We start from the raw sequence: 233,672 nt of genomic DNA, 5'->3' as shown, positions 1-233,672 counted from the left end.
CTCAAAGGTTGCTTGATTGATCGAGGCGTGGTTTTTTTCCCTTCATTGTCACAGACAATCGGCATACAAAGTGTCTGCTGCCCTCTGTATCTCCAGATATTTCTTACATTGTACTTGGTCAACAATGAAGTTTGTTGGTTTTTGGGTTTTTTGGTTGGTGTTTTTTGGGTTTTTTTTGCCATTTTGGGTGTGTGTAGTTTTTTTTATTCTTTTTATTTTTTTAGAAAATCTGTTATGAAGTGGGGTTTTTTGTTAGAAGTTGACTTTTTAGCTGAACATATTGGAGAGAACTACATTAGGCCTAATCTCCGAATTATGCAGCACCTTTACAGGTCATAATCTGAAGTAAACTGGTCATTTGAGCTCTTTAAATATCTTGGTTTCAACTCTCTGTGGCTTTTGTCGGTTTAGATCTTGTGCAAGTACAGGTAGAGGTAACTATGCTAAATCTATTGCCACCTAAAACTACTGACAGTGTTGCAAAGCAGCAGACAAAACCTGTCTGCCTTCTTTTGTGAGCTTAACAGCCCCCTTGATACATGATTTCATTGTTTTTAAGTCTCTTACACAGAAATGGTAGAAGATAAAAAATGTAGAAGACATCTCCAGAATATAACTTAAATGTCTACAATGTTAAACTGATTGATTGTCATTATAAAGATAATAAGAATCAGAAAGCAGTAATTAGATGGTAACAGTGTTTAGTCATTGTTACAAACATTGGTAGTGCTCCATTTTCTGTAATACTAGCACAACATCTTTCAGGTAGATGGGTACTTACAACAGTCTCACACATACTGTTTCCACTAGGATTTTATCTGATGCTAATTCAGTTAAGATCACATCTCTTTCAGTTCAAAGTCAAACTGAGTTTTGGTCTGTGAGTTTTGCCCTCTGCTTTTTTTTTTTCTCTTTTCTTTTTTTCTTTTTCCCCCCTAACTTACAGTCATTGTAGAAAATGTAATTCAACTCAAAAAACTTTAAGAATAAACAGATTAAATCCTCCTAAGCAAACCAAAATTTGCACCAGATTAAGGAAACCAAACCCACAGGATATTCATTAAATGGTCCTATAACATGACAGAGCCAAGGTAAAAATTGCTGTTAAATCTCAGTGAATCTGAAGCTCAGTCATCAGCTCTGTGCTTGTTAGCAAGTTCCTTCCGGTGTGCAGGGTGAATTTAAGCCTACCCCTACTGCATAAATCCCCTAAGAATGTGTTGCTCATGAACTTAATTCATGGAAGAGTGAGCATGTACTGTGCTCCTTGAAGATCAGCACTGAACATGTGTTGTTTATAATATAAGTAGTACTCATTGCTACGATTGCTACATAGAACTTACAGTACTAACTAGCATGGAGATGTTGCTTGCAGCCATGTGTTTGAGAGTTTATGTTGGTTTCTTTTCTAATTTTTCTATACAGAGTGAGTTTTAGTATCACTTTCATGCTTCTTTTGAAATGCACAGTTGTAGGATGGCTCTGTCTTGTCCAACTGCACTCCTATTTAAATAATCTGAAGATTAACATTAAGCATTCTTTTAAGGGAAACTTGGCTTCTTTATGCTGCAGGGTTGGTTTTTTTTTAAAAAACAGACTGTTAAATCAGCATCAACATCCCATCTTCTAATTTTATTTTTCCTGTCTGGTTCTGTTGCCCTTCAGGTACCTTTTCCTTCTCACTGCCTCAGGCATCCACTCTCATATAAGTTTATTATTTGCTTATACATATCTTTGCTGCACATAATTACAAGTTCTTTTTTATGCAGTGCTATCCATGCTGCAAAGCAGAAGTGGGTATAGATACCATCTACTGTATGGACAGAGTTTCAAATATTATTAGTAAAACTTTGCTAGGAGAGCAGACAAAACAGAAAAAAATCCAAATCTTAAGGTACATATCAACAGACTCCAGTATTTTTTCAGCATTATTTTGATGAATGTTCCAAACTTTGTTCATTTTACTTTGGTTCTGCTACTGTAATCTTCTTTATTACAAGCAGAATGAGCAGTACAGCATGTTTTTCCCAGACAATTTTAGGGGTTTATTTGGAAAAAATAAACCTTTGTAGTTATAATTATTTTTAAAGAAATGGTTTGTGTCAATGTTTTAGATTAATAAATCAAGCAACTCTGAGACTCTTTGATGATATAAATTGTCTTAGCTAAGTTGAATTAACTTCATAAGTATCTGGCTATTTATTAATGAGACTGGGTGAATCACTGGCTCACTTTTCTTGGAAAACAACATAGGAGTTAGTATAATTTTTTCACCAAGACTTAAAGAGCTGAAGGGATTTTCAAAGATAATGCTCTTTGTGTCTGTTTTGAAGGCTAATGAAAGTAATTATGTATAAGCTAAGGAGGATTTCCAGCTGTAAAAAATAGCTTCTTAAGAATATTGTTTTCGTGTTTCATGTCCCAACTTAATATGTGGGTATGCTTAGATATGAAGTCCTTAGTGGTAATGTTTGTAACTCAGTTTCAGAGTATTTAGATAAATTTCTTTTGGATGAGACATTTTGAAGACATCTGTTGGTGTTTTTTAAGGTTACGCAACTCTCGGCATTCTAATATGATTGCTCAGACTTTCTTCAAAACAGCAAAGTTCCTGTTACAGATTCTGCTATATTTTTGTCAGTCCTTTTTTAATATACTTTTGGTACCTCTCTCTCTCTGATTAAAAGCAGCAGCATGAAAGTTCGGATGATTCGGTTAGTAGTTGGCAGTAGTTACATTGATATCCTATTTGCAAGCAGCTAGGTACTAGGGGCTAACAGGGGCTGAAGCCAATGTCATGATTTTGTTTGTCTTATCATGCTAAGTCCAAATTTTGCAATTTAAATTCAACCAGATGTTCTTAGCAGAGCTACTTTGAATTCAGCATGCTGCAGTACAGCCAGTCAGTGCTGACCCCACTGATATATCTTTGCTTTTAGTGCACTCCTGTTACTTTTCTCCTAATTACTGAAGTACCCTGAAATATTTTTACAGTACAAATACATTTATGCCTTTTATAAAGGAGTTCCAACCAATTTTATTCAAAGAGCTTAAAATAGCACAGTACTTTACAGTGGTGGGAACAGTTATTGGGTGAATGGGTAAGGACAGCTTTTATTTGCAAACCTTTCAGACTTCTGCAGGATTCCACAGCTGCAAATTTAGCCTCTCTTTAAAAGTGAAGTTTTCCAAATTTAAACCCAAAGTTTTTTCTATAGAGATTTCCACACAATTCCCTTGAAGGTTAGGGAAGCACATGAGGATTTACTGCCAGTCCATTTGCCTTTGCAGTAAATAGGATAGCCCTATTAATGAGTTTAGTCTTTTGTCTGCCAACAGTTATTCCAATTTCTAATCCACTCTTTGCTAATATTAGAAGGTATTCAGCCCTAAAATTAAAATTATGGTTGGCTTTGCTGAATTTTCAGAACTGATTTCTCAGCAGTCTATTTATATGTGTTGTGAACTTTACTCCTTTGTTCTACACTTGGCGCTTGATTGCTTGGTACATACAGTGTCCCACAGAGCAAATCGTGGTGGACTAATTAGGATCCAGGAGTTTCCCAAGTTATGCAAGATCCCTTCAACTATGAAAAGCCTTTTCAGCTTCCAGTCACATACCATGAAGTGCCATAAATCAAACCTTTCAAAACACTCAAAGCAGTGTTGTGTGTACTTACAGGTATATTTTAGTTCCAGAAGAAAGTAGTTTCTTTTGTTAAAATTTGTGGCTGTTTTTTTCAGTACTATTTTTTCTTAGGATAAATCCCACAAGCTAAGGGCATTTTGGATACCTGTAACATTAATTTAATAAGACATGATCACTTATGCAACATTGGTGACATTGCTGTCTTTATTTTTTACATGAATTTCAAAGACTAATTGAAGTGAGAGCAAGCACTTGGGCTTCTATGTCAGAGCTCAGGCAATATGATAAAGAAAACTCAACCTCATGGTTATGGGTATCACATTACTGCTTGTGGAGGTCAGGGAGGTATTTTTACCTCTGTGTCACTGGTATGGAAAGACTCAGCTTATTTTGAAACTATAAGAGATGGCTAGGTTAATTGTTAAGATGGGTCATCAATGTTGTCTCATGCAACAGACTTTATGGTTGAGTCCTGTAAAGTGTCCTCACCTCACACGTCTGTCAATCACATAGGTTACTCGGTGTCACATGAAAAACTCTATTTGACCTTATTGTAAAGAACAAATTTTATTACTAAAGTGTTGTATCACTGGAGAAGTTCTTCTTTTGTATTATTCTGTGCTGGAAGAACGTACACTGTAGTTGTCCATAATGTTTTGTTATTAAAACAAAAAACATTCAGTGATTGTACTGAAACAATCAGAAGATAGCTGCATTACATGCTCTTGGGAGTTAGATCCAATATATACTATACAGTAAAATTACACCTGTGAAATTCTGATAATTCTGTTTTATTTTATTCTTTAAAAGGGCTTCATTTGTCCAGGAAAAAAGGTCTGTGATTAAATAGTCAGCTGCAAAAACAGATAAGAAAAATCCTCTCTACAAGCCCAGGCATGTACCTTGAAGTATCAAAGCTGTAGCAAACCTTTACCTCTGCAGTTGTCACTATGCACAGTAATTGGGACGGTTAATTGGCACTGTTATAAGCAGGAGAGGCCTGGCCACAGTGTATGCACCTTCTCTTGCTGATGAAGATCAACATAAGGAGCACTGAATAAGAAATGACAACTTTCATTGCTGGGAGCTAGTTTGGGCAGAGAAACTGACAGTTGTCATTGGATTAAAAAAAAAATATCTCAGCTCAGCTAAGAATATGGTGGACTTTGCAGGTACTGCATGATCTTAAAGGTTTCCTTCCAATCTAAATGATTCTGTGATTCTAAGAATGAATTAAATTGACATATTGATACACTAATAATGGAATAGCAGAAAACATTCCTACAAAACATTAAATATAACAGCTGAGGTATTCAAATCCCATTATTTGTCTAATCTAGAAAATGAAATTAAGACTATACAATTTGGGGTTCGAAAGACATGATGATATAAACCAGCATCGAAATCTCTCTTCTGTTGAATATTTCATTAATTCTGTACTTGAGAGATTTCTGTAAAACAAGTAAATATGCAGCTTTGCATACAATTAATTTTAGTGGAGAGAACAGGTTTTAGCCAGAGATGCCAGTCTGCATTTGAACCAGCTCTGCAGGAGCTGGAGCAGAAGGGAGGAGAAAAGAGTATTGGCTTGTTTTGCAGAAAGTTTCTCTGTGCTGAAATATTTATTTGGCTGTGAATCTCTTTGTCTCATACAGGCTTTAGGAAAGCTTGTCTGAGACATGCAATCAGAAAAACAATCAAATTTCTATGTGAGGTCATACCAGTTCAGCACAAGTAATGTTCCGGGTTTTGTCTATGATTTTGTTTGCATTTCAGCATTGTATGTCGTAAGTTCTTCTTTATGTTCCTGTGGTTTCATGAAAAAGAGGAAGGGAAATATAGTAACACAAAGAAAATCCTGTTGTAAAAATAGGCACGGGGGCAAGAGAAGTTTCAAGGTAGTAAAGAATCTTAAATAGTTTTAACAAATTTTTCTAAATAAAAAAGATTATGTGTTTTAGTGGCTCTCTTAGAAAATATTTAAGGGATTGACAGAAATCTTGTGTTACAAAGATCGACATTTTAATAAAGATGGAAAAGATTTTAATTGTATTTAAGAGATAACCAGCCATGATCTGTAGGGAAGCAAAAAGGTATGAGTACTGTCGTTTCTTTTTGGAAATTACTGAAACATTAGAAGGTGGAAATAATATCCATGGGTCTTTGATTAAGGTTTTCTCCATTCCATCTTCCTGATAGCTGACTTACTTACAGGCATATGATTTCACAGACAGATTTTAGTGAAATTAATTGTGGTTGAGTTACAAGGCAGTTATAAATACTCATGTAACTCCCAGCAAAAATACATTAATTTATGCCTTAAATCAGTTTAAACATTTGTATTTTTAATAAATAAACTGAGCAGGCTGAGGAAAAAGGCAAATCACTGTTATTTATATTCATTTTGTCAATTCAACAGCTCTTGTTCAGGTAACATAAAAGTTCCATGAATACTGCTAGTTGTTCTGGGTGTGGGAAAGGAGGTGATCTTCATAATGGCCTTTAAATCTTTTTGAGCATCTGCAGATAGGAAAAGGGCAAGAGACAGTTATCTTTTTACAAGTCAGCAAAAGATAGCTGCAATCAGCATCAAGAAGAAAAAGATAAAGTCAGAAAAATAACCATCTGCCTACTCCACTTACTGTTCCTTTAATAAATCTAAATAGCTTCATAGGACTTAAATATAATTTATCATTTTTAACATCTATTAATTCTAGTTTTGTCTTTTCTGAGTAACTGCAAGAGAGAGTTTTACTAATAACTTTGTATGATCAGTTCTGAAGTGATTTCTTTTTATTATTCTCTTTGTTGTTTCTGGAGTTTTTTATGTTATGGAGTTAGTTTGTTTTCTATTTCCCTACTGCAACTCAAGACATTTTTCACACTCGAGTCTTGTTTTTCCCCATAAATGCCAAAGAACAGTTTGATTCTTCTACCTTTACTCTTACTTGGTATAATTTATTCCATATTATTTTGTGATATCAGGATAACTGTAGAACATGGAGGCAATGACAATAGAAATCTTAGCTAATGAACTAGCTTCAGTACAAGCACAATACCATAAGCTTTAAGCAGTTTGATATTTCACATTACATTAAGAAATAAGTGATTTCAATCAATGGGTTATGAGGAATTAACATGAATCATTACTGTTACAAATTACCAGTGCTCTGATGCATGCAATAAATTGGGAAAAAAAACCCCGTCACAACATCAGCCTGTCCCCTTAGCAGGATAGTCTGGGGAATGGCTGTGTTGTCCCAAAGGACTGCATTTGGTCACTGAAAGTACAGTTACTACTGCCTGGGCTGCCCTCTCTCCAAGGCAAAGGCAAATGTCCAACAATGCCCGAGCACGGCCAGTCACTGTGGGGTAAGAGGTAATTGTTTCATAATCCATTCGGGACAACATTTGCTGTGAGCGAAGGACATCAAGGATGTTGTTGAGGCGTCCTTCTGTCATGCAGTTCAGTATGGGCTGTCTCTGGCAGGCTAGTATTTGACAGCAGTTTCCTTTGCGGCAAGGATCTTGAGTGAAAAGGAAACAAAATAAGATAAACTAAGTTCTGTTTTCTTCCTGAAGTTGTTAGCAAGTGATAGCATCAACACCAGAAATATAAACTCAGTAGAGGAAAGGAGAAGGTAGTTTATTGGCATTCTTTGTTCAAAACTAGTCCAATGTGTTTTCAATTTTTGTTTGAAACTCATGAAGATCTGATTACAGAAGATAAGTGTTTCTAAAGATTATTAAGTATTCAGATTTTGTAAGGGGAGGAGATTTTCAGGTCTTGTGCTATCCATCTAACACCTGTATGAAACATTATGCAAAATAGCTTATCTTGACATAGATGAGAAAATTTTGTCCTCTAGAAAGTGGAAGAATAGGTAATAGATTATTCAGCATAGCAGGACTGTTCAAAACATGTAGCATGAAACAGGAAACTTGAATATATGTCAAAGCTAAACTAGTAACAGACGTAAATACCTCAAAGCAGCCAAGAGCTTTCGGTTCTGTCTCTTCACAAACCAATTAGAATACTTATTACTAACATTAGTGGGTTTAGTGTACAGTAAATACCATACACCAAGAGAAAATGAATAACTGTCTGTTGCCAGTAGAGATCTGTGATGAACTTCTACTGCATGAGCTAGTCTGTTGATTTATCCAGAAATTACATTAATTCTGGAAGTAAGTTGAAGTGGAGAATAACAGCCAGTTAGATGTGAGAAACATCATGGGCCATCTTGCCAGAAGTTAGCAAAAAAGCTCACAAAGCTACAGGCAGAGGCAGGTTTCACAAATCAAAAGCCAGACTTTACTGTTTCTTCAGTAGAAGAAGTGAGACCATGTAAGTAAGGAAGTGGATGGTCCCCTCTCCTCCTGCTCAGCTATTTTGGTAGTCAGTAGCTACTTCTGTAGAGGTATAAAATACACAGATAAAATTAAATAAATAAATAAATCTCAGACATAAGCAGCTAATGTGTTTCACATTCACTGTATGCTATACTGTTTGTATTCTTACTGTGCTCTTTTCAGAACCAGTGTGAATATGACCCAAACAAGCCAGTGTCCTTGGTGGCTGGTGCTTGAGCTTCCGAGAGCATGGGAGCATCTATACACAAATTGACTCGTGAGACATATGTATCAAGTTTGGAGGAGTTACTAGACTAAGTACCTGAAAATATGCACAGAATTTAGAGGGATCCGTGCCCTCCAAACTTTAAACAATTTAATCAGTAAGATCTGGCCAAGGAGAATATTGCCACCTCAAACTGAAAGTGTGTCTTACCTGTAACTGCTTGTTCAAGATGCAAAGGTTGTGCTCTGTGCTTCAGAGCCAGTGCTGGCTTGTTATGCTGACTGCTTTTTTCGCTTGCAATTGAACCAGATAAGGGAATCGTGCTAAAGGAATTTGAGTTTCTACTGTCAGAGCCTGTGTGATCTAGGAAAAGTTTGATATGAGTAAGATAAGAGCCTTGAATTGAAAAACAGGACATCATACATGTCAGCCATTGTGTAAGAGATTGCAATGGAAGACTAACTTGAGAGCACTTATTTATTACTAGCTGTTTGTTGGGCCCTTCCAAAGAATATTTTGCATATATTGCTACACACATCTGACTTTTTCAAACTGTCTGTAGGAATTAGTTTCTGAAGTTATGGAACATTCTTTTCTGTCGGTAAGTCTGGCAGACTGTTGATCAAAACTAACATGCTTGGAAATGCAGATGTTGCTCTAAGTTAATTGGTTTCCTATGGCTCAACTTTTGTGTTAAGTTTAAAGGCATGAGGAGTACTGAAAAAGTTTTTAGGAAATATATGTCTTCTTGACATAAATTTAAACACTTTTATAGGACAAATCCACATTGGAAAGGCAAAGAAAGTTATTAATATAGGAATGGTAATCACCAGGAATCATAGACCTGTTTGAGTTGGAAGAGGCCTTAAAGCTTATCTAGTTCCAACCCCCTGCCCCAGACAGGGACACCTTCCACTAGACCAGGTTGCTCCAAGCCCTCATCCAACACAGTCTTCTTAAAACATATCTCCTTTTTTAAATAGCAAATTAGGAAAAAAAACATTTATTGCTTGTAGCACAAGGCAGTGTTGTTCCCAGAAGGGACTTGTTCTGTAAATATTTGATGTGCAAGGGAAAGGCAGCTGCATGTTACCGGTCAGGGCTCTAAAAGAAAATTAGCAAAAAAGACTTTTTGATCTGTACACTTAATCAAAAAAATATTATGGCATCTCTGGTTTTCTGCAGGGAACTCATGCTTCAGATACTACTAACAGAGAGCACAGCTGTAGTATGAGAAGGGACAATTTTACAAGGGAAATAACATTTGTATATGGAACAGTGGATAATAGAATAGCTGGAGCTGAATATGTTTCAAGATAGAGAACATTCTGTGTTGGCATTCTGTGGGATAGTGTTTAACAGACCTGTTTCTAGAATATTTTCTCTTCTTGCATTGTTTGTACCTCTACCAAGTAGAATAGTTGACAAGCTTGGCACTATAAAAGGAATTTTCTTGCTGATTAAATTGTTTTTTTTTTGTGGACAGATGACCTGAAAAAGAACAAAATGGAGAATTATATTCTTGGAAGCTTTGTTCCAAAAGCTTTTCTAAACAGTTTTCTCATGGAGTATAAGGCAGGAGTATCACATTGCAGGGCGGTGTGGTTATGCTGCTGTTGAGCCTACAGATGTACTTAGTTCAACTTTAGCTATTTACCTTGGGTCACTGTGGCAGCACAGATCCATAGGCTAACTGTCCTAGGATTTACTGCAGTCCTAGATTGCTTCTGCAGCCATGGTGTCACTAGGACTTGACCTGTTTAAAACTAGCTCTGACCCAGGCATGTGAGCATCAGTTCTCTCTCTGCATCTTTCAGCATTTGCAGGCCTGCCAGAAGTGCCAAAATTGCATTAAAAATGGGAGTTAACTGTATTTTGGAGTTATGATAAAACAGTTGTCCTTGCTCTAAGAAAACTGGTTGAAAATACTAGAATTTAGCCTAAGATTTTTTCCAGACATCATTTTGAAAACACTACAAGAAAGTTTACATTTTTTTGCAATTTCATTAGGACCTATTTGAGAAGGAGATGTTCAAAGCAATTCTTAAGTGGAGGAGGTTATTTTTGCAAGAGTCAGCTGCTTAGAAGAAGGCAAACAGTGGGGTTTGTTTGTTAACTGGGTGGCGTTATCCTGATTAGAGACAAAAAGGGTGAGGGACATTTTTCCCCCTCAGTGTTTGTATTACACGTTGTGAGGGCTGACGTGAAAAACAAACAGTTTATGAAGAGCTCTTGTAAGACTCTCATGCAATATACTTACCTCTGAATTGCATATGCCTGTCTGCAATGTGTATATTTCTGAATCTTTGCATGCATTAAGTGCTGTCTCCTGGAAGAAAATAGCACAATAACTCTAGTAAGTATACATATGGTTTGTTCAGTTCATAGTTGTCAGGAGCAAGAATTTATACTGACAATAGCGATTTTTACTAACAATATATATTATGTCTAAGTACATGGATATATAGTAATGGTGAACTGTACAGAGCAATTTTGCATTTTAATACATGTAAGCAGGCACGAATCTCTATCTTGTTACTGTTTCTGCTGTTTCAAATTTGTTATAGAACACTGGTTTGAATCATGCAGGGGAAGGAGAAAATAGCCCTATATTGAGAGACTGAGAGAGAGATTGAACTTGCTGTAACATATTTTCCTTTAAGCATCCAAACAGCAAGGCCATCCTGTGTTTAGTATGCCAAACTGTCTGCAATAAGGATGTGTCAATACTTGTCACTTTTTTCCATTTTTTTACATCTGCAGCAGATTTGTTAAAACTACTTTTTAGTTCCTTGTCCTGTTTTCAGCTTGGGTGGAGTTAATTTTCTTCGTGGTAGCTGATGCAGTGCTGTGTTTTGGCTTTAGTCTGACAGCAGTGCTGATAACACACTAATGTTTTAGTTCTCACTCAGTAGCACTTACTTTTCAAGGACTTTTCAATCTCTCATGCTCTGCCAGTGATGAGGGGCACAAGAAGCCAGGATGAAGCAGAGCCAGGACACCTGACCCAAACTAGCCAAGTGGCTATTCCATGCCACAGCACATCATGCCCAGTATATAAACTGGGGGGAGTCACCCAGGAGGGACTAATTGCTGCTCAGGGCAGGCTGGGTATCAGTCAGTGGGTGGTGAGCAATTGTATTGCACCTCACTTGGGCTTATTGTGGTTTTCCTTTCAACTTTTTAGTTTATATTCTCTCCTGTTGTTATTTCCCTTTTATTAGTAGTAGCAGGATATTGTACTTCAGTTATTAAGCTGTTCTTATTTCAACCTGTGGGTTTTATGTTCTTTCAGTTCTCCCCTTCCTCCTGGCGGGGGGGGGGAGGTGGGGGGAAAGGTGAGGTGTGAGTGAGCAGCTGTAGGATGCTGAGTTATTGGATGAATTTAAACCATGATATTTCTATACTTCAACACTTACGAATAAATCCATTTTCAAGAATCCCCAAGAGCATTTTCGTACTAATTTTGGACATATTATCAATTCAGTTGTTTGAATAATAAATAGCACTCTTTGCTTATTTATCAAATAATAGAAAAATAAAAGCTTGCTCAAGGGAGATGGAAGCAGTAGATTATGGAATGTTTGGCAGTAAAAGCCTAAATAAACTTCAACAGTAGCAAAAATTATTTGTACTATAACTGTGCCACCTGTTAAAACATTGATCATATGTTCTATATCCCAGAACAGGATTGCAGCATGTAGAAATAGTCCAGGGTTTGTTAACATAAACAACTGTGCATAAGCACAGTGATGAAATCAGTAACACAGTATGGGTTGTGTAAATTCCAGATGGAGTCATAATACTTGTTCAAGGGCTGAAGCATGTGTCACTAGTTTCCTCATTATAACTAAGTCAGCTAGATGTGATACAGCTATAATTGTGGCAGTAAGGTTTGTGCCAGATTTCCCATGGCAATGTTGACCATTCCCTGACCATTCCTGTGGTATCAAGGAGCCCTCTTGTAGCCTAGGACACGCAGTGTCTTGTGCCTAAGCATGCTAGTTTAGAAGCAGTGAAGCATACAGAAAAGTGCTGATACTAGTGTTGCTACAACAGATAAAAGCACTGTCCAGGTTTTGAACTAGATGTCTTCTAACCAGGATATACAACAGAAATTGTCCTTGGTTCTAGCCCTAATCTGCTCTACGTGAGGCTGATATTTGTTCTCACATGAGTTTACCAGTCTGACTAGAGTTGGTGACCAGAAAGAAGCTAGCACTTACCCTGATGAAGTGCCTGATCAAATGCTGGGATTATTATTGTTATAATCCCAGGTAGCACTTGATGTAGTTTCTAGAGAACCTCACGATACCTGTTTTCTACAGCTCCTAAATGAAGTGCCACAGGGCACTTTCCAGCTCTCTGGCATGCAAATAAAACAATAAAGACAAAGCCTTTTCTGGTTTTGGACTATAAAGATTGCAGTGGAAAGAATCAAATAATGTCCTTTGAGGATAACAAAACTTAATTTTGCACTAACCTTTGCATCCATCAGACTGTAGATTGCAGTGGAAATTGCCTCCTTACTTATATTGGTCAAAATTCCATTTAGAAGGTCTACACATTCTGCAGGGGTAATAAAGCACTTTGAATACCACGTTATATTTGAAAACATGTATGTAGGCATTAGCAGATTGCAACTACTATTATACTGAGTAGCTGGATCAACTAGTTGAAATTAGTTTATTACAACTTCCATCTTAACATCTCCTCTTCATTCCCCTTTTGACATGATCTTACAGAATGGTTACAGTCACGCTAAAATCACATTTTCTTGTAAGTTCATACAGATACCGTGAACATAATTGCTAAGGTTTTATACATGAATATATAAATCTGTCACAAGAAAGCTATATTCAAGTCTCTTCCTCAGCACTTCAGCTTAGCAGGTTTACTCAAAAGTCCTCAAGTATCACAATTTTAACATTTATTGGCTATCTTTGAAACATAATAATCTACTAAAGTAAACTATAGCACACTTAAAAGGGAACTGGTTGTGCATTGGAATCAAGAAAGACAGCTAGATCTTTGTTAAACTAATATATGTTGCTAATAATATCCCTTTCTTTATTTGTACTCATTATAACTTTATACTATAGACAGTTTTGGATAAAAGTCAGTTCTGGTAGGAAGCTTCAATTAGAAAAACATCTGTAGTACTCTGATGATTTAAAAGACTACTTCCACTTCACTGTTCCTGATTTAGAGTGCTAGAGCAATGTTCCCAGCAAGACTATCTCCATTACAGATCTTGCAAAGAAAGCAAATCCTGAATGTTACCGGTAGTACGTGGTCTGTAATCTGGTTCTTGATGCCAGCACAGAGTGATAAGGTACAAAAGTTTATTCCTCTCAGGCAAATTGCTTGGTATAAACTTCTCTGAAATGCCAGGCCGTAAATTACTGCAGATTCCTGTCAGAACTTCCAGGAGGGTTGTTTGACCTGCAACTTTTAGGAAAACATCACTGCAAAAAATACTAAAAACCTCAGAACTCCCAAGATTATATTAAGTATAAATTATTTTGTGTATTTTAAAACAAAGACTGCTTTTTAATAAGCAAAAATATATTAACACTTTTGTAAATATATATGCTATTTACAAGAGTAAATAATTTTGTAGTAATAATAACTACTACAAATAGTAGTAGTAATAAATAGTAGTAATAACTTTTAACTACTTACTGCAACAGGATGTTTCAGGATAAGGAACTGTCCAAATAACAGGTCACAAATAGGCATGTAAATATGCATTGAACAGTACATGCACAGATACTTCAGGATTACTTGTAATTATTATGGGATATTCTCAGCACAGTTTTATGTAAGGCCTCGCACCTGAATTACAACGTAGCTCCTATTGTACAAAAAATAAGATCTACTTTGTTTAACCACAAGATGGCAGCCACAAGCGGCATGAACATAAAGATTCTCTTGTTCTATGCAGTTTTTCTTTAAAGTCCTCAGCCTGTAAAATACAGGAGTCCTTCCCTCAGTTTTGCCATGCAGAATGGAGCCTATAGCAAAGAATACTTTTATTGATCTCCACCTCCATGAAACAGGGATCATTCCTAGACTGTGACAACTGTTACTCAGTGCTTGGCAAACCAAAGTTCTTTAGAAGGGTTCACATTTTCATCTGAGAAAGTAAGATTCCCTGCTTACTTTGAGAGAATTCAGCATGAACTGGAATTTCTTGATCAGGATTACAAATCCATGACAACTTTAAAAATGAACATTCAGCTCATCAAGGGAGCTACTTGTCACCGAAACGGTCCTTTTTCTTTCTCACTAAAGGTAAGTGGAAAACCCATCTCAGTAACAGTGTGCTTCAGCAAGCACAGAGATATGGTAAAACTGGGTTAAGAAGCTATGCTTTTCCTCATCAGAAAGATCCGCTGCCTTGGAAACACTGAGGACTTGTTGAGGTATTCTAATCTTTACATCCTGTAACATGGAACTTCGTGCTGTAACAATATAAAAGCAAGCAAAGGGACATCTGAAAAGACAGTGCTCTTTCTATCATAATTTCCCTACAGTGAGGGAATTCTGGAAAAAACTAATGCAGTACAAAGTCTGACATGAACAATAGAGAAATACCTTCAAAAGGTTTCCGTCTGCTTAGGCTCTCCCAGCACAGGATTCCAAAACTTGGGGAAAATAACCCAAAACAACAAAAAAAGAACAGTGAAAGGGCATCCATTAGTTTACAATCTGTATTTATATTCTCATGGCCAAGAGCAAGTTCATTGGTTAAAGAGAGAGTTTTTTGACATAAAGTCTATCCAAGTCTTTCTTAATCTGATGAGATCCTTTGTCCTGCATTTTCAGTTGTTAGCTGAGCTGTTCTTATAATAAATCAGTTTTTTTTTTTTAACATAGGATTAATTAGAATTACATTTCAGGTTACCTCCTTATCTCCATTTGTTTTTGTGAATTTCAGAACCTTCTGTTTCCCTTTCTCTATCAATTTTGTTTCGCAGTAAGTTAATAGCAGCTGAAAGAGCTGGATTTTCAGTAGGTACTGACAGAAACGTCAATTAACCTACCAAAACCTTGATTCTAACCCACTGTGTGTGTTTGTTTCAGCAAATTTTGATGGGGCTCCAAATACCTTTTTCTTTTCCTAGCATCCTTTGGAGTATTCCAGTGATACCATAGATCTACATATACAACCCACAAATCAGTTAATATAAACTATGGTTGTTAAAAAAAGACCAGTCTGCAAGATCAGAAGCACAGAGGCTGCTGGATGAGAGAAGGCAGGCTACAGATGAGTCAGAAGCAAAGCAATCAAAAGGGGAATAGCAGTTCTAGGATAAACACAACTGCTTACTCATGTATCTTGCTGTAGTGCTGAATTACAGTGTTTAAAAGAACCCTCTCTTGTGCCTTTTTTCCACATAAAATCTGAAAGTGCTGTTACTTAAGTAACCTCTAGGACGGTATTAATGTGATATGGACATACACATAACTTATATATACCTAATACTTCATATATGACACGTTTTCTCTGTTGCACCACTGTCTAGACATGCACCTATGGCATGCATTGAGTCACATCTGGACATCTAAAATTATATGAGAGTGACATGTTGGAAAATTGATTACGCTACCTGAAAGTAAGGCTCCACTCTTCCTACACACAAATCTTGTGTTTAGGAACAACACCAGATTAGTCATATCATTTATAAGTATCCTCAAGTGTGTGCATTATTTAACTCATCTTAGTGTCTGCCTCTGTGACAACAAAGTAGGAGTTTAAATTTGTTGCATCCATAAAAGCTCTAAAAGCAGCAGTGTGATCATGCTTAAAAGTTATTTATAAGCTCATGCCAACCTCATGAAGTTTAACCATGCCAAGTGCAAGGTCCTACACCTGGGTCGGAGCAATCCTAGGCACAGCTACAGGTTGGGCAAAAAGGAAATTCATGGTAGTCCTGCAGAGAAGTACTTGGGGGTGTTAGTCAATGAGAAAATGAACATGAGCCAGCAGTGTGCACTCACAGCCCAGAAAGCCAACCGTATCCTGGGCTGCATCAAGAGGAGCGTGACCAGCAGGTCGAAGGAGGTGATCCTGCTCCTCTACTCTGCTCTCATGAGACCTCACTTGAAGTACTGTGTGCAGTTCTGGTGTCCTCAACATAGAAAGGACATGGTACTGTTAGAGCAAGTCTTGAGGAGGGCCACGAGGATGATCAGGGGACTGGAGCACCTCCCATATGAAGACAGGCTGAGAAAGCTGGGGCTGTTCAGCCTGGAGAAGAGAAGGCTGCGTGGAGACCTCATAGCAGCCTTCCAGTATCTGAAGGGGCCTACAGGGATGCTGGGGAGGGACTATTCATTAGGGACTGTAGTGATAGGACAAGGGGTAACGGGTTGAAACTTAAACAGCAGAGGTTTAGACTGGACATAAGGAAGAAATTCTTTACTGTTAGGGTGGTGAGGTACTGGAATGGGTTGCCCAGGGAGGTAGTGAATGCTCCATCCCTGGCAGTGTTCAATACCAGGTTGGATGAAGCCTTGGGTGATATGGTTTAGTGTGAGGTGTCCCTGCCCATGGCAGGGGGGTTGGAACTAGATGATCTTAAGGTCCTTTCCAATCCTAACTATTCTATGATTCTATGAATATTGGTCCATAGACTCTGTGCCGGTTGTAGAGATGCATGTCCATACAAACAGCAGTTGCAGTCTGAGCTTGTCTCATTCGTTGAGAAAACCACAGAGCATGTAACATATCCGAAAGGGACATGTGGCAGTAGTTAATCCTTCTTTGTATAAATCACTTTGTTAAAAAGAATGAATACTTGAGTGGCTTAGTAGGTTATTCCAGCAGAGATTCCATAGGGCCTTAACTAGATATTATGGAGAGAAAGGTCTTACTTTTACTTGGGCTTCATCTAGGTGTAAACAGTTCTTCCCAAAACTCAAGTCAACAATAGTTCATGCTTAGAAACTATGTGAAGTAGTTAGTAGGTCTCTAACTGTATATGAAAGTTTTGGCAGCTATGTTACACTTTTAAAACTTTTAGGTTCATTGTATAAATATTTATGTGATGAACTTTGTACACAGTTCTTAGCCTTGGTATATTATTCACCAAGTATGGGGTATTTCACATTTAATTCATTGCTCTAATTGGCCTAATGTGGAATACAATCCTACTGCATTATTCTTACTGTAGTATCTTTGAAAATGAGTATTTCAGCAACATTGTAGAATAGCAAGGAATAGGTATGACCTAGAAATGTCATTCACCTGTAAATATCACCTTCCTGGGAAGGAAGGCCTCCTTCGAGAACTTCAGGAGGGAAGTACACTAAATCCTGGCAGGTTCTCTGATTGCAGTTATTCAGGTCTGATCTCAATTGCTGTTTCCTCCAGCTGCTCAGACCATAATCTGATATCTAGAGAGATAGGAGAAAAAGTAAATTTTAGAAAGAATGCCTCAAGCTTTGGTATTAAATGTTGACTGTTGAGATAAATATATGCAACAATAGGACAATCCCTGGATTTGACGTCAATAAGCTAAAAATAGAAGCCCCTACCTTGGCTCTGTACTGTGTATCCAAAAGCACATTCGAAGGTTTCAGACTGCAGTGGCAGAAAGCAGGTCCAAGATTGTGAAGGTGATATAGCCCTTCAGCCACATCCGACAGGATCCTTATGAGTAAGGGCAGTGGAAGTTCTGGGTACAGCTGGTGCTAAGTAACACAAAATACAGGGTTTGGTTGTGTGAAATGGTTATTAATCACATACTAATCTGACAATAAATGAAAGTACAATACGTAAGCTAAAGACAGATTGGCTATGACTACTGTCCATAATTTACATGCTGACTGATCTCTGTTGGCTGACCTTGCATTAATTTTGTCACATAAAAGATGCTTTCTTTTATGTACCTCATGAATGAGCAAATGGAGGGATCCATTGTTCATCCATTCAGTCACTATCCCCAAGAGTCCATGATACTGGTAAATCCCAAGAGGAGGCAGAAGGTGTTCAGACTCACAGTATTTCACACTTGCTATATCCTGAAGTAGCAACTTCCACTCCCTGTAAAAAAAGCAAAAGAAGAAGGTGTAGAGGCAGGTTGACTGAAGGGAATTTCAGCTACAAATGAGAGTGTAGGGCACGGAAATGAGGGACAACCATATGGCTGAACAAAAGTTCTACTAATAAAACAATATTATATCATCTTCCAAACAATCCTAAGAAAATGAAGCAATCTCTTGTGTAGTGAAATTTTCTAGTATAATGTGAAAGATCTCTGGATGCTTAATATGAACATCAGAGCACCATTTAAACCAGGATCGAGAGCAGAAGCAGGAGAAAGGTGAATTAAATTAAATGCTAGATTAAGAAAAATCAAGGGTTTTTTCCCTCTTACTGTTCCCAAGAAATTGTATCCTTTTGCTACCAGCAAGATCCACATTTATGATGATCTTTCATGCTTATGTAATGGAACCATGTTCTATAAATGATACATGATGTAGCATGTCATAGCTTGATGTAAAAGGGAAGCCAAATTCAGATCTGATGTAAGCAGTACCACTCTAGTAACTTTGCCAAATTTGATTCAAGCTCAGCTGTGGCTGGAATGGAGACCTGAATTCAAACAGTTTATTTATGGAGGAGAGCCAAGATTTGCTTTGCTCATCATAAGATGAATAAAGTTTCTTTATCTACACACCTACTTCTTCATGCACAGGAAATCCTGAACTATCAATTCAGTTGTGCACTGGAAATAACTAAACTTCTGCTACAAGTTCAGTTTTTGTTAATTTTATGCTTGATTTTAAAGATCTGAGTATCTCTACTCTGTGGTGCTTGTAAGATAAAAATTTATTGAGATGAATTAAAAATTCATTTGATTTCAACAGACCTGGGGCTCATTCTCATTATTCAAAATAGCCTTTACACTGAGACTTCAGGCTCATTTTCTCATACTTACTGTGCTGATTCACAAGCCTGTAAACTAATCACTGGAAGTTTCACAGCCCTGCCTGTTCTAATACTTATTTCCACAAACCTAAATATTTATCATGGGCACACAGTTAAACGTTTTGCAGCCAGAGTGAAACACAATTTATTGTCCCAGATTACCTAAACACTGTGGTGTAAACTAGAGATCAGTATGATAGTGAGTGAGAGAAAAGCAAAACAGTGACTTTAGTTTAAGTGAACAAGTCTGAGTGAAAAGTTGTCCCACCAGGATAGCATGTTCAAAGCAAAGGAAATTTTAACTGTGATTTTAACTATTTTAGATTGGGGTTTGTTTATTTGATTCAAAGAAAATGTGAATAGGGGGTAGAGGAATCTTTTTTCTTCAGACAAGATACCAAACAAGTAACTTTTGTTCAGATGACAAAATTGCTGGACATCTAGTGTCTAAAAAGAAGAGCAGTCTTCCCCCCAACCACACAAAAAAACAGAACAACCAACCTTTAATATTTGCATTCCCAAAATCTGGCAGCATTTGGTTTTTGACATCTCACTGACAATATAAACTGTTAATTTAAAAATAGTTATATGAAATACCATTTTTTCTTCCCCTGCCTTTGTGGTGGAAAAAAAATGAAACAGAATGTATTTGAATAGAACACATCTGTATTTTGCCTTTAACAAAAGCCACCTGAATGGCAGTGCTCTCGGTTAACAAGACTAGTCTGTAGGTGCAGATCAGACACTCCTTTTTTGTTAAACAGCCTGGTCAGCCCATTCCCTAAAATGCTTTGCTCTTTTTTCCTCAAAAATAACTCATGGTTATTCTTGGAAATTTTCTGCAGACTAGAATTTTGTGGTCAGTAACCTGATGTCTGTCACTTATTTTCGTAATTAGGGCATGTGCACATTTCACTGCCCTGTAACCCCAACCATTATCCTTCTCTCCTCCCATTTCTCTACTCTCTCACCTGTACATGCTGTTTTAGATTAATTTCAACCGAGATTTCTTCAGGGATTACCAGAAAGATATAATACCATAGCATGCTGAGTGTTACTGATCAAGGTTTGTAGATATTATTATAATAAAGATAACTAATGACTTCAGGATTAAGGTCTAAGTTTATAAATATTTGTAAAAAACATAGAACTTGCTTCTCACTAAAACTGCCTCTTGGCTAGTCAGGATTTGGCAAGAAAGACAACTGTGTCCTGGACTGCATCAAAAGGAGTATGACCAGCATGGCGAAGGAGGTGATCGTGCCCCTCTGCTCTTGCGGGACCCCACCTGGAGTGTTTTGTGCAGTTCTGGTGTCCTCAACAAAAGAGGGACATGGAGCTGTTGGAGCAAGTCCAGAGGAGGCCATGAGGATGATCAGGGGGCTGGAGCACCTCCCATACAAAGACAGGCTAAGAAAGCTGGGGCTGTTTGAAGTCCCTGGAGAAGAGAAGGCTGCATGGAGACCTCATAGCAGCCTTCCAATGTCTGAAGGGGGTCTACAAGGGTGCCAGAGAGGGACTCTTCATCAGCAACTAGTGATAGGACAAGGGGTAATGGGTTCAAACTTGAAAAGGGGATTTTTAGGATATATATAAGGAAGATGTTCTTTACTGTAAGGGTGGTGAGGCACTGGAATGGATTGGTCAAGGAAGTTGTGAATGCTCCATCCCTGGTGGTGTTCAAGGCCAGGCTGTTCAGAGCCTTGAGCAACATGGTCTAGTGTGAAGTGTCCCTGCCCATGGCAGGGGGCTGGAACTAGATGATCTTGAGGTCCTTTCCAACCCAAACCATTCTATGATTCTGTGCTTTCTAGGAATGGAGATGTGTTTAGGGATTGATGACCCTTGGCATCCATGTTTCATTCTGGTGCCATTACTGCAGGTCTGGGCTGCACATCTGTGGTTAGTTGGCCAAATAAGACACATACCTCTCTGTAGTGTCCTGACTGGTCAGCAGCTTCACAGAGATGTGAGTGTTCCAAGAAATATGAAAAGCTTTGAGTGCAAAGCCTGAGCCTGTCCTGGTCAAGGTAAAGCTATCCAAATCTTCCTGGGCTACCACAGGTAATGATTTAGCCATTTCTTGATGTCTGGCTTCAGGGAAAAAATGTCAGGAAAAAAAAAAGTTTTAAGAACTGCATTTTGTCGCCGTCACCAAAGCACAGTGAAGTTGCACTACCCCTTACTTCCCAGATAACTATCACCCTAATCCAACAGGGTGATCTGTGTCAGACTTTCCTTATAAAGACAGGGAAAATGCCCTAATTGCAAAGGAGTGTCTGGACCATAACTTGCCATCTGAGGCTTCAAGGTGATAATTAATTACTCATTATTGTTTCCATCTGATGACTTTGAAATGTTTATAATACAAAATGTGGCTTTAAAGTGATACTGAATTATGTAGGCAACAAACTAGTATCTTAGTTACATGTGGACAAATATAGTTTCCCTGCTTATCATAAAAAAGGCAGTTATTCAGTAACTCATGTCAGTGTGTTGTACATCATTCCTGCATATCTTCTTTATTACAACATCACATGTGAACACAAAAGCAAAGTAAAAGCCATACTTTTTTTTTTTAATACCAATTTTCTGCTATTGTAAGCTGGTGGAATTTTACTAAATGGAGTTTTGTCTTTATAGCAGCCACAAATTCGGCCAAAACTCTCATTGGACAAAAGATAACCAAAAGTCAGTGGTGAAAGAGGAAAACAAGCAAATTAAGAAAATACTTGGGATAAAATCATTGGTAAGGATAGAGCAAGATCAGTGGTCAGTGAGCCAGAAGAACTGGAATACTCCCTTCAGGGTTTTGTAGACTAGGACTAGGAAGGGAAACAAGTGAGGGAACTGAAGTAAAAGGGCCGAAAATTTGAAGTAACCAGTAAAGACTGTTGAGCATGAACTGTGTCCTTCTGAAAGAAGAACGCTATAAAAAGAGCTCCTGGGATACAGAGAGCCTGAATGTCTTCTGTTTTTGAGCACATCACTTGTTCTCCATGGGTATAATAGAAACAAAAACCTCATGATAAATTAGCCTGTGCTCATGGCTGAACTGCTTTTAGTTCACAACCAACTTATTTTTGGTTAATCTCAGTATCTCAGCATGTGCCATGCAGGTATATTCCCAATCAGAGTGGTACTAGGTTCAGTTCTGCATCCAGCCACAATCAAAATACAAAAAAAAAAAATCAGCAGCTAATTTACTAGTTCAGCTTGAGCAATATTTGATTCTGATAGGAAAGCACAGTTTAACTTTTTGCTTTCTGTTAGATTATTGTGGTTTAAAAGCAATAGCTGCCTTAGGTGCTTCACTGAAAGTATTCCTTAAAGAATAAATCCAGTATAGTAGGAGGATGATGGACAGGTTAAGAGTTACATAAAATTTAAAAAAAATCCTCTGAATGAAGATAAATTTCCAAATGAGCCTTCAAAGTTGCAAAGACAGACCACACAGATCTACTAATCCTAAATATAAAGGAAGTAATCAGATAGCTGTCAGGAGCAGAATTACGTCTCATTTTTATTATATACTATGATAAATAATCATTTAAATAGCCAAATGAATTTACTCAACTCCAAGCCTACATGCTACAAGGAAGATCAAGCAATTAATATAGTATCTAAACCATTCCTGAAATATCTGTTTTTAATTAAAATTGTATCAAGTAAAGCTATAACATTTTTTTAAATTCTTGCTAAGTGGCTACTTAGATAAAAATAAGAGCTAGCCATCAGCTCCTGTTTTGGATTTGAAAAACCTAATTTATCTGGAGATTTTCTAAAAACAAAATGAAAATCATTTCAACCCTTGTTTGTTACACAGCATGACATACTGAGTACCACTGTCTCTGTGTCTGAGTCTGTACATCTGTTTCCACACGTCAACTTTTCTGATAATCTCCAGAAGAGTTTAACCATAAAATGAGAATATTTTATTTATCCAGGGTGCTACCTAAAACAGTAGGAAGGAGTAATCATGGAATATGGGACTATCATGGAATTGCAGTTAACAAAGTCTCTCTCAACCCCTCAGAGTGAAAGTTTGGTACCAAAGCCATTTTTTTTTCCAATTGTTCTACTCTTTCAAATGCTTTTTCTGCTAGACCCTTTTAGAAACTCACTATTAACCCACAACCCCAGTATTTCTTAGGTGGCCTTTGCAATGAACAGTTCTGTATTGTTTTTCAGTAAGACATTAAGTCTCAGAGAGCTTTGTCTTTCTCCTGTAGCTGGGCAGGCAGAGGCAGGAGGGAGACTGCTGCAATGCCATTTATTTCAAGTTTCTGATTTTAAAAGTAATTTTTTAAAAAGTAATTCATAGCAAAGATGTTTTCCTTAAGAGAAACTCTACATTCTGATAATATACAAATGTCTCAGGAAAAGAAATGGGAAGCAAAAATCAGCTTACCTCTGCAAATATGGGCATAAAAACAATGGAACGATGGGGTGAAACTGGTGGAGATACCAAGTTCGAGTCAGCTGTGAGCTGTATTCAAACGCAACTGAAGCTTTCCTAAACATGAGTCAGCTCTGCTGTTGATCTCTCCTTTTATTGGCTGCCTGCATGCATCTAAAATTTCCTGGTTGGACATACAAACTGTAACTCCTTCGTGACTGCAGATGAGTTTTCATGAGCTGAGTTGTTAGCTGCCTGGAAGGAATGAATGAGAGATTACAGAATAATATGTTGGATAGATACTTTTTCCACAATGAGGAATGCCAACAGGGAAAGCTATATAACAGTGAAAACCACCAGACTGGATACAGCCCGAACACAAATGTGTGGGGAGCTGCAAGCAGATTGTGCTGCTGATGCTTATCTCTGCAGTAGATCAAGTCAACAGCACAAGTTTTTAAGTCAAGTGGATCTTAAAACAGCAGAAAAGAGCTGGTTTTCTGGTTAGAGGGTAGGTAAGCATGGTGATAACATAAGATTGTAAAGAAGTAAGTATCAATTGGCTGTTGAGTAGCCCTGCTGCAAAGGATATAGGGGTTATGGTGGAAGTTGATCATGAGCCAACAGTGTGCTCTCATCACAAGTGGGAATAACTGCATACTGGCCTACATTAGAAATGCAGTCATTGGGGTGAGAGAAGCCATTATGCATCAGTACTCAGAAACGGTGTGGCTGCATCTGAAGTACTGAGCATATACCTTACCAGGAGAGGTTGAGGGAGCCATTATTAGTTAGTCAGGAAAAGGAGGCTGTTGGGGTGTCTACTAGAAGCCTACAGCTGCTTGAAAGTCAGTTATAGAGTCAGCTTCTACATAGTGGCAGATAACAACCTGTGGCATAGGCAGATGACTACTTCAGAGGTTCAAGCCAGATACTAGGGAAAAAAATTACCAGGTGGGTAATGAAGTACTGGTTTCAGAGTCTATCCTTTAAAGTTTTCTAGACTCAGCAAGGCAAAGCCATGGCTGACCCAAACCAGCACTGCAGGTAGTCCTGCTCTGAGCAGGAGGCTCAGCTAAAAAATGCTAAAAGTCCAGGATATCTTTAATTTTTTGAAAGGCCTGTGAGGCTTAAATGTGTTCCTGCTCAGCCTCCAACATATACATTCACACTGAAGGTTGATGGGACTGCTGGATGCAGGGTAAAGACTTCAAGAGAAAGCAGTCATGTTAGTCAATCACATCTATTTGAACTTTCCATTCCATGAAGACTGTATTTATAAAGTCTGCCATCAAAAGTTTGTGTAAGTCAGTATGATTGTCAGCAGACTTCTGTTGGTTTTGGATCAAATCCTAACCCCTCCAACAGGGAGGGAAAAAGTAGTAGGGCAGTTACCTAATCTTCCTATGATCATGGGAAAGTCCCTTACATATAGATATCAGGTGGCTAGGACTCTGTGGCCTGAGGGCAAGCACACCACAGGTAGGAAATGTGGAGAATGCATTCATGTACAATGTGTGGTGTCCTGACAGCTGTAGCTGTGTGACCAGCATCAGCTTTCCATGACCAACACAGCCCTCCAAAAGTAAAATTAGTATGAGGGCGCTAAAATAGCAAAGGTAAAACAAGTGGGCTTGTAACAATCCTGGAGAAGGGTAAAAGCATTGTAAAGTTGCTGTGGTCACAGGATCCTCCTCCTTTCAGCTTTCATTTTATCAACAGCTCATTCATTTGTGTCCATAGTGTACACTTTGTAAAAAGTACATTAAAAATGTTTTCCTTTGCTTAAAGTATTAGCCTGCCAGGCTCAGATTGCACTGCAGTAGAATCACAGCTCTTTAAAATCCTTACAACTAATTAAAAAAACGTCTTAGGGGGAGCTTGTAGACAGTTTGAAGGACTCAATTTTGCAGAAATTCTTTGTCACTTAAAGTACTCTTAGGTACTTCTGTATTTTTAGATATCACTTGCTGAGGAAGCAGGGTACTAGAACAATCTTGCATTTGTTTACTCCTTTTGACTATTATTTTCAGTTTAAAGACATCTCAGCATAAAACTATAAAGCTTGAGTTTAATCCATATTTGGAGAAAACAGAAACATACAGGCCAATCTGTAGTACAAGTCTGAACTAACTAAACATCATTGTTACTGAACATGTTAATTAAAAAGAAACAGTATTTTACCTACACATAAATTATCTAGAAAAATTTAAATCCTCTCAAATAATATGAAAGCTTATGAATAATGGACAAGGAAAAAAACACCATAAACTCACACAGGTGCTCTCTTTTGCAGTAATTAATCAAAACTAAGAAAACTAAAGTTTAGTTTGACTGTCAGAAAGGGGTTGTTGGATCTTTTGTTTGGTGTTTTTTGTTTGGTTGGGTTTCTTTTGTTTGTTTTGTTATAGAAAATACTTGGATTGAAACCTTCCATCAGGAGTAATGGGTAAGACAGATACTGAATCTTTCTAATATCCTATGCATAGGATTCATCCATTGCCATACAAATATCTAAATACACAGATACTGAAGAAGTACAGACAGCTCTTGCCAAAATCAGTAGCTGCTTGATGCCTACAGATTGTGTGCTATCATCACAGACAGGGACAGACTAGGGTCTTAACAGAAATACTACTGAGTGCACTTGTGACCATATGCAAGGGGACGCAAAAATGAATGGGAAGGTAATCTGAAGAGTACTTAAGATGACTATTACATGAGTGTTCCTTATTTAGTGAACAAATGCAGACATCGCAGCAGGGTTGGAATTGCACATAGCAGACAGCCTCCAACTACAACTGCAGGAAGAACTCAGAGACAGTATGTTATTTCTCATATGTACATTTGTTCATGCTAAATGACAGCCCAAGTCTTTCAAAGAACAGCCATGGATCTCAAAAAACCCAAAGACAATTTTTTATTTCATTCAGAAGACAAAACTCTGAACCGATGAATGACAATGGGTGGTAAAACCCCACCATATTTAAACATTCCAAAGCGTCTGAAGGTCTTTTAAAACCTAACCATAACAATGCAAGAACTAGAATATATGCTTTTTCAATTCAACCTTGGTTTTGTGGCTCACTCACAAGCCAAAAAAGCATATAGGGAACACAAACATGTTCTTAATATCTTAAAATCCCGAAAGCAGGAATAATAGTAATGCCCAAAGGATAACACGGTTTAAGACATGAATGGTTTATAAGTCTGTCCCTCATAATAGTCACAGAGACTGAACCCAGTTACAATCAAATTTAAAACAAAATGGGAGATTTACAAAAAGCAGCATTAAAGGACTGCAGCATAAACCAAAACATTAGTAGAGTATGCACAATAAAAGAATGACACAGTACCAGAAGACTGAAGAAGTAAGATGACCCAAATACCAAAACCTCTGATGCATGTTCAGTAAATACTACACTGTGATAATTTCAGAAGAGTTCCCATCATCATTTCTCAATCTGGTTATTCCAGTTGAGCATCTGTGTAGGGTAAATTTTGGCAGAGAGGTAGATAGGTTCTGAGGTCCAATTTCTTTGGCACCTTGTGTTTTTCAGGAAATGAATATCAAAATGCTGTTAGGATTCAAATTTGTGGGATTTAAATGCTCTGAATTTCACCTTTATGAAACCTAAGCTAGAGTGCTTGAGTGCAGCCAGTGATATAATCATGCTGCTTTAGAAGACGGGTTTTCAAACAGGCACAATACTTGCCTGCTATAGTGGGATACAAGATACAAAGTTATGGTGTACATTTCATGGATTTGCAGTTAAACTAAGGCTTCTTTTTTGTTGAAGAAAATTGTTTCCTCAAACCCTCATGTCACGCTATTTTGGAAAATAGTAGTAACATACACCTTGTCATTAATGAGATAAACAAACTAGAGTATCACAGCTGCTGGCCTTGGGCATTTCTCTAAAATGAGCCATGTCAAGCACCTCTGCTAATTAAATGGTACCACATAAATTCATAGATTCTTTACCCAGCTGTTTTAAATAGTGGAATCTTAAACAAGTGTCACAGTTCATAATTCATGTAAATGTGAAAAACAAGATGAAGAACTCCTAGACTGCAGAGGCCTTAGTTTATTATACCTCAGCTTGTTAAATGGGTTGTAAAAGTGCTCTAGTCCACCTCCCAAGCATTTTGGAACAAGATGTACCAAACAATATTAAGATAGGGTGGAGAAATGCTAGATCTCCAGGTCCATCAATTATGTACCTGCAGATAAGTACTTCCAGTAAACTAATGGTGAAATAACAGAGGCCCAGACTGTGTGACCTTGCTGTGAACATATAGCATAGGTATGTAAGAGAATATAAGCCGGCTTTCAAAGCCTTTACAGATACCAAGCAAAACTCAAGCTCTTCTAGGCAAAGGAACACAGTAAGCACTTCCTTCCTTCCTAAGGATACCTATTCGCAGGAGAAAGGAACTACAGCTATATTCATCAGAACCCCAGAAGAAGCCCATCCTATAGAGGAGCACAGCACTAACATCTCTACCAACACCATGCTTGCCTCCTGGCTTTTTCCAGGCAAAACTGACAAGTTTTTAGCTGGTTTGATCTTAAGTGTCCAGTTTTCTCAATGTGACAGTTCTGAAATATGAAAATATGCAACTGAGCACAAATAATCAACAAGAAATTATTATTCTTTTTAATCAAAGCTAAACTAAACATAGTTTTTCCATTATGGGGCAGTTTGTGTTGGTTTGCTTAGGGATTTTTTTGGTTTGCGCTGCAACAATATGTACATTAAAGGCATCTGAAATAAACAGATTACTACCAACTTGCTTTTAAGTGTCAGTGTAAGCCATTCTGCTTGTAGGCCACTTGCATTTAGTGACATGGAGAAAGAACTGTGAATTGCTGCAATAAACATCAGTGGACTTTCAGTCATGTAGGGAAACACTGTGCTTATGGTGAAACTAGGCTCGACTAAAATGGACTTCTATTGCATTTGTATTTTTTTAATTTGATCATTAACACACTAAACTGGAATTATGTTCACCACTGCTAGAGGTGAGTACTTCCTTCTCTTCTGTGGAATGCAGCCAACTTAACACAGAAGATGTAAAAAAAGAAGAATTTACTTTGGTTTCACAACAGTCTTTCCAGCTGCAAGAATCATTGCCCTTTGCAGATCTAAGAAGGCTTTGTTAACCTGAGTAATTTTAGCTGGCCTAGAATCCATTAACTCAATGAATGATGCAAAGTGGTAACACCTTAAAAAAAAGAGAAAGCAAGCCTTTTTATACAAAAAAAAAAAACAACCAACCTTATGGAACTTCAATCCTACTACAAATTTATTAATAAAATAGTTTTAACAGATACTGCAGTTATCAAGGGGCTAAGTACAAATTTCGGCTTTCATTTGGAGGCTGCCAAATCAAAACCCTCCTGCACTCTATTCATTACAGACCCAAAAGTTTGGAAGACAGCAAAAAAGAGCACAAGACATTGTTTTTTTTATTACACATAGTTTCATCAGAAAAATATTAGTTTGAGAAGCTGAATTTTTGAATGCTTGAAATGGCAACATTGCATACAAACTCCTCAAAGGAGGCCAAGCATTGCAGTCTTTAGCTTTTGCTTAGCACTTTCTTTCAGTAAATTTTTAATTAGCTTAATGATTGAAATCACTATCATTTCTCCTGTGAGAGTGGTGAGAAAACAGGGACAAACAGGGAGAGGGACATGTTGGCAGCATCCAAACAGGCTAGAGAACCCAAGTGCTCTCTGTCCTCTGTAGTGTGTTTCTTGTTTTGCTGTCTTGCTTGCTTTCTTTGGAGCCAGCATTTCCTCTGTAGCAAAGACACTCAAGTGAAAACCAGGATACTTAATAGTCACAGAGTTTAAGAAAATACTGCGATAATGCAGCATAATCTTCTTTCAGGACTGATATTCTGACTTCTTCACTTGTCAATTACCCAACTATCCCTTTTAATACAGGCAAATGAACTTAACTGAAAAAGTAAACTATTCTAATAATATCACCTTAAGCTCTTTTTTTCTTTTTGGTTATTAAAGCTGAAAATAGCAGTATGGCAGGAGTGAAAACAGACTGTATGTGATGGACTTTGTTCTATTGTGTTCTTTCAGGAAGCAGCAACAAAAATAAATGACCTTTTGCAAATTCCCCCATTGTAGTGTGAGAGAGAAGAAAACCCATCGAGGCTTATCCATGTCCTGAGGTGATAAATACACCCACTTCTGCTTGGCTTCAGTAGCACAGGAAAGCGGTAGCAAAACAGACAGCTGTATGGAAAATATTTAAAAGGAAGCATTCAGAAATTGTGCAAGAGAAGCTGATGACCACTAACATTTGCAGGCTTAGGGGAAAGCTATGGTCTTTCCAGCATATGTGGATGTCAGATGTAGGCTCAGGTTCATGACCGTGTGGAGCAGCTAGCATTAAGTATATTTGCTCAATGGCATGCACACCTTCAGAATATATTTTCCCCTTTAAAGCAAAATACAACAGCAGACATTTGACAGTGTGTACACCAGATTTAGTGACGCTCTGATTAACAGACAATGGTTGTGCTGCCACTCAGAAGAAACTCAACAAAATGAAGGAATGAGAAAACATGAGTCCCGTGAATTCAAAGGGAAATGCCAAATTCCACACCCAGGAGAAATGACCCCAGGCATCAGTACATGCTGGGGGCAAACTATCTGTAATGCAGCTCTGCAGAAGAGAACTTTGGAGTCCTTACGGGATAAGCAGCTGAATGTCAGCCAGCATGTGCATTTGTGGCAAAGGAGGACAACAAGCACCCTGGTCTGCATTAGGATGAATGTTGACAGGTCAAAAGAGATCTTGCTCATCACTGGTGGAAACACATCTGGAGTTGCATCCACAGTTTTGGGCTTCCCAGTATAAAACAGACATGGATGTACTGGAGTGAGTCTAGCAGAAGGTCAGGAAGATTATCAGGTAATCCCACAGTTGAAGTATCTGACATAGGAAGAGAGGCTGGGGGAGTGAAGATTGCTTAGCTTTAAGATAAGGCTCAGAGGGATCTTATGTGTGTATATAAATGCCTGATGAGAGGGATTAAAGAAGATGGAGTAGCTCTTAATGTTTCCAGTGAGTAGGCAAAAGACGATGGGCAGAAATTAAAATACAGGAAACTGTTTAAACATCGAAAAACACTGTAAAGTTGATTGCACTGGAACAGGTTCCCCACAGAGGCTGAAGTCTCCATCCTAAAAGATTTTTCTTTTAGGACCTGGACATGGTCTTATAAGCATAATTTGACTACAGTCTTTCTGAAAAACACCCAAAACCCCAAAACCTCAAACCTTTTTGTAAAATAACTGTGAAATATACTTCTAAGAAAGGATGTGACATGAAACATCTTCCACTGATTAACATTTTTACTAGCTTTGTACTGTTGAAAAATTAGGAAAAATCTCCACTGGGCCTGTGAACCCCATTCGAATTGTTACGTGTGGCTTCATCAGATAACAAAGATTAAGGTTATCTAAGAGTTTCCCCATAGGTTTTTTCCCTCCCCACATCATCATGAGATGTCATCGTCTGGGGCTCATGTGAGTTTTGTCACTGCTTTTTCTCACTTGTCTGCAGAGAGCAGTTGTTTAACTTTCCTGACCTGCACCTGTAATAGAGTAAAAAGTCATTGGAGCTGCATTGTTAAGTCAGATCAGGCATAGGCACAAAAAAGCAACTTTACTGCTCCTGTAGCAGTAAAAGTTCAGTTCCTGATACTTTCAAAAAGTGCAATTCTCTCGGGATGGTCACGTTGTAATACATGTGTTACAAGCACACCATAGATGGAATTAAAAGTGAATAACAATCAGAAGTTAATAACAATGATAGACAGAAATACTAAGCTCTGCTCTTATATTAATATATAGCTTATTAGTAGCAATTCTAAGTAGAACTAAATTCTCAGAATTCACCAGAGTTAATGAGCTTCTTAAACCTTGGTCCACAAGGAACACAACACTAAAGCCATCATAGCACATCTCAGTCTGTACCCGTTCTTCAGTGTTGTAATAATTGAAAAGGTCTGATCTACATTTTATGCAGGAAGAAGATTCCCAGAGAAACTGACTTCTCAAAGTTGTTTGAAAATAAGGAGCTTGGTGGAATAGAGAAAGAGAACAAGCATGAAGATGAGTCAGAAGTGCTTTAGCAAAAGGTAAGTTCTTATGAGACTCTAAAGACTCTGTCATAGGTTCATACTGCAGCTTTAATATACCCGGATTTAAAAAGTTATTAACCACAAGATGCAAGTCCTGAGAAAATCATAGAATCATAGAATAGTTAGGATTGGAAAGGACCTCAAGATCATCAGTTCCAACCCCCCTGCCATGGACAGGGACACCTCACACTGAACAATGCCACACAAGCCTTCATCCAGCCTGGTCTTGAACACTGCCAGGGATGGAGCATTCACTACCTCCCTGGGCAACCCATTCCAGCACCTCACCACCCTCACAGTAAAGACTTTCTTCCTTATAACCAATCTAAACCTCTGCTGTTTAAGTTTCAACCCATTACCCCTTGTCCTGTCACTACAGTCCCTAATGAATAGTCCATCACCAGCATCCTTCAGATACTGGAAGGCTGCTCTGAGGTCTCCATGCAGCCTTCTCTTCTCCAGGCTGAACAGCCCCAACTCTCTCAGCCTGTCTTTGTACAGGAGCTGCTCCAGTCCCCTGATCATCCTCGTGGCCCTCCTCTGGGCTTGTTCTAACAGTTCCATGCTATATTACTCTCAACATGTATTAGTTTCTATACATATATAGTAGTTATTATTATATTAGTGTCAACATATACTAGTTTCTACATCAATGCATCTTCTTAAAATCCAAAGAAGTTTTTAATTCTATCCATCCCAGCTGTTCTTTGTCTCACCTAGCTTCACATGGGCTTGATTCTACTTCTTATATTCACAAGGAAACAAAAACAAACTGTAAGAGAAAGACCACCATCCCATTGTGATTTGTGCTATGCTGAGATTATGCTATATCCATTGCAATGTTTGTTTAATAAAAAAAAAAAAGTTACTGTGTTGCTTCTTTTAGTCGATGTTCATGATTACTGTCATCAGAAAGTTGCAAGAGTGCTGCTCTGCAAGAGAAGGTGAGCAGGAGCCACAAAGCATAGAGCATAGGCAGAGACCATGTCCTTACTGGCAAGGACTACAAATACCCAAGCAAGCAGCACAGAACAGAGCAGACCTGGTAATCAACATACAAGTCCCAAGCAAAGAGGCAAAACCAAGGGTAAACCCCCTCTGCAAAATATCAGGCTAAACTCAACCACACCAACAAAACAGTTTAGAGAAGAAATACTAGTGAGGGACAGAGCTTAAGTGTAGTTCCTGGAGCAACAGGCAACCAACATATGGGTGGAGGTCAGAGATGCTGCTGATGAGGAAAGGCAATTAGGGGCTGTTAGTGATCTCAGGACCCTGACAGAAGATAAATTCCACTAGTCATCGCCTATCTTCTCTTATAGGTAAGCCCTTTGAAAGCCTTGAGTTTATATTAAAGACGTTAATGGTGGATTTATTAGGCCATAATGGATTTTTAATCTGTAATTGTTCAGTAGGCTTTGTTACGATCTGTTTCTGAATGTTTAACACTTACCTTAAAAAGAATAATATCGTTAGTATCGTATGCTATAACACTACTTTCATGCAGTTGTGATTAGCTATTGGCCAAAGCTACAGAATTTAATACTGTTTTATCTTCTGAAAAAGTCTCTAATTTTAGAGCCCAAGTCTCTTCTTCCTTCCCTTTTTGGTGATTCTCCCCCAAAAGTGTGATTTGACAGACTGGTTAATAAGTTCTGTTTCTTTTAGCACAGGGACTGTTTCACAGGCATTGCAAGTTTAATGTATCCTTCTAGAGAAAACAGTCATGGTTTACTTAGAGGAACTTCATTAGAAGGTGGAAAGCCATGAAGGAAGTGTCATAGTATGGTTTGGGTTGGAAAGGACCCTAAAGATAGTAAGTTTCTCTGAATAGTTTCTAATAGGCTTCATATGAGTTAGCTTCTTTCTAAACTAGGAGTTAATTCGTTGAAATCTGATGAAGACTTTCGGAGATGCAGGCTTTGTTCTGGTGCATGGTAGTAGGTCTGATCAGTACATAAAATCACAAAAGTGACTAGAATCAGGTTTGACTGAGAATGGTGTTCAGAAAGTGCTGGATGTGACAAAAGCTGTCTTCAGGCCTCAGTGATGGGTTGTCAGACAGAGAAGGATTACCTGTTCATCAAGGGTTACCCTGTTCATAAAACTTTCTATGCAGTCATACAGTGACCATTCGCAAGTGTGTCCCGATTATCACTGGTCTTATGGCAGCAGAAGATAAGTACCTCATGTACAGGATAATACCAATGATACAATGATATCAAACACTTAAAGGTGAATAAAGAAGTTAAAAATTAAATCATCCTTGTCATGTAAGAGGCTACATTGATCTTGTGACACATTACATACCATTTGAAAGGTTGCTGTTCTGTTTTGTCTTTCAATACTGTGCATACTCAGAAAAATCAGTGTATATGCAGAGTCACAGAAACAACAATGCTTTGGTTTCATGAAGTCACTTGCGCTAGTTTGAGCATTGAAATCTGAGAATTGAAAAACTTAGGTTATTTTTAAAGACACTATATCCACAAGAAAAAAAAATCTATTAAAGAAAATCTATTTTCATTTTACTTTCTTGCAACTTGGTGTAATTTAATTTTATTCAGCTACCACACTACCACAATTTCTCTCATTTTCTTATCCTTTCAGTATTAGGAAAACCATGGTTTGGTGGGGTTTTTTCACCCCCTGCTATTTCATCAGTGGGGTTTTCTGGTAAAGTTTTGTAGCCTTACTTGCAAAACATCCACTTTCATTCTGAGAGACTCTGGGAGCTATTTTTAGATTCTCTTTAGAGGGGAAACTGTCCCTTTCAGCATAGAGTAACGCAATCTCATTTCCGTTTTATATGTTCTGCTTGCAACTACAATCTCAAGGTGCTTAGTTAGCAGTGTTGCGTACATAAGGCAGAAAATAAGGAATATTACAGTATCAAAAATATAGGGTGGAAAACTGTTGGTTTGTTTCTGGCCCTGAAACAGGCAGTTTATACGCTGAGAATACTGGCTCCTTGCTAGGATGTATTGTGTAGCTGCTATTTTCTTTCCCACAGTTTTGCTTTCTCTCTCCTTATTTCACCTCATTGCTTGGGAGGATTGTAAACTATGGCTGAAGCAAGGCTGATGAGCATTTATAGCTCTTAGCACAAAAAGTTCTGGTCATAGGTCAAAGAGTTGCTGTAGCAGTGGGGAACAAATAGGTGTAAGATGAAACGATACAGACATGATATGAGATCATTCCATGGATCTAGCAAGCTCTTCAGGTACATTTGAGTCTCATTTAGAGGGCAACATTCAGGAATGCTAAGTGGATATACGTACTTACTGGTACAGACTATGTATTTGCTTAGTATCCTTAAAATAATTTATTCGAGCTTCCTGGGGTATTTTTACACTTATCTCCAAGAAACATTATTAATGTAGTGCCAATATGGTGGAAGTACAAAGCATTCTAAATGTGTGAATACAGATTATTATTTGGCTCAAACATGAAATATGTTGCAGGGATTAAATGTTTTGTAAAACCCGCAGGATTTTGTGACTCTAGAAGACCATTGGTGCCAGGATTTACAAAAGGCGAATCATGGTTTCCAGGATTCAAAGAGGAAATAATAACTGAAGGCAAGTCTGCTTGATGTAAGTTTTGAGCAAAATCATAGAAAGCAAGGAAAAGGTCTAGCTGAGAAGTAATCAGAATAGAATGACAGCTAACATATTTGATAGGAAATACTGCTGAGAAAACCATGTTCTTTGAGATTGCAAGTTCAGAGGATATCTGCATAGATGCAACAAACAGTTTTGTTAAAAGCTTTAATATGCCATGAAGTTTCAAATAAGTTTTACAGAAGTAAACAGGTGTTTTGCAAATCTCAGCCAGACACTGATGGAATTGATGATGTGCTGGTTTGCAGAAAAATCTAGCACAGTAGATGTTGGAGAGAAATGCCATTTATTAGATTTATCACTAGTTGGGCTTCACAGTGGTTTATAGAGGACCTAATATCCTTGTCATCTAATCTGAGAATAAATGTGAAGTATCATTAAAGTGGTAGACTATTAAAAAGTAATACAGAAGATAACTATATTGTTTGCTTGCTGGGTTTGTTACAGCAAAATAAAATTTTCATAAAAGTAGGGCTGAAGCTGACGTATCATGGAGAAAAAAAAAAAAAACAACTAGTTAGCCTAGACAGTAAGATTTACCCTGGAAAGCAGTACCTCCAAAACTGAAATGAGGGCAAGGGTGAAGAAACATGCTGGTGATGTTTGTGTAGAGAGCACCAGCAAGGTGAAAATCCACACATGACTCCAGCACGTCTCTGGAAAAAATGTTGAAAAACTGGAAAGAGCAGTGACTCATTTGTAGAAAACCTGAGGGCCAGCAAAAACACCTCACAGCAAGATGCCAGAGAATGATGTATCTTTCATTTATTTATTTGGTTACTGGTTTTAAGTTCTTCCATGAGGAAGCAAGATGGGACAGATAAGCTTTTAGAGGAAAATGAATTAACAAATTGCTGGAGACACAAACAGGCAGTGTGGAATAGAGGCGTACCTTTTTAACACTGGGTGTGATCAACCAGGGGAACAAAATCTAACAGGCACAGGAGTATAGTGTCTGCCATTTGATTTTTTCAGACAATAACTAGATACCTTTCAGAAGAGGTGTGTTACTTGGGTATAGTTTTTACCTGCAATACAGGAGGTAGGGGATTAAGCTGAGTGATACAGAGAGATTTTAGAGCCTGAAACAGTTTGGGGACATGTGTGTATGCACAGTGCTAACAAAAATATAGCCAGATTATTCAAAACCAAGCTACTACTGGGCTACATCAGGGTTCATCTGCTTCTTTTTAAATTGTCATCACTGTGGATCTTGACTGTAATCAAGGCCATATGATTAAACACATCTACATACCTTTTGCCTCTGGGCAGGAAGACTGGGCTCTTGGAGCACGTCACTCACCAAATTCTGTTAAGGGTTTGTGTTTTTTCTGACTTTCAGCAAAGCCTGATTTGAGGGCAGCACAGTTTGCCATGTTCTTCTCAGCAGAACTTCTGGAAATTGTGTTAAGTATTTTGAGAACAGCTGCATTGGTCAGCAGTGCAGTATATTGCACTAGTTATCACTTTACATTTTTTAAACAACTTGTATTTTTTCCATAATTTCCTCATACCAGTATATAAAGAGGGATTTTTATGGCAGTCCTGGATGCTCAGTAGTCTAAGTCGAGAAGTCAGAGCCCTCATACTTCATAAATCCTACCATCCAATGCTCGCCTGAGGAAATTCGTAGGTGCAATCTTAATCCACAGCTGGCACCAGTGTTTCACCCAAGCAAGCTCCAGTTGTTCACTGTTCTTTGCTTATGTACATCTGAAATTCAGGTTTTGAAAACTTTTTCTACTCCTGTTATCAGCTAAATTGGACGTCACTGGCAGCCATAACTGAGTAATAACTTCTCAACACTGCCAGGAAGCTTTCTGCTTATGGCTGGAGGATTTCAGTGTTTACTGCTTGCTCCAGCCCTGTTTCACCACACGGGGGCAGCATGGAACCACACAGTTTGTGCCAGCTTTTAGCTTTTTTTGGACTGGGCACTATGCAGTAGTACTGGACTGCTGGACGGGCCAGGCTCACATTCCTCATGTATGCAATATAGGGACAGGCCCTGGTCCTTTGGAGGACTGAGTGGAAAGAGAAAACTTAGTGATGGGAAGAAAGGGGAAAGACAGTGTTGCTCCTGCTGACTTAGCAGACTTTACGGTTGCTCAGTACTTCATTAAGATCAAATGAAGAAGCTTATGTTTGCTTTATGGCATTTGGTCTCTCATGTGCTCAAGTAGAGTCAAGAGCTGAAAATAAGCATCCCATATTTTTTCCAGTTTATCTTCTTTGTCACATAGATGATGTGGAGCATAGATACCGGAATGACACGTCATTTACAGTTTGGTGATGTTCTTCTGATTCAGCACAGAAAAGAGAAGGATCATCTTGTGATTATAGGATAGGTCTTGACATCATTACTTACCCTGAAATTTATGCCTCTGCCATTGAATTTGGATGTGACTGTGGGCACATCACTCCATGACTTGTGCCTCAGGTTCCTTCCACTAAACAGGAATATTTTTATGAGGGTAGCTCAAGGTTCATTTAATGCTAATACTTTTCTTGATAAACAGTGAAAGCATTCAAAATAAGTTGTGGTATCTTTATGGCAGTACCTTGTAAAATAATTTGTGGTTTGAAGCCCTTCTCTTTATTAGTAAAAAGAGAAATGCTCTTACCTTATGGCAAGCATATTTGATTTTGAAAAACTTGGGGTATCCACCTGATCAAGAGGAATCTGACGATGAAGCTCTCTACAGGCAGATATGAAAAACCTCATGCTCACAGGCCCTTGTTCTCATGGGGGATTTCAACCACCCTGATATCTGTTGGAGCGACGGTATGGCCCGGCACAAGATATTCAGGAGGTTCTCTGTGTGGAAGACAACTTCCTTCTGCAAGCAATAAAGGAGCCGACAAGGAGAGGTGCCCTGCTTGACCTCGTGCTCACCAACAGGGAAGGGCTCGTTGGAAATGTGACTCTCCAGGGAAGTCTTGGATGCAGTGATCACGAGATGGTCAAATTCGAGGTCCTCAGGACAGTGAGAAGAGCGTGCAGGAAGCTCACTGCCCTGGACTTCAAGAGAGCAGACTTTGGCCTCTTCAGGATCCTGCTTAGCAAGGTTCCGTGGGATATAGCCCTATAGGGCAGGGGGGTCCAAGACTGTTGGTTGATATTCAAGGATCACCTGCTACAAACTTCCCAACTAGAAGGAAGTGCAGAAGGAGGGACAGGAGACCTCCTTGGATGAATAAAGAGCTGCTGAGGAAACTTTGAAGGAAAAAAAAAAGGTTGATAAAAGGTGGAAGCAAGGACAGGAGGCCTGGGAAGAATACAGGGGTGTTGTCTGGAAAGCTAGGGACCAGGTTAGGAAAGCTAAGGCCCAGTTAGAATTAAACTTGGCTGGGGATATTAAGGATAACAGGAAGGGATTCCATAGGTACGTAGTGAATAAAAGACAGATTAGGGACAGCGCAGGTCCCCTCCAGAAGCTATCAGGAGGACTGGTTACACAGGATTTGGAGAAGGCTGAGGTTCTCAATGACTTCTTTGCCTCAGTCTTCACTGGCAAAGGCTCTGGCTGCACCACCCAAGTCTTGGAAGGTAGACTGTGAGAATGATGACCCTAGGCCCACTACAGGAGAGGATGTGGTTCGAGACCATCTTAAGAACCTGAGCATGCACAAGTCCATGAGACCTGATGAAATCCATCCGCGGGTCCTGAAGGAGTTGGCAAATGCAGTTGCTGAGCCACTGTCCATCATATTCGAAAAAACATGGCAGTCAGGTGAAGTTCCCGACAACTGGAAAAAAGGAAATATAACCCCCATTTTCAAGAAGGGGAAAATGAGTGACCCTGGGAACTACAGACCAGTCAGTCTCACCTCTGTGCCTGGCAAAATCTGGGAGCAGATTGTCCTGGAAGGCATGCTAGGGCACATGGAAAACAACAAGGTGCTTGGTGACAGCCAGCATGGCTTTACTAGGGGGAAATCCTGCCTGACCAATTTGGTGGCCTTCTGTGACGGGGCTACAGAACTGATGGACAGGGGTGGAGCAGTGGTTACCATCTACCTGGACTTGTGCAAAGCGTTTGACACTGTCCCACATGACATCCTTGTCTCTAAATTGGAGAGACATCAGTTTGACAGGTGGACCACTCGATGGGTAAAGAACTGGCTAGATGGGCACACAAAGAGTTGTGGTCAACGGTTCAATGACCGGCTGGAAACCAGTAATGAGTGGTGACACTCAGAGATTGGTGTTGGGACGGGTCTTGTTCAACATCTTTGTCGCTGACACGGACAGTGGGATTGAGTGCACCTTCATCAAGTTTGCCAATGACACCAAGCTGTGTGGTTCGGTTGATACGCTGGAGGGAAGGAATGCCATCCAGAGGGACCTTGACATGCCTGTGAGGTGGGCTGATGCCAACCTCATGAGGTTTAACCATGACAAGTGCAAGGTCCTACACCTGGGTCGGAGCAAGCCCAGGCACAGCTACAGGTTGGCAGAGAAGAGATTCAGAGCAGCCCTGCGGAGAAGGACTTGGGGGTGTTGGTCGATGAGAAAATGAACATGAGCTGGCTTCAGTGTGCGCTTGTAGGCCAGGAAGTCAACTGTATCCTGGGCTGCATCAAAAGGATCATGACCAGCAGGTCGAAGGAGGTGATCCTGCCCCTTTACTCTGCTCTTGTGAGACCTCACCTGGAGCACTGTGTGCAGTGCTAGTGTCCGCAACATAAGAAGGACATGGAACTGTTGGAACAAGTCCAGAGGAGGTCCATTAGAATGATCAGGGGCTGGAGCACCTCCCATACAAAGACAGGCGAGAAAGTTGTGGCTGTTCAACCTGGAGAAGAGAAGGCTGCGTGGAGACCTCATAGCAGCCTTCCAGTATCTGAGGGGGGCCTACAGGGATGCTGCGGACGCACTCTTCATTAGGGACTGTAGTGACAGAACAAGGGGTAACAGGTTAAAACTTAAACAGGGGAAGTTTAGATTGGATATAAGGGAGAAATTCTTTACTGTAAGGGTGGTGAGGCACTGGAATGGGTTGCCCAAGGGAGTTGTGTATGCTCTATCGCTGGCAGTGTTCAAGGCCAGGTTGGACAGAGGCTTGTGTGGCATTGTTCAGTGTGAGGTGTCCCTGCCCATGGCAGGGGGGTTGGAACTAGATGATCTTAAGGTCCTTCCCAACTCTAACTATTCTATGATTCTATGACTAATACAGTGGTTGGAGTTACGAGGCAAAATAGACTAGCATTTACTGGGTTAGAGAAGATGCAAGCAAGTTCTCTTTAAACAAGATTTTGCTCCTGTTTCTAATTGACTGTCACAACAAACAATGTGTTGATACAGCTGAGGACAGAGTTAGTAGGATGAGAAACCAGTGACAGAAAAGATGGACAAAAAGTATGACCTGGCTGTTTCTGTTGCTGAGGGTTTGTGTCACCAAAACATGTCCCGAGCGTCCTGGCTTTAGGGGTTACAGTGGCACATAGTTTATAGAAGTTATTTTTGTGTTGAGGCTTAAGGTTGTTCCAAGTGGTATGAACCTGTGCAATGATGCTGAGTTCACTGAACAAGCATAAGGGGGTTGTTCACATTGCTTCCCTTCAATGCCAAGACTTCTTCATTCTAACTGCAATGCTGAATCAATTTTTTAACGTAAGAATTAATTAAAAGCTAATTACTTGGATATCTATTTAATTTGGTTTCTATAAGGTTATAGTACAAGATCAGATATGGGCTAAATAGCTCATGAAACCCATCTAAAATTGTATGGTAGTGTGACAGCTTAACTGGATTTTAGTCTGCTGGGTATTCCGGTCCATAAATATGGGTTTATTTCAGGTGTCTGAGTAGCAATGGGCATCTTGCATATGTTTTCTGTGGAGCTGGCAGGGTGGAAACTCACAGGAGCTGAAATCAAGCCTTAGATAACTGTGTTTGTGTTGCAATAACATCTAAGTTGTCAGTTGCATTAAATGTAATGCTAATAATGTGGAGTGGGACAAACCCGTCCTTTCTATGTTCACACTTCAGTTAATCTTCGAAGCAATGCTAGACAGCTGTTGTGAACAAAGTTTTGATTTTCTTGGTGTTATTCTTCCAATAGAAAACCTGAGAGTGTGAAGTGTTAGCAATTTGAAACTCTTGCCTGTGTTTTTGGCTGAGAATACCTTGTAACAGGCACTCAAGTTTGCTTTTAGACCATTTAATTTTTTTTTTTCTTCTGTGGTTTGCGAAGTACAGATTCTACTAAAATCCATAAGATGTGTCAGGGTGTAATCTCTGAAACTAAGGCTTTGTGATTTTAAGTCACCTACTTGGAAAAATGCTTGTCTTTAATTGTCTTTATATGCTTAATAATGATAGGCTTTGAGCGATCTGGTCTAGTGGAAGGTGCCCCTGCCCATGGCAGGGGGTTGGAACTGGACGAGCTTTAAGGTCTCTTCCAACCCAAACAATTCTGGGGTCCTGTGATACAAAGCAAATTACTTCTGGTAGTGGAAAAGTAAAAGGTGCAGCTAATGTAAAGATACTGTAGCATAGAAGACAGTGATCTTTCTGTTATTGCTCTAGTATCTGTAGTAAACTGGTTACTTCAAAGTGGTTGGATTTGCTTGCGTGTGTATATATATGTATATGTGAAAATCAGAGCAATATGCATTACTACTGTGCATGATCACTATTGATATCACCTAAAAATGAATTTTGATATGGGGCAGGAATGTTACAAAGTTTCTGTAAACTCGGTCTTGCAGTAGGGGAAAGTAGATGTAGTAAATAAAATGGATTTTTTTTTTTCTGAGAGATTGTAATTTTCATTTCGCTTTTAAATGATAAAATTTAATTGTTAATGTCTTCTTGAGATGTGAGTAGTTAAGGGTTTTCTCCTCATCATCTTAAAGAACATCTTACTAATATATGAAAATTAAGCTTAGTTCTGTTGCAGCTGTGCAATGCCTGCTCGTACTTATCATCTGTGTAATAATTTCTGCAGTGTTCTTCTATCTTCTGCAGGAATAACCATGCTGGTTCTATGCATCCAGTGATGAGAGGCACAGCTGGCTTTTTTAAAGAATTTGTTGTTGTTTTCTTGCCTCCTTTTATTGAAAAGTAAATCCTTAGTTGGGGCTGTTTAGCCTGGAGAAGGCTGTGTGGAGACCTCATAGCAGCCTTCCAGTATCTGAAGGGGGCTATAGGGATGCTGGGGTGGGACTATTCATTAGTTTAGACTGGATATAAGGAAGAAATTCTTTACTGTTAGGGTGGTGAGGCACTGGAATGGGTTGCCCAGTGAAGTTGTGAATGCTCCATCCCTGGTGGTGTTCAAGGCCAGGTTGCACAGAGGCTTGTGTGGCATGGTTCAGTGTGAGGTGTCCCTGCCCATGGCAGGGGGGTTGGAACTAGATGATCTTGAGGTCTTTTCCAACTGTAACTATTCTATGATTCTATCTGAAAGAGTATTAACAGTTGGCTTAATTTACCAGAACAAGTATGAAATTACATCAGTTTTGCAGCAGATGTCGCTGCTGAATTATTTAGATAAATGTTGCCATGTGGTTGGTAGGCCTGTCCAAAAGAAATTTGAATTCACAATATTGGCATTTCACGGAAATAAATATTTCTCTGAATTTTTTGTTTCTTAGAGACAAAAAGCACCTGATGAGCTATATATACAGAACTTGTACTCCTGGGATTCAGCAGCTATTTGAAAAGCATGAGCTTGTCAATTACAGCCTGATAGGAAACTCTCACAGACAGATATAACACAGGCAGCTATTTTAATGTCATGTCTTTTACTCTTAGCACCCACAGAATGGACAAGAATCAGTTTACAGACAAGTCAATCCAGGTTTCTTTCTCATTGGAAACAGGACTCCTAGTTCTATAGCAGAGATCCTCAAGCACATGCGATGTGGGGCTAGTGTTGTGCTCATGACTGATCTGCCCATGCTGCACAGGGCAAAGTCCTGCTGCTGCTTGGCTTCTTAAGGAACCAGGGGAGTCATGCACATACCTGATGCCTGATCCTGGAGCAGTTCATGTGACAGTGTTGGGGGAAGTACAATTGGCAGGTCTGTGTTAGATACAATGATTTGGAACACATCTAGAAGTCTACCACACCACAGAAGTGAACAGTCAGGAGAGGAAAGGATGAAAAGAGACCCAATCCCAGGCTACTGGACCAGGATTGTAGGCAGGAATTCAGGTAGACCTGTCTTTGGATTTGATCCATCACACCTGAGGTGCTTAAACCATTTTAGGTTTAATCTGCCAGTATTTTTAGATGTAGCCAGATTACATCTGCTACATAGAAAACTACATTTTCTGCAGAGAAAAGAACTAAGCCTTAAAGTGGTTGTGCAAAAGAGCCAATGTAACCCAGAACACCACTATGCTTATTTTCTAGTGTTTCAAGCAAATGTCATGAGTAGGTCCTTCCCAAGTACAAATTAGTTATTCTACCCTATTTCTAAATGCACAGTGGCAGAAAATAGGACAATTAAAGCCATTCAGAACAAAGAGTAATGTAAAAAAATACTGAATAAAAACTATCCAGACAAGATTTTACCTTTCAAATAAAACAATTCTGAATATGAAAAATTACTGATACAAAACCCCTCTCTCTCAATATACACATTAAGTGTCAAATACTGTGTTAATAACAAACAGCCCATGTGAATTTGCAATTCAATTGCTCCTTATGCCTTATGCCTTAATAATACTCAATCATTTAAGAATACTTCCCCATTTCACACTGTTCCACACCTTAGAAATCCCTACAACATTTTGGCACTATTCTGAAGAGAGGTAGGAGAGTCTAAAATGTGGTGTCAGATCTGGTGATGTTAACTCAATAGCATAAAGCATCTGAAAGTATATGAGAAGTAATTCCACTCAGTTTTTTACCATGTGCAGACCGCTGAACCTGGAAGAAAGATGGAGAAATGTGGTTTGTACCAGGACTTTATTTTTCCTTATTTAAGGAGAAAGATATATTAGTAACTTTAAATTCAAATCTGTAAATCAGCATTTGTATGGAATTCTAAAAAAAAGTGAGCCTGCTACACTTCAGTAATTTCTGGAGTGTTATCAAGGGTTATTTATCAATTTAGAGAGTTTTAGACAGTGTTTGGAAATGTGGTGAACTTCCTCAATAGGAAAGTGCAGAGAATGGCTTTTGTCCATTAAACGGAACAATAAGTAAGTACAGCACCAGATCTCTCTGTTCCCAGGCATAATCTGGTAAGAACAGTGATCAAAGGATAAGCTAAGAAAAAGAGCAAGGACCAAGCAATTATGATTTTCAAAGTGTTAAAGACTGCATTGAGGTCAGTCAGGATACACAGACTTAGGAAAAAAAGAGAGGAGGGGGCAGTGCAAGACCAAACTACTCTGAGGAAGCCTGCCAAAAATATATTGCAGGTGCAAAGAAGAAGAGCTTTGTTACCCTCCTTTGTTTCCAGAGAGCAATGCAAAAAGGATTTAAAACCAAAACTGAAGTTATGGGAGACATTAGTGACAAAGCCTCACTGAAATGAAAGGGATTGTACAGAAAAAAGGGATTAATTTCTGCCGAACAGCTAGCAGGGTCAGTATCCAAATCATTTCTGAGCAGTATTTACACAGAGATTATTTCCAATCAAGACTGAGCCAGGTCAGTGTTACAGTAAATTTCTGGGCTTGATTACACAGTACTGTGCATTCTGGCTCCAGTCTACTAGGTTATTTAAATATGTCCCTAATCTGCCTAAGGAGGCCTGTAGAAGTCCGTAGATGCCTTGTGAGATCAAGACCTGAGTTCCCTAGACTAGCAAAGACCAAAGGTACTCTGGGCTTTCTGCAACCCATGCTCAGTCCACCAAGCAAGACTTCTTTCATGTGACTGATTATATTAACCACTGCTTCACATCTTTGGGCCACATTTTTCACCAGGAATTTCTGGATTATTGGCTCCTTAGCTCTTCTTTTCAAGAGAAGTCACAAGCTTTCTCTTCTCTTCGTAGCTAACAGATTGCAGCTCTGTTTGGTATTTTAAGTCCTCAAGCTCTTTGAAAAGCCAGTCCAAGCTGTTTATCAAGTGAACAATCAGCACAAATAGAGAAAAGTATAAACTTAAATCTCTAACAAATGTGGATCTGCCTATACCAGTTGCATTTCTGCAGTGGATAAAGAGGGTGAACCTCCAGTCATTGCGTATCCCACTGAATTCAGCACTAGCAGAACATTCTTAAAGCAGGACTGAACATGGATTTCCATTTTAAGTTTAACTGTATAACTGTATAACTTTTTCCTGGAACTTCACCAGATTTTAGAAAGTAGATTTTTACGTATTATGATCACATATCAGTGTTGGCATGAGGAAAAATGTTTCTTCAGTTAATAAATAAAACCAAATTGTCTCAGGAAACCTTAACATAAGCACTGTTTTCCAGAATTATTTTGGCACTTGTCCCTGGCATTAGTAGTCCTTAATATGGTTTGATTATAGTCTGTTCTGTTCTTATTTATTTCAGAAACTAAGCACCTTGGATAAATTCCCACCTGATACTGTAAGGCAAGAGCTGTGGAGACCTTTACGTAACTGTCCTTCAATTGTGAAAACCAGCAAACCATTAGCAGCATAGGCCAGAGAGCAGCAGTACAGAGTAAGACTTAGTCAAGAATGGGAATAAGTGCAAAATCCTATCGGTGTTTTCAAGAGAGTTACATCAGTGATGTGCTGCAATCATGCTTTCAGTTACCCAGGAATGTCTGGACCAAATTAAGTGTTCTGCTGTCTACAATACTGACAGTGCACAGCAAGAGATGAGCTTTCTGAGGAGCATCTAAGGCACTTACATGTTCTCAGAAACTTTACCCAGAAACTTCTCTGTTTAGGAATAACTTAAACTACAAAAGATGGTTAGTGGTTTTAAAAAAAAGCCAAAACCAAAACAAAGCATTGCTTTAATATTTTAGTTAGCACTTAAGTAAAGCAAAATATGTGAGCAATTTCCTGAGTCGATAGTTGTTCTTGCCAAAGTCTACAGTGAACACTCAGTCAAGAATGGAACTTCATCCTCACAGTCCCTGACCATACTGAAACACAGTTTTGAAACCTTCTGCTCCCTTGACTCCAGTGATTTCTTAGTTGTCCACCCTCTCTCTGATTATTCCTCTTGGTGTATCTTCAGAAGATCTTCCAAATCCTCTCTGTATATCTTCTGCACATGGAAGGAAAATGCCTCTTTTCTGCCACATTTTTTGCTATGATCCATATACAAAATTATCAACTTATATGTCAGTTATTGATGACTAAGAAATCTACCTTTTTATTTCTGTCTTCTATCAAGAAGAAAACCTTGGCTAAAATTTATAATCTAACATTGTGTTAAATTCATTGTAGCTCAACAGAATAGTTAAGGGTGAAAGTGACCTCTGGAGACCTTCTAGTCTAACCCTCCTGCTTAAAGCAGGGTCAACTAGAGCAGGTTGCCCAGGGCCAGTTAGGTTTTAAATATATCCAGGAACGGAGGCTCCACATCTTGTCTGCACAACATGTTCCAGTGTTTAGCCACCTATACAGTAAAAGCAGGTGGCTGAACACTCCCTCCTTCTGCAAATCATTTTATCTAAGTCCCTGTAGAGATCATTGTCCTACTTGTCAAAGAGCTCACTTTGGGTTTAGCTTTATGTCTAGGTTCTCACTTATTCTTGCTTACTTGCTTGACCAAGAGTCATCCTGCAATTTAATTCTCAGCCTGCCATTCTCTTTCTTTTCTATGATAACAGTAATCTTGGCAATCCAGACTTTTATCGAAGTGTATTTCCTTTAAAGTCCTCTCACCCTGCTGCTGGCTTGTCAGTTTTCATGGTTGTCTGTTCTATCTCCTTATTCTTCTCTGTCAGATCAACATCTGCTTCAGTAAAGGTGGAAAGAGCAGAAATAGAACCAAGCCAAGAAGCTGTAGTAGACATATGTTGGCAGTACTGTTTCTCCCTCTGTAGTTGTCTTGGACTGGTGTAGAGGTGGCCTCAACAAGGTACCTTCCCAATTTTCTTGAGCCAGCTTTGTCAATGTGAATGTCAGAAGAGCTGCTTTCCTATATTTGCAGATTCCTCTCTCCATGACCTCTTGTTGGTTATAGTCTACTCTTGAAAGTTGTTAAAGAAATATTCTTATTTCTCTCTTTTAAGCTGTAGTCTACAATTGAGAACAATGGCTTCTAAAACATTGTATGTGTACTGGGAATATGCCTTACTGTTTACCAAAAAAACCCCAACAAAACAAACAAAACCAACCAACCAACCAAAAAACAACAAAAGCACAATAGATAATGTGACTTCATTCTATCAGTGTTCAAATCTGATAGTCTGTGATTCAGCAAATGCAATTGATGTTGAAAGTGGTGTTAAAGGATTTTCTTGTATTCCTTAACCAATATTCATAATTAATGCAAAATCTTGGAAGTTTACTGAAGCCTCTGTGGGACTTCTGTACCTATCCAGAACTTTGAAAGTTTCTGTCACTTGGTTACCAAGACACTGTTATTAGTCCACACAAAATGTGATGATGGCTTCTTTGTAGATAGTTACCAGGATGCTCATGCCAGTGTCACCAGTGTAAAGGACAGTACCTTGACTGCAAGTCTGAGAAGTTCAGAGATGCACATCTGCTGTTGAAAGTAGCAGTACAGTCAAAGAGCAAAATCAGAATATATCTGTTCCTCATTATTTGATCCTGGTACCTCATATTTCCCCCTCTTTCCACTGTGCAATCTAATCATCTAATCTAAAAAGTAGGCGTTAGAGCAGCAATCTGAAGGAGGATCCATCTACATAGTCCAAGAAACATCAGTAGATCTCTCTTCCACTGAAGGTGTTTATTCAACCTGTTGTCAGAAATCCTGTGTGATAGGGACCCCAAGGCCTCCTCAGGAAGCTTAGATGTTCCAGGCCATCTGTTACATGGATAAGTTTGCTTCCTGAGAAAGTTTTCCAAAATGCCCTGCTTAGATCTTTGCTACAGTTTTACAGCACTGCATGTTGCCCCATCTGGTATGCCCAGAGCTCTACAGCAGCCCTTTATGTTTTTAAATTCATTGTCATGCATCAGCTGCTTCCTCTCTCGAATAAGCAATTCTACCTCAGTCATTGTGGATGTCACAGTATTCTCAGTTTCTCTTTTCTATGGAGTATATTTTCTCTATATTCATTACCTAGAAACTGTATGTGACTTGGTTCTTGGAACTAGGAATGATTCACTGATTCCTATTCTGGTTTCTGGGTAGACTCTGGCAGGGTCTGGTGGCAAATTTCAGAAACCATAAGAAATTATGGTACGGAAGTTCTTGGGGTGAAGTTTGGTAGAGCATTACATTATTTTTCAATCTGCAGTAAGCATACTGTGACTGTACTAAGTTACCACTGATGTTATCTACAGCAGAACAGACCTTTTCATTCTTATTGGGAGTTTGTGGTGTTTTACTTTGAAATCAACATATACTTAAGTCTTTGTGGTATCCTGTGTGTATCAAAAGGGATGGAAAAAGCCTGCACTGCCATGTGACTATAATCACTTGTGTATTTAACACACTAAATTCATGGCATGAACTATAAACATGAGTAACAAAGCACATTTGTGGGGTGGCTTATTTAAGCTTCTTTGAACAGGCTTAATTTTAGTTGGTCTGTTATCTGCAAGATACTACATACCTAAAATATAACTAGAAGGATTTTTTTTAAGACCAGGAAATGAATCTATGACATCTAGGATATGGATCCCTAATCTGTTTCTGGGCCAAAGTTCAGAATGTAGGAGTTATTTGGATTACAGAACACAATCCCTTTATATCCTTTATGTTCTGACTTAAGAAAGCAATTGAATTCTGATAAACCTACAAATGATGGAAGTTTTCAAGAACACTCACTAGGGCGAGAGTTAAGAACAATGTATTCAATGAAAGATCACATCTTTCATATTTGTGACATTTTATACATGGTCTGTGATACCATTATTTCTGTATATATTACAAATAAGTAAATACAATAACACTTAAAACTTACATTGTGTATGAATGGAGAAGAGACAAACTAAGCAACACAGACAGCAAGACGAAGGATTTAGGAATTCCATCTACTGTTTAGATCCAGTTTGTTCATTAAGCAATGGATTTCTCTCATGAGCCATCAACAGGCATGCACCTTGGGTAGTTGAAAATGTCATTATATACATCAGAGCCCACTGAAGGATCCTAGCAGTAGCTTTAGATCCAGTAATGAACAAATTGGCAACCATGACTAGGTCATTCCTTCTCTGACTGCTCAGGTTACCTGGAGAGATTTGTGGTTACATATTTCTTCAGCCCCCTTCCCCTTTGGGAGGGTTTCATTGTTTTTCACCTTCATCCCTTTGCAACAATTTGCTTTTCTTATGCATCACTCACTAAGCAGTCTGTCAGGGAGAAGCAAGAAACGGATGCTCTGCAAGGGAAAGTGAGTGTGCAGGGGCAGTGTCCTTCCAGCAAAGGCTGCAGTCCTCCAGTACCTAAAGAAGGAAGAGAGCAGGTCTGGCTGTCCTTGCATAAGTCCCAAGTACTAAGATAGATCTTAAGGCAAAACAGGAGCAATAAGGCACCAAGCTCTGTACAGCTCACATAAGGGCTGAGAGCAAGGCCTGGAGCTTAAATGCAGTTCCTGGGCCAGGGGTACAACAGTGCATGGATGGAGGCCTCAGATGATGTTGATGAGGTCAAGCAGGATCTGCTGGTGCTCCCATGGCCCTGACACATTCCAGCAGGTAGAAAATACTTGCACAAACAATATTTTGCTTTTGTAAGTGGAAGTCATTTATTTAGCAATGTGAGGGGCTAAAAGAATGTGAATGCAGCATTAGCTGAGAGAGCAGGGTGCCAAAAAAGCTTTGTACAAGGGGGATTTTTTTATTCAGACTGTTCCAAGGACACATAGTTTTGGAATGCCTTGGAACAAGAAAACCAAGATATTTTTCTGGGTGGATTTTTTTTCCTTGCCTCCAGTTATCTAATTTTTTCTTGGGTAGGCAGAATTAAATTATCTTTTTCACTGTCTAAATTTCCACAGAAAGGTTTTTTCTCTACATTTCCTTCTCCCACATAACTATGTTGTTTTAAGTATGTCTTCAACTTAATTCTGCAGTACTTTTATTTGGACACTGGTCTTTGAAAACAAGGACATTCACCATTATTCAGCATAACACACTAATCTGGGTGTATTTTAGCTTCCGGTACAGTAAATATTTATTGGACAGTAAATAAAATTCCTAAATAAATGAATATTTGCAACAAAAGGGATAGAGAAGGATAAAGGCTCCAATCTGAGCTCAAATGAATGTCAGTTAGTTATTTAAATGTTTTCATGCTTGGGGAAAACAGTTCCTTCATCTAATGGATTTTGTTTCTCAAAATATCTTTTCAAGCTCCTATCTCATTTAGAATTAATATAAAAATTCTTCTACATAAAAAAAAACATTATTTCACCAGTTACTGGAAAGTACAAATGCATCTTCATTACTACTGTGCCCAAAACAAAAGTTAGACATCATTTTAAAACTGATCTGTGAAGAAAAGTGACTTAAACTCATTTGAACCCAGAATAGATGCAGCCATTCCCAGGCTAACTTGTTTTCCATTTCTATTAAAACATGTGTCTGGCAGGAGTACTGTCCTGTGAATCATGGAGGAAAAATCCAAAGGAAAGAAGTTATATGCTTGAAGCCCTTTCTGCCTGTAACACTGGCATTGGAGTATAAGTGATACAGTGAAACTTAATGTTCTTTCTAATGAGATAAAGTGGATGTATAAATCCTGACTATCAAACACTTCTCTCTGTTAATAAAGTCATTGGAGTTTCTAGGAATGTGGACTTTCTTACTGTCTTCTGTTTCCTTTTTGAAGGTAGGCATAGATTTTAGCTGAGGATGTTTTGATAGACCTGGTGAAGTATTCTTGTGATTAGATTGCACAGCTGAGAGCAGAGAATTATGAACCAGTATTATACTGCATGTCTTCACAAATAGTCAAAATTTTCACTCTGGCAGATGGCAGAGCCAGGACTTAACACAATTACTGAAGCAGAAGCTAAGTAAAGTTGGGTAAAGTTCGTATATGTTGAAAGGTCTTTCCGTTAGGAAGGTTTTGCTATATTTTTTCAAGTTAATTAAATTAAAGGCAAACAATACAGCAAGTAATTGCATACACCTTGCTGTTAAGTGTGGAAGTGAATCATGAGGGTGGAAGGAAACAGCCTCACACCAAACTGAAGGAAGCATTTAGCAATGGATTTGTAGCCTATTTGAGGCTTCAGAAGAGCAAAAGATATTTTAAATGGGCAGAAAATTCCCAGGAATTTATCTGGGGCATTTGGAAACATTTAGGTTTGAGTCAATGCCTGTGAGATTTGCCTGGCACTCCAGGCTGTGCAAGCTGCTGTACAAGTTGCTTCCTGTGGCAGCTGGGCAGTATCCACTGCAGCTGCCACCCCTAATTTTTGCAGTCTGTATTTTTACCTATTTTTATTTGATTATTTGTCAGCTGGAAGAAAGGGGATTATAAGAGGTGCCAGCGGAATGAAGCAGCCTTAAGCATTTATGGTGCCAGAAGAGGTACAGAGGGTCAGACAAGGTGATAGGGAACAGCTTATCCTTCACATTAGGCTTGAAGCGTTTTCTCTCTCTTGAGAATAATTCAGATCTTAGGCTTTCATAGCCTTGTCATGCGATCTCTGCAACTGCTTTGCCTAGAGAACATATCAGTAAGAAACTCGTGAGAATTTAATTTTCTAGGTTTTATTAGAGGAAGCTATACAGCTACATTCAGTCTCCTCTTGCCCAGAGCATGATAAAAGGTTCTGTCAGGCCAAATAGATTAGTTTTCTTCTTTTCTATTAGGAGAGTGATGTGATGAGGTAATGGATGTAAACCTGCTCCTGTGATTCAAGTAACTGCCTCACCTGTCCCTACAATCCAGATTTAAGAACTGCCAGTGTCAAGTTTATGTTTGAAGTTTTTTAAACCCAAAATAACAAAGATTACATTGGTCAGAGCACTGCCAGGAGAGAAGAAAGGACCAAATCTCTAGATTCTATTTCATGCAGAAGAAAATTGTCTTTATGTTTGAGTGCACGGGTTGCACATGAGATAAAATGATCTTTATGGTTACTCTTGTAAACACATTTTTCCATTAGATGCAGAGCTTTTCTAGTGGTAGTTCAATTTGGTTGAGCTGAATGAAATGTTAAAAACTGTAAGTGGTTCCTGAATGCACCTCCAATGTTCTGTAGTGTCTACTGTAGTTATTCCTATAATAACAACTATTACTCCAGATAATCATGTTGTCTGCACTGCTTTCAAATGACAACAATCAATACTCAATTCCACACTGTTAAGAAGAAAAATTTTTATTTATTTAATGCTAGAAAACTTTCAAGTACTGTTCCTCAAGAAGCTCTTATGCAACATATCTTCCTTTCTTCCATCCTTCCTTTTAGCTTCATTTAACATACCAGTGCATGATTCAGACTACTGAAGTGAATGAAAAGAATTTTGCTGATTTCACTGGCCCTTCATCTAGGGCCTGAGAGCCCAAATTAGCTGCCTGTCATTTCATATGCATACATATATATGTGCATAAGTGTGTGTGTATGTGTATATATATGCACATACAGTAACTACCAAAAGCTTAAGGAGAACAGTAGTGCTTATGAGCCATTCAGATTAATAACCAAAGAGGGAGAAATTGCCTACCTATCCATATAGCAAGCAGCAAGAGGAGGAAAAGTTAGCCAGGCTATCCTGAATGTGCTTATTTTGAGTGCAGAAAGATGAGATTCAGAGTATTAGGGTGGTCGTACTTACATAACTTATTTCTTTGCCTTCCTCAACAGACAGATGGTGTCTTCATAGGGCTTATTTTTACAATTCTGAAAACCTGAGGGCAAGCTTTAACGGCCCTGGACAGCTTCCCCTGGGATCTCCATCCCACACCCACACCCCAGCCCCATGTGCCCAGGAGCCCATTCAAGCTCAGTTCTGGGCCACTGGTCTCTGCCTGAGTTGTGAATGTGGTAGTCTCTGTGTGTGGCACCATGGTTCTTGCTGCTGCTGACTTCTCACTCTGACCTTGTCACTATGGATCTGTTTAGCAATAGCCAGCCTGCCTCTGACTTTAGTTATCCTCACTGGAGCTCATGTGCCCACTGAATTCCTGGCTTGACATTGGACCTGCTTTGTTAACATGAACATTTCTCATGATGTGGGCTCTCAGCTGACCCTGGTTGTCCTCCCTGGAGCTGGTCATGAAAGTCATCAAAGTTTCAGACTACCACTTTTCCAGGTAGTTACTGATATTCATGAACATCTTTCACTGTTCTTAATCAGCTTGGAGACAATGAAATACTAATTATGGGATGAAAAAACAAACAAGAATGTAATTTGTGCCCCACTTTCAAGAAAGGGAAAATGGATGACCCAGGGAACTACAGACCAGTCAGTCTCACCTCTGTGCCTGGCAAAATCTTGGAGCAGATTGTACTGGAAGGCATGCTAAGGCCCAGTTAGAATTAAACTTGGCTGGGGATATTAAGGATAACAGGAAGGGATTCCATAGGTACGTAGTGAATAAAAGACAGATTAGGGACAGCGCAGGTCCCCTCCAGAAGCTATCAGGAGGACTGGTTACACAGGATTTGGAGAAGGCTGAGGTTCTCAATGACTTCTTTGCCTCAGTCTTCACTGGCAAAGGCTCTGGCTGCACCACCCAAGTCTTGGAAGGTAGATGCAGGGACTGTGAGAATGATGACCCTAGGCCCACTGCAGGAGAGGATGTGGTTCGAGACCATCTTAAGAACCTGAGCATGCACAAGTCCATGAGACCTGATGAAATCCATCCGTGGGTCCTGAAGCAGCTGGCAAATGCAGTTGCTGAGCCACTGTCCATCATATTCGAAAAAACATGGCAGTCAGGTGAAGTTCCTGAGAACTGGAAAAAAGGAAGTATAACCCCCATTTTCAAGAAGGGGAAAATGAGTGACCCAGGGAACTACAGACCAATCAGTCTCACCTCTGTGCCTGGCAAAATCTGGGAGCAGATTGTCCTGGAAGGCATGCTAGGGCACATGGAAAACAACAAGGTGCTTGGTGACAGCCAGCATGGCTTTACTAGGGGGAAATCCTGCCTGACCAATTTGGTGGCCTTCTATGACGGGGCTACAGAACTGATGGACAGGGGTGGAGCAGTGGTTACCATCTACCTGGACTTGTGCAAAGCGTTTGACACTGTCCCACATGACATCCTTGTCTCTAAATTGGAGAGACATCAGTTTGACAGGTGGACCACTCGATGGGTAAAGAACTGGCTAGATGGGCACACAAAGAGTTGTGGTCAACGGTTCAATGACCGGCTGGAAACCAGTAATGAGTGGTGACACTCAGAGATTGGTGTTGGGACGGGTCTTGTTCAACATCTTTGTCGCTGACACGGACAGTGGGATTGAGTGCACCTTCATCAAGTTTGCCAATGACACCAAGCTGTGTGGTTCGGTTGATACGCTGGAGGGAAGGAATGCCATCCAGAGGGACCTTGACATGCCTGTGAGGTGGGCTGATGCCAACCTCATGAGGTTTAACCATGACAAGTGCAAGGTCCTACACCTGGGTCGGAGCAAGCCCAGGCACAGCTACAGGTTGGCAGAGAAGAGATTCAGAGCAGCCCTGCGGAGAAGGACTTGGGGGTGTTGGTCGATGAGAAAATGAACATGAGCTGGCTTCAGTGTGCGCTTGTAGGCCAGGAAGTCAACTGTATCCTGGGCTGCATCAAAAGGATCATGACCAGCAGGTCGAAGGAGGTGATCCTGCCCCTTTACTCTGCTCTTGTGAGACCTCACCTGGAGCACTGTGTGCAGTGCTAGTGTCCGCAACATAAGAAGGACATGGAACTGTTGGAACAAGTCCAGAGGAGGTCCATTAGAATGATCAGGGGCTGGAGCACCTCCCATACAAAGACAGGCGAGAAAGTTGTGGCTGTTCAACCTGGAGAAGAGAAGGCTGCGTGGAGACCTCATAGCAGCCTTCCAGTATCTGAGGGGGGCCTACAGGGATGCTGCGGACGCACTCTTCATTAGGGACTGTAGTGACAGAACAAGGGGTAACAGGTTAAAACTTAAACAGGGGAAGTTTAGATTGGATATAAGGGAGAAATTCTTTACTGTAAGGGTGGTGAGGCACTGGAATGGGTTGCCCAAGGGAGTTGTGTATGCTCTATCGCTGGCAGTGTTCAAGGCCAGGTTGGACAGAGGCTTGTGTGGCATTGTTCAGTGTGAGGTGTCCCTGCCCATGGCAGGGGGGTTGGAACTAGATGATCTTAAGGTCCTTCCCAACTCTAACTATTCTATGATTCTATGACTAATACAGTGGTTGGAGTTACGAGGCAAAATAGACTAGCATTTACTGGGTTAGAGAAGATGCAAGCAAGTTCTCTTTAAACAAGATTTTGCTCCTGTTTCTAATTGACTGTCACAACAAACAATGTGTTGATACAGCTGAGGACAGAGTTAGTAGGATGAGAAACCAGTGACAGAAAAGATGGACAAAAAGTATGACCTGGCTGTTTCTGTTGCTGAGGGTTTGTGTCACCAAAACATGTCCCGAGCGTCCTGGCTTTAGGGGTTACAGTGGCACATAGTTTATAGAAGTTATTTTTGTGTTGAGGCTTAAGGTTGTTCCAAGTGGTATGAACCTGTGCAATGATGCTGAGTTCACTGAACAAGCATAAGGGGGTTGTTCACATTGCTTCCCTTCAATGCCAAGACTTCTTCATTCTAACTGCAATGCTGAATCAATTTTTTAACGTAAGAATTAATTAAAAGCTAATTACTTGGATATCTATTTAATTTGGTTTCTATAAGGTTATAGTACAAGATCAGATATGGGCTAAATAGCTCATGAAACCCATCTAAAATTGTATGGTAGTGTGACAGCTTAACTGGATTTTAGTCTGCTGGGTATTCCGGTCCATAAATATGGGTTTATTTCAGGTGTCTGAGTAGCAATGGGCATCTTGCATATGTTTTCTGTGGAGCTGGCAGGGTGGAAACTCACAGGAGCTGAAATCAAGCCTTAGATAACTGTGTTTGTGTTGCAATAACATCTAAGTTGTCAGTTGCATTAAATGTAATGCTAATAATGTGGAGTGGGACAAACCCGTCCTTTCTATGTTCACACTTCAGTTAATCTTCGAAGCAATGCTAGACAGCTGTTGTGAACAAAGTTTTGATTTTCTTGGTGTTATTCTTCCAATAGAAAACCTGAGAGTGTGAAGTGTTAGCAATTTGAAACTCTTGCCTGTGTTTTTGGCTGAGAATACCTTGTAACAGGCACTCAAGTTTGCTTTTAGACCATTTAATTTTTTTTTTTCTTCTGTGGTTTGCGAAGTACAGATTCTACTAAAATCCATAAGATGTGTCAGGGTGTAATCTCTGAAACTAAGGCTTTGTGATTTTAAGTCACCTACTTGGAAAAATGCTTGTCTTTAATTGTCTTTATATGCTTAATAATGATAGGCTTTGAGCGATCTGGTCTAGTGGAAGGTGCCCCTGCCCATGGCAGGGGGTTGGAACTGGACGAGCTTTAAGGTCTCTTCCAACCCAAACAATTCTGGGGTCCTGTGATACAAAGCAAATTACTTCTGGTAGTGGAAAAGTAAAAGGTGCAGCTAATGTAAAGATACTGTAGCATAGAAGACAGTGATCTTTCTGTTATTGCTCTAGTATCTGTAGTAAACTGGTTACTTCAAAGTGGTTGGATTTGCTTGCGTGTGTATATATATGTATATGTGAAAATCAGAGCAATATGCATTACTACTGTGCATGATCACTATTGATATCACCTAAAAATGAATTTTGATATGGGGCAGGAATGTTACAAAGTTTCTGTAAACTCGGTCTTGCAGTAGGGGAAAGTAGATGTAGTAAATAAAATGGATTTTTTTTTTTCTGAGAGATTGTAATTTTCATTTCGCTTTTAAATGATAAAATTTAATTGTTAATGTCTTCTTGAGATGTGAGTAGTTAAGGGTTTTCTCCTCATCATCTTAAAGAACATCTTACTAATATATGAAAATTAAGCTTAGTTCTGTTGCAGCTGTGCAATGCCTGCTCGTACTTATCATCTGTGTAATAATTTCTGCAGTGTTCTTCTATCTTCTGCAGGAATAACCATGCTGGTTCTATGCATCCAGTGATGAGAGGCACAGCTGGCTTTTTTAAAGAATTTGTTGTTGTTTTCTTGCCTCCTTTTATTGAAAAGTAAATCCTTAGGTTAAAACACATACTTGCTCTTCTTGGAGTCACATGAGGCAGAGTCAGGCTTTATCCTAACTTTTCTTGCCTTACATTCATGCTGTATACACAGGAGTTGGATCTATTATTCACCTTGTAGTTAATGGACCCAGAGTCTGTGTTGTTACTTTCTTGGGAATGTGGTGGTTGATGTCAACACAGGATTTGTTCTGTCTGCTATAACTGACAGCTATATTATTTCAGAGGCAAAGTCTCTTGCATAGTGCTTTTCACCCAATAAGTAACTCGTACCTGTCTAGAACACCCTTTTCTACTGTATTTTTAGCTCTTTTGAATGTAGTGGGATGGTTTCTGATAAAAGTGATCTAAATAAACTGATTTTGTAGTATTTACATATCTATAATGCAAATAATTGTAGACTGAGAGTGAGTAGTTTCCTGAATGTTACAATATTTTGCTAATTCCTCAGGCTGTAATAAAAATATTTGAAGTTGACCATCATACTCTCTCTGAATTTCTCTTGTACCTGGACTTAAAATGTCTTCAGTGGTTTTCTGGTTGCTAAACTCAGCAGTTCAGACTGAGTTTCCGCAAGATGCCACATCAAATATCCTGATGGAATTTGTTCAGTGCTAACATACAGAAACCCATATTGCATTAGGTGTATATCTATATATATATATTTTTTTTTTACTGCCATTGATTTTTTTTGTTTGGGTGGGCTTATCAGTATCTTAGGACTGGAATCAGAATGGACACCAGGTACAGGTCATCTGGATGCAGTCACATCATGTAATCTCGTCCAGACTGTTCCACTCAGCTTTTCCTTGGAAGTCTCCATCTACATATGGCTTGGTCAGTCCTGTTGTGAAGCTGTATGAGATGAAAGCTTTAGGAGGCATGGCTGCAGGCCACTTAATACAGTTATGTGGCCAGAAATCTTCTGAGTGTGTCAGCTGGAGTTCACAAGGACTATGCTGGGTTTAGAGTCATGACAATGAAATACCACAGGAAGAGAGGCAGTATTTTTATGGAGAGTAATATATCATTGATTCAATACAAGTGTAACTGTATATTACTTTAAAAGCCTTCAAGAAACCATGAGTATGTAATTCTGGAATATATTCAGTTTCTATTGTGGCATTAATATACCAAGTGCTGGGATTTTCAGATTACTCATCCAGAGGCACGAAAAATATACTTAGGCATTTGGAAAAGCCCTCTAATTATGTGGTAAAAAAATCAGATGTTCATCATTATAGGTCTGTAGAAATTATCTGTTTAAATTATTTGTATTAGCTTTTGAAGCTGCAAAAGGGATTTCAATCTCAGTTTTCTCAGTGCTGTACAAACATGCTTTGAAAAATATTCCCTACCCATGCAAAGCAACTACAGGCTGAATACAGGAAGTTCAGAAAGCTCAAGTGATTTATTGAATGTCACTCAAGTCTGGAGATAACCTTAATATCTAGGTTGGGTTTATCTGCCAGGTAATACTTTAAATAATTAACAATGTGTAAACTCTTCCTTTCACATAGATGTGTTCTCTTATTCTTCTGCATGTTTCCTGGCTGCTGTAGAAAGAGGTCAGGAATAACTCTTTATACTAAAGGGATTGTGTCAAGAAACAGGACTTCTAAATCTTTCTTCTTATTGCTTTTAAAATCATATTCCAAATTCAAATTAACACATCTAATATCTAGGCATAGCTGAAAGGTGCTCTGAAGCTCAGGACAGAATTAAAACCCCCTCTGCTACTGTAAGGTCATTGTGGTACTGCCACATTTTCCATCAATTTGAGTGTTGGACAGTGAATAGAGAACATCCAGGAAACTATAATAAGCTGTTCAACTGAGCTAATCCTTGACAAGGATGAAAACCTTTTCATCCCTCTTGTAGGACCCATGACTTACTGTTGATCTCACTGAGGATGCACCGGTCAACAAGAGATCATGTCCCTGGGCTTTCTGCTCTAATATAATTCAGTCTTAGGAAGCTGGATGCCTTTGCAAAGTAACAGGCTTCTGATTTCTCTGGGTGTTAGTCTTTATCTTTTACAGCTTCTCAGACTTACTCAGGTTAGATACTTCTGGTTCAACAAAACATTGGAACTCTTGCCATTTCTGAATTCTTAGATCAAAGTTTTTTATTCTTTGATTATATAGTAAAACTGAACTTGCAAGTGAGGGGAATATGATTGCAAAACTGTGGGTACTGTTGTCTTGATCAAGTTCAGTACTACTTGCAGCTGAACTTGTTACGTGAGTTGTCGTCAGCAAGCTTCTTCCACCAACTGAATTGTGGTTATTAATTGTAGATGAGGAGAGATCAATTTTCCTGTTCCTTGTTTGACCACTGTGTGGGATACAGGTAAAACTAGGCTTTCTCATCTTCTTCCCTTCCCTTCCTATTTCCCCCTTCCCCCATTTTTTTTTTTTTTAGGATTTGTTTGGGTTTTTTTTTGTTTTTTTGTTTTTTGTTTTTTTTTAATCTAGGAAAACACCCTGAGTGGGGCAGTTAGCATAAAGGTAAAGGTAAGGTGAACTTGCAGGCAGACATTATTAGTAAGATGAGTCAGGGAGGAGGAAGTTGAGAGACAACTGATCAGTATGGTCTCATCAGTAAGGAGCAACATTCTGCCTTTGTCAGTATAAGTTAAACCCCGAGGCTGAAAGGCTAAAAATGTACTTGTCAGTCTCAAACTGGCACTTCAGGAGTTGCTTGCCCAGCTAATCTAAGGGACTAAAAATGTGCAGATGCTAGATTGGAGAAACTAGAGCCCATCTGTGCTGCTCTCAGCAGCAGTTAGGGAATTGAAATTGCAGCTGAAGATGTTTGGAAAGCAAAAAAGGGATTTCTGAACTCCTGTTTTCACATAAATTAAAGCAGCATGTAGTGGACTGCAACAGACGGTGTTCAGATCAACTCTGAATTATTTGCATAGACTGCTGCTGTAAGCCAAGGGAAGAAGAGTTTTGTAGATATAAAGAAGCTGCTACCATAAATACAACTGCAAGCTCACAGATGTAGGATGGAGACTGGTTCAGCTCAAAGTTCTAGAAAAGATTTATGCTAATTTTTAATATCATCTCCCCCCCCCCCCATTCTTAGACCTACAGGTGTGTTTTCTAGGAAAACAAAGCCCTACTAGAAAAGGAACAATCTGATCCTGCTTGATCGATCTTCTTTTTACTAGCTTTCTTCCTAAGACTTTGAGATTACTGCCTTGGTGTGTGGAAAAACATTGTACCTTTTCCTATATTACAAAACCTTTATATCAATTATATTGGAAGTCTAATCCAGATGCCCTTTAAACTAACTGGAATGCTTACCTGTGCTTCAACAAGCCTTTCTATTTAATGTGGTGTGATTTGGGCTGGACCCCTCTTAAAAACAAAACCCACAAGGTGTTCCAAAAGGTGTCTTCAGGAATGCTGACAGGCACCTTCAGTCCTTCAACAGCCTCATCTTTGTTAGTGTTTCAGATGAGGAGATTAAAGTGGGTAATTAACATGTATGAACTGCATTTACAAGCTGAAAAAATGTTTATTGTTTATCCCTTAAAGACTGACTGCCTTGCTCAACACCAACCTGAGTAAAACCAGGAGGAATATTATCCTAGCTTTTATGAAAAATGAGCTTCTGAAAGTAGAGAACTGACGGGCTAAAGCTGTATGCAATTCTGGCAGCTTTCCTATGGTATCTCAGCTAACACATTCCCCTTCATCCATTACTGATACTCAGCCAGAAAGAACTCCTTTGTGACACCTGATGTAATGAAACTCTATAGACTAGAAATTAAGCTTGTCTTAATGTGTTGCTCAGACACTTTCTGTATGTCTTGAACTACTTTCAAAACACCTTTATGTTTAGGAGTTTAAATATATCAGCAAGGTTTTGTTTGAGTTAGGGGCATGTGGAGTACCTGCTGGGCTCCCAACAGGTGATTTCCTCACTAGAAAAGGCACCTGTTCAGATGTAGGCTCGTGTCTTTCAAATGCAATACATTATAGTCTGTATTTCTCAGTTTTTAGAGCAATTCTGTGGTGACCAATGTCCATAAACACCTTGTGTGACACCTGTCTCCACTAGTGGAAGCTGGTTGCTGCTGAAACTAGCAAGTTTCCTTCAAGGAGTGGTTGCACACAATCAGCTAGATATGGGGTTATTTTCCTCAAGGCTCTTTTTCTCCCTCTGCCAGCTGCAACTGGGGAACCTGCCTCCGTGTGCTAGGAACATTCTTCTGATGCACCAAACACTCCTTCAGCAAGCTGCTGAAATATCTGCTCTGCTCCAGCGAATACACCAGTATTATTCTCAAAGGGGTATTGGGCAACTAATTTCCAAAGACATTGGCAGGATCTTTAAAGGACTGGATTGGCATTAGGCAGAAGAAGTTTGGCATGGGATTCTGCTTGACTTAATTTTTTCATTTCTCAACAGTCCCAAACTCAAGCTCTCCACTTCATCGCATGTTGCTTTGGACAAGCTTATACCTGTACCAGGGCATGAAGCCATCTTTTGCAAGTTCTAGAAAAGTATGCTGCTGCTTAGCTGAAGAAATAAGGAACAGAAAAAAAAATCATTTGGTAAGTTTCAGTAAGGAAATTTTGTAGGAAAGAACCCTTGCAGGCAACATAGTTGCAATATATGAGTCATCTGAAACACATTAACATGAATTGGGTAGAAAAGTCACCATCCGCTTCTCAGAATATTAAGTTAATTATTATTTCTAGAAGATTAGGAAGAGTAGGGGAGAGTGGATACATATTTAACAAATTGACCTTCCAAAGTTCATGGAAGTAATTTCTCAGTACCTGCTGAAGATAAGATCAGAATCTGTGGGGCAAACATGCCTCCAGAATAAATGCAGCATAGCAATAGTTTTAACACCAAGTTCAACAAACTTGCTATAATAGAATTCTTATTTCAGTTATTTACATATGTGTTTGGAAATAAATGCCTGTATATTTGAAAATATTCAAAGTTTCTGTAGAAACTGCAGTTCTGTAGAAAATTGCAACATCTTGGAGAGATGTGAAGCTCAAAAATAATGTAGCTGTACAGATGCAGGAATAGCCAAGTCATAGTTCCTATACTGGCCCATTACACAGGGATTTTGGGGGGGTTTCATCAAGAATGACTGATATGAAATGCACTCTATCCTGGTGATGCTGAGGAATTTAGCAACTGCAACAGAAGAGGTGCAAGTTCACAGCAGAACATTCCTGAACAGTGCTTGGGTATGTTACAGGATGGCACGTGGCTGAGGAGGGTGTCTGCACAGGCTTCTCAAAACAAAAAAACCTACTCACAGCATGGAAATGTGAACTCATTCCTGGGGGATCATATTCTATAACTAAAAATGAACTTGCATTGTAAATAACTATTACAAAGCACTTAGTTTATTGTATTAGAAGGCTTCAGCACTTCTTGTGAGATGCTTTGTATTTGAGATCAGACACAGAAAGGAGTAACACAGGAAGAAATCAAGATAATTTTTGTGTTAAAAAAGCCCTGTGGCTGGGTTCACTCCTTGCCTCCCTTATGGCAGTTAATAAGCAGACACTTAATCTCTGTGAACTATTTCTGTGTCCTTAACTGATTGAAAGCATTTCTATGACACTCAGTCACATGTATAAGATACTCATGTGACAGACTGACACCCTGTTAAGATTAGAGGTTTTCTTTGTATTATTCAATTCTTGTGTTGTTTTGTAAGGGGATTTCTGCTACAACATGTTAATTTGTGTGCCACTCAGTTATTTGACTGTAGTTTTCTCTTTTCTACAGCACTTCTATGTGTCTAGGATTGATTTTGCAATTTTGAGTGCACTCTCAAGACACAGCTTAGTAATGGCACACTGATGTTTAATGGTGTTCCAAGACTGACAGCAGGAGAAGTTGGCTTACCCTTCCCCAAATGATAGAACATAGAGGAAACCATCAAGACTTTATACTGTATGCATTTCATTTTCAAGATATGAAAGTATCCCAAAGCTAAGTGGTACTCAAAATCCTGTAGCAAGGTTATATGGGTAACTAAAAAAAAAAAAATATGCATATTTTCAAAAATTACTTTCCATTGTAACAGTTTGTGTTTATAACACAGGTGAAAAGCTGCATGAAAATCAAAGGGATATATTGCAAATTTGCATAATTCTATAAATACATATAACAAAAGTAGCTTTACTAAAATAATTTTAATCTCATTCTGTCTTGACATAAATGGCTGCCATAACATTTGACCTGAAGTGGAAAGGTTTGTTTCAGAACTTGAGGATACTGAGCCTTGTGACAGATCGTTTCCTCATCCAAAGTACTTGATCACACGTCTACCCTTAACTGTGAGTACAGCTGTTCTTTTGTAATCATGTGTATGCTTGAATTCAAATTAAAATAGATGAAACAGAACAAGAAGGTAATTCAAGATAATTGTTTAACAATGATAATTTTTTTTTTTATCTTGCAAAGCTTGTATGAAGTACAGTTTATTTCCCAATACAGTTGTGCTCATACTTGGCATTTTTATTCACAGGCTGAGCTGAAGAGCCAAAGTGTTGAGTGTATCCATGTGCCCTGATGGTAGTGGAATTATTAAGTGATGTGAGAAAATAAAAATTCCTTTCAGAATAGAGTGAAGCAAGTTAAGATTTTTTAGTCTTTTAATTTTTAAGATTTTTTAATAAATCATGTAAGTCAAGATGTAAGTCAAGAGATGTGTTTTCTTGGTGATAAAATTTCATTATGTTTAGGTACAACTGAAATTCAGGTCAGTGGAAAATGTATAATACAAATTCTCTCAACAGTACTTTCAGTAGAAAACATTTGTCCAGAAACTCCATTCTCAGCTCTAGAGTCTTGATCCTTTGCAGTGCATTTTCCAGTGCCAGTCAGTGTGCTAGAGTGATTCTGGGCCAGCAATTCCTAAGTGCCACAAAACATGCCCGTGGCAGGGTGTGTGACTTGATTTATTTATTTTTTTTTTAAGAGGCATTGACTTTGCAATGCACTAAATGCTGAGTACCAAAAATCCAGGAACTGATGTTTCTGTTACAGCTTAGCACAGTGGAGACAACAAACATCAGCAAATTGACGGCTGGCACATAGCTTACTCCTGCTGCTGAGACATTTATGAATTCCTGGCTTTCTCTGTGGTCACTGATAAAACAGCTTTTAATACAATTCAGTGGGCTCAGAGGTGCGAAAAGGGTAGGGAAAGACTGCAGAGAGAGAAGAACAAACATTATAAGATAGGTTACTATGGAAGCTAAAGTAAGAGACAATAGAAGGAGAATGATGTAGTAAAACAGTGACTTAGTTGTATGCTGGGTTTGTTGGCCTGAAGTAGAGAAACAAAACTCAAAGAAAGGTCAATAGAATGGGCTTTTTTTCTAGCAAGCCTGCATGCAAAAGAAGGTTTAACATTGCAATGTGGGTAGGAGACACAGATTTGGCTCTTCCACACTCAGAAGCCTCATCTGTGTTCACCAGTTGCAGTAAGGGTACGGAGTACTTTAGAAGTCTTGCATGATGCCTTGGTGCTGCTTAAACCCACTGTGTCTACTCCAGGTTAGCTAAGGATTCAGTACATTTACTTGCTGTGCATGTACTTTGTCTCCTTCAATATGCATGAGTAACACCACTTCTGAGGCAAACCTAGGAGTGACTTGCATGAGCTCTTCATGTATGCTTTTTTCCCAGGTGAGGCTAAGAGCAGATGAAGACAAGTCCAGGGAATGGAGTGCAATATAAGCTCTTCATGTTTCTCTACTGAGTTTACTTAAGGCCACCTCCCACTTGAGGTACAAGGTGAAAATATGCTTGCCCTTCAGTTATTTTGTTGAGGTTTCTTTGTAAACAAGAAGTATCCAGAAAAACTCCAAGCCTTTCCACTCTACTTTTTATCAGGCATGTGCATGACTGCATTGGTTTGAAGAACAAGCTGTGCAGTGCTTCTTTACTGTCATAACTTCACACTTTTGCACAATTCCTATGTGTTGTCTCACACTCTGGCACAGGTCCAGGCAAGGAAGCTCAGTCTCAGTAGGGAATAGCTTGAACTTGAATCTAAGTTCATGATAAATAGTTCTGTGAACTGTCAGCTCAGTGATTACTGGTAGTGAAGCAAATCAAGCAATAGCAAAGGAGGGAGGCCAAACCAGAAGACTGCTGCATAAATCTGAGGTTTATGTGCTTAGATTACTGGATGGTGTGCTGTTTTTCTCATCTCAGCATAAGAGAGATCTGAAGAAGTTCTGGAGGAGGTAAACCAGGTTCATATAGGTATGAATAGTTTCTGTATCTGGCATAAAAAGACTGAGAAGAATATAAGTATATAGAGCTGAATGGTGTGGAGAGATCAGTCTCCCTTCTATACAAGTACTAGAGACCACATGTGAAATTACTAGGAATGCAATGAAAATAAATGGAAGGCACTAGCAAGTGAATAAACCTAGTCAGATTTCAGACAGCTCCTTCAGCTGCAAAGAGCCAGAGGGAGGGGAAAACACAAGACAAGCACGCAGGCTTGTTCTGTTGTTTTCTGTGGGTGTTTGCTGATGTCCACTGCTGAGGATGGGATACCAGGCTAGATGAACTCTTTGGGTCATCCTGGCCTGTCTTACATTTGGGCCTCTACAGGCAGTGCAGGTACAAGGAACTATAGTTACCAAGTATGGCAGCTCAGGCATGTGTTCAAGCACAGCAAGCTGCAACAGCAGGGAGAAAGTCATAAACTACCCATGATGTGGCAGGATAGCTCTGACCTGCAGTTACTGCTGGTAGACATGAATGTTAACCTTCAGGGTGTCAGGAGTGCAAAAGAAGGCTCTTTGGCAGAGGCTTCGTGTGATGATTCAAACTTAGCATTTTCACAATCAAGACAAATAGTGACCAGGGAACCAGAAACACCTCCTTTTCATCCCTGCTTGGGACAATTTCTCAGGCAAACCTGAAAAACTGGGGAATGCTGCAGCTGGTCTGGCAGTTGCCAAAATTGTGAGTAAATTACAGATAAGTTATTTCTCTCCATAGAATAATTATTGTCAAGTGCATAGGACTAATCTAGAGTCTCTCATTCCTAGTCTAGAAACAGCTGCTCAACTGGAAAAAAAAAAAAAAGCACGCTTAAAAAAAAAATCAAGCCCAAGTCATTCCAGTAGAAATACACCTGAAACGGGATTAGTAATCTTTGGTAAAACAGCTGGGAAGAAGAAATAAGGAAGACACCTTTAATAAGATTTCTTCAGAAAATGCAACTTAGACAAGATTTTCCATGGGTTTTGTCTTTTTAATGTTAGATGCTGAATATGTATGTTAAAATCTAATTCTCGCTACAGCAGCATTGCACACATATACTCAGCTTTAAGCTTTGACATGTGCAAAAATGGGTGACTGTAAGCTAAATGTGGAATTAAACAAATCACTAGGTACTTCTAAAATAAATGCATTGGGGAATTAGTTACTGAATGGCTTTTATTCTTGGGCAGAAATCCTGCCTCTTTCTTTCCGGTAAATTCAGTGTGCCAAATCTTTTCAGAGTTCATAGTGAATATTTTGTATGTTCCTAAACCACAGAATCTACCCCAGAATATATGCATGTGTTTCAAAATAGCACTTTCTATTTTACAGCAAGCGCCAACATCTTTTGTATTCCAGCTTCCTTAGGCTAGTCTAGAAACAGAGCTGTCAATTACATGTGAGAAACCTTGACCTATGAAATAATTTTGTTAAACTTTAATGCATTACTGTTATATTGTGACTAAGTGATAAGGTTGTGTTTGAGAAAGATCCTAGTTTATTCAGTTTTATGCAAAACAGTTCCAAGGGACTTTAAATTTCACTTCTAGCAGTTCATGTTGCAGTGCATGGCACTACTGGAAGGGATAATTGAGGTCTAAGAAAACATTACGTTTGAACATGTTGCTTCAGCTGATCTTTTGATGTACATGAAAGCCCTCCTAAGAGAAAGGGACCAGAGACTCTTAAAGTTACAGCAGAAAGGAAATGCTGCAAATCAGACACATCAGAATGGATAACCTAGATCTAAGCAGCATCTACCTCTGATAGTATCAGCTGCTTAAGAGAAAGATGAAAATAAACCCTGAGGGTAGGAAGTTACAGGATAACTAGCACTATCCTAATCCAGATCTTCACATCTAAAAGGCTAATGTGCTCTGCTGCAGAAACTCTTGTATTTCTTTGAGAAAATTGATGATGAGGGCTGTATTAGCTCTGGATGCCCTTAGCTGTATGTGTTTCTAAGCCTTTCAGGAAAGTTACTAAATACTTTAACTTGATTAAGTGGTTTTTGATCTTGATAAAGGAAAGAACTTTAAAGTTGGGCTAAAGACCTGCTGAATGGCCTAAGATGTGGCAAGGAAATGAATCTAAAAATCTCTGACAGTTTTCTGCAACCCTCTTTATGAAATTTTGTGTTACTGAGTTAAAGAAGCTCATTGCTCCTTTTCCAGTTTTGATATACCCACTTGTATTTGAAAATTACTGTTTTGTGTTGAGGAAAAGTATGTACAGAGAATATGTTCAGTGCTCAGTTAGGCTGTCACTCCTACTTCAATGTTTCTTCTCTGTTGGTTATTCCAGTCAAGAAACCACGAGCGTTAGCTTTTGTGGGATATTTTCTGCTCTGGGGCATATGCTTGCCAAGCTGCTCAGTCTGGCACATCATAATATGATGCAGCAGCTTATTAAATTAAGCTGTCAGTTGCTAAATACCAGTATAGACTAAAAGAGTATAACTGAACACTGACAGTAAGATGGTAGACTAAAGGCTGTGTCTTCAAATGATCCTAATATCCTGATCTCATGTAAATATTTATTAATCTATTGACATTAAGATAAGAAGAGGAAAATTCTCTTCCAGCTTCATACGCAGTTTAATCTTTGACTAAGTCATAGCTGCTGTTTGTTTGAAATTAAAGTGCATGTGTTTACTTTTTCCCCAAACCACATCAATATTGAGATCATGATGGAGATCTGGGTGCAGTGCATGTGACTTGAGCTTTTCTCTGTATGTTGTGCTTGGAATACATAACCTGCCAAGGACTAGTCCTGGGAAACAAGCACGGCTGTAGTCCCTTGAGCCTAACGACTGTACCTCTTTGCATCCCATGAGTTTTTGAAAGGAAGCATATGTGCTTGGGAAGTAGAAAACACACTAGATTTGTCTCTCATCCCCATACATCCAGGGTAGAGGACAATCATCCTGGCCTGTTTTCTAAGGGGAACTAGTGGAAATGCATATGCAGGCACCCAGCACTCTGCACTGCTTCTCTACATGGACACTTCATATGTGAAGTCAAAGTGACTATATTTTGGCAAGATACCCCACAGCATGGTGGACTACTTTGTACTTGTTAGGAACATCTTTTTCAGGATATGTTTATGTAGATTGGTTTGATCCTTCCTAGTACTCTCCAATACCATTCCCTTAGCCTGTTTACGGAAGACATGGAAGATCTCCCAATAAATCATCTTTCTTATCCACTAGAGTGCCCACAAAAGTCTTTACAACAGAGTAGCCAAAGACTGTGGCTGTATGAATGCGGAGAGTATGACTGACTCTCAAGCCCCCAGGTTTATTTCTAAACAGGTGTTTTCAAGACATAGGTGGAAGTGGTTGATAAGTCTAGACAATAAAGGGTTGTGAAAATCTTTACTTTAGGCTCATAGATTTAGGAAGAAAATGCTCTTAGAACAGAGAATGATATCAAAATAGTGAGTTGAGAGCAGGGAAAAGTAAGATTCACTGTTTAAAAATAGTTACAGCAAAATGTAGGGGTTTGCTTTTTACTTTCCTCAAACAATTTTCCAGGTTACCCAGACAGAACCATTTCAATCATTTATCTGACTGGGAGGTCAATGTTCCTTCGAATAACAAATGGGTGCGGTGAACCTTTATTTCTGTCCCCTTGGACCCAGCTGCCTAAACACTGCAAGAAGTATGCACACAGAACAAATAACAGCCTTGGCCAGGGCACGGGAAAGTAGGATATACACTCCAGACCAAATCTTTCTTTAGAGAAAGCCATGTGAAAGCACAAACACATGTAGACAGTCACAAGTTCTGGGAGCAGAACTGGGTGTCACACTTGCAAGATTGCCTAAGCTGCTCTTTTTGTCAAGCCTAGCAGTTATCTGGGCTTCCCATGGCTTTTTTACCTTTGCCATTTAGCAGAGCAAGTAACATACTGTCATAGGAGATATCCAGCTTCTGTTGAGGTGGCATGTCCATAGCTTGCTGCTTCTGATTTGGGGCTACCAGGGCATCTACAAGGAACATCTTGCTGATGTGGGTCCAGGTTGTGGTGTTGGTGAAAAATGTGGTGTTTTTAGTTGAAGCAAAAAGAAACCAGGTAAAATGTTCCAGTATTGATGTCAAAATCTTTATTATCGTCAAATATGGGGGTTCTAGTTTTGGTGAATAAGCTAACATGTAGTTTTGCCAGTGGAAGTTTTCCTGTGAAAAAAAAAAAAGGTAGAGATGCTTTAGGTAGCAACAGAGCAAAGCTGAATTTTAGGTACAGCACAGAGATCATAAGGACCCAAAACACTTAGTCAGGTTTTTTAACACTTGAATTTGAGATTTGCCCTAGATTAAATAATCTGCATGTGGGAGTGGGTGAAGCACTTAATGTTCTCTTAGACAGAAAATATGCAGAATTTATGTATGTGTTTTACCATAATTGAAAGAAACGCTGAAGCATCAAAGCATTACTGTGGCCCATGGAGTATCACACTTGGGAGTGTTGTTCTAATTATGAAAGAACAGCAGAACATGAAGTTCTAACATGTGAAGCATTGTAGCATGTCATGATAGTTTGCACGAAGTGATGGTACACCTTAAGGCTGGCTAGAGGGAAGGATGGATGCTAGAAAGGTACTGTAAGAAGTGTTCTGCTGTGAGTTGTCAGCAGCGGAGCTAACAACAATGAATTCTGATACCAGAAGTGTGTTACTCCTTAAACTCCCCTAAATTGAAGCTATCTGAGAGGTTTCATGCGTAGGACATGGATGGGTAGAACTTAATGATCTGAAGTGAAAAGTCAATTGATAACAGGGAAATTTCTTGGCTATAGGGTATGGTTCAGGTGCAAAATGTTCCTTCAGAACAGTGCTATGGCTCTGTCCATGCTTCTGGCATGCTCTTCAAATTTTCCCTTGGTAAAAATCAGCATCAGCTTGTTGGAGTTCTGAGAACTATATTCTAACTAACTTAAAAGTGAAACAGATTGAACTTGGCAACAAAAGAACTCAGGATTGCTGACACTGTGAACTGGAGAGTATGACTTGAAGGTGGAATGAATGACTACCAGTGAAGTCTGCCCCTCTTTCCTGTGGGATGAAACCTTATAAGGTGGGGTTTGAGTGGTGCAGTATTTTGAATTCTTCATCTGATAGGGGATTATTAGCCTAGCTACTGTTATATTATGTGCAATGCATGCTGATATAAAAGCAAATGTAATGCTCTACCTCCATGCTCTGTGTTTTTGCAAGTAGAGACAAAAATACAATTAATCCTTTACATTGTCAGTCTTTAATGTCATAGGCCCCATTTAAAAAAACAAACAAAACAAAAACAAAAAACCAACTTTATAATGAAAGAAGCTTTTCACAAGCTGTTGTATTAGTATTATTTTGCTTTTCACAGACTCTCAGAATAGTTGGGGTTGAAAGGGACCTCTGAAGATCATCTAGTCCAACGCCCTGGTAAAGCAGGTTCACCTAGAGCAGGTTGAACAGAATTGTGTCCACGTGGGTTTTGAATACCTCCAGAGAAGGAGACTCCACAACCTCTCTGGACAGCCTGTTCCAGTTCTCTGTCACTCTCAAAGTAAAGATGTTATTCCTCATATTCAGATGAAATTCCCTGTGTTTCAGTCTATACCCATTGCCCCTTATGCTGTTGCTGGGCATCACTGAAAAAGAGTCTGGTCCCATCCTCTTGACACTTGCCCTTAAGATATTTGTATGCATTGATAAAATCCCCTATCAGTTTTCTCTTCTTCAGGCTAAACAGGCCTAGCTCTCCCAGCCTTTCCTCGTAAGAGGGATGCTCCAGTCCCCTAATCATCCTCAGAGCTCTCTGCTGGATCCTCTCCAGTAGCTCCTTGTCTTTCTAGAACTAGGGAGTCCAGAGCCAGACACAGGACTTCAGATGTGGCCTCACCAGTCTAAAGCAGAGGACAAAGATCACCTCTCTCTATCTGGTGGCCTAAGGCTTCCTGATGCACTCGAGGATACTGTTTGCCTACTTAGTTACAAGGGCACATAGCTGGCTCATTTGATGCTGTCTTGCTCATCTAGCTTAGTATCTGGTTTGCGGATAATGTTCCTTAGAGTGTAACCTTTACTATTTTATTTTCAAAAGGAAAAAGTTTAAAGAACAAGGGAGAAACCCTTGCAAATAGTTAATTTTCCTGGCAGTTTCCACTTAAACCTGACAAATCTATTTGTACCCTGTGTGATAGAGGTGTGGATTCCTTGGATCTCAGCTGGAATATAGTGCAATATACATCAATGAATGAGCCTATAGATCAGTAGTTTAGGAGTCTTTTTCCTGTACAAATCTAAAGCCCTCTGAAGCCCTTTAAATTTGGGTACTAAGAAAAAGTTTTCATCAGTTTGTGTACAGAAAGAAGCTAGAAACAGCCAACTGCATACTCTGACAGCTATGAATACAGATAGTGCAAAGTCATGCTGGAAATCTCTATATAAGCTTTTTACATGGGCACTTAACTAATCTGAATAATACTGTTTGCAATAAATCAGGAAGAAAATGTAAGTGAATCACAAACATTTGTAGGTCAAGGGCCAACTGCCAGATCAAGAGAAGATTGCACAATTATTTCCTCTTCTGGAAAGTTTGCTCAGGCAAGAGTGTTCGGCTGAATTATTTGTTGCTAGATAAGGTACACAAGAAGAAATAGTAACACTGGTATATATTCCATGGGGTGTGTTTGTTGAGAGATCTATAAAAAAAAAGCCCCAAATTGATGAATTTGATTGTCGTATTGTACAAACAAGGGACAGTGGATTGTTGTTGTACATGCACATTTTCCTCCAAAGAATTGTACTGTGTACAAAATAGATGCTAGAGTTTATGGTTTTTGGAAAGACATCTTGGCTTTATTTGCAGAGGTAATAGAGATATTAGTTTTCCAAATTCTAGTGGTAAATGGAGAGGATCTTCTCCTTGTACATAGAGGACAACTTTATTTCTGCAGATTTGCACGCACAGATAGTATTCCTGATTTTACTGCTTATAAAGCTGGCCAAACCATTGTATGGTTTCCTCTTGTATCAATGGTATGAGCAAGTATGGACTTTAACATCTGTGTTCTTTAAAAAACTGTTTACAGGTCAGTCTTAAATCACCTAACCAAATAAATGTTGTAGTTTCTCTGAAAGCTTAAGTTTTGTGCTTCTCCAACGTGAATACATTTGTTACCTGCCCATGAATATCTGAATAATGCATATAAAAGCCTTCTGTCAAAAAAATGAGTATGAGTTCTTTAAAAGCTCTGTGTAAACAAAGGCCCAGACCTAAAAAAACTCATTCCTCAGCCTGATAAGTATTTACCAAGTCAGATTTTCAGAGGGATCAGTGTTAAATTCAAAATGAAACAATGGCTTCATATTTATTAAAACAACTTACTTACATAATATATTATGAAGTATCCTGCTTTGATGTGGGTCAGAAGAGGATAGAATTCCTTTTCATGAACTGTTTTTATCTTTTATGTCACATGATCGAAAGTATGCATCTTAAGTGGGTATCAGCAGTCCTGATTACCTGGAACTAGTAGCCTCAGAGATGAGAATATGCTTCACTTAAGACTTGAACTCAACACTTTGGCACAACTTTATTTCATTTGTTAAGAGCACTTTAAATTTAGCAACCTTAATAGATTATTCCACTGCATTGAGTAAGATATCGATATTCTCATCCAACATGTTTTTTAAGTTTTACAGGAAGTCGTCTGACTCCTTTTACTTCTACTGTGCAATAGGTTTGTAAGACTTCTCACTGAAGAAAAAATTAGAATTTTGACACCCACTGTATCTATTATATAATAATAAAATAAAACCATAAACTGTCTAAGTAGGAAGAAAGTAATCACATTTTCTTGCCCTTTTGTGGTCAAAAAGATCACTGTCTTCATAGAAAGCATGCAGTGCCATCCTATCACTTTTATTCCCACCTGCAATTATAATTAGCTGTTTTTCTTTTAAATACAGAGGAAAACCCTAGTTCTGCAACAGGGAGCATTGGATTTTTTAAAGTCTCAGGTTTTAATTTACCCTTAAATCTGAAAAGGAAGACATTTATTCAAGGCAGGACTTCTGCCATGCATGGCTCCTATAAGCCTGCCTTTGCTGTAGCTATGTAGTCAACTGAACATTCTTAAGAGGAAGATCACTACCTAATTCATTCACAAGCTGGGAAGGGAAATTTTCTGCTGATTCATGCTTATAACTATTTTCTTTGCTCCACCTCCATTCGTTTCAGCCCCTCCTCTCCTCTCTTACTGCTGGTAACCTACTATATTTAAACAGCTGCCTTAGAGCAGAGACAGGATTTGAGGCTTGTAGTTTGGTTGGCTTTCCTTACTGTACAGATATTTTCCAAAAGATCTCACTTCTTCTCATCAGACCTACTGCTAAAGGTAAGAAGGCTGTAAGTAAATGTAGAGAGCTCTGTCTGGCATACTGTAACATTGCTTTTCTAAATATCACAGGGGTGTTTTTAGGAAGGTATTATTGTACAGTTGAATTTCTTTACACATGCTTTAATTGTGTTTGTGGGGTAACTGGCCTGGCATACAAGATGCAAGGGGTGGGGAGCAGGGAAATTTCTGAAACTTGGAGGAAGGTATAAAATGTAAAATCTATTGAGATTTCTGCACTTTTTTGAAAAAATAATGAAATTTTAGAAACTACTAGTGAAATGAATGGGTTGATGAAGAAATGAAGCTGGAGAAAACTGTTCTCTTTTTCTTACAATTGTTCCTGTTAAAACCTAACTGTCACAGTAACTCTTTCAGTCTCTTCCATTATTTATATGCTGAATGCCCTGCTCTCTTGAATTCTCCCCATATACAGGTGGTCCTTACTTGAGCAAAAGTTTCATTGATGTCCTAGGGAGAACTGCTTGCATATGACTGTTGTAACTTGGCTTTTTATTGGCTATTATATTAAGAAGATCACTTAATGTCGTGGTCCTGCTAAATGCATCTTTGCCTTTTCTTTTACTTAAAATCTGTTTCAATTGTGCAGCCTGGAACTACTAGGAGCCACACTGACTGACTTTGTGAGTTATAGCCCCTCTGGGCTTAGGGCTGTGTTAAGAAGGTATGGAGAATTTGGCCCAGAATGAGCTGGGTACTGTACCAAGCCAGAGCTACAAGCCAGTATCCCATAGACACTGAACTGCTTTGTAATCGGCAAGGAGATAACTGTTAAGTTTCCAGCATGCTCCCAAATGAAGAGGAGGAAAAATACACCCATTTAAACTAGAAAGCCCAAAGCAGGAGTCCAGCCTAAGATGAATGTCACTAAATTGACTAAGTGTGAATGCCCAGCAACCTACTCTATGTAAAAGCAGGGTGAAAAGAGCAGGCTTGGGTTTCTTGTTAGCTCAGGTTTTCTCTTGCTGGTAATTAATTCTGTATAGATTTGAATCTATGCTTTCCAGTACCCTCTGCAAGAACAGGCTTTCATCTGCTGCACTGTATTAGTTGTACAGGTTATCGAGGTACATGTGGTCCCTTGATTCTAAGAGTAAAAGAAGAAAATAATAAAAAATCCACCTTTACTTCAATGGCAGTAAAAGTGAACATTTGGTCTGAAACTGAAATGCTCTGAGCTCAGTTTTACCCCCAGGCATCAAACATTTAGCCTAGAAGGTGGGAATAGCTACAAACAGGTTCAGCATCTGGTTTATTTTCTACTTAAAAAAGAAGCATTATCCACCATCGCTATGAATTTGAGAGATGGTAGCTATAGGCTGTTGAAGGGACTTTTCCTGTGTGTAGGAGCATGCCAGAATAGACAGAAGCATCTCTGATGGTTGATCTTGTGTAGATAGAATTGTCCAGTGTCAAAACTTGAGGAAACAAAGCATGTAGCACTGATATAGTCATTTTGGGACCCAAATCCTGACTAAAACAGTGGCTAAAAATGGTCATCTATGTGTATGGATCAAGTAAGTTCACAGACTAACAATTGTGCTTCTTTAGCCATTAAGGTTCAGTTTAATTACAGCAAATGCTCCTTCATGTGTCAGAAGGTACAGAATGGAGGAGGAGAAGGAGGAGTGTGAAATGATGAAGTTATTGTTGAGCTAGTGGCTGCTGGCTTTGCTGTCTATCAGGGTGGGATAGGGTGGCATAGTGCAATGGCAAGGAGCCAAAGCAACCTTTTCTCTAATGCAAACAGGACTGCCAGGCTGACTTCGACTGTCTTGTGCCTTCTTGTCCCCTTCAGGCTCACACAGAAAAAGGCTGGCACACAGCAACATGACTTGCACCCAAGTGTTACAAAGTGGTCTGCAGACTTGTTATTTATATGCTGCCTTGCTGCTCTCCTGGAATACATGCTGTATTGGGTTGGTTCAGCAATCCTTGTTGCTTCCAGCGAAAATCTCATGGATGTTGCTGGGTTACCACTGTCTAATGAGTGCATACAGTTTTTCCATGCATGCACGTTGCTGAAGAGTGTTATGGAGCAGAAACCTGGAAGATTGCTTCCAGAGATTTTGCTTTCCTCTTCCGGACTCTCTATAGTTTCACAGAAATAAGATGTGCACTCTCTGTTAGGAAATATTAATAAGAACTTGTCTTCTTGTGTAGTACAGCCATGGAGAGGGATTTATTTGTTACCATGGAGAAGAAATCTCTGCTGCCCTTCAGACAGGTACTCTGGTTTAGCTGGTTTGAGGGGAATACCTTACTGGTCACCCTGGTGTCTTGTTCCTTTGGTGTCTGGCCATCCCAAGTGCTAGGGCTGAACTCTATCAATTTTAACTCTAGAGCTTTGTGACAGAGAATTATCTGGGGGTAAATTTACACATCACTCTGCTGAAGGTTGTGCAGGTTTTGGTTCATGTGGCAGAACCTATCCAAAAGGCTGGGGAAATACTCGGGCGGTTAAGCTGTGCTCCTGCAGCTACCAGGGTTGGATTAAACATGCCATAAAGGGATGATGCATGCCTAAGTATGGACACAAAACACAGAAGTGTTCATCTTCTGTAGTGCATGCATCTACTTATGAGTCTAAGGTAATTTAGGTTACCTTGGGAACTTAAGTTTTCTTGAAATCCAACTCTCTTCAAAGCCAGATGCTTGAAATAACTTGAATTTGAAAGCACTATTATGTTTTTAAGTAGTTCTTGCCCTGTCAGGCAAAGTGTATGAGTCTTAGACTAATGTTTAGTTAAGTGGCAATAGGCGACCAGTAAATATTACTAAACTGTGATCCAAAATTTGGACAAAGCTACTAGTTTTGAATTCAGCTTTTAAGCCTTATTTTGTGCCTCTTTACCTGGATGAAGCCGGTCTTCATGGGGCCTAGCTCAGCAGTGGCTGTATATTCATGTATATTAGAATTGTCACATCCTTGCAGGCAAATCCACTTACAAGACTCCTCCTGAAGCCTGGGATTCTGCAAGTCCTGAACTGACCTGTGGATTTCTTTGTGCTCATTCAGTCACCACGGTCTTACCACATTACTGTAGTTGCTGGTCATGTAAATGTCAGGCTTAAAGTGAAACATTACACTTATGACATTTGCTGCAATACCTGTGTCAAAGGCAGTGATGTGCCAGACCTTATGGAAGTGTGAAGTGTGCTTGCCAAAGATCTTTCTGCACTGAAAAGGGTGTGGAGAGCATGCTGTACTGAACAAAGTCAAGCCATTCAGTCACTTTATTTCTTTTTACTTAACTTTCCAAAATGAGAATGTCTTTATAAAAGGATCTATTCCCTGTAGAATAAATTAAAGCTTATGCTGGATTTCAAAAGTCTCATGTTTATTCTGGTAAAAATACCTTTTAACTTCTCTTGATTAGTGATGGCATAGTTGAATTCCCTGGAAAACTCAAGTCATTATTTGACACAGTGGGATTCCTGCAGGAATGACAAAAAAAAAAATGGGTTGCTTTTTTTTTTTAGTAAATTAATTAAATATCTAAATTATTATGTTAATTTTGTAGATTACACCCAAATGACACCTTAGTCTCCAAGGTAATTATGATGTATAATTTGTCTCAAGACTTATTATTATTTACTTATTCAAACCAAGAGCTCTATTTTCTGGAAAACCAGCAAAGAATGTTCAGGAATTAAACTAGCACTTCTCAAAAAACTCTGTAGCGATGGAATGATACATATTTGAAAATGCAGGGGGATTTCCAGCCTTTGGGCAGCAGTCTTGAGTAAATACACAAATTGTTTTAAAAAGTACAAACTGCTCATGATAATTATGACCATTTTCTACACAGTATGGGCAAAAATGAAGTTTTCATTAACAAGCTGCAAAGTTCAGTTACTGTAGTCAGCAGGTTTCCAAAGTTGCCAGCTCTTCTCAAGGGACTAGAATTCATGTGTGGAAGTGAAAGATAAGGGTTCTGTCCTTTTTTTTTTTTTTTTTCTTTTGGTGATATATAATCAGGGAATCATCCTTCGGTTTTGGGGGCAGGAGGAGAAAAAGATAAGGAGGCCTGTCTTGAGTGTGGAAGTGTAATGTCACTGTCTGTAATGCAAGGATAATACTCTAGATTCACCTGGGTTTGTGGGCTGTAGAAAGTTATAGGGTTTTTTAGTAAAAAAAAAAAAAGCAAATAATTCAAAGCTTATTTGTTTTAACAGGTAGGCTCCAGGACCTAAATGCTTCCAGACGGAAAGATGTATGCATTATACTCCAGACCCCAAAATAAGAGTGGGTTCAAGCCACTGCCTGTTGTGATCATAGGTAAGCTTTCTCTTGCCAGCATTACTGTGTTCTCCCATACTGCTGTTGCTTAGGACTTGATGTCTACAGCTTTTGTTCCAAGTGTACTTATTCAAACCAGAAATGCCTGACCACTCTTTCTGCATCCTTTCCATAACAGCCAAACTCCCTCTAGTACTAAAAGAAAGATCACTAAGAGCTGTGGGAAGTAGGGGACCAGGTAGTTGACACACTAAAACACACACCTTTCTTTAAACAGTAAAATTGACAACCTTCTGGGCATCAGTTCAGCTGGGCCTGTTTTTTCTGATAGATATTTAGAAAGTTTTGAAACCTTTTACTACAGATAGTTGATCAACTTACTATGAAGTAATGACCCGTAGTGCTTGGACTGGAGGTGGGTTTGTTTGATTATTTTTTTCCCCATTGTGTGTGTAGGAAATGTTCCAGATGCTGTTAAAGTTTCTTGAAAATTTTCAGAGTTCTTTTAAAATGCAAGTCAGCTACACTGATTTTGTACAGATTTAATAGAATGGTAAAAATCTCTGGGTTTTCTACCAGTTTAGAAAGTGGGTTATGTAGTAACTGTCTTGTTTCCTTTGCAAGAGGGGAGCTTCGTGATGTGAGGTGATTGAGCAAAGCAGAAGTAGTGATGTCAGTGCCTTCCCCTCTGTGACTGATTGTAATCTGTGCTCCAGTGCAGGTGTTGGACCCTGTTTATCTAAGCATGTGTTTAAATGCCTTGTAGGGTTGGGTTCCTTCCTTATCTGTCCCCTAATATATAGTACCCAAGAGGTGTAGTCCAAAGTTAGAGCACCATATTAATCATGCTTAATTATCACTGACAGCAAGTTTGACAAGGTTACTACTACCAGCAGGTTCTAGTCTGACAGCGACTTCTTACTGCCCAGTTGTACAAGCCTTTAGGTGGGAGAGAGGTTATTTTGGTACATCACTAGTGCTATTCAGTGATCTGGTGTGGAAATCTCACTAAAGCCACAGAAGCACTGGTGTGCAGTTGTGCCCTCTGAGGAGGCTGTTTGACTGAAGCAGCTCAGCTCTTTCACTGCAGCTGGACACTGCACCCAGCTTCAGGCCCTGCTTCCCCAGGCCCTGCTCCAGGAAGCCTGTGGTGTCCCTCTGCTGTGCTGGCAACCTCATGAAAGCAGCTGCTTTCTAGAATAGTTTGAGCCCTAGAGGGAGCTGTACATGTGATAGTCCATATCAAACAGATGTGGTTCACAGTAAATCCTCCCATGTGTTGCTGAGTGTTGTGCACTCTGGTGATTCAGTTTAGCTTTGGTACCTTCTTGTACTTCCTAACACAAAGTAGTAGCCTGGAAAATGTTATATTTTACTACACCTGTAGTTTAGTTTGTTTTTGATTTCTGTTGGTTTTGGATAACTTTCCTACAAGTGGAATATTCCAAACACTGACCTGCAGCTTCTGGTTCTTGCTCAGACTTTGATCCCAGCTATGACACATACTGCCCTGCACATAACTCAGCTCACTGTTAAGCTTTACAGCCTGAGCCTCCCTCTATCTCAAATCCACAAGCAGCAGCCTTTGCCCCAGTTGCTCACACATGCAGCATGGGCAATGTGCCAATACAGGCTGCTGTGTCACTTCGGCTCTCCTCCCCTACAGCATCACTGCATTATGTAATGGTGGTTAGTCACATATTGGTGAGTAGCAAAGCCTGAGCAGCCACAGAGGCTGACACCTAGTTATGCAGACACTGTAAAATATTAAACATGCTGGAGAACTGCCATGGGAAAACTTTCCATGCACTGCTCTCACTAGGCTTTGGAGTCACATAGATCAAGTTTTTTCCACTGGCTGTTGGGTGGTCAGCAGGAGGAGTTCAGCTGTCTAGAAATCTGTTCAAAGTGCTGTATCCTGGGGAGTTGTCTTGGCACGGCAGAGTGACTTTTTTCCTTAACACACTGCCTGCAGTACCATGGTGGGGCTGATTCCCATTTGAAAGTGTCCCCAAGACCTGTTAGTCAAAACTGTTACTGCCAGAAACTCCTTAATCAATGTGATTTGTCACTGAGCAGAGCTGTTTCCCCTTCTCTTCAATAGTAACTCTCTTTTCTGGATTTATTCTATCCTGTGCACCATGAACTGCTTTGCATGGGTGTGAAATGTGTATCCAGGAGAGCTGAGGTTCCTAGTCCATATGGGACCAGTTCCTAAACCTTTAAAGTAATGAGCAATAACTCAATTCATCAGCATCCTAGAGATGTCAAGCTCCAGATGAGGTTAATCTCTGGCTTGTTTAACCCAATGTCTTTTCAGCAAATTCTGAAGATCTTGCAATGAAAATAGATGCAACTGAGGACAAGAAGGGGACATAAGGGTAAAATGACTTCCCCAACTCCACCCAGTAGGTCAGTGGTTAACCTGGAATAGGAAGTCCCCTGTATCCACAGCAATGTTGTGTCCTTTGAATTGGTCAGGATATTAGAGCAGCCCATTGAGAAGCATTTCTGTCTGCAGGAGTATAAATTTTTCTCCATTGTCTTTTTAGGGAATGGTCCTTCAGGAATCTGTCTCTCATACTTGCTGTCAGGCTACATCCCATATTTCAAAAGAGACTCTATTCATCCTCATCCCATTCTTCAGAAGAAACTGAAAGAGGCACAAGATATCTCCATTTTGGACCAGGTTTGTGTAAAGATGATCTGTATAACAACACAGTAAAGTACACAGACAGAACGAGCCTTAAGCAATACACTTTTAGTTATCCAGACTTCCCTTGTATGAAATGCCAGCATTGCTGCAAAGTTCCTTGTGGTGGTCCTCGGGATCTGTGTGCCAGTAAATAAGCTTCACAGAAGACCAAGAACACTGATTGAAAGCCCTGGAGTAACAAGCAGTCTGCTGCCTGGCAGAACATGCATCTTGAGCATCTCTTCTGCCTCTCTTTAGGATTTGGAGTATCTGTCTGAAGGCTTGGAGGGACGATCCCACAGCCCTGTGGCTCTTCTGTTTGATACTCTTCAGCGTCCAGACACAGACTTTGGTGGAACAGCAGAATCTGTCCTCACTTGGTGGCATGAGACTGGCAGAGCCATCCCCCATGTGGTCCTTGGCAGAAATGCTCCTGGAGGTGCCTGGCATGTATGTGAATTGAAGCCTTAGGTCTACATGTTGGAAGATAGACAAATGTGTTGACTGGGAGGCAAAAGCTCCTTTAATATGCCAGTCAGCCACATCTGATTTTATGTATATAGACAAACAAAAGTTGAAAAGGAAAAAAGCTTGAAATGCATTTATATGTCCAGTCTTGTGTTCTTTTTGGAGAACTTAGATGGCTTCGTGCACGAGAGCAGATCAGGGGAAATCGCTGATTTCATTGTCTGTGTCATATTGAAACATGGCAAAATTGCATTTCACTTCTTAGTAACTTAGTAACTTAGCAAGTCATTTTACTCTGTTTTTTGTTCCAGTCTATCGAGGGCTCTATGGTTACCCTGAGCAGAGGGGAATGGATGGGGCTCCCAGATCTCCCATTTAAAGACTGGCTAAAGCAAAAGAAAAGGTAAGATACCTATGGTGTGATTATTTGCAAACATCCAGAGGTTTGGTTATGTGGAGTGGACTTCTTGAATGTAGCTACTTATCAGTTATGGATCATTCTATTGAGAGAAAGGATACCTTTCCACCCCCAAGTAAAAGTCCATTCTGCATTCAGGGATTCAGGTAAAGTTGCAGTGCTGCTTGGAATGTGTCCTCTTAACAGCCAGTAGGGAGATGGATCACAGTGACCATGGGTTCTTGTCGTAGTTTAAACCAAGTCCCCCTACTCCCGGAGAGTTAGGAAGGAGAATCCAAAGAATGTAGCCCCCACGGATTGAGATAAGAACGGTTTAATTGCTAAGGCATAACACAAAACCCCTACTGCCATTTACTACTACAAATAATAATGATACAGCAAACAGCAAGTGAAGAGAATACAACACCCCACCAGCCACCGACCCATAACACTCCACCCTGCCTGGCCGAGCACCATGTGCTCCCTCCTCCATTTTTCTCCAGAGCTCCCCCCTCCAGCCTTCTCTTTCCCAGTATGCATCCTGGGTATCACGTGCTATGGTATGGAATACCTCATTGACTAGCCTGGGTCAGGTGCCCTGTCTCTCCTTCCTCCCGGACTCCCCTCCTCCACCTGGCTGGAAAAAAACCTTGAACAAAAACACCCTCAAAACATGCTCAAACCATGACATTATCCACCCCTTATTCCATACCATTCACGTCATGCCCAGATCCCACATTTTCAATACACCATCACTCTTAAGTCCACCCCTTGATCATGAGACATCTCTATGTTGCATCTCTGGAATGATGGCCTGAAGTATCTGGGCCCACCAGGCTCAAAATCATTCAGCGTCCCCTTCAGCAGTTCTACAGCTTGCTGCTGGGGACTCCATACAACTGCCTTCCACCTCCAATGCTTCCAAAGCACTGGAGGGGCCCAGTGGATCAGATACCTGGCCATACTGTCCCACATGCCCTGCCACTCATGACTGTCCAGCCTTGGGGACAGTCTTCTGGTGCTCCTATATCCTTGTCTAACCCTAGACAAGACCCAAACCTGACTCTGCTTAACTTTTGGGATCAGACAAAATGGTTGTGGGTAGAACACACTCTGTGTCTGTGCCACTATGCTGACCCCTATAACAATCAGCAGGCAGGTCCCAAGGGCACCCAAAAGCCATTCATAACCGTCAGAACTCTCAGGTGCTGCTGCTGCACTTGTCACTGGGGCTGATGTAGCTGCCGTGCTTGCCAGCTCTCCCACTATCAGCTTCTCTTCTCCCTAGTCCGCATCCTCCTCCTCTGCCTTGCTGGGAAGTGCTGCGTAGTCTCCTGCATCCTGCTGGGGCTCGGCGGGCGACTTCCAGGGGACACTCTCGGCTGTCGGAGGGTCGGGAACGGCCGCGGGACTCACCCCCCCTGCTGCCTGGTCCTGCCGCTCAGCTACCGCCCTGCTCCGCTCCTCCCCCGCCTGCTCCCGCTGCTCTGCCACAGCTGTTTGGCTCCCCGTGCCGCTCTCCCTGGCAGCCTCAGCTGCCGGCAGCTCCCGGGGCCGCTCCTTCCTGGCTTCACGCAGCCTCACGCAGACGACGACGAGGATAAGGACAAGGACAGCGAAGAGCAGCGGGACGGCCTGGTACAAGTCCAAGTCCACGGCCACGTCCATCCCCCCCTGCTGCCGGAGCCTCACCATATTACAAGCCTCCGACACAAAGTACAGTGAAACAAAAGCTTTAGCCCAAGCCTCAAACACGTCCAATCCATACACAGAGTACCCGGCAAAATCCCGAAACAGCGAGATCCAGAGAAAAACCTCTAAGAGCCAATAAATCAGCATTGTGACAAGAGACCATAAATCCGCTCAGATCTGTTCTTATCTCAAACCCTCGGGCCCCATGTTGGGCGCCAAAAATGTCGTAGTTTAAACCAAGTCCCCCTACTCCTGAAGAGTTAGGAAGGAGAATCCAAAGAATGTAGCCCCCACGGATTGAGATAAGAACGGTTTAATTGCTAAGGCATAACACAAAACCCCTACTGCCATTTACTACTACAAATAATAATGATACAGCAAACAGCAAGTGAAGAGAATACAACACCCCACCAGCCACCGACCCGTAACTCACTCCACCCTGCCTGGCCGAGCACCATGTGCTCCCTCCTCCATTTTTCTCCAGAGCTCCCCCCTCCAGCCTTCTCTTTCCCAGTATGCATCCTGGGCATCACGTGCTATGGTATGGAATACCTCATTGACTAGCCTGGGTCAGGTGTCCTGTCTCTCCTTCCTCCCGGACTCCCCTCCTCCACCTGGCTGGAAAAAAACCTTGAACAAAAACACCCTCAAAACATGCTCAAACCATGACAGTTCTGAATAAAGCTTGGAAAAGCCATGGTCATCCAACTTCTGTGTCTACTGCTGCTATCCCATATGACAAGTATAATCAGCTCAGCTACTGTGCAGTCTGAGATGCTTGTGCTCTTGATGTGTAACAGTCTTCAAGAGTCCAGGAGTTAAAAATGGAATCAAAGCAAGATGTGAGAGTCAGACACAAATGAGCAACCATGTGTCTAGGGATGAGATTCATGCTAGAGGAAGCTGCCTCTGTTTAGCACCTTGTTAACCTCCGTGCTAGCTCTATATACCAGTGATAACTTTGCTGAAGTTAAGGAAACTAGGTAAGTGTTCTCTGGTAGTACAATTATAGATAGCTTTAGGATACATGCAGTGGAAGAGGGAAGAAATTCCAGTCTCGTACCTGACTGCTGCTTGACCTTCATTTGTGTTATATTACAGAGGCCTCAGAAATAATAGAGCCACAGCAGAAGACATTGCTCAGTATTACCAACACTATGTGGTGAAGAAAGGACTGCAGAAGAATTTCAGATGCAATACTGTTGTGACCTCTGTGCGGAAAGTGAGTGCAGATAGCATCTCCAGCTACACACAAGACTGGCAAGAGAATAGTGATGACTTGGTCTGGAACTTCAATGAGAAAAGCACAGAAGTCTTTCAGGTGGATGGCTTTTTCAAAACTATGAAAGGTGATAAAGAACCCTTCTCCATCTATGCAGAGAACGTGGTCTTAGCTACAGGAACATATGATAGTCCTACTTGGCTTGGGGTCAAGGGGGAGAACCTTTCCTATGTCCATCACCAGCTGTCTGCCCTAGAGGAAGCAGTGAAAAATAACAGCATTGGCATCATGTCAGATCCAGTCTTGATTGTAGGTGCTGGTCTGACAGCTGCTGATGCAATTCTCTTTGCTCACCATTCCAATATTCCAATAATCCATGTTTTCCGGAGAAAAGTCAGTGATCCAGGTCTTATTTTTAACCAGCTCCCCAAAATGATGTACCCTGAATACCACAAAGTCCATCAGATGATGAAAGAACAGTCAGCTGCTTGTGTAGGGCCCTATGAATGTTACGTTAGCCTTCCTGAACATCATGTGCTATCCTTTGGCAAGGACAAGAAATGTATTTTTCAAGATAAGAATGGCCACCAGAAAGTTTATAAAATTTCCATGGCTCTTGTTTTGACTGGCTCAAACCCCAACCTCTCCTTTCTGCCAAATAATGGCGTTGACTTGGCAATGAACAGCAGCCAATCAGTCAATCCAAAGAGGAATCCCATAAATGTTGATCCTTTCACCTATGAGTCCACGCAGGAGAAAGGACTTTATGCTCTAGGACCTTTAGCTGGAGACAACTTTGTACGTTTTGTACAAGGAGGGGCTCTGGCTGTTGCCAGCTCTCTGCTAAAGAAAGCAAACGAAAATCCTCCCTAACAAACAACATCCCTATGCTAATCGTGTCTGAATGGGTTACTGCTGTTTTCTTGAAGAAGTAACTAATCTGATTTGTATGTTCTCAAATGTAAAGCCCACTCCTGGTATTCTTCAGGGTTCTGCAGAAGGTTACTAAGTTCTTGCTGAGTTATTTGAGAAAATTAGGTTGCCAGACAGTGGGTTTCATGCATGGTAGTGCCTTCAACCCCTGGGGATTCAGCTCCTTGCATGCATAGCTGTGCATAAAGGCTGCAGGGGCTTTGGATCTTGTGCCTGGAAAAGTAGAGGGCAAGACCGTGATTGCTTTTCTTTGTAACACCTTCCAGATTACTGACAATTGAATTGGGGAACAATCAATGTTTATTATTTCCAGACAACAAGCTGACAACCCTGTGTGTGTCTGTGTCATACAGTGTTTTTTCAATAAATGAACCAAGCTGTTGTGGTTTTATTTGCTCCTGTGCCTTGGCTGTATGGTCTTATTAGACCAGAAATGACTGACAGATTCTTCAGGTACCTCTCTGGCATATGGAGTGGTACTCTGCAAATCAAAACTGACATCAAATAGTCAAAGTGTATCGTCTCACTGACAGCAGCAGCAAGCAATATATAGTATCTTTTTAATCAAGAGATTCTTGTGATGATGTTTTCTCCTTCTTGAGAAGAAATGGTACTGATTTATAAATGCTTTGTTTACCATCTTGCAGCTTCTACTTTCCAAATCCTAAAACTGCAATAGGCAAATTCTTGGCAGCTGTTGTTGAAGACAGCAGAACTAAAGGGTGCTACTAGTCTGTCTTGTAACCACCCAGGTACTGTATGGGGCTTCTGCTGCACAGTGTTTCAGAAAGATGCAATATGTTGTATACTGTGTGAAATTCTAACATGATTTTTTTTAAATAATGTTATTTGTGTAAAGGGGAAATTGGCACAGTCACTTTTTGATAGTTTCATGCTGTATGTAGCAAACTAGTTTTTAAAAGATTTTTATTGGCAAAATATTTTGTTACAGGCTTTCAGTTAGCATTTTGAATGAGCTTGGGGAGGAGGGAATGAAGCCTTATGTTGCAAACAGGATTTTCAACAGACCAACAGGACCTTCATACCTCTCACAGGAAAAAAAAATCTGTCTCAGCTAATTTTTTTTTTTTACATAAAGACAGACTTTTCTCCCTGTGCTTCACTGAAACTCACATGACAGGATACTTCTGAGCCTCTGGAAAGCTCAGTATGTGGAGACAGTGGCTGTTTGTAAATGAATGGAGCTTCTCTGGGGTGTTGCTGTATCATACTTGAGTATTTTTGCTACTGACTATTCTTGTATGAATTTTTTCAATAAAGGGATTCCAGACTTAGTCTCTGCGTGTTTTTCGGTTCTGACTTTGAATCTCTGACCCAGAGAAGATCTGATGAACTTTTCATCAGCCTCCTGGCAAGCACCAGGGTGTGCCTTGTGCTTGCCAAATCCTATGTCTTTCAGCTCCCTAGGAGAGATGAACTGATACTCTTTTCACCCTGCCTTATGCTCCTCTTAGGAGATTAGGTCTCTAGTTTTGCAAGATTGCGTTGTTCCTCTCCTGCACTTGGCCTTGCTAGAAATAAAAAATCAGTGATCAATGTTGACCTTTCTAAAAACACCTAGGTCTCAAAATTCTGCGTCAAAAACAGAGGGAAGAACAAAAACTAACGGTCATCTTAAAAAAACAAAGGGGCATCAGAGTGTTTTGGGAATAAGGGCATAAGACTGGTGTCAAGTGAAATGCTGCCTTTACCATCTCTGAGGTCAAAGTCACAGTGTCTGTGCTGATCACTCCTGTATTCCACATTGTGTTATGCTGATCTAATTTGGCCTGTACTGGGGAGCTCCTAACCTGTGCAGCAGCCTGTGTCAGTGAAGCTTGGATGACTGTTTTAAATGTCAAGCTTTCTTGCGCAAGAGGGATGAGCTGATTATGGGACTGGAAAGGGAAGTGTTTTTTCAAAACCAGTGTTTAGGAAATATCCTACATTCTGCCCTGGAGGAATGTCAAAGCAGAGGATCTCCAGAGCAGAGGTGGGGGCTTACTCAGCAAGTCCTCAGGGCAAGGCTGTGCAGTGCTATTCCAAGTTGCCATTCTGTATCCAGGGAGGCAAATATGAATTATTGTTCCAAAACAATCAACTGTGAGAGTCAACAGATATCAGCTTTGTTACTTGTGGAATTCAACCCTGCATTACAACCTTGACCTACAGCATGTGATAGGACCAGGAAAAAAGTCTCCTTATGGAGTTTTGGATGTGTGCATCATGTTCTGTTTGTGGAGATGCTAAATACTTTCCCCACTGTTTGCATTATTGCATGAGAGGGTCAGTTGGGAGGTTACCTTGGTGAGTTACTAGCTATTTAAAACTGAAGACCACTCTACTTCATTTCTTTGTCCCCTGCAAGTCCTTTAGTGTCTTCTCCATGCTGCTCAATGGGAACCTTCTGCAGCCATGGTGACCAGAGTAGGTCAGTCTAGTAAGCCTCAAGCAACTTCCCTGCTCTGCTAAATTCACATGGACCAGTTTGGGATTTTCAGTCAGACCTCTGGCTGCTGCTAAGAGATGATGTTCATCACTCCACAACAAGGGCTCCACATCAGGCACCTATTTTCTCTCCTCAGCCTCCTTTGGTTTCCTCCCTGGACTGATGAGTCCCTAGTTTGTGTTTTTGCAGAACAAGTTCCTGAGACCTGCTGGTGCTTGCCAGAAGCAGTGGGAAAATTATGAACCCATAACAAAAACAACAATTTGAAGTTTACAAACAAGACAAAAAAAAAGGAAAGAAAGACTTATGGGTTTTTGCTTTTATTGTGCTGGTGAGTCCTTGTAGTCAGGGCTGATGTATTTTAAATAAACACACTTGTGGGTGCGGCAGAACTGTCTGTGCAAGCCTAAACTCAGGCATCTCTGGTTATGCAACTAATATACAAATGTACTGCTTCTACTTTTTGCTTCAGTGAAGGACTTCTGAGATGTCAGAGATGTACATTGTGAGCTTTTGCTTCTTAAAAGAAGGTTACCATCTTAAAAAATCACATTTTTCATGTATAATCTGGATTGAAATTTTTTCCGTAAAATAATCTTGGGAACCCCTTTGGTTGCTCACTTTCTTTGGCCACTTTTCTGTCTATGAGCACAGGACTAAATCTCGCTACATCTTCACAGAATCATAGAATGGTTTGGGTTGGAAAAGACTTTAAAGTTCATCCAGTTCCAGACCACTGACATGAACAGGGACACCTTCCACCAGACCAGGTTTTTCCAGGCCCTATCGAACCTGGCCTTGAACACTGCCAGGGACGGGGCAGCCACAGCTTCTCTGGGCAACCTGTGCCATGGCCTCAGCACCCTCACAGGGAAGAACTTCTGTCTAAGAGCTCATCTCAGTCTCCTCTCTGTCAGTTTAAAGCCATTCCTGCTTGTCTTTTCAATGGCCACTATTTAAAAGGTCTACAGAGCATTATGATATATTGCAAATCTGAGCTTTGTAAGGACCCTTAGGGAGCTGTCAGATTGTTGCAGACTGTGGTGGCTTAAATCAACCTGCTTTATTTGTTAAATACAGATATTTGTGGGCAGGCCAACAGCCAGTGCACCATTGCTAACTGACAGTTCCTGAGCCTGTGCTAAACTGCTTGTAATTGAGGAGCACTTGGAGGGATGGCTTCTAGCAGAAGGGATTTCAAGCTGGAACCAAGTCTGGAGACTCCAGGGAAAAAAACATCTGAATTCCATGGTTCTGAAGCAAGTTGTGAGGGTGGAAGCAAGCCCATGATTAGAGTGTCTAAGCGGGGAGTAAGAAAATGGAGTGCAAATTTAGTTGCTGTTGTTGGCTGGATCCTGCCTTCTGCCAGAGCCTAGAAAGCTGTGTGGATCTGCTGTCCAAGAAGAGTTTTCTTTGCTGTCGCTAGGGACCAAGCCCTGAAGGCCAGGACAAAACCTGGATCCTCTGCTGTGCATCTTGGAGACAGAGAGATTCTGCTCTGGTGAGGGAAGTTAAAAATCCTATGGTATATCTGCCTTTGGCAGCATGACTGTGCCTTTCTGGTCTGTATGGGCACCCATATTACAAAAGTTGGCTCAGAGAAGCAGGACTTACTAATGCATTGATTTACAGGAGCCTGTCTGGGGAGAAGCAGAGCAAGCAGCTCCCATGAATGTTCTGTGAAGGAAGCAGCATGGATTTTGTTTTCCAGCCAAATTTTTGCTGGTTGCACTCATTTCTTGGAAGCACTGTTGACAGTTCAGCTTGATTTTACAGCTATGCTGCAGCAAGCTGGAATCGAGGGAAAGAAGGGGAATCCTGAGCCAGGCAGCACACATACACAGGCAGTATGGCCCTGCTCCACAGCTGGCACAACTGCCAGCTGAGAAACCTGGTTTGGAAGGTGAAAGAACTATTTATTTCAGATATTTACCCCACAGCTGAATTTCCACATCTTGGTCTCACTGTCAGAGAAGGGACTGGTGAAATAACTTCAGGAACCACCTTTGCCGTGGTCCCCAGGCCAAGCCAGGGTGTTTGATTACAGCTCAGCTATCTCCGGGTGTAAACAGAGCTGGTCTGGCCACAGTGTTAGATCAGGGCCAGGGCAGAGAGGGGCTGCTTGGTGAAATAGTGGCCAACTGCAAGCTGGGAGTGAGAAGGAGGTTCAACAGAGGTTGTGAGCATGTGAGGTTACTGCTGATGACAAAGTGTGGATCTGGGGATATTACATTGGGTAAGTCTCTAACTTCGAGGTGTGCCATTATAGCCCACTGAACCTTTTCCAGAAAGGCAAACTTGAACCAGAGGACAAGCAAAGGGCAGGATGAAATAATTCCTTTAATGGCAAAGAAATAGAAAATGAGGAGAGCTGTGCTTTTTTATGAGACCACAGACACAGTTTCAGGCCTAAAACATTCATTCCTTTTGAGAGCTGGTCCAGAGGAGCAAACCTCATTTGTAACTTGGCATTAATACCCAAATTATGCAGTATTACCATAACTCCAAGTCAGCAGAGGTCTTGGAGGCATACATAGCTTTCAGAGCTAATAAACTGGCCAACAGACCTTTCAACTGAAAAGGACAGGGAACTTGTATGTCAGAAAAAAAATTCCTTGGTGTTTTTCTGGGGTAATAAATGGACTTTTCAGTTTAAACATTAAGGTCTAACAAAACCAAGCAAATGATGAAGTAGTAGGATGCCTAATGTGGATGCCTAATGTGGCTGCAGTGCCAGGAGCACCATAGGCTGTGCTGCCCTCGCAAGCCATCCTGCTTGGGGACCAAAGGGGACACAGGAGCTGTATGGCCTTGGGCAGGAGGAAACAGATACATGTGATGGGCATCATGACATGGTTTATCTTTCCAAAATGCAATGGCTGTTGTAAAAACGGTGAATGATCAATGAGTCAAGTTACACAAAATTAACTTGGCAGTGTCATTTCTAAGCAAATTTGAACTAATGGGAAGTCTATGCCGTGTAAATACCTTGCTCTATGCAGCTTAGTTTTCTTTGTCTTCTCCTTTTTTTTCAATCTGGTTGCTGGGATGCCGCTGCTGGATTTACTGTTTTATCCAACAGCAGCCTGGGAAAAGAAGCAGCAGCAGCACACACTTACATGTTGTGGCTCAGGGCTAGCAGGATTTCATAGCCCATGCTTTGCAGGTGGGATGTTTTGTGGGCTTGCTCCCACAAGGGTGGTAGTGGCAGCCCTACCTGGTCACAGATGGGTGTCTGCATAGGCCTGGGGGCTGTGTGAATGGGAGAGGTTCAGCAGGGTCTGACACTGCATGTGTAGAATGCAAGGAAAGTGAAACTGAATGTATGGGGTATCCACTCCTCACCATTTTTCCTGCAGCTGGTTGGGAAGAGCCATGTCAGCATGACTCATCCTGGGTGCTGGGATGGGAACACCAATTCCAAGCTCAGATGTTGCAATCAAAGTTTTCCTTGAGCCCTTTCCAGTACCTGCTTGCCAAACTTCCTTTCACGGGAGTTGCCGGAGCAGCTTTCCTGTAAATGCTGCTCTTGTCACAGCAGCTGCTCACAAAATTAAGGCAATTGATGTGCAATGAGATACATGAGCAGCAAGAGGGAGGGGTTACATTTTGTATGAATGAATTACATGTGATTGATACTGCCTGAAGTACCTGAAGTAACCTATTTGCAAAAAACGTATCTCATCCCTCGCTTCCATGAAGTTTAAACCAAAGAGATTTCTCAGGAGCGTTAATAACTGGCAGTATTAATTAATAATATGGCTAAAGGCAGCACATTAAAGAAGGCAGCACAAAACCTCTGTGAGATACTGACCTGATCAAATGTGTAATAGTGAGAAGGTTTTCTCCTCTCAAAACAAAACCTTTAAAATCCTCCCTGTTTTACTCTGAGGTGGAAGTAAGACCTTTGGAAATTTGTCATTAGGAACAGACACAAATCAGTGCTTGACTGGGATTTTTAGTGGAGCCTCAGACACAGCGCTCTGACATCTCACTGTAACCTCTGGGATTTTAGGGTGATTTCTGGTTCCTTTTTTGGCTTGCACTTCTACCTCAAGGCTGAGAGACAGCTCTAGATGTGTTTTTCACAAGAACCATTTTCTTTCCCTGCATTGTTTAGTGTGAGGTGTCCCTGCCCATGGCAGGGTGTTGGAATTTGATGATCTTAAGGTCCTTTCCAACGCTAACTATTCTATGATTCTATGTTTCTGGTTTTGGTGAAGTGGTGTTTGTAAGAAGCAGAAAAAAGTTCCCAGCAATGCTGTGGAGGTACCTGTGCAGCAACCACATGTACCCTTAAGGTGCTCAGTTAAGGTGACAGTTAAGGTGACTGTCATCCCTAGGCTATTATAAGTAAGTTCACATTCCTAAAAACATAAATATTTATATAAACATTTTTCAGAAAGGTGGAGAAGCAAGTGTCTGAGAAAAATATAAAGTTATATAAACCAGTGTTATCTCTCTGATGTAACACTCCAAATGCCTTATCCACTGAGTAATCTGGATATGACATAACAGGGGAGCCGGCCAAGTGAAATGTTCTCACCCTGAAACAAAGGAAAGCAAGTCAAAGGGAGGTGGAATTGCCCGTTCCCAGGCTGCTTGTGTCCCCTGTGACCTTCCTTGCATTCTGTTACATCCATTTGCAGCAAATTTTATGTTTTTTCCCCCTTCCTTTAAACGATGTAATAGATACTCTTCCATCCATATGCTGGGGAAGGGCTTACTGCAGAGGAAGCGACATGGCTCCACTGGATCAGATCCCTATTTGCAAGCAGAGCATGTGTTTCTTTCCCAGCTTTAGGTGAAGAAAATTACAGGGCTTTGAAAGCAATCCCACAGCTGAAACAATAAAATCTTACTCTGGTGGAATATCATTAAGGACGGATGAACGACCTTTCCCCCTTTCCTAACATGAGCAGTCCCAATAGCTTTTGAACACTGCACTGATAAAGGAGGCAGAAATGCACATGATAGAAGTGTTTGTTCTGTTAAGGGCCAAATGCCTGAGCCCCAAATTCTCACTCTTTCTGAGGCTAGGAAGTCCCAATGGCTCCTGCTTGGTGGAAGAACTCATACTTAACATTTTCCATATGGAAACAGAATTTCCATGTTCTCTTGATTCCCTAAACTCAGATTTGTCAGGGTGATGTTTCATGAATTATTTATTACTTTGCAGTTTATATTATTACATGGAAAAAGCTCAGTAAGCAGGATGTTCCATTTGATCATACCTTGAAATTGCCGCCTGCATGTGTTGGGTTTTTCTTTTCCAACAGCTCTTACAATAACAGCTGGGAATTACATTCTCAATAAACAGAAAGGAAATCTGCTGGTCAAGTTTGTCTTCAAAATCCTTACAGTTGGCTGCAGATAGGCAGACATTCCATCTGCGAGAAGGATTGGACATGCCCTAGTAATGGACAGTGACTAGTGATGACTGTTCATCACTAGTCACTGATTCAGCAAACAGGGATTGTCCAGGCTGGGGAGCTGAAGGAAAGCCTTTAACAGGGCAGCAAAGACTTAAAAAGCTGAAAGAGGACAAGCCTGAAGAAAATTAACTATTTGAGGAAACTTTCTTGGATTTGGACTGGAGGATTTGTAAGCAGCAACTGTGGCAGGGTGCTGGCATAATCAGCCCTTCCACCGCTGGTGGCTTTCTCTAGAGGCTCTGCTGGTGATGAAGCAGCAACCAGCTAGGCCTGGGCTGCATTTTCTTGCTCTTCTTTAGATGAGAAATGCAGAACATTCGTGGAGAAAAAGCAATGAGGTTATTACAGGGAGCTGGGAAATAATGTTGCTTTGTATTAAGAGCAGGCATTTTCTAGGAATGCTTAACTGTTCTTCATCAACACCACACAGCCCCTGCATGAAGTTGGTTCCTGCTGTATTTTCAGTCTGGGAAGGGCAGGCAATTTGCTGTGCTTCACTATCACATAAGATGGTGTGTTCAAACTGGCCTTCGTGGGAGCCACAGGTGCCTTTTTCTTTCTGTCTTTTCTCTCCATTTTTGCCTGTCATAAACTTAAATTACATGAAGAACCCTTCCAATGCAGGGCACATGTGAGCATCCTCATGCTGATTTAAGAAATGCAGTATTGTATTTATTGCAGTCTGCTTGCCCTGGGTGGAACTGCCAAGCCCTGCTCCCTGGCCAGCTTACCTCGTACCATGACTGCAATGACTGGTGTTTATATCCCAGTAAACATTAAAAGAAATCACTGTTTATTTGCTGAAGGAACAGCCCCAGATACAGCCTCCTGGCAGTATCTAATCTGGCTGTCAGAGCTGCAGGGTACTGCCCATACTTATAGACATTTTGTGGTTGGTACTGGGCAAGGCTGTTACACAAATGTATTGTATCATGAGGATTGTTTTTTGAGGCTGGCATATGAACCATCACCAGAGATCAAGTACAAGCAGCAAGTTGTTCAGGTGGAGGATGAATGCTTGATGGTGTTATGTTGTCATAATTCCAGCCTCAAAAGTTATTGAGAAAGCTTCCTCTTGGCAGATGGACTCATAAACATATTAGCCAAAGCTTTTGCATTTTGCCTTAAAAATGGATCATCCAGCACTTTTCTGCAGTGTGCCAGGGCAGGTGAGCATTGGTGTATGTAGGGAGTAGGAGGCAGCTTTGCTGTCAAGGATGTCATGATTGACAGCACAGAGCTTGCCAGAACAACAGAATACAAGTAAGATCCATAGGCTGAGGAAGAGGATGTGTTAGTAAGCCAGCATCATCATTTTTTCCAAATCCCAGATGTCTTCCTAGGGGGACTTTTCCCCAGCTGGTTCAGGATCATGATGTGTGGCAAGTTGTAATTCCAACCAAATTCCTCTGGCACCTATTGGTGATTTATCTACCTGATGCCTGAATTTCCTAGCAGCAAGATCAGTCCCAGCAATACACATTTGGTGCAGCCATGCCAGCCCAGGGGACTCTGCAGGTACCCAGGATCTTCTTACCAGGCTTTGTGCCCTCTCCTGGTCCTGCTCCATTTCTCCCTAAGCCAATAGCCCCTGTGTCCTCCAGCTTGCTAGCACTTTGGAACTGAACCATGCCTGCTCCTCTCAGGATTAGCTGTGGGAGACTCACATCTCCCTTCTGCACTCAAAGTCTGTGTGTAATTATGTTTGCAATGGGCCATTAAGGTGTGCTCTAATGCTTCATGGTCTTAGAGAATATATAGTGATATAGTGACACAGGAGCATTGCACTGAGGGTCTGTCTGCTGGAGGTGGAATGGTTCTCAAATCTATAATGGGCTTCTGGAGGCACTTGTATAATCCCGGAAGCAGAGGTGAAGCAGAAAATCTGTGGGTCTAAGTGTGCACCTGCTCAAGTGCACCCTTGGAAACATTACTGCAAGGCACGGGATTTATTCTGCAGACAGCAGGTGAGTGCATTGGAGGAATCCCTATAAAATTGTCCAGAAACAAAGGAAACCCAATCAAGAATCTGAAAGAACTCATGGATGCAACCCACAAGTGTTGTTTTCTCTGCCAGGAAGAAAAACAGAGATTCAGGTAGCTTACCTTACTGCAGTTCAAGATTTCTGTATTTTTGCAGTCCTGGACACAATCTTTTTCTGCTGTTTTACATAGCCACTCTCAGCAAATTTAATATAGCCACTCTTAACAAATCTGAAGTGACACCTGAAGAATGCTGCTGGTAGATCTGTCAGCTGGGAGGCTTGCAATCAGGTACCCAGCATCCCACCAGATGTTCCTGCTTCCTGGAGGTCCAGCACAAAACCCAGGCTTCTACCACATGCGAGTTGGTGCTAAGGAACCCAAGAAAGCAAATTCTCTTTTTGAGACAGGTCTTGCTATAATGAATTTTGACTATTTGGATATATAGCATGGTCTCATTTAATAGCTCTATTTCTGCCATTTTCAAGGGAAAACTCACATGGTAAATGATTGGCTGCATATTTCTGTCAGTGTGTCTCATACCGCATTGTTTCCTACTGAAATATATGGACCATCGGGTACAGTTAGAAATCAAGAATGAATGCATCATTGGAAATACATTACAAGAGGTCTTTTACCACTTAATTTTATGGTTTGCTTTGGATCTTTTCCCCTTTATCTTCCAGAATTTACAGAGTTGGAGTTACGTGGAGTTATCTGCTACCCCTGAGTCTTGCTAGCTGAAATCACGAAGTAGCACACAGAGAAAGGATAGACCCTGCCTGATCTCTACTACTTGTGCTGGACTGGTGCTTGGGAGCCCACAGAAGATGCTATTTTTTGTTGGGCTGAGTGCTCTGCATGCTGGCCTGGCAGCAGGAGAAGAAGACAGGGCTTTGCCAGTGATGCTCAGGGTGTTTGCACAGGAATAACGTGGAGATCTTCTCCATAATGAGATTTTGGACATCGTATAATGTAATGATGTAGGTATAGATTGCACAGACATGTTTTCAAGCAGGTGATTAGCTGTCTTGCCAATTCCAAAGCACCAATCTGAACTTGCACAGGGCGGTAAAGCTGTCAGGACAGGTTTTGCTGGGAAACAGTTTCGGGCTTCTGAAGGTGTGATTCAAACCCCAATTAAGAGGATAAAACCTCTAGGCTGTGTGTGACTCGAGATGCAGTTGGTGGTGGGAAGGTTAGGGCTAGGACCTGGCATTCGTGATCAGGTCCTGTTGGGTGGGATAGGGGTGACAGGGATGCCAGGGAGTGCCAGGTTGCCACACAGGAGCTTTGTGCAATCAGGGAGGTAGCAAGCTAGCTAAAACAGTGGTTTTCAGGGGGCCCAAAGTTATGCATAAGCTTGCACCAACTTTGGGAATAGCCATGGGGGTTTTTAAACCACCAAGAAGAGAGGGGAAGACAACTCGGAAAATGTTGATACATTCAATTAAAACCTCTCTAAATCAATTTTATTCAGGAAGCAGAAGCACCGTACGCTGCAAGGTCTGTTTTGAAAACAGGCTTTCCACCCTCCCCGAGGTGTTCGTGTGTCCGTCCTGCAGCAGCACAGCTCCCTCTCCCGACTGCAAAGCACATCAGCACTGAGACGAAGCTCGCTGGCAGCCAGGTTCGCTGTTAGAGAGCAAAGATCCTTTAAGCACAGGGAATTCATTCCTACCTGTGAGGATGGGCTAGGTTAAGACACCCCAAATCCATCATTATTTCAGGCTCTCTGTTGACCTGTGTGGCCCAGTGGGCCTTTCCTATCTCCAGCTATCTTCTCCAAGTTTCATTGAAGAAAATCTGTTTTACAGTTTGTGTGCCACTGCCTAAGGAGGGGTGGTGGCCAGGGGCATCTGTTGATGGCACCTTGGTGCAATGAGTTTCTGACCTTGACTGCCTCCCCTGCTGCCATCCCATATTCTGAGGCTCTGCAGGGACATCAGCAGTACAGGTACTGCAAAAACATGTTCTGTGAATAGACCTATATACACCTAAGTGTCAATCTTCATGCTCTGAACTTTTAGCCCCATGAGCTGGTCTTGAAGTCTTGATTGTTTATCTTCCTCAATGGTGGAGAGCTTAGATTATCCTCAGAAATGTTATTTCTGCTTATAGAAGGGCTTGACAAGCCCTGTTTGTGTTACCTAAGCAGCTTTAAAGCTCCAGCTTGGCTACAGATAGCTTGGACAAAAGTATGTCGTTTGAAAACAAGATTAGTTTATTGTGCTGCAAACTATGTGGTCAGCTCCATGCCAGATGCAGCATTCCATTAGGATGCTGGATCTGTGCTGGACTTTGAGGAGCTCACAGAACAGATGGAAGAATAGAAAGGAGGGCACTGTGTGTAGGTGAAAACACAAATCTCACATGCTCATCAACCATACTTTGTTATGTGCATTACCCCATCAGCTGTGTGGGATGTTCCAAAGTCTGGCATGGGAAACAGCCCAAAGCTGGCCAAGCTGAACTTGTCAGAGGAGCTGTGTTTCAGAGAATGGGCATGGGCTCTTGGGGTACTCCAGCTTGTGACATGAAGCCGCAGATATCACTGACAGCTGAAACTCATGTCGGAGGCTCGCAGCGACCCTCCCACCTGGACCCCACTCTCTGGACTGCTGCTGGTGCTGGGTCCGTGGGGACTTTTGGCTGCTGTAAGGAGACAAACCACCAGGAAACAGCATTTTGCTGTACCCCAGTGCCTCCCTGCAGCCTCAGCATCAAGCACTAGATGTCCTTGCATGCCATACAGCTGGCGTGCATCCGCTCTGGAGCCACACAGGCTGCAGGCGGATATCCATGAGGGTGATGACCGTAGGATGAAGATGTCACTTTTCCAGCTCTGGCCTTTGGTGATGAAAGGGATTTCATGGGGTAAATGCACCTTCTGTTCTGCTCATCTTCACACTTCCTTAGGGATGCCAGGTCAGGAGCTGCCTCACTTGTGCAGTCATGAGATCCCCCACGAGATTCCAGCGAACTCTCCTCTGTATGCATCCCAGCACTAGCAGCTCAAAGTCACTTAGTGGTGGTCCCTTTAAACTATTTCAAGAGGAGCCTTTTGTGGTGGGAAATTTATAGCTGCCTTGTGAGCATGTCAATGTCTCAGTGGAACCCATTAAGTTACACTAATTTGATCCCAAAGTGTCAAAAATAGTGGCATTTTAAAATAGCTTCATAGTCAGGAACTAAATAACATGCTCATAGAGTGGTTTTGATGTGTGCTCAGTGGTGAGCAGGACTGGAGAAATGGAAGACGTTACTCAGCCAAACTCTTGGTGAATAATTACTGGAGCAGTGTAGAAAATAAATAATTTCTTCACTTCTGTCACTTTTAGGATGGCAAATAAGGACAAATAAAATGCTGCAGGGGAAAATGAAGGTGCCTGGTGCTTGTGCAGTAAGCTACTGAACTGATGATCTGTACATGAAAGGTTCACTCCTTTGAGTTGCAATGAGTATCCTTTGGGGAGCCCCTGACAGACCTCTCCTTGCTGGCATGCTATGTGCTTACCCTGAACCTCATTTACCACTTGTGGTAGTGATCCCTCACCCCTAGGGACCACATCTAGGAGCATGGCTGCCTGCAGAGGTAAATACACCAGCAATCCTTGGAGCTGTGTGGAACTTTTGGTCCTGGTTGTCCCCAGGGTGGCCAAGGGCAAATTACAGCTACCTGGCAGCTGCTCAAGCAGTCCTTGAGCGTCAGAACAGCATCCCAGGCTCCTCTTGTTTCCACATCCAACTCTTCTTCTGGCACCTGCAGAACTGGTTGTGGGGTGTTCGCACCCTCGGGCTCCAGCATGGCACTGGAGTTTTGTGAAGCAAGCCTGGCTTGTAGGTTCAGCTTCTCTGAGCATGGGTTTTGTGCCCAAATCTCTCCTGTTCTGCAGTTCCAGCATTGCTTTGAGGACAGAGAGCAATGTTGCAGACGAAGGGATACTCAGGCAAGATTTATGCCCTTCTGAATAATCTCCATATGTTCACAGCTTTAGCCACAGGCTTAGTATGTTAAGAATAAGAAAGGTTTCTATTTTATTTCTCTAAAAGAAGTACCCTTTTGGCCAGCTTTTAACCAGTGTCCTCGCTGTGCCTTGAGACTCTGCCCAGGCTCTCGCCAGAGGAGTTTTGCCATCATACCTGTATGGGGTACCCCAGAGGGAGTTGCTCTTATATTGAAAGCTGTCAGATTTTGCCCTCTGAGCAGTATTTATCGTGAGCAGTAAATTTGTGAAATCATCTCTCCTCCTACAAATGTGGCCAGAGGTGGTATCTGCTGGGCAAAGGAGGAAATTACTTTAGAAATTAGTTACAAAGGGCATGAGCAACAGGAAAAGGCCAGTCCCTCCCTCCCCCATTTTGCTATGAAAAAGCTTGATAGTTCTAATTTCTATACATTTGCAGACACATTTTGTCCATTAAAATGGTGTAAATTAACACTTCAGTGCTGCAACTGGGGAGGTCAATCATCAAGACAGTAATCTATTTAGGTGCAGCAACTCAAATGATTTTTTTAATCGGTGGTCATGCCCACACAGGGAGGCTCATAAATCTGAAAGTCTACTGTTCCTCATTTTTGGGCTTTTTATACTGTTATATATGAATCCACATGAGGTATACCAGGCACATGAAACAAAGGGTAATTTTGAAAGCTCATCAGAAATGGAATAGCTTATTCCAAAGGTTCTTAATAGTTCTGACCTAAATTGCATGTTGAAGGGGAAAATATTTTGATCTGCTGTATGTGAATACTATTATAAGTAATAAACACACAAGAAAAATGTTATGGTATCTCTTCCTTACAACTACACAATCACAAGTTCTACCAAGTGAGTAGCCTGTAGTTTTAAGTGAGGATGTGTGGGATTTGGTGTTTAGTGCTCATTTTCTCAGTTGTCCAAACAACATAGATGGGTCATGCTCTCTTTAATACCCAGACAAGCAAACCCACCAAAACAAAATCACCCTCTGTATTTACTTAGGAGCCGTCAGACAGGCTTTACTGGCTGTCTGCATCCCTGCATTTCAGAATAATAAGAGTGCAATATTCTTTGGTTAGTAAGGTTTCCACTAAACAGTGGCAGATTCCCTGGGGATGAAAGGGCCATGCCTGGAGCGGGGAGCTGGGAGCCCAAAGGCCATGGGCAGCCCCAAGCAGATGTGCTGCTGCTGAGAGCTTGGGAGAAGCTGCACAGCTTCCAGGCCCTCTCTTGGATGAGCCTCTGTCTATCTTGGAAGGTGTCTCCTATGATTTGGAACATTTTTGTTGCTAGTTATCTGTTGGGTTTTTTTCTTATAGTAGTAATTCATCACACTGCTCTGGAGAACCATCTCAGAGCTCTGGGGAAAATGGGGCATTTGAGGACTATGATCTCATGCTGCAGGAGTTTTATGTGACGATGAGGCTAGTTCAGGTAATTTCATTTTACAATGATCCCTGTCTACCTGTGGGTTGCCTTTAGGATTGTGACCAGGAATAACCTGAACTCACTCTGTGCCTGTTCTCTGTTTGTAGCAACTGGGTGCATTTCGGTGGGCTGAGTGATTCCTCAGAAAATCCCTCTCTGTGGCCTGCCTTCACACAGAGCAATCCCACCCCAGGGATTCCCCCATGGCTGCAATGCTGGTCTTGGAGCAAGAGGGGATGTTTAGTGCAAGCAGAAGTGCTTTGAAAGACAGGTTCTGTAAGTCCGGTTGGAAAAGGCTCTGGAGATAAAGTCAAAGTCTACATTTTGACTTAAGGCAAGATGTAAGATCAATGTGACACAAAAAAAAGGGGCATTTGAAGCATTATCCTTGCTTTGGCTCTTGCCCTGACTGCAGGGCCTGGAACAGAAACCCAGGATCCCAATGACTGGGTTGGACTAGATGCTTTGTTAGTGATATGGGGGAGCTGTGCTCCCCAGACCATGAGCTCTGCACCCTCAACTTGCATAGGGGAGGAGGGTGTATTTTAGGAATCAACATACATTGTTCACGTATGTGGTATCCTTGGATCTTTCTAAGTTCAGACTGGTGCACGATCTTGGTGATGTTGGCAGTGTAGCTTTTTCAAGCTTGGCATATAAAGTCTTTATAAGATCACCTGGTAATTACATGTTGCATTATAACAAACATAAATTAATACAGGGACTAAAGCAGCATTTCAGCCTCCAGGATGTGCAGGTGAGGTTGTTCTGCCTAATTCCCATCTCTGTAATGGAGATACCAATTTCTTCCTCCTGCCATTGAGGCATTGTTGCCTGCATCGTTAGATTAACCTCAATCCCTCAATTGTTAGTAAATATCATTAGTTGTGTGTGACATTTTGTACTGAGTGAGGCTGCAGGTCCTGCCTGTTGGAAAGTTTTAATTAACTAAAGCTCCCTGTGGTGCACAGAGAGGCAGGGGGGAGAAAGCAGAATTCAAAGGGGAGATGAAAGCCCTGCCACGCTGGGGTGCAGGTGGGACTTCTGCTCTGCCTCAGATCTTTCTTTCAGAGGAGCTCTTGGTTCTTCAGGTGGCCTCTTAAATTACAGCACATGGTTGAGCTTCTGCTCCAGCAGCCTTTCCAGAAGCTGCTGGAAAATAACCAGGTGTAGCACCTGAGTAAGCCCCCCTATGAAAGCCTGTAAAGCAAATCTCATCAATGATAAGTGTAAACCAATGCTTTATGCTGAGCACCAGTGCACCAGGGAGAAAAAACTGTTGGGCTAGGATCAGACATGAAACTGGAATTGGCAATAACCTTTTCTTGAGATCTTTGAGTTTCTGAACATGGAGCTGGGATGAGGGAGAATTCATCTCTTGCAACTTCCAACAACCTTCCCTTCAACAACTGAATCACTCATTTAGATTGTAGTGGTCTGGGCCCCCATGTGTGGCTAGTGCAGCAGTGGGAAAGCCCATTCTTAAATGTCAAGGAAGAGAAGGTGAAGCTGCAGCTGCTGCCTTCCCTCTCATCTTGCCTGTACTGCAGTCGGGCAGGGTTTGTGTCCCCTGCCTGCAAAGCAATGTGGAAAGCAAGATGCCACTGGGTCAGCCCCAGAAACAAGGGGTTCCTCCTGGGTTCTGCTGCTGCTGGGCACCACATGGCCTGAGCAGTGAGTCCACCAAAACCTGTAATGAATGTTTGCTACTTTCATTGGGATGCACTTTGTGTGGAATCAACTGCTTTTTTTGTTGTCTCTTCTCTATTCTCTCCTGTTTGTTCTTATGCCCCTCACCATCTGCAATATCTGTATGTATAGAGCTTTCAAGACAACCAGCCCAGCTCTCTCCACCTTTAATGAAAGGGCAAAACGTGTGCTGGATGCCAGGGAGCTGCAGTCAAAGAGGCAGGGACATGTCCTACAGCAGCCAAAACCCTATTGTCTCTACTTGTCCATCACCTGTTTGGTTTCTTCTTCTGGCCCTGGTTGTGATGACTGCTTGCTGGGGACCTGGACAGTGCTATAACTGATAGCACTGGTTGGCAAAGCCCCAGTGCATTTGCTGCAGTTGTGTTTATTTGCACACGACATACAGCATCCTGTTTCCCTTGGAAAGAAGCAGGGGATGAGTTTTGGCACACAGTGCCCAACCTGAGGGCTGTGCCTTTGCCCTCCCCCTTGGCTGTTGTGTGGGACCGGCCTGAACACATGACTCAGAGGTTCCTATGTTTATCACCTGGCTCAGATAAGTAAGAGCTGTCTTTTCCATTTTTTCCTGAAAAGAAGACTTCAACCTCATGGAAATTTGTGAATAACTCAGCCCCTAGCAACACAGCCAGAGTGAATGGCTGGCTTCTCTCTAATATCTGAGTAGCTGAAACTTTTTGTTTTCTATCTAGTCCATTTAGGAGGAAAAATAAGTATTTAAATGCCATAGAGCTGATTTTGACAGTAGCAAGAACTGATTTTGACAAAAGCACAGAAATAGCCCCAGACTTCTAAGACAAGTAATAAATCTTCATGGCACGCAAAAAGGAAAATTCAAAGAACCTTATTTACAAACTTATTCAGTAAATAGTTTTAAATAATGAGCATATAGTAACCCTAAACTGGGTGTAATTAATACAGCTTGAACCAGGCATTTAGTGGAGGGACATCCAAAGCAGAAAGCAGCATATGACTAATCTGAGGATTGTAGAAGTACAGAAGACAGCAGTAGTAATTCAGGCCAACAAGGGGTACAGGCTGCTTGGCACCAGCAGTTGGTATGTAGGGGTACAGCCCTCCTAAGCCTGTGGCAAGGATGATGTGTCTTGCCTTAGATTATGTTTGCTGTGAGATGTAAGTGGGGATTGAGCATTGACTGGGTTGTACACCAGCATGCCCTGAGCATTCCTGTGAATGAGCACAGAGCTGTTAAAGTGCTCCAAACAGCTCCTGTGAGCCAATACCCTGAAATTCCTCCTTTTTCCCCCATTAATTTAATATTGCTGGAGAAGAAGGAAACCCTGGAAGGCAAGAGCCTGGTGAAAGAGGGACTCAGCCAACAGGCATCCTGGTTTATTTCTTTTAAATAGCTGAGGCTGTGGCTTTTAAATACCTGGGGCACAGAGACCCAGCTATCTAAAAGCCTTTCAGGAGCCTTCAGTACTCCAGCAGAGAGAACTGGGCTCCCACTCACTTTTCTTTGAGCAGTAGCTGAGAGGAAAATGTACATTCCCTTGCCTGTCACATCAAACACAAGAATTTCACCCTGATTTACCTGAACAAAGATGGGTAGTTAGAAAAAGGGGCTAAATACTTTCAGGTAGGCTTTGCTGGGGGGTCTGTGCTCTGGTGCTTTAAATAATTTATTGTTTCTTCTAAAACAGTAGCTGATCAGGCCTTTTGGAGTGATCATGCTCTTCCTCATCTGGAGATGAGGCATAGGGCTCCTGTGTAAGGCTTGCATGGGGATACTGGGCTTGCTGGTTCCTGTATCAGAGATGTTCAAATCTGGGAATGTGACCCTTAGAGGGGCATAAAGTCCCCTAGAGCTGCCTGCAAGAGGGTCTTGCTGCCACAGGTGCGGGGAGAGGCCATTCAGAGCCTGTGGCCACAGCAGTGCTCTGGGAATCCCCTGAGAGTCTGAGTTCCTGGTGCATTTCTGAGTATGAACTCAAACTGGGAGCATCTCCTCAAGTGTGCAGGGAGAGATGAAATTATTTAGTGCCTTTGTGGGCAAAAGACTCATTGCCCCTACTGCAAGCCTAGGTCTTCACCTGTGTATGTGATCACGGGAGTATCCCAAAGGAACATCATTATTATAGAGAATTACAGGGTTACAAGTATTTGTCCAGCTGCACACTGTGGTTAGCTCTGTAGCCATGAATGCTGCAATACCCCCGCTGGAATCTCTGGCTATTCGTTGTACAGAGATTTTCTGGAGTAGGAATCAATGGCCAGGGTCAAGTTTGATTTACCAGCAAGAAATCTGTACTCTGCTCCACTTACAAAGAGCTGCTAAAATCTGCTGTAGGTGAAAGGGAGGCTGTGGAGGGGGGATGGCATATGATAGGAATACTCTTTTTTGGATAGAAAATTCCTACAGACAGACTTTGGAGTATGGGCACCCACCTGGACTACTACGGGGCGACCTACCCCCACCCCAAAATTCCCTCCTTGTTGTTCGGGCCCGCCCCTGCCCGATGCCCGGCGGTGGGGGAGGAGGAAGAGGGGGAGGAAGGCGGGAGGTGGGTGGGAGGGAGTCCCCATCTCCGGCATGAGGCCGGGCTGAGCAATGTGCGAGCAGGCAACGCGGTACTGCCGGGCCGGCGTGCAGAGGCTGCTGCGCAAGCCTCCGCCAGCGCTCCGCGGGCTGGACGGGATCCTGCGCTGGGTGGTAGCCAGGATGAGCGACAAGGGCGTCGCGGAGCGGGAGCTGCTCACCTCGGGAGCCGCCGCCGCGCAGAGGAAGGGCACCTCCGTCATCCTCGATGTGAGTGCGAGCAGCGTTCCGCACCCCACGTCCCGTCCCGGCTCGGGAGCGGGGTTCTACCCCGGGTCCTGCAATCCCTGCCCGTCTGGGGACGAGTTGCATCCCGGGTCCTGCAACCCCCGACCGGCTCGGCATAGGTGTGCAGCCCGGGTCCCACATCCCCCTGCCCAGGTCCCGCCTCCAGCTCGGGATCAGTGTTATTTCCTGGGTTCTGCATCCCGGGCTGCGCTCGGGTCTAGCCATCTCCCAGACCGGAAAGAGGCTGTACCCCGGCTCTGTAATTGCTTACCTTGCTCCTTCACGAGCTGCGTGGGCACTTGGGGGGCACCGCGGCTCCTGCACCCTCGTTGCAGGATCCTGCACCCCCCGACCGGCTTGGCATCAGGGTTATTCCTCTGATTCTGCATCCCCCGCCAGTTGGGGATGGGGTGCAGCCCAGGTCCTCTATCTCCTGGGCTGGCTGGGTGTAGGGATGCTCAGATCGAGCAGCCCCTTTCCAGATCCTGTGCCCCTAGCTGGCTGGGCATAGGGGGTGCAAGATCCACCTGTCTAGATCTTGCATCCTCTGGACTGGCTGAGCACATGAGGTGCAGTCCGGGAGCTGCACTCCTTTGCCCTGCACACAGTCGACAGCTGGGAATAAGGTGCATCCTGGTCATGCATCTCCCGGACCTGCTGGGAATGGGGATGCCATTTAGGATCCTGTAGCCCCTTTCCTGTGTCCTGCACCCCCAAAGTGGCTGGGCATAAGGATGCAGCCCAGGTCCTGCATTTTGTTTTGACTGGCTGAGCATGGGGATGCAGCCTGTATTCATTATCTCCTTTCCAAGATCCTGCACCCTTTGGACCAGCTGGGTATGGGGTGCACCCCAGGTCCTGCATCCCATGGATCAGCTGGAACGGGGATGAACTGTCGGTCCTTAATCCTGGTATTAGCTTGACTGAATGGGAATGCAGGACTCCAGGTCCTGTAGGCTCCCCAGGCTTGCACCATGGGTTGCCCCAGTTTAGCTGGGCATAAGGGTGCACGCGGGTCCAGCATCCACTTCAGGTCCTGAGCATCAGTCCCAGAAGGGCTGTAGCTATGAGGGTCTGTGCAGCGGGAGCTGGGCAGCATGGTCCTGGATGCGTGTGACTGCGTGGGACCCCTAGGGTCCCTTGCCGAGGTTTGGGGCACTGGCAGAGGCGTGCTTAGTGCCTCGAGTGCAGTATTTATAGACCTCCTGATTAGGAAGCTAACGAGGCTGTTTGCACTTAAATGAATTGGGAGAACGGGGTAGAATCAGAGAGCAAACGGTGTAATTACACAGTCTTTCTGCAGCGTTTAGGAATTAAAAACATAGATCCTCAGGTTTGCTATCTCCTAGCTTTAAAAATAAAAATGTAGTCAATGCAAAAATAAACTACTGAGGCACTGGCTGCAGTAAAGGATCTCCTCCAGCCCCCTCAGAGTTAGGCAGTAGTAGCACTTCCAGGCAAGCCTTCGAGTTTTCTAAATAATTTGCTGAATCTTCTACCACATTCCTGGTAGGCGTTGGTGTGGGCTGGTGTAGTGAACCTCAAACTCACTACATCTCTGGGCACCCCGATCTCATAAGCATTTTGGTTCTTGAATGAACCAACACGACTGCGTCTATTGAACTCTCAAAAGCAGCTTGGAGATCAGAGCTCTTAAGGATGGTCCTGCGCAGTGAAATGGGCTGGCATGTAGGCAGCTGCAGGCTGTAGGAAATGCTGTTTCATGGGTCAACTGAAAGGACAAATGCAACTAGTACCCCTGTGTCTTTTAAGATAACTTGTTTGGGTTTTCTGTTAGATTTTGGGGTCTTTTTCTTCTTCTTTTACCTGCCCTGAAATTACTGAAGTTTTACAACAGTCTGTAATCTGGGTTTCAGAGCATGAATGCAATTGGGAAACAACACTAAATTTATACAACAGGTTCCTGAGTTGACTGCTTTTCCACTAGATGGTATCTTATCATACAATCATTAAATGGATTTTTTTTTCCACCACTTTGAGATTTGAGCTGAGAAAATGAACAATGAACTTTCAGAATTCCTTAACCAGTGGGAAATACAATGGAGCTGGCATGCAACTCCTGATCCTTTTTCCCTTTCACAATGGGAATGGGAGCCCTTTCTCACCTGCTGAAAGTAGAAATGGATGCCGGAAATGTAAAGCCTGAGGGTTTGAGATATTTTTTTCCTCCTCCCTTAGAGTTTCCTTCTCTGCTTTTCTCCAGTTACAATAAGAACATCAACTGAAGCTGTAGCTTCACTGTAACAGGCTCTTCAAGTGCACTGTGAGACACCCCCTTTCCCCCCACCCCCCCACCCCATATGAAGGGTTTAAGCAGAGAAACACACATTTGGGTTAATTTTTATTCATTATCAGGGACATAAAAAGCATCCACTGAATCCCCAAGAGATGAGAATGTGTTTTCCAATTAACTCATTCACGTTCCTGCATTACATGGATGTCCAGGGGAAGCAGCTAGCCCCAGCCATGCAGCAGTGTGACTTGGTGGTTGGGGATGAAGTGAAAGACCTGTGAGATTTTATATTTAACTGCCATGTCTGCATGAGCTGGTGTGTTATGTAGATAGTTTGCTGGGGACTGGGAAAGGAGCGTTAAGCTTGGTATTAAGCTATGAATTAGATGGCTCTGACATTAATGGTACTTTAGTCACTTTTTCTTCCTTTTCTGTTCTGGCTTCCTTTTGACTCAGCCATCCTCAATGTGCTTGTTCTGACTCCTCCATATTGTGAGGGTGGCTGGTGGGTCAGTACAAAATTCCCTGTGCCCTTTGTGCCAAAGAAACAGAACTGTGTTGGTGTGGGGCAAAACTGAGCATGGGGGAAGAACAAAATACAAAAAGGGAGCTAGATACCTTCTGTCATCAACCTGGCAACTGCCACTTGGAGGGTGAATCTTAGCTTTGGTCTGTTTTTTTTTCTTTCATTTTGCCTGTGTCTTTTCAGGTGAAAGATTAAAAAGGGTTGAAAAATGTTTACGAGTTCAGCTAAAAAAAAAAAATAGATCTAAAATTGTAGATTAACTAAACCCTGGTAGCAAACTAATGAAGAAGATATTTAATCCTAAGCATTTCTTAATATATGCAATGAGTAAAACTGAGGGGTGACTGATGCTTTTCAGTGGTGGTAGCAGATCAAGTGGAGGTGATGTGCTGCTCTAGGAACCTGGAAAATATCACTTTACATTTGATGTCAGGCAAACTAGCCTAAGGGATTAAGCAAAGGGTCTGTACCTATCACCTATCCTGTGCTCATCCTCAGGTGCCTGCCTCTGTGTTTGCTCCTGAGATCTGGATTGTGCACAGCTGCTCCATCTGCCAGAGCCAAAAGCTAAGGCTTGGCAGCATGTGTAATCTGCTGTAGATAACTACTGTCTATCCATAGTTAATCATGTGAATAGTAACACTATGTTCTCTTTCTGCCTTCTGGACTGCTTGAAGACGCCCTGAGCTTTGCTCTAAACCCACAAGGACAAAACCTCTTTATTAAAAATAAGCTGAAACTGTCACGCTGCTGCTCAAATCCATGTGTGGTGATAGTGGCATTTCTAGTCCAGAACAAATCCTCACACGTCACAAGACTTATGAAAGGACAGTATAGTGGGTGTGTGGGTAAGCCTATAACAGATCATGCTTGCTGAGTATGAGTGAGTCCACATGCAGTACAGAACTGAAGTGGATGGTTCCTAAGGACTGAGAAATACCTGGACAGGCATTGCTCTGTTTCAGTGGGAGTACTTCAGTGCTGACTTACATACTTGCTCATCTCTTCCTGCCTTGGTGTTACTGTCAAAAACCTACATTGTTGCCAGGAGTGTGAACTCCAGTGCATGTTAAGGCCTGGTTAGTCACAGTGGCTGTAGGCAAAGATGCCCCATCTGGTTTACACCAGGGAGAGCCTGTTGGATGCATTCATTCCCTGCTTGTCATCTAAAATATAAGGGTCAGCCTTGAGTATGAGTGAGCATCCCTGTGGCAGGACTGTGTACTCCAAGGGGTACTGACATCCCTGCCTCCTCTCTAGCTTTGGTGATGGTGACTAAATGCATTGCTTTTCGGCTTATTTTAAATGTCCCTGAAGAAAGCAGTGCTATTCATTTCAGGTCAGATGAAGCTTTTTGTTTGATCTGCACTGTCTTTTCCTGAAAACTAATTTTGACCCTCATCTGTCTATTTCCTTCTTCAATAGGGTCAGAAAGATCGTTTCAAATCCATCTCTCTTGCTAATGGCTGCTCTTGCATACTCGCTTACCTGCCAGATCTGATTTGCACTTCTTCAACCCCATGGGACTGAGTGAGGTGTTTGGATAGAAGCTACAGAGAATTTGGCTTTTGCCAAGGGTGCATTTCCAAAATGTAGGTCCAAGAATTGGCAGAGTTTTCCAACTGCTTTGTGAATAACACGATTTCCAGTTCAGCAAAGCTATTGCAGACACAAAATCCCTTCTTTGCTGCTTTGATGTTTATTCTGTGGGTTTTTTTGTGTATTGATTGGTAGTTGTTGTTGGTAGTTCTTTTTCTGCTTTTTTGGATTGTTTTTAAGGTTGATTCCCTCCCTGTTTTGCATCCTTATTTACCTTCTCACTTCTCCAAGTGAATAGGGACGGCTATCTTCCTCCTCCTTCGTTACTCTTATGTGAAATCCATGGTTTGAAATCATCCCCTTAAGCCATGCTAGCAGGGCATGGCTGCAAAGCAGGGGCAGAGCAGGGCTGTGCTCTGTGCATTCAGAGATTGCTCACAGCAAGGTACATAATGGCACAGAAGAGTCCAGCCTTTCTCTTCTGCTCTTCAGGTCTTTGTAAGCAGGTGCTTGAAATGGAGCTGTACCCAGGCTCAATGTTAATGCAAAGGTAACTTCTAGTGCTGTGTAGGTGGTGACAGCAAATGCAACTCTTGCCTGTCTCATGCAACTTTTATTTAGGACAGCCAGGTAAAGACTAAGGGAGAAAGGTACAAGTTAAAGGAGAGGCTAAGACATGCTGTTAACTGCCCTTCTCCTGGAGTGGCAGAAAGAGCCAGAAGACCTGGAGGTCTGTAGCAGCCTTGCTTTGGCAGGGAAGCTGCTCCAGAAAGGACAATATTATTTGCACCCCAATGGCATATTTCTGAAACACCCAAATCAAAACTTTCCCCTTGCATGGGCAAAGCTCGCAAGTCTGATGATGCCAAAAGATCCAAAGTGGAAAAGATTGAGGTCATTACATTCTTGGCTTATTACTTGAAAGAACAGCATAGAGAGGCTGTAATATACATTCCTGCCAGTACCTCGAGCTAGAAGGGTAAAGGCCATACCTGATACAAAACCTTGTCTCAGCTCCACATGAGGTGTTGAGGCTTATAGGGAGAGGAACAGAAAGGAAGAACAAGAATGTAGGGACATTGTGAACAGACTAATTGGGTTTTTGGTATATCTGGGTATCTGGATGCTTTCTCATCCATTAGGCTTTCCTCATTCAGGAGACTTAGGATTTTGGTTGTCCTCAATTCTGCACCAAGATTAGAATGGAAAACAAAATTCTAGCTCAGCTGCAGTCTATTTTAAATCAACATCATGTTAACCTGCTGCAGGGACAATAAACTCTAGAAACCCTGTAATAAATCTTGGGCTGGTTAGTGGAGTGCTTGTGTGAATTTAATAAAATTCCTAAGAAAATCTCCATTAAGCAGCCTTGTTGCACATTCTCATCCAGGAGCTTTGAAAAGGCAGAACTGAATGTTTAAATTGAAGCATTGGGGTTTTTTTAAGTTCATTATTAACCACTAGTGTTTTGAATTGCTTACTTCTGCCAACCAACATCTGTAGTAGCCCTTCAAGAGTACAGCAAAAATGTGTATTTTAAAAGTAATTGGAAATCTTGACAGTTGTTCCTCACTTTAAATAAAATAGTTTATAGTCATCTAAACACAGTAAATGGAATAAGTATGCTGCAGACAGCAAACTACATGCCTGTGTAAAGCCTATAAAATAAGTTAATCTGGCCCATATTGTGGGCATCCTGAGGGCTCACCATACAACTTAGCTTGTGTTTCAGGAGACTTGCTTAATACGTTTAAAATGTAGCTCATGGGGGAGATGATTGCTGTAGTACTTTTTGGACTGGATAATTTCTCATTTACCATCTGGAAGCCCCTGATGGTTAGGGAACTGTGGGTGATGTAGAGGAAAGAGCATCCCTGGTCAGGCTGTGTGGTGCTGCCAGCTCCTCTTCCATGCTGGGGATGGTCTTTGTCTGGGGTGGAGGCATGGGAAGCCAATTGCTGCCAAGGCATAGCAGGACAAGATGTTTATCAATATTTCATAGCCTCCACTCCTGCTGACCTCCTGACCTGCGGCCTTGGCTAAGACTAAGCAACTTGTGTGAGAATAGCAGTGATGGGGGTACTGCAGGCCTGCAGAGAGCGACTGCAGGGATGACTGGCTTTGCAGTGTCTATGCTGGAGATGACACAGCATCCCTGCTTATATTCCCTTCTTCCTGGAGCTGGTTAGAGCATTCCTTCCCCTGAGCACCCTCAGAGCCTGGCACTAAGCAGCCATATGGGGCTTGCCTTGCTGGACCATAGGAGAGGCATGAGGGACTGTATTTTCCCTTTCATCACCAGATCTTTCCCTTACTGAAAGCACATCACATCCTTCCCACAGTGGAACAACTAATTCAAGACATGAACAGAGAGCATCTTCAGGTGTGTGTGGGAGGGCACTCTTGTTTGCTGAGACAGAGCATGAATCCTGGGTCTTCACAGAAGCAGTGTTTCTGGCAGCATTACCAAGCTGTCATAGAGTATATTATCTCTTTATCAGCCTCCTGATGCTCATTCCAGGGCTCATACCTTGATGTACTGCCTGCCTGTGATGACAGACATCTTTTCTTAAACTGCTTTCCCTCCAGGTGTCCTGTTTTGAATATTTTTGTGTGTGTGCAGATTTTAGGTGGTTCAATTAAGCTGGAAAAATAAATCTTGCTCATTAGCAATAGAAACTAAACAGCTTAGTCCTGTAGAATAAACCTTAGTAGTTAACACAGCTGATGTGATCTTCCATCAATGTGCTTGTTTACAAATAATCATACTTTCTAGGAGTATCTGGGGGAGCTAAAGCCCTGAAAGGTTCACTTAGTGAAGGTGGACATAAATGCTTCAATTTCTTAACATTTTTACCTTTTTTCTTTTTTTTTTATCTCCTGCTCCTACTGTTCATGGCAAGGTTGGTGGTTTCACAGAGCAGAGCACTGCAGATTTTTCCCACTTTAAGCTATGTTTTACTCTTGTTTTTGCCTTCCCATTCTTCCTCTTCCATTTGTGCTTAGCAGTGTGGCAATCTCCCACAGGACCTTAAAATAGACTTTGCTGCTTCTACATTGGACTTGATGTAATGTCTTTATTTCAAAGCAGTGGGAATAGTAATACAAGAATGTGGTGATGAAACAAATCCAGAAATAAACAGCATCTACAAAGAAAAGTGCCCCATCTGGAGGTGCTCGTGGGAGTGTGAGGAGCTGGGGTGTCTAAGCTGGCAAAAAAGGAGTATTTTGTACTCTGGGCAGTCCATGTTGTGCATGGCTGACTGATGTGTGCCAAAGCCATGGGGCATGCTGGGGTTCCTGCTTGTCTTGCCTGGCTTTATTCTTTCTTCCCATAGACAAGCTGTGACTGTCTGGCCCTTCTAACCCCATATTTAACCTCAGTGAAGTCCATAAAGATGGTAGGATTTCCCCCCAAAGCTTCTAATTAATCTGAAAAAAACAAAGGTCAGTCCAAGAAGTAAGGAGCTTTAGGGTGTTCACAAGCTGTAATCCTTGTAGGGTTATGATCCTTCCTTGAAGCTGGGACTTGGTGGCTCCCATCATTTAGGTCTGGTTTCACCAGAGGGTGTTTTCCTTTGTTGAAGTACACCAGAAAGTCCACCTTTGACTTTGCAGCTAAGGAGGAACTTTGGGCAAAAGAATTATTATTATTCCTTAATTAAGCTATGGTCTCTTAAATAGCATATTCTGCAATTCAGTTTGTCTCTTGTGATTCCTTTTTTGTGCAGCAGTTTCTCTCCTGATATTTTTCGCTTTTTTTAAATGATTTTATGACCCAGAAAAGAAGAGATTCCATTTTAGGGCTGACTGTGATCTGTCCTGCTGGTGCTTTTTTTCCCTCTGCAGGGAAATGTCTTTGTACAGTCAAAATCTCTGCTTTTGCTCAAATTAATAAGGTCAGGTCTGAAGAAAGGATGACAATATTTTCCTTTTCTGCCCAGTTTGAGCATGTTAATTTTTTGCTAATTTATAGTCAAACCTGTGTCAGCAGCTGTTTTTTTTCAGGAACCTGTAAGATTGCAACCTTTGCACAAGCCTTTTGCTATTAATTGCATTGTCAGGTGTCTATTTCTACTCTAAAATGAGACTAGTCAAAGACATATCAGTTGTTTCTGCTGTTTTTCCCTCGCAAATTCAGCCATACTACACATTATTGCAATTCTTTTTTCTTCTGAACAGGTTATGTGATTCCTCTCTGTGGGCTGCTCCTCCACACTGTAGTTTTAAGTCTAAATATAATCTTTTTCCCACAGAGGAAATATACTTTTTTAAAAAAGAATATTGTAAATAGTTTTAGAAGTGCAGAACTATGAAATCTGCTTTAAGAGATATTATTGATGCTAGAGAAATTGGCTGGCCATGCTGCACAGCTGTTATAATTTTTTTAATGGGTATTTTTCATGTGTGGGAGCCATTTTTTTGTCTTTCTTCTGCAAGGGAGGTAGGAGATGGTGGAACTGCTGGACGTACTTTGTGTTTATTTTGCTAGCTAACCCATTTTCCACCAGTTATTCCAAAGGCAACCATGCTGATACCCTACTCCAGCCGTGGTTGTCAATCATGTGGGTCTGGAGGTGATGGGCTTAACCCATGGGAAGGGTGAGCTCAGTAAAACACCTGAATTCGCTGAAGGGCCTAGAGTGTATCGTCCTGCCCTGTGCTGAACATGGTCCCAGTGTTAAAGGCTTCACTCTCTCAAAGTCAAACAACATAGTAAACATGTTTTTCTCTCTCTTTCAATTCTAGATTTTCAGAAGAGCCGACAAAAATGGTAAGTCTGTATACTCCTATTTCATATTTCTTGACTGAAATTTTGTCAGTATTACTATTTTTCCTGATAGTGATCTCTAACTATCTAAATGTCTTTCAGTTTACTGGGCCTGATGCTGATAGGGTCTAAACATCAGAAAACATTTCATTATTTCTTTGGCTGAGATATTCTTAGAGCAGATGTGATACTCGTGTGCAAGTCAGCACAGTGAGATTCACCAGATTTGGGGCAATTTCACAAAAAAGAGCATAAAAATAAATCACAACTAAGTGATAAGTGTCAATCCACCTCTTGCAATAGCTTTGCAAAATGAACTTAATCTATGATTAATAGTAGTTTGGTTCCTGAATGACTGGATACATGCATTGAGGAGCAACATGTATTGATTTGTGTTTTCAGTATGTGCCTATAGAAAGCACAAAGAAATAACTTTGTTGAGTCTAGTCTTTCCCTTAGGTGGGGAGTAGTGTGGAGGTTATACGACTTGGGATCCTGGAATGAGCTGCTCTTCTGTGAGGTAACAGTTAAGGAAAAAAGAGGCAATGGGTCCAATCCCGGGATCTCTCTCCATCCTGAAAAGTAATCCCAGGATCTCTCTCCATCCTGAAAAGCAATTTAGTTTTAGCTCCTAGCTAAAATCCCAAGAGCTATTCTCTAGCTAGTCCCTGTTGTACAAGAAGAAAATTAAGTATGTGTCAAAACTGTGTGTGTTTGCAGAGGGACATGTGGGAGCAAAGGAGCATAGGGGAGAGTTTATTTTTTCACTGGCACATTTCAAAGGGATTTACCTGATTTCTGCAGGAGCTTCTAGAGACATAGGACCACTGCCCCTAGGAAAGACAGTGAAAGCTGCTGTGAGCTGGCTGCCATGTAAGCAGTAAATGCCCTGTTAATGTGGGCATTTGATTCTAACAACTGACACAGTTATAAGACACTGAAATTTGTTGCTTGGATGAGCCTAGCAGTTGTGTGGTGGAAGGGGAATGCTGGTGATGGGGGGAGAACACTCCAAGTGCTGCTTACAGAAGAAAATGAATTTCTGCTCTTGACACCCAGACTGTCACACTTCACAGCCTCCTGAGCACTAAACTGTTGCATAATTGGAGACCAGGAGGTTTTGTATGATGAAATATTAGATGCTGCCTCTGCTTTCTGCTGGCTGGTGTGCCTGCTCCCATTGAGCTGAGTGCTGGGGTTGCCAGCTTGTAATGAAGTATTAACCTGCCACTTGCCCTCCATCAGATGGGGGGCGTTTGGAGTACAATTGTCCGTGTCTTTGCTGTTTGTAGATACTGGGCTAAAATCTGTGCTTAGCTATTCCCACCTCAGTTTGAAGTTGAAAATGCCACTCCAAGCTTTGACCTGTGAAACTGCTCCTTTCTAAGCCCCTGTTTAGCCTCCCTCCTGCCGGACCCTCCTTCCAGTTTCCAGGCCAGTCTCTGTGTAGGGCATCTGAAATCAAATGCAGTGATTTTGTTTTCTTTACAATGACAAATGATACTCTCTTGAGCAAAGCTTGAAAAGATGCACTTTAACATACTGGTCTTGATGTAGTTATTTTCAATGACTGCTTTTTGAGCTGTGTCAAATGATTCTGTGCTTTTGGTTTTATTCCAATTAAGTTTAGAATAGCTGCAATGGGGCTGCAGAATTGGAACTCAAAGTACAAAATCTTGTCCTGGCTGTTGTGCTAATATTAAGATTTTTGTAGGATGGGTGAGTAGAGCAGCTCAGAAGTTGCTCTTGGAGCTCTGGTATTCCCCACTCACTGCAGTAGGAAGTAAGGTGCTTCTGCCTGTCAGAAACAGGCAGACATGTCTTTCCAACCCATCCAAGAGGGCAAAGCTGTCATTTTGATAGTTTTACCACATCACAAGGTCATGGGAGTTAAACTTTAGTGCAGCTCTCCCCATAGGGACAGCTCTCTTGGTGTATTTCATAGGTGACAGTGGCAAGACATGAATCTGTTTTTTTGTGGGGTGGGTGATAATTGGGAAATTATGAGCCTGTGGATCTGCTTGATCTGCTCTGGTGATGGGTTTCCGAGAAGACAGATGTACCTTTGGAAAGCAGGTGATGTTTACTGACCAGTTTTCCTTTGCTGTTACTGAAACCCATCCAAATGTCCTGGTTTTGCAGACTTGTTGTAGTCTGTTAATAATAATGACCAAACATTCCTTCAGTGTTTTAACACGAATAACAGGTAAAGGTCAAATAAGGTCCTTCCATCATCAAGGACAAATCTGTTCTTCTTACCTCTGCCCCTCACCCTGGGAAAAACCTGCCCACCTCCTCCATTGTCTTCTCCCTGAATGTTACTCCCTTTGTAAGGCTTGCACAAGCAATCCATACGGATAACATGCAGGACTGTTCTCCTGCATGTGGACAGGAAGACCATGAGTGGCTCAGGTACAGGTACAAAAGCATTTTTTTGTCCAGCTCATTCAACCAGAGGGAGCTTGGAGATGAGCAAAGAAGCAGAGATTAACACCCCAGAGCTGACCCTGGGGTGTCTATCAGCCACACTGGGCACCCAAACGCCTCTTCATGGAGCTGCTGTTCATGCAGATGTACACTCCTGGGGGTCAGGTACCCCATAATGTAGTGCTCATGGGGAGCATTGCTCATGAATGAGTGGTCACTTTGGTTGGATGTGCTGTGCAGACATGAAAAGATGTTCACCTCTTTGAAGATATTCCCCTGGAAGCTGTTTGAACATCTTTATTCTATTCAGAGCAATTGGAGTTTTTCTTGATTAGGTCACAAAATGTTAAAATGCATGTGGATTGTCTGTGATGTATCTGCTATTAGCTGTTAATGCATTGGGTGTAAAGGTGACTAGCTGACTAGTCAGAACACATAACCAGCTTGGGGTGATATGAACAAGCACCATCAGGACAAGCCCTACTCCAGTGTCTGGCACTTAAATTGGTGGTTCATTGCCAAAGATGTTGCTGGGAAGGAATTTGAACTGCTTAAGGGTGAGAGCTGTCACTGTCAGGGTGCAGAAGGTCTGACCTTGCAGGGCTTGCAGGGGTATGAGGAGACACCCATCACTGAATAGGAAGGATAAGTGCCCCGCAGCTCTGGCCAGGCTGCTGGCATCAGTTGCTCTACTGAAATTTGTCCTGCTTCTTTTTAAGCCTGGATAGGCACCGCAGTGAGGCACAGCTGGTGCTGTTAATGATGGCCAAATGGTCTATGAAGAAAAGATTAACTCCACCTCTGCTTCCACTCTCATTGCTTGCAGTGCATGTGACCTAAAACTGCGTTGTTTGGATAACACAGGGCAGTGCTCTTCATGAGACTAATGCTGCCAGGCAAACGGGACAATGCCTTTTCCTTTTTCTGACATGGATGACAGGCTGTCACAAAGCAGTCTGGAGTTCAGTGGGAGCTCTATCCTGCAAGATGAGGTGGCCCAATCTCATCATGGATGCTTTCCAGCGCCACTGAGTAGGGTTGTCTCTGATCTTGGGGCTGTCTTCTGAAGGACTGTATGTCCTGCAATGATTTTCCCTACCTTTATCTAGATGCTGCTTTTTTGTTGAGGCAATACCTGCCAGCTGGCATGGCCAGCTCCAACCATTCATATTTGCTGAACTCTTGAGTTTGCTACCTTACATAATTAGCTCAGTATATTCCTCTGCAGCCTTTCGGGGTCGTGGCTTCCCACAGCTGCCCCTCCAGTCCCCTGCAGCTCACAGCAACTGCTGCAGGAAACAGGCAGGAATATTTCCCTTGGTACAGCCTCCCTGCAAACCGTGGCCCAGAGGTTTCCAGAGCTAGAGGTAATATCCTTGTATTTAATATCACCAGGAGCCTCTTTTTCACAGCTTTCTCTTTGACATCCTGGCCTTTAATTTATTGATTCGTTGAAATACAGTCTCTTCATGGCTTTACCTTGTGCAGCTCTGAGGAGCAGTGGAAGCATCAGCCTGCTGCTTTCATGCTTCCCCGCAGGTGGCCTGTGTGTACAATGAAAATCCTACACTGTTAGGTTTTCATTGGAATCCCAGGAAGGGGTGCCAAGCCCTGAGCAGGCTGCTGGGAACACAGGCTCATGGCTTCCCAAAATATTTTACTCTGTTAACATGCTTGTGCTGCCTGCACATGTACAGAGATTCTTGTCTGACAGGGACTTTGCTTGTTTAATTGACCAGCTGAGACAAGTCGTTCTATGGCGCTGTGTGATGGTGGCATATGGGGGACAGAGCTCTCAGGGCAGGGAGAGCTGGCAGCTTTACCCAGAACTGGCAGCTCTTGCTCTCCTTGGCTCTTACAGACCTGTGTAGAAGCCCTACAGAAATAGCAGGGGAAAATCTGAATAAAACTTCAGCTCTTGCTGTCTAGTTTAATTAGAACATCTCACATAACTTCTGCCATGCAGGGATCAGGTGATTAAAGGGTCACGTAAGAGAGAGATTTTAAGCTTAAGGCATTGTCTTATTTAATGCCCAGCTTCCTACAGTCAAGAGGTAATAAATCAGCATCTTGATTTTAAAAATTTTATTCTATTTTTCCCCCCAGCCTGGAAAAAATGGCACTTATAGTGTTAAGGCAACATGGCTGATTCTGACACAGAAGCTATGGAGCCTGATCATGTGAATTCTCCCTCATCCCCTTCTTTCCAAAGCTCCTCAGCATAAATTGTTAATTCATGTAAAATTAGATATTCTTGGTGCAAGATGCTAAACCACATCATTATCCCTGCCATGTTCAGGTACTTGCATTAAGGTGATTTGATTCAGTGCCTACACACTAAGACATTGCTAATGAGCAGGCCTTTCTCATTTAAAGATGTCCTGGTCTCCTGGCCCAGAAAAATTAGATTCTGTCTCTAATGTGATTTAAGTCCCCAACCTTTTTCCCCATGGATAATATCAAGCAGCTGGATTTACAGCTATCTATATGGTAAACTCAGCAAGCAGTTTGGATAGCACGCCTTGGAATGGTGAGCATGTTGGAGACACCTGGAAAAACTGGCAAATGGCAAGAAGTGTAAATTTCTGACAGTGAATAATTCAACTAGCTTTGGTCATGATTTGCAGGGGCATGGCTGTTACTCATTCAAAATAATCTTTTTCTTCTGTGTAAGAGTATTTTTCCTTTCTCTACTAATAAATCCACCTACTGTCTTGTTACCCTCCCAGTCCCAGTAAACAATATTTTCTTTGACATACGGTAGGGAAATGGAGTTATCTTGTTTTAGGCTGGTGAAGCAGAGCTGTCAATCATCTGAGTTATCTACCGTGTACTTTAACAGTCTCACTAGAAAGCTGTTAATCAATTATAAGCTAAATAGCCCAGGATCCCTTTTGAAAGATTAAGACTGTATAATTTTGACAGAGCAGCCTAATTGCTAACGATTCACTGCAAAAATGTTGCTTTCTGAAAATTAGAACTTTATTATCTTGAAATCTCCAGCCACTGCTACCACTCAACTGCCATCTCTTGAGTGTAACTAACTGTGAAGTGCATCAAGCTTTACTCTTGTGGTTTAGTTGGATGTTTTTTGATGCAGTTATCAGATCTTGTTCATGGAAATGGCCACTGGTCTGGCCTATCCATGGGGCTGGCTTGCTGGATACTGGGAGTTAGGTGGGTTCCCCTGGAACTCTGCCATGGAATAGGAAAGGTGCAAAAGAGCATGTGCCAGAAAAAAATCTTGGCATATGGTTATAAAGTGTCTAGAGAAAATGGCAGGAGTAGCTGGCAGTGGTGCAGTATTTCACTTGATAGTGACCAGGGAGGTTAGCATTGTGGTTTGGCCAACTTGGCACCTTCCAATTGCCGCTGTCCTTGTGACCTCTGTGCCAAGAACTGATCCTAACCATTGTCCTTCTCCCTTGAATGTATCATATCTAGAGAAGTGTGGATGGAAATGAAGCAGTTCAACACATGCTGCCTTGGATAGCTTCTGCTGTTATCAAAAATTAAATACAATGAAGTACAAACATGGATTAAACAAATTTAATTTATAATTTTAACATAGAGATCTGGAGTGCAAATTGTGAGAGGAGGTTTCATTTTCTAATTGATCTGGATGATCAGCTGAAAGCCTGTAGAAGGATGTAGCAGAGCTGGTAAAGGAAAAAAGGAAGAATGAATGCATGAAAGTGGTTGGAAAGGGCTTCTTGGTTAAGAGTCACCAAGAGCAATGGATTTACGCCCATTCCTATCCCAGTAGGGCTTGCCCTTTAAATAGCTGGACACAGATATCTGCTAGTCACTTAAGAGCTCATTAAAGGGAATTTATGCTGTTATTCATTGGAAGTAAAAGTTTGCATATCCCAGTGTTGGAAGCCTTATAGCCAATTGCATTACAGATGCTGGGGGCACATACAGAGCTGCTGACAAGCGAAAAACATAAATATGTTTAGACATCATCATCATCACAAACTGGCTGAGGAGCCTGGTTAGCTGGCAGCAAGGTTGTGCCCTTCTGAGCAGAGCAAGATCTGCTTCTTAGTTATAAACTATTGGCACTGCTCTGACTGATGGCTTTGTGGCCATAATGCCCTTGCCACCATTGTCTCTTAATCTGTGGAGCTCACAAGCTTCAAAAGCTGGAAAAAGGAGAAAAAGGAAACCAAGTAAATAAAAAGCCTTAGGCACATCTCACAGTCCCAGCTTGTTAAGTTAAAGAACTGAGGCAAGGCCTAAGTGACACCTAAGTAGAAAGCAGTCTCATTAATCACCAATATGCAAATGAAGAGACTGGGGTTTGAGGTTTCTTCATGGATCAGGTTGCTTGCTTAAGGGATGGTTGTGGGAGAGCAGGGAAAGCCCTGGGCCTCCAGCGGAGGGAAAGGGCTGAATGAGTCTTGATGTGGTAGGTCTCCAAAAGAGCAGTGGATGAAGTGCCCAGCAATTTCCAGTTTTCCTAAGGTCTGTGTGCCTGTCCTCAGTGTCTCATTTGTAAGCAGAGACTGTTTCTCTGCTTTCAATACTTCAAGGATCTGGGAAATTTGCATGATCTTTAATAGTAATAATTCTCAAAGCCTTACCCACCCTTTCCATACTCCACTTGGAGAAATTATTCTGATCACCTCTAATGAGCCCAGAACAGGAAGAAATGGGCATTTGTTGTGGATGTGATTATGTCTCAAATTCACAGCAACTGGACCCAGGTCACTGTGCAAATGTTTCCTTTTGCCTGTTTCACTCCAAGGATGCCCCTCGCTGAGCCTGAGTCATTAATAAGGAAACTGGGGCAAAAAAGGGTGAAAATGTGTCTTCACTTCTGGCCAGGAGAGAGGGAAAGAAAAAACTGTCACTGGTGAGCAACTGGTCCAAATACCCCATTTTTAATGTTCACTTTCAATGCTTTATGTCCCTGTACATTTCTTGTCTGCAGGTTAGAGACATTTTTGAATAAGGAAATTGAGATTATGGTCTGAGCACAGCACTGCCGGCATGATGGGTGCTAAACATCATATACTGTTTGCTTGGTTTCCTGCCTGTAGTGATGTTTCTACCTTAGTCCATTCTTTACTTCGGAAATCCAAGAGCCTGTCACTATTCAGCTTGCTCATCCTGTCTGGGTCTATCCTTTTTTTTTTCTTAATGGCATCTGATTGCTGGGCAAACACCTTCCATTTTGGAGTTGTTCTGAGTTTAGAAATAGCAGGCATCCATTATTAATTACCTTTTTAATTTATTGAAACATTTTTAGGAAATTACTTGATTGGAATTTAGTGTGATAGTTGTCCATACGGTGGTTTAAGACTCCAAGTACTTATCTCCCCACCTTCATTCATCAATTTTGGCCCTTTTGGAAAATTCTCTTGCACACAACTTGAATGGTAAGTAGCAGCTGGGACTCCAATAATATTGCACCAAAGGCATCAAGGAAGAAAAATGAAGACATTGTAACTTTGAATGTTTTTATCAGATCTTAAAAAGATGATAGGTAAGGATCATGATACCTCCATTTCTCAATCTCTGTCATTTGTATCTATATCTATATATCTCAGAGTAAAAAGACCCCAAACACCTAGTAAGCCTCCTGCTGTACATACAACTCTTCCTCCCACAGTGCTGCATGCATTTTGGAATTACAGTTTTACTGTGAGCTCCCAGGAGCCTTGCAGTCCTTGCTGAAATGGGCTACTACTCACCAAAACCACTTATCTTGCAGACCAAAGTAATTACCTTCTACATGGCTACTGCTCCTCATGCACAGGGAAAACCTTGAGCTATTCATAGCCCACTGGTGTGTCTGAATTAAATCAACAGTTATAAGTTAAAATATTTTAAGTTTTGTATAACAAAAACACTATTAGCAGCCATGTGGAAAAATGCAGTGATGAATCAGGTGGAAAAACACTGTGGTGAATAAGGTTTTCTGAGTACAGATAAATATGATAGGTGTTTCCATGCCCAGATGACCAGTCTAAATGTATTTCTCTTTCATAAATAAATGAAGATTTGCATTTAGATTTCATGTGACAGTCAAAATGCACCTTGTAAAACTGTGTAATAGCCTTTATTTACAAGGATGAAGTTTGAATTTATTTTTCAGTTATTGGGACTCCTGTGTCATCTCTTAGCTCTCTGTTGTATATTCACTTATCCTTCCAAGTCCTTGCAAAGTTCATGGTGCATGATTTTGAAGAGATGACATACTTTTAAATGGAAACATGTAGCTCCCAAAATAATAAACAAGCCCATCAACCTGATGATGAATTCTGAGATAATGTAGAAATTTTCTACAGGTGGTTGCTGGCCATACTCTATAGGCTGTCATTAGATGTGTCCAGTGCTTCTGTTCATCCTTTGACACTTTGAACTTAGGATTTCATTTCCATCATTGACTGACTGGCTTGAAAAAGCATTTCTCAGTTGCTTGTGCCCTTTCAGGGCTGCTTTTTCCTTTCAACAAAGATATGAAAGTATCCAGTGCACCTGTGTGCAGCAGAAGGAAAGAGCAGAGAGTTTTTAGGACTTTTTCTTCTCATATCACTTTTTATTAGAAAATAAATATTAGAATCATAGAGTATTTTTATACTTTAAGCTACAGGAGGTTTGAGCTGGGCAAGGTTCGGATCCTGTCCACAAAATCCCACATGAATTCAAGCCAATGGTGTGGCCAGCAGATGAGCTTTAATTTCGACAACAGAAATGTTTGTATCCCACCTATTTCTGCACAGCATTAATTTATGGCCTATCACTCTCTAAAACTGTTGTTCTTGTCCTCCTCCTAAAGCTTTTCTCTGTTGAGAGAACAGGCTGCCCAAGTAGCAGGTATCATGAAAGCATTCATGGACAGTGGGCAATGAAGTCACTGTTGCTCTGAGTGTGACCTGCACACAGTGGTGTGCTGGCAATAGCACTGGGGGGGTATCCACAGCTTGGAAAGCTGATCTATTAAAACAGAGTGCATGGTTTTCCAATCAACTGGCTTGCTGACACTTCATTTGATATCTAATAATGCAGGTGCCTGACTGCTATTGTGCAGAATGCCCTTTCCTCTTTATTGAAAGTACACATTATGGCAGTGTTGGTGGACATCGCCAGTCCTTGCCCTTTTGCTGTAAAATCTGCAGTTAGAATATCAAGACAGACTTAAAGGAAAAAATGAAAAAAATAGCATCACTTAATATTAAGGCCTTCTTCAGGCATGCTCTCTAGCCCAGGGCACTTGCTGCCTTGTGACTGCAAAGCTATTTACATGTTGGCCCATCCCGGGGCTGTGATATCATCTCCTGGTTGCTCTCTCTGCCCAGCACCTTCTCGTCTTCTGGCTGCCTAGTCTTTCTCCTCTCTCCCTCAAAAATTCATCTGCTAAACGAAATTAAGCAAAACCCATGGTAAAAGTCAGTAACTGCTGTAACCTTCAAGGTTCCCTGACATTTATTTCTGCATTGATGATAAATGGATTTGAACCTCAAAGACAGTCTAATACTTAAATGCACAGTTTTTTTACACCTTCACACTTTCTTATTAGCCTATACCTCAGCCCATCAAAAAATCAGATGGTGATGCTGACCTGAGGAGTCATCTTCCTACAGGTGCTCTCTGGGCAGGAGTATCTGCCTTTGGGCCAATGCTGATGTCTGTTTTCTGCTGGACGTTGCTCAGAGGGGTCAGAAGTAGAGAAGCAGGCTAGATCAGAGCTTTTGTATTGGAAACCACCTGTCAGTCTGCCTCATGCCTGGATTTCCAGCCTGAGCCATCAATCAAGCCTTTCTGCTGCCTGCTTTTATCATTGTTAGAGGTTCAGGGAGGTCTGAGACCTGTCTGAGCATCCTCCCACAGGATTCATCAAACCTCTTGCCCTCAGGTAATGTTGCTCCTTATGCCTAGCAAATGCTGATCTGGCAGAACAAAGATGTGTCTCTGTTTGGACTTTGAATAATGCAATTGCTTTGCATTGGAAAGTGGGGCAGCGTAGCTTTGTTCAGCTTTTAGGGTGGGTTCTGTGTGTGTGATGGAGCCTGGGTGTTTCTATAAGCAATGCTCTTTTTCTGCTGTGTCTGTTCTCTTGTTTGGCTCCTCCTTTCAGTTCCTTTAATACAGAGAGCTGAAAGCAAACAGCAGCATTCAAGTATCCCCGAGAGATGTAGGGAGGGGAGATCAAGCAGAGGTTACTGCTTTAGCCTGGCAATTTAAGACGGAACATTTGATCTGGAGGGCAGTGTTTCCAAATACTCCTGCTTTGCTTTGAAGTGCACCAATTAAGGTCTGACATATGATGTAGCCTAAAGAAGACAGGGTTCATTATTTTCTTCTGTCTGTGGGTTGGGAGATGTGGGGTTTCTTCTGCAAACCTCATTAGAGACTTCACGTTGGACAGGAGTGAATAGGATACGTTATTGTAATGGATTAAATGGCCTCTGCAGGTTGTGAAGGGATTGTGGTTTCCCAAGGAGACTGAAAGATGCTCATATAGCCAAGAGGATTTTCAAAGACATTTCTTTCCAGAGCCAGAGTTGAGAGATTTAACTGGGGGCTGCACAGAAAATGTGTCTACATGGCATGATGACAGCCAGCAAAAGGGCACTATGAAACATTCATGGAGCTATAACCTAACTGTGATTCTTAGCCAAAAAAAAACATGAGCATTATTGGTAGTGCCTTAAAAGTGGTGGTCCTTGCCCTGGCTTTTCTGGAGCATGGAAATTGCTGGATGCTGTCAGCTGACCTGAGGAGCTGCAGCTGTAGCTGTCCTGGAGGCTATTTCAGTTGAAATCTCCCTTGCCATAATGCCATGCTCCAGTTTCAGGAGAGAAGGATATCTGTAGGAAGGTCTTTTCTATGTGGAAATGGCAGCACAAGGCAAAGTAATAGCAAGCCAGGGCACCAATGGATATTGAGGGTTTAACACCTCTGGCGCATTTTGACCTGTCTCATTAATATCTCATGTTGCTGTATCCAGGAAGCTTTTCAAAAGTAGATTCAGCAAATCAACATTCCTCCTGCTAAATTCTTCATGTGGGTTTGTTTTTTTATTTTTTTGGCAGAGATAAAACTTTAAAGTGCTTGTAAAGTACTTTTGCAGCTTGGCTGGCTGCAGTAGTCTGGTAGATTAAACTAGTGCAGCTGACTCCAGGCTTTGGGGGCTCAGCTGGTGTGTAGCAGTGACCATGGGACATGATTCGGGTGCAGCAGCAAGCTCCTTGGGTGGACCTGTGTATTCTGAGTGTTGGAAGTACATCCCTACAAAGTGTGGGGCTCCATCTACTTTGCATAGCTCTCGTTTCAGCAGGCAACATACTCCATCCTCACGCAGGACACCCAAAGATGTTGCTGCTTTCTTCTGCATCAAAGCTAGGTGTAGTTTGGGTTTGAACCTCTTGATTAATTCGTGTGATATGTAGTTCCACTGCTTGATATTAGTATGAAGAATCTCAGCTGCTGTTTCCTGCTGTGTGCTATTACCTCAGCTGCCCCTATGTGTCCCCTAACAAGCTAGCATGGACTGTGCAGGGCATTGGAGCCAATGGTGCACTCTGCATCTCACTGTCCTGGAGCTGTCCTTGCAAGATTCAAGCCCCTTTACCATAACTGAGATAAAAAGAAGGCTTGATTTTGTCCTACTATCTTAGTGGGAGGCTGTCACTGCCACAAGTGTTTCCCAAACTGCTGTGAGATGACTTTGTGCAAAGCTTATCAGCGTTCAATGAATTTCGCTTGGAAGCACTTACAGATGATGCTGCTTTTAGTGGAGAGAAGTTCCTCTCCACTAAAAGCCTGCATGTTTTACCTTGTTTTTAACTGGATAAGTGATGGGGTTTGTGTGCTCCCAGTGTATTACAAATGAGTGGTGATATGCAGTATGGCAATTGCAGTACACACCTGGGTGGAGGTGACCAGCACATAGGAATGCCTTAAATGTATTTGCTACCACCACAAGCATCTTGTGTTACCCGCATCTTGCATTATTTCTCCTGCTACCCCACCTAAATCTCACGTACAGATTCTATTGCTACTTTCTCTTGGTAGCAGGACTTCAAAATGTTTGCCTTTCAGTTTAGATCCCTGAGAAGTCCTCTCAGGAGCAGCAGAGCAGTTCCTGCATGGAGGAAAACCAATGCTTTTGCCTTCTGTCCTGTTGCTTGCATGCCATCCTCTGCTTTTCATGGCATGGGAGCAAGGGGCAACACTGTGCTCTGCCATCACTTTAATTAGGTATCCTCTGCAGATCAGCTGTATTTATTGAAGATGGTTTATTATAGCTGTTCAAATTAAATAAGGCAAAAATTGAATCCGGAACAAATACACTGCTGCAAGTAATCCTTATAATTTGCTAGCAATTTTTGCCAGACAATTGTGAGAAAATGTTCTGGCAGCCTATGTTCAGACGATTGGCCAGGAACAGCTATAAAACATGCATATCTTTTCCTTCCTATTATCTTTCTCACTCTTTTAAAATCCATGGGTTACCAGAGAATACACATTGGACAGAAGGGGCAAAGATCTGAAGCTAAAACAGTGACACATCCAGATCTGTAACTCCTTTCAAGGACAATCTGGGAGACAGGAACAACTAATCTTTTGCCTGAAAAGATGTGTTAGAAAAGTGTGAAAATGAATGTCCATCAACTTGAGAGAGGGGAACCCAGTTGTCTTTGGTTTTATGCTCGCTTGTCGGCAGGAAGGCAGTGTGTTGCTCTGGAAGAAGTCTGAAACTTTCAGAAAATTTTACAGGTTGAAATGATTTAAAATTAATTCTAGAGTGGAAATTTCAGTGCTGTGACCCTGCTGCAGCCTCAGTGTGGAGGGGAAATCTGTGTTCAGCTGCCTGGGAAGATAATCTGGCTGCACTGGTGCTGCCGCTCAGCACAGCATTAATAGGCTGGTGCCCCCTGAGCTCAGGTTCAACAATGGCTCAGCCCTAGCTTTGGGTTTGGATCTGAGGTTGGTTCCTGCTGCCAAGCTTCTGCCTTAATTAGAATCCAGTATTGAAGCACCCAGTGGGACACAGCACAGACATGAAGTGGTTTCAGCCCTCTTGTTACCTTTTCCTTCCTAGCCTCAGTCTGTGAAAGAGGCCAGATTCTGGGGCACATCTTTCAGAGTGGTTGGCTTTCTAGTGCTTCTGATGCTTGGCATGTAAACATGGAATTTCTTTTTGTTAACCCAAAATAATTAACTTCAGGAGCTTGCAGAGCCTGTGTATTCTTAGGCACACAGTGGTTTGGTTATGTATTGTTCTGCTGTGTGGGCACTGAAACACAGTTTTCCACCTCATCTGCTAATAAATATGCCTAGACTTACTTTCTTTTCCAAAGGATTTTCTGTTCATCCTGGCAATGTTACTTTTCCAGACAGCTGGTTTGCTGGCTTTCAACCACATTACACTCTGTTAAGCAAGGACGCTTTTCCTTCCCTGCCTTTGTAGTACCATCAGCTGCTTGCTTGCTTTCTTTACATCTCCCTGCCCAGTTTCTAAAAATGCTTGAATTAATAGTGGCAAATAATTCAAGACCAACCAAAATCAGTGTATTCACATTAACAGGCTCCTTACAGTATAACAGACCTTTTGCTTTCTTAATGTATAATAAATACACCTGTTAGGAATTAGTATCTGAAGCCACTTAGTGGTTTGTTATTCCCAGTAGAGCATGGAGGGACTGCTTTTGGATCTGCAGGAGATAAATGGGGCAATCTGCACTCCTGGCAGTCAGGAGCAGCTACAGTCCTTCCATGGCAGCACGCTGACAGCTTCCTTGGTGCTGCAGATAGTGAATGTGCAACACTTACCAACCCCTCTGGCTTCCTTGTGGGGTGGGATAAGAGGAAAGGAAGCGTAGAGGGGCAGAAAGGGACAGTGCATGGATGTGAAATGCTTCCACCTGGGAAAAGTGACCAATGGGAAGGTACAGCTTGCCTGTATGGGTTTCTAACTGGAGACCACAAGTAGGAAAAGGGACTGCAATGACAGGACAAGGGGTAACGGGTTGAAACTTAAACAACAGAGGTTTAGATTGGATATAAGGAAGAAATTCTTTACTGTTAGGGTGGTGAGGTACTGGAATGGGTTGCCCAAGGGAGGTTGTGAATGCTCCATCCCTGGCAGTGTTCAAGGCCAGGTTGGACAAAGCCTTGGGTGGCATGGTTTAGTGTGAGGTGTCCCTGACCATGGTAGGGGGATTGGAACTAGATGATCTTGAGGTCCTTTCCAACCCTAACTATTCTATTGTGATTCTATGATTTGAGTGTATTCCTGGGCTTTATGGAGGTCAGGCTTTGGTTATATGCAAACATAGCCATGTGCAAAGTTGTCTTGTTATATTTTAGTAGCAGGATCGATAGTGATATCAATACACCGGGTAGGTGTTAAATAGTGGGGAAAAAAAGTGTGTATTATAATTGAAAGTACTTGCATAAGACTGTAAAAACAAGATTAAATATTTCTATTTTTCAAAGAAGGAAACCAGACTTGTTTCTTCTCCCCTGCATCCTGTAACCTAGTTGCTGGAAAGCAGCAGAGTTTAGATCTTGCAAGCAGAATTCTTAAGCTGGAAACTAAAGGGGAAAATGGTTCTGTAGATTTAAGTAGAAGAAGAGTTAACTGCAAAGAAGTTGTAAAAGTAGGACTGTAGATAGTAGGAAATATTCAGTCCTGGTATAGCAAGAGCACTGTGAGCGAATGAAGCTGAGATACTGGGGAGATGAGGAGAAAGGAAAACAGAGCAGGGGGGGATGTTCTCACAAAGCATCATCTGCAAATGTGGCTTGAGAAGAACACTGACACTAGAAACTTCTTCAAACCAGTTGTTGCTTTCTAAATGAGGACCCTGACATTTTAAAGGTCAGCAGCCAGGGAACACATGCAATCAGAGACTGTGCTTATTAGCTTGCTGTGTCCTTCACATCAGGGTGTGGTGTTGCCTAATTGCCTAGGGAGACAATTCCTGTAGATGTTTCCTAAAAAGGCAGATTTGCAATACCCAAATGAGGTAGGATACCTGTTATTTTTCTCATTTCTCTTCCCTCTAGGAGAGCTAATAAAGGAGAAATGGGCCAAAAGATAACTTATGGAAGTTTGAGGGTGGCTTTGGGTAGAGGAGGTGAAAGCAGAAGGTATCTGCTGGCAGGTGAGACCTCTCTGCAGACCAAGGCAACAGTTAACACTAGAGATACCCTTGCTTTGCTGACAGCCAAATGCTGTGGGGTGATGTGTCCTGCAGTAGCATCTGGTTATGTCCCTGCCGCATCCCAGCCACTGCCTCCTGGGATTGAAGGCTCAGGCTCTTCAGCACAAAACCCATCTGGGGACTGGCTACAGCCAGATCAGCTGGGTAAACAGATCTGTATTTTGTTTAAACAGCAAGAACTTTAAACTGTGGGTTGCTGGAGCCACTCACTTCTTTCCCGTGTGCTTTTGTAAGAGTGCTGCATTGAACCAAGCAAACGTATTAATATAGGAAGCAACCAAATAACCAAGGCAACATAAAAAAAAAACAGTTTTATTATATTCATAATTCACTACAGAGCAGGACTGGGCCATTGCAGTGTAGCACAAGCAGGGTTTTTTTCTCCTTTTATCTCCTGTCTTATACAGTTTTGGTATTTGGGTCTAAGCCTTCAGTCTGTATTTCTTTGTTCTGATACTTGGATGTTGGGACTGCTAAAACTTTGAATTATCAACACACTGAGCACTTGGATCATTTTCTAAAATAAGAATGAGGATTAAATGTTTCTCAAAGCTATTGCAGCACAGCACAGATTCATAGAGGCTCATCTTGACATAGGAGACAGGTTGTTGTTTAGCACAAATATCCCATGGGACTTCAACAGGAGGAAACCACCGTGCTCATCATCTGCAAGTGCCTTTCTCTCTGCAAAGCACATCAGCATGCTCCAAGAGAAAGAGACAGATGAGATTTGGAATTAGCTTCTCTTTAATTAGGGTTGTAATAGCAGGAAACAGCAAATGTTGTGTCAAGGCCATGCTGAATGGGGCTTTGAACAACGTGGTCTAGTGGAAGGTGTCCCTGCCCATGGCATGGAACTAAATAATCCTTTAAGGTCCATTCCAACTCAAACCATGATTCTGTGATCTCCCATGCCAAATGTCACTTGAACCCTCAATGAGAGGTTTCCTATGAATGCAGCAGCCTGGTCTTCCTTGGCCAGACCTTGCTCTTTGGTGGGAAGTTTGCTAAGCTTCCATAGAGGGAAACTGGATCATAGATCACCCTCAGTGTGCTCAGATGGGTTTCCTGGGAGAAAGCAGGTAGTTCAGCACCTGCGGTCTGCTTGGCCAGCACTGCGCCCTTCATGCAGCACCATGACCCTCACCAACACCAGTGTTCTTGCAAAGACTGTTTTGTTTTCTATACCCTGGATTATTTTAATTTTTTTTTGTTGTATGTAAGACAGACACAAACATTTCAAGCTCAGGTGTGTACAATAAGGCAGACAGGTCTTTAAGGATAGGGGGTGGCTCAGAAATCTCAACTTCAATACTTTCTGCATTGAACTGGTCTAGAAATCCAGCTTGTGCTAATAGTTTGGAAATGCAGGTAGATTTAGTGGGTTTCCTACAAGCAGAGGAGAGCCTGGAGGGAGCTGTGCTCCTCTGAGGCTGCTGAAAAGGTTTTCCATGACAGATTTGGCAGTGACATGTGAGCTGTTAGCATTGGAAGACAGAAGACACCTCTGTAAGCTGCTCCTTTGATTCAGCTCTTGGATGAGCCCTCCCCTGCACCAGGATGCTTATTGCTTCAAATGGATCCAATCTGTGCTAATAAATCACCTCCTCCATGCAAGGAGGGTTGGCTGAACATCACAGGAAATACTACTGAGGGCTAAAGCTAACATTTTCTATTCCATTAGCTAAAGCTTGTAATGCTGAGTATTTCAAAGAAGTAAAGCATTCCCTCCAGTGTTTCTATTGCCAAGCCAGACAACCTGCAGTGAAATACCCATCTGCAGAGTGACTCCTGATTTTTCTTTCTTGGTTGTTTGGTTATCTTTACTCCTGTAGCAAGTCCCAAGCAAAATGGAGTGGGGCTGTGTTCCCTGTCTGAAAACTCCTCAACCTTGGGGAAAATAAATGTCAGCAATTCGTGTTTCCTGTAAGTAGCTTATATAGTGTTTCCTGGGATGGCATTTTTTGGGAAATCTAGATGCTTTTTTGAGGGATTTTTTACTTTCTTTTTTTAAAACTACAAAAGGATTCCAATGATTTTGTTACCACAGACTGGGGAGGGGAAGAAAGTTCACATTAGTGTGTTTTATCTTGTATACTCTTGAGCATCACTGTAAGTACTGGAGGCCCTCAGTGATACCATGCTCCTGTGTTAGTTTAGTTCTGCTGAAAGCAAGTGGCTCCTGCTTTACCCTTTGTGTCAAACTAGGTGTGTATCTTTACATGGGCCACATTGATGTTTTCTTCCTTATTCAGCACGATGCACTGGTTTCCCAGCTGGTTGTTCATACTTCCCCTTCTGCTCCAGCCATCACCTTCATGTTTCATAAGACCTTAAGGAGAAAGGAAGGAAAGAGAGCAGTTGCTTTCTGTGCAGAGGCTACAAACAGTGTTGTGCTGATGGGTTTGGACATCGAATCATAGAATCATGGAATGGTTTGGGTTGGAAGGAACCCTAAGATTGTCTAGGTCAAAGCCCCCTGACATGGGCAGGGACACCTCACCCTATACCAGCTTGCTCAAAGCCCCATTTAACCTGGCCCCGAACACTGCTGGTTATATGGCACTTGCAACTTCCTTGGATAGCCTGTTCCAGTCCCTCACCACTCTCACAGTAAAGAACTTCTTTGTTATCCAACCTAAATCTCTGCTGTTTAAGTTTGAACCCATTACACACAGTGATACCAGCAGTGTTGCTGTGTGTTCCTGTGGGTGCATCGCTTGAATCCATGTTAAGCCTGGATGGTGGTTCATGAAGCTTTGCACTGCAGAGGTCCAGTGGCAAGGTCTGGCAGCATGTCGCCATGTTACCCATGTGCAGTCCCCTTGGGATCTGGCTGTTCCTGGGTCAATGGTCATGCCAGGAAAGGCTGCATGCTGCTGCAGGTTGCATAGCTGCAGTGCATCCTGCTGAGACGGCATGGAGAAAATGTGGATTCAGCAAAAACTATGTAGGACACAGCATTAAAAATTCACAAAAGCTTCCTGAAACCCAGTTTCCTGGAGAAATGTTTTAATGAGCTGCAGCAGGACTGGGTGAGAGAGCGGGGGGACCATTCATCAGCGCTGTGTTAGGTAACAACCCCCATGTGCCCATGGTCACGCTGTTTTTCATCCCCCATTGGTTCATAGAATCCCAGACTGATTTGGATTGGAAAGGACTTTTAAGATCATCCAGTTCCAACCCCCTGCCATGGGCAGGGACACCTTCCACTAGAGCAGATTGCTCCAAGCGCTGTCCAAGCTGGCCTTGACCAGTGCCAGGGATGGGGCAGCCACAGCTTCTCTGGGCAACCTGTGCCAGGGCCTCAGCACCCTCACAGGGAAGAGCTTCTGCCTAAGATCTAATCTGAACTTCCTCTGCATTTATGTCTCTCAATTTTCAATGAAAAACTCTACCAGTGGGTGCAATTCACACTTAGGAACTCAGTGAAAACTTATGTTTGCTGTGCAAAGGTGAAATAAAAATTGAGAGGTTATTGTCTGTGTTCAGGGGGAAATGCCGGAATTAAACGGAAACAAAACTTGAAATGCTTTGGGTGTGGGATTTTCTTTAAAAAGAGAAGCCACATGACCTCATTTTCCCCTGGGGAAAAAAAAAAAAAAGAAACAAAACCTGTGACCATTTTCCATTGCCTTTGTCCTTGAAGTATTTTTTTCTCTCACCTTAGATTTAGGCAAATTAAAACAAGCTGGGCTGAACTGCAGAACCCCGGAATCAGTGGCTGGGATGTTGGGGATGGGAGCTGAAAGGAAGTGATGGGGAGTTGCTGAGATATGGGTGCCAGGGGTGCTTCAGAACAAGAGTATTGACTTGGTACACAACTTTCCCTCTGCCTTTTGTGCTGATACTAGTGGGATTGGGCTGCTTTTGCAATTCAGTTTTGAGTGGAGCATACAAAACGAGTACTTCGGGGATGCTCTGCCTCAGCCTTTTGCAATGCTGTGACCTACTTGTAAAACCAGTGCCCATTTGGTATGGATCTAGGGGTAGGTTTTCATTGTGCAGGTTGATGCTGTGATGGCTCTTGTTCTAATTTTATTCATTATTTGTTTAATTTTGTATTTTGTCATCTATAGTTTATTCTCTATTCTCTACAATATGGGGCACTGTGGAAAATGGAGCAAAATATATTTCCCTTCCCATAAAACCAAAAAGCCTTGTAAGAGTTCTGTTGTTTTGTTATTTTTTTTAACCTACTTTTGAAATGAATGGCTACAAAAAAAAATAAACAGAAAATATACTACTGCTGCAGCTTTGTTAAAAATTAGTTGCAAAGTATGTGATTGAAGATGCGCTTGTTTAATTCACTGGAGCAGAAAAACAGAGTTAGGATTTTTTCTTTGCAATCTTGTCAGAGCAGATGCACCTTCCCTGCAGGATGGCTCTGCTTCTGTGCTGCTCAGCTGGCTTGCTGAAAAAAAGAAAGAGTGTGGAAAAGATCTGCGCTGTTTGCTTTAGAGACATTAAATATCTCTGACAGGGCTGGGGCACCCATCCTGCCCCGGACAAATAGCTTGAGACATTGTGCATAGGGCTTTCATTTTTTTCTGAGAATACAAATGAGAAATGCAGAAGCTGATTAAGTGAGAGCATAAAATTTAGAGCAACTGTGCTGGATTGAGCAAGGTTTTGCTAAGTAGCTTTCCCTTGTGTAAACACAGGGAGCCAAGACAAGCAGTGCTGGAGACCTGCTCCTGCTTCCCATAGGGTGGGACTGCACTGGCTTTTGTTTATACCAGGTCCTGAAGCAAAGATTACCCCCCAGAAAGAAGTTTTTGGAAGAGATATGGGTGTTGGCAAAGGAGTTTCTCAGAGAGGGATCATCAAATACGAGCGGTAGTTTGATTTAGAACCTGAAAATTTTTCAATGGGAGTTTTGAGACCATTGAGTTTCAGGAAATTAAACATCTGTTTTGCAAGAGATCAGCGTTGTGGGCTTACACCTGAACTTCACCATTCAGGGGTTAAGATAAGGAAGCAAGTTACTAATTATGCAGGTTCTGATTTACTATTCAAGTACCTGTTGAGTCCCAGCACAAGGAGCTGGATGTCCTGTATGCTACAAATGATTATGCAGTAGGGTATTTTTTTCTGCCTTCTGAGAACGCAGATGAGGGATCTGCTTTTTGAGTTAGTTTAATTTGCTCTCTTCATCTCTGTGCAGCTTGTTAGCTGGATGGAAAACTGTGGATGCTGCCAATGCAATCTGGATATTGTTCCATGGAACTGCAGAAAGCGATGAGTTTGTAGCTCCCTAATCCGTGGTAATTTGCTACTAATTTATCAACAGTCAACAACTCCAATGGCTACTGCATCAAAACAGCCGTGGTGCCGCTGCCTTCCTCTTACCAGTGGTAATAAAAGGTCATTTGCAGCAGATGCAAAGCACTGCTATGAGTGTTTTACTCCGCACAGAATAATGCTTACTTCACACGGGGGAAACAAAATCACAATGTAACTGATGCAAATGACAGAAACCAGGTGAGGTTTTAGACTTGCCCATGGCTGGGTGACTCATTTCTGCCACAGGGAGACCCCTCCATCCCACAGGGAACTGCTGCAGCCTTTGTACCCTCGGACCTGGTTCTGGCTTTTATACTAAACCCTTCAGTTAGGTTGAAATGCCGCTTCTGCTATCGTAGCTCAGTAAATCAAACAAGATGTTGCAGTTGCATTCATTGTCATTTTTGTACTGAGCACTCTGCTTCCCTGGGAAGGGCAGCAGCTGGACTGCCACCCGTAGCTCCTGCGCAGGCTGCTCTTGGCAGCAGCAATCCCAGAGGAGCAGATTGACTGCGGTGCTGCAAGCCCCACGGGAGAACAGTCCACACCCCAGAGGTTCTCTCCCTGCCTTACCCTGGCCACACGGGGACCACACTGGAGAGGAAACACCATGCATTTTCATAAAGTTTTCCTCTTTTGCTCAAACACTTGCTTCTTCCTCCTTTTTTCCTTTTTCTTTTGAAGCTGAGTGCTGGGTGTAATGAGCTGAAAACAGTGCAAACCCTACCCTGGCTCTCTGAAACATTCACCTGCACATCTTCTCATCTTAGAGAGGAAAAAGCAAGTGAGGATGGCTGGCTAATGAGGAGCAGAGGGGGTTTAGGGCTGTTTGGTGCTTGTGTCTGAGCATTCCAAGGAATGTGGATTTAACAGTCTGTTGCAGAGCCAGGGTATATTGGAGCTGGTAGTGTTAGCCTCTGCTTCAGCTTGATTGAAAACTCCAGATATGTCCTCCCAGGTTCACTTTTTTGATGTTTCTGCCAAAGTTTAATGACCAAGTTTGAAAACTTATGTGCTGGCAGTGTGCCTGGATCTGACAGCTCCTGAATGTTTCAGTTGATGTGTTCCCAACTGGGGTGCAGCGCAGTAACATGCAGTGCCTTTCTGAATCTGTTTTCTGAGTTGTCCTCAATCAGACAGAGGGATGTTAATTTGGCAGAACAGGTCCGTATGATGCCAATATCTCTCCTTCTTGATCTTCCAGTGAAATAGCCCCCAAGTTTGGACAATACTGTAGTCAGAAAAACTGCTATTTACGCATTTAATTTGGCAATGTTGCTGCATGTCTACAGCTCCACGGGCTGGGTTCTGCTATGATCTGCATTGCTGAAAGCACAGTTTATGTGGTCCCCTCTCTCCCTCATCAGAGGTCTCCCTGTTTTGCCGCTCTTTCGGGAGTGAGAGGGTCCTGTACAGACTGTAATGTGTTTTAGGAACACGTGAGAAGTTACTGCCAGTAAGCAGTGGTGTTTCCCCACATGATTTGACTTTAAATAAAGCACCTGCTGCCTAAAATTTTCTTCTTTCTCACTTTCCTGTTCAGGCATGCATCTACTGCTGCTTTCCAAGGAGACCGAAAGCTGTGTGGTCCAGATGTGAAACTTTGAATTGTCCCTATAGAGAAACACAGGTTTCCCTCTTTGCTGCTGAAGATAGCAGGAGGTCAGGCACTGATGGTCTGTCCTCAGCCACCCTGGAGAAAAGGGACTTTGCATTATATTACCTGTGTGGGTTCTCAGAGGCTTTTTGTTCAGATAAAGTGAAGGTAATGTGGAGTTCAGGAACACATGAGCTCCCTTCCACCCCAACTCATTGTAGAAGACCTCCAGAGTGCTGCCATGGTTCTCTGTCTCTGCCCGTCACCCCCAGCTTTCCGCTTTTTGGCATATCCAATATGATGTATCTGAAGGAAGATCATGGCATGGCAGGAATAAGAGCCTTGCAACAGCCTCAAACCATTCGTAGCTCTTGATGTGCATGGAGGGAATTGCAAAACAGTCTCCAAGATAAACCCACACCTCTGCTTTGATGGTAGCAGGGCCCAGTAGCAGATTTAAATAGCTCTCTGTGATTCCCAGGCCACCTCTATTGTGCATACAAAGAAGTACTTAACCCTGCAGGAAATTATGTATAACATACTGTGGTTTGCTGATGCATAGAAATTAACTGTTTGTTGCATAAAAAATAGGAGCTATGCTCTTCAGTATTTTAATATGAGTATCCAAATACTAGGTTATCTCCCACTGTTTATTATAGTGTATTTTTTATTATTTATAGTACTTCCTGTGCAGAATAGTTGTTTTCCAGGCACTGTAGGAGGCAGGTTCTGTTCTCTTTTAACAAGGTCTCCTTGGGAGAATTTTGCCTTAAATAGGAGGAAGAAGTTTTGAAGTTGGGATTTACAGTTTTGAGATTACTGGAGCACAGACTGGTCTTGTATTAAAGACAAGCTGTACTGTCTTTGTGTTTTATTTCCCCTTTAGATCAGATCTTGGGAGAGGCTGACAGTAGCTTATGTGCTTTGACCAGGGGTTTGGTAGTGGAGAACTTGCTGGTGTTTTTGAAATGAAAGTGTTTGAGGGAAGTGACTGAAGAAGAGCTCTGCAAGAAGGCTGCTGGGCAGTAATTAGAAATTTGGGGTATCAAGTGGTAGGGGCCAAAGGTTGATGGTGTTTCAACCACTGAATCTTCTCTAAACCAAAAATTCTAGTTTTGTACAACTGTGTCTACAATGTCACTCTCAAGGGTTCAAAAAGGAAAAGGAGGTGGGAAATGTGGGAAAAGAGATGCTGAAGGTACTTTAATGGAGAAGGAAGACAACATTAAGGACGACAAAGAAAGATGAAGCTGAATAGAGATGGAGAGAGCAAGGTAGATCTTTGAATACATGGAGAATAAAAGACTTTGGGAGGGAGAATCTGGCTATTTGTTTCAGGAGGCTGCAAGGTCTGCATGGGAATCTGCTGCTTTGCTGTGGTGGCATGTGGTTGTGTAACCCACAGGGGAAACAGTTTAAATGGGCAAATAAAACAAAGGTGCTAAAAAGCTGTGGTTATTCAAAGTCAGTCAGCCATTTAATAGCACTCAATATAAAGAGACAGGCTGATGGCAACTAAGATGAAAAACAACTGAGAGGCAGTGGTAGTTTTAAGTCTGGAAGTAAGCTGGGTTTGGTGCAACAGCTTGGCAACAGAGATCTCCTGACTGGGGAGAGTGAAGAAAGGGGGAAGGAGGTATGTCCCCTATCATTTTAGATTTATTAACTTATTATATGCAATATATTTATGATATTTAGACCAGAGGAGCCCTGAGGTGTGCTGCCACACTGACCAGTACATACCCTTAGTGTGCATCTATCTGGACTGCCTCTTCTCTGGCGCCTCTCAGCTGCCCAGTTTGGAGCCCAGAGGCAGGCTTTGGGAGTTCACCTATTGCCTCTTAACATGAGCTGTTTACCTGGAGGTCAATTACTGCAAGCTACATTTTCTTTCCCAAATGTTTTCTCACTAGTGTGCCCATAGCTAAACCAACATGTCCACATACAAATTATCTTGGGGGCCTGCTCACCTGTGGTCCTCATAAATTATTACAGAGCAGCAGTTAATGGAAGGGCTGACTCAGTGTTATCCTTGTACTGCTACAGATGTGAAACAAATGAGTTGAAATCAGCTCTTGACTTTCATTTTCTTTTTGAAATGCAAAAAAAAGAAATATAAATTGAAAAGAAAATGCAAAAAAATAAAGATTTGTGGACTGCTAGCATCTCTCTCTGAATCCTTTTCTAAATGTTTGGGTAATTTTTGTTACAGTTTCTATTAAGCAGCAGTTGCATTGAACCTGGCCAGGCTATTTGTACCGTGGGAAGTCTGATCCCAGTACTTAAAGAATTGGAAATTTCTTTGGAAGAAATTCCAAAATAGCTGTGATAAAACATCCAAAGTCAATACATTGGGTGAGTGCAGAAAAAAAACCCCTAAACGCACATTTAAAACGCACATTACAGCAGGGTGGGGATTATCTGAGAAACTGAAAAAAAGAAAAGGTAGAGTCTACACAAAAGCCAGTGGAAGAAAATATGCTCTATCTCTCCTGCATGTCTCTCTGCCTACCAGACTACATTTGATACCTAGCTAGAGCTGCTATTAAAAGTAGTTTCAAAATTACTTCTAATTTTAGGATGACAAAAGGCTTGATTTGATGATAAAAGCTGAGCAGCTTGAGAAAATATTCTGGCATGTTAATGGACACTGCTGATGTACAGGCTATTTACAGTGGGAATGAGATGCAGGTTTCTGACTAGAGTAGAAATCCCCACTTCTACCCAGGCCATGTCCTACAGAGAAGATTGCCAGCCTTTCTCTACTTGCTACATGCAGTGTTGCTCATCACCCTAGACAAGAACCAAGCTTTTAAGTCATTCCTCACCATCTTATGCTGACTGATATGGTCATTTTGAAATGAAAGTAACTTTATACCTATTTTTAATAGAACTTAAAAGGTTCAATTTGCCACAGAAAGGAGACTCAGTCCTGCTACATACTGCACCTGAAGGATTTTGAATATGCAACACTTCCAGTTGTACCACAAAGCTGCATCATCTGCTGCAGATCAGAAAGGAAAACTGGCTATATATTGTGTTTGATGAACTCTGAGCTTTGATATGGACAGAAGTGCCTTCAAATTAGTGGAGAAGAGCTGCTCTTTATTACCAGGATGAATGACTGACTAGAGAGGGGTGTTGCCTGTCTTCTTAAGAGATGTTCTTTTGTTTGCTATGTGCAATTTATATCTCTACAAGGCCTTGTGTGAGCATAGGCAGGAAAGATGTCTCAGGAAGATAAAAATCCCAAAAATGTGTATAACAGATGCAAAAAGAAAATGATGATGCTGAAAGCAGAGCTGCATGTGGCATTGTTCACTGGGCTGGGCTTGCATAGCCTGCCTCAGAGAAAGGAGTGCTGTGGGTTAGGCTGGTGAGACCTGTGGTAGGGTCACTGGCAGAAGACAGGAGACACCACCTTGAAACTGTACTAGTGGCAAGAAGATGAAGGAGGGTATCATGCCCCATGCAAACAAAAGCATTTATCAAGTGTTTTCCACTGAGTTGAGTAAGCAAAACCCCAGCTTCTGAAGTTCAGTCCAAGGCTTTGTTTGACTGGAAAACTGTGGCTTCTCCTGTGCCAGCCTTTGTATTCCTGTGCCAGCATCAATCAGTCAGGTCCCATCAGCAATCCCAGCTGGCATTAGGAAATGCACAGGAGTGTTTCAGAGATTATCAACTGATACACACACACACACACACATATATATATATATATAATGAAACATGAGTCTGACACTCAAGTTATCTATGCAGATTTCTTGGTATGGTACCAACTCCTGTAAAAACATCTGGGCTGGGCATTAGTTAACTTGAAAGGTAATTTTGGAGACATTCAGTAAATTCCTTTTGCTAGGAAGTTGCAGTAATTGTGGTAATTTCCTTTTAATGAGTGTTACATCTCATTAGCAAAGACGTTGTTGGGGGCTGTTTCAGCAGCAATGGCACAGTGTCCTTGCAAGGAGCCACCGAAACGTGGGATGTGTTTCTCATGCAGAGCTCCTGTGGCTTTGCACCTTCAGCCAAGGCTGGAGGTGAATCACCAGTGCTGGTTTCAACCCAATTCAGTCGCCCCTGAAATAACGCTGTGATACTGGAGTCAAAGGGGGTGGATAATTTTCAGCTGGCTGCTGTGTGCCTCAGCAAGTCATGTAGGAGCTGCAGAAGACTCTGGGTGCTGCCGTGAATGCACCCCTCTTTTGGCCAGTGGAAAGGTTCTTCATAAATCAGATCTGTGGACCTGGAGGTATTTTTTCCTAACAGTGCAAGCTGAAAACTCAAGCCTGTATCCAGTTTCATCTAAATTAATAGAGCTGCTCCTGCTGAATTTTAATGGTGCTGGCAGAAGGGTCCAGGATATAAGCCGGTCCATGTTTTTACTGGCTTGTGTTTTTGCACACACACACACAAGAAAGAAACAAAAAATACAGCTTTCATTTTTATTCACAGTCCACAATAAAAATCCAATTTACTTACCCACAGTGCTTGCACACAAAGTGGGGCCTAAAGCATTTTAGAATTTAAAGAATAATAAAAATAAGTAATGAAATACATTCATAATATAGCAATCTCAGCCTGATGTAATTGAAAATGGATTTACCAAACTCAGGCTCAGAACAGTGGCTTTATTTTGTAGATGCTATAAGCTATTTGTATTGCTGACTGAACTGCCAAAACCTCAGCCATCAGATTCCATTTATTTTGGATTATTTATTATCTTATTTTGATTTTTTCCCCTGGCTGCATTAATAGGTGAGAATAGCCTGATCGTGTGAGTTATAAGGAGTAAGTACTGCCCCTGGACTCCTCAGATTTTCATGATCCAAGTGGAGGAATAATAAAATCGCAGTTGGTGCTTTCTGATGTTCTCTGTTACATCCTCTCTCCTCAATTAATTTAACTTCGATAATTTTGGCTGGTAATAATTTGCTTTGGTGTTTGCATGTGATTGAATTATTTTGAAAAGCAAGAGTAAAATGAAGATTACTGTCTCAGGAAAAAATGACGGCAGAATAGCTGTGGCCTGATTACCTTCTTTCTGAACTGATCAGCCCCAGTTTGGGTGATTTCTAGCTGGTGGCATTTGTCCTCACTGCTAGCTTATGTGTTGACTTCAAGTACTGTATTTAAAGGGGATGGGGGAGAGTAGGTGCCAGTAGGTTACCTGCCTTTAATATGGTCATCCAAGTGAAAAAGGTCACAAAGATTTCTCTAGGTCTTAAAACTGATGGAAGCTTAATCTTGTTTAGTGAGATTTTGTGTGGAATCTCAATTTTTCTATTGTCCTTCATATCAAAAGCAGCTTCCTAAGGCTGAAGTATCCCAGATAAACTCCAACAGGGAAGGGCATGGGTGAGGTTGAACCCTGCAGCTGAGGCTGCCACTCTGTTACGCCTGCCCCCTCATTTGGAGAACTTGTTTGAGCCTAGGAGCCTTCAGCAAAAAGCAAGTTTCTGGAAGTATAAACCATTCTTTGTCAAGTGATGACACTTCTGCTTTAAGAAAGGGTTGCTTTCCTGTAACCATCCTGATAAGGCTGCTCCTGGAGCACAGCATCTCCATCAACTCTTATCACAGCACCCACCAGCAGGTAGGCGTGGTGTCAGTAATTTTGTGGTCAATCTCCTTGCCAGGATTTTCTACCACTTTAATTTTCACTGCCAAGTCCCACCCTGGTCTGCTTCCTCTTATCACCTGAGTTCCCTGCAGGCTTCCTTGCCCTCTGGGTTCCAGCAGCCCACAGCTTTCAGACTGTTTCACAATTACAGATACGAAGCTCAAGGATTATCTCCTTACTGTGGAAGGCTTTTGCTTTGTGTTTTTGCAGACCAATATTCCAGCTTGTATTAAATAACAATCAGCTTTAAGCTGACTGGTACCTTATGGTGGTGTTTGCTGGGGGTTGAAAGCCTCAGGACATTGTCTGTGAGTAAAATTTCCACTTTTATCCAAATCCCCGCTAGGGACCAACTAATTCTGTGGGGTGTTCAAACCACAAAAATGAAATAAAATTCACTGTCACCTGCTTCTTCCTCCAGATCCTTCACTCATCCTGTGTTACGTTGGGCTGCTAAATGCCAACAAAAATTTGGCACGTGTTTTCAGTGCTCCAGCCTGTTGTGGTAGTTAGTACCTGCCTCCCCTGTTATCACCTCCAAGACAGGGGTCAGAGCAGCATTTTGGCACAGGTTTTAAACACCAACATGTTTTAAAAATGCAGCCTGGCATGCGCTAATAAAAAAAAAATGAAAAAACAAGAAAAAAACCCCACCAAGATATAAACTAGGTAAAGGGAAAAGTTGCATGTTTTGGGTTGATTTGTTTTTTTTTCCTTAAGCTTAGAAACACCTTTGTGCCTTTGAGAGGTGAGCAAGTGGTAAATTCAGATTACTCTCCTGAAAAAAAAGAAATAATTTCATTTTATGGTTTCTGTTTCCCAGTAAGTTGATTTATGTGACTTTCCTGGGAATTTCATTCTGCCTGCTCTCTGTGTGGAAGGACAATTCTGAGATGAAAAATAACTGATATAAGGTTTAGAGGAAAAGCATACTGTATGTAAAGAACTGTTTAGCCCTCATGGGATAGAAATGCCGTTATACTTTTGATCTTGATGCTTGAAGGCATATATTCATTGCCAGTCAGGATCGGAAGCCAAACCTTGATCTTGGCTAGGATACTGCATAAATAGGAGCACTGTGGGAGCAGCTTCTCACCCAGTTTTGCAAGATGCAGAGGTGGAGGTGGATGGGGCTCAGTCTTCTTATCTCCTTCAGCGAGAGTGTCTCCACTGGGTTAACCTCCAGGTGACACTGGTGGGATGCTTCAAGCAATAGGTACTTGTTAAAGTACAGAAGTTTTTAGTTTAATCAGGAACAGAGAGCAAATCTGGGACCTGTCCTCTTAGCTGTGCATTAGTATTCTGCACCTTGCCTGCTGCAAAGGGGTCACATTTTGAGGAAGGAACACAGAAAAACAATATAGGCAGCTGCACGCTCTCTGTAGCCATTGTGCTGCTCTGAAAATAATACCCCTTTCACCCAGTGTTGCTGTAGATGCTGTTCTCCTGCTGTGTTCCTTTCATAATTGTCAATTAAATAGCTATCTTAGACTAAATTTATCACTGGTCTAAATTTGTCTGTATCAGGCAAGAGAAGCTGGGTTAGCATTTGGCAATTCAGGTATGTTTTAGAAACAGCAGACTTATTTAGTTTGAGAAAGAAATATTGATATGTATGTGGTAAATTGGCTAATTTTGTCCTCTAGTGTAATTTCCTGAAAGAGAAGCAACAGGGTTTAGGATTGGTTTGATTAAATAATAAATGATACATTCTGCTACTGCGAGGTAAGCAGCATTTAGTCTATGAATCTTCTGTGGATATGAATGGAAAGACTCAACTCTAACTCTAAATAACTGTGCTGGTTATTCCCCCAGGCACTGCTGTACACCACAGCACAGTGTCAGCAGCTTGCACCAGAAAAACAGAGGTAAATTTAGAGTTTCTTTTGTCTCCATCTCATTGCTTTACTGCTGAACTCCACAGGAACTTTCTCCAGACTTTGTTACTTCCAGGTGTAGTTTTAAAGACATGGTGTACCTGTCCACAGCGCTCAGAGAAAGTCTATGTCCAGATTTTTAAATCCAGATGTTATTTTTCAGTCTCTGAGTTGAGACTAGAGACACTTTTGCCCAACAACTGATGTTTGCAGGGCCTCTTTGTACAGCTGCAGATGAGGCTGCTAAAGTGCCTGTGCAATAGCCAGAGCCGGCATTAAAATAGATGTTTAAGGTTGAGTTTGGAGCTTGCTGCTGAAATTATCTCTCTAGGTGCTCAGAAGAACATTGCTGTACCTTTGTCTTGCAACTGCTTTGCCTGCTGGTAGGTTAGCTAAAAGGCACCCAGCAAGCTATAGCCCGTATGGCCAGGCAGGTGGATTTTATGCGTCATCATCACATACTTTAGAAGCAAAGGCACAACACTGAGGTGAGCCCGTGCTTGTAGGTTTGAACAGTTGACAGATTAAGCAAGTTGTGTCTTGTTATGCTTAGTAGGTGCTATTTTACATTTCTGTCTAGAGCAGGGAGACATACTGTGATGGAAAAGATGCAGCTGAGTGGAGGTGGCAAAAGGTACTGCTGGGTCTGATGTTAATTCCAGTCCTCGGTCTTTTCCTATCTATTACATGTCTCTTACATCCTATATAATTTGAACATAGGGTAGACAAAATGCCCCATAATTTCTTAAATGTAAGTCACTTTTAGGATGAAGCTTGCAGTCTTTTCACCTTTTGGCTTGAGTCAAGCCTTGGTTAATAGCCCAATTAGCTGCTAACATGCCCAGGAGCAATGCATCTTCCTTGGCTCTGGTGCTGCCAGAGCTGTTTGGTCCCACCCTGTGGCCCATGGCCACTGGTTTAGGGCCAGTCCTGCAGAAGCACTTGGAGACAATTTTGGTCTAAATCTTTATATCTGAACATAACTCTTGATTTTCAGTCTTGCCCCTCACTTTGCCTGTTCCCTGACAGTGGCTCTGTTGTTGTTTGCAGATGATGGGAAGCTGTCTCTGGAGGAGTTCCAGGCCTTTTTTTCTGATGGAACACTCAATGAAGAAGAACTTGAGAAGCTCTTTCATACCATTGACTCAGACAACACCAAGTAAGTTCCCCCTGCTGACACCCTCGCATTTCACAGAGCCTTTGGATCACAACAAGTAGCTGTGGCTGTGCTGTAGCAGTGCTGCTCTGGAGAGCTAAGCAAAGTGAAACTTGCTTTGCAGAACTCTGCAAGATCTCCATTTATGCTTAGTTTGTGTGTGTCTCATTGTGATGGCCACTATGACTTCTCTTACTTGGTGGGTTTTTTCAGGTCATTTTCTTTAGTGCAACCTGATCTGAATGGTGCTTACCTATGAGGACATTGAAATGGCTTTTCAGCTTTCCCACTTTATCTGAAAGCTTTGCTGTGCTATGAAAGGCAACTGTGTGAATCTTCATAAGCATAGTCCTATCCAGCTATTTTACACATGACAAACTGGAATGATTTGTGGTCTTGTATCTTTGTGATGTCTCTGTCCCCTGGGCACTGTTCCCTGTCCACTTGGGCCATGCCTGCTTCACCTCCCATACAAAATACTCCCTGGAAAGCAATGATTGCTTTAGTACGGAATAGAAACAGCCCCTTTCTCTTCAAGGTGAAGTTCAGTTGCACAGAGGCCAGCACAAGCCCTGCAGCCAGTGTTGTAGGTGCTTTGCCTCTGCTCTCTCTGGTCTCAGCAGCCTGATGTGGCTGTACTTGATGTGGCCTTCACAAAGCCTGGGCAAAGCAGCAAGGGGATAGATCCATGAGCAGCACTGGACTGACTGCACCACAGATTCAACAGCAGCAGGGAAAAACGATAGCAGGGGAGGGCTTTAGGTGTGCTTTAGTTTGATGTTACATCAAATTTGAAGCTAAATATGGCACATGGCTGCTCTCACTGAGAAGCAAACTTTCACAGGCTGTGCTAAGCTATCAAATTAAGGTGACAAGCTCATTAACAGCTGATGTTTCCTTCTGCTCCACCTGCCTTTGCCATCTCTCCCTCAGTGTCCCCTCTGATTGCCTTTGCTGGGGTCTGGGGTGTTAGTGAGCCTTCTGACAAGTGTCTGGCACTGACGGTATTTGGGATCAGCATGAAGCCCTGGTGGAAGCGCCTCTGCTAGCAAGTAGGGGTGGCCTTGGGCACCAGTAAAAAGAGCACAGCCCGCTGGTGGGTTTTCTCTTTCCAAGACAACTCCATTTTCCAAAGCCTGAGTAGCTTAAACTGTTAGGAAGTACAAACAAAAGCCAGCGTTGACTCTTATTCCAGTGTGACTCTTAAATCTCTGGAGAGATGAAATCTGTCCAAAAGCAGATGAAAAGAGAATCTAATTTCAAATTAGAAGCCTTGCAGCAAGTGCTTTAAAAAAATAGTAGTCTGGTTAATTTTGAAGCCTTCTGGCAGCAGGTACAGAGTCTTGCCAGTGTCAGTGGTGCATGCTTTGCACTCATCCAAAAGATCCCCTGATCTGTGTGCGCTTCCCAAAGTTTACCCCAAGGTCAGAAATGTTAAAGACCAGCTTGGTGTATGTTATTCACTGCATCGAGGGAATTGTTATGATCTTGTCACTAAAATTAGCTGGGAATGATCCATCCCTTCTGACGGTTCCTCTTCAATAGACATTAGATACTGTCTTATGTCTTTTAGGTCTATTTATTGTGATGTTCCTGGGTGGGCTCTCTATAGACTCTGGGTCTTGGGTGCTCATGTGCCTCTATTCTGAAATAATCTTTAGCATTGCCTGAGCTCATCAGTTTTCATCTTGCCTTTGAAAAGATGCAGACAGTCAACTTGTAAACCAGGGTGGACAGGAATTAGTGTGTGGGGGGGTTTTTTTTGGTCTTCTTGAAGTGGGAAATTGGATTGCAGTCCATTTTTACTCAGGTATTGTAGAGAATCTGCAGCTTTCTCCAAGCCTTAGTAAGGGATGTCTTCAAAATTGGAGAGAAAAGGTGCCATTTCTAAATATTACACAACAGTGCTGCTGGCAAGGGAGGGTTTCTGAGAAGCTCCTGAGCATGGCAAGAGTTCCTACAACTCAATAGCATTTTTCTTTTGCCAAGCTGACCTGATCCAACCATCAATACCCATGAAGGACTGATAGTTGAACAGAGCAGTTTAGCATCTGCTGTTCTTGGCTGAAAGGAAAAGTAATGAGTTGGTGACCCTTCCAAGTTAAATCCTTGCATGAAATTGGCATTTGCTTGTTGATTTGGAAAACATTGACACCTACAGGAAATTTGTGAAGTTGAAGGAAGAAAATATTCCTCATTTTTTTATCTGCAAAAACTCTTTCAGTCTCCAGAAAACCTATTTCAGAGCCATGCTTCCTTCTGCAGAAGTGCTTTTCACTATGAAACAAATAGTTTGCTTCATATTAGTCATGCAGCTCATACAGTCCTTCAAGTTGTGTGTGCTCTTCACCTTGTCCTGTCTTTTGTTCTCTGCATAGTAAATCAGTAGGTTGGTGGGATCTGAGGCAGGAAGGATGCTGCCTTCAGCCTCTACTGTGCCCAAGCACCAGCATTGCAATTTTGAGCACTGCTGCCACTGAGTAAGAGGAATGGAGCTTTCATTTTACAGGGGAACAAAAGAACAATATTAACTTTATCTTCCAAAAAAGCTGTTTGAATGCCACTTACTTGCTATTTGATAGAAGTTTTTTTCTTTTTTAAGGCTGGTTTTTGATACTGTTTTATCTCTGTGTTTTTCTTGTAGTGTCGATCATGTTTGTTTGGTGTGCAAAGCAAAGTTTGCTATTGAAATTACGTTACAGCTAGAGTAGAACTTGAAGGAAATTATGTTCCTGCTGATTATTAGTAATTGCTGTTACCAGCCAAATTACAAAATGTTGATTCAATTTCCTGAAGTATTTTTAGGAGCATGGAACTGCCTTACTGGAGGAGATAAAGTGAATGTCTGTACTGATTTGTTGACTTGCTTTAGCTGGGGTGATACTGGAAAGGAGAAAAGTTGGGCAGAGGAGTGAGAAGTTGAGGTTAGTTATGGATACAGGAGTAGCTGAGCTAGAGGAGTGTGTGCTTCTGCCTCTGGTATCATAGTCCCCCAGTGAAATACCTTGTTGCCAGTAAGGTGCATTTAGGAGGATGCTGAAATGAACTGAACTGAGATACCCCAAAACAGCCCAGGGGATTAGTGAGGATCTGTCTTTTTTTGACTGCTGGGGAAATGTCTCAAGGATGTTGATGTGGCATGGTGAACACAGGCTTCAAACACCCACCCTGGGGTTTATTATCCAGTACCCTCATAAGAGAGCCTGCCATCCATGGTAAGGTACAAAGACTGTGCTTGTAGAGTACAAGTCCCACCATCACTGGTTATTTCATCTGGCAGCAGGAAAGTGCAAAATTTGTCATTTATTTCACTTGGGTTTTTTTGGCAAAGTTATCCTCACAACATGCTGTTGCTTAAAGTATGGTCAAGTGGGATTTTTCTTTCTGTTGTTCACACTGGCTGCCCTCCTCCCCTCCTCCCAGCTGAAGCAGGAGGCAAAAGCAAGGGTTTTCTTTAAGCTGCTATTTCAGGAGGTTTCAGCAGTGCTTTATGGGAAGCTGCCTGAAGATTACTGGGGAGGTAATGATATGTCACTATTAATATCAATGCTACTGAAATGCACAAATTATGCGTATGATATGTAAACATACATATTTAAATATGTATGCTTGGTTTGGTGGCGGAACGAGGCTTTAGAAAACATTAGATTGGTGGCCGCCTGGGAAATCCTCTTATATTTGCAAACTTTTCCTATCAAAAGTAATTGCAACTGGAAAGTCAAAAAAGTTGTAGGATCAGAAATGACCATACGAAGCCCTTTAAAAATATTACTATGATACTGGGTGAGACTTGCTTTGTCCAACCCACAGTTACCATCTTCTTCCAGCTCCCTGAGCCAGCACTTAGACCCACTCTGCATCCCACTGGAAGGAAGGAGCACCTCTCAGTCCTTGGGAAAGCAGGGGAGGTCAGATGGGGCTGCTGAACAGACAAATTAAGTCCTGGCACAGGATTTTAAGAATTCCCTTACTAGCCTTTGTATTTTTCATAGCTGCAGAGGACAATCCTCCTCACTGGAGCAGGACTCCTCGAATGAGCTGCACAGTTCCATTCACAAGTTGCCAAGAGCATGACATCAGCATTCTGCTGCCCCGCCATTTGGTAACTCTTCTTTAGGCTTATAGCTATCCTTTTACTGCTTTATTTCCCCCATCTCTCTAAATGAGCTCTTCTCTCCAGTGGCAAACACTAGGAAAGGTTGGATCGTGCATGTAGAATAATTAACAGAAGGATTATCGCCTCTCAGAAGCCTGTCACAGCTTCCCCATGCTGTCACATTTGCTGGAAGATTGTGACAAATAGAGGGCTGAAGGCAATGGGGTTCTCCAGCCTGTACAGCACCCAGCAGCATGCCACCTCCTGCCCTTCATGGCAGTTACCTGTCAGGGGGTGGTAGTCCAGAGGGGCAATTATGGGGGATAGATGGGAAAATTTATCACAATACCATTGTATACTGAACAACATACTTCTTGGAAACATGGAACCACCTGCCTCCCAACCCCATTGCTGCGCAGATACCACAGGGAGCTGTATTATAAAGCAGAGTAATTTGGGGCCGCTTTGGGGCATAGGGATGTAGTGGGGAACAGTCAGGGCAGATACCAGCTGGAGTTTGTGTGTTCAGCCTCAGAGCGAGGTGAGACATGGCTGCACAGGGCCACCCTGGATGCAGGTGATGATGCTGCTGAGCTGCTCTGCCTGCACTAATTAGTCCTGCTGCGGAACAGAGCATGTTAGCCTGGAGAGCACTGCTCTTTCCAGGAGGAGTGGATTTAGCTCCAAGCATTTTCAAGAGCCCTGCAGTGCCTGCATGGACAGGGTGGAGACTTCGGGCTGCCCCTGCTTTGTCAGGGAGACAGGGTGCACCTGGCCCTGCATGAGTGTTTAAATGGCTGCAATTCCAGGCAGAGTTATTGTGGGGGCAACCTGCTGCCTGGCGAAGTGAAGCTGGCTGAGATGGGTCCAGCCGTGGACTGATACAGTGGGACAGCTGCTCCTCGGGGCCCGGCTGCCAGCCCTGCTTCCTTAAGGATGATGGAAGCAGAGCAGACGAGGAAGGACAAGCCTGTGTTTCACTGGCTGTTCCTTGTGCAGGAGAAGCTGTGAGGGCTATGTTAGGGCTAATGTGCAGGAGCAAGCTGTCTCCTGCAGTTGTGGCTTGGTTACAGTGCGTGTTTTGAGCTGGCATGCAGAGCATGACTGCCAGTGCTGAAGCATCTAAGGAGAGGGAGGGAGCACAGCAGCATGTACTCCTCCTGCCCTGCATCCCCAGTCCCCATCCTCACCGAACTCAGCTGGGAATGAGTTGTCTCACAACAGCTCTTGTCCGATTTCTACCCACTGCAGACATCATCAGGGCATTTACAGGGCCAGAAACTCTCAAAATTAGGCTGATAGTTTGCAAGGATTAATTGTATTTCTCTGTTACATTGATTGCATCAATGCCCAGATAATAAAGCTGGTTTACATTTGACCCTGTGGTTGTGCATGTGGCAATGGAGCTTAATGCTCTACAATGGTGCATATCATCCAAAGAGTGGGAGGAGATGCCAGCAATGTGCTGTTGGTGTCGTTGCGGGTCTGGACTTACGCTACTCCTCACTAGAGAAGTCAAAGCAAGATGTCTCAGTAGAAGCCCTACAGCTCTGTCTTGGTGGTACCCTGACCTCTAGAAACTGCTGCTATGGTGTTGTGTAAGAGCAATGTGTCATTCTGGTGGGGTCAAAGACAAAGGCAAAGGAGATAAAAATCTGTTCCTGAGTATTAAGCAAGGAATAGCTTGCTAGGAAGCTGAAGCTACACCCTGTGCTTCAGCTGATAACCTGGGCAAAAATGGAACTTCACATCATCAGAAATGAGCATGAGGTTCTTCATATCCTCCATCCAGCATACAACCCTGCTCCACACCTGGACACCTTCAGTAGCTTTGATCATGTAGCAGCCTTCTGTCCTTCTGCTCTAGTTCTTATTTTCCCCTGATGGAAGAGATCATTGTTACCACTTTATTTGGATAGCATAGTCCCTGTTGGCATACCCTCTGAGATGGTATTCCCACAGCCTACATCAGGTCTGGTGTCCTTTGGTGTGAGGAGGCTCTTCCTGATAGAGCCCACCATGGACAGGGAGACAGCAGTGCCCAGGTTTCTTTGGTCCAGTTGTCTCAAATTTGAACAGAAAGTGCTTCCATTTCTTGGGCAAGGACCAATGATGATTACAATTGAGTGTTTTTTTCCTGGTTTTTTTTTGTCCCCCTCCCTAATCCTGGCTATTTGCATTGCAGACCTGATTCAGCCTAGTGCCAGGTTCGTCTGGGAGCCTATGCCCACACTGGAGATGGATGTGCCCATTGAAACCAACTTAATTTCTGAATATTGAATGTTCTCAATTAGCTCTCTGGGAAACAAACTATGGATGGTATAATCAGCTGAGATTTTGATTAACTGATTCAAGAGACAGTTCTTGTCTCTTCTGAAAGGGACAAAATGATTGCACAAAAATTATATGTCTGGCTCTAATTTCTGGCTCTCAAGAGTGTGGGCATTTGGTATATTTTGTTCTTTCTGTTTATGTGGAAGCTGTTTTTTGAGTCATAGCTTATTCTTCACTGTGCCAACATGTCACTTGAACTGTGCTGTGCTCTACTTTTCATTTAAGTGAAGAAATACTTTGTGCCAAAGCTGGTGCTCAACAGCTGTGTGCTGACAGAGCTGCAAAACATCTTGGTCTCATCATAGAAAAGAAGCTTTTAAAACAAAATACTCTCTGGAAAGGCCATCAGGCTGTGTATCAGGCAGCCCTATCTGAATTCTGATTAGGCTTTAACATGCCTGTGGGTGTTGTTGGCTTTTAACAAAGCAGCTGGGGAAATACTACTGAACTGGCCAGACCGGGAAAACACTGGTGGGTTCAAAAGCTGAGCAGTGGATGGGAGCCCACTCGGACAACTTTCTGTTTCTTTGGTTTTTAAATCATTTTATAAGCACTCCATGGCAGGAGTGCAATGTTCTGATTTTTTAAATGAGCATTGTAGATTGAAACCATTCTTTTCCTTCCTGGTTTGTTTTTATATGTGTATGTGTGTGTGTGTGTGTGTATGTGTGTATATATATATATATAAGTATGTATGTATTGTTGTGGTTTAAGCTCAACTCAGCCACGCAGTCCACTCTCTGACTCCCCCTACCCCCTTCCCTTCTTTCCTCCCCCCTGCTCCCAGAGGGATGGGGAGGAGAATCAAAAGAATGTAACTCCCACGGGTTGAGATAAGAGGAGTCCAGTAACTAAGGTATAACACAAACCACTACTGCTAGCACCAGTAATAATAATGATAAGGGAAATAGCAAGAGAAGAGAATACAACCACTCACCAGCCCTACCCCCACAATGGTCTCCCCCTTCTGGGTAACTGCCCGCAGTTTATATACTGGGCATGACGAGCTGTCTTATGGAATACCTCTTTGGCTAGTTTGGGTCAGGTGTCCTGTCTCTGCTTTGTCCCAGTTTCTCCTCCTCCCTGGCAGAGCATGAGACTCAGAAAGTTCTTGGTCAGAGTAACATTACTGAACACCAACTAAAACCATCAGTGTTATCAGCGCTGTTCCCAGGCTGAAAGTCAAAACCACAGCATTGCACCAGCTACTAAGAAGGAAAAAAATGACTGCTACTGCTGAACCCAGGACAGTGTATGTATGGGGGGGGGGGGAGGGCTTCCTGCTTACAGAACCTCTATTGGGCAGACACAAAATATTACAGTAACTACCCCAGGAAGAGATTTAACATTACAGAATAGCCCAGATGCATCACAAACAGTTGGTACTTAAAAATCTGTCTTGACGCTGATCAACTTGAACAAGCCTGAGAGCAAAATTGATGTGTTGTTAACTCAGATGCAACTGCTGTATTTACTGTTGGTGAAATGCATAGGAGAGCTGGAAAGCTCAGTTTACAAGCAGGCTGTGATGCAGGATGCAGGCTGAAGATACTAGCTCTGTGTGGGACCAGGATGCCAAAAGTAACTAATCAATTATGTCACTGCAACACGATGAAAATATCACCAAAAAATCATGCTGTTTCCCAGGCTGGTGGAAATACCCTGAGAGCAAAGAGGGGTTGCTTGTGCTGCTTCTGTGCTGGTGTGTACAAGCCATTCTTCCAAGCATTATAGTCCTAGGTTTGCCTGGCACTGTCTGGGGATAAATTAAATGAAAGCTCATATAGCCGGGTGTATATACACTCTAGGCCCAAATGTGTGTGTAATAATTGCCAAACTACTTAATAAATTTGGAGGTGCTATCCCTCCTAGCAGCTGAGTTCCACAATTAAACATGCCTTTTCACATCAAAATGTGAGTAGTTTTTCAACATCAGTCATCTTTTCCCCCAAAAACAAGAAGAGGGTTTAGATAAAATTCATTAGGGATTTGGCACCCACAGAGACTCTGAAAATGTTTAATACTGTACTAAATGTCCGCTTTACTTGAGATGGTGACTGTGCTTAGAAACTAGCTGTTGGTTTGAGCTTAGTAAAACAGTGTTCTGCATTGTTGTGTTTTTCAGGTTATCAATTGCACTGTCAACAGGTTTTTTATTGTGTTATCATCTTGTTCAAAATTTTTATGAGTTTTTTCTAGAGATTTTTCCTTTGTGAGTGAATGGTTAGAGGTTCTGGCAGCCTATGACAAAGCAGAGAGGCAAGACATTGATCATTTTTAATATAGTGTGAAATGGTTTTACCAAGTACAAAGAGAGATGCAAGAGGAGAATGTCTTAATCACCTAAATCAAAATATAAGAAACAACTCTACCTATTTTTGCTCTCAGCATGCAGATCCTGTGGTGTCCCCAGTCCATAGAGCCTCTGTGAGGTGGCCATGGGCAGCAAGGTGCTGTGCTCTGTGGAGGGCAGGCAATGACAGCAGCAGCAGGGCATCTCTGCTTTGGGATTCTGTTGCACTCCATGAAGTTTGGGGATCTGGTTTCATGATCAGCACTTTGCAGAAAATGACACCTTTATGCTGCGTTTTTGTTGTTAATTTACTGAAGGGGCAGAGCCCTACTGGTGCTGATCCCAGCTCATCAGCAGTAGCCAGACCTCAGCTCTGGAGCTGTGTGACAAAGCAAGACAGTCTGGCACCAGCTGACAACCTGAAATGCCATATTGCAGTTGCTGATCAATGAACAAACAAATGTCTGGTGCTCTGCGGGTGCCAGTTTATTGCTCCTGTTTTTTTTAAAAGTGACATTTATGTCTCTTTTAACTAGTGGGAGTTTATAGCATGTTTCCCAACATCATCCAGGGCATTTGTTTCATTTTTACCCATATTCAGACACTTTTCTTGGTGCCCTTGGTGATTAGAGGTAGGTGTTTTGTTCTATCTATGTAGAAAATGTTATTTTTATTGTCTTGAAACTATTGATGAAAACATCTGGTCTGCATCAGGAATGGTTTGCAAGGACTTTCTGGGAATGTGGGAGGGCAAGTGGGGGCTTCATCATGCTGTTTCTGGTCTGTACCTGCAGCTGTAGGTAGGAAATCAGGTTGCACAGAGGCTTGCACTGGGCAGGCTGATGCTATGTAGGAGCTGTTGCTTCATAAACGTCTGTGGCTGCAGAATGCATCAGTATGCCAAAGTAAGGAGCTCAACCAGCCTTGAAATGGAACAACAGCCTTTTAAAATGAAACTAAGCAAATAATGTGTAATGTAGTAATGGTCTTTATGGTAGATATTGATTCCCTGTAAAGAATGAGAAACTCTGAGAACTGTGCTGCAGAAAGCCTGTTAAAAATGAGGAATGTTTAATCCTCCCCAATCTCACAAAGTGCCCCTGCTGGTTTTAGCAGCTGCAAAAGCCAAAGCAGGAATATTGCTGCTAGCATGTGTTAGCCAAACCTAGCCCCAGCATGGGTATATGGCCTTGTGTTCATCTTATCTTACACCCTTGCACAGCCATAGGTTGGGGAATGGGGTACGTGGTCCATGGGGGCTGGCAGGGTCACTTGTGGGGGCCCCTGAGAGAGCGTGAGCTGTCATTGCAGAAGTTTTCTCTTTTCCAAACCCAGGAAAGTGCACAACAAAAGTCATTCCTCAGGGACTGTGATGAGTGTGAAACTGTAGCAGAGGTAAGGGAATCTGCCAGGAGAGGTAGGCATGGGTCCTGTAGGAAAAGACCTGAAGCTGAGATAGGGCCATGGGAGGCTGGGATTCCTTTGGCTGCTATATCTGTGCCTCAGCTTCAATGGTTTTGGACTTCAGAGGTGCTCTTTAGCAAATTTAATAGCCTCCTCACATCATTTTTGTGAATTTTGTACCTGCTACGAGGAACCAGAGCCCTGACTGCCAGCTTGCCATGGGTAGATTTATCAAAGTTCAGACTGAGATATGTTATGAATACTTGTCTATGTCATTTGAAGCTGCAGCTGGCTGACCATGGACAGCCATGACATGTGGTTTATGCTCTTTCTTTGCATTTGGCACCTTAGATTTTTGAAGTCTTTTGTTTATATCATATGATAAGAATGGTTTTGTTTGCTTTTTTTGTTGTTTTGGCTTTTTTTTTTTAAAGCAAGTGAGCAGGTGAAGGAGGTTCTTGGGTTTGTCTTGGGAACGATTTAGCAGGGTTACCCAGGAGAGTACGATGCTGGGCTTGGAAAGTTGCTTTGTTCTTTAGAATGGAAGTTACTCTGCTTATGGCCAGCATTCAGTATTTGTTATTGTTCTTGCTCTGCCTGGAATAATTTCCATCACTCTGGGGTTTGTGTAAAAATTCCTCTTTGAGTTAGAAACTAATGATCAAGAGTGACCATCTGTGACCCCTTAGTAGGCACCTGGATGTACATTTTCCACTTCTGAGGTGTTGAGATAAGACAGCACTCTTACTGCTGGGACTAAAAGGCATATCATCAGATGTAGTAATACTTCCCAGCTGCACACGTTGTTTTTTAGTCTTTCCTAAAGGAAAATTAGTTTTGCAGGTGGCTAATGCTAGAGGATAATTTGCTTCCATGCTCACTTGAAGCCTTGTAGCAAACCCAAAGCTGTGAATAGAAGATGGAGATAAAAGGAGAACGTGATTTCAGAAAACCCTCCATTTTCTGTGCTGGTGAAGCAACTAAGCTGTATGGCTTCTGGTGCAAAAGAAAATCTGTCCTAGTAAAAGGGTTGTTATCTTCAGTAGAAGCTGATCAGGTCTTGAGTGGCATTTGAGCAGCACATCTAGGCAGCTATTTGCATGAGAAATACGCTGTGAAGATGAGACTTCGATGTATTTGCAACATCTGAATTCCCATTATGTTTCTGATTGTGCTGCAGGAGCACCTTTCCCCTAGCTGAGTGGAACCTCAGAAGGGAATTTCATCCTCTGCTCATCCCTGGGATAAATTCTCAAAGATGGCAACATGTTTCAAGAAAGGCAGGCAGAAAGTAAAAAACCTTGTAAGTGCCTTGAGCCCATGGAAAAGCTGCAGAAAGTCGGTATGCAGACGACTCTGGTGAAAGCCCATCGGTTGGATAATCTACAATCAGGGATGCAGAGAGGCAAAGCTGTGACTTCCCAGGGATCCTCATTAGCCCAGGCACTCATTAAACTTGTTTTAATGTTGGGTGGGGGTTTTGTAGGGAGGAGAACGTATTTCTCTCTGGAGTAGGCAGGAGGCACAGCCATTACTCTGGGCAGCCTCTTCCTCTTGCTGGTCATGCAGCAGTAATTACTCCCTGGGCTCTTAATTAAGCCCACTGAAGAGATGCTCACAGTGTGGTTGTTGCTATTTAAACTGCCGCATCCAAGGGAGGAGTATCACCCTTAAAGAACTTTTCTTTTTCTTTGAAATAATTGGATGTGAACCAGCAGGGAAAATTATGTCCCTATTGCCAGTATAGTTATCAGCTCAAATCATCCCAGTGTATTTAAACGGTGGTGGGTGGTGAGCAATGAACAGTCCTTTTAGTGACCAAATTGACTTACGTCTTGGAGTCGGCTTTTTCAGAAGATGCTCTAGGTTGAAAGCTGAGCTCTTGTGTTTGGTTGCTATTTCTGTCAGAGAAACTAGGTCCCAGGTAGCAAATGGAGGATCTCCAAGGTATATCTTTGCCTTGGAAAGTAATCTCAAAAGGTGCACATCCCCAGCAAGATGGGAGATGCAAGGTTGTTGCTGCTCCACGTTATAGTTTCTGTGGTTAGAAAACAGGGGAAAAGCCCTGACACCAAAAGGACTTGTATTTTCTTAATTTTTTCTCCTTTGAAAGATAGGCTTTTGTTTTGGAAAGAGATCAAATAGATGTGGCTTTTAATATGCAGAAAAAAAATGTATAAGACAGAGGTCTTTATGATTTCTCCATTTAAACTCCCACTTGAACATTATTATGTTTTGCTTAGTTGGGTTATAGCTTCAGGAAGTTCTTTAATTAGTCACACTATTAATGTAAGAAAACTTAAAAGTTAATTTGCAGCCCAGGGTTTTGGTAGCTGGAAGATTTTTTTTTAATTATTATTATTATTCTGAAAAAATGGGAACAACTTGTCATGATTTTTCTTTTTAGTTTATTGTGACTTATGGGAACATTAAATAATTGCCAGCTGAAAAAAAGATTGGTAACTGATACCTAAATCTTTTCCTGTCAAAGGGCTTTTTGATATGTGACTGCTCTGAAGGGCAGTCTGAGGATGAAGCTAAGAACTGTGAGGGTGTTTGTGGGGAGCTGCCACCTCCTATTTTACAAGGCTTGAAACCCAGATACTGAATACCTGCATCATAAAATACTACTGGCATCACCCATTACTGGATGATTAGTTCCATTAACCTACCAGAGCAGCTTGTAGACTGTTTTGGAGCTGGGTTTGGAGCGTTGTGTGTTCTCCTGTGCAGTGTCCATGTTGGGCAACAAAACCCCCTTATAACACTGATGGGACTATGGCTGCATGTCAGCAATGCTTCCAGTTGGGCACACTCCCACAAGATGGAAAAAATCATAGGAAATGCCGTGTGTTCAAGTACCCACTGAATTCTCCTTACAAATTTTCATCTGAACATTATCATATATTTTTTATTGTTGGTTTATGGCTTCAGTATTTTCTTTAATTAAGCTTAGGCGTAATACAAGATAGCTCAAAATTAAAAGCAGATTCTCAGCCAAATTAACATTCAAGCACAATTAGGTTGAATGATATAATGGTGGGATGTGAGGAAATAAAAGTCCTTTTTTGGCAGCAGCAGATCAATTAGTACAATGCAAAGCAATGTGGAAAACAAGAGTAGATATTTTTTTCTCAGTAACATGCCCTATAACCCTGCAACCCATAAGCACTTCACTAAGTACTTATGAGCCCAAACTGGTTTCTGAACAATGTTATTTAAGCACTTTGTGGGGAATGCTGTTGTAAAACTGACTCCTGTGTATGTGTCTGAGAGTATCAATTGACTTCCCAGGCTCTGGGCTGGAGAGACCTTGGATGAAAGACCAACCAACCATGATCCTTGGTCAGACACAGGGCTCTGCTAGTGCTGGAAATGAATCTTCTGAATATTCTCTGCTTGTGAATTGCTGAGGCTCCGTTTAGCAATCACAAGCTGCCAAAGTGCTACAAACTATTCAGTCAGCAGTCATCTCTTGTAGGTAGTGTTTTGGATCTGCATATTCAGTGGAACTGGGAATGAGGGTGTGTGTAACATGCTTGTACAGCATGAGACAGGTTGGGTGGCACCTTTCTGGCAGCCAGCATCTGATGGGACCAAGATGTTTGTGTTTGCCTCCAGCACCCAGCAGGTCCCACAGCTCAGGAGGGGTAGTGAAAGGTCCCCAGTGCCATCACATGGGGTTCTGCTTCAAGGGAGAGCCCAGGTATGGGTGACACTGAATTTGGGGGATTTCCTCCTCAAATATCACCAATGCACACTGTTTCTCTTGGCTGTAGTGCACCTGGCTACCATGCTTAGGGGATGAAATCAACTTAGTGAGAGACAGAGGGGTCCCCAAGCTGCAGAAACTTTCATCTTCTCAGGCAGAACATAAAGGAAAAGGCTCCTATATTCTCTTTCTGCTGAAGTGGAAGCTCACTTTTGGAGAGAGAAATGCAGCCTGTGCCAGTTCTGCTGCCACACAGCCTGGTAAAGCTACTCTGCTCACACGGAGTCTGAGCCTGCTGTAGAAGATAAAAGATTTCAGCAGAAATGAGGTTTTCCTGGGTACTTCAGCTTGCTGCAAAGGCACTTTAAGCCTTTCTGTCATCAGTCCTGATGATGGGGTTCAAGGGTGGCCATGGGCAGTGAAGAGTAATTCCAAATTAACACTTTACCACCATGCCTCATTCCTTCAAAAGAATATCTCATCCCAGGAGAGGGCCAGAAGCAAGTGAAAGTGCCAGATCATGGGGATAAGGAGGAGCCCAGGACCTGTGGCCTCTAATCAGACCTGTTGGTCAGGGCATGGGCAAGCAGTTAGGAGAATTTCAGTGTCCAAGGTAGAGCTGTGGGATGATGCGCTAATGAAAACAGTATTGAAAACATCTCTTTTCCTAATCCGCTTATGTTGACAAGGCAGACAGAGCAGGGATGAGTTTAGTTTAAGAAATATCTTTCTAAACATAAAGGATTGACAAAATATAGTTGTATTAAGAGATTATTGCAGTGCTTGAACGGCACTAATAAGTGTGTTGTAATCTGAGGCACAAAGAGATTAGCAGGTATCTTCATTTCCCAAGCAGGTTGTCTGTTGTTATATACACATGTTCTATGTTGTTATATAAATGAAATGTTCATGTATTAAGAAGTAATTGTACTGTTTTATCGGAGGGAGTCCTGGCTGGGAACTGCACACAGCCGAGAACCGATCCATCTAGAGAAGTAAATCTTGCAAGTTTTTACTCTGAGCAAATGGGAACAAAATACAGTCTCATGCTGCACTGGGTGCCTCACCAGGGTGTTGTTGGGTGTGGATATTTAGGAGGAAGGGAGAAGAGCTGCTGTGGGGTGTGCTGGGTCTCCCATAGGCACAAATCCTCATATCTCCCTAAGGAATTCCAAAATAATGTATGAACCTGTCCTACCTGTGCAGATGCTGAAGATGCAGAGGTGCATGCGTGCCATGAGTGGCACCAAACATTGTCTGCTCTTGGGCTGTCCCCACTGAGGCGATGCTGAGGGGATGGGTAACATTGCAGGTGGGTATCTACGGTTAAGCCTGCACAAATCCTAACTGTAGCCTTTGTCTGTCCTTTAAAATTGCCTTTCTCTCTTTTTTTTCCTGCTTCCTCCCCTGCATTGTCCTTCCCCTCTTCCAGCAACGTGGACACCAAGGAACTGTGTGGTGAGTGTGGTCCCTCTCTTGGGGCCAAAACAATCATTATGTGCTTTGTGTGCTTTCAAAGGATGCATGAAACCCATTATAAAGCTGATGATGCCATGGTGGCTGTGCAGATGGGGGTGTCAGCACTCCTACTGCTTTGCCCCTTATTCTGCAGAAACATTGGCAAAGCTTTTCTTCATTTTCTTGCAATACAAATGGGGTCAAAGCTGAACAGAGCACCTGGTTCCCATTCAATAACAAGATGGAATTTAATTTCTGGCAATGTCGTGGCTTCCAGCTCACTCTGAAGTTCAATAAACCAGTATCTGTCTGCAATAACCACTGTATGTTTCTCCTTAGGAAAAATTCTGTGTTTCCTGCAGGCTGCCTAAGGTGTACACCACCTCTGCTGCACCTCCCTTGGCTCCCAGAAATTAAAGGCTGAAAAGAAAATCTCTGATAATGTTTTGTCCCACACCTTGACCAGAAATGGAATATTTTCTGCTGGGTTTCTGAAGGGCTTTGCCTCCATGGGAGGTGACTCGTGCACAGAGCTCCTCCTGCTCACTCGGGTGTGTTTTTCCATGAATACTTGATACTGGGAAAAGTTTCCTGTGATCCATCTTTCTGAGAGGAGACGGGGAGTCGGAGTTCTGTGGCCCTGCAGAAAGCTCATCCATTTCTTCTCCTCCTTTCCCATGCCGGGATGCAGAAGAACGTATAAAGCCACCTTGGCAGGTCTTCACCATTTACCTCCATCACTTTGCCATTAATTCCAGCCTTCAGGGATCTGGCTGAGAGCAGGTTGTACAGCCAGAAAGGCACTCGCTGGGGTGCTTGTGCCACCCCCAGACAGTTACTTATTATTCCTGGTACTTCTAAGACTTCTCTGTCCATCTGCACCAAGACATTGCCTTGGGTTTCTTTCCTCCCAGTGTTTTCTCTCATCCCTTGCCTTCTTTGCTGCAGCACCCCACAGGGTTTTGAGCATTCAAGACTGCAGCAGAGGCAGCACCTTTCAGCTGGTTATCCCCACTTGTTCTTGCTTTAATATGTGAGAAATGAAACCTTTCATAAAATCCTTTTGGTTTGCTGACAATATGATGGGCTTGTTCCCATCACTCCTTTCTTACTGTGTTAGGTCTCCTTGTCAGCCAACCTGAGAAACCAAAACCCAGCACCTTGTACCATCAGCTTTGCCAGAAAATACAGGGATAGTAAAGTTGTTGTTTGACCCCACTGTGCTTTCTCCATCAGTTTGATAAAATCAGACAATCACAGCTTTCACCCACCTTCCTGCCTCTCCTGGGGATGAAGTTGCCAGGAGAGGATGGAGATAAACCCATCACCTCCCACAGGAAGCCAGAGGAAGGATTGATCAGCATGAGATCCTGCCTAGATCTGTTATCTGCTAAACTCTTGACCTTGCCTGCAATTTATTTACTTGCTACTCTTATAGGTATTAGTTTAAAAATGAAGCTCCATTTTGGCTAAATGAAAGCTGTGGACTCTCTTGAAATAGGTTGTGTTGTAAGATGATGAAAGCATCTTAAAAGGGATTTCTTGACCCTGCAGCTTAGATGAGAAGCTTGATAGGTTTAATCCACATCATGTAGCATCTTATCAAGTTCTGCAACAACCACCAGCACCTAGACTGACTTAAGCATGGCTGTGTAGCTCTCAGAGGAGCTCCCAGTCAGAGCTGGGAGCACTTAATACACCCGAGAGATGTGAGTACAGCTACCAAACCTTTCAGTTTAAATGGAACACAGACATTGCAAGCTGTCCAGCGAATTGAAGTGTACTTTGCAAATGGGAGATGCACATCATCCTATTGCAGACAACCAGGGCAGTGGGTGATGCCTTTGCTTCTCCTACACCAGCCCTGGATGGCAGTGATGTTCATCTCTTTAGCATTGATCCCATTGCTCTCTGCAGACTTGTAGGAGCAAGAACCATGTAGCATAGGAAGAGCTGATCTCAGGTGTTTATATGGATAAATATGGCTAAAAGAATAGAACTGAACACTTTGGTTAAGTCAACACTGTTCTCCTCCCAGGTTCTCCTTGGTGACTCTTGAGGGCTGTGCTCTGCCCACAGCAGCTCATTCTTTCTGAAAAGCTGGCTCCAGCTTTTTGTTTCAGCACTTACAAGAAGTATTTACCTGCTCTTTATCTGCTCAGTTTTTCTTTCCCAATTAAGGTAACAACACAAACACATTCCAGTGAGAGTAAGTTGTTTGGCAGCAAACAGCTGCTGTCAATCATGCTGTTACATTTGGTTTCTGCCAAAATCTTCTTCCCCTTGGATATGTTCTTTGGCTGTAAATAGCTATAGGCACTTCTAATTAAGCCAAGAGAACCTAATTAGTGGGGTTGTTTCCTGGAGTTTATATCTTGTTACATTCCTCAGAGATGTCACCTCAGTGTGAAGCTTCATGTCTTAGCACTAAGAATGGTGCCAGTGGGTTTTAAGGAACAACTTTTAGTTACCCAGAAACTGGGTGACTTCACATGCGTGCTGCAAATTCACTGCAAACCTCGTTGCTGTGTTTCACTTCTGTTTCCATTTTGAACAATGAATTTCAGTAGTCCAGTAGTCATGCACAAAACCACACCAGGGCTCATGTATGCCATGGAGCCACTGACTGCACATGGACACACTGAATGTGGCTGTATTTTACAACAGTGAAGAGAGTCCAGCCACTGCATGGCAGCCTGGCACAGATCACCCTTCTCACAGGATGAGGATGGCAGGGACAAAGTGTGGACTCCCTCTCCATGGACAACATGTGCTTTTGGCCCCAGCTTGCAGCTCCATTCTTTTCCTTTTGAGGTGTAGTTTGCTCTCAGGAGCCTGTGCAACCTGCGATTGTGAGTTGTGGTGCAAATGTGATGGGAATGCAGGGAAAGTTGTAAGGCTAGTCTCAGCTCATATAAATTGGGTGAACCTGGGAAGGATTTTGGTGCTTAGAGTGGTGAAACACCTCAAGGGAATGGAAAGGGAATTTCTTTTGAGACTTCCTCCTTGGTGTTGGCAGTAGGAGGGAGAGAGACAAGATACAGTCAAATGCAAAAGTGGGCATGGAAATAGAGAACCTGATAAGTTATTTTCCATTGGAGCTATTGTGCCTTACATTCTTGTTACAATGGTCCCAAAATTCTCTGCAGAACAAGTTGTGACTTTGGCTCAGGATGCATATTATAAAAAATACACTTGAAACAACTGTTTCAAATTTTCCTTTCCACCAACAAATAGACCTTGATGTAGTCTTGAAACACTAAACTACACCAGTAGTTCCCATCATGTCCTTCTTGGTTTTCCCAGACTATTTTGCTGACCATATGGGAGACTATGAAGACGTCTTGGCCTCACTGGAGATGCTGAACCTCTCCATCCTGAAGGCAATGGACTACACCAAACGGGTGAGTCCTCCTTACTGTGCCTTGTGCTCTGCACAGAGTGATGATGCAAATTCTACTTTAACAGAGCATCTAAATGTGAAGGTCTTCGTCCTGTTCAGCAGTGTTGTCTCCTCATGCTGTTTCGTTTGTGTGGGAAGTGGATCATCACAGCAACATGACAACAGTGGTCTTTTTTGTGTTAACAGAGGATGATTCTTGAAAATCTTGGCCAGATTGTGAAGCAAGGTGCCAATCACATGTGCATTAGAGACTTTGTGGCAGAGCACTCTATCTTCTCAGCACTTTTCCTAGGTCTGACAGGCGGTTTTGGCCTGTGTTGCCTGAAGCATCAAGGTACCGCAGCTGTCTTCAGACAATACAGCCTGTGGGTCTCTTGAGTTGAATTTTGAATGTATGAGGTTTTGTTAGCATCATTAGGAGTGCTTTTGGAAACTTCTTGTTGTAGAGCTGCAACTAAATACAGCTTCCACATTGGAAGGTGTCCTGAGCTCCAGAAATTCATGTGCACAGCTGCTTTGTTAGAAACTAGAGGTCTGCATGGGGGACTACTGGGGAGTAATGCAAGCACCAAACCTGAGACATAATGTCCTATTGTGTATGTGCAGAGTACCTCTAGCTTCTTAAAAAATCCACCATGTACCTTAATGATACTGTTAATAACGGACTTCTAGACAGTGGCACTGATTGGTAAGAATATCAAAGTTTATTTCTGAATACCTAGAAAAATCTAAGCTGATGTGCCAGATAAACAGCCTGCTGAGAGATGCACCATTCATTTTGTAAGGAGAGAAGTGTTTATAAAGCTCTTGTTCCTTTGAAACCATTTTCCTGTCCTTTTCATGCCACTTAGCAAAGTAACTGGGCTGTATCAGTGACATTTATTACCTCAGGATAATAAATCCTCCCATTTTTACCTTCAACCATAATTGCATCATTCTTTTGTGCTGTGGTGAGAGAAAAGTAGAGTTTTCTTCATTTGTGAGCAGTAACGTGAGAAGCCAAGGAAGTTTTGCTTTTTCCAAGCACCTGTAAGGACTTTCCAGTTCAACTCCAGCCCACTGAGTAATCCAAATTGAAATCTCCCTTTCATATATCTTTGAAGCTAATTTATCTTAGAAACTCAAATGACTCCACATTAAAGATGTGATAATGATAAGAAGTTTAAGCATTTAGAATGGGAAGCAACAGATTTCTCTACGCTGATTTCCAAGTAAAGAATCTGATTTTCTTGCATGATCAAAATCTGTCCTTATTACTGTTTGTGAGGACGGCAGCATGAAAAGTGAAGTGACATATTTCACATGCTGGTGTCTTGCCATAATAAACTAACAGCAAAAGTCTTTGGCCAAGCACTGACCTGTCTGAAGTGTTTGTGATTTTTTAATCAATATTATGAAAGGGTAAAAAAAATCAGAACAATTGTAATAGTTCATTATTTCTAAGTTGCTGGGTCTCTTAATGCCTCATATATTCATTATTAGCAAATTTTCTGGCAGTCAGATTTGCCAAATATGTATTTTAAATACACGTTAACATGATAATAGGTATCTCTGTAATTCACTCCAGCTTGCTATTTGTGATGTCTTCCACCATTGCTTTTTGAATGTGAGGTTAATGTATATGACTAATTTCTCCCAGTAATTTACAAGTGGAAGGCAGCTCATTCCCAGTTTATAAATTAGGCATCTGGGGGTGTGGCTATTATCTTGCACTAGAAATCTGAAGCAGGAGTGGGGGTAGTTATTTATAATCCTTTCTTCCTTCTTGATTCAGCACCTGATCCTTCTTGGAACTCAAGGTCAGGTTGGATGGGACTTTGAGTAACCTGGTCTAGTGGAAGCTGGCCCTGCCTGTGGCAGGGTGTTGGAGCTAAATGAGGTTTAAGGTCCATTCCAACCACAACCATTCTGTGATTCTATGATTCTTCATCTCAAATGCAGACATTTCCCTTCCAGATGCCTAAAGCCACCTCAGCATGCCCTCATTACTCCTGTTTTAACAGCCCATGTGGTGTGCTGCTCTTCATCATCTGGCAGAGTTTTTGCAAGGGAGCAAAAGGAGCAAGACTCCTTCACAGAGAGGAGCCAACAAAAGCATTTTGTAAGAAACATCACTCCCTGCTGTGATTTTCTGAACAAAGTGATACAAGCCTCATCACTGAATTATTCAAATGCAGGGGCTTTGTTCAAGTAAAGAACTGAAGGTAAAAAGAAAAAGCAACACCCCAAAACCAGAAAGTAAGCTGTTGTAGGTGGGAGTGAAACTCATCTCCAGCTTTCAGAGAAGACAGACTTCCAGGCAGCACCAGAAGCTTTTCCAGAGTGCAAACCATGTAAACCATTAGTGCTTTTTTTTTTTTTAAGAGATATTTTTTCACTATGTTTTCCCTAAAAAAAAAAAAAATTATTTACTAGACTTTCTGGTTTCAGTGTCTGGATTGCCAAAACAGTGTTAGAAGTTTAGAAGAAGGCTTCTGGAGATCTGAACCAATACAATCTTACGACATAAAAGCCACTGTGAGCTCTCTCTTCTCTGATGGGTCTCTCCATAAGGTCTCCATCTGCTTTATCTCCTCCACCTGTGACACTGTAACCAAGGGCCTGTGCTGGTGTCAGGATGTTTAAGAGAGACACGCATATAAATATAACTTTAGAAACACTGGGTCAGGGAAACGACTGCTGAAGCAGCAAGTTAGTAGAAGCCAAGTGTGATTTTGTGCCCCTTCCATGCTTGATGCTCAAGCTTGTTGCTGTCTCTGCAGCTTTTCCCAAAAGCCAGGTCCTGCAAGGGGCTTGGTGCTGACGCTGAGCACTAGCGCTTGTGAGCAAACTGCTTTATTTGTGAGATGTTCCTGCTTCTCCATATTAAAATAAGCATTTCATCAGCTGGAGAAAAGTATTGATCATTTCAGAGTGTTCCTTATTCCCTTCTTTTCCCTTCTATTAAAGAAGTATTCAGTGTATACAACAAATGAAGCCTAACCTCCTTCTGTGTTGGCTTAGTGATGAGAGGTGCCTGCTGACAAGAGGGGCTGGATAGCCATGGTGTTTAATTGCTGTTTATATTTCTCACCTTAAAAGACTACTGATTATTTCTTGCTCATGCAAAGAGAAAGCAGCAATTATCTCATGCTGGAGGAGCTCACAAAGTATCAGCAGTAATTAGATTCAGTGGTGGAAGGTCTCATACAGCAAAACAAAATCTGTCATTGTAATTATTTTCCAATACGACACTGTCTGTGCTGTGCTGAAATGACTGCCAGTGATGATGGGAAATGCAAAGTTAAACTGGAGAGAAAGGAAATGAACTTTCAGGATCTAAAAAAAGCTGATAGTGGGAGATGTTCTTATACAATAATCATTTACTGCTTTATAGTGCAGTCAGCAGGTACCAAATCCAGTGTGACCCCGAAGGATGTGATTTGTATGTCTGGGTGTTGAAGGGTATGTGGGGCACGGTAGTAGCTGGGGAATAGAAGCCAGGTGGATGCTGTCCCTCCCCTTTGGTTACTGACCCCCTGCTTCGGGCTGTCCGCCCAATGCTCCACCAGCCCTGCCAGCCTTGAGGGCAGTGCTTGGGGAGGCAGGAGGACAGCACTTAGGGGATGGTTACCACTGAACTTCACCCTCACCCTGGGAAATGTGCTTTGGCTTGGTTAAAAGAAAACCACATTTTGCAGGGTTTTGAACCCAAAAGGCTCAACAAGCCCTGTTCCTGCTGAGCGTGGCTTCCACTGCCACACTGGGGTGGCTCCTGCTCCTTACTTTTTGCAGTACTGGGCGTGGAAACATTAGCAAGGCTGTACTTCAGTGGTGAGGCAAAATTTAAGATCAAGCTGCAAAGAATTCCCAAAAATGTTGTTTAAGGAATGTGCTCAAAGATGAAGCTCAGTTTTAAGGTCAAACCATTCCTTGCTGGAGATGCTCTTGTTGGGCATTAAATGGGTCCAAGAAGTGCTGGTGACTGTGCTTAGCATAAGCCCTCTCTCAGCTTGGAAAGCAAAACTGCCCAAAACTGGAGGTGAAATTGCAACAGCCCTTATGCACATACTGGAATGAAACTGAGCTGATGTCTTTGGTGCTCGTGAACATGGTGTGGGGAAACACCACACCGTATTGTTCTGCTTCATCAAGAGCCAGGAATGGGGTGAGCAGGGCAGAGAAGAGGGTGCTGACAAATTCAGGGGGATTTGGAGACTGGCTTCAGGGAGGGGTAAGGGGCAGCAGGAGGGGTGGCTTGAAGACCTGCAGGTTGCCCTGGACCACTCTCTCCTTGATGTTCAGCATCACCTCCAGTCCTGGAAGGGAGTAAGAGGAGATGTGGAACAGTGTTTTACTCCTTATTTGCTTGCTGTCAGCTCCATTGCCAGTCTGTCACTTGCCAAAATCCTTTTTGTCTCATTTAATGGACCTGGAGTAGAAATATGGTCAAGTGGGGACACATTACTGTCCCCTGAAAGCCTTTTTATGTCAGGGTCCCAAATACCACATGTGTGTCTTATGGACAGGCACTGTATCCAAACCAGCTGCAAACACATTTTCCTGGGAAAACATCATATAGATGAGAGAGTATGTAAATCATAAAGGGAAAAGTGAGTGTACTGACCTTCAATGCCAGCTGCTGATGCTCTAGCAGCACTAGGCAGCTCGGAAGTGCATACATATGGGTGAGTAGGTCTACATACATTATTTTTGTGAGTTAAATTGTTCCTGCTACAATTCACCCATCTTATCTCTGCCTTATGATATGTCATCACAGTGAACAGGAGATGCCGGGCTCAGTGGGAGCTGCAGACCTCTTCCCCCTTCTGCTGGTGCCAGCATGGCCGTGGGTCTCCTCCAGCTCTCAGCCGCTAGCAGCACACTGCAAAGGAGTGCTTGTTTGTGCAGCCACCAGTCTTGGATGCTAAAAATGACGGATGGCTTTTTTCTTGTTTTATAGCACAGTCCAGAAGAGCAATATAGAGTGCTCTCATTTGCATTCCTACCTGCCCAAATTAAGCTTGCCAAATATGATATTGTTCTTTTTTGAGTTATGACACCTCAACATAAAATGTTCAGTAGAATTAATTCTTAAAAGTTATCTTTTCCTCCCACCCTCCAGCTAATTCTTTATCTCATCCCTTCATTTAATTTGAGCTTGTTTTCTCCTGCTCTGTTGAGCAAAGTTAATGTTCATATCAAGGTCTCTGAGGCTCCTGGAGCAGCAATTTGCTGTGCCAGGAGGCTGACAGCGTATCTCCTGGTACTTTGTACCTGGCTGACTGCTGGGAGATCCTGCACATCTTGTCATCTTCCCCCTTGGAAGCATTTGGCTCTTCTTTAGGGGTCAGGATGTTTGCTAAAATAGCCAGTTTGCCTGTTCTAGGGATCTCAGAGCATTGTCCATCCTCACCCATGCAGCACAGATATCTGCCACAATGGGGAGGAAGTTGTTTTAGGGATTATTAGCTGTATTTTTTCCCCTTTCTTGGATGGGTGATTTTATGATGAAGCACCAGCTTTGAAACACTCCTACAATGCAGTTAAAGATGTATTCATGGTGAATGGTTTTGGATTAAAAAGAAAGGAGTGGCATTGGGGCGGTGAATTGGTAAAGGATGAGTCATCTTTCCACATCTTTTGAATGATGCATTTCTGAACAATTTCAGTATCAAATTCTATAGCAAAAAAAATTATGTGGATTTTGTGAAAAGTTACAGAACTTTATAGTTCAACAATAATCTAACAGGAAACAAGGCATATTTAAATAAATGATAAATGCTCCATCCCCGGCAGTGTGCAAGGCCAGGTTAGACAGAGCCTTGAGTGACATGGTCTATCTAGGGTGAAGCACAGGAGCTGGAACTAGATGACCTTAAGGTCCTTTCCAATCCAAACCAGTCTGTGATTCTATGATTTGTTTAGCTTCTCAGAAAGTATTTCTGCAAGTCTTCTCTGAATTTAAGAAAATATTGCACTGCAAATTAAAGCAAAAAGTGCTACTCCAGTTAGGCAAGAACTGAATTTTTCCCAACTTCTCTGTTCAGACTCCAGACCAGAAAGCCAATTCTCCATACAATGCCATCCAGAGACATTTCCTTGCCAGCCCCTCAGGGCTGTACATGAGATCCAACCAGGCTGCCAGACTGCCAGGAGGACAGCAGGGCTGCCAGGGAGATGAATCTTAGGAAGGTTTCTCTTGAAGCTCATTTTAGATAAAGATGTTTATTCACTGCTCATCTGCTTGTCTGTTGTTGCAAAATTCATGTCCCTCTTGGTCTGAGAAGGAAGAGCATCTTGAAGCACTGTGTGCAGTTCTGGTGTCCTCAACATAAAAAGGACATGGAACTGTTAGAACAAGTCCAGAGGAGGGCCATGAGGATGATCAGGGGTCTGGAGCACCTCCTGTGTGAAGACAGGCTGAGAAAGTTGGGGCTATTCAGCCTGGAAAAGAGAAGGCTGCATGGAGACCTCATAGCAGCCTTCCAGTATCTGAAGGGGGCCTACAAGGATGCCAGAGAGGGATCCTTCATTAGGGACTGTAGTGACAGGACAAGGGTTGATGGTTTTAGACTGAAACAGGGGAAGTTCAGGTTAGATGTAAGGAAAAAGTTCTTTACATTGAGGGTGGTGAGGCACTGGAACAGGTTACCCAAAGAAGTGGTAAACGCTCCATCCCTGGCAGTGTCCAAGGCCAGGTTGGATGGAGCCTTGGGTGACATGGTTTAGTGTGAGGTGTTCCTGCCCATGGCAGGGGGTTGGAACTGGATGATCTTCAGGTTCTTTCCTTAAGATGCTATGATTCTTTGGAAATCCTGCTCATGCTGCCCAGGGTCCAGCTCTCATGGACCCTCCTTTTCTTCCTTCTTCCTCCCATTTTAAGGCCGTTGCTCCTGGGATTAGATAAATAGTATGGTGAGAGGAATAAATCCAGCAGACATCAGTGCTGTGGTCTTGCCAAATAGCTCTAGAGCAGCTTTGGAGGAGCCAACAAAAGGAAAGACAGGGACCACATCAACACATAACCAGCTGGCACAACCAGGCTGATCCTTCAGCAGCTTGACCATCCCACATTGTTACATCTGCAGGGTCTTTTGTGGAGGACCTGTTTGGAAAACAAAATCTGTACTTTCCTTGGAAAACCGAAATAAAATGTGCATTAATTTACTGTCTTGTGGATACTAAATACAACTAATTAGGAACTTGTGTGAAGGAAAAGGCCAATTATAGCTAGGAGTTCAGAAGTAGGGTGTTTGCGTCATTTTCCAGTTGTTCTTTGCTAAGTAAGTGGACAGGGTGCAGAAGTGCCACATGCCTCATCCATAGATGACCTCAGAGGTTGTGACGTATAGTGCATGCATGAGCCAACAGTTACCTGCCCTTCACATCCATGTGGCAGCAACAAGAAATAATGGGATTATATTGCAGCAAGGAGATTTTCTAATAATGAGAAGGGGAAAATACTGTAATAAGTTGCTTGGGAAGGGTCCATGGCAGAAGAAATTCAGAACCAGACAAGGCAAACATGAGCTGAGAAGGGTCAAACAGCAAGTTTTATAAAAGGGTGATTTTATAGCAGAAGACTTCTAAACCCCATGTAATGCCATTGACAAGTTTTTTTTATCTGAACAGGTGTCTCATTTGGTTTTTTAGAGCCATTTCGGGAAGGCTGAGGGTCTTTCATATGTTAATGCTTTCATTTATCAACTATCTAAGTGTCTCTTCTCCTCAGGTTTCTTCTACTGATTATGAGCCAGGCAATCAGTTTTTGGGTCTCTGCTTTTGAAGGGATTTAGAGTTGGGAGGGGAGGGAAAGGAGCAAGAGGCAGGTCTGAGTTTTATTCTAATTATTAGAAAATACCTCTTGGAAGGAAACAGCAATTATGAGCAATGCATTTAAATCAGTCACTAGGAGGTTACAGTGAAACACATGCCTGGTTTTTAAAGGGGGGAGTAGGTGGAAGACAAACTATCATCCTAGGATGAGGTTTGACAGGGGTGTTTAATGGCATGACAATGGTTTGTTGTTGTTTTTTAAACTGGAGGAAAAGTGTAGGTGAAAGAGAACTGGCTTTGGTTTCTGCTTGAAAAGCCTCCTGAGTTTGGTGCCATCACTCTGTGGGCATGCTTTGGCTATAGTTGGAGTTAATAAAAATTGAGGAAGCCATCTATGTCCCTATGCTTGGTAAATGTCAGCCAGTTTAGCTAATCTAACTGAAAATCAGTGCTGGAAAGCCTCATTGGGCAGGCTGTAATGCAGCAAGGCAAAGGGAAAGTGTGGGATTGTCGGGGGGGGAATATCAGCAAACTGGGGAATCATAGAATAGCTAGGGTTGGAAAGGACCTTAAGATCATCTAGTTCCAACCCCCCTGCTCTGTTGTGTATGGGTGGCACAGATTCATTTATATTTTGCATCCTGTAGCCTTAACAAGCTAAATAGTGACCTTGAAAAATGCCGACAAAGAAGCTTTGAGATGGGCAACAACATGGAAAATCTTTTTCAGTCATTTGATACCCACAGGAATAGTGGCCACAAGTGCCCAGTTTTAGACATTAGTTTGCAATGCCTGGTAACAGGCGCTTGACACTGGTGTTGGCAAGTCCAAGCAGTCAATGGCCTCAAAATGCCAGCAGTAGTTTGCACAGGTAATATATCCCAAGGGTGTTTTCATTAATTTGTGCCAGAATTCAGGCAGATTTGGGGCAGGTGCATATGGAAATGGAAAGCTGGAAGAGCCATGGTGAGGCTTCGAACAGCCTGTGCCACAATGTGTACTCCCACTGTGTGTGGGAAGGTACATGGCAGGCACATAAAAAGCCTGTGATGTGAGCGAAGCAGTGGGATTTGGGACCTGCACCTCAGACAGCTGACCAGAGGACCCAGCACTGGGCAATATTTTTCACAGTTACATGTGGCTAAAACAAGTTGTGTTTTTCCCACTCTTCGCTCATTTTTCAATGTCTCTGGCTCATGCCCAGTTTGTCAAACAGTGACATTTCCCAAGGCTGTCCTGACAGCTATCCCCTGCAGACATCTCAAGGCCACCCTTTCAACTGGGTTTTTACATTTGTTTCTCACTGCAGATGCACAGAGCCAGCCATTTACAACAGCAGACATCAAGGCCTGGCGGCTGGGCAAAGTCTTTCTAGCCTTGAACTAATGGACTAGGTGAATGGAAAAGAGCAGGCTTGGAGATGTGCCCCTCACAAGCTTCTGGCACAAAGCAGCTTCACTGAGCAGCAACTTATATTATCTCCATAAGTATTTTAACTTCTCAAGCAAAGCAAAGAAGAAACGACTCTTCAGGGTGGAATTAGTAAGACCAAAGTTCATTAAATCTCCCTAGGACAGACAAACAAATGTTTAAATAAGACAATGGGAAGGATTCCTTTGGAGGTGGTCTTCTTAATGAGTTGATTTTCACAACACCAAAGAAGATGTTTGCTAGAGGACAGCCTGAGGGGTTGCTGAAACCCCTTTTGAGCACACACATTTCAGATCCAGCTACTGTACTTACTGGCCTGCCAACACACATCAGATCTTCACAGACACCCCAATATTCCTCTGCACCAGCTGGCATAGCTTTGTACCCAACATCCATCCATCCAATGAATCCCACTGTAGGGAGTTAGGCTGATTTAAATGAACATGGGTATCACCTTCATGATTTTTCCTAAAGCTGAACCAACTTTATAGGCAGTTAGGTAATAAAGTCCCAACATTCAACTATGCATTTAAGTCTTGCAACTATCCTCCAGAGCCAGTCCATATGATGAGGCAGTACTCATCATCAGCTGCACCTTCATGAATAGGATTTTTCAAAAGAAGCAGGCTCCCGTGCTTGGGAGAACAATCTGTTCACATGACGTATGGGAGGGATTGATCAGGAAATTGGTGGTATTTGCAGGAGGCAGGCTGTAGGGTCTTGGAGAGCAGCAGAAAACGAGGTACATAGCAGCATTTATTTGATGTATGGATTAAAATGGAAAAAAAAAAAAAGAGGTGGTACACTCTTCACACCTCTGGATAGGCAGCTGAGTGGGATAAACAGCCTGGGATAAAATCAGTTGATGGAATTGGAGCATCCATTGGGGATGTGGCATGTGATCTGGGTGACTATTAGAGGATGACAATCCAGTGGTGTTTTGGATCCTGCTGGAAAGGGACATTAAAGGGGAATTACTTGGAGCAGCAGTGGGAGACGTGGGTGCAGCCCCCAGCTCTGGCCAGCCCCACACTTGCATCCAGCCCCCCTGCTTGGCTAAGTGAATCATGTCCCAGAAAACCTGCAGTCTTAATTAAAAGACTAATCCAATCAGGAGCACACATAGCTTCACCTTTAGCAGCAGCAGCTCCCAGAGGCCTGCAGGTCTATATTAAACCCATGAGGAAGGACATAGTCCTGAGACTATGAACAGCCGTACTCCTCTAAGGCAGCAATCAGAGCAGTGCTGAGCATGAGAGTTGGTCTGTAATTATACCAGAGCTTGCTTGAGCACCTGGCTGATATATTTATGCCTTCATCAGGGGCAGACTGGTAGTTGAAGGCAGGCTTTTGCAAGGAGGGGAGCAGCTGTGGAAGCACAGGAACCACAGAAGAAATTGTTTCCAATCCCGAATGCAGTATGTCTTTGCCAAAGAGATATATAGATTTAATACATCCTCAGCCAGAGTGTGGATAGTGGAAATGTATTTAATGATAAAATAATTGCCTGGGTGAAGGGACAGATTTGGCCTGGTGTGGGGCAATTTCCAAGGGTACTGACTGAGGAAGATGAGGAATGGAGTACCCAGACAGTGACTTTTATACACTGCCTATGCAGACTTGCTCAGACGTGATATGTATGAGTATATATATAACATGGTGCTTAGAAAGAATACACACATCTATGTATATAGTGCATACTGCATGTTCCGAACAAATTGTATTTTCTAGGCAGAGCAGAGATTGCTCAACTGTCCAAAAATACTTGTGACTGCATCCACATGTTTTTCCCAATCCAAATTCTAATCAAATATTTTCATAACATTCCCTTGGTTCTGTTGCTGTTTATGGTGGTGCCCATGCCTCCCACAGAAGGACCCTGATGCTGTTCTCCACCAGCTGCCACACCCATGGTCCCAGACTGCCTATTCATCCCTGTGTCTGCCTACATAGGGTGAGGAAAAACTGGGCAGGACATGTCAGGAGATGTCTGAGCCTGGCATGGTGGCAAGAGCACCCTGGTCTAAAAAGCTCAGCAGCAACTCCTTAGCAGGCAAGGAAGAACAGCCAGCCTCCAGAGGTCTTCTTCTGATGCATCTCCCCATATCCTGCACTGATGTCAGCTTTCCTCGCTCTGACCCTGCTGTCAGATAATGGCACTGCTGATGTAGTGCACTATGCTATGCTGGAGCTGTGAAGGGGAACATGTTCCTGATGGAGAAAGGCTCAAAAAGTGGCAGGGTCTCGTGTGCTGCTGATGAGCATCCCAGTGCTTGGTCCTCATGCAGGCCTACTACAGCCTGTGGAGTGCCTTGAGCCAGTCCTCTCCCTGTCTGACCATGGCATGGGCTGTGCTAGTGAAAAAGCAATGCAGAGTATCAATCCCTGCCCTCCTTATGTCTTCCTCCCTGCCACACAACAGTTCTAGAGCAAGCAGCTGCAGGAGATCATGAATACAGCACACTGCATGGCAGTTTGATTCAGCATCACTGTCCGGCAATACTCACCACATCATGTGTGTCCCCCAGAAACACCATGTTTGTGAGGGGGAAGGAGCAAAGTTTTGTTTTAGAGACAAGTCATTAACTGCCGCACTAGTTTAATGCTCAAGAATCCATCAAGAAATTCATGCTCCTTTACCAAATTAGGGGTGAGAAATCATCTCTGTGTCCAGTTTCCCCAGAAGTGTTTTTCTTCATCTAATTTTTCTTTTATGATTTAATACAGGAGATAAAGGTCCTCTGGATTCTTGCAGAGCTGCTCTAGTTGCCATGGAAATAACCTTCATTAATCGCTTCCCCATAATTCAGGAATAATTTGCTCTGGGGAGCTTGGGATACTCATGTGCTGCTGCATGTCAGATAACTGGTGGTGCTGGGACTGCTCCAGTCTCACCCCTGAGTCTGGTGGTTGCCAGTGTCATGCAGAGAGCAGGGAGCATACATCCTCATGTCATGGCACCAAATAGATGTAGGTCCTGGAGAAGTCCTGTGCCAGGAGACCCACACAGTGTCAGGCTACCCAGCAGTGGTTTTTCTGGGCCACATGCTGTCCCACCAGGCACTGATGGGTTGGGAAAAGCCTTGGGAAAAGTGGTATTAGTAAGTTTGGGTTTAGAGGAGCCTTTCTTTTTTGTCACCACAAGTTTATTCAGCTCTGATGCCAAGCGATTAGCTTCAGCCAGATCTGGTGTGGCCAGTGGCTTGGTCCTGGTTTGGCTGGGCTGGGGTCACATGAGTTGGGCTGGTGTTGCAATGGTGTTGGGCCAATGTTGGACTGGTTGTGCCAGCATTAGTCCAGTTGTGCCAGTCTCCTGCCTGAGTTGGTTGGCTGGCAGGAGGTGGAGGAGCAGGACCATGCCATGGACAGGGCACGGCAAGACTGCTGGGGAAGGGAGCCTGGGTGCTTTAAGCAGATCAGCTGTGCTGTTAATACATTTTTTTAAGTGTTTTCTGTCTTGAGAGGGGTCATATTACCCCAGAAGATGCTGTTGCTCGAATAGCTTGTCCTCTTTCACCAAAGCTCCCTGGGAAGAGCCTGTTTCCTGGTGAAGGCATTCCCACTACATCCTGCCTTTGGCCCCAGATGGACAGAACTTTCCTTTTCTCCCTCTTCAGAAAAAAACCCTAATGACAAAATATGCTGAGGCTCTTGTGTCACAGCTGGTGGGCCCTGCCAGAGCTTTCTGCCACTGGCTTGAAGGCATCTTCATCTAGCAGCTGCCTGGGAAGGGCCATGTTAGTGATCCCCAAACCACTTTCACTTTAGCACTGGGTCAGCCATACTGCTGTGGATTAAGGCACTAAATAGCATGCTGAAGCTCTCAGAACAGGGATCCAAAGCACAGGATGTGGCACTTTTTATACCTGTACTTGCTGTGTCTTGTCCTGCAAGGCAATAGTAGATTTAAGATCATGGTGAAGTGAACAATGATGGGCTTTGGGTAATCGCCTCTTTTTGTTGCTCTGTTTATAGATAAATAAATGATGTGCCTTGCTGCCTACACTGCCTCTTGTCACAGCCTCTACAAGTGTGTCCCAGGGCTGATGGATGATGGAGGGCTGTATGCTGGGTGACCTGTGGCTGTTGGAAGATGCTTCCCATGGGGTGGGACAGTGCATGCTCATTCCTCCTGTGGCACTTATAGTTGGGGACACAGCTTGTGCATGGGATGTTGGATGAATGCTGCACCACCAGTGGTGCTGGGTGGTCAGTGCTGGGTCTCATCATGCTCACTGTCTGCCTTGGCAGGTGTACGAGAGTGGCAGCAACGTGGACCAATTTGTGACCCGCTTCCTGCTGAAGGAGACTGCGAACCAGACCCAGTCACTGCTGAGCTCTGTGGAGAGTGCCGTGGATGCCATTGATGAGCAAACCAATCCTGCCAGGTCTGCAGTACCTCCTGCCCTCCTCTTCACTTACAGAATGATGCTGGTGCAGGAAGTGGAGGGAGAGGACGGGGATGATTTTGTGGGATGAGGGAAAATGCAACAGGTGGTGTGCAGGGAGCAAAACTCAAACAGCTGCTTTTCCATTTACTTGCCTGTTACGTGAAATGGGGGTGGGGGAAGAGAATTTCTTTACCCCTCATGTTTGATCTGTCTATCAGTGCCCCTGGAAAGCGAAGACCCTTGTGCCCAACCAGTGTCAGTGTCCTGTTATAGGGATCCTTCACTGAACAGTCCTGCTGTATGGGAGGGCAATTCAACTGACTTTTTCAGGGAAACACACCAACGGCATCAGGGCATCTTCCCACTTTATGTTACCCACTGTCAGCAACTGCTGGCACCCACAAAGGACTAACACTAGCAGTTTATGAATAACACTCTTTATTAATATAAAATCATGGCAAATTCAGGTTTGTGATTGCTGGTAATAGGTATTTTAGGTATAGGGGTAGGTAATAGGCAAAACCAACCAAAAACTGTCACAAGAACAAGTGACATGCAACGATACTATAATCGCTAATAACAGCTAGTGTGAGTTATTTATTTAGCGTGCATTAGATAAAGTTCTTACCCAATAGGTAATAAGGGGTAGAAGACAGGTTCAGCCCATTGATTGATTCCAAAAGTCAAGATGGAGTCTTCCCTAACTTACCCTCTCTTTCATTCACTTTTATACTTTTCTTTAGTCTCAGGTGGAGCTTGAGTGGCTTCAGTCATACATTCTTCTGTTATTGATGGCATAAAATTCTTTCACTTCTCATTTAAAGATACAGATGATAAAAAAGTTTAAAGTATGGGATCAGTGAGGGGTGGTCATATCTTGGAAGTGGGTAACTTTGGGATGGAGGTGTGTGTTAGTATTATAATGAGATTATAATTAGCAAGGTTCACCTAAGGGAAGTGATTTTGCCACAGTTGCTGGCTCAGCAATGGACATAATCTCTTGTATTTCCCATCTGACAGCTGTTATGTGGCTTACCAGCTGCATGGTACCAAGTTCGCAGTTCCCAGTCTGCAGGGAGTACAGGAGAGCCTGGCTGTGGTGTCTCCACTCCGCTCCACCCGCCATTGCTCCTCTATGATAGCAGGTTGTGTTGCCTAGGGAACCGTTGTGTAGTAGATTCCACGCACACCAACCGTCCTGAAACTTTCGGATTGGTTCAAGTGGTATTTTACCATACAAATGTTTCTATAATACTGCAACTTCTGTTTATTTTCTCCTGCACCAACAGTAATTTTGGCACACTCCTTTCCCAGCTTCCTGAGAGCTCTTGGGGCTTTCCTCCCCCTCTGTGTCCTGCCCTGTCCCTTACTCTCCTGCAGCCCTAAGGGTCCATCTTGACCTTTTCACCCACGAGCAGTGCAGGGGCAGATGCAAACAAGGGGCAGCACCCTGGGGCTCCGCAGCTCTGGGTGCACGGGTCTGCTTCTCTGAGCAAATCTACTGGTCCCATTCCGGGCAAAATGTAGGCACCAGCATCAGGGTGGCTCTGTTTGGAGTGTGCTGGGGACAGCCCATGCAGTGGCTTCCCATGGCAGGGATGCTGTCCCTCCTGCTGGGCACCCAGGAGGTGAAATCCACAGAGGCAAAAGGTGCTTGTGTGCTGGGGACAGGTACCATGCCCTCGGGTCCCATGTGAGGGGGCCATCCCCATCCCAGCAGCCTGGCATGTGTTACCAAGATTGGAGAAGACATAGCAGACAGTTCCAAGCTTTCTCAAGTGCCACCAGAGCTAAAATATAAGGGGTACCTGGCAGCATAGCCCAGATGGTCACCTGGTGTCACTGTGTCGCTCACTTTCTTGTCACTGGCTGCAACCAGAACAAGTTGCCATGGAAACTATTCATCATATGCTGATGAAGTAAATCCTCCTCCTACTGTCCTTGCAAATCAGGAGGCGACAGGATGCTCAGGGGGATGCCTTGGCTTCCCCAAGCCACGTGGAAATCCCAGCTCCCTGCTGGGACACTACAGGGGCTGATGTGCCCAAATGCTTCACAGCAGCCAGGTCTTGGTGTTTTGGGTTTTAACATCAGCAGCAGTTGCACCCTGGACAGGCAGCACTGGGCTGCTCTCACTGGAGCTGTTGCTGCCTGGGGACAGCATTGAGACCGTGGGCAGCTCTGGTGACATCTCACCAGCTTTGTTAGGAGGGATACTCTGGTTTTCATCCCACATACCACTTTCTTCTCCTGATTTTGGAAAGACACGATGTCGAACCTTATACAAAAAAAATGTAAAAGGGAAACAATGAGGAGAAAACAGCCCAATGTAAGATGCAGCAATTAAAACCCATGAAAGACTTTGCTGGTTGTTATTTGCCAATGTGTGGGCCCAGTTCATAATGAGTAGTATTGTGCTTGTTTTCTCATGGTGGTAATATAAAAAAAAACCCACTACCAAACCCACAGAAGATAATCTCATATATCCACATGAAGACAAAGAGGTGGCCGAAAAAACACCAAAATAAAGGGCTGTATAATGAAGTGCAAAGGCAGATGTTAAAAAGAAATCTCTGTCTGTTATCGCTTAATTTCCTGCCTATTGACAGGAGATTATTTAGCGCAGGCAGGGCGATTATCACACAGTCTGTAGACAGGGATGTTCCTGTCGTCTTTATCACTATTCTTGCTTCCCTATCTTGGGAATGTTCTTTGGGGCCAGATCTGCTTGTCATGTTCCCATGTGCATGGTCAAGTCTCCACCAGCTGATTTGGGGGGAGAGCAAAGCCCAGACCTTGCACCAAAGGAGCCAGCTGAAATTGCTCAGGGTAGACAGGGAAGGTAGAGAGGACACCCAGCTGCTGCACTCCAGAGGAAGCTGGGTACCTGGGGAGGGACAGGAGGGCAGGACAGTACTGGCCAATGTTGTGCATATTGGCTTCTGGCACTCAGCATGTTGTCTCCATTGTGAGCTGTGTGAATGGCAAGAAATGCCAAGAGGAGTCAGGCTCCCAGGCACCTCCATCAGCAGAGAAGCAGCACAGAGCTGCTCTTGCTAGAAGGAAACACTGAAAACTCTGAGAAGCTCAGCCTCTGCAGCTCAGGCTTCCCATCAGTGGAGGAGAAAGGAAAGAGAGGATCATCCTACCTGAAGCCCACTCCCATCTTGCCACACAGGGATGGCAGCTACAAACCCTTGTGGGGATGGCAGGTCTTAGCATCCTCTCCGGTTTGCAAATCAACGAGGGCCTGGGGGGACCACTGGGTGGTCATTGATGCCTCAGGTGTATGTGCATGCATGAGCATGTGTGTGTATATACACACACACATATATGCTTTTCTCAAAGAGATGATGCAGGATGACCCAGGCCGAATGGGCTTTGTAGCCCCAGAAGAAGCAAGCAGCAAGTTGGAGGAGCTGCTACAGTGAATATGTCTCCATTCTCCAAGAGAAATAGAGCCTGTCTGTGGGGTGCATGCCAAGCAGCCATGACAAGCACTTTTCCCATCTGTTAGTAGCCAAAGCCACCCAACTGCAAAACCAGCCCAGCTAAGGTGGAGCCAGCTGCCTGGGCACACCTACAGGTGCCCCACTGTTGTGGTGTTTGTCTAGAGGAGTAAATATCCTTGCAGGCTGCAAGAGATGGGCAGTTCAAGTGTTTCCTAAGCAGGAAAGAAAAGTGATGACTGCTGGGAGCAGCCTGCTGATAAGCTTTTAATGCTGAAGGATGGCACTAAAGGGAAGCCAAGGGGCCTGGAGCTGGTGGCAGAGGTGCCAAAGAGGACGCTCCAATGTCAGCTCCCCGGGACTGGCTTACACTCAGCTGCCCTCCTTGATGGCCTGTGTGCTCTCTGGTTGCAGGCACTACCCCAGCAAGACAGGCCATGGTCTGATGGAGACCTGGTACGACAGCCCTGTGCCCAGCTACTCTCCCACCAACTGGATGGTCCCCAGGGAGCCCGGGAAGACCTTCCAGAGTGGTAAGTGATGGCTGCTTCCAGCTGCACTCACAGCCTGAGGTGACTTAGGGTGCTCAGGGAAGGGAGCTGCAGTCCCAGCAGCATCATGGAGGTGATGCTAGACTTCCCTGGGGGGCAGCAGGGCTCTCAGGGTGCCTCTCTGGGAGACAGAGATGGAGGCAGGCTTCTTCACCACTGCCTCCTGGCTCCACGCAGGTTCGCCTGACACCAAGGTGGAGGGGCTGGAGGGGCAGATCAACAGGCTGGCTGAGCTGATTGGCAAGCTGGAGGACAAGGTAAGGGCCAGCGTTTCCACACGGGGGGCTGTTCCTGGGACCCACAGCTTCCTGTCCTGGTTGGCACTGAGACAGATGACCAAGAAGTGGTGGTGGTGGCAGCTGGGTGGATGTTGGTGGGGTTGGAAGATACTACATCTGATAAGCTGATGGCAGCTATTGTAATGTGCAATGATTAACTACGAGTTTATTTAAACAAGAAAAAACCATAAGGAAGAAGGCAATGTCTCTTGCAGAGGCAGCCCTACTCCATCTAGGGACTGAAAGAGAAAATGTTAGTACAAGAGATGTTTCCAAAATCCTCCTGGTTTGCACTTTCAGGACTTAAGAAGGCAGCAAAAAGTTGGTGCTGTACATGGGGGCAGAGAGTTGCTGTGAAGGGTGAGGGCAGAAAAGTGTCAGTCATGGTTGCCCAAGGAAATAGAGTGTCCCAAGGGCTGGGAAAGCACAGGTGAGCAGTGAGAGGAGAGATGGTTCCCCTACCCCAGGGACAATCAGAGACTGAAAAGTGACGGCTGTCTTGGGGCTAGTGTGAGGACACGGTGGTGAGGATGTTGGCTGCTTGGGGAGCCTCTGCAGGGGGCCCTGATGGAAGGGGCAAATGGGTCTCAGAGCCCCCCCTTCAGAGAAGGGGGCACAGCCCATCATGACCCCAAGCACTGGGGACAGAAACCCACCAGCCTGGGAGGGACACACAACCTCAGCCCATGCTCCCACTGCTTTTCCCCCTTCCCCAGACCTTCTGGTTTGACCTGCACCAGCGGCTGTCAGACAGCGAGAGCACGGCTTGCACGGTGAGAGCACCCTGGGGTGCTGGGGCATCCCTGCAGTGTGGCATCGCCCTTGGGGTTGGGGGTGTCACCATGTTCTGGGGTCTGTCATGCTGCTGTGTTTTGGGGGCCCGGCAGTACCTTCTCCTGGTGCGAGATGAGATGACGGTATCGCACAAGCACCTGGGCGAGTTCTGCAGCTCCCTGAAGCAGTACCTGAAGAGCGTGGCCGGGGAGCGGGACTGCTTCCAGTGCGTACCACCAGCAGATGAGTATGGGGGACGAAGGGGCTTGGGGGGGGTGGGCACAGGGGTGTCCAGCTGCCATTGCAGCAAGGGGTACTCCATCAAGTGAAAGGCTGAGGCAAAGCAGCCAGGATTTGGGATGCCAGTGATGCTCGGCCACCAAAACCCTTTTGTGTGGGTTGAGGTGTTGAAAGGTGAGTTCCCCTTCACTTGGGCTGCTGGGGCTAGGGTCACCCATCGGGGGCTGCAGAGGCTGAGAGTGGAGGGGGGAGAGACGCCCCATGGTTTGGGGCTCACCCCTCTCCTCACTCCTATCAGTGTCACCGCGGTGAAGCTGCCTGATGGGGTCACCTTCATTGTCTATGAGTTCTGGGAGACTGAGGAGGATTGGAAGAGGTAGGGAAAGGGTAAAAAACCTGGTTTGGGTGGGGTCCTTGGTTGTGGAGGGGTGTTGGAGCTGCTGAGCCCCAAGCTCTGTCCCCTGTTGGATGGCAGGGGTGAGGATATGTCTGTCTGTCCTAGGGCTGTCACTGTAAAGGGTATGAGGGGCTTGAGATGTCTCTGCATGTCCCACCTGGGGGTGCCTTTGGATATAGGGGATTGGAGGGAGGTCTCACTGTCCTAAGCCATGGAAGGGTGCTTTGCCTGAGGGTGAAGAGGCTGTTGTCACCAGAGGCAATGGGGTGGCAGGGGCTGGGGTGGTGATGAGGTGAGTGACTGTCATCCATTCTCTCTCGCCCGGGTGCAGGCACCTGCAGAGTGCCACCTGCAAGGGCTTCCAGCATGTCAAAGTGGACACACTGAGCCAGCCTGAGGCCATCTCCAGTGTGGCTGTGCCAGGTAGGAGGGTGTCCATCCCTTGGGGTTGGCACAGGGACCCCGGAGCAGCTGACAGCACTCCCAGTGTGGGGAGCACGGGTGGGGGGTCAGGGTGATGCTGGGCTGGACAGGGCTGACCCTCTGGTCCTGTCCCCTGCAGCTGCCTGGTGCACCTTGAGCCGAGAGTGACCGCCGGTGCCTGCTCTGCTGTGGGGTGGCCGTGACCCCTTTGTGGGTCAATGTGACCTGTCTGCAGTGAAGGAAACCCCTGTGTATGTTCCCAGCACCCCATAGGGTCCCCTCCCCCCCCAGCTACCCCATCACCTGGGTCACCTCTTTCTGGAGTGGAGTGGGCTGTGGGGGATTTCTCCCCACAGGGTTTGGGGAGGAGGGGGGTCCCAGTGCACAGGTGAGCAGGGAGTGGCAGCTGGTGATGAGGAACAGGGAGTGGGAGCAGGAGGCTGAAGGCCCCCTGGGAGGTAATTTGGGGTCCCTGCTAGTCCCCAGGGGAGTAGGCTGTGCCTGTAGGTATAGGGACCCATGACGAGTGGGAGGAGGTGGTCAGGGTGGTGGTGAGCGGGATGCCCCTTAGTCCTGTGAGGTGTGGGTAGTCCCAAGGGGTTTCCTTCATGGTGGCAGTGGGTGCCTTGTAGATGTGGGGATCAATGTCCCCCTTCCTGGGGTCTGTACTTCTGTCTGTGTGTCTGTCTGTGCATGTGAGGAGCTCACTGCTCATCTTGCCCTCAACCCACCTTGTGTGGGGGTCCTTGGGGGGGGGGTGTGTGGCACAGGGCCCTCACCAGTTCCCTCTCCAGTCTTTATTAGCCTCTGTATAATGGGGATGGTCATGCCAAATAAAACCGTGATGAGATCCAGCGGTGTAGCTGTGCCGAGGGCATGGTGGGAGCGTCATGCTGGGGGGCACAAAGAGGCAGGTCCATGGCCCCTCAGTGCAGCAGCCCCAGCACGGCCAGGGCAGCGCTCTGCCCACAGACGAAGGCACCACCGAGCACGGAGAGGACACCCCAGGTGATGAGAGCTGCCCTGTGGGAACATGAGCAAGGGCTGGAGGGACCAAACTGACCCCCAGTAACATGCAACCCGCTGAACCCCCATATGTGGAGCCTTCTGTGGGGTCTCAGCCTCTTCTGACACGCTCCTATGCATCATGGATGGCTGAAGACCCCAGCAGCCCTTCTGGCACATCCTCACTGCAAAGACACACAACACTTGGTCAGAAGCCTGACAGCACCACCATGAGACCATCCCTGATCCTGCCTGCACCCGGTGGCCCTGCCGGAGGGGCACAGGGCACATCTGCCCCCCCCACGCATGCTCAGGCATAGCCATATCCACACAATCTCCATATACCCCCCTGCCCCATTGCCACATGTCCCCTACCCTGCTCCATCCCAGCCCTGCAACCTGTGGGTCTGCACCTCCCTGCTGCCCTCTCCCCAGGCACACAGCCTCTGACCAACACCAAGCCCTTGGGAAGCAGCACTCACCCCAAACCTTGCTGCTGCTCCATCGTGGGGTCATCAGCACTGTGAGCCTTCCCGAACTGCCCCAGGCAGGCTGGGACTGTGCCCTCGCTGTCCTCATTGCCCTGGCTCATGCTGTCCCCTCTCATGGTGATGGCTCTCTCGGGGTCACAATCTGTTGGGTCTCCCTGATGGAACTCTCCAAGTCCTTGCTGCTCACTTCGGTGCCACTGCTCACTGCCTTCACTGGTCTTCCAGTGCTTTGGCATCCCTAGGGCACCCTCCCTCCTGCCCAGATAGCCGTGTGTCCCCCAGTGCACCCTCTTGGCCAAGACCCCAAGGTCCCGGTGTGCTCCCACCAGCTGCCGTGGGCACAGGACCCCACACACATCACCTCCATCCTCACTCAGATTCTGCTACTCCCCTAGGAGCACAGACACACTTTGGCACACACCTATCCCAAAACTCACCAGAAACATGCCAAGTCCCCCTGACATGGGCTTCTGCAGCCTTGGAGCACCATGGACTTCTGACCCCCACCCAAGTAACCACTGTGTGCCCCAGTGCCTTCAAACCTTGCTTCAAGAGGTCTGGTATTCACATCTCTGATCCCTGTGCACATTCCTCATACCTAGGCACAACCTCATTCCTGGGCACACCCCTCGTGCACAGGCATATTCCCAATTTATGGGCACCTCCCCAATACCTTGACTCAACTCTGGTACCCAGCTACATCCCCAGTGTTGGAACACATCCCTCCATACCCACTCTTCATCCCCACCACAGGCTCCTGCTGTCAGTGCCTACAGGTGTCCCAAATCCCCCTCCTCATGAGATTCCTCCTGGCTTGGCCAGGGTGACCCCAGGGACCCTGCTGGAGCCATGTATCATGGGATGCTGTCCCCCTGCCCTTCCCCACCACTCCCAAGCGCACAGAGACTCACTTTTTGCGTGGCCCGAGGGTGCAGGTCCCAGTCATGCACACCAGGCACAGTCCTGCCACCAACACATAGGCTCAGCTCCACCACCTGGCACCCCTCACCCAGGCCCCGCATCAGTGTCCCCATGCACGTGTCCCTGCACCCCGAAATGGGGCCAGGATGACCCATCACCACCACAGCACCCACCCTGCACCAACAATGCTTTTGGCACCAGCACCCTTCCTCTGCCTCCCACTGCTCACTCTTGCCTGGGAAGATGAAGATGAAGAAGGCGCTGATGCCCCCAATGAGCTCAATGACCTTGCCGATGTCTGGGACAAAGAGGGCAATGGCGAGAGTGGTGGCCATCCAGGTGACTGTCAGTACTACCCGGCTCCGCTGCTCCTGCGCCTCAGGCACTGCCATGGCTCTATGCTTGGGGGTCACCCACACATCCCGTACCACCGACCTGGGGAGGAACAGGGAGGCTGATAGCACCCAGTGGAGCTGCACTGGCCAGCGGACACCTGGCTGGCCACCACCCCTTCACCTGCCCAGCAGCACCACAATGGGGTAGATGGTAATGATGGAGACACCAAAAAGCAGGCGGGCGACAATGACAACAGGGTCGTTCCCTGGGTAGGACATTAGGACATCAGGTGCCGCAGCCTCTCCAAAGGTCAGGTAGCCATAGAACCCTGTCAAAGGAGCAGTGGGTTGAGTGGTCATGAGGAGGACAGAGGAGCCCCGAGAAAGATGAGGACAAGTGGGAGAAGGAGGAGGTGAAAGTCTCTGGTGCTGAGGTTACCTGTGAGGGAGTAGATGAGCAGGCAGATGAGCATGGAGACCACAGAGACAGTGACCCAGTGTGACAAGCTCTGGTTGCGCATGCTGCTGTAGATGGTCACACAGGCCTCGTGGCACTGCAAAGCAAGGAGGGGTGGTGCTGGGGCCCCATGCAGGGAAAACTCCCACCTCCAGGGGTGCCTTGTCCCACTCTCACCCATCCCCAGGGGCTTCTGTCCTGCCCTGCAGCCACGTCTGGATGCAGAATGGGTCCCCTTCCCTGCAACCCCCCTGCAAGGAATAGTGTCCCCATGGTCCAGGATGCTGCCAGCACTGCCCCAGCAGCAGGGGACAGTGGTGCCAGGGTGACCTACCTGGAAACCGAAACAGATGGTGGGGATGACGCTAAAAATGGAGATCCAGGAGGATGCCCTGTGGCATGGAGGGGAAGAAGTGCAGAGCGTGGCATAAGCTGTGAAGCCTGGATACCACGGTAGGAATCACCCAGTAGTTTTAGGAGAAGGAGGGGATTGCTGGTGTGAAAGCTGGAGCTGGGGCTGCCACTCACCCACCAACCTGCCAGCACCATCCCCAGATCATTCCTCCCTATTCCATCACCCAGGGCCACCCTCTGCCCATGCTAATGCCATAGAGACCAGAGTGGGAGGGATGTGGGGCTGACCACCCTACCTGGAGGGCTGGGAGGGCTCATGAGAGCCCAGGCTCTCTGCCTGAAGGTAGTATTTCAGGATGATGACCAGGGTGAGGTAACAGGCAGCCAACGAACCTAGGATGCTGCTGGGGCATGGGAGAGCATCAGCACACAGACCCCTGGCAGCCGCGGGGGGGAGGGTGCCATGGCCCTGCAGGGACCTGGGAGGAGGTGGCCTGGGGTAGAGGGTGCCGTGGGGTGGCTACACCATGGGGGTAGCCCAGTTGGTACCTGGAGTACTTCTGGAAGCCAATCTCCTTGGGGACAGAGAGTGGGAAGATGACGAAGACACAGAGAGCTGAGAGGGTGAAGCGCTGGTCTGCATACCAAGGGGGTGACAGGAGGACCCCACTCAGAGTCCCATTGGGGTACAGGGAGTCACACACTGTGGGGAGCAGCAGGAAGGTCAGTTGTGCCCAAAGGATGGCCCAAGGAGGTCGGGAGCATCACACCATGACAGGGCCAGGTTGCTCCATGACCTCAGGCATCCAAAGAAAATGCCAGGGCTGCTCCCAGTCCACATGGGACCATCTTCCCCTCACTCCCCAGCAAGCTCCAGAGGGAAACAACTCACATTTCTCCAGCTGGTCACCCACCACCCTGAGGAGGGCCACAGAGATCATGAAGAGGTTGAGAAGGAAGCAGACCTCGCAGAGCTTCCCCGCTGCTGTCCCGCACACCACCCGGACCACCCCCTGGTAGGTGGGCTGGGCGCTGAGGGCTGCTGCATAGCCCAGCACCACCAGCCCGCTCACCAGGAAGACCAGCGAGCCCTGTGGGGACAGGAGCCGTCAAGAAGCATTATGTCACTCCCAGACCCAGGGGGACAAGCAGGGCCATGGCCACCAATTAGGTGGTCATCTAGGTAACATGGGTCAGCAGATGGGTGGAGAACCAGTCCTAGGTGAAGTTTTAGGATTAGATTTGGTGGTTGAGGGCATGTAAGGTAGAATCATAGAATGGTTTGGACTGGAAAGGATCTTAAGATCATCTAGTTTCAAACTGCTGACATGGGCAGGGATGCTTCACACTAGACCATGCTGCCCAAGCCTATGTCCACCCTGGTCTTGCACAGACAGGGATGGAGCATTTGCCACTTCTTTGGGCAACCTGTTCCAGTGCCTCACCACCTGCACTGTAAAGAACTTCTTCCTTCTATCTAACCTAATTTCCACTGTTAAAGTTTAAACCTATCACCCCTTGTCCTGTCACTACAGTTCCTGATGAATCCTCTCCAGCACCCCTGAAGGCCCCTTCAGATACTGGAAGGCTGCTATGAGGTCTCCTCACAGCTTCTCTTCTCCAGGCTGAACAGCCCCAATTTTTCCAGCCTGTCAATTGGTACCAGCTGCCCAATTATACTGTAGGTTACACTGATGCAAAGAGCATCTCTAAGGCGGCAGGTCCTGCCCTGACTGTTTCCCCACCAGCCTGGCTTGGGACGTGGACGCTGCCCCCCAAGTGCCCTGACGAGCTCCCCGAAGACGCCGCTGCCCCCAGCCCTTCTCTCAGGTCCCAGCCCCCCGCTCCCCCTTACCAGCTCTACCAGGAGCGCCGGGATAGCTCCGCCAGCCCTGCCGAAGGCCCAGGGGAAGCTCAGCAGCCCCGCGCCCAGCGCCGACTTGAGCAGGATGCAGACGGCGCCGGCGGAGGAGAGCCCGGCGGGACCCGGCGGCGGCAGCAGGGGCCGGGCCTCGCCCACCAGCTCCATCCCGGCGGGACTCTGCGCCGGGCGGACAGCGGCAGCGCTGACCCCTCCGATGGGCCTCCCTGGACCCCCCCCACTGCGGGGAGCGGGCAGCGGGAGGCGGGGCAGGAGCCGGCAGTGGAACCCCCCCTCCCAGTGCCCCCTCTTGATCCCACCGCATCTCGGGGCAGGGCATCGGCATCGCCCTGAAGACGGGTGCGGGACAGGGGGAGGACCGCGGTTCATGCACCTCCCCAGCTCGGGACCAGCGGCCGTATCCCGCTGCCTGTGGGCACCCCCAAGCCTCAAAGAGCTAGTACAGACCAAGGAAAACCAGCAGCCCCAGAAGCTTCCAGCACGGGGCTCAACCTGGGGACTCCTAGTTCCAGCGGTATTCACCCCATCCACTCAATTTCGACCACAGGACATTTTGGAGTATCCTGGGTCAGGGAGGGTGAGGAAAGGGAGCTGCAGTGAGCACCCTTCACACCGTTTGACTGAAGGATGCTTTGCTACTGAGTACAGGATGAGGCCAGCATCCCTCAGTGTCTGCAGCAGTTAAAAGCCCACTGGGGTGCTCCTGCACTCAGGAGACCTTATTAAGTGCCACCTCTTTGGAGCATCCCATCCCCTGCTCCAAAGAGGGAAGGGAGGTGCTAGGATAACAGTATGGGGTAACTGATGCCACAGGGGACCCACACAGAGAAGGCTACACCCCATGGGGATGATGGGCTCATCCCCTACACTGTGCTGCCCTCAGTACATACCACCACCCAAAGGCTCGGCCCACAGGCCCCCAGTGCTGGCTGACAGCCCTTAATGCATTTTTGATTTCCCAAATATGTGCCCTTCTGATCTCGGTAAGATGGATAAAGAGACTTTAATCAGCTGCTAGGAGGAATTATGGATGGCTAATTGTGCCTGCCACCTCCATTACATCTCTGCCACCTATGGGGCTTATAACCATTTAGCAGGGCCCTTCCAGGCCTTCATTAGCTGCACACCAAAGGCTTCAGAAATAATTGGCCTCTACGATTTAGAAATTGGCCACTGGGCTGTAAAATACCAGCCACTGGGAAAGGCTCTTAATTCAGACTGGTGCTTTGATAGAGCTTGACTCTGGTTTGAATGCTGCAGTGGAACTGTCATCTCTCATTAATGCTCCTCCTCATTAGGACTAAAGCTTTCCAGACTGCCTCTTATGGGAGTGCCTCTAATCAAAGGGATGCAGCTCACCTCCCAGGCTAACACAGCAGCCCCAAGCAATTTCTCTGCTCAGTGGCTCTGAGCTCCCTTGCTTATTTTTTTCCCTCTTTCTCCCATTTATCTGGGTGCTCCAGCCACTGGGCCACAAGCCATAACCCAAGGATTCCTGTTAGCTGGCAGCTTTATCTGCTGTGTCCCTTCAGCAGGTGCCCTTCTCTCTTCTTGATGGAAAAGGGTTGACAATCTATTTTTCACATTATTGTCTTTGAAGACAGTCAAAGGTACATGAATTCAACAGCCCCTGTTTTGAACAAATGAAAACACCAACTACAATTATGCCTTGCTACTTGCAATCCCTTCTCAGGTCTGGCCCTAGAGATCTTACACCTTTACTGACAGCTCTTTTGTAACCATTATGCCCTGCAGAGCTGGTTGGTCTTACAAGAGACCCTGATGCCATGGGTGAGATGGAGAAAATCCCCTCCCTGCCAGCACAGGTCCATGGCTGGAGAGAAAGGACTCACTCCAGCACCATTGGGATGGCACAAGCAACCCAACCTCAGGATCACCCCTCAGCCCCAACAAGCTTCCAGTAACATCTCCAAAGCAAAAGTTCAGCACCTTCTGTCTCGGCAACAGGATATTGCCTCATTCTGCATCCTCATCTTTGGAGGGGAAGGCAGTCTGGGAAAAGCCAACTGGTCTCTGGGTTAGGGAAAATGGGTTTTCCTAATCTGTTTTGCAGGACAATTGTGTACAGCAAAACCCTATCCACAGCCACCTCTTGGGAGGTTGCGCCAGGCTACATGGAGAAATAGTCTCTCCTGCAGCGCCCTTCCCAAGGCCCACCACCACAATCCATGACTGTAAGCCCTGAACTGGGTGGGTGTAGTCAAGAGAGCCCAGCAGAGGCTGTCTTTGGCATTCTTCCCCTCCAGCCATGCCCAGGGTGGTATGGGTGCCAGTGAACTGCTAAGAGCTCACCAGGACCATTTGCTGATACATACCACTTTCCTTCCTGGGCACTGCTTCTGCTCACTGACAGAGGCAGCCACCAGCTCCCTCCTGGTCTTAGGAAAATGTACTGTTACTTGCAGTGGTGACAAAAGCAGCTGTCAGGGAAACCTCGCAGTTCCACTGCAAATAAGCTATTTCAGTGATGGTAATGTTAACCAACACTGCATGGTCAGGGGCAACTTGTGCCTTTAAATAAGGGCATCCTTATTTAAACCTGCAACAAGTCATAGAATCATAGACTGGTTTAGGCTGGAAGGGGTCTTAAATATTCATGTAGTTACAATCCCCTGCCATAGACAGGGACACCTTCCACTAAACGAGACTGCTCCAAGCCCTGTCCAACACTGCCAGGGATGGCACACTGCCTTGAACTCTGTCAGGGATGGGACAGCCACAGCTTCTCTAAGCAACCCATGCCAGTGCCTCACCACCCTCATAATGAAGAACTTCCTAATACCTTATCTAAATCTACCCTCTTCCAGTTTAAAGCCACTCCTCCTTGTCCTGTCCCTACAGGCCCTTGTTAAAAGCCTCTCTCCAGGTTTCTTGTAGCCCCTTTAGGCACTGGAAGCTGCTCTAAGGTCTCCCCAAAGCCTTATCTTCTCCAGGCTGAACAAGCCCAGGTCTCTCAGCCTGTCTCCAGAATGCTCCAGCCCTTGGAGCATCTTTGATGAGTTTAACCTTCCTCCAATCATCTCTGATCAGCTGTAAGCTTTGAAGAAGGACAAACAAAAGGAGACAAGGGTTTTGGCTTTGTGACATACCACACTATGCTGTTAGTGCCATCCACGTAAGTTTCTTCTGTGCTTGCTGAGAGGCCAGTGCTCTTTGTGTCACTCCCCAGGTCATGCTCCAAAGCAAAGCCTGCAGCTTGGACTGCAACTTGTTCTCTGTGACCAGCAGTGGAAAGCAGAGCCAGGCAGCACATGTCTTTGCTTCATATAGATAACATATTTATTGAAAATCTGCTTCACCAACAACGGTGAAATCGTGACCAAAAATTACAAAAACATCATGGTAGTTGGCATTATAAAAATAAACTGCAGGAGTATGTCTCACTGGTTTATACTGGTCTACCTCATCCCCTTCCCTCCTGTCATGGTGCACGTTACTCTTCATCATAATACCATTCTAGAAAATTACATTCCATCCAAAAAAATGCACTTTTTCCTTAGCAGAGGTCCTTAAAGTGACTTTTCCCCGAACCCTCCCCAAAAATAAATATAGAAAATAGCCTCTTAAACAAATAAATTTTAGTTTGGTCAGCTTAAAAAAAAAAAAAAGGTCTGTTTTCCCCCCTCTTGGGATATGTAGTGACTAAGCAGCCATTGAAACAGTATTCAAGTCTTTGGTGGCTTCGGCTGCTTAAAGCTGCTGTTTTACGTACAGATGATCAACTGAGGTCCTTTTTTTTACTCTCCAGAAACCAAAGACTATGAGATGATGTCACATGTGGACCACTAAGACAACCTGCACTTTCACTGGGGACCATGGATGGCCCAGGAAAGCAGCTGGTACAAGGAGGTCACCTTTGGCAAGCGAAAGCTTTCACACCGAAGGCGTCTTTGGTGGGTGAACCTGTTGCATGAGCTGTGGTCGCTTCACTCGTGGTTTCCGTCTCTTTGGCCTGCTCTTTGCTTTGTTGATCTGTACCACAAAGAATGCCAGAACCACCATGGCACCAAGAAAAGCAAAGACTGGAATAGTCTGTCCTACGTCCTGGTTGTACCTGCCAGGCATTATACCTAGGAAAAGCAAAGAGGTTTGGAAGTGACTAGTGATCACATGAACGACAATGTCTTCACAGTGTTAGCACCATCTACCAAAAGACCCAACAGTAACTCTTGTTCAAAGACAAAACAGCTATTAATCAGATTACACCTCAGACAGGAAGATTAACAACTGCAGACTGATTACCAAAAATAAGGATGCAAACATTACAGGAAAGCATTTCCATCTCAACTTATTTGGGCACAAGAAAGTATAACCCAGATTTCCCCTGCAACAACAATCACCTGTTCTGCATTAGAAGGGAGATCAAACACTTGACCATGACTTTATCACTAATTTCTATTAATCACACCAAATCCTGACGCTATGAGGAAAGTGATTGCGTGCTTGCTCCAGAGACTGTGCACAAAGATGATGAGGATGAGCTAGAGAACCAGACCCTTTGTTTTTGCAGGTTACCTTTTGGCCTAGCAACTTTCATGTGAGGCTTATACACTGCTTCCAGCTGGGCCTGCAGTGCCAAGCTTGCACAGGAGAGCAGCCCACCATTAGACTTAAATCTGTTTCAAGTGCTCAGCATCATTTGTTATTGTAACACCTTGCCCAAGGCACCATTCAAACTCTTCTGAACTTTGCTCTTGTGCACTGACACATGTAATTTTAATTAGCACAAGATATCCAGCCACAGCTCCTAAGGACAGGGACTGCTGCAGACACCCGTCAGTCTAAACAGCACCGAAACAAATTTCAACAACCCAAAAATCACTCATCAAAATCTTCCTCTCAGTATGTCACACATGCTTCTGAATAAGCTATTCACATGCAAAACTATTTCTCTTACGCTGTTACAACACAGCCACACTATTATTGGCATATTTTTCACAACTGAAAATAAACATATGGCCCTTCTTCTGACTGTGCTGTTTGTTTTTTCAAAGCTTATACAAAAAGCAAAACAAAACAGTGGCTTTCAAACTTTTCAATATTTACCTCCAGGAATATCCCATGCACCACTTTCTCCAGGGGACAATGGTCTCACTTGGGGTCGGTTCTGTCGAAAACTGGGCAAAGCCACTTTATCGAGGTCAATTGACAGTAACTTCTGATGTTTCCAAAGGTTGCTAGAAGCAATTCAGAGACAGAGTTATCTGCCCACTTACTTAAGTAATGCAAGGAATTTTGCAGAAACATACAGAGAAAGTGATATTTGGAGCCTACAAATAACTCAATGGTTTGGACTCAAAAGATCCATTCTAAAGGTTCTGCAGTTTGCAGGCCTCCAAAGCTAAATTCGGATGCCACAGTCTCACATTTGGACTGGCAACTATTTCCTAACAAGTCTCCTGCACACAGACTACCAAAAGTAACCACTAGCAGCTCAGGAGACAAATACAAGCTATATGCTGACAAGTGACTTGACAAATGATATAACCAGCAGGCAGAGTTAGGCAAGCTGTCCAAGAAGCTGCTTCAGAAAACTATTTCAAAGGCATGCACTGACAATGGACGATGGACTGCAAGACCATTCACTTTAAGCTGGGATCACTCAATCACAACGGTGACTTGTGAAACTATTCTTAAAACCCTCCACTTTCATACTGTAGCAAAAAGGTGAGTCAGAATTATTCACTGAAGAGGCATTAATTTCCTCTTGGCAATCTGGTGTTTCTCTAGTAAAGGCATTCCAGCTGTCCCTTTCAAAAGCAGATGGAACAAATAATTTTTCAGCTGAACTCAAACACAAGACTTCTTGTGTAACTGTGTATGTAACCACATATACTAACCTGGGGGCAGTTTCATTCAAAGGCTGTGGTTTGGCCCAGGAAAGGTGAGGACAAGCAGGAAGGGCCCTGGGTTTAGGGTCTCCCAAGTGAGCCTCGAGCACCTTTGAGTATCGATGCAGATGGTTACCTGCAATTCACAGGACAGACAGACTGGGTTACCAAAAGACTGGTAGGATAAGAGTTACCAACATTCACTCCAGCTAAACAATGCTGCTGTCAAACCAGGGTCTCTTTACAGTAATGACAACTCATAGCTAAATCTGGGTTAGAATTAACAGTACCTTACAAAACAGTAAAACTGTACCTACAGTCATAGGCAATCCAGATTTTGCTGGCAGCACGTGAGACAAGACTGAGTGCTTTATACACACTCTGTAGCAAGTAACTAGAATGCTCCCCAGCAGAACTAGGTATCTGAAAATTCTTACTCTATGAACAGAACATTTTCTTCAATTGAATCACAACTATATCGCAACAACCTCTACAATAAACACTCTCTTCTAGGAAAACAATATGACATTGTAGAGCTCACACCAGTCTAACTCAGCCTGCCTGAGTCTTCCTAAATTCCACTCTGATGCTCTCTCAGTTGCTTGGTAATGAAGGACCTCACCTTCCATCCGCTCAGGGAGAGAGTAGCCTGCTCCTGATGGCGGGCGCTGTCTGTTTTCGGAATGGCTGAGACTTGGCGGTGTCACGCCATAAGAAGTGTACTGCAGGAGGGAATCCAGGAGCCAAAAGCAATCTGTGGATTTCAAAGCCCCAAATCCCAAAACAAGATATGCATTATGCCACATTTAAACTGGCTTATCTTTCTGTTGAGAAAGCTGTAATGACATTTAGAAGTACAGTCAGTATTTCTGGATCTTATTTTTCTCCTGCTGAAGTTCTAGGCCCAATTTTTGAAAGATGCAACTTTCAACACATACCCAACACCCCCACAACAATTCATAAACACAAACCCAGTGTGTTCTGTCATAAAATGTCTTATTTCACGTATAAATCAGGCTCTTTTGGAGAGTAGGACATAAGACAACAGGTCTCAAATACCAGGTTGTGCAAGGGCATCCAAGTCACTACAAAAATTACACTTTACAAAAATTCCAAAAATTTTTTTGTGTGGAAACACAGGAAGATGAGAGCTTCTAATATAATTTTTAAGAGGAAAACAGGGAAGACAGGACAAAATAAATACCTTGCAAATAAAAGTAAGAACAAGGTAGCGTTTTCAGTGGAACGTTATGACTCAGTTACTTTTCCAAGCTTAAAAAATCCAAATAAATGAAAGGTTTTAGCTATGTCTCAGCTAAAGCAAAAGCAGTACCTACAGCAGCTGTGGTACAAAGCAGGCTGAGAATCAATGCCACAATATACTCGATCATGGTTTTCCTTTGCACTTCAACAGCACATGAACCCTCATTCCCTCATTTTGATTCTATCCTGAATTACTACTACCTTACCCAGAGCTACCTCTAAGCATTTCAGCCAGTTAACATCACAACTCTCTAAAACTTCCAGTTGCAGGAGCAGGACAGCACCTTATCAGCTATTTCAACTACACAGCAAACTATTTTTCTCAGAACTTCTCCCCCCAGGGGCAGCTGGCTGGGAATGGGTGTTAATCTTCATAATCCTGGTGCCCCTTAAACCCTCACCTTTGATTTTTAAAGAGGTCAATCAGATTTTAAGGACTTATATTCACTAATGTTAGGAATTTACTTCAGTCAAACCCACTGATGTCTCTGTAGGAGACGTAGCTCCTGCTTCACAATTTAAAAGCTAATTTTAAAGGATTTCTTTAAAACGTTTCACTTCTTGCTTTACAGGTCACACTGAATTTCACAGCATTAAGGAGCTCACAAAGCACTGTTTTCTGTTACTTAATTTAAAGCTACATTATCTTCTCTTATACCAAGTGCTTTCAGTAACCTACAGCAAGCGCACAAGGTACTGACATGCAGCTCACTAGAACCCACCTGAAGACAGAAGGAGAAACCAGAAAGCTTTCAAATAAAATTAAAATATTTGGGAGACAAAGAAATGAGTTACAGACAGAGAGTTCCCTTAGGCAAGAGCTAAGGGACTTAAGTGTTAAATGAATTAGGCAAGGGATGGATGATATAACCCAATATTCTAAAATGTTGGTGACAAAACTTAAAGAATTATAAATGCACTTTTCATCACAAAAGGAGAATTCAGGCTGAACATTACATTCAGTGGAAATGCAGAGAAAGACCTCACTCACATACTGTATTATCTTCAGCCTCTAAAGCCACAGATCTATCAGCTTTTGCTTTATGTGTCAGGAGAAATCCAAACAATCTCTTAAAACTTAGAAAAGTCAGATCAGATAAAGTGCTAGAAAAAAGGTTTTCCAAGGACCAACCATAGTGTGTAGGCAGAGAGAATGGCTTCTCCAGAAGTCACAGAAATCACACACAACTCACACACTTGCTACCTGAAGTTGCAAAAAAACGCTTTGAAAACTCAAAGAGAAATCCCCGCTTTTTGACATTTACAAGAGCTGGTTTGTATCAAAGTAGAATAGCCCAAAATGTTGAACATTACTATAAATCCTCACAAGAAACAAGGCACACTGATGAGAAACGCAAAACGTAAGATTCATTGTACTACGTAAACATTCTGAAAATGCAACTGGGGAAAAAGTGAAGAGAAGACCTAATGGCCTTTTCACAACATTAAGTATGTGGAGCAAAAATACCCCAAAGAAGAGAAAAAACCCCAACCAACCAACAATCCTCCTCTCTCTCTCACCCTGCAAAAAAACCCACCTCAAAATCGGCCCCACATCCAAAGCTTGTGGAACAGAAAAATAGCGAAGGGGCCTATAGAGAGTGGAATGGTCCCATCTATCAGAGGGTTATTTACTTGTGGGGGCTCTTATACTGTAACTGCTCCTTACAGCGTGAAAAGCAGAGCTCTGCAGAAGTGAGATTAATCCCCAGTTAGGAATATTTAGAGTCCCTAGAAAAAGCTACTTCAGATACAGATGGGAGCTCTAAAAGCCCCATAGGACAGTTATCAGCTTAAGACAGTAACTTCTTGCATGTCAAAGCTTACACACCTTTCTGTCGATGGCTGTCATCCAAGCAGTTAGAGTCACCATACAAAACAATCCTGCCACTGCCTTCAGAAGGAACTTGGTAAAGTCCCAGAATAGGGACATTTTCAACTACAGCAGTCTCCTGCTTCAAAACTTCAAGACCTAAAGCAAAGCACAAATAAATTCCATAACCTTCAAAGCATCAACATCAATTTACCCGTAAGTTAACTCAGCTTACAGTGCATATTTAGAGTTGCAGCTATGCTACTCTTCATGTCACATATTTATGCAAAATGTTTTCAAAACCCCCATGATGTTATGATAAAAATGAAACTGCTTCAAGACCCTGACTGTGAAGTTTCCTACTGTATTAATGTTTTTCCTTCTTTTATGGAAAACAGAAGATGACCTCACAATCCGGATTATCAACATGCTCAAATGAAAAATCCTAACAGTTTCAGCCACAGGTTTAAAATCATAGCCTTCTGCCTTACAAACTGTTTCATGTTGGTTCAGTCCTTCTGCAGAATTCTATAGGACACAGTAACTTAAGAATCAGCCATCACACTGCATGCTGCTGTTTATCAGCTTACTTTGCTGCCATGCTTGCCTATTCCTACAAGAAAATCTACTATGGAACTAACAAAAGGGAATGGAGACATTCCATGAATGACAACATCTGTCCCTCTGTAACCAGCAACTGCAAGACAAATCCTGTAAACCTGCCACTTGTATCTTAGACCTTTAGACTTTGTAACTCTGCTTGTGCCTCCACTCCAAAGTTCCACTTAAAACACAGAAAAAAGACAAGGAAGCACGTACCTTGATCCTTAAAAGTCTGTGCAATGACAATGCTATCTTCTGGAAATTTTGCAATACTGCATCCTGATGCATAATTCACTGAAAGACATCACAAAATTGCAGTTTAGACTAAAAATGACACTCACTCCCTCCCTCCCCACATTTCAGTGAGCTGTTAAGCACAGAAGAAAACATTCCCAGGAACACTGCTCTAAATCTGCATATTTTGATCAATATGTGTATTCACAGAAAAGACATTTCTCAGCACAGCTTTTTCAAGTTCACCTTTAGATACTGCTTTCAAATGTTTCAATTTAGCAGACATTACCTTTTTTAAACTGAAAAGCTTGATCAAATAGAGTGAGAAATGTATTTTTCCACATTAACGGTCATTATTTATACTACAGAGAACCTGACTCCTTGTCCTGGGTTCAGCAGTAGCAGTCATTTCTTCTCCTTCTTGGTAGCTGGTGCAGTGCTGTGTTTTGACTTTCAAGCTGGGAACGGTTGCTGATAGCACCTATGTTTTTAGTTATTGCTCAAATATTTGGTTTGTCCAAGGACTTTGTAAGCCTCATGCTCTGCCAGGGAGGAGTGGAGGCCAGGAGGAAGCAGAGACAGGACACCTGACCCAGGCTAGCCAAAAAGGTATTCCATAGCACAGTATGTCATGCCCAGGATGTAACCGAGAGTTACCGGGAAGGGAGAGGAGTCTGAGGGTTGGAAGAGGTATTGGTCGGTGCTTGGTCGGGCAGGGTGGGGGTGAATTATGGGTCAGCGGCTGGTGAGGTGTTGTATTCTCTTCACTTGTTATTTCCTTTATTATTATTGTTATTGGTGGTAGCAGTAGTGATTTGTGTTATACCTTAGTTATTAAACTGTGCTTATCTCGACCCATGGGAGCTACATTCATTGGATTCTCCTCCCTAACTCTCTGGGAATTGGGGGACCAAGGGGGGGAGTGAGTGCACGAGCTGTGCAGTTTGTTTTAAATGACACTCCTTCAATCAATTTTCTTTTCACATACACTTTCCGAATGAACCAGTCAGAAGACCAAGAGATGTGGAAACAAAATGATGGAATTAACACATCAAGTGACTTGGTGAGATAAAAAGAAAGACTGGCTAGATTTAGAAAGTCAGAAAACTGTAAGATCACAGACCTGTGGTCTAACCACAAAAAAGTTTCAAGTTTGAACTTGAAACTAGTCAAACATACTAATTTCATGGGGAACAATTCAAAAGATTTCAACAACAGGAATTCATAAAACAGGATGTTGTAGTGCAGGTTTAAAGTGTCATATTCCAAGGAAAAGGGGCCTATCAATTTTCTTCCTCCAAAATTTCAAATTTCTATTTAATTGCAAAATTAAAACCAAAGGTTTCATGTTCGCAACTAATATTTGAAGTCCAGACAAATACGGACCCCAACAATACTCTTTAGAATGTCAGCACCTGGAATACTGGAATACAAGTCTAAACTGAAGACATTCATTATCTGAACTGAAAATGTTTCACATACAGTCTACAAAGGGTTCAACTTTAAGCATGCTTAAAAAACATTATAAGACCCTCTTCGTTGAATCTGAGTGGTTCCCTTGATACTTGCTCAATCTCATTCTCACAGAAAACTGATTTCTAAATAACACACTGTAGCCTGCATAAGAGATGGACTCCAGTACTCACTTTCATGATTTGCCATGCTAAAATCACCTTCATAGAGCCCATCACTGAAGGCCATATTCCAGACAGAAAGCAGATCATTGAGAGCTGGTATATTGGCACCTCCAGTATCCGGCATCCACCACTGCCTGTGGAAATGACAGCATAACATAGGTTATTAGTATACAGAATATGCTCCTAGAGTTTGTATGAGGAAAAATCATGTGCCTTCCCACAAGCAGACTTTGTCAAAGTCACTTAAATGATGAACCACATCTTACATAATTCCAGAGGTACATGTGCAGCTGTCCTCTCTGACACCACTGCTTTTGAGCACAAGTTAAATAATACAAATGCAAAGTTCTCAGTGCATTTTAATTCCATAAAAACTTCAATTTGCTAGGAAGAAATTCAGTCTTAGGCTCTTTGTTCACATGATGCAAAAACGACAGATGTGATCTACTTTTCATTTTTCTAACAAAGCAAAATGTTACGTGCTCATGAACTGCAGAACAGATTTTTCTAGCTTAACAGGAAACAGGCTGATAACTACAGTAATTATGAGGGTATCTATCACCACTGGTGACATATTGCATATTTTCACTTTATGTGATACACTGGAGTAATTTCAACAATGGATGCACAACCTGGCAATATTGTTTGCAATGCACACTTCCTGGTTTGCTCCCTGGAACACCAGCTATTTTAATTTGTCAGTCTCCAATTTCTTACTTCTTTTAATTGTAAATGTTTTTCCTGACTTGAAAAGAAGATTATATTACCAAGGGGGCCAATGTAATCATGGTAAAACAGGGAGCTATTCTCCTTAAGCTGCAGCTTATTGCATCTTGCAGTGTATCACATCTGTGATTTTTAGGGTAATATGTGCATAAAATTACAATTCTATGGCATTTTGTTCCCCAAAGAACTGACACAAATCAATACCTTGTGTTTTCATCATAAAACTTGACTTTTCTCATCACAGATGTGTTGTACCAATCACTAAACACTATAAGTGAAAGTCCATTATCGACATCCCTCCTCAGCTTGGTGATCTCTTCAGGAAAATACTCTTCCTCACTGTCCACCATCAGTAAAGTGCCTGTGTGTAAAAGCAAAACCAAGAGATGACCATGCTGTTCACTGTAACATTTACTGCCTATTCATGCTGAGCCAAGCTGTGATACAGGAGGACAATCAGAAGATTCACTGCTGATCCAAACTAAACTATATGCACTCCTAGTCAGAGGAACTCCACTTCCTACAGCAGGCTTGCAGGAGGTAAACCATTCTTCTGAAACTTCGTTTCATTCAGACCTTGAAAACTACAGCTGCATTTTCATAGACCCCTCCTTCCTAGCAGAGCATGAGACTCAGCTTTGGTCAGAGTAAACATTACTGAGCACCAACTGAAAACATCAGTGTTATCAGCGTTGCTCCCAGGCTGAAAGTCAAAACCACAGCACTGCACCAGCTCTTAAGAAAGAAAAATGACTGCTACTGCTGAACCCAGGACAGCATCATGCTTCATTTTCACTATGCCAAAATATTTTAGCAAGTACAGTTCTGCCTTTGTGGGACTGAATACAGAAGGGCTTTTAACCCACTCAGAGGTAGGTTTTCCCTCTCATTTTTTCACGACAAAGGTAGAAAACTGCCCTAATTCTATTAGACTCACAAGCATCTGCAGCAACGCTTGATACAACTAAACATCAGCATGTAAATAAGTACACCCACTGTTATATTTTTACTATCATGAGGATTTTTTTTTGCATTCCTGCAACATTCTTGGTCTTCCAAAACCAAAGCCATTTTAGGAAGAAGTTAACAGTATGGAGAACAAGGTAATTAACTCATGCTTACCATATTGACTGGCATCAAAACATGTAAATGGGGAACCAAGAACCTCAACAAAGTACCCCATGCTCCTTAGGTGCTGGTACATGTCCCTGAAGTTTGTATGGATATGATCACCATTCCTTAGGAAAAGAGAAAAGCGTGAAAACATTTAAATCTGGCATGCAGAAATCAAATGTAAATCCTCTAATTATAGATTATTTACTCATTTCCTTTCTAAAGTGTCCTTTTTTCTCAAATGAAAAACTGTAGTTTTCCAAGAGCGATCTCCTCTTTGCAAAATTATTCACAAATGACACTGGTTTTGAGTCCTACAGAGAAGAGTCAAAGCCAGGAACTGAGCATGTTCGTTACAAAGCATAATTCACGTTTGCCCTGCTCCACAGAGAAACACTCTTGCATTAAAACCAGATGCTCTTCATAGGACTTCCTCCTTGCAAAAGCTAGTAAGAACAATTTTAACTACTAACTGGAAGAAACTCACAGGATCATCTGTAAATAGTTACTGAAATTCAGCAGAGAGTTTCTGTCCTTTTGTCATACCTGTACGGCCCAAATACCTTTCCAAAACCTATGACATGGTCACTGACCCAATTAATCCTTATTCACTGTTGCGCGATTCTTCCTATGGATGCTTTCCTTCTCCATTTATGAAAGACAACAGGGCAGCGAAGCCTGTACCTGCTTCAAAGACAGCCCCCCTTAACAGACAAGGGGTCTCACAGAATTGTAGACTGGTTTGGGTTGAAAGAAACCTTTAAGCTTATCCATTTCCAACTCCCTGCAATGGTACAGGGACACCCTCCACTACACCAGATTGCTCCAAGCCCCATTGAACCTGGCCTTGAACACTGCCAGCAAGGGGGCAGCCACAGCTCCTCTGGGCAACCTGTGCCAGGGCCTCACCACCCCTCACAGGCAAGAATTTTTTTCTAATGTCTAATCTAAATATCCCCTCTGTCAACTTAAAGCCATTATGCCAACTCAATATACCTCTTGGCATGTATGATTTAAAGAATCTAGCCTCTACATGGTATTGTACATTAGTGAAAATTACTGACACCAACCACAACACAGAGAATAAAGGTGGTCCCAACAGTCCAGTCCTAGATTTGTATCAGTGAGAGCAGAGCAGAGCCCCAGCACACACCATCACATTCAGTCTTTGGCTCACTACATGCAGAAACTTCAATACTGACATCCTGCCTGTCAGCACCCAGGGACACACACAGCTTCAATGGGCATGGACACCTTCCACTAGAGCAGGGTGCTCCAAGCCCCACCCAGCATGACTTTGAACACTGCTGGGGATGGGACAGCCACAGCTTGTCTGGGAAACCTATGCAGTGTCATAGTGAAGAATTTTTTCCTAATGCCTTACCTAAACCTAGTCTCTCTCAGCTTAGAGCCATTCCCACTTTCTTCTTCAGGATTTAGTACTTAAAACTTCTCATGGGTTGTTTTTTTTTTTGATAAATGAATGCTGGAGTGGCTAATGAAGTGCCTCCCTTAACTTCCTGGGAGAAATTATGGCAGAAAGGAAAAATGCTGCACTTTGAAAGCCAAACAAAAATCTCACTGTCTTCAATGTGTATTTTAAAAAGCTTTTCATTTCACGTGAGTAAAACCATAGAGCACAGCAAAACTCCTGAACTAAAAGCCTGCTGAGTCCATGCGCTTTTTATGGATTTCCTAGAAAAACTAATCCCATGCCACACTGAGTAAGGCCAGAGCACTCTGGCATTCAGTAAAGTTATCCCATATCATTAACACAAAAACAAGAAAGTTTATACAATCTGAGATAAATACCAATCTAATGGATCATTCTTCATCCTCAAATTATCCCTGGGGAAGTACCCTGGTGGATAACGGAGATTATGATATTGATCCCAAAGGACTCGCTTACTACGAGGTGGAGTAGGAATTATCTTCACTTTTATTGGAAGCTTCACCGTTGAAGTCTGCTCTGCACCATTCTTAGACTGAAGGACAGAACAAAATACAGTGAAATCCTTTTTCCCCCACAGGAACATTCACCAGTTAACTGTGGATTGTAAAAGACCAGTAAAATAGAGGTATCAAATCTACTTTCAGTCCAGTACCAGTTCTGGAGACAGAAAGATGACTTTTGCCTTAAATCACCACTGCAATTTTTCTGCACTCAACATTTACTCTCAGAACATAAAATACTTAAAATGTTACAACTACAATCTCATTCAGTCAAACTTCTCAGGAACAATTAAGCATAGTTCCAGAAGAAATGTTAAAGTAACCTCTTTATCAAAACACATTATTTATAATTCACAGTAATTATAAATTATGAAGTCAGTTTCTAAGTGAGGTTTTTTGATTCTAAAGCATATTGAATTTGCAGGTTAATCCTGCCTCAACCATAAAGACCATGATTTATACTTTTCAATTTCCTAACCCCAATCTAACCTACACTTCAAATTATGGGACCACAGCATCCCCTTAAAAGAAGGTACTTATATATTGGGAAGCAGTTTTACCAATTATTAACAAGTATGTGCAGAACTTACTTCATTTTCTGCAGGAGACGATATTGTGATCATAACATGACCTTGAGCAATGCCCTCCCAAGATGCTGCTTTCTTTGCTACAGATATAGAAATTGCTAAGTATCCAGACCAGGGCCACAACACAGGGGAATAGGAAAAAGCCACTTCAATATTATCCCCATTTTGCGGGAGATAGGGTTGCCAGTCTGGCTGTGAAATGGAAAATACAAAACATTGGCAAAACAGTATTGGCAGTCACAAATTTTTGTACATTCTGTATAAAGAAATAACAAATCTCAGCTTTCCTGAAACTGAAATTTTAAAATGACCACAAAGCCCAAAAGATTGGTGGTATGTCAGTGAATTAACCTAATTGTGACAGCCTTAACGATCCAGACTATAGGCTTTTCAGTGGCAAGGCTTTCTAAGAAGCTATCCGAACAGCATGCTGCCTAAGCGCACTTCTTTTAATGTTTTCGGGTGCTGTGCAAAAATTTATTGCTAAGAACACAAAATTTCCTTTCAGTAATAAAGAGAGCTAATGCTGTAACAGACACAGGCAAATTAAATCAGCTGTGCGCACTACCACAAGCTAATGATGTTGGATAAGAGCTGCAACACTTTTTAATATAAACTTAAATCTAAAACAGACCTCAGGATTTGCAGTAAAATGTTGAAATTAAGTTTGTGTACACTGGCTGGAGCTCTGGGATAGGTGCCTTATTTAACTGGCATGAATTCCCAAATGTGCTCTACATTTAACTTACATAAAGCTTAATTAAAAAATATATATCATTAAAAATTTCTCTAGTTAACCAACACACTCAACCTCAGTGGTGTAAAAGAACAGGTTTTGCAGCAGATCTTGGTTAAGTCAATACATTCAGGTCGTTCTGACCTATGGAAGAAACATGATCTGGAATGTCTTCACTGAGACTGCTTATGCTTCAGACCACACACACAAAAAAAAAAAAAAAAAAAACACAACCCCACACAGATGAAGAAAGTCTTTCCAGAAGATTTTAAATGCTATCAGAGATTTCTTTGTATTCTCTAAGCACCTGTCAAACCAAACTGGTTTTACAAAGACAAAACGCTGCACGCCCCTGAAACCAATGCACGGCTTGAAAACTTGTAGACAGGTCATGTTGACAAATCTTACTAACCAGGGTGCATCCTTTAAAATCAAACATTTTGCATCTGTTCCTCTCAGCAGTAAGAAATCTGATTTATTTTGTGAAATTCGTAAATGTTTAAGCAACATTAATAATCAGGACTTGGAACAATGTTAAGTCTTACCTTGTCTACAATTCTCCCAGTGACTCCCATACCATTAAGGATAGTAACATTAACAATGGTTGGCATCCCTCCATAATATATGGGCTGAGAACAATAGGGCCACATGTAGGGACATTCCGTCAGGTCAATATAGCTTGGACTCAAACTACAGGGTGAAGGAGGTAAAATTGAAAAAAAAACCCCAACAAAAAAAAACAAAAACCGCACATACACACACAAAAAAACCCCACAAAAACAAAACAAAACCAAAACAAATAAACAAAAAAAACCCCAAAAACCCCAAACCAAACCCAAAACCCAGAACATGCCACTATACGTAACAATGAAAAATATACAGATAAAACATGCCATAGTTACTCTATCAAGATTTCCCACCTTGCTTCCCAAATCTGTCCCAAAATCTCTCTTCCACTCTAATTTTTAAGTATTATGAAAAAAAATTCACACACAAAACCCACTTTTCAGCACTGTGAGAATGTTCTTATTCTCTAAAGTTTAAGTACTTTTCCATTATGTTCTAAGTTACATTATTCATAATATCTGAGTCTAGAAGAGAAAGAAAATTTAGCTCTCACAGACACTTCATTCCCCTAAACTGCAGAAAAATACTTGACTTTTCACCCATTTTGCTGTCAAAATTCACACTTTAGGATTACCTAAGACCTGTGCTAGTTCTTTGTTGCATAAGCACAGACTGCTCAACTAAGTAACACATGCATCACCTGCTCTTTGAGAAATAAAGCAGATTATAGTCTATCATTGATTAATTAAGGATTAAAATTAACCTGGCCTGTGGTTTATAGCTGTTGAGGATCTGATAAGCTCTCAGAAGATCCAACTTGCCATGTCCTTGTTCAAACATGTTGACTCCAGGAAGTCTACGTGCTGACGCAATAAGTGCCTGCTTCATACTTGCTGGATTCACCATTTCACGCTTCTGAACTGTGCTGAAGTAGGAAACAACAGATCATGTTAGGTGGCTTTTATTCCACTTTCTAGCTAGTCTTGTTTACCATTGTGCCTTAACAGTCATTTGATGTAAAGAAAATGCAATCAAAAATTACTGTTGTAAGTAACATCTTCTGTTCATATTTGTGTATTACTTGATATCTCACTGAATAGCTGAGAAGAGTGGCAAGTTTCTGACATATTTGTCTTAAAAACTAATATTGCATTAATTTATCTCATTATAACATGATCCATTACCAGCAGTCGTTATAATCAGGACACTACCTTTAAATGCTAAATAAAGCATTCTGCAAATCAAAGCCTCTGTGCCTCGAAACTTGCTGGTATCTTTTGCAAACCACTTTATGGAAGAAATGTGATGATGACTTAGAAATTCTGGCATGTTTCTCAAAAAGGTTCATCTCCTCCTTATGTAGCAGCAACAACAAACACAAAGTACAGCTCTGCAACACTCACCTTCCTTTCAAGTTCTTCAGTGTGTAACAGATGACCTACACAACCGAATAATAGCCATAAACCCCTAAATCCCATAAAATTTATAACTTTAGATAATTAACTGCTACAGGCGCCTACTTTCAGCAGTTGCTCTTCTACAACACTACTGACAGAAGCTCAGCAACTCAAAATGATTAAAAAATGTGACAAAATTCTCCCTAGGTATATTTTAAAGACTATTATCAAATAGGCAATTTCTCATTTTTTTCTCAGGAAACTTAAGAGCTAGGTAGACACAGTAATATCTCAGGCAGAAGAAACAGAATTTTATCCTCTGAGTTTGTTTTTCTACATCTGAACATAATTTAGTTTTATTTGGTGGGTTCCTTTACAGGGCCTTTTATGACCCTCCTGCATCATTATCTTTTTAGAGATGTTTATTTAAGCCTTACCTCACTAACAAAGTAACAGCACCTGCCACCACAGGAGATGCTACGCTTGTCCCAGAGAGAGAGCGGCATCCACCTTTCATACCAGAACCTCTTACTCCAGAGCCGTAAGTAACAATATCAGGCTTCACTCTACCGTAACCTCCAGGCAGCTCCTGTGAAAGAAAATGGATGGATTATTGCCCTAATACATAATGAATACTGGTTGTTTCATTTGGCCACTTAAACTAATTACAGACCATTCAGAAGTAAAACTACCAACAAAATTAGCCAAGATTGAGCATCACAGAATAGCAACACCGAAAGAAGGCCTCAATTTGTTTATGACAAGTTTTAGTGTTTCAGTAGTAACATTACTGCCAATTACTCTAGTTATCTATGCTAAGGATGAAACTACTGACAAAATGATAACCGCATTGCTACCTGGCTAATGCAGCACAACCAGAGATGCAGCACAACCAGAAACATGTAATAGTCTCTTTAATAAAAATCACAATGCTACCTCATCTGAAATCAGTACCCATTACCTCAGTTCAACACGACAAATGCATGCTTGTTGACATATCATCTGGAAATCCTAAGATTTTTAAACTAAAGGAAGGACAACAGGCCTCCAGTTTTGCAGATTTAATTATACATGTAAGTCCTCACTGTAAATCAAAAGGTACTGGGTATTCTACATATACATGAAGAATGTCAATATTACCCAAGGCTAATGAAAATCCCTGTAAAGAACATTAAGCTTCTTGCTTAAAGACTTACAATCTCTATCTGATCTTTGATAAAATCTTTTATCACTGGTTACTCCAACACATATCATCTGCACAGGATTACCCCTTCAAAAAGGCCACCTTTCCAAGGCCTTTATTTTGGATGCAAATGTGGCTGACCACAATAAAAAAAGAATCTTACCCAAGTGGTCATTCCCCTAGATGAAAAGCGAGCTATGTTATCTTCAAAGTCAATGCCACCCACCCCAATCACATCCATCTGGTCAGCAGGGTTATTTAGAGTCCTAGAACAAGTTGGGAGATAGGAAGACAAAAAATAAAACCAACAAACACCAAAATCAAGACACAGTCATAAGTTTAATCTTGATAATGGACATGCTGCCCTCAGGCTTTTGTTAGACACTCTTTTTAACCTTCACAGAAACAAATTTTGGCCCTGTGTGATGCAGTTACATTTTAAATGCAGGAGCAACTTTTCAGGCAGTTACTAACTCAATAACTAACTCAGTAACTACTAAACCACATATCCTGAAGACAAAACAAATCTATTTTTAAGCACTTATTTTAGAAATATACCACAAATCATTCTGGCTTGATCCCTTCTATATTCCTTAAATCCAAGATGAGTACCCAAAGATGACTGCTCAAAGTAACAGGGAAATGACAGCTGGAAGTACTACCATTCTTCTTTTACTGACTTTCCACTGTTTCTGTGAAATATATTCAGCCAAGTACTTCACAAATTGCTGAACTACTGCAGCAAATGGTAAAGACAGTAGAAAGAGTTTGAGTCACTTTCTATAAACAGATTACAGAAAACAGGAGGGAAAACTTCCTGACCAAATACAACTACTTCCAAAAGCATATAATAAGGTATTTCCTTTCCTTTGAAGTGGTCACTGAAACTTACCCATACAAAGGGCCATCATTGCCAATAGCAGAGACCATGATGACATTGTTAGCTGTCAGTTCCCATACCTACAAAAATGTTTACAGTAAGGCTCTACCATCAAGAAAGAGGCTTTTCTAAAAAGTATACACTCCATGGAGCTTGACATAAGCGAACAATTAGTTGAACCTCTCTTTCTTACTAAGATTTATAAAATATATCTTACTGGTATAAGTCAGTATTAAGCTCCAAACTTTCTTAAGATTATGTGACCAATAACCCAGCCCCAACAGCAACACTGCTGATAGCTCGTACTCAGGTTACACCAAAGATAAAACTCCTATCCGTAACAAAGCACTCCAGCTGCTAAAGTCCAGTTCTTCTGATCCCTTCCAGTAATAACCTGGGAAGAGTAGTGAAGTCACTATCAAACTATATTTCAATGCAGGTTATCATTAAAAAAATTAAGAATTTCTAAGCTTGAAATCCCTTAATTACCCTTTACAAAGATAATTTACATTTCAAAAAGGATAAAATCTTATTCATTTAGTGCTTTTGAAGGACATATCAACAATCCACTTATTTTTTAAGAAGTTAAAAACCTAATTCCATTCTTAACCTGAAACACATTCTTATCACATTTTACCTATTTGTTCTTAAAGAATTTGCTACTAAATTCACACTATATATATTTTTACCATGAAATAAATCAACCATGCTGAGATTAAAAAAACAAACAGAAAACAATCAAAGTGAAACAAGGAGGATTTCAGTTAAGCTTCTTCTAATAAGGACCTACTTAGTTGCCTGTACTTCTAGCAGTACATACAGCATTTTGTAAAAGGACATTTTTTCCATAATTCTTCATTCCTGAAACATATTCCTAAAAGCCTGTACACTTTACAGAATTTCTCTCATGCAAATGAAACTCCACAGAAACTGTCATCATCACCAGAATCTATCAGGGGCAGTGGCAAACAAGTAGTTCTGCAAGTACAGCATTAATGTGAGGGGTATAAAGACCATAACTAGTTCATTTCCTCGTACTAACTTTGTCAACAAATGGATGATCCATGAAGTCTGGCCCACCAATACTTAGATTCAATACATCTATCTTCTTTAAAATTGCATAATTAAAGGCATCCAGAAACCAAGATGTGTATGAGACCTATGTAAAAAGAAGAGGGGAGAAAAAGCTATAATTGGAAAATCCGGTGATTCTGTGACAATATGGACTTCAGAATACAGACGGGAGAAACACCACCAAAATAAAGCACAAAAGTGTAAGCAGTCTCCTAGTATTTCTAGTGCTCAGCTCATTTGAGTGATTACTCAAACGCTATGTTTTTTTTATGTTTTATGTTTGAAAAATATACCAGATTTGGAAACTGTAAGACATCTTGTAGTAAATCACTTATAAATAGAAAGATTTATTCCTCCCACTTATCAAAGAAAATATGTCAACATTTGTAAGTACTTGCAATATTCCCAAAGGAAAGGATTACTACAGCACTAATATGGAAAAGCACAATTGAAACACATGTAAATAGCTACCTGGTTATTGGTGAACACTCTAAAAATGTGCAGTTCTGCATTTGGAGCAAATCCCTGGCATTCTCTCATGCTGGCTATCACACCTGCTACAAAAGTCCCATGGCCTAAGCCTATGACAGGAAGAAGGAAACAAAATAAAACATTGGAAGACAAACCTTTCCATTGTCCAGGATTTGTACTGTTCAACACATCCTACACAAAAAAAATCACATCAATCTAACAGACTTTATAACAAACTGCAAACACTGGGTTTAGTCCTAGTCTTTCTGTATCACGTTTTGCTGCTGGGTTCAGTGGACCAGAATTTCCAGTCTGTGTAGCCACACAACCAGCTGATGAAACTCCAAGTGATAAGCTCTCCAGTCTATCCACTCCTGATTGCTACCAATGAAAACAGGAGCCCTGCAAAGCACTCATGAAAGAAAATGCTATTTTGGGTAATACAAGTCATGAGGCCAATGCATTTTTTTGTAAACTTCTTAAAAGATTTCTATAACTGTATTTCATTAAGGATTAGGGACTGTAGTGACAGGAGAAGGTGGATGTGCTCAAATTTAAACAGGGGAAGTTTAGGTTAGATATAAGGAAAAAGTTCTTTACTGTGAGGGTGGTGAGGCACTGAACAGGTTGTCCAAGGTAGCTGTGAATGGTCCACCCCTGGCAGTGTTCAAGGCCAAGCTGGACAGAGCCTTGGGTGACACAGTTTAGCGTGTGCTGTCCCTGCCCATGGCAGAGGGTTGGAACTAAATGATCTTAAGGTCCTTTCTAATCCTAACTATTCTATGATTCTATGAACAATGAAATAAGAAAACACATTTTTTTTCCTCTGCTCAAAAAATAATTTAGCTTTTGCTTTATTTAACTGCATACTTTATATTTCTGCCCTTCAAATCTGCCTGTCCAGCAACCATCTGGGCTTAGAACTAATAGAAAGTGCTACCAAAAGCAGCTGCTGCAATGCAAAGAAAACGTAATGATAAATCTACAAAGGTGCACAAAAGACTAGCAAGATATGCAGATACTCTGAACTCTAAAGAGATTAAATTGCCAATTGACTCACTGACCCAGGCTGCATGAAGTTAACAACATATGAAAGCATAATGTCATATGGGCAATACGGGTCAGGGCAAGTTAAGGTCAACATACAAAAAAAAGGAACACAAACATAGTGCAGAAAATACAAAGTTCTTTGGTTGTTGATGGGCATGAGCACAATGATTGTTGATAAGAACTATACAGATTAGAAGAACTTTACAGGAAGGTGCCAAAACTGTGGTTAGTTTGAGACTGCACAGTAAAGAAGGAAAATGCTCTCTCTCTGTACGGAAATATGCATGCACTGGAAAATATCAGAATACACAAAAAGGAAAGGAACAGCTTTGTGGCATTTGCTCTCACCACCACCGGCTCTGACAATGTATTTATGCCTGCATAGTGTCTTCTTGCCTTGACATTTTTCAAATGCTATGATGAAATGCCACATGTGATCCAAAGGAGATTTATGCAACAGCCTCCTGGGACATTAACACTCTTTGCTGGATATGGTATGACTACAAAGTGCCCAGGAACCTATAAAATTAAGCTTGAAATCTCAAGATACACAGTTCAACAGATGTTAACATCACAGCAGCAGTTTTACAATGGAAAACAGAACACATCAGTGTCACAAAGAGCTGGACAACTGTGCACAGTAACTCACCGTCATCCAAGGTTCTCTCATTAGTCCAGTTTGTTCTCTCCTTCACATTTTTGAAATGTGGATGTTTCTCACTCAGACCAGTGTCAAACACAGCTACTTTTACACCAGCACCTATAACAGAAAAACACTTTTTCTGTTTCAGCTTTGCAGCAAATTAATCTATCAGGTTAAAGAGAAGTTTTGTTTAATGTGGTGTGCAACTTACAAGTTCAGTTAAGTTACAGATCTCAAACAGAACTTACATTCCAGCTCAGAAATTCAGCCACAGATCATAAATACAACCAATTTCTCAGTATACACACACAGAATAGCACTCTCCAAGTATACAATGCGTCTCAAAACAAATTATTTCTCAATCTTTCTGGAACTGGCACCCAAAAAGAGATTAATACATAGGAGTCAATTAGCCTCTCCTCACACTTCCCTTGTTTCTCAACAAAGCTGACCATTCTAGGCCAACAGACAATACCATACCTGTGTAACCCATCTGCCAGAGGACATCTGCCTGCAAGGTCTGAGCAACTTGGCGAGGGATAGCTCTCAGCAAGCGCCTGCTTGAGTGTCGACCTGTTGCATGCCAGAAGCCAGACCCTAAAGAAAGACTTGCTCTTCTCAAGGGACGAGATGACTGCCACTTCTGAGTCCATCTGGTTTCATTGCAGTGCAACACTGGATCAGCTATGTAGAATTAGGGTGAAGAACAGAAAAAACAGTATAAGGAAAAACACAAAAGACTGTATTTTACACAAATATACAAACAAAATACACAGAATCAAAAATACACAAAACAACAAAAGTTTCAAAAAACAACTATTGATTTTCTCTAATCAAAGGCAGTACAAGCTTCTGTTTCATCTACTATAGATATCGTGGACCATAGTCTCAGGTAACTGACTGCCGCAAAAGAAATGTTTCTGTGTTGTAGATAGAATTGTTACCACACTTTAGCAAAGGTATGACAAGACCCTGATAATTTTATAGACAAAAGAATGGATTTCCGTAAAAGACACCTGCAGGCCACTTCTCATTTGTGTAATGCTAAGCTGATTGTCTGAAATTAGGCTGAGACACTTCCCCAAAGCAGATCTCATGAAACCACACAGAAAATTACTTACACTCTGAATATTTGAGTGCTCGGAAGACCTTCCGCTGAGGTGTTACACGCTTGATGTTTGGGTGATCTTCAAGTGTCAGTACTCCATCTTTCTGCTTCTCATTGATCTGAATAACTTCAAAATCACTGGGATAGTCAGTGGCTGGATTGTTGCGAGGTACAATCCTCCAGTTCTCAATATCGCTACTTTTTAATGCACTTGAAATAAATTTACTTCTAGCTTTAGCTGTGAAGTATCCATTAAAAGCCACAATATACTCTGAAACAAGAGCACAACTTATCAGAACTGATTATTTAAGCAGCTTACTCATGAATTCACATCACAAAGGTCCAAATACTTATTTTTCTTTTTCAAGAACAATCACAGTTTGAGGCATTTGTCTGTTGCTTTTAGAAATCTGCAATTTATGTCTGCACTATGTTGTTTTGGGTTTTTTCTTTATCAGGAAAGCTGCAACATATGATCAAAACCTTTGAAAGGAAGGTAGAATTGTAACAGAAAGGTGAAGCATCAGGGGAGCAGTAGAAAGAGAACAGACTTACTGTTACATCCAGCAGTACAAACTGCTTCATTAGCATAGAATCATAGAATGATTTGGGTTGGAAGTGACCTTTAAGCTCATCCAGTTCCAACTCCCTGCAATCGGCAGGGACACCTTCTACTATACCAGGTTGCTCCAAGTTCCATTGAACAATGGGGCAGCCACAGCTCCTCTGGGCAACCTGTGCCAGGGCCTCACCACCCCTCACAGGCAAGAATTTTTTTCTAATGTCTAATCTAAATATCCCCTCTGTCAACTTAAAGCCATTATGCCAACTCAATATACCTCTTGGCATGTATGATTTAAAGAATCTAGCCTCTACATGGTATTGTACATTAGTGAAAATTACTGACACCAACCACAACACAGAGAATAAAGGTGGTCCCAACAGTCCAGTCCTAGATTTGTATCAGTGAGAGCAGAGCAGAGCCCCAGCACACACCATCACATTCAGTCTTTGGCTCACTACATGCAGAAACTTCAATACTGACATCCTGCCTGTCAGCACCCAGGGACACACACAGCTTCACTGCAGGAACTTTACATGTACCTGAGGCAGTAAGTGGACACAGGGTAAAAGTATCCTACTGCTACCCTCTGCCATCCCCGCAGTGACCTGTGCCTCACTTTGTCTTTCATCTGCTCCCTTCACAATTATCTTCACAATCTCTCCATAAGTACATTAACACTTCCACACCTCTTCTTGAACAAACCCACATAAATTTCTTGTATTTCTCACCCCTTCAAGGCCCACTTGTGGTTACATTTCATAAAAAAGCCTCAGTGATACCACTGGCTAGGTCAAAACAGCTACTGAACACACCAAAGTGAGGAGGCTTGCCCACCTGAGCATTCCCACTCCATTTACACTTTTAATATCCTTTTTACTTCCTCCTCTCTTCCTTCTCTTATTCTCTGAGTCTTGTTTCCAGTTAAACCAAGAACCTTTGACAAAAATGTGTTTCTCTCTTTGAATAATGAGAATTTAGCAGACAATATGCTTCTACACAAACTCAGAATGTTACAATTGCACAAATATCACAAATCAGTAAAATACACTCAAACTTTTCATGGATTTGGTTGTTTGTTTTTTTTTTTTTTTTTTTACTGCTTAACTCTTATTACCATGCTCTACGATTGTTGAAGTGAAGTCCACCTTCAAAGCAAGGCGAGAACATCCAGGACATATGTGAGCTTCATGAGAGGAATTCTCTAGTCTGGTACTGAAGTGTTTTTTGCCACAGAGTAAAATAACAACCAGAACAAACCACATGTTTGCAAACTTCATGGTCACAGGAGAAAATGGTTTCATTCCAAAAATTCCATATATTCAAATCACAATTTTCTTCTTTATAAACTAGTTCATTTTTGTTTCAGTTAATGTTGCTGTCACTGCACTGATCAATTGGTTATTTCTTAAAGCTGTGTCCAAAGTAAGTTGAGATTTCATGGTCTTCTGAGGTAAAGCCTAGTAAACAGGCTCATTTCTTTCTCCGTTTCTTCTCCATTTTGTATTAAAGGATTCGGTCACTCACGATGTGGTAGCTGAGTCCTGTACACCATTTCTGATGGCAAAGTTAACTCCCTAGAAGAATTAGCAAAGCTGATTGCAAGCCAACCTGTAAGGCAGGGCAATAAAGAAAACAATTAAGAGTTGTGTTTGTGCAACTGTAAAGCCTGAAAAACACAAAAGACACCTTTTGCAGTTAGTATTAGAAATAATACTGAAAGAGTTGTTCTTACGCTTCATTTAGTAATTTTTCATGAATAGCATGGTAGCTTTTTTGCCAATTAGAAATGGGGCAAATAGAAATTTTGCTAAGGTACATCATTTTACACAGTGAGAATCAGATTCAAACCCCAAGTCAAAGCCCGGTAAGGAAAAGAGATACTGCAGAAAGCAAACATTCAGTTCCTGCACTTGAAAGAAGTCTTTCAAATTTTCTTGAGGTGGAATGTGTATTACTACAACATGGGCACCTGAGAAAATAAGAGCTGGGACTACAGATGTAGTAATGTGGAATTAAAGGATAGCGTAGAAGGTGTTTCTCACATGGAGGGGAAGCCTCCATACTTTATATTTCAAGGTGAGAGAAACATTGAGGAAAAATTGTAATATTAGCAGTTTTTAAAATTCCAAATATTTAACCAGCAACTGGTATGTAAATGGCCATTAAAACACAAATAATAAGCAATATTCATCTGATCTATCACAGCACTTGGAGAAGCAGAACTATACATCGCTACATGACCAGGACTGAAAAGCAGGAGCCTTCTGAAGGCATTCACACTCTTAGGAGAAGGATGGGCTGAACCCGTAGCACTGTTGCTGTTGAGTCTGCATGTGACAGCTGTTGACTTTTATTTAACTCCATCTAGGATTCCCATGTATTTCTTGGATGGAATTCCCCTGTAGTTCTGACATCTTGACAGACTGCGAATTGCTTGTGATTAAAAAGTTTCCTCTTCATCCCTAAACTAGGCACTGCTACAGTACTCCTGCTCTTGGCTAAGCTCTGCCTACCTTATCACTTCATTTGTTTATAAACCTTAAAGCAATAAAACATTCAACTACACAAACGAGCAAAATCCTTATAGCTGACTGTGCGTAAGCATCATGATGAAATACAGAAACTAGAAGCAAAGGGACAGCACGTTCATTTGTTCATTCTGTGTAACAGACTTACTATGTGGAGCTGGACAAGTACTGAGCTTTGCCCAGCCTCTGAGCAGCTCCGCTCGGAGTTACTCTGGTGGAGCCGCGGTCCCGTTCCGGGAGCCCTGCCCATGCCAAAGACGGGGCAGCCACTCCCGACCACCGCGCAGCCACCGAACGAGTACCCTCACTTACACCGTGCCCGTTTCCGCGAGTCGCCCGCGCCGCCCCGGAGAGCGCAGCCGCGCGTACAGCGCCGCCGCTCCCAACTCACCCCGCTCTAGGGAGAGGCTGAGGAGGAGCGGCAGCCGCCCGGGGCCAGGCGGCGGACGAGGCAGCCCCAGAAGCGAGAGGAAGCAAGCACGGGGAACGGAGGCCAGATGCTGCAGGCCCCGCTCTGCGCCTCACACCACTTGGCGGCACCACACTACCCGCAACCTCCGCACGCAGCAGCAACGCCGCGGCCCCGCGCTCACCATGCCACCGTCACCCGGCCCGTCGCCGCCATTTTGTGCACTGTTTATCACCGTGTTCTCGCGAGAGCCCCTAGCCTGCACTGAGCGGACAGGCGTAAGGGGCCGCGCTGAGGGAGGCGGTGCTCGGGGGCTGGGAGAGTTTATGTGGAGACCGGGTTGCTCGGGGGTAGGTAAGCGGAGTTTTAAATCCTCCTGCGGGATGGGCTTGAGATGCGGATGTGAGCGGCGGGCACGAGTCGGCAGGGGCCGACGGGCGTGAGGGAGAGGTGGAAGTAGAAATGTGCTGCAGCTTCACTTTTCTCAAACTTCGTTTAAGCCCTTGCTAAAAACAGGTGTATTTGTTTAAATCCCAATTGCAAGCAGGCATAAGGAGTTATTCGCAACACTTCATACGTACTTTTATACTTAATAATTCAAGCAAATAGCTTCCAGGGCCAGCCGAGGCTGGGGTCAGCCGCAGCTGACATGAGGTGAGTGGCAGACCAAACCTTTGTATGGGTCCCTGCAGTGATACCTCTCCTTCCTTCACCCCAAAAAAACACTAAGAATATGGTGAGGCAGTAACACAGCAGAATCAAAGTGTGTAGGGAGGTATCTCCTTCATCATAATAATTACAGCCTGAATTTCCTTCTGGACAACAACTTCTCAAGCACTTCAGTGATACAACTTAGATTTACTTATTTGCAAACAGATTTGTAGCCAGCCTCTGACTATAAGGGTAGCTGCTAAATTGCTCTTTAAAAAACCTACTCATAAAAGCTTTATGGGCATTGTCTCTATTAGAACTTCAGAGTCTGACATCACCAATGCAGAGCTACTGTGAAGGAGCAAGAACCAATTTATAATCACAATTGCATTATTCAGCAACACCATGCAAGTGCTGTACATACAACCTTGTCGTGGTTTAAGCCCAGCCTGTAACTCAGAACCACGCAGCCACCCGCTCACTCCCCCTTTTCTTCCTCACCCTCTCCTGGAGGGATGGGGAGGAGAATCGAAAGAATGTAACTCCCATGGGTTGAGATAAGAGGAGTCCAGTAACTAAGGTGTAACACAAACCACTGCTGCTGCCACCAATAATAAGGATAAGGCAAATAACAAGGGAAGAGAATACAACTGCTCACCTCCAGCCTACTGATCCCCAGCCCGACCCCCACAGTGATCTAACCCTTCCACATAACTGCCCCAGTTTATATACTGGGCATGCTGTGCTGTGGTAGGGATACCTCTTCGGTTGGTTTGGGTCAGGTGTCCTGGCTCTGCTTCATCCCAGCTTCCCCACTGCCCACGCAAAACATGAGACTCAGAAAGTCCTTGGTCAGAGTAAACATGGCTTAGCAACAACTAAAAACATCAGTGTTATCACCACTGTTCCCAGGCCAAAAGTCAAAACCACAGCACTGCACCAGCTACTAAGGAAAAAAATGACTGCTATTGCTGAACCCAGGACACCAACACAGTGACACCAACCCCAGTGACAAGTACAGCAGCTACTCAAACTCTGACTAAAACAGGCAATGCAGCTACTCCAACTCCAAGCATAGCAACTATATGAGTTGCTATCCCCGGCAGGGATTTTGGAGAGCAAGCTGGTATAGTGTACTGACCTCTCATTGTCACCATCAGGGAATAAGCACCAAACCATTCATGCCATAAATGCTAGCTCAATCAAGAAGATGCTCATTGAGTCATCCTGCTGTGTGTAAGATTTCACTATAACATCACAGAAGCAGTACTAAGGAGCCAATGGCAGTATAAAATACAAAAGATTGAAAACATTCTTAACACAAGTCGTGTTTCTCTTTTGGGTAGCAATTACATGCACACAGAAAGGGCAGCTTTCTTGACTCCCATGTGTAAAGCCTGCAACACATATGAGCAGTATGTGACTTCTAGTAAGTACATATGCATAAACATATTTATTTATATAAGTCAAAGCATACAAACCATACAGCATCAAAACTTTAGTAAAGTTTTTTATTATCATCATTATCATCATCTTAGGAAACTAATCTGTATTTTTAAACCAAAATGTAACTTCATTTTCCTTAGTGATTATGTTTTTATATTTTTCTTTATTCAATTTTCCAGCTGTATTTCAGATTGCTGAAGCAATATTTAAAGTATTATCAAGATCAGTGACACTTTGAATAAGAAAGCATACAAGCTTATCTCCAAATTCCTTTACAGCTCTGTAAAACCTCTTCAGTCATTTAAATTGTCTCCAGGTCAACAGTCCTTTGCCATCCACCTTGAAAAGTTCCTTAAATAACATAATTCAAAAGCAACAATATTTACACTTAAAACATACAAATATCTGCCATTACAAGACAGAAAATTCTGCAAAACTATATGTTAAAGAAACTTAACAGAGTTGACAGGGTTTGTCTTTTTGAACAGTGTAATGTTTTGGGGGGCCCATTTCTAACAAATTTGGGGAATTCTCAAACTCAGTCAGCTTTGCAAGCTGAAATTATGTAGCACTACACAAAAGACAACTGCACTCCTGCCTTGAAGAGAAAGTGAACATACATTGACCTCAACAAGATTAGCTGTCATACAAGAAAGCAGCAGAAGAGCAGTTTAATGCAACCTGCAGAGAGGATCCAGACTTCTGATGTCTAGGTTACATGTAGCAAGGTGCAGGTAAGTTACAGTAAGCCCACCAACACTCACTACACATTTTGGCAGCACTCTGATCAGAATATATAGTACTTGTTCCAAAGGTCATCTGAATACTCCTATTTCACTTTGCATGTTAAAGCTTCCTTGCGTGCAATTCTGAAAATATACAATGCAAGCCATGCCCAAATCCATTCAGGTAGGTGCTCACCCAATGTGAACTGTGGAGAGACACAGGGAGACAAGAGAAAAAGAAACAAAGGGACAGATTAAGATATATTTCATTAAAGTAAACAAACCATTTCTCAAATTACAACTAAAGCAAGTCAAAAGCTTGAACATTAACAAACTAAGACTTAAATTGAACCCCCTGGAAGAACATCTTTAGCCATTTTGGAAGTAGTGCCCACAGCTAGGTTCTGCTAATAAATCCTGAAATGCTTTGCTCAAGTTTGCAACAGCAATACTGTCTACTTTCTTTAATTGCCACAGTTGTTTATGTCTGGTTTATTCTTTTTGGACTAATCCTCACTTCTTTTAACTCCTTCTGCTCGACTTAATGCTATAGGGGGCCACAAGGTAGGACACATGAGATGTGACCAATGTTTAAAGTTACTCTGCAGCCCGGAGTCTGCCCTCCAAAATGAAAAGCTAACAAATGGAGGACCTGCTTCTAGATAGCTTACAATAAAAATGTGGGCTTTTCTTTCTGCTATTATTCCATCCTCTCTATGCACTCTTCCTTAAAGTAGAAATACACTCAATAAAGTAGGATTGAAATAAAAATACTTCTGTTAGCAGAAACAACAGTGAAATGCTTGCCCAGTCAGCAATACCCCAAGTCAAATGAGATACTCTACTTCTGAATAAAGTCTCTCATTTTGCTGCGCATTAAGTGGAAATTGGATTCACTCATCCTAAAAAATAGCATGCCCAAGCATAACTTTCTAAAGTAGAATTAGTGACAAAATATGGCACAATGCCTTTCAGTCCTGCAATAAATACTGCACTTTTTCAGTATATGAGCATAGTTTTCATTCAGTCTCCCAAGAAAGTAAACAGTAGAAGCTTATTTAACTTCTACTGATAAACATTAAATAGTTTAATAGATTATATTACCTTTATTGCATGCTTCCAGTAACCAGTAGTCCTTGTAGATAACCCAAGAGTAGAAACAGCATGACTTGCATACTCTTCAGCAGAAGGAAAAAAGAAAGATCTCTTTGATGCCATGCCACTGCGTGATGTCATTTTAGAAATGACAAATGGAGTTAAACTCTGAACAAAAATTCCTTTTGAGGCACACTCATAATGTAGTGCTCTACTGAAATAGTCCACATAGGTCTAGAAAGACAAAAGCAGAAATAGACACTGGAATAACCAGTATAAAAATACACACTTCTGAAGTATTATCACTATTTCTATTTATTGTTACTTGTTTGCTAAAAACCTGCAACTGCAACAGTACAGTAACTTGCAGGACAATATGACGCCTTCTCTCTGATGTGAATTTGGTAAACAATCTGACAATTCTGCTTAAACACAAACTCAGAAACATTTATTTCATTTAAAATACCTTGTTTAGTCTGAGGGCATTGCAAAGACTATACATTCTACTGTCAAAAGTTACAAGTGCATTTTGTATTCAACTTCCCCAGAAGCTAGGTTAATTACTTCCTGGACTCCTTCCATGCAAAATTAAACATTCATTTATTTATGTGCATGTGTATTACCTCATTTAGCTCATTTTACTTTTACAATACAACAACAAAAAAAAAATCCACACAAGTCAGTAACTGGGATTGCTGGAATCAAGACAGAAAAATGAGCACAGCTCGGTTTTACCAAGGCAGCAACACTGATGCTGTGCTGAAGCTACTGCTGTGCTGCAAAGCTAGTTACCACTGAGAAAGAGCACCTCTTACACCTGCTTCAGAAAAACAAAACAATCCAACACCATATGCTGTTAATGCACAGAGACTTAGCATGCTAGAACAGCTTGTTCATACTGCCATGCCCATGTAATAATATTCAGAGGCCAGGCTTTAAACTGTATTGCTGATACAGGATTTGGATTAATAATACCAGCTAAAGGAAGAAATTTGTATACATTTGGTTTTGTTCCGGTCTTTTTCATCCAGGCCTTTTAATTGTTTTAGTTCAGAGTGCAGTTCTACATACACTTAGCATAACAAACAAGGGAGATGCTTTGCAACCGAAATAGGAATTTTAAAACAGTTTCCTCACTGAAGAAAATCTGCAAGATTTATAAGCTGGAGTATTAAATAGATGGTTTTGCTCCAGGCAAAGGGAAGTACTTACAAGAGCTACCTCAGAAGCAAGGCTGCGCAGGGGTTAGGCTACAGGAGAGGGCAGCCACAGATAGCTGGGAGCAATAACCACTTCTCTTTAGACACTGCTTATAGCCAAGATCCCATCTACAATCTCAGCTGCTTTTGTGGATTCAGCAGATCATCCCATGTAAATCTGCACCCCCCCCAAGCATTCATACTTCCAGCATCACCCAGCTGTCCCATTCTATGCATGAGTGACTGGATCTCCTCAGGAATAATAATTATAGTGAGGGAAGTTCCTTTCACTTTTCCCAAATACAGTACAGACAATGGTATAAGAAGCCTTCTGCCCCTTGGTGTTAGGGTGAAGCAGTGGCTTGGTTTGGCCACAGCCCTTGTCAAAGTGGTGGCTTGAGCATGAGTATAGCTCTTCTTACTACCAAATACTAGTGCGTAAGTAGCTTGAGGTATGTCTGCACAGTTCAGCTGAAAAGGAGAGATGAAATCTTGAGTCTATCAACAGCTCAAAGAACTGCCACTTTGCTTTGCACATCATTCCTCTGAGAGAGGTAACATTTCTCCTAGGACTATCGTTGTGCCATAATTTGCACATAATCCAGGAAGCACTGACTTTAGGTTCAGAGCACCAGTGAGGTTAAAAAGTTTACTGCATCATACATGTCACATTCACCTATGATATTTGAAAAAATCTCTATAAAACCTGATTGTGAAATCAAATTCAAGTATTGCTGAACGTGAATGTGAAAAACACCAAACAAATGCAAACAAGCTATAATCTACTTTTCAGTGCATACCATTAAACATTACACCCCAGCTTACTTTAGAAGCACCATAGATTGTCAACATTGGTGTTGGCTGACAACAAGATGCAGAAGAAACATTCACAATTGCGCCTTTCTTCTTCTCTACCATGCCTGGCAGCACAGTATGTGTCATCATGCTAGCAGAAGCAATATTTATGTTGATCATGTCCCACAGCATATCCTCAGACAGACTGGTAAAATAGTCCGGGTAGGAATAAAACATTTCTACATTATTCACCAAAATCCCAATTTCTCTGTCTTTCAGAGCCTCCTTAATGGCTGGGTAAGGCTCACGACCCTTGCTGAAATCAGCTACTATGAAATCTGTTTCCACTTTATAGGTTTCAGATATGCTTTTAGATACAGCCTCCAGCTTCTCTTTGTTTTGGCTGATTAAGACAATGTTGACACCACGCTTCGCCAGCTCTTCAGCATATGCCTTCCCAATACCATCTGTGCCACCTGTAACAGAATATAAAATCCCAAAGTGAAAATCAGAGCAGCCCCAGCCTACTATTATGACAGTTGCTTCAGTTACTGAAGAACCTGAGCACATAAAACGCCATAGCAAAGAGAGGATCTTGTCTGCATCTGCACCTGTAGACGTTCAGGGTATACTTTCAAGTTTTGGGACAAACTGCTCTGTGATTCTTTCCCTGCAGTAAGTCAACACACTGAGCTTGCCCGTCTCCTGAGGAATTTAATTTAGTGAGGTGCTGTACAACTGTCACTGCTCATGCAGAGCAACTCACTACCTGAGGTAATACACGCCTCAGCTTGTGAAAGTTCATCCAGCAGTATATGCTACCAAGTTTTACAGTATGACACAGTATGTTATACACATAAGCAAATATTCTGCTTCAGTCTCTTACCAGTGACCACAGCCCATTTTCCATAGCGCTTGACAAGATCAATCTCGCCACCCAGCTTTGGAATTAAATGCAACCTAAGCACGCTGTAAGTGTCAATCGCAAGCGACATACACTTCCTGATTGTGTACCAGGCTCCAACTATAGCCAGGGCCTCTATGTAAAAATTGCAGGAACGACTGATCTCTCTGTACAAGAGGTGGAAACGATCCACTGCAGCCATGGTGACCATAAGCCTGGGAAAAAAAATAGACACAGAAAATTACAACTGCTTCTTGGGACACATAAATGTTTCAGACTTTAGGGATAACCTTTGAGATTCAGCATGTTGTAGCCTGAGGTCTGAGCACCATTTTGATGCAGAAGAGACACAAGTCAGCCTGCTAAAATTTTTATATCGCCTACCATCATCCTCAGTGGTTTACCTGCTCCTTAGCCTTCGTGCAAGCATTCAGGTGTTAACCAGTTATACTGCGATGGCTCTGACCAACCATACTGTAAATAAGGCACAGATCACAGAATCAGCTAGGCTGGAAGAGAAATTTAAGATCATCAAGTCCAGCCATTACCCAGCACTGACAAAGCTGGGTACCACCAAACCATGTCACTAAGGGCCTCATCTACACAGTTTTTTAACACTTTCAGGGACAGTAATTCCACTAGTTTCCTGGGAAGCCAGTTCCAATACCTGATCACTCTCTCTGTGAAAAAATTTCCAGATAGGGGCAGATCAACATATAAAGCTAGTTTTGGAAGATTAAGAACAACCTACAAAAGAGGCCTGGAGGAGAGCTGAGCACAGAAGAAACAACAGGCTCTTTCAAGCACAGAAAAAAAAAAACAAAGCAAGCTCAGAGACAGAAGCACCAACCGCGGCACTCGGGACTGAAAATCCTTGAACCACGGCACACTGCCATGCGTTAGTATCATACCTCATGCCGGCTTTCAGCAGAAAATGCCTCACATCGGTTTTACTGGTCAATATTTCTTAAAACAAGCACAGAACCCCACCACCGCCTCCTCGGCAGCACCCGATTTACAGCCGCAGCCGGCAGCTCACTGCCACTGGCGTTAGGGCCGTGACCAAGTGCACACCGGGACGCAGGCCTCACCCCTCCCGGGAGGGCAACAAGCTCAGGACGCGCTCTCCCCGACCAGCTCCAGTGACAAACAGGCCTGACCAGGTGCCTCAGCATCCCTCTCAGCCCTGGCCCAGGCCGGGCTGTTACGGAGGGAAACTACCCCCCAGCCACGGCCCATAGGGAGGAACCCGCCGCCCTCCCGGGGCTATTACCGGCCCAGAGACACTCACCCACGGGGCCGGCCTCGGCCCTCCGGCGGTGCCGTAGTCCCGCCGCTACCGGCACTGCTGCACGGGGCCGCCGGGAGCGGCCGAGGGGCCTTGTGGGCCTGCGCGCTGCGTCGCCATGGCGACAGCGGCTGTTAGGACGACTGAGGTGGGGATCTGGCTGCACGCGCCTTAGGGGCTGTAGCCGCTCCATCCAGTCCGTTGCTGTTTACATCTCTTAGTGTCTGGGAGATACCGCGGCGAGTGGTGCTCCGGGTCCCGGTCCCGGTCAGACAGAGCGCCCGGCCCAGCCTTGCCCGGGTCTGGGGTCAGGTAAAGCTAGCTGGAGGTTTAATGGGCAATATAGCAGTGCGCTTTAGGGCAGAACTCTTGTGTAGAGAGCTCTAGAGGGCTATAGCAGCAACAAGTGCTGAGGGGAAATGCTGCTGCATTTGCCGTCCCTGTGAGGAAATGAAAATGCCGCAGGAGCCTGCCCGGGTTGTGGTGGGATAGGAAGCAGGCATCTCACAAGAGGAGTTGAGCACCATCACTGCATCCTCAACTTTACAGCTTTGAAAGGGAAGAGTTCACTTACTCTGCTTTGGAAGGCTTCTCAGCCGTATTCCTCCCTACTCTGAGCATAAACTCTCCCTGCATTTTGGTATCTTCACAATGACTAGACCTAGGTTATTGGTTCCATGCAGGCTTCAAAATTTACTCTTTTTATCTGTAACAGGTTCTCCTAAAACCTTCAGATGTTTGTCTGGGAAAGTTGGATAGTAAATCATATAGTGGCTTGGCTGATCTAAATCACCTGTCTTGAAATGCAATCAGAATTTGGAGACTCAGACAAAGGCTATGGAGGGGAGGTGACTGTGCAAGAGTTGTCCGGGGAATTTCTGAATGACAACAGTGAAGCTACCCACACAGAAAAAGAAGGCAGTTCTGTCAGCACAGGTGAGCCTGTTCAGCTGGCTTGCTAGGACTAATTTAGGGAACGTTAGTGAACATAAAGCCTAGACATCATTTGTCATTACTCACCTGGATGCAATATGAATTTATTCTTTCCCTTAGTAAAGCCACTGAAAATCTTACTGTAACTGAGGCTTATTCAATTGCTATCTTCTTGTGCCTTTTTTTATTTTTATTTTTTCATGTTCTGTTGCTTTACTTTTCTGTTGCTGGAGGGATACCTTTCCCTGTGTTGCAATTATACAACCAGTCTGACCTCTAAATGTTTTAATTACAATCATATTTAAGTGAGCTGGCACAATCATCATGTTTGTACTGTCTCTTTTTAAGTGTATGGACTACAAGTCCAACTAGAAGGTGAAGAGCAAGATTTTGAAGAGTACTGAAAATGCAATTAATCAATGGCAATCTAAAGACAGCTCGAATGAGTATAGCACTGAGGACAACCTCCACAGAGTACAAAAGGGTGAATTTGTGGAAGAGCTAGACTAACAGTGCTTGTGATGACTCAGATACACCATTACTGTGGTCTCTTTACCTGCAAAGTTAGCAGTCTCATAATGGTCAAATTACTGCTAATTAAATGTAGTATATAGTAGATGTCTAAAACCATAAGAACACAGGTGCCAGTACTTTACTTCACTGTACATTATAATAATCATATGAGTAGTGACTTCCAGATCTAATAAAATATAAAATGGAGATTTCAACAGTTTATTTTGGCACTGCTTACTTTACTACTTTGCCATCAAAAAAGATAAGCTTCTGTTCATTAAAAATGTCAGAAAAAATCTTGGTTATAACACTTCTTTTCTTGAAGTTCATATTAAATTACTCTTCAATATTTCTTTAAAGTAATTAGCAACATGACATTTTTTCCCCACTCATGCTGTTAAACTGCAACTTGTTTTCTTGCTCACAAACATGTTGAAACTCAAGAGAAAGCCATAAACTGGATGTCCAGAGCAGATCAACAGAATGAGCAGAAATCAGATAGTGATCACAAAGGTGTCATCAGCTTATTCCATCAAAGGACAGAAGAAAAGAGGGGCTGTCTAAGGTAATACATTTGTTGCGGAAGTTTTTTATTTTAATCTTGGCATCACTGGAGTCAGTGGGAGTTTTGCTGTTCTGTATGTTAACCTTAATTCAGGGGAAAAAAAATAAAGATGAGAATAGTTGATAAATCAGGAATCAGTGCTATTTCCAGCATCTGTACAACACTGGTTTTGTTGTTGTTGGTGGTGGTTTTTTTGGTTTGGTTTGGTTTTGGTTTTATATCCAATGTACGAAAACCACATTCTAAGTAGACGATGTAGTCTGTTCAACAGTTCTGGAGAAAACTTCACAAACTGTTTTGGCAGTAATTTTTCAGTAGACTTGACCATTTCTCAGCATTGAAACACATAATGCATTGTATTAATTCATCACAAAGTAGATATTACAGTTGTCAAGATAATTTTTAGTAGAGGAAATCCAGAAGTACCTCAAATAGTTGACAATAAGACACCCACAGGTTCCTCTTGATCAGGCGGTCTGTAACATATCCCCACAGTAATGTCTCCCATCACCGATTTCCCCTTAACCCTGGAAGGCAGACACAGGGACTGTGAAAACCTAGACCTTGGGCCCACTGTACGAGAGGGTATGGTTCGAGACCATCTTAAGAACCTGAACGTGCACAAGTCCATGGACCCTGATGAAATCCATCCGTGGGTCCTGAAGGAGTTGGCAAATGAAGTTGCAAAGCCACTGGCCATCATATTTGAAAAATCATGACAGTCAGGTGAAGTTCTCGACGACTGGAAAAAAAGGAAATATAACCCCCATTTTTAAGAAGGGGAAAATGGATGACCCAGGGAATTACAGACCAGTCAGTCTCACCTCTGTGCCTGGCAAAATCTGGGAGCAGGTTCTCCTGGAAGGCATGCTAGGGCACATGGAAAACAACAAGGTGCTTGGTGACAGCCAGCATGGCTTTACTAGGGGAAAATCCTGCCTGACCAATTTGGTGGCCTTCTATGACGGGGCTACAGAACTGATGGACAGGGGTGGAGCAGTGGATACCATCTACCTGGACTTGTGCAAAGCATTCGAAACTGTCCCACATGACATCCTTTTCTCTAAATTTGAGTGGATTGATAGGTGGACCACTTGGTGCATAAAGAACTGGCTGGATGGTCGCACTCAAAGAGTTGTGGTCAACAGTCCAATGTCCAGCTGGAGACCAGTAATGAGAGGTGTCCCTCAGGGATCGGTGTTGGGACCGGTCTTGTTTAATATCTTTGTTGTTGACATGGACAATGGGATTGAGTGCGCCCCCAGCAAGTTTGCTGATGACACCAAGCTGTGTGGTTCGGTTGATAGGCTGGAGGGAAGGAATGCCATTCAGAGGGACCTTGACACACTTGTGAGGTGGGCTGATGCCAACCTCATGAAGTTTAACCATGCCAAGTGCAAGGTCCTACACCTGGGTCAGAGCAATCCCAGGCACAGCTACAGCTTGGGCAAAAAGGAAATTCAGGGCAGCCCTGCGGAGAAGGACTTGGGGGTGTTGATCAATGAGAAAATGAACATGAGCTGGCTTCAGTGTGCGCTTACAGCCCAGAAAGCCAACTGTATTCTGGGCTGTATCAAAGGAAGCGTGACCAGCAGGTCAAAGGAGGTGATTCTGCCCCTCTACTCTTCTCTCGTGAGACCTCACTTGCAGCACTGTGTGCAGTTCTGGTGTCCTCAACATAGAAAGGACATGGTACTGTTAGAACAAGTCCAGAGGAGGGCCACGAGGATGATCAGGGGACTGGAGCACCTCCCATATGAAGACAGGCTGAGAAAGCTGGGGTTGTTCAGCCTGGAGAAGAGAAGGCTGCGTGGAGACCTCATAGCAGCCTTCCAGTATCTGAAGGGGCCTACAGGGATGCTGGTGAGGGACTCTTCATTAGGGACTGTAGTGATAGGACAAGGGGTAATGGGTTGAAACTTAAACAGCAGAGGTTTAGACTGGATATAAGGAAGAAATTCTTTACTGTGAGGGTGGTGAGGTACTGGAATGGGTTGCCCAGGGTGGTAGTGAATGCTCCATCCCTGGCAGTGCTCAAGACCAGGTTGGATGAAGCCTTGGGTGATATGGTTTAGTGTGAGGTGTCCCTGCCCATGGCAGGGGGGTTGTAACTAGATGATCTTGAGGTCCTTTCCAACCCTAACTATTCTATGATTCTATATATCCTTTGTAAGCTTTGGCTCTAATTGTGGTCCACTCTAAACCAGAATGCGCTGCAATGGCTCTTTATTAATACTTGTGAAATGGGATTATTCTCGTGTTACTTCTGATGAAGCACATTGCAAGCAACTATTAAAATTAAACCCAACATTTGGTACTATTTAATTATACTGTTGAAAGTGTGGTCACATGGGCTAGTTATGGAGTGATATATAAGGAACAGTGAAGATTTACCCTCAATTCTTGTATCTGCTTACTTGCTTGTGAAACTCCCACGTTTATATTGGTGCTAACTTTAGGGCAGCTGTTCTGTTAGAGACAGTTAACAGTCTTTTAAAGCCAAGGGAAAGACTCACTGAGTTATCAGAAGGCAGAGTGGATGGACTTACAGAGAAAACTTGGTTAACCTGGGCTGATAGCCTAGCACACTTCATAATTAAGTTCTTATGAAGAATGGCAGCAGAGAGCAGTGACTGCACATGAGATAATTGATGTTTTGAAGAAACACCTTTTGTGATCCTATAAATTGCATGAGAATGCTCATCATTTGATTAAACCCTACTTCAAATAGCACAATGAAAAATAGTGGGATATGCTGCAAGTAGCTAGCATGCTACCTATGCTGACAATATAAGTAAACATTATATATTTAAAGATTGTGCTCAAGGTTTATAAATCTTTCATTCCTTCAGAGATTTATGTCAGGCACGTTTGGCTTACAGGGCTTTTACAGGCTGACATTCATATTTTATATTGCCCCAGGAACTCAATTGACTAGTTGACTGGATTACAGGTTCATTCTTTAGCAATACTGTGATGTTTAATTTAGTAAGTAAATATATCTAAAAGCGAAATAATTACAAAAGGTTTAAATTCACTGCATTTACTCAAGGTTTTTTTGTTATTTTGAAAGTATCTTCATGCCAAGATCTTACGGCGATAGACCTTAGGCCTACAAATGCTTATGACCACAAAAGCAAAGTGCATTTTGTTAATAAAGAATTTAGGAGTAGAAAATAATTTTGGATTATTTAACATTGTACTCTTGCAATATTTCTTGAAGTGAGGGATATCAACTAGAAGTTTTATTCAGAAATTTTGTTTTACAGAACCTAATCTTTCTAAGCAAGAATATACAGGTGTTTTTTTGCTTTGGACTGTTTTTGCTAGTTGTTTTCAGTATGGATCCCAAGTTACTTGTCTATAATGTTACTAAATTTTATATAGCCCTGCACAGCTTGCCTCCCAAAACAGTGTCTTGTCACTCTTTGCAAAGTCTGTGCTAGGGGACCACCAGCTCTATGAAACTATTCATCCAGTGCTGTCTAGCACAGAGTCCCCAGATAATGGCATAACTCACCCTTTCTGCCACTCTTCACTGCCATCCATTCCTGTTTTAACAGTTTTAAGGCCACCCATGTACTTACTTACCCTTTGGGGTTTTCCTGTCCTGCTGACTGCCACGTGCAGCTTTCGCCTTGTCTGGCTGCTGTTGCCTGCTAGCCCAAGGGCTTTGCCCTTGCAGCCTCCACTGTTTCACACTACAGCTTTCTGCCCAGTTTCTCTGACCAAGTCTTCTGCCCACAGCATCCCTGACACAGCCTTTTCTTGCTTCTCACTTACATGAATCCCAAAAGGAATGCTGCTGAATACTAAGCAATTACAGTTGAACAGGTATGATTATTTTTCTTACTGCAGCATTCCTAGCCATCACAGTTGTATAATAAAACTGCCTTGAGTGCTATTTCAGAGTCAGCATTTCATTAAAATATTAGGTTGATATCTATTGATTTTTCTAATCTCATAAAAATGTTGCATATTGCCAGTAAAGGTCCTGCGCCAAAGCAGCAAGGAATGGGGGAAAGAATTGGAGAGGAAGGAACCAGAATACAACATAGAATCATGCTGACCTTTTTCCAAGAAGATGGACTTTCTCATTCCTTACCCATTCCCTACATAGACTCTGGTTTTTATCAGAAGAGCATGGTAACTCACTTCCGACAGGTAGAAATGGAAAGCCACTCTAAAGAAAATGACTGCTTTTTTATTTGGAGTATAGGCTTGAAAGCTGAAGCTATTTCTCCTGCACAATGAATGATTGTGTTGCATTGCTATCTAGTAAAAACACAGAGATTTCAGAATATGCACTGAAATACATATTTGTTTGTTTTGTTTTGCTTCTGCTTCCATTATTTTAGAATGACAAAAAAGGTTCTGCAAGACATCTGTAAACAGCAGAAATTCTATGTAACCCCATGCTTAAATGACACTCTTTACTTGCATTATAAAGGTAAGATGTGGACATGACCAGTTAGACTTATGTAGCATTTTAGCAGAGTATCTATTTTGTGGCTTATTCAAGTAAGGCATCTAATAGTTCTTTTAAATTAGAAACATAGTTTAATTTTATATAATAATGAAATTGTGAAAGAAAGTGAATCAGGATGAAGGTAGAAAAGTGAACTCTTTACAGACCTAATTGTCCTAGTTCACTTTGCAGAGTCATCAAAGGATCAGTAGGAGTTAAGGAGCACTCTTTTTTTTCCCAGAAAACCCAGTAGCCTCTGAGAAATATCTTAAAATACTGGTCTGGGTTGCATTTAGAGGAAAATACATATATTTCTTCTTAAATGTGCTTGTACAAAGAAGCTGTTTTCCAGCTTTGGGGACTTTATTACTACCAAATAAAAAAGGTAAGGAAGAAAGTGACAATAAAGACTTACTACACATTCTCAGATACAACTGAAAGAAAAAGAAGTTGCTAGGATGAACAGGGATTATCCTCTTGTAATCTTGTACAGTAGGTTTTTGCATGATGGTTTTGCTGGTTCAGGTTAGCATAATTGTTTTAAATAAATAGGACATAGTAAATCTACCTTCTACATTTGGCCCGGGTTTTGCTATTTTCTCGGGATTATTTGAGCACCTAAAGGGGTGCATGAGATATAGACCACTATAGGTACATATATGGTTTTGCCCTTTATGGGCCATGTACTGTACCAATTAATTCAGTGGAAATAGTGTCAGCAACTTGGGTACAAGTGTTCTTGCAGACTGTTTCAGCAGCATTTGTTTAATGAAATTTACTCTTCCAAAGACTTGGTTTCGGCCAATGCCATTTAACTTTTAAACATCTTTTCCTGCAGGATTT

The 233,672-nt window shown here is 42.6% G+C and overlaps 7 protein-coding genes across 15 annotated transcripts in view; 3 read left to right on the top strand and 4 right to left on the bottom strand.

Moving 5' to 3' along the window:
• Positions 1-6,571: 6,571 nt before the first annotated feature.
• LOC101869891 (receptor-interacting serine/threonine-protein kinase 2-like) lies at positions 6,572-23,681 on the bottom strand. Of its 2 annotated transcripts, none has more exons than XM_031051953.1 (12): positions 23,582-23,681; positions 21,099-21,264; positions 18,129-18,282; positions 17,775-17,930; positions 17,485-17,633; positions 14,829-14,878; positions 13,512-13,679; positions 12,712-12,797; positions 10,489-10,557; positions 9,593-9,719; positions 8,439-8,591; positions 6,572-7,176 (listed from the first exon to the last, which is right to left on the bottom strand). In XM_031051953.1, the coding sequence occupies exons 2-12, from the start codon at positions 21,248-21,250 to the stop codon at positions 6,863-6,865; spliced, it is 1,578 nt and encodes a 525-aa protein (XP_030907813.1). In that variant the 5' UTR covers positions 21,251-21,264; positions 23,582-23,681; the 3' UTR covers positions 6,572-6,862. The 2 variants fall into 2 exon arrangements, with proteins under 2 accessions (XP_030907813.1, XP_030907814.1); XM_031051954.1 differs by having other exon boundaries at positions 13,512-13,673.
• Positions 23,682-63,910: 40,229 nt separating this feature from the next.
• OSGIN1 (oxidative stress induced growth inhibitor 1) lies at positions 63,911-87,300 on the top strand. Of its 3 annotated transcripts, XM_031051990.2 has the most exons (7): positions 74,246-74,334; positions 76,519-76,582; positions 78,535-78,637; positions 81,151-81,287; positions 81,552-81,743; positions 82,073-82,164; positions 84,952-87,300. In XM_031051990.2, exons 3-7 carry the CDS (start codon positions 78,553-78,555, stop codon positions 85,943-85,945), a joined length of 1,500 nt encoding a protein of 499 aa, XP_030907850.1. In that variant the 5' UTR covers positions 74,246-74,334; positions 76,519-76,582; positions 78,535-78,552; the 3' UTR covers positions 85,946-87,300. The 3 variants fall into 3 exon arrangements, with proteins under 3 accessions (XP_030907851.1, XP_030907850.1, XP_005152299.1); XM_031051991.2 differs by lacking the exons at positions 74,246-74,334; positions 76,519-76,582 and adding an exon at positions 63,911-63,990; XM_005152242.4 differs by lacking the exon at positions 76,519-76,582.
• An 18,265-nt stretch (positions 87,301-105,565) lies between these two features.
• On the top strand, positions 105,566-184,972 carry NECAB2 (N-terminal EF-hand calcium binding protein 2). 2 transcript variants are annotated; one of them, XM_005152243.2, is made up of 13 exons: positions 105,566-105,763; positions 114,850-114,874; positions 145,913-146,021; positions 161,290-161,315; positions 164,622-164,719; positions 178,159-178,295; positions 182,162-182,280; positions 182,476-182,555; positions 183,293-183,349; positions 183,464-183,576; positions 183,889-183,966; positions 184,319-184,410; positions 184,550-184,972. In XM_005152243.2, the coding sequence occupies exons 1-13, from the start codon at positions 105,566-105,568 to the stop codon at positions 184,576-184,578; spliced, it is 1,161 nt and encodes a 386-aa protein (XP_005152300.1). In that variant the 3' UTR covers positions 184,579-184,972. The 2 variants fall into 2 exon arrangements, with proteins under 2 accessions (XP_005152300.1, XP_030907886.1); XM_031052026.1 differs by lacking the exon at positions 161,290-161,315 and adding an exon at positions 144,801-144,853 and having other exon boundaries at positions 105,600-105,763.
• A 231-nt stretch (positions 184,973-185,203) lies between these two features.
• On the bottom strand, positions 185,204-190,002 carry SLC38A8 (solute carrier family 38 member 8). Its single transcript, XM_034073300.1, has 10 exons — positions 189,829-190,002; positions 188,866-189,064; positions 188,523-188,676; positions 188,270-188,374; positions 187,954-188,011; positions 187,602-187,716; positions 187,344-187,491; positions 187,057-187,262; positions 186,818-186,869; positions 185,204-185,433 (listed from the first exon to the last, which is right to left on the bottom strand). The coding sequence occupies exons 1-10, from the start codon at positions 190,000-190,002 to the stop codon at positions 185,337-185,339; spliced, it is 1,308 nt and encodes a 435-aa protein (XP_033929191.1). The 3' UTR covers positions 185,204-185,336.
• A 3,126-nt stretch (positions 190,003-193,128) lies between these two features.
• Positions 193,129-218,484, bottom strand: MBTPS1 (membrane bound transcription factor peptidase, site 1). Of its 4 annotated transcripts, none has more exons than XM_005152244.3 (23): positions 218,432-218,484; positions 216,425-216,918; positions 214,759-215,016; positions 214,118-214,321; positions 213,644-213,754; positions 211,945-212,054; positions 211,442-211,558; positions 210,412-210,479; positions 209,683-209,785; positions 208,774-208,925; positions 207,703-207,864; positions 206,918-207,062; positions 205,640-205,828; positions 204,909-205,081; positions 203,106-203,221; positions 202,188-202,344; positions 201,267-201,391; positions 199,603-199,680; positions 198,802-198,942; positions 196,330-196,461; positions 195,717-195,843; positions 194,923-195,053; positions 193,129-193,946 (listed from the first exon to the last, which is right to left on the bottom strand). In XM_005152244.3, the coding sequence occupies exons 2-23, from the start codon at positions 216,609-216,611 to the stop codon at positions 193,750-193,752; spliced, it is 3,183 nt and encodes a 1,060-aa protein (XP_005152301.2). In that variant the 5' UTR covers positions 216,612-216,918; positions 218,432-218,484; the 3' UTR covers positions 193,129-193,749. The 4 variants fall into 4 exon arrangements, with proteins under 4 accessions (XP_005152301.2, XP_030907606.2, XP_030907604.2 ...); XM_031051746.2 differs by having other exon boundaries at positions 214,759-214,872; XM_031051744.2 differs by lacking the exon at positions 218,432-218,484 and adding an exon at positions 218,230-218,402.
• A 1,848-nt stretch (positions 218,485-220,332) lies between these two features.
• Positions 220,333-226,467, bottom strand: HSDL1 (hydroxysteroid dehydrogenase like 1). Of its 2 annotated transcripts, none has more exons than XM_005152245.3 (5): positions 226,354-226,467; positions 225,045-225,277; positions 224,189-224,634; positions 222,174-222,398; positions 220,333-221,275 (listed from the first exon to the last, which is right to left on the bottom strand). In XM_005152245.3, the coding sequence occupies exons 2-5, from the start codon at positions 225,271-225,273 to the stop codon at positions 221,174-221,176; spliced, it is 1,002 nt and encodes a 333-aa protein (XP_005152302.2). In that variant the 5' UTR covers positions 225,274-225,277; positions 226,354-226,467; the 3' UTR covers positions 220,333-221,173. The 2 variants fall into 2 exon arrangements, with proteins under 2 accessions (XP_005152302.2, XP_030907862.1); XM_031052002.2 differs by lacking the exon at positions 226,354-226,467 and adding an exon at positions 225,974-226,234.
• Positions 226,468-227,153: 686 nt separating this feature from the next.
• The window catches only part of DNAAF1 (dynein axonemal assembly factor 1), a 15,900-nt gene continuing 9,381 nt past the window's right edge, over positions 227,154-233,672 (top strand). The window contains 6 exon segments of the mRNA XM_031051933.1: positions 227,154-227,286; positions 227,632-227,674; positions 227,676-227,767; positions 228,226-228,361; positions 232,720-232,811; positions 233,668-233,672. The exon segment at positions 233,668-233,672 is cut by the window's right edge and continues 217 nt beyond it. Of these exon segments, the coding sequence (XP_030907793.1) occupies positions 227,154-227,286; positions 227,632-227,674; positions 227,676-227,767; positions 228,226-228,361; positions 232,720-232,811; positions 233,668-233,672 (501 nt within the window).

Source organism: Melopsittacus undulatus, chromosome Z (genome assembly GCF_012275295.1).
Source record: "Melopsittacus undulatus isolate bMelUnd1 chromosome Z, bMelUnd1.mat.Z, whole genome shotgun sequence".
NCBI classification, from domain to species: domain Eukaryota; kingdom Metazoa; phylum Chordata; class Aves; order Psittaciformes; family Psittaculidae; genus Melopsittacus; species Melopsittacus undulatus.
Note: the sequence above shows the minus strand (reverse complement) of the source record. Positions and strands in the feature narration are given on the sequence as shown.

Excerpts from the sequence above, each read along its gene's own strand:
- HSDL1 (XM_031052002.2), bottom strand. Across the intron at positions 224,635-225,044 it reads AAAATGGGCTGTGGTCACTG|GTGGCACAGATGGTATTGGG; the intron begins GTAAGAGACTGA and ends ATTCTGTTACAG. Across the intron at positions 221,276-222,173 it reads ACTGGAAGCATGCAATAAAG|TTCACATTGGGTGAGCACCT; the intron begins GTAATATAATCT and ends GTCTCTCCACAG.
- MBTPS1 (XM_005152244.3), bottom strand. The coding sequence starts at position 216,611 with ATGAAACCATTTTCTCCTGTGACCATGAAGTTTGCAAACATGTGGTTT. Across the intron at positions 205,082-205,639 it reads CGTCTCCTGCAGAAAATGAA|TCTAAGAATGGTGCAGAGCA; the intron begins GTAAGTTCTGCA and ends TCTGTCCTTCAG. Across the intron at positions 199,681-201,266 it reads TAGCATGGCAAATCATGAAA|TGAATTATGCATCAGGATGC; the intron begins GTGAGTACTGGA and ends GATGTCTTTCAG.
- LOC101869891 (XM_031051953.1), bottom strand. The coding sequence starts at position 21,250 with ATGGCTAAATCATTACCTGTGGTAGCCCAGGAAGATTTGGATAGCTTT. Across the intron at positions 17,931-18,128 it reads TCCATTTGCTCATTCATGAG|CACCAGCTGTACCCAGAACT; the intron begins GTACATAAAAGA and ends TGTGTTACTTAG. Across the intron at positions 14,879-17,484 it reads CAGGAAGGTGATATTTACAG|TTTTGGAATCCTGTGCTGGG; the intron begins GTGAATGACATT and ends ATTTTCCCCAAG.
- SLC38A8 (XM_034073300.1), bottom strand. The coding sequence starts at position 190,002 with ATGGAGCTGGTGGGCGAGGCCCGGCCCCTGCTGCCGCCGCCGGGTCCC. Across the intron at positions 188,677-188,865 it reads GGGTGACCAGCTGGAGAAAT|TGTGTGACTCCCTGTACCCC; the intron begins GTGAGTTGTTTC and ends TGCTCCCCACAG. Across the intron at positions 185,434-186,817 it reads ACCCTCGGGCCACGCAAAAA|GGCAGCTCTCATCACCTGGG; the intron begins GTGAGTCTCTGT and ends ATGTTCCCACAG.
- OSGIN1 (XM_031051991.2), top strand. The coding sequence starts at position 78,553 with ATGCTTCCAGACGGAAAGATGTATGCATTATACTCCAGACCCCAAAAT. Across the intron at positions 78,638-81,150 it reads ACTGCCTGTTGTGATCATAG|GGAATGGTCCTTCAGGAATC; the intron begins GTAAGCTTTCTC and ends TTGTCTTTTTAG. Across the intron at positions 81,744-82,072 it reads CTCCTGGAGGTGCCTGGCAT|TCTATCGAGGGCTCTATGGT; the intron begins GTATGTGAATTG and ends TTTTTGTTCCAG.
- NECAB2 (XM_005152243.2), top strand. The coding sequence starts at position 105,566 with ATGTGCGAGCAGGCAACGCGGTACTGCCGGGCCGGCGTGCAGAGGCTG. Across the intron at positions 105,764-114,849 it reads GCACCTCCGTCATCCTCGAT|ATTTTCAGAAGAGCCGACAA; the intron begins GTGAGTGCGAGC and ends TTTCAATTCTAG. Across the intron at positions 183,967-184,318 it reads ACTGAGGAGGATTGGAAGAG|GCACCTGCAGAGTGCCACCT; the intron begins GTAGGGAAAGGG and ends GCCCGGGTGCAG.